General features: G+C 37.8%; 2 protein-coding genes and 1 long non-coding RNA gene across 11 annotated transcripts in view; 1 reads left to right on the top strand and 2 right to left on the bottom strand.

Annotated features, from left to right (window-relative positions):
* The window catches only part of LOC110365981 (uncharacterized), a 7089-nt gene extending 6941 nt beyond the window's left edge, over positions 1 to 148 (bottom strand). Inside the window, exon 1 of the long non-coding RNA XR_002425949.2 lies at positions 30 to 148. This is a non-coding gene — a long non-coding RNA (uncharacterized LOC110365981). The remainder of the gene's footprint in view (positions 1 to 29) is intronic.
* Positions 149 to 100774: 100626 nt separating this feature from the next.
* Positions 100775 to 223394, top strand: SEMA3C (semaphorin 3C). 2 transcript variants are annotated; one of them, XM_005512068.3, is made up of 18 exons: positions 100775 to 101170; positions 104245 to 104385; positions 169991 to 170151; positions 172652 to 172714; positions 176278 to 176397; positions 180184 to 180274; positions 184056 to 184175; positions 186166 to 186308; positions 188354 to 188468; positions 190494 to 190563; positions 193303 to 193447; positions 198254 to 198476; positions 208237 to 208325; positions 210471 to 210512; positions 211786 to 211943; positions 215545 to 215612; positions 218698 to 218828; positions 220694 to 223394. In XM_005512068.3, the coding sequence occupies exons 2-18, from the start codon at positions 104283 to 104285 to the stop codon at positions 221105 to 221107; spliced, it is 2256 nt and encodes a 751-aa protein (XP_005512125.1). In that variant the 5' UTR covers positions 100775 to 101170; positions 104245 to 104282; the 3' UTR covers positions 221108 to 223394. The 2 variants fall into 2 exon arrangements, with proteins under 2 accessions (XP_005512125.1, XP_005512126.1); XM_005512069.3 differs by lacking the exon at positions 100775 to 101170 and adding an exon at positions 101639 to 101747 and having other exon boundaries at positions 220694 to 222743.
* A 21815-nt stretch (positions 223395 to 245209) lies between these two features.
* CD36 (CD36 molecule (CD36 blood group)) lies at positions 245210 to 285685 on the bottom strand. Of its 8 annotated transcripts, none has more exons than XM_065054411.1 (14): positions 285527 to 285685; positions 271418 to 271649; positions 262262 to 262422; positions 260004 to 260148; positions 257072 to 257251; positions 256830 to 256921; positions 256353 to 256399; positions 253727 to 253796; positions 251896 to 252083; positions 250956 to 251074; positions 249568 to 249641; positions 248751 to 248805; positions 248389 to 248553; positions 245210 to 247676 (listed from the first exon to the last, which is right to left on the bottom strand). In XM_065054411.1, the coding sequence occupies exons 2-13, from the start codon at positions 271535 to 271537 to the stop codon at positions 248389 to 248391; spliced, it is 1416 nt and encodes a 471-aa protein (XP_064910483.1). In that variant the 5' UTR covers positions 271538 to 271649; positions 285527 to 285685; the 3' UTR covers positions 245210 to 247676.
* Positions 285686 to 288358: the final 2673 nt, after the last annotated feature.

Raw genomic sequence — 288358 nt, 5'->3', positions numbered from 1 at the left:
GTCTCAAGTGTACCCAAATGATCATTTACCAAGTCAGCAAGGTGTCTCAGTCCTCAAGGCATGGTCCTTAGGTAGTCAGCCTACGGAGTACAGTCTTCACCCGCAGGCCTGCTGCTCCAAAGAACAGCCCAGCAAGTCTTTCTGGCAGGCTCCATTTATACTCTAGTTGAATCTGAGGGGCGGTTATTTATGGTTGTTCTCCAGAAACTTCTCTCAACCAAGGCATCTCACTGGTCAAAGGCCCTGTCTGTCAACCAAGGGGCGTGTGCATGACCACAGTGGTCCATCAGCCTAGGAGTTTCTGTTCCTCTCAGGGTGGGAAGAGGGCAGGAGAGTGCATCTGCCACAAGTAGAGATTCCTGCTGTTCTGTCAAAGCAGCAGAGAAGAGTAAGGTCACTACAAAATCAAAGACTATGGCAATCATATTGTCTGTGACAAATACTGAATTTCCTGGTACTTGCTGTACACTTTAGTCTGTGGCACCAGGATAAAGGTTAGTTCTTAAGACATGCCACAGAACTATTATAATAGCCAGCTGTTCCTCCTCTTATCTTTTGTTGTGAGAGGTTCATATCTTGTTCAGAAAGTAATTCAAGACAAGGATACTGTAATTACTTTCCTCTCATAGTATCTCGATATCAATGCTGTATTCACTTTTGATCATCAGCACTTTATAAATGTTATTTTCCTGGTTTTGGCTAAAAGAGGACCAATTATCTTTTACTGAATTTTCCTTTCAGCTATGTTTCTTCTAAGAAACTGAGCTTTTCTGAAGTTGGCCACATGTTTTTCAGACAGTGTCTGCTTCCAGTACTGATAATTCATGATGTTCAGTTTTACTCAGCTAACGGTAGAAACAGAGCACAGATAAGCGTCCATATTTATACTTATTTCTATAGCAGCCAAGGTCATTCATAGATCCCTCATGTTCCACAAATAAGGGGTCATAAAGGGATCATACTTGCAAGCAGGGGCTGACAGAACAGATGACCCAAATTGACCAACGGGGTATTCCATGCCATACAGGTCATAATCAATATAAAGCTGAGGGATCATGAGGGTCTGGCTCTCTTATTTTGCAGCCAGCATCTGAATAGGTCCCTGCCTGTTGTTCTGCATACAATCCAATTTGCATATTCCTGAATCCAGTTCCCATCTACTGCTGAGTCCAGTTCAGGACTTTCTGGTCGCTGCCCTGAAGCTGCTGCCATGATGCCAGCCTGTGTGACATGCAATTCCCTGATCCACTGGGAGATTCAATATTGGTTTTTGTATATTTTGCATTATTTCTCTTATTATTAATATTGTTAATAAAGCTGTTTTAGTTTTCCAACTTCTCTCCCTCCTCCTCCTTTTCCCTTGATGGGGAGGGCAGGGGTTAATAGAGATCATCTGTCACACGTTATTATTGCTCCATCCTAAATGGTGACACTTAATTGTTGTGGTATTTTTTAGACTAGACTAGCTGGCTCACTTTTTTACAAAATCTGGATACAGTTCTCAATGCAGTTCAGCCTGAGGTCTTCTTCCAGTAGACTGCAACAGTTAATCCTATTCTCATGATATAAAAACATCATCTGGGAAGATGTAATATTATTTCTCATTATATGGTTTGAACTGAACAAGAAAAAAAAAAAAAAAACTAAATATACATAGAAAATAGTAATGTGTAGGATAAATGGAACAAACATGATTGCCACTGCCATTGTCTCTCTGGTACAACGCAAAACTGCTTGTTAGCAAATTCATCAAGAAATGAGTAAAAAAGTCTTGAGTTAAAGTCTCTGTATGAGTTATTGAAGGAACTGAAGAAGAAAAGTAATGCAAGATCCAATGGGCCAAGAAGACAAGATCAAAGAAGTAGTGCTTGTGTAGCCTACTTACAACAGGATGTTGTCACTAACATGGTGGGCCAAGTTCCATTACTGTTACTACAAATTGGTTATATGATAAAATCGGGTGGATAGTGGAAACTGCCCTGGCTTCACTGTGATGGAACTGTTCCCTGAATCATATCATTCATCTTCATGGTCATTATTGCCTAAACTATTCCATTCTGTCCCAGTTTCTGGAACTTGATTTTATTTCCATTCAAGGTAAAGTCTTAAAAGAAGGTAAAATAATGCCTGCAGCTGTGATCCAAGGAACAATGGCCACCATCTGAAAAAGATTTTTAGGCTCAATAAAAGAAAAAAAAAATGTTTACTTGAGTCTGAATATTTTGTTTAAAAAATAATCCTGGACCTGGAATTGGAAATAATTCTGACTAATAAACAAGTCTATCTCTAATTCAGGAATATATTCCTCACATTTACCCAACTCTTGAGTCCAGTTCATGTCAGTGATATAAAAAACCACTAACAAGTGGCATTTTATGCTTTCTGTGTGCCCCATTTTACTTTCATGGTGTCATACATCTTATACTTTAAAGCCAAAGCACATTCTTGTTACAGATGAAAATGAGGAAAGGAAAACCTGGACTGAATATCAAGAAGCATTTTAGCAGTTAGGAGATCATGCTCTTCCCTGCCATATGGTGTACTTTTTAACAGAGCAGGCCTAAAAAGAATCCAATATGTTAAGGCAAATAGAATATAAATCCCTGGAGATGTTTCTTGTGCTAGGGATATGTAAGTGGGCAGGTGCTGCCACTCAACAGACCATCACTTAGGGTCAAAAGACATCAAGCATTTGGATGAGTTTTGAAGAATATGCTCTCTATTCCCTGTTTCGTGTGCACAGCTCTGCTGCAGTGCCACACAGCAGATGGATGATACCACAACAGTGCTGGATGATACCAAGCTTGAAATGTAGACCATTCTCCATGGAAAGTTAAGTAAACTACATGTGTTAGGTGTTGCACTTGACAAAATAGTCCAGCACGTAGAAGTAACCAGTGCAATATCTAACTTCTAGGTCAGAGGTCTCAGTGAAGATGGTAAGAATTTAAAGGGGAAAACTAGGTGCCATAAAATGAGATCTGAAGTAGTTTTGTTTCTGAACTCAGAAAGCCCAAGGTCAGGGAGCTGAAAAATGCGCTTACTTGGAGCTTGAGATTCTTGATTAAATGCTTCAGGAAACTGTCCTTATCCATTTGGGATTATCATCTAGCAGTCCTTCCCAAATGAGGCAAGACTCTCCCTTTAAGAATATGGCTGATCAGAACTGAGCATTTTTCAAAATGTTATACACTACTTATGTCACTAACACTAACTAGAAATGGGAGACTAATACCATCCACAAGATAAAGGAGTTCAAACACAGAGCACTGATCCACCTTCAAATTAAACCACACTGAGGTGAGCACCTACCATTACCCTAGTTCCACAAACAGCAAAAAAGTGTTTTGAACGGCAAAAAAAAAAAAAAAACTATTATATAATTTTATGCTCTACTAGAGTCATCAATAGAGGATTTTTTCAGTGAAGAAAATGTAAAATGTATCAGAAGATCTGCATAGTGTCTGTGCATTATTTTTAAGGCTCTTTTTCAACCAGATCATGGGGAAAGAAAAGGAAAAGAAAAAGAAAAAAAAGAGATGCAGAGTCAGAGGTATGTTCCTATATAAGATCTTTACAGTATTTTTCTCTGAAGTTCGGATGTTTCTCCTTGTTAGGTCTCAAACTGCCAATAATGTATTGATTAATTCAAAATATATTTACTATCTATTTTGGCAAAACCTTGTGGATTGTTGTGGGATTTTTTTTAAAGCAATTTAATTATAATAGAAGTTCCCTGTTTGAGAATGGACCAGAACTTGTTTTGTCAGAGTATAATTATTTGCTTTTATTTTGGCAATCAGTGCATTTCAGAGTGTATCTCAACAGCCAAAAACCACAGCTGTGTACTTGTTAGAACAATTCCTTCTCATGCAAGAGGATTACAAGCCCATATGATATCAATCAAATTTCTCTTTCTTTCAAAGCCTAGATAAACAAATAAGCAAAGAGAACAGTCTTTGATTATTCACATCATTATAAAATAGTCTTTATGAGAATATTTAAAAATTATACAGGTTCAAAAATCAATGGCTTTAATGGTCTAATGATCAATCTAGATGTAAATAACGAATGACAGTATATAGCATATATAAGAAATGGACTGCAGTGGATAGACAATTCACTTCTGTACAAGAATACAGTTATTTGGAGAAACCCTTTTGTGGGACAATACTATTTGCTTGATCTACCAAGCCACAGGCAGTGATAAAAAAGAACAAGTATTGCGCATTATCAGTCACATTAGGAAACACTCTCCTGTTGAAAAATAAGTTTCTGTCCCTGCCTCCACATCACCAGAGCACATCAGCTAAGTAAGCTGTGTCCAATCATTTTGATACTACATCATCACATAACCATAAAATGCTCTAGCAACATCTAACTCCAGCACTCTGTTAACATTATTGTAGTGGCATGCCACTAAATTTGATTTACCAGTATAGCCTTGGAATAGATTGCAATGTTTAGAGAGTCTGACATATAACAAGAGAAAGTGAGAAAGAAATGGCATTTTGCCAAGGATGCCAAGAGAAGAAAGACAAATGTGAAACGACAGCAGAAAGAAAGGTACAAAGTTAAGTTTATAGTATGGCTGCCTGCCTACTGCATGCTGTTATTTTTATTCCTAAGTACTTTGCCAGTACATAAACATTTATATGTACTTTGACTTACTACAGCAGTGAAAACTGTGAACTAAACTGTAGCAACTGCAGGACTGGCACGGTGCTACCTACCACAACACTCAAAACTCTGCGGTGAAAGAATTTGTAAGGTCATTGAAACACCAGAAACAACCCTAAACCATGTAAAAGAGGAATCTCATGTTCTTGCACTTCTAATAACACGCAACATGTTTTGTTTCACATCCTTTTCTTACTTATATGGAAGACGTGATTTACCAGTGTAATAATTGATCCTTAAGAAGCTAAATGTCTGGCATAACTTTTCCATCTGGTATTGCTGTTTGGATATACTGACAAATGGTTAAATAATTGAGAGAAAATCAAGCAAAAATTCCTGCAAATTTACTCTTGGAACAAATGGAGATTCAAATGCAAATGATCCTGGCCACAGATAATTCTCATTTACCAGTGTAATCACAATTTTTCCCCCCCTATCCTAGAGATGGAAAGAGTTATTTCTTTCCAAGCGAGCTCAATGGAATTTTACCTTCAGGTCAGGAAATCAGCTGAAAGAATCATAAGGAAGTAGAGCTGACTGTCCCTACTTTTAAACATGCCTCTTATTTCTATGAAGTACAAAATGCATTGAAATGGTTTACTTGGTGGCCTATATATGACTTTTATATGTTTTTTCAAGGACTCCTCTATGTCACTGATTTTGTACACTGACCTATACTCTACTATGCCTTTACATAGGAGTCAAAAGGAGTAGAACAGAAACTTCTGGGAGTCAAGCAGGTGTCTCAAAAATGTTAATGTTGAAATGATGTCAAATTGGGCTGTTATTTTTCTTTTTCATAGATGTCAAAAAAAAAAAAAAGTAAGGTTTAGACTGTACATGTAAGGAATAAAAATAGACACAGTAGTTTATTTCAGTGGTAGGATGTGATTTTAGCTAGGATGGGTATCTTTCCAAATTTACATTTCTTTTGGGGTTAGTGCCTACTTTCTCCAACAATGGCTCTTCAACTGCCCCCTTTCCCACTGGTCTGTCCATAAAACAGTTTGTCCAATCAAGTTCCAATCCAAATACTCATTTTGATGATATTCTGGTAAAAAAATGGCTCTGGATTTTGTTTCTTAAAAAAATCTGTTTTTTGTTTTTTTTTTTCCTTAATTTTCCAGGAAGATTAGGCTAGAAAAGCACCCATTAAATTGGAGTGTATTTATATTCACCAAACTGGAAAGAATAAAGCTCAGATTTGTCCTGATAGCTATAATCAGAATGTAGTCCAAATTCCATTGCTATCTCTAGTATTTTTGGCAGACCCAAGACTGAATCAGAGACAAAAAACAGGATGTCATCAAACATATAAATGTTTTTCTTTTTCTGAATGTGTTCATTTAGCCACAGATACCTAATCAGCACAGCATAACTGGCTAAATGCAATGTTTACATAACAGAAATGACATAAGTCACATTTTTTGTAGTGCATTTGTGCAACAAAATGGATGCCCCTGTATGAGCAATTCCAAGATGCTGTTTCTGGATGTACCAATAATTGAGCACATTTTCTTTGGACAAAAACTACTTTTTTTTTTTTTTTTTCTTTTTCTGCCTACCCAGGCAGAATGTTACATAAAATTAGTTTGAATAAAAAATTCTAGAGGTTACAAATCTGTAGTTCTATATTGAGAGTTGAGATGGGTGTGTTAAAGTCTATCAGACCTGAACATTTGTTAAGGTACCTTAAGTAAATCAGGGAAATTTATAAATTATTTTGGATTTTAAGTGCTGTGCCAGGTGAATAAATGCTCTGTAAATCAATAACCAAGCAAGATCATTGGCAGCTGCATGACTTTCGAGCATAAATCAATAAATCTATTACTGGAAAGAACACCTGTCATTTTTCTGCACTTTGCTTTTTTCTGCACTAAATATTCTAAGTGCACCAGGTATTCTACACTTCCACACTCTTCTGCATAAATGTATTTGCTTTTAAGCATTGGTGAACAAAATGTAAAGCCAAGCTCAGGATTGACTCATTCCAGTAAAAACCTCATTAACATCGATGGCCAGTGAAATGACTATTTTAATTACATTTGCATATGGCTTTAGAAAAAATCTAAATATTTATTTGCAAACAATTCTTGTGAACAAGATACTTTTTAAACTATGCTCATCCTCTGAAACCTTAGTATGTGTAAAAATGCTCTACTAATCAGGTGCATCCTCAGCATGTAGAGGACTGAGGTAGAGTGCACGTACCTCCAGGAGCCAGCCTTTGCCTTCTTTTGAGAAGCATTTTCTTATCAGAGGGTAAATACTTATCATATTGCTTGTTTCTTCCAAACACAAATGAAAAAATCCAAAAACTAAACTCGAATTGTATTTCACTACCTTCAATAACTGCTCCCTCCTTGACCTTTCCAATGGCATAACCAGCCTTGGTGGCAATTGCTTGGATACTGATGGCAGCTTTGTAAAGTGTAAGGGAAAGTTGTGTGCTACAATGGGAACGGAAGCAGTCAACTGATTTCCAGTAAGTCTCCTAAACAGCCATTAGGGATTATTAACTTTTTGGTTGCTATTACTAACTTGGAACTGATTCAAACAAATAACCCATGCTCATTTAATAAACATCTGAAGCATACAGTCCTCAGACTCGGTAAGTTTTCCATGTATAATCTAAAATATTGAGAACATATTTATAATTTAACACAGTTATTGTGATTCTGTGCCAACTATTAGCTCATGCATACAACTTGAATGCAAGGCTATAGAATAATCAGTATCTACAGAAATGTAGATATTTTTTACCCACAAAATTTCTACAAATTACAACTTTGTGCCCTACTTTAAACAAATTAATTTCTCTTTTTACTCTTACCAGAAAATTAGTTATGTTAAAGCAGTACAAACTGCAAGAAATACTGCCATCATGTGAGTATACACATACAAAAAAATGTTTAGCATAGCATGGATCAATAAGCTTTTCCTTCCTGTAATGTTAAAAAAAAAAATAATCTGTAAAGTACCTAATGGAATGTATGCGTTAGTTTGATAAAATGCACAGTGCACTTTAATTTGTGGTAGTAATTAACAAAAATTAAAATGCTGAATCAAATATGGATCTTCATGTAAGAATGCATTTATTTTTTTTGCTCATAAGAGAAACCTGGACCTATTTCAGGGCAATGGTAATTTTCATTTTTACTTGACTTTACTGGGACCAAGATTTTATCCAGTAGCTTTAAAAAGAAACCAAAGAATGCGGCCTGGCTTTCAGCACGATGGATTGTCATACAAGGATTATGGCAGCAGCAATACCATTTTGTTGAGGACTTTTATAAAGAATCTCAGCAATCTAGACATGCACAAAATGTCACAGCTGTTGCATCTGTCTTTACCCAAATATTTTTTTCACAGCACAGAATACACATTGCATTGTGTAAATTGCCTTTAAATTAGCATGTTGGAAAAAGCACTGCAACTCATAACACATTTTTTTGCTAAGTATAGATCTCACTAACACTTATTTTAGTTTCCATATCAAAATAGTACTTGATCTAGCTTCAATAAAACTGCAGATTAGAAAGCTGGAGAAGGGAGCATTCAGTCACTGGAATGTTTTCTTTCTACTGTAAATGTAACAGAGATTCTAAAAACCAAAGAGATTTACTTCAGTGTCTAATGCATTTAATTATTTGAAACTTTTCTTTGTACTTGATTTTATTTCTAAATAAGGTCTTGCAATGCAGAAATTGGCAGCTTCTTTTAAAGTTAGAACAGAAGGGTCAAAAGTCATATTAATGTTTCAGAAGACAGTTTAACCTTGAATTGATGTTCTTTTCATGATAATACATCTAGTTCCTGCAATGCTGCTTTGTACTGACTATCATCATTCTTCATTTGCTAGATGGAAATCACTGTCATATTCCGTATAATTCTGTCATTGCTCCCAAATTTACAATTGTCCATGTTCTGCTTTTGAAAAGAAATTACTTTCTTTATTTGACTTTGAATAGAAGCATATTCAGCATATTCAGTTATGTAGAACATTAACTTTTCCTAAGTACAGAGCTTTTTCCTCAGTTTGTCTCTTAGAAAGTCATCATTAACAACATTTACAATTCAACACAGGAGATCATGTGGCCTGACTGAAAGAGTCTGCTACCACTGAATACTTGAAAAAGGATAATAAGCAGCACTATGGGAAATTTGAAGGGGTGATTTAATTTTCTCTTTTTTTTGTTGTTGTTGTTTAAGGATTATTGTCATGATAAACCTTCTGATTATTGTGTTTTCATATGAAAAATAGCTGACAGTAGGCCTCTCAAACCTTACTGTCATGGTTTGTGTTTGGAGATCCTGTTTCTATTTCTAAAGTACCCATTTGCCAAGGATAAGTTATCTCTCCCAGACCAAATCTGGAACAAGAGTTTTCTTTCTTCCTATATACAGTTGGTCTATAACACCTTATTTCTTATCTTTCAGTGCTGAGTTTGAAAAACACTATTTCATTATTTACTTTTTGGGAAAAACTTATACTGCTTCACATTAGGAGATCATGTGATTTAGAAAAATGAATTACTAGTTCAAACTCATACTGAAGGCTGAAATCAACGTAGCACTTTCTTTAAAGAAAATCGTTGAATTTCCAGTACAAAATTTCATTTCAAGTTCTCAGCATGTTCTGGAAGTGTGTCATCTCATTAAACTTTACAGATACTACCATTTCATGTAATTCTTTAGGACTGAAGTAGAAGAGATGAAGGACAATGGGTCTCTGGGTGCCTGTGATGTGGAGAAGCCTTGAAACACATCATTACTGTAGTGCAGACAGTCAATCCCCTGCACAAAGTGTACCACATCTGCAAAGAAAATGCTTTTGAAATTCATTTTAAAGGAGCTTGTTCAGGCTCTGATGCAAAACAGGGTGAGAGACTGGGTTTGGGTAATGAGCAAGTCTGCAGATTCTGCAAAGGGAAATGTGAAGAAATGGAGATTAAGAAGGGAACAGTGGGTCCACTTAGAAAAATATGTTGCTAAGAGGACAACAAAGAGATAGCACAACCTGCCATAGATTTGTTACAACACACAGCTTCTTCTAAACCTTTCTTAACTTCCAGACCTTTGAGGGTCAGGTCATTGCTCACACATAAGATCCTCTGTGGTATGTTGGTTGAGCTTCATCCACTGCTCCAAGAAGCCAGTTTTCCCACAGATGCATCACAGGGATGTCACAGGCTCACTACAACGTCTCAAACAGCAGGAGATATTCGGGTGCGTGCCTTTCAAAAATGTCTTCAAGGTCAGGTTCAGATCCAGATTCAGACACATGATCATCTATTTATTTACCTGTCAATTTGATGTTATATCTAAGTCTGCCCACCATGGAGGCTAGAGAACTACTTGCTTCACCCAGAAATAGTCCTGCACCTGACTAGTGGTAGGTTTCCAGACCTGACTGACTATATTGTCAAGGGGCTTTACTTGCTTTCCTGGATGCTGGCAGCCAGTGACATTTTGCTGCTCTCAACATGCAGTACAGCTGCACAGGAGGAGCACACAGGAGCCCTGCAGCAGTATTTGCCACTTTGGAGCAGTGGGAGGCCAGGCACAACACACCAGGGCTGGGGCATCTCTGCTGACAGTGGCCATCTTGTGCTGGCAAGTGAGTCATCCCTTTGGATACCCCCACTATCTGTATCAGGAGCTGACACATCTAATTTGCATGGGCATATCTATACATAGACATTTAAATTTAGGTATTTTTCTTTGCATGGTGAATCCTGCCTTTGATGTTTTCCCTTTATTATTTGCCTGCATTGCAATTAAAGCTATCAGGAAACCTACTGTTAGCCAGGGTTAGTGTAACCTCCTGCTGGGTTCCTTTTATTCTCCAAAGCTACTGTCTCCTGCTTGCACTGTGCTTTCATGGACCTGCAATAGCAGTGAGTGTCATTTCACATCCTCCTTAGAGGTAAACACAGATTTCTCTTCTTGCTGAAAACTATCTCTGAGCCTGTGCACAATTGTGCCTGTTAGATGTAGGAAGGACAATGCATCACAGCAGGGTACCGTGAATCAGAAAAAGTCCAGTGTTGTTTGTGTGTGGTTGTTCTGTTTCACTGAGTAAAGTGCTATGTTCCTTTAAAAGTAGTAAGTGCATTAATACGTGCTTTACCTTCAGTTTGGTTCATATTACTCTGAACTTCCATGTTAAGAGTTGGATATATAAGCTAAAAAATAGTCCTCAAAGCTAAAAAATAGTCTTCAAAAATCTTCAGATCTCGACAAGCTCAACACTGTCATTTCTGTTTATTCTTTTATATAATATTCATGAACATATTTCGCAAAGAGCTTTTTCTCTCTTTTGATATATGGAAAACCGGCTTGTTTTTATTATTACAGAATCATAATTCTTGTGGAGAGGTAAACTACTATGCATAACTAACAGCGATTATTTTTATTTTAATAGACCAGGTTAAAAGATTATAAAATGTTTCTGTTTCAGTGAAGGGAGAACTGAAGAGGTCACTGACATTTTTGACTTTTTTCTTTTTTTTTCCTTCTCCCAGCTATCTCTTCTATTCATTATTCTTTGTTCAGAAAAAAACTACCAAGGAGAATAAGCAATACCATGTGGCTTGCCTTGCCTTTGCTGATGGCAAGCCACATAACAAACTGTAACAGTTTGAATAGTTTGAAAACAATACATCAGCTCTGAAGTACAAAACTCCTTTGTATAACATTAATTATTTGAGGGTTGCTCTTACACTGATAAAGTAAGCAGGGCAGGACCTAAGGTTCAAACACTGGTACGTGGTACTGCATGCTGGTGAACATATTCTGTGGCGTGGTTTTGGCTTGTGTCAACTATTATCCTCCCAGATAACGCTGAAAATGGGGCTGCTCCCAACAGGTAGCATGGATAAGGGTGATCTGTCTAGTAGAGGAATAAAGTTTAGTGGTATGGGCATATATGATGGCCATTTGGTGCCCGAGGCCAAAGAATGAAACATGGACTTTTTTATTTTGAAATACAGATGGAGTTTAAAGGAATATCAAAGAGGCTAAGTCAGGCTGCAAGTAATAAAACTTTTACACATAAACCTTCACAGAAACAATGTTTGGGTCTTTGTGTCAACTGCAGGTTTAAAAGAATTGATTGAGGGATGACCAGAGTAAAAAAGCTGCATTTACCAGACAAATCTTTCTTGGTGGCAATTTAGTCAATTTTAAGTGTGGTCCTTGGCTTCATTGTTTATCTGAAGACAGAAAATTGTAGATGTTCCAAAGAATTTATTGACGGACAATTATACTGCAGAGATGTTAAACATTATACACTTCCATCATGATGACGAAGGAATGTTGTGTACAGCAGTAAGTATTACATTACAAAAGTGATTTTAGGGCTTAACATTTCTTTTTCCTATAAAGTTTAATACAAGTACGTAGCTCTTAATTAAAGCAATTTCTTGATAATTTGAGCATGATATATTGTGGTATCTTCAAATATGTTAAATGCCTCAAGGACTACAGAAAATGAAAATTGGAAATGTGTTTAAAAACCAAACCTCTTCAGTGTATTTAAAATATTCATGGGTGGCGGATGCACTTTGGGCTGTAAAAATCCTAGCAGCTGGTTATAACAGCTTCTTCCAAAACAGATAATTTTTTTACTCAGATAAGTTTGCTTTCTCTTTCAAATGAAGACAAAGTTCTTCCAGACTGTTGCCTAAACTTTAAGTAATAATTTTTTTTTTTTTAAAAAAAGGCATACATTTTATTCATCCTTGCTTGCAGCCTGTTTATCTTGATAACTGTGGTTAACCTTAATTCAAAGACAACAATTTTAGGCACGGAAATCAATGTTATGCATTTTTTTGAGTAACCACATATAGAACCAGAACAATTTATTCCCTTTTCCAGGAAACTTGACAGAAGGTGAGGGTTATAGTATCCTTTTAAAAGGTATTTTGACAAGATAAGTAAATAAATCAAGCAACTAATTACCTTGGGATACCGTGAAGCTCAAATATATAGCTAGGTTCCAAGAGGTATTAGGCAAATTCACAGAGAACCAAGTAATTTGGGGACAATCAAACATGGGGCAAATTTCATATGAGGAAGTGACAAAGCCAGCAGCTGTCAGAAGCTCCGTGACCAAGGGAAATGTCAGCCTATGCTTTCACTGTTCTTTTATTCTTTCCATGAACACTGATGGTGGCACTGTTAAACATAAGATAGTGGAATTGGTGGACCTTTCATTGAACAGAATAAAGTTGATTTATGCCAGCGAAGATGCTCATTATTAATTCTTTGTATGTCATCTGTTGTAGGTTAAAATGTGTGTATATATTCTTTTTGAGGGGTCAGAAAGCATATGCAAAACATGGTAGAGCACACTCATAAACCACTTCATATTCAATATATCTTTGAGTTTTGATATATAATACATTTATAAATTAAAATTTTAAAAGTCATCTGTCTTACATTAGAACAATGCTGAAATTTATATCTACCTGACTACAAAAGGAAGCACAATAAGACAGGGAGGGGGGGGAAGAAAGAAAAGAAGTTGAAGGAAAACTACAAAAAAATAGTTGAAAACAAATAATAAGCCCTTTTTTCAAATTCATCAAAATCAGGAAGCCATCAAGACAGTCTGTAGAGCCAGTGATGCTTAGGCAAAATCACATAAGAAAAGCAATTGGGGATCACTGTGGAAGGAGCGCATAAAAGCAGAGCCTTCCATTGTGAGAGATTACTCAGGGCACGTGCCTAAAATTTAACTGACCACAGAATGTGGAATATATAAACAAGATCAACAGGAAAATGCCAGAACCAGAGCCTGTAATCACCCAAGAATTCTATGGGGACTCTAAAGGATATCTGAAATGCTGAAAGTAATGTGTAACCTCTTGTAAAAATTAACATGATATACAATGACTGGAAAGTGGCAAAAACCTGTAAGAATGGCTCCAAGGCAGTTCTGAAGGATAAAGTCCTCCGAGTCTGATATTTGCTCTTACCAGATTACTAGCAACACTAATAAAGAGAAGAATCTGTGAATACCTTTATATATAGTCTGCTTAGGAAGCATCAACGTGGCTTTTACAAAAGGGTGTACTGCCTTTAAAACTTAATAGTACACGTTAAAAGATTCAACAAAAGCATAAGAACAAAGCTGTGCTGCCAATACAGTCCTGCTTGGATTTCCAAAGGCTTTTGACAAAGCATAAGAAGTGAAAGATAAGAAAGAACATCCCTGCACGGATAAATCATTTGCTAAAAAGACAGAAAACATAAGGCTGAAGTACGCAGCCAGCTCTGGCAAGAGAGGGACAACAGTGCAGTTCTGCAGGGAGCTGTACGGAGACCTGTGGTGTTTATCTTACAAACAACTGACCTAAAATAGGAGGTGATCAGAAAAGTAAGAAAGTTTGCAGACCTTCTTAAACTAGTCACATAGAGATGAACAATGACTATAAAGTCTTGCAAAAGGACTTCAGGAGACTGAGCTATAATGTAATGAAACAAAAGATTGAATTCAAAATTGATAAACATAAAATAATGCACACAAGGAAAAATAATTCCAGCATCACATATAACAGGATGAGCTCTGAGCTGATAATTGCAACAAAAGCTGTGAGAAGCTGCGATTATGATTGATAGAGTCATGAAAACTTCAGGTCAAAGCTCAGTAGAAGTGAAAAAAATCGGCAGTACTAGGAATTATTTGGAAGGGACTAGAGAACAAAACAAAAACCACTGTATACATTTACCTTGAAAACTGAACATTTAATCTCATATCTCCAAAATGGTATTAATACAACCGGAAAAGGTGCAGAGAAGAGCAACAAAGGTGTTTGGCAGTGTAGTTTCTGCAAGTATTCTAGGACCCTTTCCATCTGGCAAAGTGGTGACTTGGAAGGTACAGAAGTTATAGAAGAAATCTAGACAACCATGAATGCCAGGGAAAAGGAGGTTAGGAATAGACTGCTCACTGTCTTTCAAGATAAAAACAAAGTAGTACAGGTGAAGTCAGGAGAGAACAAGTGTAAAACAAACAACAAAAAAGAAGGTGATATTTCACGCAGTGGATAGCAGATGTGTAGAACTCCTCTCTGAAAGATGGTGTGCGTGATAAAAATTTATAGGACTGACTGGAAAAGTTCATAGAAAAAAAATCACTGAGGATAACTAAACTACACCTATCTTAGAAAATTAACTGAGCTGAAAACAGCTGCAAGCTGGAAGAGTATATGGAGAAGCTTTCATAGATGGTTGCCTTATTCTTACTCTTACCTCGGTTTCAGCTTAGGTCCATTGCTGGAGGCAGAATGCTGGGTTAGATGAATGGTTCTTCTATACCTGATACCATCATTCTTATGTTTCCTTGTTCACATCTGTTTGTAAAAGTGAAGAATATGGATGTCATTCACAAAGATGATGGATTACCCTCCATGAGAGGGTGATGGACAAAGATTCAGCCAAGCTATGAACAGCATTGATGAGTATTCATGTGACAACACTGAGAGTAGTTTTTTTATCATTGGAGCTCCAGCCCTTTATCTCCCCCTGAAAGGTCTGCAGCTGAATTAATGAAAATTTGGGACTTTCCTTCTGCAATTTTTTGACAGCTTTCTTTAAATCATGTGACTTCTTAGAATCAAATTCCTCAGCTGTCACTTGGTATCTGATTGTGACAAATTTCACATTAGATCAATTTGAAGTGTGTTTTGTATGCACAAATCAACGTAAAAACAATAGTTTACTGCCTGTATATTGAGTTACATGTGCTTGTTGGTTTAATTGTATTCTAATCTCATTAGCCAACATTACCATTTTGGGCCTCTGACAAATAAACAATTTGGTAGCAGAGAACATAAAAAGACAATTAATTGACTCAAACCTCATAAAGTTTTATGTCTTGGATGGTTTTCTTCATTTTCCTTTCCTGACAATCTGGACGGTCCAGCCACTTAAAATAAACTGCAGCAAACAATGTATCAGACACAAAAACTTGACTAGTGCTCCGATAAATTCAGAAAGGACAGACATATACTCAAATACTCTCCACCATTTTATAGCATAATTCAAACGTCTTTTGCTTTCATTGTTCTATTTTGAATTTCTTGTTATGCTTTGCTTGCATGGGCAGCTTTTGCTTTACTTATCAAACTGTCTATCTTAACCCATGAGTTTTCTCACTTTTACCCTTCCAATTCTCTCCCCATCCCTGGGGGGTGGTAGTGAGCGAGTGGCTGTGTGGTGCTTAGTTGTTGGCCAATGTTAAATCACAGCACCCACTTTCATATGTATGGTAAAAATAGCCACAGATCACATTCCTTTACATTTTAAACTCAGTGATATTTACGGGTCCCTTCCAACTTTAGATATTTTGTGATTTTATAACTTTCTTTATCATTTGATAAAATAATATGATACTGTGTAGTTTTCAGAAATAAATACTTTGTTTCAATAAAATACATATGAGTTTGATACAGGACTTGCAGGGAGTCTTCAGCCTGTGTCATGCAAGATATAAGATGGCAATGGTATGAAAGGTACAAACTGACCAGTCAAGTTCTCCTATCACTGCTGTGATCACCTTTAGGCTGTAATCTGCAGCTAAAAGGTTGTGGGAGTTGAAAACACGTCTTTTATGGTGACATCTGACTATCTAATTTATGCTATATCAAGTCCTCTCAGCCGGACTGACTTTAAAATAATTCAGAATTAAATGTAGCTACCTGCAAGGCAATCAAATGTGATAGTAATACATAAGCTTGTAAAAATCCACATGAATAAATTTGAGCTTTACTTTAAAGTGCCAAAGAATATCACTGAAGTTCAGTGTTTAAAAGTATCCTTTTTTTCAGAAGCCATTACTTACATAATGTCTGAGCAGTGTGGAAAGGGAAGGGAAACAAACTGTTTAATAATAGAAGACTTGTTATACTCTAAGTTATGTGTAGACCTCCTTGGATTAAATGTAGGCAGCTACTTGAACAGAGTTTGCAGCCATCAGCTCCTTCAGTCTCATCTGTTCTTCCGAGGTTATATAAAAGTCAGAAACATTTGACTGTCTCATTCTGTTTATCTTTCTTTCTTTTTTTATGATGAAAAATAATTAACTACAGTTTTGAAGATCAGTTGGGATCATAACTGTTGAGTTTGTGAATCTTTTAAAGGTCTATTTGCATCTTGCTGTTTCTTGTTTGTACTGATTCTTCCTCATTAGGACAGATTTTGAATTATTTGGTTGCACACACACAGGGTTTTAAGTTTTTCTGAATAACATATTACATATTTACTTTTCTTCCAAACACTATCTTAGAGGATTTTTTAGGATTTTAAAAATTTGTGTTTTGATTGATTTGTTGCAAATTTCATATATTACTTTAAGTTATAATGATTAAAAAAAAAAAAAAAAAAAAGGCAGGATACATAGGAAAACCCTTGTCTAAAAATAAATAAATAAATAAATAAAACTATTATTGTTAGGCTTAGAACTGAAACTCAATATCCACAAACTTTGACCTATTTATCAATACGAATGTATCAGGAATATATATGGGAGTCTCAAGACAGATCTCCCTCTTTTAAGTAGTCCTAAGTTTGAAAGAAAAGCTGTAATACCAGAGACCAAGGACTTCTGGGAAAAAAAAATAATAATATCTTTGGTTAAGTATGGACTTAGATGCTTGCATTATTTCAGAAAAAAAATGTGAATAAACATTTGGAACAGTGTGCAAAATACAAGTTCTACACATGATAATTTTTTCTACATGCTGTTAAACTATGTCCATGCTTATTTGAATGGAACAGTTTCAGGAAAATAGTTATTAAACTCTGTTATATATATGTGTCTAAAAGGTGTAGGGTATATTTGCTATCAGTTAGCTGGGCTTTTTTCTATAGTAAATGAGTAGAGTGAGCAATGCACTCCCGAAAGAAATTCACCCTCTGTCTAAAGTGAGGTGAATTGGTTATTTTACATAGTTGGGTTTTTTAGATTGTCTAAAGGAGGTATACTCTGAAAATACTAAAATGTTCTGCTATATTCTTTTTAAATGCCTCACTGTTACTTTTTCCTTATTTTAATGATCGTCCTGTACAGTAATTTCAGCCAATCGGTATAGATTAATATCTGCCTCTACTGTACTCACCATGAGTATTTTTTATCAGTTACTGTAATTATTGATTGGCATAGATCACCCTGAAAGACCTCACAAGCAGCTGAAATTAGAGTCTGTGGTTCCTTTCCTGATTTTCAATCCTTCTACTAAGCATAAAGTACGTGGCAATTTTGCCAACTTCTTTGCAGCTCTGTAAAACTCAAGTACACACCAGCAATTTTTTTGAAAATGTGCTCACTGTTAAACAGATTAGTCTAATTTAGCTAATGGAGCAATGTGAGTCTATAGCATAGCCTGTTTCTGAACCAAGTTATCTATGCCTCGTGACTTCTTGTGCTTGGAGCATACTTTTCACTCTTGCACAGCATGCTAGTTTTTCTCCTTCCTTCAGCTCCCCCTCCCTCAAGCAACTTCTTCCAATTCACCTTTTCAGCAGGGGCTCTTTTTCCTGGGCAGCCTGTCTTAATTCACTCTACATAATAAGAAATGCATGGAAAATTAATGTGTATTGTATGAAAACATGCATAAACTTTACAAAGTGCATCTTTCCTTCTTTTGTAGCATTTTTCTGTATATATCTTGAAACATCTGAATGATGTCATAAAGGCTTTTTGTGTGGAATGAGTATGCTTACTTTTTGTTTATACTTATATCAATATAGTATATATATATATATATACTTATATCAATATAGAACATTAAATAAAGGAATTTGGGATGTATGTAATACTTATTTGCATGCCCTCAGCTTTACTTCTTTTATTCTCCAGTACCTTTACCAATCCCAACATCATTTCATGTAGCCTTCCCTAGGTACCATAAAGAGAGTGGCTTTTTGGAGTTTGTTAGCTAAAACATATAAATCATACATATTTCTGAGACTTCCCTCCAGACATTCACACAAGGAGCATTCAGTTTTGCCTGGGGATGTAATTTTAAAGGATAGCTGAACAAGTCAAGTCGAGAGATCCTTTCCGAGTCTGTGATGACATCATATTAAATTAAGAGACCTAGGAGAGATCCTGGACTGAGTTTAAAGTCTGGGGGTCTTGTGAGGTTTTGGAGAAGAAGACAAGGATGAAGTCATCAGACAAGGTCTCATTTCAGACTTTTAGCTGTGGAAAATTGCTTTTAAGAATACAGCTTATTTCTCGAGGTCCAATCCTGCTGTGGATGATGTTACAGCCCTTGAAACACAACAGCAAAACCAAAATTCACTAGAGAAATTATTCAGCCTTCCTGGCATTGCAGGACATACCTAAAGTGTCAGCTTTGTGCAAATTAGGTAGTTGTCCAAGATTTCATGAAAAGAGCCATTCATATCCCCAGCCTCTCTCCTGACATCTTCTGCCTCCTGCCCCTTTCCCATCCCAAAGGAAGAGGAGAGATTTGCCTCTAACACTGAGTGACCCTGAAGACAATGAGGCAGTTCCGATCCAGCAACAGCACATTGATGTCCTGCAGCATCCTGACAGTGCAGACTGATACCAGCCTAGGGATAGGTGGGCAGTATAGCCGCACATTTAATTCCATATGCCTGCCAAGAGCATGATGCTTTATTTAATTCTTTTCTGAAATCATCTCACTTCACAAGCATTGAAATTAAATGCTAACATGTTTATAATTTTTAACTCTCCTCATTGTACTAGGCAATGTCTAGGAAACAAACAAACAAAAATCCCATGAACAAACAAAATCATATACACACACAAAACCAAAACAAAACCAAAAGCAAAGCAAAACAAACAAATAAACAAAACCCAAACCCAAAACACAACACAAAAAAAAACACCCTACAACCCAACCAAAACTCGCTCTTTTACACTGGCTAGTTTTGAAAGTTCAGCAATTGTTTTATCAAAAGTAGATGATCTTATAGTTTTTTTGTGGGTAGTATTATTAAGCTTCCACTAACCAATGGCAACTAAAGTTATGCTATTGTAGCTTCTAAAGCCATTAGTTTCTGAATCAATTTTAGCGATTATCATTCAGCAAGTTTAAAATTAGACACATAAATATAGTTGTTACAACTGCCATGTATTTAGAGCTATAGGAGTTAAAAAAGCAGGGCAGCTGAGTGAAGAAATACTATAGGATCACCTATATTGAGAAAGGGTGAAGAGATGTGATGATAAAAATGCATTTGAAATATAATATTATAGTGGAAATATATAGAGAGCACATATTACTAATGCACACATACCAGTGCTGGAAAAGCAAAACTTGAAATAAAAAGTAATGTCTGGTAAATAACTATTCTCTGTTGGTTTTAGGGCCGTGGGAAATTTGGGATTCAAAGATGATGTAAAGAAAGAAATCCAGTATATACTCAAAGCATATTGGCTCAGATGTTATTAATACTTAACTAGTGATGAGCCCACTGGAGAAAATCTCAATTTCCTGGTAGCCCAGGTTTTGACTTTTGATGCCTCTCTTTGAGAACAGGGCAAGTCTTTAACAGAACAAGAGTATTAGCCAAATAATTCACAATTGTTTTATTTGAGTGCTTTCCTTTGCAACAGCAATATTTGTATCCATGCTACAAAGGTATAATATCTCATGGATTCACACTAAAGCCCAGGTAATGTAACCATTGTTTTTCTTTTTTCTCTAAGCACCAAGCTTTTGAAAAGAGGCTGGGAGCTGGAATCAGTCTGGAGCTCCTTAGGGGCATCTGCTTTTCTGTTAGCACAGCTCAGAGGCTGCTTTAGCCCTGCCCAGCCCTGTTCTCAAAGGAATCGCGCGTCAGCTGTGAGATGACAAACACCCCATGTACTCTCTCGTCTATCCCAATACGAAGAAAGAGGAATTGGCTGGCTGCCTAGAATATCTTCACAAAGAAAAGAACATGGAGAATTTTTGCCTGTAGATCTGGCCATAGTAAGTAAATACTTTCTGAAAAAAGACAGGAGTAGAAGACAACATCATATGACACTGAGGTTTAGACAATACAGTCTGCACAATGTTAATTGGAATAGCATACGATAACCACAATTCTTTACTTTTAATAACATGGAATAATAAAGGACGAACAGCCTACACCTTACTCAATCAATACCACTGTCACTCTGCACTTGTTGATATTTGCAAAGATTTAGGATAAAACTGGAGATTTGTGAAAGCATCTTCAATTGTTTTTGAAAGAGCATTTGCCTCACATACCATTGAAAACTGGAAAGTTTTGTAGTGAACCAAAATCTTCTAGATCAGAGATGACATTAGTCTTCATTTTTTCTTCAAACTAAATATGATTGTGGACCATTTACTTATGTTTATTAATGTTTTTCCCCATAAATGGTCCCTTTGAGCAATTATATTTCTTCAGCCTTTCTGGAGCACAGTACTATACGTGGCCATGTATAATGCAGCACTGTTTGCCTAACCTCTCCCAGTCTGCTTCTGTTGCATTTTTATTGGAAAGCTTCCAAAAATCTTTGTTAAAAACTGTTCACAATGAGATCAACAGAACACTTGAGCTTTGTTGGAGTACTTGTTGGGAAGCATGCATGAATACTATTCCCTGAATAAAAACATGTTAAGTAGGAAACTCAATAAACAAAATTCATGCTTATAGAAGAACAAAGTCCCTCAGCTGAAATCTCAAAGGTTACAAAATCACACAAGCAGTGAAGCTGCCTGTGCCCCAAGTACCAAACAAACCACAACACGGTGTCAATGAGTAACTTTTTGGTCATGATTTTCCAAAGAACATTCAGATAACATCAAATTGTGTATGGACAAATATATTGAAGAAATACATGTAATAAGTCACTGTTATAGGAAAAACTGAAAACTGAAAATTGATTAACTAATATGTATGATATGGATTCTGACTGGTCATTCATTCAAATGCTAGAGAACAAGATATTGAAGCAAAGGTTGGACTAGAATTATTTAATCTTATAATAAATTGGGTCAACCTCAAACTGCAATTAACACTAACAGATGATGGCTTATTAATCCCTTAGTGACCTGTTCAGCTACTCTAAAAATATTTACTAATCCACAGACAGTCACCACATTTCTTAGACAACCGTCACAAATTAAAAGGTATCCAAAAGAAAAGGAAAGATAGTATTCCATAAGAGTGTTCTTCCAATTTCATTTAGTTATCTAAAAGTTAAGCATCTGATATAGTCTTATTTAGGTTCAGAGACTCCTCAGCACTCTAAAACGGGTGTATTAAGGCAGGCTTCTAAGACAATTCAGATAATTATCTGGAGATATGGATGGAGATTATAGGGTTAAATTGTATGGGACATCTATCTAACATCTAAACTAATGTTCAGAATAAAATAATAAATGAAACCCACCTGAATATTTGACATCTCAGTGTCTCTACTGAGTCACTGAATGCAGCGTGTTATCATCTTTCATTGGAGTGCAATAAATAGGATACTTCAGAGGCCACTGCTGTAAGTTTGCCATTATTTAAAGGGGACTCTATTGTAGATTAACCCACAGAATCAACTTCTGCTTTCTCATTTAATCACAATTTGAATAAAAATAAAGGATTGATTCCTCACCAGGGATATAGTTTTCTGACATTATGAGCCAAGAAAACAGACCCATCATCTTCTTGCGAGCTTAGAAAAGTAAGAAACAAACTACAGAGGTTTGTTCATTTCACTTTGAAAACAACAATGGAAAAAGCAGAAAATCTATCCAAAGACCAATATAGTAGTCTAGACAGGAAATATCTAGGGCATGAACCATTATTTTGGCCCTAGATAAAGTAAATGATCTGAATTGTTCCGATACTAAGCATATTTAATGTGAGTGAGCTGGCAATTATACCAGTAAGAGTAGCAACATTTATACTACTGTGAAATCACTGATTCTTAAAGATGAAACATGAATTAGGTGTGAAGAAATAAGTTTGAGAAACTCTCTTTGACATTGCTGGAGCCAGGATTTCCCCTGTGAGTGGAAGCCATACCACATTATAACAGAAGCATTATACATCTGCTTACACTCATTTTACGCAGGTGTGAACTGATTAGAGTTGGATGCATAATTTTTTCTAGGAAAAAATGTACACTCAGCATTACAGAATTGCTTTGAAAACACGTATTCGTCTTGTTAAGAAATAAATTGATGTTTTCATATTTTTAAAATGGTTCCATTTGAAATAGTTTTCTATCTGAGAATTTAATTTTCTTTTCTTAGAAGTTCAAAATGCTTTAAAAGCTGGAAATGGGGGGAAAAATGGTTTTCACAAAACAGAATATTTTAACACATTTAAAATGTATGTTTTACTCTTTTGCTTTGTTAGAAATCTTAAAAAAACACCTTTTTTCAAAAAAAAAACCAACACTACAACAAGTTGTAAACATTTGAAATTGACAACAAACTTCCCCAAACCTTTTTTTTTTCTGTTTGTTTTTTTTTTTTCCTTTCTTTTTATAACAGATATAAAGTATCAGAATAGTCTGGTTTATTATGGATATATAAACATTCATAAGTTTTTCCTTATTCTCCTTTTATGAACCAAATTAAGTCAAAGCTAGAAATACATAGGTGCTTTTTTGTATATGTGGAAGTGAAACAGGAGATACAGAAAATACCAAGAGAGAATATTTTAGCTTAAGACCATGAGCATCATTAGACACTATTTATTTAACATTTAATGAATCCTACTTACATAGAACCAAAATACATTTTCTGAGGAAAGGTCAAAATGAAAGCAGTTTCTAAATATAGATTTTGGAGGTAAAGATTGATTGGACATTGACCAGAACATTCTAAGAAAACACCGGTGTCCTCTGTGCATGTATATACATCTGTGCAAGTATCTTGTTTAACTGGAGGCCCAGAAAGCAGGTCTGCTTTTCATGGTAGCAGTTGTGTACCTGTGGCCACAGCTGAGCTGTCCCTTAGTTAAGCCCAGCCTAACACACTGTGACCCTTAGTGACTCTGCTCACCAGCAGCCCAACTGGGAACCCCAGTTATACCAGATAGCAGAGAAGGATTCAGCATCTCGAAGCATTAACCCAATACTTGGGACTGACTGTGGGATACTGCTTTTAAAACCATGGCAAATAATTAGTGGTTCCTTATTCATTGATACTTGATCTACACACTAAAAGCAAGAGCAATCTGATGTAGGTCTGGTGTGAGCGTGTGATCATGTTTCAGTTGTGGCATGCATGCTGTGCCAGAGCACACCAGATGGTGCTTGGGCTGCATTTGTGTAGCTGCAGGACAACAGATGATACTTGATCTGATCCTGAGTCTGCCAGGACAAAATTACCCTATCAAAATATTTTTGAACAAATTTGAAGCAGCGGTATGGACTCACACCAGTTCTGTACTAAGTGGTGTGTGGCTTCAGCTCTTTTGATCGATTAGTAGAAGTTTCAAAATTGAGAGGCTATTTAATTCTTTGGAAAAGCAGATTTTCTAACGCTGAGTTCCATACCAAAAAAAACCCAAACAAAACAGAACAATAAGACATTTTCACCGTTTAAGTGGGAAAGGAGAAAATACTTTTACTGGATCAGCTAAGCTACATTTTCATCCAAAGCAAAAATCAAATGTAGACTTCCAACTAGCTATATGTCTAAAATAAGAAATTTAGATTTGAAATCCAGACTGCATTTCTTAAATGTCAAGTCTTTCAGAACTTTTCAGAACTATACCCAGGTCTCCCAGAGATTAAAGCAAAATTTAGATTTTTACTTGGTTCTATCTTTTTCTTGCAGAGCTTTTAGAAACAAACAAACAAACAAAAAACAAACCACACCCCACCCCAAACAAAACCAAGACACAGATCAGCCTTTTCTTCTTTGTCTGCTGTTTTGTGTTGGGTTTTGTTTTGTGGGTTTTATTTGATTGGTTAGTTTGGTTTGTTTTTTTGTGTGTGCCCGTGTGTCTTTGCATTTCTGTCTCTTGGCTTCAGTAAGGACTGGAGAATGAGAACATGGAGGAGGCCTGGGATCAGACCTGCAGCCTATGGATGCAATCTCCTTCTCTGGGACCTCCAGATTAAAGATAAATTCTGACTTCTTTTAGCTGTGCCCTCAAACCCACTAAACTTTTTCTTCATTTCAAAACATTTCAATCAGTGTTCAAAGGAGAATGAGAAATCATGTTTTATTTCAACTCTTGCATTGCAGAAGAACTCAGGGACAGATCACACTCAGGTAGAACAGGAAATTAAAGTAGGTTAAATATCTACAGAATGTGTCTGTTTTAAACACAGGCCAAGTCATTAAAGATTTTTACTTTCTAAGCATACATAATAATTTCCTTCGCTCCACATTTTCTTCTGGTGTTTGACTGTTGTGTAGTAAAGCCCTTTTTAAGAGATGGAAATATCCATATAATCAGTTTCTGAAGTGAAGATAGCTGCCAAGCTCAGCTTCTGTTAGCTGCTGCTCATTTGTCTCCACTTTTTCCTTTCCTCTGTCTTGTTTGTTTAAGTCTTTTAATGAGCTTGATTTTAGGATCTACATATTGCCATGTGTGGCGGCAAGCTAGAATTACTTCTCAGGTCATGCACTAAAGAGTTTGGATCGCAGAGTATAGTGGTTAATGTCTCTGAAATCTAATCCACTTTTGTTCTGTCCGGTCTTGCATGGCTGACAGCAACTCAGCAGTAACGGAAGGTCAACTTGGAAGTCATAGACTTACAACCTCTAAGTCTCATTTGTCTGGAGACCACGGAAGTCTTATTTCTTTCCCAATATTTAAAAATGAGAAGGCCTATTCAACAAACCACCTGCTTTACAAAAGACCTATATTCATTTCCCTGTAAAAATACAGCTCTGCATTAAAATAGAAATAAATTAAATGGGCTCAAGAGATAAGTTAAAACTCACAGCCAGAACTTTTGCCACTGTGAGCAGACACGCTGTTTTCTAGGGTAACACTCAGTAGAGTTACGTCCATGCTCAATACCATCTCCGTGGTTTGAGGTAAAGTCCTTGATTGTGGGTAATGCACACATTGCACCACACTAACAGTGGATGATGTGCTTATTTTGCCTTAGAGAAATAAACTTGCTGTATCATTACTGCTCTGAACCACCTTAACAGGAAGTTACAGCACTCTTATTCATTGCCTTCATTTTGCTTGCAAGTGTCTTTTGAGATGGAGTTGAGACTCCTCTCGTTCTCCATCTTTTTTGCCTATTTGCTTGAAAACAGATTATAGAGTCAGAGAAACCCGTGAAAGAATAACCTGGGATAAGTATGTGGGAGAAACACATGTAAGAGACATTGTTTCACATTACACCCACATATATGAACATAATTCACCTCCTTATACATAATTTCCATAATTTCCATAATTTCCATAATTTCCATAATTTCCATAATTCCCTCCTTATATAGGGCTTTTCCAGGAGCAAACCTGAAACTAGATGATATATGATTCTAGTATTCAGGGTATTTTGTTACATTTTAGACTTTGTTCTTTAGTTGTGATGATTAATATATCTCTGTGTAGATCCAGTGAGATAAAAGAAGGGATGCACTTGTTCCATCTACTGATTACCCTGAAAACTGCATACATACCTGAGGACAGAAATTGCTCAGTGGTTGTTCCTGTAAGATTATTTTCTCCACAGTATATGGAAGTTGGTTTTAATTCCCAAGATTTATTACAAAAGGTTTTGTATTTGTACTCAGGGTTTTGGCAGAACAACATATTTCTAAACAGCTTGAAATAAACAAATAAATAAAATTAATGGCCTCACATTTTGCTGTTGCTTTTTTGCTTGCACAGAATACTCAGAGCAATATATCCTTTCCTATTTCTTTTCACTTCTCTTTCTTTCACACTATGTTTCAAACCATGAGGGAGGGAAAGAAGTTTGAAAATTGAAACAGCTGTACCAGAATCAGGATAATGCCATGGTTCATCTCAGTCTTTCAGAAAAAAAAAAAAAAAAAAATTAAATTTAAAAAATTAACACTCTTTCTGTCCTCTTATGGCTGTTTAATTTGGAAATTATTTATTTTAATTATTATAAATGATCCTGTCAAATAGAGAAAATCACCATGACCCAAACAAATCACGATGGTATTACCGCTTCTTAATTTGAACAAATCACTAGTCTCAAATAAAAATTAATGTCTGTATCAAGAATCAAACAAGATTTTATTCCTCACTCATCTTTACATTTGGGAACACATCTGGTCTGTTTTATAACCATTTTCAGTCATAGAAATGGTGGAACCTTGTTTCTAAGGTCTTTAAGTTCTCAGTCTGACAGTCTTTCCCTATGAGGCTCCAAGAGAAGTCATGATCCTATAAGGAACCAAGAGAAGCTGTGATCCTGTAAGGAACTTCATGGGAAAAGACTCCTTCAGAGGTGCCAGTAAAGGAATAGGCAAGGGGCAGATATTAACTTGGTTGGTGCAAGGATATGCCCAAAATAAGAACGTGCTGTGTCTGTTACTTTACTTTGCAAGGAGGAGACCCTGTAGATCTTGCTAGATTTGGCCTCTGGTTTGTGTGCTGGAAGACCAGTTTGGTTTCACTCAGTTCAGTGCAGAAGAGCCTTCTGGCTTGCCAGCAGTATACCTGAAGCAGATAGGATATCTTTTTGGCATAGGAATAGACTATAGAAGCAGACTATAAGGAAAATTAAAGCCTCAGAAAGACTCTTTTAACAGCTAAGAAATTTAATGTGGTGAGGAGATGCAACACAACAATATTAATAGGGATTTGAAGGCATCTGACAGATGTGGACAATTGAGTATTTTCTTGAAGAAGCAAGACTAAGCTGAAGTGAAGATAACATGTGAAAACAACCTGACATCCTGTGAAGTGAGATTTCTAAGGAGAATAGGACAATTACTCTATGAAAAAATATATTTATACCTTCTATAACTATAAAAGACTGTCAAAAACTAAGGTAATAGGGGCAGAGGGGTCCTGCCTGTGACTGAATAGCAACACACTGGGGTGGTACATACGCAGGAGAAAGGAAGAGTAGTAACAAGAAGAAGCCAAAGTCAAGTAGTGGAAGCTGACCAAACATAAAATTAAATTACTTTTTTGGATAGGAAACTATCTGATAAAAGGCTTAAAAGTATGGGAATAGACAGGCTTGAAAATATGAGGATAAAAACTCAGATACACAGGCTGACAGACAGGTAGGCAGATGGAATGCCTCTGTCCTTTTATTTTCAGTCCCTAGGAATACTGCTTCATGGAGGCACTTTTTTCATGGGAAACTATGCATGTAAAATGGAACAGAATAGTTTAGATAAAAAGAGAGACACTAATCCTTATTTAACTAAAATAGATGAAATGTGTCATTTCATTCCTTCTGCTAGTGTTGGAACATACACTTTCCTGAATAAAACTTCATAAAAACCTTCCCTTGGGGTTATTGGCACCAACTACAAGTCCTCATATAAATACACAAATGTTTACCACGAATCATTCCCTTCAAATATTTTAAACTAAATGGTTCTTCGAGTAAAAACACCAATTCACCCAGTCCTAGTTCGATCCCTAACTACAGTAGTGAAGACTTTATGGCTGAAAGCAAAGCTTGCTTACTTAAATAGGAAAGAGGCACTGTATCTGTATCATATTCTGAGTAACCAAAAAAAAATATTCTGTATAATGTAAACAACAGGCAAGAAATATGCAGGACCACACACATGAATAAAATGAACAGAATAAATCTTAATATTCTACATGGTATACCTCTGTTTTAGACCACACAGCTTGATAACTCATCTTTTTGTAGGTGGGCCTGATCATCCAGACTGATCAACCAACTACTTACAAGAGTTATTGCAACCAAAGAGGGAACATGGAAAGAAAGATATGTAAGGAAAGTTGGTCCTGAAATGTTACGTTACCTTTTCAGGGCTCGGCTGTACTCTTACAGCCAAACACAATTTGAGAGTCAAAGCTATATACTCCATCCAATTGAGGAGCATACTGGATTATGTCTTAGTTTTTCTTTACTTTTTAGCAGCAGGTGAAAATTGGGAAACTATCAGAAACTGAGGAAAAAAAAATATACAAATGCAAATTGAGAGTTTAAAATATTAAGGGGGGCTCTTACATTTTCCTGTATGTAAAACTCTTCTGGAAAAAGACTTTTTGAAACTGCACCTTAACTGGTAAAAGTGTTACATATCTATTGCATCTATAATTTTTGTGTTGATGGCTAAAGTTGGTCTTACCCTGAGTATAACAAGTTTTTTAGGAAGTTTTGAAAAGTGCAGGACATTCAGTGGACATGATCTGCCTTACGAAAGATTACACATACATTTATAGCTCTATTTACATTTCATTGCAGAGCTTTACTATGCCTATACATTCCAAAGGTTCAATGACGAGGCAGAAAACTATGTACTAATTTCTTTATACCAACAATTTCTATTAGTATGTTGTTGGTAACTGAGGACAATAAGTATCAGCTATGATGATAAAAAATGTTTTTTTCTCATTGGCTGACATATACTCGAGGTTATAATTTGATCGAGAATTAGAAAGCATCATCTCTGTTAAAAACTTTAATTCCTTCCTTATTGGAACACCTGGACCTTGTTTTAACTAGTTTTCTTTCTGATATATTCCAGCATAAAAAATAAATCTCTTTTTAAATTATAGACTCAGTTTCTACCATGAATAGGTCCATTTTCCTTAAATATTCTGTGGGTACATAGTTGAGGAAGGAACAAATCACTTTCTGTGCTTTGCTTCTCAACATGGAGGCTGAGAGGTCCATACTCTGACCTCCTACTAAACTCTTAATTAAGAAACGAATGAGCTGTTTTCCAGGGCTTTCAGGTCCATGGCTGTTCTAACATGAAAGGAAGCTGAGCAGGGATATTTGGACCACGTACTGTGTGTGGTTGAGCTCCCTCCATCTCCCAGACGTCAGGCTCTGGAAACCTTATGTAGCATCTGATCTTAATCTGAAACACTCATATTCAGTGGCATTATATGTGAATACGATCCAGGAGACACTTAGCCTTACATCTCACCTTTACAGCCACGGCACGCTAAAGCACAGAGATTACCCTGGCAAACATCTGCAAAAACAGCAGAAAATTGTGGGATAGGCACAACTGTGGGCAGAGCATTAGGCCCATTGAAAAAGTTAAGCCAGGCTGCACTGAATAAGGAGAGATGGTGGGAAAGTTCATGCACTGACCTTGATACTGCAGGAGTTTCTTTGCCCTTTGTCCACTCTCCATGCTATATTTTTTCCTGGTAAGTAATGATACCTGCTTTAATAAATGCCACAGTCAATTGCCAGAACATCAAGCAGATCAATAAGTATGTTGTAACATGCTGTACCTTCTACAGATGTGCTCAAAACCTTTTTACAATACATGGCTTCCATTATATCACAGATAATAATCAGTTGTTAACCCTTCGTAAACAACATGTGAAAATAATATAAAGCATGACGGATTTTTTAATAATAAATATAATCTAAAACAGAACAAGATCAGAATGCAACTGTGGAAATATGCAATTTATCCCATTCAGGGTAAGGATTCAGGGGTATCTCTGAAGCTTTCAGATAGTGAAGCACTCCAGAATTAACCACCAACAGAAGCAAACCAAGCATCACTGGTTTTGATGGTTGCTTTGATTCCATCAGTCTCTGTTATTTTACTGTCCTGAGATTATTCCTCATCTGGAGCTTCATTGGAAGTAATTGGTTGAGTTTTATTGGTTTCTTGATAGAAATGCTTTAATTTAGGCACCACAAATGAAAACATATCAATTGTAAAACCCACTTAGATAAAACTCCCATGTTGTACTAGACTGGGGGTTGAGACCTGGGTTTTCTTTGGCACGATACTTCAGAGTCAGCTTTGCCATTTATGTGGTGAGCCACAAAGCTGAGCTGTGTTACACTTGTCTTCTGTTCAATGTTTGATTACACAGTGCAGGACACGTTGTGGTAGGTCTATGTGAGGAAGACTGGCAATGCGGAAAGAATGAAAAAAATATCTTCACCCATGGCTCAGGCTGTGTTCAGAAAGCATTCCTGGGCATAACAGAGTGTAATCCAAAGTAATACAACCACTATCAAGGAAAAAGAGCATTTAAAAAGCAGTCAGAATCCTTAAATCCGGTGCATTTCAGTCCCTGGACCTCGGTCACATAGGTCAGTTTTGGCCTTATCCCAAGGGGTAGGCTACCAGAGTGGTGGTGGAGCACCCAGAGTCCCTGCTGCCATTGCAGGCCTAGAGCTCCAATACAACTGTAAGGGAGACTGTCAGGTCTCTTACAGCAACTCTTTAAGCCTTTCCTCACACTTCCTGGCAGCATGATAACTCATGGAACAGTTAATCACTTTTCTGTCATTCATGAACCCAATATGGTCTTGGTCTAACAATCCCCCAGTAATCCAAAGGAGATACGTGAAGTCATGAAGTAAAATGGTGATGTAGCTTCCTCCAGCAAAGGCTGTGCCCAAGTCCAGCTCCGTATTCAGTTCCTCTGCGTGTACCGCTCCCAGCTGCATCCATCAGAGTCAAGTCACAAGTGTTGCCCAATTTATGGCCTTTTTTCCTGGGAAAGACCCATGTTGCATCTGAGCTGGTCCCAAAAAGCAGAACTGCATTGGTGCTCTGGTGCCTACACAGCCAGCTGAACAGGGGGACACAGCTTCAGGAGTGATGCAAGCACGTCCCAAGGCCACACACTCCCAAGCATCATCTACAGCTTTGATGGGGGAAGCCATGCAGCAGCTCCACAGTGGCAGTTCCTGAAAGGATGCCCAGAGGCTGATGTCCTTTGGAAGCATAACTCCTGGCAAGTGAAAAACCCACAGGTTTGAGGCTGTAGTGTGGAGGGAAAACAGTTTCCTTCAAGCTAAATCTCTGGTTCTGGAAAGTGGTGAATTCTCTAGGGAAGTTACACTTTTAAGGTCTGTTTTGGGGGAACAGGCAGAAGAAAAAAAAAAAAAATGACACTGAGGATAAAAAATTAACTGGAGGCAGAAACGAACAGACAATCAGTAGTGAAGAAACTCTTATGAAAGGTCATTTATTAGAGAGAGAGGGAAGGGCTGAGATCAGAATCATGACCTTAACAAGATCCAGTCAAGGGTGGTATTTCTTAATGGAAAACTTCTGACAGATTGCAAGGGGAAACAGTTTGAAAACACTGCTTCCCAAAGGTCCTCATGTGATTTTGATTTGAAAGCAGTTCAGTGCTGAACGCAAATGGCAGGACATCTGCTGACTAAAGCCTAAGAGAGTACTTTCAATTTCCAGTCATTTCTCAGATGCAATGAATTTCTCCATAGTTTATAACATCTCTGTTAACTGCTTCTCCTCCATTCTTTAAATGTACGTGTTAATGTATGGTTCTAGGAAAAAAAGTTTTCTTTACTAAAGGTGTTTATTTTTTACTAGGTAATTGCCATTTTTGGATCATCTCATGTCCAAGTTAGCAGTGTTGTGAAGCAATGCCTAGGTCCTGTTACACACAAAACGCTTCACATGTCTGTGACAAAGTTTGATGTTTCCTTATATAACCTACAGCACAAAAATATCTGCTGACAGGTGACCAGGCTGCTAAATTTTATTCTGTAGTGTGGTTCCAGAAGTGATGAAATGAAGTAGGGTTTCACATTCGAGTATTTACCTTGTGCCTTAGCCCAGGCATATCTATCTGCATATGTTATATGCTGAGATTTTTATGCTGTAGATGACATATGCACATGCCAAAGTCTGTAACAGGATTGTGAAGTGTGCTGGTTATACGTACTAGCAACATCTATAAGTTACTAGATGCATCTATTATCAGCAACATGCTGATGCAATCAACAGTTTCCGTTTCATAGGGTGTTGGTAGCTGCGACTTAAAGAAACTCAGCATTAATCTTCACCTTTGCTATCTTCGGATAAATTTAAAACTAAGCAACCACAGCACTCCTGCTCACTGCAGACTTGAACAGATTGGAGACTTCTACCAACAGGTGGTTTTGTTCTGCAGAGACCTGGTACTTGTACAGATCCCCTCCTCTGTCCCTGCCCTATCTCTCCCTGCCGCTACACCCCCTGCTTTCATTACTTTGGGACCAGATGCCCACAGAAATGACAATTCACAAAGGTATCATTTAACAGGAGCAACAACCAGTGTGTGTCTGTGAAACCAACAGATGGATCTTATTTGCACTGGTGTAAATCAGTGATATGCCACTAGGAGAGCAGAAAAAGTGAGAAAAGAGGAAGCGACAGAAGAATGCAGCTCAGTGTATCCGTGGCTGTGTTTGCTTAAAAGCCAATGACTGGTGACAACCAGGCACTGTAAATTTTCCGAGACAATCTAATTAAGGCCAAGCCTGAATAAGGTCCATGAGAAAACAAATCAAACAACATCCCCCTGCTTCAAACGCCTCCTCTTCCCTCTCCCACCCCCCCAAATAACAAGGTGTGGGGAGGGAGAAAATGAATGAAAAAGAATAAGAATGGCTGCCCATCCATCTCTAGGGAAAGTCCAGACATGTACAGCTTCAACATCTTCCTGCAGCAGTTTGGTACATGAAGTTAAGCACCTTCTGAACTAAGTGTTGAAACTAATTTTGTGTGATAGGAGCCTACCCCATGTCTTTCCAGAAGGGCAAAACCACCTTTTTCCAGCAGACATTGTGATTTCCTTGCGAAAATTACAAAAGTGTATCTGTCTCATAGTCAGATACACATAGCACCTGATATGAAGGAGTGCACCCAAGACCTGCTTTGTGCTCCAGGGAATTACTGCAACATAAATCAAAAAGGGCTCTTTTCCCAGAGTTGCTACAAAGACCCACAAAAATTACTACAGTAGCAATGGTGGAATGGTGTAGCTCAGACCAATCTTTTGCACATTTTCAGTTCATGATTTTTATATGTTATCAACATATTTTTAAGCATAATACTATATTTTTGCTGCCTCAGAACTTCAAACTGGAAAATGAAGAAAATATATGGCAGTGTTCATCAGACTTCTTGTATCAACCACAACCAAACCATTTGGCCTATTTTTTTCTAAATCATCAACTTATAAGAAAGCATCTGTTTGCCAGCTGGCTCAGTAGCTGTCCAAATTAATCAGAATGACCTCAGCTGGAACAGGCTGACCTCCATCAGGTTGAAGAGTTGATTCCTCCTGTGCATGCAGATTTTGTGATGGTTTTGAACTATAGCTTAGAATCCCAGCTTCTGCCTCCCATACCATATTAGTTCCATACAATATTTAGGAATGGTGCTACTTTTCTTTCTTTTGAAACCTGCTTTTTTAGGTAAAATAAATTTGTCTTGTTTTCTTGTTGGCAAAGTCATGTTCCTATAACATGTTTCTCTGTGGAGAGGAAAAAATTAGCATCTAACCATATCCTTCACCTACTGTTGCCATGTTATACAGATCTTTTAATTATAGTAATAAACATGATACTAGTGGCAAGGGAGAGAGAAGCCTTCACAGCATCTGCCTTGGGATTTATAACAGTTGTGTTTTGTTCTGTTTTAACTGCTCTTTTTGTAGCAGGGGAGGTTTGCATTCCAGGTGCAGGTTATTTCCTCCTTGACAGAGAAATGAATGGAAATGAAAACAGGACAATGTCCACCTTTGTACTAATGTATAAATCCTTACATTCTTCTACAGCGATAATAAATGGGAAAGTAGTTACTGGTAAATTTAGAGTTTTAAGTATGTCAAAGACTCTAACTTCAGTTCCTATTCAGGCACCTTCTTCGTGGTGGCTGCTTCCAGAAACTAATCCAATTACTCACAGTTGTGAAAACTTTCGGTCTTAAAGACATATTAGCACAGGGCCCTTTATCCTGAAAATGCTGCCCAAATATTTTATTACATTCTGGGGGCTGATCCAGTTATGAGTAACCTCATAACTTCCTCTCTCTTCCCCTATTATACATGTGATTGGATGTTTTGCAATGGCAAATGACCTCAAAAGTCACAGAGTTACAATTTCCCCTCATACACTTGAAGCATACACCAAGGTAAAAATTTGCAGATTTGCCTACAACTTCCTTTAGACACTTGTCTCAGTGGAAAAAAAATTTGCAAAAGTGATTGCAAAAAAAAAAAAGCTGCAAATCAGAACTGCAGTATTTCCAACCCATTTTAAACAGGCAACTCTTATTATACAAGGTGCAAAAGAGAGAAGCAGCCCACAGTGTGCTCATTTCTGTGACCACCATGCTGTGGGAATTGCTGTAATATGTAAGGCTGTCATACACAGATCACTTTGGGTTGGTTCATGGTGGGTATCTTTTTACTTACTTTTATTTTGGGTTTTGTTGCTTTTGTTTTTTACATGGAAGAGTTTGAAGAAGGGAGGGGGAGAAGGAAGGCAGGGAAGCGAGAAAGGGAAGAAGAGAAGACAAGAAAGGAAGGGGGTAGGGGAAGAGAGAGGTGAGGAAGGAGAGGAGGAAAGGCACAGCAAAGCTGGTTTCAAGGAATATATCTCATTTCAAACTGCCTACTTTTATGAACTGGAAACACACTACAACAGTTGAAAGGATCCTGCAATAGGAGATTCAAATAAGATAACTTGAAATGCAGAAAATGAAAGCCAGAAGAAAGTTCAGCATTAAAATCTTTGTTGGCTTTAGCTGGACATGAAGTGATCTCTTACGTTTGTTCTTTCAGTTAATCCTGACTCCCCAAAGATTCAGTAGGCTTTGCTGAATAGAGCTTCAACCACTCAATGACTTAATACTGAATCCTGCAGAATGTTGTCATGGTTAGAAAATCTCCACTAGAGGAAAATGCTTCTAAACAAGGGCAACTCCTTTTTTATTTATTGTTTGAATCTAATCATATGGTTTCCTGCCTTGCACATCTGGTCTTAGATAGTCAGATCTGGAAACGATAGCTTTTTACATTGTTAACCCCACCCTGTAGTGTTAGTAAGGACTTGAGCCAGATCCCAGTCAGAGACTTTTCTACTGACTACAGTGGAACTAGATCAGGTCCCCACTGAATTGCTGTGTCCAGTGTATTGGAGATGAAGAAGAAAAGATGTGAGGAAAAAAGCTATGCTTTCTTGTGCTTGTAAGAAAGCAGACATTCTTTAATTGTAGCACTAGTACTACTTCTGTGTCACAGAAATCTTCATTTGGCCCTTGGTATTCATTAACCTATCTTGGTGTACTGAGTTTCTCAGTTGTTGTTAAAATATGATTAATTTAGGATATAAACAACAGATTTGATGCTTTTTTATGTGCCATTCCGTGTTTAACTTGTTTTCCTCATGCACAGATTCATCTTATCAATGTATACCCCTTTAGAAGACGCCCAAGTCTCATCATAGTTTAGTGCATTTCTTGAAGGGAAAAAAATAATAATCATGTTTCTTGATGCTAGCAGTTGTAGAACATGATGGTAATAATACATTATTAATTCAGGATACATTTAGATTGAAACCCTAAGTCAGTTATGTTCACTCAGAAGCACAGTGAGATCTGAAGAGAGTGTCACAGTTCGCATTTGTTCTTCTCTCATAACACCACTTTTTACAACTAACAAGTAGTATCTGCTTTTAGGAAGAAGATAAACAGTATGAGCAGTATCCCACTGTGGATAAGGACTCAGGTTTGATTGTCTTTCTGGGTAGTTTCTTTTCCTAGGACCAATATTCAGGCTTAAGGAAAAGAACAGGGAGAGAAAGCACTGCATCCCTCTGGAATTTTGCCCATGAAGAACAGATAGAGGCAATGCTCCTGAATGATTATAAGCATGGGGCATGAGACAGCAACATGAGATTAGCACTATCCCTGAGTCACCTCGTTAGAAGAAAAAGAAAAAGAAAAAAAAAAAAAGAAAGAAAGGAAAAAAAAAAAGTCCCATGATCTTGTGCAATAATTTGATCCTGTTTTAAAGTAAAATTCTATGTTACAGAGACCACATATGTCTCATTTGTAAACCATTCCACATGGCAATATCTGGCACATATAGAACAAAAATTATTTTCATGTTTACCTGGGCTATGGTTCAACAAGACACAAAACTTGGCTCGGGGGCTCTTCCTATCAGATCCAAAACTTTGTGGACACATGCCACAAAGCACTGATCCAGGATAAACCCATTCTGCTGGTTCAGATTTGTTCAAAAGTTTTTGAAGGATTAACCAGGGGCCTGTGTTCTGGACCAGGGAGCATCTGTGCTCACACAGCCAGTAAAAATCTGCCATAAAAGCACAAAATGCCAGCTAATGCAGTTCTAGCTAGTTTGGTTTGCACATGTTCTGGATTACATTTGTGTGCGGAGAGCACTATCATTGTCCCGCAGTGAAATCAGGGGTTGTGGCACTGTAATAGTGAGCAGGGTGCTCACTATAATGGCATGGTTATCTTTGAACAGCTTTGCTTCTGCACCTCCTCCACGAAGTCATATTCTTGATTCCTTTCCCAATAAACATCTCATGCAGACAAGGTATACCAGAAGTGGGACAGCCAGTCACAATGGCATTTGACCAAGACATCTCCAAAGAGATACAGTGAGACAAATGACAGCCCTAAGGCTTCTGAGATTTGTGACTTCATAAATCTATTTTCAATTTTAAGACTGTCCATCACTTGATCTTGATAACTGAACTGTAAATACTTAAAATAATTAATATACTTTTTTATCCCTGTCCATATTTAACAATTTAGTCACATAATTTACCACATATCCATCTTCCTGTTATCTCTGGATTGAATGAGGAGGCACAAATATCTTCTACATTAGAAATCAGAAATACGGGATACTTTCCAAAGCTCACTAAAATCATGGAACATCTTCTTACTGATGTCAATGAGCCTGTAGTCTTTGGCAGTTAGTGATCAGAATGGAGTACTCAATGCCTTCCACGTTCAGATCTCAGATCTCAAACTCGGCAAACATAACCTCAACCAAATGTGCCAGTGAGGGTGCAGCACAGGGAGAAATTAATTTATTTGTTTCATGGAACTTATTCTGCTTTTCTTTTCTTTTCTTTTCTTTTCTTTTCTTTTCTTTTCTTTTCTTTTCTTTTCTTTTCTTTTCTTTTCTTTTCTTTTCTTTTCTTTTCTTTTCTTTTCTTTTCTTTTCTTTTCTTTTCTTTTCTTTTCTTTCTTTTCTTTTCTTTTTTCTTTTCTTTTCTTCTCTTCTCTTCTCTTCTCTTCTCTTCTCTTCTCTTCTCTTCTCTTCTCTTCTCTTCTCTTCTCTTCTCTTCTCTTCTCTTCTCTTCTCTTTTCTTCTCTTTCCTTCTCTTCTCTTTTCTTCTCTTTCCTTCTCTTTTCTTTTCTTCTCTTTCCTTCTCTTTCCTTCCCTTCCCTTTTTCCTTTCCTTTCCTTTCCTTTCCTTTCCTTTCCTTTCCTTTCCTTTCCTTTCCTTTCCTTTCCTTTCCTTTCCTTTCCTTTCCTTTCCTTTCCTTTCCTTTCCTTTCCTTTCCTTTCCTTTCCTTTCCTTTCCTTTCCTTTCCTTTCCTTTCCTTTCCTTTCCTTTCCTTTCCTTTCCATGTTATTCAGCTAGAAACTCCTTTTTGGGAGCCCAGAAAGAACATTGAGCTGTTTTTGTAACAGTACTCAAGACTTCAGAGAAACTACTGACTCACATTTATACCAGTAAAATGTTTTAAAATATTTCACTAGGGGCTAAGCAGGAAAAATATGTTGTAGTCCTGGTGATTCAACCAAGGATTTCATAGCTACACATCATTAACACTATAAAATGATCTGTTTCATTTACTTTTTCATTTATATTTCTTTCACATCTCCTTTGTCAGTTCTCCAGAGGTTTTTCTTACTATTCCCTTGTATCCTTAGATCTGGAAAAAGATGATTCTGTAATTATTGCTTATTCACCTGAATGGAAGTTTTAGTACTCGGAAAGTAAAAAAGCTTAAGTGAGATTATTTGTCCTCATGCTTATCTCAGTCTATTCTCTTTCAATTTTTTCACAGTTACTTAAAAATAAAATAATAATTCCTGCACTGAAAAGAAGCTGACTGTTTTGATGGAAAAATGAGCAATTCTGAATCAACATAGTAACCTTTTAAATAACACTTAAAATAGGTTGAAAATTACCTGGACTTTTTAACATGCTGAAATTTTATTTTAGTACTCAGGTCTTGACATTCTACATTATTTCCTTTACTTTTACGATTCATATACATATTTACAAGATAAAGTGCTGTGTTACAGAGAAAGTAATCCAGAAAGCTCTCAAACAAGCAGTAATATACACATAACATTGTTTCTATGAAAAGAAGTGTCATAATTTATTAATTTTAGGAAGAGCATTGCTCTCAAGTGGTAGTACTATTTTGGAACAAAGCTGATACTGTTCTGGGATGCAGTGTGGTCTGTGCCTTCTACCCTACTGACTTGATTTGCTTGGGTGCCTCTGGAGCACACTACATGTATCCACAGCAGAAATTACAAGCTATATTAGTAGGTAAAGCAAGGTTCTTCAGCATGTTTTATCCAGGAGAAAAATACTTATGGTATGCATGATCCCCTGTGAACCATTGTTCTAGATTCTTATTGTCTTTCAGAAGAGTTTTCTACATAATTTTTCCTGTGTAGGTCACACAGGTCCCTATTTAGTCATCTGTTTTCATGCTCTCTTACAGGTTTCCCTTTCCATTTCTATTGCGTTCTTCTCAAAGAAAATTATTGGAAACTGAGTGTTTCCGAGAGATTCCTGTATGTTCACAGCTCTACTGATGATACAGAAGTCTGTACTTTGTTGAACATAAGAAGGGCAAAGAAGATCCATATAACACTACTGTCTTTGCAAAATAATTCTTTCTATCGTAATTGTTAGCTACTATTGTCTCCCCTCTGAATATTTGTCCACTTGACAGTTGATCTTAAGGTAACAAGCACCTCTCCATGTGGAGGCTGCACTATGTAAATAGGACCTGCAGGACAGTCCTGTAATGAAATCATCCAGTGTGGTCAAATCTTCTCAAGAGTAATTTCCAAAAAACCTGAACTATAACAGCTTTATAGTTTGGGAAACAGGCATTTTCTTTGGAACCTGTCTTACTCATTTTAGGTAAATAGAGATCCACTTAATAATCTCTGATTATTGTTTCATAATGGCTTTGAAGACAAAATCAATGTAAGACCCTTTCTTTCCACCTCCAGATGCTTGTTCCCATTTTCATATCACAATCTTCCCGTTGATCCAACTAATGCAACTGTTTGCATGGCTGTTCTGCAATTTGGGTTACTTAAATGATACAGATTAAAAATAACTTCAGCCTGAGTAAAGAGCTATTTTAAAATTGCTTTGCTGCTGATGCCAAACTATTATGAAAATACATCTTATGTCAGCAATAGCTTGACCTGTATGCTTTCCATAGAGGCCATGTGAAGTCCAGCATGTTTCCGAATGACTTTTTTTTTTTTTTCTGGTTAAAGATATTCATTAATAACTGACTTTTTCAAGACTCTGACTTTTAATTTCCTCAGAGTCTTGCAAAGAAAAACAACCTTGTAGGGAAATAATCTGGTTCACATTGATATCAGTGTAGACCACATCATAGTCAGAATCACGAAGAATAAGCATGTATCCATAGTCCACCTTTTTTGAAAGGGTTGCTCATTGTCTACAAGCCCTTCATAAATCACGATCAGAAAAAGATCCATTAGTGATTAGGTTGCAAAACAAATGTGTAGGGTAGGTTCTCTTCCAATATATGCCAGAATGAACAAACTCTGTGGGACAGGTAACGCTGAAGCTTCAGTTGCTGCATGTGGTACTGTGAGGCTGGTAACCGGCATCTTGGTTAGCATGACTGAGACTGCAGGGGCCAAGAAAGGAGACCACAGACCTGTTACCCAGCACCTAGGGCATTAGAAGAGTTAACAGGGATCATGTGCTCTTGCTCTGGCTTTTGAAAAATCAGTGCTAGAAATCTTTATGCACTTCTACACTTCCTGACAAATGGAGAGCAATGGGTCCTGATCACTGTGTTCCTCGAGTCTGCAATCTGCTGCTTGGTTTTGGCCATCTGACTGATTTTGTGCATGTTACACACAGCACCTGCTGCTCTGTGTTGTTATTTGGAGAAAGCCAGGCAAAGGGAACACACATTTTTTCCTTGTGACTTCATATTAACTAAAAGCCTGTGACACACAAAACTTCATGTTGCTACAAGTGCTGCTCTGACTAACGACCTCACCCTCCCTCAAGGGACGATAAAAGTTTGAGCTGGAAACCTGGACTCCAAATATCTTCTAATATGATTTTTTTTTTTTTTCACAGACTCATGCAGAAAATTATGTCTGTTTGCAATATATTGGAATTGTTATGTAATATATGGGGATTTTTTTCATATCAGCAACTGTATGTTGCTCAACATTTAGGGTGGGATCTAGAAATAATGGCTGGAAATACTCCTCATAACAGCAAACATTTTGACAATCCCCAAGTGTTTTGCAGATAATAATTATGCTTAATTTTTACTATGTTTATACTGACAAAAATTGATAATAAAGCAAAATAAATAAAGTAATAAATCATGTCTTTGTTATATAGACAAGAAGAAACATTACAGTTTTATTATCCGGACTTTCAAAGACAAGCCTAATACTGCTTGCAATCAGAAACATGTGTCTCATCACATCTTTGCAGTCAGATTAGAAAAGCTGTGATGCTCAAATTGTAAGGCCACAAATCAGCTGCATAAAAGTTCTAGTGCAAAAAGTCATTGCAGTAGTAAAGCTTAAGGAAAAATTATCCTCTTCAATTCTCAAAGCCTATGTGAACTTCTATTTTTCTTACTTTTTCTCATACATACATAAAAATTAGTTTTCATCAACAGAGCTTAAACAGATCATCAGAAGGCAAAGCTGCTACAGCCTTATGGATAAAAAGAAATAAGATTTTATTCTCCTTCTCTCCCTTGCTGTCCCAAGTGTATGGCTACTCTTGTTGAGGTTATGGAGTCTTTAAATGAGACTCAACACAGTGAACAACTTTCTAAAACAAACCCATATTGCCAAGAAAATAGGTTGGATAATTCAGTTAGCCTTTTATATAACCTTACGTGACTATGGAAGAGCAACTGTATAATATGGGGCAAAAGGTTCACCTAAGAAACAGTAGACACCTATAAAGGTATAAGAAAAGGGCATTCATGTAACAATGCTCTGATACATTGCCATAGACTGCATCTTTATTTTTAATAATAAAAATATCATCATATACTTAATCATTTTGAACTCATATGTAGTTTTGGGTTCCTCTACACCTTGTCTGCTAACATTAAATTATGTAGCTTCTGGAAAAGGAGCTCTTATGGATTGCACCTCCATTAGCTTTCATAAATTATGTCACTGATGCAGCTATGGGTTGAGTCCATTTCTCTCATGAGAAGTTTTGCTAAAATGCCTTCCCGTCAGTGAGGCCAGAGCACGGCTGGAGCAGGGGCACGATAAGACAGCAATAGTCCATCCCCTGTCCTCCACTGGGGAGAGGAGCCTGAGCTCTTCTGCTGCCCAAGTCCCAGGAAAGATGTATCTACCAGATATTTGCAAGTAGAACATTGAGTCTGTCCCAGGTAACTTGCACACAGCATCGTTGAAATGAGACAGTACCCCTTTGGCCTACATTAGTAACACTATTTTTTTTTCTTGCAGCAGAATTAGCAAGAAGTTTGAGTCTGGATTACCAGCATGGCACATCACATAAATCGCAATACTTGACTCCAAGAGATTACAATCAAATGCATAACAAAATGCAAAAAGAGAGTACAACAGATGTTCAGTCACCACTAAGTAGTTCCTCAGGGTAACAGATTTTGTGGCCAGAATGTCCCGCCTGACTGTTCAGCCTCTCCTCTTTCCTCTTAAATTCTGCACAGCATTTCTAATTCTATTCCACTACATCTCTGCGTGCACAACAATCACCAGTATAAAGTCAGCATTTCTAAGCAATGCTACCCAAGAGTATCTGGTATATCATCTTTCTGTCTCTGAGAAGGATGTAGTTGCTGAATCTCTACACTAAAGTTTTTTTATGGCACTCACTATAATTTGAGCTCTATCCTTGATGTGGTTTAAAAGGCTTAGTATAGACAGATATTTTACGTGTTTAATGTATCTTTTAATTTACCAAGTTACTATTAAATCTAAGTTATCAGAGATAAATGAACTATTGCATCCAAGAGATTAACAAAATTCCTTAATTTATTTTCTAAATGACAGTGTTTGTTCCAAAATACCCTTCAAAGGAAACAGATGACTCTAGATAAAAATCTGTTTCTGTGCATAAAGATACCCAGCACCTTCCTTTGCAGTGCTGCTCCACACTGAACTGGCCATAATGCACGTTCTCTGTCCCTTCCACAAAAATACTTGTCTCATAAAGGACTCACCACACAATTTTGTGTCTAGGCAGTTTCATGTTTGAAAAGACAGTTCCTCTAACACAGAAAGTTAATGTTTTGGAGTGAATCATCACATCCAAAACAACATTCAAAACTTATGTCTTGTGAAAGACTCTGTGAAAAGGTTGGAAATTAAGGTGCTACGTGCAAGCATGGTTTTCCAAAGTTTCTGACTCAGACTTCAAAATATTAAGGAAAGCAATGTCTGATTGGAAAATGTTGTCTTTCTACAGCCTTCTGTCCTCCTCAGGTTTTACAGTCCAAAAAACAAGAAAGCAACCTTTGAAAAAAAGTTTTTAATATGTAGGCCATAGTTTTAGCTTGTAAAAAGAAACAGCTTTAAAAATACAGAAGCTGAAACCTGCAAGACATCCTTTGTCCACCTCTGTGTAATAAGCAAGACTCAGGTCCTAATGTGGTGCCACCATCAGGAGAAGAAAAAAAAAAAAGTTATATTAAATAGTTGTATAGTTATATTAAATCTACTTAGAAAGCTCTACACTTGCATGAGAAGGCCTCACAAATTTATGCAGATGCCTCAAGATGAAATGATTAATTGTAGAATTACATGCAAAAATAGATTACAGACAAATATCCTGCTAGTTTACTCAAAAAGCCTGCTCCCCAGAGAAATAATTTTCCCTGTTTATTGTCACTTTATATTACCCATCCATCATTTGGTCACCAATTTCAGCTATTCAGCTGGTGCCAAGTCTATTTTCAAGTTTCCACATTCCTTTTGTGTCACTGCATCTTTGCTTTCTCCTGTAACGTGCTGGCTCTCAGTCTGCTGGCTCTCCCAGCTGCGTTGAATGTAAAGTGTCTTTGGGGTCCTGAAAGGGTGTTTTGGTTTATTTATTTTTTTTTAATCCATATTTTCCTGCCTTTTGTGCTTGCACAGCTGCTCCATTAGTTCACCCAAGAAAAGCTGCTGTTATTGAAGAGGGGTGTGGAGAAATATCTGTGCAGACCTTGGGTCCTTTGATGGTACTAACATTAACTTCTTGGGGTGCAAATTCATCCCTGTTTATTTCCTTACAGAATACAAGTGTTTGTTTGTTTTTCCATTAATGTGAAATATTCTCTGTCCTACAGTTTCTGAGAACCTCTGGCCAAAATTCTGTTCCAGCTTACAGTCAAATAAATCTGGAATTTTTCCACTGAGTTAAGGCAAAACGTAACTTTCTACTTTGCTCTCAGGAAGCTTGTTTTCAAAATCTTGTGCAATATTATTATGGTTGGGGCACTATTTTCTGGGTGAGTAATTTGTGTTGTGTTACCTGTATTAGAGGTACAACATAAAGTTACTTTTTAAAGTGCCAGGGCGTGCACCTAATTTTGCATTCTTACCCCAGCTGAGGCCACAGGACGTATCTTTATAGGTTCAGTCATCACTCTCAGTATTCATGGCTAACAAAAGGTGCATGGGTAAATAAAACATATATAAATAAGAAACGGGTGGAGGGGAGAAAATATTTATTTTAATTGGTTTTATTTGTTTGTTTGGTCTTTAGTAAATCCAGCTCCTTAGCCTTATTCAGTATGGTGAGTAATCTTTAAAAACATCATTATTCACCATTAACTAATGCTTCCTTTAAAGGAGCACTATCAAAAGGAACTGAAATACAGGGTATAGTGAGTTATTAAGACTAAGAAAACTGTGGTTATGCCAGAAAAACAACAGTTAGCAGTTAGAAAAAATAAAATATATTGGTGTTTTATCACTTTGATGCCCATAGCCAAGTCATTGTCAGCCACTAGAAAAAGCATCTTCTCTGCCTTGCTCATCTACATTCCCTATTCTGGTGATTCTCGTCACTAAACCAAATGAAAATAAAGAAGATTCTGACTTCATTTAGTAGCATTATTTTAGTATGAAAACACAAGTTTTGGAGATAAATTCATGCCAACGACCATGCCCAAAAGGCAGTTCAGATGAAGCCACTATGGCTTTGGTAATAAGAATTTAGCATATAAATGCAGTCTGTGTCATGACAATTGATCTCAGAGCAGGAACAGTCATTCACTCGCTTGATTTGCTAGCAGAGGAACTGCCAAAACCAAGTAGAACTCACCAGGAAGGGACCAAGACTGCTCCATTTCTTGCCAGAGAATTTGGATATTTTTTCTGCAGACTTTGATTACACAAAGAATGTACCGTATCTTAGGAAAAGTTGTCTCTCAGATTCTGTTGATGTCCTCCAAAAATTCTGAAAATAAATCCAAATTCAGAACTCTTTTAGATGTAGTCAGGAAGCAAACAGGGAATGGGCATCAGACATCGCTGGGAGGACAGTGGACCTTAGAGAAGCAAATTTGTCTGTGTGATGCATGTAGCACAGGTGCACAGTATGTGTGTATAGGCGGTTGGTGGCAGATGATCAAACTGTTTGATTTCTGCTTAAAAATAACAAGACATCACAGTCAGTATTATTTGCTGGCCTAGAAATATGCATCCTTTTCATTGATCATTGCTTTGCTAACTAATTTTTTTCTAATGTCTTATTATATATATATATATATTCATAATATACAGCGACTATTCAATAATAAGAGTTGAATGTTACTCTTCTAAAAATATTATTGATAGCTGCATTTTAGTAAAACAGACTTCTCTCAGTTCTTTTGTAGCCAGAAGGAAGAAATGTTTTTAGTTTTAGTTGGCTAATTAGAATTTTTACTGGCTTTGTTCCCTGTAATGCTCCTTATAAACTCTGCCTCCAGATATAAACTCTTATCTCCCTTCTTTCATCTGGAATGAAAAAATAAATCAGACATAACAAAGAACCCACAATAGAAACATAAAGTAGGATCTCACTGAATTGGAAACACTGGAAGGCTTGACTGCTTCCAGACAAAGACCAGTCATCTTCACTTCTTAAAACCTGGATAATTGTCTTCTGGAGGTGAAGTCAATAGAAGTGAAAACAAATGCCTCCATTTTCTAATTTCCATATACTTATATATAGCAAAAAGATCAGATAAATATATACTGAATAGATCTAAAGGTATCTGAAGTGAAATGCTGGTTCTTTATCCATTCAGGGGAAAAATTAATCCAGAACATTTTCTTATTTGCCAAGACAGATCTTGACAGACATATATTTCCTCTTTGCCACAAAAGTTGGGTGGAATTTTCTTTTCTTAATCACTTATCAATCTACTCCTGAGCCCACTTCCTGATAGCTTTTTAGATGTACATTTGGCCATTGTGTTGTGACATTTTGTTATTATTATCATTTGGAGAAAAACAAAACAAAACAAAATTCAAGTACTTCCCTCACTGAAACTTCAGCAATTATGATGTTTTCATTATTGTTTTCACTGACATCAGTAACATAAAATTTTAACTGTAAGATACAGTCCTGGCTCAGCATTCCTCAACAACATCAGTAAAAATGTGCTACTGTCCCATAGGATTTTGTTTTAATCCTTATGTCATTAACATTAAATTTTGTGGCTTGGCAAAACAGCCAAGAGAAGGTGTTGGCTGCAGTAACAAGCAGCTGAGATCGTGCTGCCCATGTGCCTGGATAAGTTCAGAACTTGCCTTTGCCTTTTCCCTTCTTGCCAGAGCTGAAAGGAAATGACCAAATCTGTTAAGATAACAACCATAGCTACACCAGCATAGCTCTACCTGCTGGAGAGTGTCCATATGAAGGTCATGAAGTTGGTGAAGGGTTTGGAGAGGAAGTTGTATGAGGAGTAGTTAAAGTCACTTGGTTTGTTCAGCCTGGAGGAGACTGAGGGGAGACCTCATCATGGTTACAACTTCCTCACATGGGGAGGTGGAGGCGCTGAACTCTTCTGTCTGTTGACCAATGACAGAACCCAAGGGAACGGCAGGAAGATGTGCCAGGGGAGGTTTAGGTTGGACATGAGGAAAAGATTCTTCACCCAGAGGGTGCTGGAGCACTGGAACAGGCTCCCCAGGGAGGTGTCACAGCCCCAAGCCTGACAGTGTTCAAGAAGAGACTGGACAACACCCTCAGACACATGGTGTGAACTGTGGGGTTGTCATATGCAGGGACAAGAGTTGGACTCGATGACCCTTGTGGGTCCCTTCCAACTCAGGATGTTCTATGATTCTGTGATTTTCTCTTTAACTGAAGTCTGCCCTGGAAAGATGTAAATATTGGAATATGGATCCATAAAAAGCTATAAACATAATAATTAGGGGGTTTATTATTTCCTTAAACTGAAGAAAAGTAGCATGGCTTCCTGTTAACTGTGCTGTTGTTTTTGTTTTTTTTTTTCCCTTGTGCCAATTATACTTCTATAAACAAGTTGCTTTAATTACCCTTTTACCAGCTTTCACACTTACCCTTTTGCTCTACAACTTAACTGGCTCTGCTGTCTGGGTTAAATTATAAATTAGCTGATTTTGGTAAAAAAAAATTATTCTGTTTTCAACAGTAAATAATCAGAAGCAACCAACTAACAAATCCTATTGCTTGGGCTCATTCTCTCAATTCCAGCCCTTGCTACGATCATCTGCTTCTTCCCTTCACTTGATCTGTGTCTTTCTCTATGGGTCACTAGTTTCGTGACTTTCTTTTTTGTCTTATTCACTCATCACCTTTTCCCTGATACCTGTTGCTACTTCTATGTTCAGAGCATTGCAACCATTTATTTCAATTACTAACCATAATAAAACCTGTCTATCCAAATTAATCTGGCTGCTTACAAACAACTGCGACACACAATGGCATACAACATTAATTAAGCCATTAAGATACCCTAGAAACTCACTACCCAAAGAAATTAAGCTGCTGTAAGCATTGACTTCCACCTCTCTAAATATCAGAGATACCTTTTTCTTCTTTCTTTTTTCTCTTTTCTGTTTTTCTTGTTTCTTTTCTATTTTTCTTTTTCCTTTCATTTTTGCTTTTTAATGAAGAGGATAATAAATACAAAATACTGATTTGTTTTTCATGCTCCACTTGAGCCATTCTACAAAGACACTTCAAGTGTTTGATATCTTCCATCCATCATTTGGACAGTGAGGAATAACCTCTCTACTCCTGAAGTGGTTGCTCCATGCAACTGAAATTCACAATGTAGGGAATGTTCGTTGCCTCAACTGGCCCTGATCTGGTTTATAATATGCCAGCACTTTCAACTGTATTGATCAAGTACATGCTAGAAGCAAAGGATGGTCAATAAAAGAGAAGAGGAATAGGCAAGGGTTTACAGCTGATTAATTAAATAATATGATCTGGGAAAAAAAAAAATAAAATATATATCAGTCCCAGCAGCTGAGTATTTCTTTGTTTTGTATATGAGCTGATTCAACTGTCACTGACATTAGAGAAGAAAACTGCTCTGTAGTCCCTTCTCCCTAATTGTGCTAAGTGCAACCATACTCCTCAACAGCACTAATTTAGGCAAATGTAAAGTTTAGAGTTTTAGTAATGCTCTTTTTTGTTTTGACAGCCAAGTTAAGAAAGGTCCAGTTTGAGCAGTGAATTTTCAAGGTCCATTCTTTCAAATGTCAAGAAACACAAACATCAGGATGGGCTGAATACTAATTTAAAATTTGTGGCCTATATACATTCAGAGCTGAGCTTACAGAACTTATTTTAATGTCCAAATACAAAGTCAGGTTCGGCAGGAAAAACGAAAAAAGACCACTAGGGTAAGCTTGACAGAAACAGAGGAGTTACCCAATGCTCATTTCAGACTTTATTTTCTATCTTTCATTTTTATCAGGTATTAGTTTTCTTTTAAAATTATTTGTGTGTAACTCCTGAATGCCTCTATTCTCCTCTCCTTCTCACCCCTACTGCACTAAGATTTTAAGATGAAGGAACCACATAAAGTGATTTAAATGTATCCTTTTCTTTACTTTTGCCATGCTGGTCTGGAACTCATGTTGCGACCCTGGGAATTTGTGTTGACATTTCACAATCACTCTTTATTCATTTTTTACAAAATGTCAGAACAATTTTCCCTCTGTATTGCTGGTATTAAAACTGAAAATTGTGTATGTAAATATGTTTTTACAAGACAATTTGCATTAGACCTATTTTTTGAGACATCCTGGAGGAAAATAATGGAGCAGAGGAGAGTATGGTTTTGAAACATAGACTGCCAAAACAGCACAGAGGAAGAAGAATGAGACAACAGTGAAAGCAGATAGCATGCAATACACTGGCCAAAATTGTGATTTGTTAACCGATAATTCAGGAAGAAGATGAAGAAAGGAACTAAATACTTAGTTTATGATGACTAGCAGTCTACCCAGGTCAGGAGGTAACTGAGTATGTGCTTATGCAATAAACACTGTATTTATCAATTCTGTGCAGGTATAAGACTATTTTCTCCTTTGTTTTTCCCATGCAGCAGGAAAATTGAATAATCACAAGCAGATCATTGCTAGTGAGTCTATTACCTCTTCCATATATTTATAAAGCTTCTATTCTTCACAGTCGTATTTATTGTTTAGTATAACATGATCCATACGCAGGGAAATATCACTTTCTCATATGTACATCACTGGCAAGCCTCATCCACATAAAGCTGTTTCCAATGTAAATAAGGAAAATATTATATTAGAGATGCATTTGTTTTTAGTTTCTTTCAAAAGTACCTGAAGATTAAATTTGAAATCACACTGTTTATTTTCTATTTGTTAGCTTACGACAAATGATATTTTCAAATACTTTTGCAATGAAAAAATCACCCTGGAGATAAGAGATTCTACATGCCACAGCAGATAGGATAATGAAATTAATTTTAACTGCAAGCTTAGGAGTGGAACATTAAAACACAACATTTTTTTGAAAAGTGGGTTAATATATCAAAATTTGATTTTAACGGCATACAAATGTATCATATGAATTAGTTCCACTACCTAGGAAAATGTCCAGAGGCTTATTATCAGGAAAGCAAATTCTTTACTGGACTAACCCACACCTCAGGGGAAATGTTACTCAAACAGAGATCATCTGCTGAAATACCATCTCTAGAATTCCTTGAATCCTCTCTGTAAAAAGGAAATTTTCTGTGACATTCATCCATCTCTGAAAAAACAATACTGCAAGCAGATCATCTACTAGCAAGAGTAAAAATAATGACCTTTACCTGCTTTCTGACTAAATCAGAGAAGTTCAGCCAGTAAAGGGGCAAGAATCAATAATCACCTTAACCACAGACCCCTCAAATCAGGCAACAGAAAATCACCAAAAAGAAGCTCCAGGAAAAGGAGCTTTCTATATGCAACAAGAATCATAGAATCATTTCACTTGGAAGAGGCCCTCAGGATCATCGAGTCCAACCATAACCCAACCTAATTTTAGCACTAAACCATGTTCCTGGGAACCTTGTCTAAATGCCTTTCAAACACCTTTAGGGATGGTAACTCCACCACTTCCCTGGGCAGCCTGTTCCAATGCCTGACAACCCTTTCTGTGAAGAATTTTTTCCTAATATCCAATCTAAACCTCCCCTGGCACAACTTGAGGCCTTTTCCTCTTATCCTATCACTTGCTACTTGGGAGAAGAAACCAAACCTATCTATGTTACAACCTTCTTTCAGGTAGTCGCAGACAGCGATAAGGTCTCCCCTCAGCCTCCTTTTCTCCAGGCTAAACAGCCCCAGTTCCCTCAGCCGCTCCTCATCAGACTTGTGCTCCAGACCCCTCACCAGCTTTGTCACCTTCTCTGCACTCTCTCTAGTATTTCAATGTCCTTCTTATAATGAGGGGCCCAAAACTGAACACAGAATTCAAGGTGGGGCCTCACCAGCGCCGAATACAGGGGCACAATCACTTCTCTGGTCTTGCTGGCCACACTATTCCTGATACAAGCCAGGATGCTGTTGACGTTCTTGGCTACCTGGGCACACTGGTGGCTCATTTTCAGTCGCTGTTGACCAACATCCCTAGATCCCTCTCTGTCAGGCAGCTATCCAGCCACTCTTCCCTGAGCCTGTAGCGCTGGCTGGGCTTGTATTGACCCAAGTGCAGGACCCGGCACTTGACCTTGTTGAACCTCATGCAACTGGCCTCAGCCCAAGAGTCCAGCCGGTCCAGATCCCTCTGTATGGCCTTCCTACCCTCCAGCAGATCAACACTCCCACCCAATTTGGTGTCATCTGCAAACTTACTAAGGGTACACTCGATCCCTTCATCCAGATCATTGATAAAGAGATTAAACAGAACTTGCCCCAATACTGAGCCGTGGGGAACACCACTTGTGACTCGTGATTGGTCACCAACTGGATTTGGCTCAATTCACCACAATTCTTTGGGCCTGACCATCCAGACAGTTCTTTATCCATTGCAGAGTAAACCCATCCAGGCCATGAGCTGCCAGTTTCTCCAGGAGAATGCTGTGGGATACAGTGTCAAAGGCTTTACTGAAGTCTAAGTATACAACATCCACAGCCTTTTCCTCATCTACTAGTTGAGTAACCTTGTCATAAAAGGAGATCAGGTTGGTCAACCAGGACCTGCCTTTCACAAACCCATGTTGACCATGGGTCTTTTGTGAGTGCCATGTGATGTTACTCAAGATCATCTGCTCCATGACCTTGCCCAGCACTGAGGTTAGACTGACAGGTCTGTAGCTCCCCAGCTTGTCCTTCCAGCCCTTCCTGTAGGTGGATGTCACATTAGCCAGCTTCCAGTCAACTGGGACCTCCCCAGTTAGCCAAGATTGCTGGTAGATAATGGAAAGTGTCTCAGCGATCACCTCCACCAGCTTCCTCAGCACCCCTGAGTGTATCCCATCTGGCCCCATAGACTTGTGGGTGTCCATGTGATGTAACAGGTCACTAACCATTTCCCCTTGGATTATTGGTGCTTCATATTGCTCCCCATCCCTGTCTTCTGGCTCAGTGGGCTGGGTACCTAGAGCACAACTGTTCTGACTATTAAAGACTGAGGTGAAGAAGGCATGTAGCATCTTAGCTTTTCCCTCATCCAGAGCAAACTGTCTTCAGTGAATGTTTTATTAGTTCACTGTGATTTTATCATGTTTCTTTTTGCCTCTAAAAAGAACATGCATTGGTGGGCCTAGAAGCATTACAGCAGAATCATTAAGGTTCCAGAGAAACAAAAATTTAAGTAATTCCAAAGACTCCCCCAACATTACCCCTAAATATCAGTGGATCCCTGCTCAAGAAGTCAGAGGCAGCCAGACATCGTGCTCTCTCCACCTCAAGAACAGGTGCACTGGTGGAGTTGTGCTTGAGGGGCTCCTTGGGCTTGGATCAGACCAAAGATCAGATTGGTACCATTGCATAGCTTTTTCACATCCTTCCATTTATGGAGCAAATTTACTCTGCTTATTCCAGGTCACAAGCAGGCAGAGACACTTCCTTTTGAAGACAGTGCTAACCTGTTGTAAAATCAGGGAACAGCATTTTTGACCCTAGTTCATACAGGTGACCCCTGCTGAACAGGGTCAGGCTGCACTCCCTGTCCAATGTTCATTTCAAGTACATATTTTGCTTACTACAGGGTGTATTACATTATAGCTGTTACAGCTGTTCAATGTTTTCCCACTGGTTATTATAATGGAAGAAAATATTTTCATTGAAAATATCTCTTTGCTTTTTACAAACATTTTAAACAAGGAAACTGTGGTGGTTTAAAGATAAAAAATGTTTTTCATTTCTAGTTTCATTTTCCTTCCTTCCTTCCTTCCATCCTTCCTTCCTTCCTTCCTTCCTTCCTCCCTTTCCTTCTATATTTTACTATGCATTTTTAAATTTTGATAAAAACTAATTATCACTATAGCCTCTGTAATTTTTCTTTTCCCTAATCAATTAACCTTGCAAGTCCCTGTGCAGAGACTGCTACAGGTCCTTTCTCTACTGAACTAACTACCTTACTTGCCCCTGCCTTCTGTGCACCTGTGATGCCATAAATTAGCCACAGATGTCCTGCTAAGATATAATCACTGTCATTTGTCATGAAGTTGATAGCTGTATCGTTTTCTCTTGCTCTGCAGAATCTACTTCTTGACAGGTCAAAATTTCTATCTTTATAAACTCTATTATGAAAAAAAAAAATAAAAATATTCAAAGGTCAAGCCCAGACAGGGCTCCAGCTCCCAGAAATGGAATAACAAACCTCATATTCGATGGCCAGTATCCATCTGTCCTAGGCGTAGAGACTCTGCTGCTGGACAGCAAGAGCAAAACAGTGAGCACCGTGAGATTTCCAACTTAACACTGTCTTGTAGTTAGCCAAAGCAAGGTAAAACACAGAAGGTGGAGGTGGATGAATATTTTTTAAATCCCAGAGCCACAGTGAGGTGTCTCTGTCCCTGCACTCTCCCTACTGGCAGGTTTCTCTCTCTCTTTTTTTTTTTTCTTAAATTTACCCTGAAGTACTGGCACAGGAACATGTCAAGAGAAAATAATTTCTTTGCCCTTGTAATAATCTATTGGTTATAACATTTGCCCAAGAAGTCAATAAGATAGGTGATGTGTTTTCTTTTTAATTTTACTAACATACAGGAATGTTTCTTAGCTTTTCCAGGAGGAATAACTTGCCAGGAGGGGGCCATGAGCAGTCACCCACCCTCCAAAGTGCTGGCAGCTGCTACTGTGTGGGAAACAGCTCAAGATGAAGAGGAGAAAAGGCAGCGTGGCTGTACAGCTGGAGATGGGGTTGCTGAGCTCAGGAGATCCAGCCCTCAGTACCATTTCCTTTCACTGGGATCACTCTGCCATTCAGATCAGACCACTGTGGAACAGGACAGGCAGGAACTGAAACCTGAGACTAGATCTTAAAAAGTGTTGGTGTGAAACAGGCTTCGTCTGTCTGTCCTGAGACGCTGTCAGACTTGTGCAGACTTTCAAACAGGTTTCCTGTGTACAGCAGTTCTTTATTCTGGGATCTTCTTGCAGGTGTTCCTGTTTCAGAGTAAACCTATGCTTTTACATTAGCCTAATTTTAATATCAATTTTAAAAGCAGATAAATTATTGAGTTTTGTGTTTCACATCTAGAGAAACTGCCATAGTAAAGTACATATTTTGCAAATAGAAATTCTTTAAGGGTTTACTGGCCACTTCAATAATTTACATTGAAGAAGTAGCAAACAAGCAGGTTTTTGAATTAAACTTTAACAGCAGTCAGATGAAGCATGGAACCAGAAACCAGGGATGGGTCTTTAGGGACTGTGACAGCTAGCTATGGCAGAAAGCAACAAATCTTCAAAATCTGAGCCTGAATGCCCTGGTTTTCAGCCTTCCACTGCCAGATCATGCTTGTGCTATTACTTTTGCTTCTCAATGCTGAATCTCAAATGCTTTAGAAAAGAGTTGTGAAAGATTAATTTATGAGTCCAGTCAAATGAGCTGCATCCAAATAAACAAGAACTTGACCTGAAACCAGTACAAAACTGACATAACAAGATTTTGAGACCTGATGATGTCACACTTTGTCTTTACAAAGTTCATCATTGATGCAAAAAGATCGTAGCTGGTGCTTATTTACAGGTCAGCCTGTTCTGTGGGTGATACTGTGCGTTACATAGCTGAATGGTCACTTCATGCTTCTCCTACAGCAACCTCTGATGAAACATTTTTGTTTGTTTTCAGGATAATTTTCATTGATTGAAAATGTTTTCTTTTACTTCAGTTATACTTTGTACAAACACAGCTATACTTTGTACAAAGAAATACATTTCCCTAAAGTAAAGGAAGCCAGATTCCTATGCACTGTGTCAATGTCCAAACCACCAAGTAACAAAATCATTATGTTACATATTTCTGTGTTCTACTAAGTATTTAAATACTTATTGCAAAAAAAAAAAAAAGAAAAAAAAAAAAGAAAAAGAAAAACTCTGTCAACTCCATTGCTCTATACACGTATACACTATAACATGGTGAATAGAGAACTTCCTGAGAAAAAAAGAAGCTACCTATCCATGGAAAAAAATTCAGACAAATTTAGGAATACTGTGATTATTTTGAAGTCTGACTTACAGAATAAAGGGGATTTTCTTCCTTTCATAGTCCTTTCCTTTCCCTTTTCTCCTTCTCTCCATCTTTTACTATAAAAAACTACTTGGAAATGTTATTCTGTGAATAAAGCTGATCTGTTTTGAATCATATTTTGCAGTAAATTACATTCAGGGTGACCAAATTCACACAACTCTTAACAATAACATTTTTGCATTTAAGTTTGTTGGTAGCGAAAGAAAATTCTGTCCCAGCACATGGACACAATATCAGCCCAGCACTGTACTTCTCTTAGATTCTACTTTGATTCTGCATGTAGAAATATTCTTGCTTATTATTTATATCTCATTGTACCTTTGTTTTCTTAGGAGTTTATTGGCGTGTTCCCAGAGCCAAGACTTCAAACAAAACAGTGATGATTCATTTTGGGTGAAGTTCCAAGTAGGTAAATTTAAATGTCATATTTTTGTTCAACATAAACTAATGTAGGACAGAGAGAAATCTGAATGTATTTAATCACTGAGCGCTGTTGTGCTGCTGAGGAAAGTCATAAATAGTCAATTCCAAGCTGGGAACACTGTGCCAAACATTTGTATCTGGGACAGGACTGTACGTTCCACCAGTGTGCTGCATCAGGGAGAGTATTAACACAGGGAGTCCAGTACAAGCAGAAAAACATTTCAAAACCGAAGGAGGTCAAGACAGCCAGTTGGAAAGTGCCCGGAGGGTGTTCTGCATCCAGAAAAGAAGAAAGGATTATGTCTCCTAATCTGAGACAACACTGAGTAAAATTATTTTCCTGCACAATCCATTCAGAAAAGAAGGAAGGCAAAGAATTCCCAAAGGACAATTTTTCTTCGATCATAGTCAAAATAAGTAGTTTTGAGTGACAGACAACTGAATTCACTACCATTAGCATACATCTTCCATACTGGCAACACGCTCAGACTGAGGACTGTATGAGCACTGTATGCCCTTCATGTTACTAAAAGTTTTGCTAAGCATAGGAAGGAAATTATACTGCTTTGATGTTGCATTTGGCTTTCAACACCAGGACTTGGAAGAAAAGGACTGTAAATAATATTTTAACCTGCTTATAAGGATTCAAACCCATATCTCTCAGCAGAGTGCCCCAATTACTCTGCGGTTCAGGGAAGGAAGCACACTCCACATGCCTACTGCTGAAATTGCTCCAGGATTCACTGGTGGAAGGAAAAAAGGTCGAAGAGACAGATGGGAAACAGATTGTATCCCCGTGGTAAGGCATTAACCTTGGAGAAACACAGTCCCTCTGCTAATGTTTGTGCTATCGCAGGGTGCGGGTGGAATGCATGTCTCCTTCCAGGCTGCAGTCCCAACATCTGGGATCGTAGCCTAGATCAGCTCAGTGCCATAACTATGAAAGTTTTGTTTTGAATTGAACTACCACATTCGCCACCTTAAACACTAAGGACAGAGTCACACTTTCTTGTAGGCTGTCTGGCTTTGACTACATTTTGATCTTTCACTTTCAGCAGGTAGGATGAAGTCTGTTCTAAACTTTTACCATATAAACTGTCAGAGGATTTGGGCCTCTGACAGGGGCAGATAGAGAAGCTGGATCTGGAGCTTCCAGAGATGAAGCAAGAGTGCAGATGCATCTCTGTGCTAAACACATTTCTGATAAAGTGTAAGCTTGGGTCAGCTTCCTGATATTTCTAATTCTCTCCATGCAGTGAGTTACATTCAGGATTTTGGCTCATTTGTTGTCCAGGCTGACACTCTTCAGGGTACCATGCTACCTTACTCATAGGTGCCTGCAACTGCACCATATGCTGTATACTTTAATTCAGCACAGCACTTTAATGTAATTCCTGATTAAATAGTTCCTGTGTTGTTAACTTTGTTTTTCTTAGATTGGAGGTCTTCATGGGTTCATTCGTACTGCTAAAGTTCATCTTATTTCTAGTTCTGCAACAGGGCTTTCACTCTCTTGAGCTGCTTCTGTTGCTATTCTGGTCTTTGGCCAACTTTTAGTCAAATATGCTCAAATTTATGCAGGTGGCTTAAAAATCTATTTAAATTAGTAAATGAATGAAAAGTAAAGCAAAATCAACAAACACTTCCCCTTAGCATACGGTATGTTTTCTGTTATCAGACTGTTTAAATTATAGAATGTCTGGTCTATGTCTTCTTCTGTTTCTTGAGCAGCACTTAGCTCAAGTAAACAGGGGCATTCAGCAAAAACTAATCTAAACAGACCACTCCTTGATTTACTCCAAAATTACAAATTAGAATAAAGATAAATCTATATTTTCTTAAATCTCTGTTTTGGCTAGTAAACAATGACTTTGTGGGCCAAATTCCCCTTCCTTCAATTAGAGCTGCACATTGGTTTTGTATTCAGATGACCACACACGAATTGCTCTGGTTTAGTGCCCAGATAGTACATGGATTTCTTATAATTTGTTTAAGACATTTGATTTCTGCATTTTCTGTCTTGCTTGTTATTTGAAAAATTAGCTATGCCTTTTTTTAATATGTAAACTGCATTTTTCTAAGGGGATATTCTTACTCCAAACTTCTATTTTTTTGCTTTTGTTTCCCTTAAGGGCTATTTAAAATAATCCTATCATTTCAATAGCTCAGCTCAAGGTTTCTGGTTGTTGGATTTTTTTTTCATAAAAACTCTGTCCTCTTATGAGACCAAACCTCTGGGTAACTGAAAAACCATCATTTATTAACATGAGCAGGAACAGGAAACCTAAAATTAATGTCAAATCAGGTATCTTTTGTGATCATTTCAAATTTGCCCAGTTAGAAAACTGCCTGCTAAATACCTGCTGGTACATTCAAAATTTCATTTATTTTAATTTCAGCCAATCTATTTCATTTTAATTAAAAAGTCTAATAGCTGTCCTTCAGAAAAACAGCACCACTTCAAAGGTAATGTATAGGTCAATGTACTGCAGTGTAAGACTTCGATTTCTTTGTATGTTAACACCTGTATATAGTCTAGTACACAAAACCATCAATCCTCAGCACTGGTTCTGTTGTGTCCCTGAGTATCTGCATGATGCTGACTTAGACACCCTGTGAGTTTTAGCCACATTTCTTTGTCTCTATTTCCTCCTTCTTTGCTTGGTTACTTGCTAGTTGGTTCAGCAGTTAGAATCTACATCTAGTTTAGTGCAAATGATAATGTAAATGGTAATTTATCCATCCTAATACACGAGAAGAAAAATCCTTACAACTCATAAGAACATGTTTATAATATATGTTTACATGTTGTCTTGCTATTGTTTCATTTTCATCCTGTTCATTCCGAGAAATCCTGTATCACTCACACATAACTGCAAATGGAGGCTGTTGTCTAGGATTTGCAGTGTAAACAATTCTTAATCTACACTGTTTTTCCCTGCTGTACACATCCTGTAAGTTAACTATATCCCAAACATGCTGCAGTCATTTAAAGAACATGTGTCTCGGCTTTCATTCAACAACTTTTTGGGCTTGAAAAGTATACATCTGTAAATCTGAGTTAGAATCACTTTTAACCTATTTTATTGAGACAACAGGGAAGACACCATAGTGACAATTATCTAATGTTACCCTTCCTGACCTCGGCAGAGTCAGTGGGAGTTTTCTCACTGACTTCATGGACTCAAAATTTTGACCTGGGTTGAATCCAACCTTTGAAGAGAACAGGGTGAGCAGCACCTGCAGTTTCTTTTACATGACTGGGTTTATTAGGATATGGGGAAAATAAATATTTTTTCCCAAAATAAAAGTTCATCTCTGACACTATTCTTTAGGTTCCCTTATGATGCAGCTAGAAAAAGATACCAGAATTAACGTCCATCCCATCACATCAGTCTGGTGTGGTTTACTTCATTTCACGTCACTCACAACTGAACCACAATGAGAAATGCCGCTCATCCTGTGTAATTATGAACTCCCAGAACAAAGTGAGGCAGAGCACCTTTTCTGCAAGATTTTTCTTTTTTCTTTCTTCCTAAAAGAAGTTACCATGATGTAGACAAAAAAAGATATGATTTTGCCAACAAAGCCCACTGAAATAAGTGGCTGTGATTTCAGCTCATTCCCACAGGGCGTAGCACACACTGCTAGGAATGGTGATTAATGACCAAGAGCAAATTTCAAAGGATTGAATGCAAAATAAAATCACATTGAATTTTTAAAACCACTTTCTGCTCCTTGGCCCTTTCTCCTCTCTCTTTTTGTATGACAAGACACGCCTAATGTCTTTATTATCTTTCCCTTCTGCTCCACAGGTACCAACTGCCTTCCTAGCCCATTGAATAAAATGATGAAATAAAGCTCAGAGCAACTGTTCTTAACCCCCCACACCCACTCTGCCAGTGATGAGACCATCTCTAGTGAAAAATTATCTCTGACCGCAAACTTTGTTCTGCTTAGTAGCATCTTTCTATGCATTCAAGGGCAACTCATTTCACACAAATATTAACATTTAAGTTTGTAAGTCAGGTAAGTGTTTAAAGATGTTGTAGGTGTTTACAGATACAAGTATTTCTCTCAGTTTCAGTGTTTTGTTACTGCTTGCTTTTCTGCTCTCCAAGAAAATCTGGCATAATAAAAAATATTTTACATCAATACTGTGTTACAGCTACTGTGAAAGCAATTATCTGAAAATCAGTAAAACATCAAGGTTGCTTTTGTAGTGTTTCACCCTTCTTGTCATACTTTAATGAGTATGTCGAAAGCAAATCTCCATATATTCTAACCGCTTGACTATATAACACCATGCTTATTTACATATGCTAATATAGAAGATTTATTGACTTATTTCATCAAACTTTTAATACGACTGAAAGCTACTAAAGTAGCCTGATTTTACTTGTAAGCAAAATAATTCATCACCAGATATAGAGTTAAATTCTATAGTTTATAGAGTTAAACTGTACTTAATGGCATAACCTGACAGTTTTGTAGGAAAGGACCTAAAACACCTAATTCAACATCTAAGACAGAGTTTAAGTGAAAGGTATGCTCAGTTACTTCACTCATAAAATCCATCCTCTACCTCTGCACTCTATGCTCATCAAATACCTTCCAATTCATCCTCCATTTCCTACCCACCCTTGCAAGAATGGAAGCATCTTGGACTATGAAACTCTTGCTAAAGTCCAACAGCAGTTCAAGGCAAAGAAATATTCAAATCTGCATGTCCATGAAGAAATACGGTTCATTATGAGTGACTCCAAATACAGGTTTCAGCGCTAACCATTACTTTATTTCACTGTTATAGTGACCTTACTTCCACTTTTTGCATAACAGCAATGTAGTAAATAAATTAATTTTAAAAAGTGAGAAATCTGAGTTCAATTCCCTCTCCGACCTGTGGGAATTCAAACCCATCCTGATATTTTTCAAAAAGTGTTCTAACAGACGAACCATTGAGAATCTTTGAGCTTTGGTGATAATAGAGGATGAAAGTATATGGAAATTTTGGGAAGAACCCATTTCTAATTTGTTGAAACTGGGCCACTGCACAACCAGGGATGCAAGATTTAGGGATCTGGAAGAGTGACACCTTCCTGGCAATTTCTTGCAGGAAAAGACATCTGTGGACCACTACCTGATCTCCAAACCATTTTTTTTTTTTAGTTCTATTTATTTATTTTTTTTAACCTATAGCTTTTTAAAGTGAATTAGTCTTCGCATGTAAGACGTAACCTGAATAAAGATGTCTAAGCTGAATGGGGAATGGGAAGTTCAGAATAATTTCTGCTAGTACACCACATTGGGTAGCTAAGAATGATGTCTTGCTCAGTAAGTAGCCTTCAGAGATGCCTTAGCATTAGCCATAATGGTTATTCTTAATTTCCTTGCTGGTTTACAACCTAGGTGCCTGGTTTCAAGAATTGTGGCTATTACTTGTGTTACTCAGGCAATTATTCTGGACCTTGACCTCAGAGGTTGCCACTGAAATTATTTAAAAAGTCTAGCTTTCAACATTCGGTGATATTTTATAGCTACAGCTCTAGTAAACAGTGATTTCTAATGCCTTGCATTCTTTTCAAAATAAAACAGCCTTTTCTTCTTGCAGCAGGATGAAGACAGATTGCCCTGTCTCTTGTTCTCTTAAGTGACACATATGCCTCATTTTAATAATTTGTTTATATCTCAGGGACTGGTAGTAAATGGTGGTATTGAAACCTTTGTGAACTGAGAGTTTTTCCCAGACAGAAAATAGACAATATTTGCTGTTTTGAAGCTTCCATATGTGGGACAGCCTCTAGATTTGTCAAGTTGCATGTATTTTTTTTAAAAAGCTACATGTACTAGTTAATATGATGTATGTCAGGAACCATAGTTATAAGCCATTATATCAGATATAAAGCCAGTAGTCAAACAGTAGAGCCTTGTTCAGAAATAAACTGAAGTTTTTGTCAAACTCTTTGGGAGGGAACACATTCCCTTAAGAAAACACTCATTAGATTTTACAATTACACCATAAGAAAATGAACAGTAAGAGAATGATGCCTGTGTAAACAGTTATGGTTCTTACACAAATTTCAGTTTAACTAGTAATTGATGTAAACAATGTACCACACACATTAATTAGTGATATAAAAAGGAACAAAATTTATCAGAAATCTATTTGTGCTTCAACACATTGCCACTGATAGGAAGGGATGTGATAGAACTGAATAAACACCAGGATCAAGCTTTGGCAGTAATTCTGTTTATTTGACAATACTTACAAATATTGTCCTGTTTAATTAAAGCAGAAATTATAATGTTAATAACAATAACAGTAGCAATAACAACAACAGTAATAACAAGAAAACTACTGCCTCAAACTCAGACAATAAACCTCAGCTGCCTAAAACGGGAATTTCATTTCCATAAAACTCTCTGACCTTTCATTGTTTCCACCTTTGGTCTGCATTCTCAAGTTCTGACACAGGAAGAGAACTGAAAGTTGTGAAATAATGAAAATGAAGCTATTTTTGAATAATTTCCAAACTGGATTGAGGAAGGGTCTTGGAAAGCTCAAAAAAGCCTGCTCTCTTAAGATTTGCAGTTCAGCTTTTAGATGAAAGTGATTCAAATAAACACGAACACAAGCCACCAAAACCTTTGGTATTTTGACTTTTCAGGTTGAGAATCAGAGCTAAGACATAAATGTACTGAACCCGGAAAGCTCATTATCAAATGCTTAATGGTGCTGAAGAAATAAAGCATTGGGGTTGGCTCAAATCAGTACAGTTATAATACCTGAACTAAAACAATGTCATTTTGCTGAAGCCAAAATATGAGGATAATAGCAATGTGATTTAGTTCTAATACATTCTGGAAAACTTTAACACATAAGAATTTAGCAACACCAGTTTAACACTGTCAAGTTCAAGCACCAAATATTTTGCTTCAGTGGGATATACTATCTATATGTATTTTCTGAGTCAATTACGCTGCTGAAATATGACCAGTTTTTAATAATGTGGAGGAATCTGGTTTAAAAATATGTGAAGCCACAAACATTGAACAATTTGTATCTTATTTCTTAGCTTATTTCAAAATGTCAGTTTGTTCTGATATATACAAGAACAAATCTGAAAAATATCTGCCACTAAAACAATCATTTACTGGATCCCATCTTGTTGATTAATCCTGATTATTTCATTCTAAATAGAATAATTGTTCGAAACAGCTGTTCTTGTCTTCTACCTCTGTCTGAAGGCAGAAGTTTAAGAAATCTCAACCAGTCCACCCTTTGTGAAGTTCTAAAAGTAAAGCTAGCTGAAAATGTTCAAGACTTGTGTCTCTTCAAGGATTACAACATAAGCAACAGTTACTGATAAACTTTGAGACACGGACCAAGGCCACAAAATTCTGTCTACTCTTGCCACTTGTGACCATATCCTTAGTAATTTTGACCAGAACCATCATAAACTCACTTATAAACCTAATTTTTCTATGTATGGGATGTTCCAAAATATCCTTGTGGATAGAAAACTTTTCCTTTCCAGGTTATTTGAATTCATTTGCAGTTTATAGCCATTCATTTTTGCATCAAAATTGTCTTTCTATTAGTATCACTTTTATTTACTTATAGTATTCCAGTTTGGTGGTAATGACATGTCCATTCATATCCATCTAATGCAACACAAAATAAGTTGCAATTGATTTTCTTCGGTTTCACTGGACCTTCAATGAGACCTTAGTGTCAATTCTTGTCACACATAAAGTCAGTGGCAACAGGGAATCAACAGAAACAGGATTGGATCTTCAAATAGATAGACAGATAAATAGGTAGGTAGGTAGGTAGGTAGGTAGGTAGATAGATAGATAGATAGATAGATAGATAGATAGAATGACCCTCATTAATTAGCTTAGTTTCAGCTAGCTGTTTTCTCCAAATATAGTAGCTTCACACACTTTGAAAGAGATTTCTCATTATGGAAATGCAGAATAGCAAAAAATAGTTCAAATGTGTGTGTATGTATGCATGTTTCCGTATATAAAAATATATTTGTATAATTTGTATATATGTGTGTGCATGCACATGCATATAGACACGCACAGAAAGATATATGTACACATTCATATTAATGTTAATGTTCATATTCATATTCATATTCATATATACGTGCACATATATATGTGTATATATACACATAAATATTTTTAAATATATATGCATGCACATGCAGAAAGGTGACACTACTGTTGTATAAAACCAACCGTAAGACATAAGTACTCTGTCATTCATCAGGAAAACATGTTTTCTGCAAAGAAGAAAAGAAAGGACTGGGCACATTACCTTTCTTCCATTAGCACATATTACATAGAAGTGAATCTGTTTACAAATTTGTGGCTTGAAATCAGAATGCCATTGAAAGTTTGACAAACTAGTCAAACCACAGGCTGGAGATGGAATATTATTTTCTAAGCACATTTCTACAAAACCAAGTAATTTCATTTTAAAATGTATTTAAATTTACCTTTGCAATGCTTAACAGTAAGACTTATCTGTACTCTAACTCTGTACTTTTTAGTTGTTCGGTGTGAATGAGACACAGAAGCTCCAGCAAGTCCCTTGAAATTTCATGTTCAAATTCCCCATGGTACAAAACCACTTCAAGAATATTTGCAACACTTTATTTCTTCTTTATGTTGTTAAAGACATAGTATGCATGTCCATTACCTAACATCATTAAGTGAAGTCTATAGACAACTTTGTCCATGTTTTAGCTGTGCAAACTAACCAACTTTCTACTCCTTGCACTTTTACAGCTCTACTATTGCAGAATGTCTTTCCCCTTCCTCTCTTCTCACAGTGAAGTTATTTTCACACTCTTCTACACAGGGAAAGCAAACAAAACAAAACAAAACAAAACATGAAATGTATCATTTGTATTGGTATCCCAGATTTCTCTAATGGACAATGCTCTCTTCACAAAAGGTGTCTGTATGGTTTACAATAATCCATTGTGTATGTGAATTACAATATTATGCCAGAAAGTATTCTTTCTGCAAAACTGCAGTGTCCATACATGGGAGGCTGGAAAGAGCTGCTGTTTCACTGTAATGTTCCATATAATCGTAAAAACATTGAACCCTTGAAATCTGTTCCAGTGATGAGGTATTCCAGCCTGAAGTCATGACTGAGCAGAGTTTCAAATAGGCTTTCCATATCATACTGGCATGGATGAAAACCTTTGTACTCATCTTGAGCTGTACCAAATATTTATTACTTCACATCCTGGCACTTAGTTATTTGAGGATTTTCTTTTTTTTTTTTTTTTTTTTTTTTTATGTCTCTATTGTTTCCTCTACTCTGACCATAACACACAACTTATATTGGTCTCCTCATTCACTGCCAAGTCTATAGGCAGCTTCTGCGGTACTGTATAGACAATTGAACCAAGAATGTGTAATGTAAAATGAACATTTTCTTCCTGTAACAACTGATTTTTTAACTCCTTTTCACCTTCTTAACTCTATCATCCCTTGGTGCACACATTTCAAGGGCTGGAAATCGCATATCTGTCTCAAACTCTAGCTGCTCAGACAGAATTTGGAGGATCTTTCAGCTGGCATTGAGCCTATAGGTTTTCCAACTGCTTTCATAGTCAGCTCAGCATGAATACTCTTCTCTTTAACATATTTTCATATGTCTTTCATTAATTTTATTGGAATACAAAAATCTAAGAATTTGGAATTGATATTTAGTTAAAAAATAGAGTTTGGGCTTGGTTTGGATTTATATCCAAAGTTCACATGGTTTTCTGATCTCCCAGTGTTTGAATTTAAATTGAGAATGACAATCATTTACCACAGCTTTTTGTTATAATAATAAAATCAGTGTATCGATTCAAATGATTTTGTATATTTGAGTGCAAAAAGGAAAAATAAGTTTTGTTTCTTGAACTCCTCGAGTAAAGTGGATGTTCTGTAATTATGCACAGACAAAAGAAGCTTAAAATCTGGAACTCACACTTCAAGGTTTTATTCTCTTTTCCACCCTTAAAACGTGTAGTCCAGGAGGTTGTGGAGACTTATGCCACAAACTGTATTCATAGAATCATAGAATGGTTTGGGTTGGAAAGGACCTTAAAGATCATCTAGTTCAAAACCCCTGCCATGGGTAGGGACATCTCCCACTAGATCAGGTTGCTCAAAGCACCATCCAGTCTGGCCTTGAACACTGCCAGGGAAGGGGCATCCACAGCTTCTCTGGGCAGCCTGTTCCAGTGCCTCACCATCCACATAGGGAACAATTTCTTCCTTATATCTAATCTAAATCTACCCTCTTTCAGTTTAAAGCCATCATCCCTGTCCTGTCACTACAGACCCTGGTAACAAGTCTCTCTCCAGCTTTCTTGTAGGCCTCCTTTAGGTACTAGTAGATTGCTATGAGGCCTCCCTGGAACCTTCTGCAGGCTGAACAACTCCAACTCTCTCAGCCTGTCTTCATAGGAGAGGTGTTCCAGCCATCTGATCATCTTTGTGGCCTTTGTCTGGACTTGCATGGACAGGTCCATGGCCTTCTTATGTTGGAGGCCTCAGATATGGACGCAGTACTGCAGGTGGGGTCTCACAAGAGCAGAGTAGAGGGGGAGAATCACCTCCCTCGACCTCCTGATCAATATTTTTTGATGCAGACCAGGATACAGCTGACTTTCTGGGCTGCAAGTGCATACTGCTGGGTCATCTTGAGCTTCTCATCAGCCAACATCCCCAACTGCTTCTCCTCAGGGCTGCTCTCAGTCTGTTCTCCACCCAGCTCATATTTGTGATTGGGAATGCCCTGACCCATGTGCAGGACCTTGCACTTGGCCTTGTTGAACTTCATGAGGTTTGCATGGGCCTACCTCTTAAGCCTGTCCAGGTCCCCCTGGATGGCATCCCTTCCCTTCAGCATGTTGACCACACCAGACACCTTGGTGTCACCGGCAAACTTGCTGAGCATGCACTCAGTCCCACTGTCCATGTTGCTGACAAAGGTGTTAAACAGTGCCAGTCCCAATACTGACCCCTGAGGAACACTATTCATCATTGTTTTCTACTTGGACAAGGAGCTGTTGGCCATCACTCTTTGAGTGTGACTATCCAGGCAGTTATTTATCTATCAAGTAGTCCACCTGTCAAATCCTTGCCTCTCCAATTTAGAGACAAGGATGTCATGCGGAACAGTGTCAAATGCTTTGCAGAAGTCCAGGTAGATGATATCAGTTGCTCTTTCCTTATCCACCAATGCTGTAGAAGGCCATCAAATTTGTCAGGCATGATTTGCTTGATTTCCTAATCTTCTAATTTACACTATTTCTTAATCTTTAACAGCTTCAGAGACTTAGGAAGCCCCAAGAGTAAAGTATTTTACATTAGACTTCTCAAGTTGAACTATGAGACACAACGTAGGTTGGATTTAGTATACCAAGTAGTTCTGGGACACTGGTTATCACATGTCAGGGTTTTCAGAAGACAACCTCACTGTTATATTCTCCATTTTTTGCACCAAGTAAATGAATTTCAGGCTCCTCTGATGCAGGCTTTCCTCAAGTCTGGATTGAAATTTGAATCTAAACATGAACTGGATGGAAACCATTGATGCAAGAGAGCTTAACTCTTATTACTTTTAAAATCCCAAATAAAATAAATACCTTCAAAGAAGTGGAAGTAAAAAATAGTAACCAGAAATCCATCAGCATAACAAAGAGAGTAATGGAAATTTAATAATATAAATTACATTTAGCTTATTACTTGGCTAATCTAAAACAAAACAAAATTTTGGGAAATTCTTTTTTTTTTTTTTTCATTGCTAGCCAGAAGTTGCAGTATAGTAATCATTGCTAAGTCTTGGAAACTACATGAAAGAGTCCTTTCTAAGAGGTTTCCGAAGATGCAAAAGGTCCACAGAGTTCTTAAACTGTTAAAACCCATCCTGACTTCATTATTTTTTTCCTGAAAAATTAAAATCTTAAAAGTTTTGTTTCTCATCAGTCATACTAGAAAGAAATGTACCAACTACAAGAAAACATTATTCATGTTATTTCTTTTAAAGAAGGAAGATGCAATCAGAAATTAAATCCTTTCCCTTTTGGTTTTGCCCTGACTTTTCTCTCAGTTTCCCATTTATTAAAATTAATGAAAGTTTGCAAACCTGTGATCCCTAATAACACTTACAGAGAGGTATGTCACTGTGCTGTCTGACACTCCTTTTCGGCCTTCCATTCAGAATGGTGAATCATTTGCAAAAACCAATTAATTATGGATCTGTTTACCAACCATCTTCTCTATTTCCAAACCAAACCTGTGAAACTTCATAAAACCTTGGAATGCCCTTAATTTATTTCAAAATAGATATATTTTTGCCTATTTCCACCTCTCAAAGATACAGAAGAAAACAACTGACAGAACAGCCTGAAGAAGACATACTCAAGATATTTTTTAGTCCAGCTGTAAGAAACAAAGATCTAAAAATCTCACAGATCCATGGGAGACAAAGACAAGGTCAAGGGCAGTGATATTATCCCAACATATCTTTGCAGGCATATATTAGTTTTCTACATCTGATCTAGTCACCCTTACTACACAATACATAGAAATAAAGAGGAAGGATACAAGTCATCTGACATTAGCTTTTTACTTTACAAGGAGACTAATTGTTCCTCAAGTTGTTTCTTTTTTCTTCAAAGATTACAAACAGACCTCAGTTAACTATCTCAGGTGTCAGGTAGGAAGGTGCAGCTGTTAAGATAAATCCCATTCAGACCATCTGCATTACTTGCTCAGACACCAACATATGTGTTGGCTTCTGTATTGCTGTAGCAAGCCTAAGCCTACTAAATGCTAGCTTTGATATTTCCACATTGCTTTGCAATGTATATTATGTATAAACAATTTCTAACCAAGCTGTATAGTTTAAATGAGCTTCAGTTTGAGTATTCTGTCTTTATTGGCTGAAACTTGATCCAAATCATATATTTTCACTGACCTTAGTCAAGTGAGGATGTCACCTACAGCTCTCCTGAGTGATTTTTTAGTATATTCCAATTGAACAATAACTTGCAAATGTCATTAAGAAAAAAAAAAATAAAAATAAATCAGTAAGTAGCAGACTGTGAGCAAGTATCAAAATCAATCATCTGAATTTTTAGGTGGGTTATGTTTATATTTCCTCTCTCTCTCAATAAGATCTTTCCCTTAAGGTGATTTGTGCCATTGTTTTTTTTTGTCAACTGACAAGCCAGTCTCTCCCTCCTTTAAAATGAAGTCTGTAACAGGATTACTTTTATTTGTTTAAAAGGGGAACAGGAGGGAAAGATTGGGATGAAGTAAATATTTCACTTGGATCTCAATTACATTTACGAGGGTGACTCGGACTACATTTTCCTTTAGAATACTGAGCTACGTTTCCTGCCTTTCAGAAAAGTGCCACAACTGCTAGATCACAGGGATTATATCATTCAGTGTTATAAATGTCATCTTCTGACGTGCTTTATCTTGTACAAATTATGAAAGTAGTAATGTTTAAGCCAACAAACAATTCTCCTTTGTTTTGCATTCTATTCAAAAGGAAACAGATGAAATGTGAGAGGCAAAAGAAGAGCAGCTCAAGAAAGTCAGCGGTACAAAGAATAAGGGATTTTTCCTGGAAGACTGAAAATCCCTGTTCAAGTTGCTCTAGGAGAATGGAAGTACCTGGGAGTGGTGGATAAACAGCTTGTCCAGACTATAAAAGAGAAGGCATTCAGTGCTCTGCCTCCATCACCCTGCTTCCAAATCTGGCCCTGACTTTTTCCAGAAGAAAACAGTTAGTAAACTAGAGTCTGAATAGCTTCAGGATTAATGGCATTACATTTTTCAAGGAATAAAGTATTTACAGATCCACAGATGTGTGTTCACACTTCTACATACTGTTTCCAGCTTTTGTTTGACATTTGGTTGCTGAAATGTGCTACTTCTTAGGCAGATGCTTGACATCCAAAGCTTCCCTTGAGACCCATATTTCATAGTACATCAGGTTTTGGCTGGGCCAAATTAGATTTCAGAGATTCAGTTCTTCTGAAGTTCAGAGTTGCCTTTCTAAATACAGGTAATCAGAATGGAGTAACTTGAATTAAAGGTGTTTTTTACAACCCCATCTTAAATATACTACTGCTGCACTTACTGTGCTAAATGCTTCTGCCAAGCAGCGGTCCCTGCTTCCTCAAGCCAAATGATGCACAGTGGCTTGTGAACATGCTGATACTTTCCTTAAAGCACAGCAGTGAAACCACACTACATAGCACTGGAGAGACACTCAGATCTCTGGCTCCATATGTTCCTTCTGTTCTTTCAATACGTAGTTACTATATGTGTGGGTTTTTTCAGTAAAGGGTGTGTGAAGTGACATTAGAGCTGTGTTGCTGGAACCATGTAGGGATAGAGGTTTGTTGCAGAAGTATGAAAAGGCTACACAGCATGGAGACAAATCTGGTGCAGTTTCATCTGTGTTGTTTATCAGAGCAGTCCTGGAGCATGTCCTCTTCAGCACAAAGGAGGAAAATTAAGGGACACATCTGTCTCAAATAATAATTTTGATTTTGCCTGGTACTGTGGATCAGGATAATTCATTCTTTTAACTTAACTTTATTTAGAAATATTTCTATTAGATGATGCACATTTTCACTGGGACTTTTTGTAACATAAAACAACAATATGACTTTATGAATCTTACACAAATACACATTCTTCCTCATATTACCCCACATATGTCTTTGAACAAGATGTCATCTGACTGTTATCTGGCACTCCTAGGTGCTACTGAAATAATTACAGTCTGATTAGTTCCCCTTTCTAACAGTATGCTTTTGTCTGACATCTATTCTTTACAGGTTTATTAATCTTAGAAGGACGGGGGCTTAATTACAGCATCAGATACCACAGTGTAGGCACTCACCTAAAGCATAGATGTTCACATCTGCACTAAATATCTAAACTACCATATATATCCATGAGACACAGCCTGAATATCTAAAGGAGCTTGATTAAATTTGTCTAAGTTGTTATCAGTTAAAGACAAAACCAATGTCAAAGGAAATCAAATACAGACAATTTTCCATTGATTAAATAAGCACAAATGGTCCTTAATTCCTCTTATAGCTATTTTAGAGCTAGCTTGACCCCCTACTTTTTGAAGATTAAATAGCAAGAGAATGAAAGTTTGCATAGGAGGCTTCACTTAATTTTCACTTTTTTTTTCTCCTTGCGCAACAGCAAGATAAAGATGTAGACACAGACTGGAAGTACATCCATACGCACTCTATGGAGATATTTATTTGGCCAGACCCAACTCCTGGCCAATCTCTTAAACTAAGAAGATGCATGAGTGTGTCATTGCACCCCAGTGATAACTGCAGAGTCTCAGCAGAGCTCAGCAGGTTCTGTACAGCGCTATGCTAACGTAGCCAGCTCACTGACAGATCAGAGCTGGCTCACATCCACCTACCCTGGAGTACAGACAAAACAAGTTCAAGTCTATCTGCACGTGTTCATAAAAGCAAATGCACAGCTGAACGGCCCAAAAGAGGAAGGGAGTGGCTCAGGCTAGAAGCTCACTCTGCTTCTTACACATTCACTGCCTAAAAAAGGAAAGGAAGCTGAATATTCTGGAGAAAAAAAAAAAAAAAAGACCCCTGGCTTGGCTTGTTTGATGACACAATACACAGACAGTTGTGCAAGAAGTTTGCCTTTTGGAGAGGTATAGAGCTGCACTTCCCTGTGCAGAAAGCCAGAGCTAAATGGCACAGCTAATCCTTCAGGGTACGATTCCTACAGCAGCCTTCGAGCCTTTATTAGGTCAGCCAGCTGTGCAAAGGAGAAAATGCTTGGCGAGAGGGGAAAGAAAAGCAAAGCAATGTGCATGTCTACTGGCTCCATATTTCTTCCACATGGACACTACAATTTTATTTCTTTCAGGTAGGAAGGAAAATCTACTAACAATTTCACTTTGTGTGTCTCAACTTTGTGATTTCATTTTCATTCCCTGCAATGGCAGAATTTATAATAAACAGATTTTATATATATTTTTACCAAATTCCAGGTCAACTTTTTGGTTTCATCTTTAATTTTTCCAGCCAATTTACACTATATTCACAGAAGAAAAAAAAAATGTTATCAATATTACCAAGACAAAGACAAACAAAATCATATATTTGGATGAAATACAAACTGATTTATTCTTGCTTGGCTCCTGTAAAAGCTGTGCTAGCTTTAGTAACTGTGAATTCATAGAAATTTTATTAATATCATCTTCTGAAGACAGAAAAAACTACAGTAGAGAGCCTCGTGACTAAAATCTAAAAGTTTGTCATGCATATTTGCAGTTAAAAAATAAGCACACAGGAAGACAGAACTATTAGACAGATGATATGGAGCAAATCTCTCTGTCTAATCTTCTTCTGATTTCATGGTCAGCATTTCTTACTTAATGTTCTCTCAACATTGATACACATGAACAGTAATCCCCCCCCCGAAACTTGCCTGAGCCAACTGCCAAACCCATGCTAGGAGCCACATGCTTTTGAAATGGTATAGTAACTCTCTTGAAGTCGACTGAGATATATGGTACACGTATTGGAGAACAGAAACAAGATGTATCTTCCTGGAAACATTAAAGCAAACTGTTTATCCTCTAGGCAAATGTATTAAAATGTACATGAGGTTATTAGTTGCCCCTTGCCTTCCTTATTGTGTTATTGTTACAACACTAAAATTATCATTTTGGACAACAAAAGTTGTACTTAGCAGAAGAACTATGGACTAATTTCTCTCCCATGCAAATTTGTATTTTTTTCAGTAATACAAATTAGATTTGCATTTGTCTGTTGGATTAAAGTTGGTTAAATTTTAAAAAATGGGAATTCCTTTTCCTCAGAGTTTTCTTTTAACATAAAATTGTGACCATAGTCAAACTCCTTTAGTCTGTTTTAGAGTAAAATACTTTACGGAAAAGAAAAAAAAGGAAAAAAGATACTGAATCTGATGTGTCGTTGTTTCACAAAGACTGAAAAAAAAAGCCAAGCCACCACCAAAAATTTCTGTAACTGAGAAAAGTTGCACAGTTGAGAACTACTGACCAGTCAGCCTTACCTCAGTGCCTGCTGAGATCATGGAGCAGATCCTCCTGGAAGCTACATTGAAGCATATGGAACACAGAGGGGTGATTAGAGGCAGCCAACATGGCTTCATAAAGGGCAAATAATGCCTGACTAATCTAGTGGCCTTCTACAATGGACTGACTGAATCACTGGACAAGGAAGAGCAACTAATGTCTACCTGGGTTTCTGTAAGGATTTTGATATGGTCTCCCACAACATTCTTACTACCAAATTGGAGAGATAGGTGTTTGATGAATGGACTGTTAGACGAATGAGGAATTGGCTGGATGGCCACATTCAAAGAGTTGCAGTCAATAGCTTTATGTCCAAATGGAAATCGCTAACGAGTGGTGTCCCTCAAGAGTCCATAATGGGACCAGCACTATTTAACATCTTCGTCAATGACATAGAGAGTAGGACCAAGCTCACCCTTGGCAAATTTGCAGATGATGCTGAGCTGAGTGATGCATTTAATATGCTTCAGGTAAGGCATGCCATCCAAAGGGACCTTGACAGGCTTGAGGAGTGGGCCCACGTGAACTTCACGAAATTCAACAAGGACAAATACAAGGCCCTGCACCAGGATTAGGGTAATCCCCAATATCAGTACAGAATGGGGAATGAAGGGATTGAGAATAGCCGTGCGGAGAAGGACTTGGGGATACTGGTGCATGAAAAAATGGACATGAGAAAGCCGTGTGCACCTGCAGCCTGGAAAACCAACTGTATCTCGGACTGCTTAAAAAAAGACCATGGCCAGCAGGTCCAGAGAAGTGTTTCTCCCCCTCTAGTCTGTTCTTGTGAGACCCCACCTGGAGTCCTGCAGGCAGCTCTGGGGTCCCCAGTGCAAGAAGGACATGGACCTGTTGGAGCAGGTCAGATGAGAGCTACAAAAATGATCAGAGGACTGGAACACCTGCCCTATGAAGAAAGGCTGAGAGAGTTGGGATTGTTCAGCCTCGAGAAGAGAAGGTTCTGGGTTGATGTTAATGCAGCCTTTTCATTTATAAAGTGGGCTTACAAGAGAGATGGAGACATACTTTTTACCAGGGCCTGTAGTGATAGGGCAAGGCACAATGGTTTTAAACTGAGAGTAGATTTAGACTGGACATAAGAAAGAATTTTTAACTCTGAGGGTGGTGAGGCACTGGAACAGGTTCCCAAGAGAAGCTGTTGATCTTCCATTCCTGGAAGTGTTTAAGGCCAGGTTGGATGGGGCTTTGAACAACTTGGTCTAGTGAAAGATGTCCGTGCCCGTGGCAGGCAGGTTAGACTAAATGATCTTTTTTGCCAAATAATAAGGATTCTATTTTCTGATCAAGTTGAAGGGCTTTGAAATTATAATGCCTTACTAATAACCTTTCAAAATTTTATAGAAATTCTATCAAAATGTATCACTAATAGTTGCAAGAAAAATTGACTTCCATCTACTGCTGGGCGTAATTTATTATCAATAGAGATATGCAAATATTGAGGAAAATCTTGAAAATAAAAAATGTACTTTTTAAACCTCCAAAATTGCCAAGGGTAGGGCAACCCAAAACCAACTGGTGGGATTTAAAATGTTTTAGCAAGATTCTTTACCCATACTTTCTTAAATTGTCCTCTATCACAGTGTCTGTGAAAATTTATTTTTAACGTTTTTTGTAAATAAACCTGAGATTTTGGGCCATATTTTATAAATGTATTGTCCTAGTTGTCTTGCCAGATTTGCAAGTACGCATCATTAGAACTATATATACCACATATTGTATAAAGAAACATTTATAAAAAAGTGGAATCTACACTATTTCTCTTTTGTCACTCCTGGAGGAAAAAGCTTAAATATCCATCAAAGGCACAGAGTATATCTGAAAGACTCCTTTGTCAGAACAGTGACTGTTTCTAAAAGCAATTTCTTAAAAAAAAAAAACAACTAGCAACTCACAACCTTGTGTGAAAGGGTAATGGTAAATCTAAAAAGTCATTTTCAAAGGCACCATTTACACAGAGAGTTGCCTTTTATTTCTTGCTATGTCTGTGATCATCAAGGCAGTTTTTGCTTCTTGTTTTTAGTTAAGATTTCAATCGGCTATTTTTTATTGTATATATCATACACACAATCATAATAAGCTCCAGGCCTCTGTCTTGGCAATGGTTTTCTAAACAACACAAATAAAAGACAACACCATTGCAAGACACTTAGTAAGTCTGGAATGATTTAGATCCAGCTACTCTACTGAAGTACTGTGAGTTGTCTTTATAATCTAGATGGAGAGTAACTGCTTTTCTTTTCTTTTCTTTTCTTTCTTTTCTTTTCTTTTCTTTTCTTTTCTTTTCTTTTCTTTTCTTTTCTTTTCTTTTCTTTTCTTTTCTTTTCTTTTCTTTTCTTTTCTTTTCTTTTCTTTTCTTTTCTTTTCTTTTCTTTTCTTTTCTTTTCTTTTCTTTTCTTTTCTTTGTTTATGAATTCTTCATAATTGGGAATCCTCGCTTGGACACTTCTTTATTTTTACACTAGCTATCCTCTGTTACAGATTCTAACAACAATTCTACATATTAATGTTCAGAGGCTTTGATTAGTACTCTTCTTGGAAATTAGGCCAACTTGCTCTTTGTCCTAAGGCTAAAGAAAACTAGCATATAATTGACAAATCACATCAGTAATGCTGAGGAGTATTTACACTGCTGATAAAAGGTAAGAATCAGTCAGGAATTAAATTAAGAAAAGAACTACCAGGTCAAAAGGAAATACTAGAACTTTTGTTTTTATTTTCAGTCATAAGGGTTTTTCATTTCTGCCAGTGTGCGTTAGAAATTGCATACATCTCAGTGTTATTTGTTTTTTCTTTTTGTAGCTTCCACTTGAATAATAATACACGAAGAAAGAAAGTTTGACTTATGGTTTAATCTTATGAGATACTGAGCTCACTACTGAAGATGTTGGGAAGCAGATGACTTTTCTAGTATTTATCAACAATGAACTCAGGGAGGACTTCAGATATTGAATGCCCATGAAAAAACAGGGTCCCGGGCGTGTCAGTAGATGAATGGAGAATCATCAGGATTTTGTCCCAAAGTTATATTTTGAAATTACCTCTTGTAACAAAATATTAATTGTAGATGAGATGTAGATGAGAGCTTTTTTTTTCTTTTCTACAGTACATTGGTGCCACTAAGTAGCTCAAAGCAGCCTAGCAACTGTTAGTACACATTGTATGTGTGACAGAAACACTGCATTCCAGTTCTTACGATTTCTGGGACATGGCCATGAGAAAGAAAATATGCCCAGATCACTGCTGAGTGAATCTGAACTGGCTGCTCACAGCTGGGTATTTCAGCCAGAAGAACCTTTGCTGTCTTGTCAGCTGCTTTACAATAAGAGAGAAAATTCCTCATCAGGACCCTTTCCTCACCCTTGATCACCCTACCATTATCTTCTATGAAGGAGGCAGCACAGTAATTCAAGCAAACTTTGTAGACTTTAGCATGCATTTGCATACGATGAATTAGAAATTGTGAAGATTATGGATTAGCTTTGATTGGAGCAACCAGGATGGCTTGCAGGAGCACAACTCCAAGGCCAAATAAATGAAAATTCCTCTACCACAAGAATGGTATTACACGTCTATGGTAGCACTTCCCCACTAAAGCTGCGGACACTGGGAAGCAGAGCATATCTCCATGGAAGAAGAAGCCCTTGGACAGGATTTTAGAGGTCAGAAGAATTCAAAGAGTTTCTGAGCACATCCCCGACTAGCAGAACTGTGGGAGGGGAGGAGGTAGAAGTCCACGCCTCTCTTTTAAAGAAGACTTTCTCTCTTGCATTCTGCTCAGAGGTGCATATACTAGTGTGAAGTAGGTGGAGGGGGTGTTTGAGGGGAGAGGGAGGAAGACCCCACCTTTGTCACCTACACAGTACATGATCAACAGATGTAGGTACAACTCCTCAAACGTCAGAGCATTTCTTTACTTGGTCCACCAAAAAATGTCCATGTGAGCTCTTCTGCCTACTCCTTGATGAGGTCAAGGTCACTTAACGTGTTAGCTTTTGGTCTTCCTCTGCTAGGAAGGGCCAGAGAGATCACTCTTATCACTCTCCTTTATCATTTATCTGGAAAAGGTAAGGCAAAAGGACAATTAGAGAGAGAAAAAAAGATACTTTTATGGGATTTGATCTAGACTTGTTAGCAGGCTGAGTAGTTACTAAAGACCCCGAAAAAAGCACATGGAGGAAAAATGCAGAAATATGAAGAATAAATTAAATAAAAGGTTCCCAAGAGAGAGATTTGTTCCAGACTCCATGTGCAACAGTGTATAAATATAATAAGATTAAATACTTATAGTAGTAAGGATCAAAGGCCAGGTTTATAACGCATTTTTGGCAGGGTTATGCAGAAACAAATCAATGTCTGGGGGCCAACAGAGGCCTAGTGGGATGGTCCTATCTCCCAGTGAAATCAGGCTAGGTCAGAAACTTCTGAAAATCCCATTAAGTGCCTTAGTGGTAGACCTGTGTGTCCACATACCTTTTGAAAAATCTAACTGTCAGCTAAATAATCAATACAAAAGTGGAAGGTAGCAATTGACAAAGCATTACAGTTCTCATCAGAGTTTCTGTTTCACACAGGAAAAAGCAGGAATGTGAAAAATAAAAATTACATTTTTAAGAGCTTGTAATAACACTAAGAACTTTACATCTGCATTTTGGATACAAATTGATGCACTATTTCCCAAAAAAAGCAGATAAAATCCAAAATGGGAATACCAAACCATCAAAGCACTTTCAATTTTTTACAAGTGTGATTAATATTCATTGAACCTAGCTGATATGACGAAATTCAACATAGTAACAGAAACTTACTGTGATTCTATATACTATTAAAAAAAGCAACACAAACTTTTTCCAGTTTGTATTATCAGTGGAAAGTTTCAGCACGGATGTCAGTGGTCTTTCCTATGTGTGTCATGGCCAGTATGCCCATGTGTTTACTGGATACGCAGTTTGATACTGTGCTTACTCATTTACCCTTCAATATTCCCAGCCCAAACAAAAAGTCATCCATTGCATCATAAGCTCAGTGACTCATACCATGAAATGAGGCTTCCTCTTTATTTGGGCCCTGAACAACTGTCTTGACCCAAGATGCAACAACGGTTTGCAGAGGAAAAAAAAGCAACAATTTCCCTTACACATAAGTAGAGCTGGTAATAATAGACATCAGCTCAAGCGGGTTAACAGGGTCACAGAACCATTTACATTTTGTCTGGCATGTGAGGTTTTGAAATTCTGTGTAGCTTTTAAACAAATGCATTTACTGTACTAGGAAAGGAGGGGAGACAACCCCAGCAACCTTTACACAATAATAGATCTGCTAGCTAAGTGAGTTCAGAAATTGTATGCCTTTATGTTGGAAACTGTGTTATTGACTACAAATAAATATGCTGTCAAAAGTACAGGGAGCAAACTATTTAGAACACACTGCAGACAATCAGTACTCTTTTCAACCTGGGCACATACTATGTTTCAGATATACAATTTGATTTTTAATTTTTATTTTTTTTTAAATAATTTTATTTCATTTTAAAATTTAATTTTATTTCAGCACTCTTGCCAAATCAAATTTCTCACCTATTTCTCACTCTTGACCCTAGACTCAGCTTATGCTGTGCATGATTAATCTGTTTTCTTTGTCAATTGTGCATTATTAATATTCATAAATATTCTCTCATAAATATTCCTCTATTACCCTTATATTTTTTGTTTGCTTACACCCATACAACTCCATTGCCTTCACTAGAAATCCTCAGGTGCACCTGTGCAACGTTACTGAGAATAATGCCTACATTATGCCAATTTATGTGTAGAAACCACTATTTTATTTATAAAAACTCAGAAATGTAAGTCACTTTGGCAATACTTAAATTACCATTTTGAAGACATAAGAACATAAAAACTTATGCAAACAAAAGAACATCAACTATTACATAGTTTATTCACATCAACCCAACACAATCAAACTATGCCTACAAACATAAAATGCTGCAGAAGCACAGTGTAAGAGATAACCTTTTGTTCTCTCTCAATCAGAGATAAACACAGGTTACCTAGGTGAGGTTTCACTAGAATTACTAATCGATTTCTGGAATAGAAGGGGATTCAGTGAGAATTAAATCCTTAGCAAAAATTAAACACCAAAACTATCAATAGTGTTTATGCTTCAAGATATTGTTGTGACTTGTCCAGTGAACCAAACACAACCACCAAGCAGAAACAGGGTTTAGGCAATATACAGCTTGCTGCCAAACATGTTGGAGGATTCACATGGTCAAGCACACAATTTATTTAAAAAAATACTGGGTTTTTTTTTGCCTCTCTGCCAGACAGGTGAGAATTTACTATGTAAAATTATTTCTCTTTATTTTTTACTCTTTTTTTTTTTTTTTTTTCCCCACCCTAAGAGCTGCCTGGTACGGAGAACTCTCTGTTAATAAAAACAACCCAAACTTGAAAGTTCAAATCTATATCAATACTTGCTGCCAACAGACAGAAGTGAGGAATGTAGGAGTTAGTCACAGCAGTGGAGTAAGGGAGGAATGTAAAACTGCTCCCTTTTGTTCCCCCCCAGCATTCCCTGCATTGGAGCCTAGACTGCCATGGAAACACGTGCTGAGTCAGACAGGGGAGAGCTGCTGGGCTGCCCTGCAGCCTGCATGGGCAACTCTTCTTTCCCTGCACCAGCAGAAATCCACATTCACCCCTCCATCTTCTATGTAATGATTAGGCACGTATCTGGGCTTGCTGAGAGATGTTGTCCTGAAAGATCTTAGAACGTATTTTGGTAGTCAAAAGATTCCAGATATGGCTTCTAAAAAGGCACATTTTTTTAATAACTGCATCCACCTTCTAATATTTTACTATATCACAGCAGTGTTTCATCCAGAAGAGCTTTTTAAGTTACCCAGATGCCATGTGAAATATATGTCTGTGTCAATTGTCCAGACAGATTACGAAGGCTCCAAAAATCATACCCAGCCTTCATCAGGAGTGAACTGACATCATCCTATTGAATTTGCTGACTGCAGTGTCTACAGTCAAGATGCTCAGAGCTGCCAAAACGGAAGATATATCACATCATCTGCAAATTTTATACATCCTTTTATAAGCTTATAGAAAATTCTGCCAGTACATAGGGAAAATAAAGTGATTTAATTATTTTTTCCCTTGAATTATAGGAAGGTTCAAGAAGTGGTCTTCATTATGCTGTGAGGATTCCTCCTCCTTTGTAAGCGCTCTTTGTTCTGACATTCCCTCACCAAAAAAAAATAAATCATGAAGTATTTTTTATGTGCTGTAAAATGTTCTTATTTTTCCATACTCAAAATACACAGTATCTGTTGTCACAGTCTGTGATTTTAAGCCATTCAGTGGAATCCGTTTATTTGTTTATATATTAGATATATGACAAAAATTTGCTTTGTGTTTGAATCCCTTATATAAAGCCAGTGCATTACACTTAATAGTAACATAGTAGAGCTCAGTTCTGTGGTATTTTATTCAATCATTCTCAGGATTTCTGTTTTATTGGAATACATCCACACAGGGTACAAAACATGAATCATTCTGACTTAGTCAGCACATTACTTTCCTGGGAGGAGGCTTGAAAAATGTTGTAGCCTTATAAAACCAGAGGGAAAATGTAGGCACCACTATAAATGGAACTTTCACTTAGTTGTAATTTGCCAGGGACCATAGGGCTAACATCTCAGTACTTGCTAATCATCAACTTGGATAAGTGCTAAGCCCTGCAATTTTGCAAGTCCTCAGATGTTACAGGAGTGTTTTAACTTCTCAAGATCTCAAATAAATTACGGGGTACGTAATAATGGCAAATGATCAGCTTTATGTCTCAACCAGCTTTAAGGATCATCATCGGACTATCAAAGGAGAGTAAGATCAATTTAATTACAAAGTTTGAAGAAGACTTACTTATTATTCCTCATTTGCAGAGCTCCTAAGTGTCTGTCTGTTGTATGAGTCAATATCCCCATGCATATTATGATAGACTTGGGCATTAAATCGGTCCTCCTAAGACAACAAAATGAAATGCAAGTAAAGTTATCCCCTTACAGATTTTCCATGTGGGAAACTTTCTGGTCACCCATGTTTAGTCACAAAATACTATCCCAGATTTGCACCTCCTCTTTTTCTCTAAATTTCAGACAACTGGGAAACTCACATTCTTTGATGGCAGCATCACTGCAGGTAAGTACTTCTAATATATTTGGTTTTGATAGTTTTCATCACATATACAACCAGTCACACTGCTTTGAGAGTCCATCTAGCCTAGTAATGTCTCCAGATGAGAGGATCAGAGAAAGTATGTATAATATTTCACTCATACTATTCTGTTTGCCTCTAGCTACTTTGAGATTTATTTTCTAAGTGCTTGTCCAATCTGTCTGTTAACCTGCATAGATGTTTTGCAAACAAAACATTTTTTGGCAAAGAACTCCACTGTCTTAAAACCTGTTGCATAAAGAATCACGTTTTTATGTTTGTTATGGAATTCTCTACTACTAGATGATAGTGGAGTTGGATTGTCTGATGGATCTTGTACTGGAAACCAAACCACACCAAAACAAAACAAAAAACCTAATAGATCCCTATCTACCCTCTCTATGGCACTCCTAATTTTGCAGATCTTTATCTTTAGCTTTAGCTTTCTCTTTCGTAGGTTGAAGAGGTCCAAACTACTCGGTTGTTGCTTGTATGAATGCTGTTCTCTATCTTCATTCAACCTTATTGCCCATGTTCCTTTCTTTTGAGATAGCAAAGAACACAGATTATGAAACAAGGAATCATACACTAGGTATTTTTGTTGTTGTTCTTACTCTTTCTATTCCTTTCCTAACAATTCCTTATATTTTGTTTGCTTTTTTTGACCACTGCAACACTCTGAGCTCATCTTTATGTAGAACTATTGTATTAGTAAGGTTAAAAGAATTATAGAACTAGTTCAGTGTATTTAAACCTGCGAGACTTAAAGTAGTGATGTGCTAAGTAGCTCTGATAATAACTCTATGACTATATAGTAGAGCTTTCATTGTTGAATTTGGCTGTCATGTTTCAGTGATGAGAGAGAGACATTCAGCTGACAAGTTACCATCTACAGCAGCTCTGATACTGCAGTAATGGTGCCTGGCTATATTCAAGTGTGGTATTATGAAGAGGATAAGGCAGCATTAGACTTCTCTATAAACAGTGGCTGGTAAATAGTAGGTTTCTGTGACACATTTGTACAGTTATGTGGCATCCACACTTCACAGTATCACAGTATCACAGTATGTTTGGGATTGGAAGGGACCTCAAAAGATCATCTAGTCCAATCCCCCTGCTGGAGCAGGAACACCTAAGTGAGGTCACACAGGAACATGTCCAGGCGGGTTTTGAATGTCTCCAGAGAAGGAGACTCCACAACCTCCCTGGGCAGCCTGTTCCAGTGCTTTGTCACCCTTACTGAGAAGAAGTTTTTTCTCAAATTTAAGCGGAACCTCTTGTGTTCCAGCTTGATCCCATTACCCCTTGTCCTATCATTGTTTGCCACCGAGAAGAGCCTAGCTCCATCCTCATGGCACTCACCCTTTATATATTTATAAACATTAATGAGGTCCCCCCTTAGTCTCCTCTTCTCCAAACTAAAGAGACCCAGCTCCCTCAGCCTTTCTTCATAAGGAAGGTGCTCCACTCCCTTAATCATCTTCATTGCCCTACGCTGGACCCTCTCCAGCAGTTCCCTGTCCTTCTTGAACTGAGGGGCCCAGAACTGGACACAATATTCCAGATGTGGTCTCACCAGGGCGGAGTAGAGGGGAAGGAGGACCTCTCTTGATCTACTAGCCACCCCCCTTCTAATACACCCCAGGATGCCATTGGCCTTCCTGGCCACAAGGGCACAGTGCTGGCTCATAGTCATCCTGTTGTCCACCAGGACCCCCAGGTCCCTTTCCTCTACACTGCTCTCTAATATGTAATTTCCCAACCTATACTGGAACCTGGGGTTGTTCCTGCCCAGATGCAGGACTCTACACTTTCCCTTGTTAAATTTCATTAGGTTATTCCCCGCCCAACTCTCCAGTCTGTCCAGGTCCCGCTGGATGGCAGCACAGCCTTCTGGTGTGTCAGCCACTCCTCCCAGCTTAGTGTCATCAGCAAACTTGCTGATAGTACACTCTATTCCCTCGTCTAAATCGTTAATGAATATATTGAATAATATTGGCCCCAGTACTGACCCCTGAGGCACTCCACTAGATACTGGCCTCCAACTAGACTCCGCACCATTGACTACCACTCTCTGGCTTCTCTCCTTAAGCCAGTTTGCAACCCACCTCACTAGTCTATTGTCTAGACCACACCTCCTCAACTTAGCTGTGAGGATGCTGTGGGAGACTGTGTCAAAGGCTTTACTGAAGTCAAGGTAAACCACATCCACCGCTCTGCCATCATCCTTCCACCTTGTTACATTCTCATAAAAGGCTATGAGGTTGGTCAAGCATGACTTACCCTTGGTAAAGCCATGCTGACTGCCCCTAATAACCCTCTTATCCTTGATATGCCTTGAGAGGGCACCAAGGATTAGCTGTTCCATTACTTTCCCAGGGACAGAGGTGAGGCTGACCGGTCTATAATTACCTGGGTCCTCCTTCTTGCCCTTTTTGAAGACTGGAGTGACATTTGCTTTCCTCCAATCCTCGGGCACCTCCCCCGTTTCCCAAGACTTGGCAAAGATGATGGAGAGCTGTCTAGCAATGACTTCAGCCAGCTCCCTCAGCACCCATGGATGCATCCCATCTGGACCCATGGATTTATGGATGTCCAGACTATTTAATTGCTCCCTAACCCAGTCCTCATCAACTAAAGCAAACTCCTCCATTGACCTGGCTTCATCCGGGGTCTCAGGGGTACAGGGCTCCCCAGGACAGCCTCCGGCAGAGTAGACAGAGACAAAGAAGGCATTCATAATTCTGCCTTCTTTGTATCTTCTGCCACCAGGGCACCCACCCCGTTCATCAGTGGGCCTACATTGCCTCTGGTATTAGTTTTATCTGCTATGTATTTGAAAAAGTTCTTTTTGCTGTCCTTGACCCCTCTCGCCAGCTGTAATTCTAAGGAGGCCTTGGCTATCCTAGCTGCCTTCCTACATCCTCTAACAGCAGCCTTATATTCTTCCCAAGTGGCCAGCCCCTGCTTCCATGACCTGTAAACTCTCCTCTTCTGCTTGAGCATACCCAACAGATCCCTATTCAACCACGCAGGCCTCCTGGCTCCCTTCCTTGACTTCCTTCGTGTGGGGATGCTCTGATCCTGAGCGTGGAAGAAGCAATCTCTGAATGCAATCCAGCTATCTTGGGCCCCTTTTCCTTCAAGCAGTCTTGCCCATGGGATTTCCCCCAGCAATTGCTTGAAAAGGCCAACAACTTACAACAGCAGTAGCTGTATTTTCTATAAAAAGACCCTAGAGCTAACTTCTATCCCTTTGTCTTGAGATATGTGAGGAAAACAACAACACTTTTGGAAATTCTTGTAGGTTCATCTGTTGAAACAAAAGCTCAGCCAAAAATTGTGAGAGAGGCTCAGGAATTCAACTAAAAAGTTTCAAGTGCCTGTTTTTGTGCTAAAAAAAAATCTCTGCAGTATAACAGCCACACTGCCATATTAACAAGGCACAAGATGTTTTGACGTGACTAATTTTCTGGGTCTTACAGAACCACTTTGGTAGTCACTGGCTTCCTATGTTCTAGAAATGTTCATTTTTTGTTAGTTAAAATATGTACTTATTCCAGAAACTTTCCAACCCAACACTGAAACACTGTACCTGAATTCAACACCACATTGCACTAAAAAATAGATGCAGTGCCAGTATCTCTCATTTTGTGCTCACTCTTTTTTTTTTTACATAATGGAGGCATAAGTTTATACTGCTCCCCAGAGATGTTGGTCTTCTTCTTTCTCCAATGTATTAGAATTGAGAAGAAAGGGTAAATGCTTGCTCTTGATGTAAGAGAGAATGGACATAAGATCTGCACTATCTGAATATTTCACTACCCCGCTTTTGGTTCCTTTTAGTTCCAAAGCGCCAACAAGAGCTTTTAGCAGGGATTTCTGTTCCCATGCGTAGTGTATGCAGTATTAGCACTCCTCATTAGGTCTTGCTAATTCACTTTGGTTTTGAAGGAACCCAGGATGGATAGCTGATTGCTTAAAGGGAAATCAGTGATATACTTTCTACTTTTACAGGTAAAAGTGTAACTTTTACAATACATAGTGTAAAGACTTTTTATTCATGGACAGAGAATATAGTCCTGAGAACATGAAACGTGAAGAGGCAAAACACAGATGAAGGAAGAAAAGGTTCAGAGAACTGTAAAAATAAAATAGCAGCAAAGAGCAATTGACATGTTCCTTGTTAAAGCCAGCACTTCAATTGAGGGTGACTGCTTTCAAAGAACTGTAAGAAAGAGCAAGGATGCCAGGTTGGATAACTAGCTTTAGATAGAAAGCCAGAAAAAGGTGTAGCTTGAGCAGAAGATCAAAGAGAAGGACTTATACCAATTGCATGTTCTGCTGGCTGCCAGCACAGGAAGCTACAGTCACAGCAACCAAGTCAAAGACACAGCACAATTATTAAAAAACACAAATGAATACCGCATGTCCCTGCTTGGCATTCATGTCTGTCTGTAACCCTGTAACTCAAGCTGGAAGTGAACTTGTATTAGCAGGAAAAGTAGAGAGGAAATATAAAATGCTTTGCAGATCTGGTTGTCTTTATCTTCATTAGTGAGTTTTGCCAACCTAGTGAATTTATTCCAGTGTATAAATGGTTGTGCAAACCTCACAGAAAATGGAGGAGAAAGTGGGAAAAGAAGCACATGATATTGGGGAAAAAAAGTCTATTGATGGCTTGACTGATTAAGAGACTTTATTTTTTCTCCAGCCATCTTAACATGTCAGTGGCAAGTTCTCTCGCATTGTGGAACAATTATTTTCTCCACAATAAACTTCTGATCAGTATGTTCAAGGAACAAAAGTCCCAGAGGATTCAACTTGCCAAGCTACTCTAACCTTGTGCAGGATACGGGCCTTAGGATTTTTCTAATCTGACTTTTATTTAATCACTGTATGCAGACTGACAAATCCAGGCTTACAATTTTAATCTCACAATATATTGGAACAAAACTGGATTTCAGTTCTTTATGAGCTTTATGATTGAGCTGATTGCATATACAGATATTCCTGATAAATACACATGAGAAACTGGAAACAAATAGCAGAGAATGAGTCATCCAGTCTTCAAACAATGATACTGTCCTCCTCAGCATATACGTGATAGTAAAGATAAAGGCTGTACCTTCACCTACTTTCTACTGAAATTACAATGAGCCTTGGGATCCTGATCCATCAGTCATTCAAGCTGGCACAAAATCAGACACACACTGTCTGCCTTTTATGCCAAGTATTCAACATTCCTTTGCATGGAAATAGGAAACCATTCATGGGTGCTACAGTATAGATGTAGCAACAGCAAATTTTGTACGTGTTACTTTGTACCAAAAGACATTTGCATGGTTAGATTATTGTCAGCTGTATCATTCATTTTTTGTTTATCCCAGAAGATTTGTTTGCAAACACTGCTGAAAAAGCCAGCCAAGTTTAGTAGAATGTATATTTTCCTAATGAAATAAAATACATCATCACAACAACTATTTCTCTTATGCCTAATGAGCATACCCTCATGGGCTTTAAAATCTTGACAGTGCTGTTCAAAATCTAAAAGTTTGGTCCTCACAATTCCTTCCTTGCTGCACAGCACTTAGATTATGTGAGCCCTCCCTTTGACTTCAGAGACATTGCTGGAGTCATTCGTCATGAATCAGGGTTTTATCATGAACAACTGTCATTAGATAGTGTCACTATCCTCAACAAGTCCAGTTTTTCTATGATGGGTATAAATACACTGAATACAAACTTGAAGAAAACTCAACTTTCTTTCAGTAAACTAGTGCATCCTTAAGATACCAGTGCTGTAGGCAGTGCAGTTACTTGTGTATTTTGGCAAAAGGCAGGTCTGCAGCATATAAGGTTTCAGGCACACATATTAAGCTGTCACATTTCACTGTTTCAGGTTCCATATATCTTCTTTTTCACTTCCTTGTTTTCTCTGCCTTGGAAAACTTCTTGTACAGTTAAGATATATGAACATTTGTTTTTTTCCAAAGGCTCAAAAATGCCACACTCACTTCCAAACCTATGTCTCTCCTCAGACAGCAGTGCAGCGCAATGTTGCCAAATCTAAAGTTGTGGGCTAGATGCCTTGTTTAACAAAAGTAACCTGAAACTCTGCAAGCTTTGTAGAATGCTAACATCTGCATTTATTCATCTGCAAATTATATGCACAAGGATAGCTCCTAGCTGGTGTAAACAAGGACAGCTTCTCTGAACTCACTGAGGATTGCTTCCACTTACACAATCTAAACATATGGTATATATTCATCAGTTCACTCCCCTTACACAAAGTTGGTCAGATTGCCAGTGAGGTATTCATTCATAGACTACTCATACATACTCTTCTGTTATAAATTACAGCCCTCAATTATAAACTCAAATATATATCATTGCTCAGATCAAGGATGTGCTGAGGCAGTTTCATCTGGTACAAACTGTTTCTGAAACCAACATTGATTCTTAAATTTTCCACTTAAAGATGAATCTCAGAAAGCTTAGCTCTCTGCTACAGCTGTCCTTTTGTGCATAGATTGGGCAACTGTGTTGGCTCTTTTTCTGCTGCTCCATGCCCGCCTAGTCATGGATACAGAAATCTTCTCTTTCTGTGTGCATATGGAAGAGAAAACCTTGTTTTCCTCCCACCCCACAGCCTGTCCTTAGCTTTACCTCATGGTCCATTCCCAGAATCAACTGAAGTTTGACTGGCTTGAGGCAAGGCAGAGCAAACAGAACTAGAAAATAGGACAAAGAGGAATCAAATAGCAGCCTTTACTATACAAAGGGAGTTGCAAAGACAGAGGCAGATTCTCCTAGCAGGAGTGAAAGGACAGGAGGTGTTGAAGGAAAGGGTGGGCCAAAAACAATCAGAGGAGACTCCACTTAGGCAAAAAAATTCTTTGCTATGAGTGTGGCTATACACAGGGGCACGCTACTCAGGGAGGTGGTAGAACATCAGTCCTTGGAGATTTTCAAGACCAATCAGGATAAGGAATAATGTGATCTCACATCAAAGTTGGATTTAACTCCAGAGTTAGTCCTCCTTTGAGAAGGGATTGAATGAAAATAAATCCCTGCAAACCTTTATCATGCAGTGATTCTGTGGTTTCATTCAATTCATTTTTCAGGTGACGGAAGTATCAACAAGAGAGTTCTGGTGACTGCAGGTGAGTAACACTGCGTTAACATTAATATAATTCACAATGAAACCCAGGCAATCCTTAATGACTGTGATTACATTATACATTGTATATTATACATTATAATGTAATACGATGATATAATATATAGTATAATTTTTTTTCATTTAAGTGCCCCCTGCCCAACAGATGATAGCCTAATTTTTCTGAGACGCTCTGATAAAATCTGCAATTTACACAGGCATGAAGAATGAGAAAACACTTTCAGCTATTTGCTATAGAATACAGGTTTCCTGACCTAGTGCATCAGCCTTGATAGATTGGAAGATTGTGTTTCATCCTCAGAGAGAAATTTCTGAAGAAAATCTAGACTTTAAAGAGCAGAGACATTAAACATTATTATAAGAATGGAATATTTTATTGTCTGGGTTTTTCTGTATGTGTTCAATACCAGAGGATTTCAATTTGTTTTGATACTAAAGATTGAAAAATAAAGGTTTTATTGGTCATTTTATCTTGATATGTTTTTAAATCTGCAAATGCCAGTAAGGCATACTTTACAACTAACTTCTCTAGAGCTTATGATGATAACTTGATGTTATGTTTCTGATTTTTTGCAGAAAGTGAAATTTTCACTCTGAACTCCCTTCAATGCTATTATTTGCCTTTTATTTTTACTAATAAAAGCTAAGATGCTCTAACCCCCAAATGGAATCTTAGTGATACAATAAAAATGATTTTTTGTTTGTTTCCCTCATATTAGTACATTCTATATAAAAATTACTTTTATTTAGATGGTGTGCAGTGGGGCATGTGCTCACTGAAAGCAGCTGATCTGTGCACAAATTCTGTTTTCCTGTGTCATAAGAAATTACTAATGCTATATATAGAAATCATGCTTTTTACTTGTTGCAATTGTGCAAAGGGAACATAAAAATAAAATTAAAATTAAATCATTCCCTTTTGATTGCAATTTACATCACCTCGCACCTGTGTAAACCACCAAACAAGGTGTGAAGTAGTCAGCAGCAAGGGCCAAAATACCTCTTCACTAACAAAGATGCTTTGAAAAGATTATTGTCAAAAATAAGTTTCTATGATAAGAAAAGAAAATTAGCATCTTTAAATATTTACAAAGGGAATGTGTATTATAAAATCAACTAGGAAATCATCATCCTCTCTAAGATGTAAATAGAGTCTCACAAACCGCTCAGAATGAAAGATGTATTCAATAACCTGAGCCCCATTTTCTTTTCATGATTTTTTTTGTGAATAGACTTGATTTTTTATAATGCTCTCATTATTCAGAATTTTTTTTAACCAGTCATTACCCAAGGATTAAGACAAGAAGTAGTGAGTCCTGAGGCTGTTTGAAGTAGCTCACAAATATTCATTTTCACTTTAGAAGATTTTTTTTTTTGCATATCAGAATAGTTCTTTGAGTGCTCACACACAGAGTTTTAAAGATGACAGAAAAATAATCTTGGTAAATGTTTTTTTCTGCAGTGACTCCTTTCAGATTTAGCAAAGTTCCTAACTTTACACTTCTTAATGATTTGAAAGGATCTTGTACAAATACAGCAAATGTGTGACATTTCTCAGACAAAATAGTTTTGTACAACATCAAGAAACATAGGTATGTTCTGGCATTACTTCTTACAAGCTCTTCAGTGTTTGCTTTGAGTCATAATGGATTAGTTTCAAGAATCTATTTAAAGGCAATACAGAATTAGGTGAAGAATGTGTTGAGAAACAGATCCTTTCTGAAAAGTTTCATATTCAAATAGAGAAGCTAGACAAAGAATGCGGCAAGGAAACCTTATTGGGGAGGTGAAATTAAGGCACATAGGAATGGGGTTGAAATCATGACACACAAGAATTAACCATGAAGATCACAAAGGAAACTTAAAGAACTGCACTTATTTCAGATTTTAGCTGGGGAAAACAATTTTTAAAAAGGTTGTTTGTTTGGTTGGTTGGTTGGTTGGTTTTAATCCAAAACCTACAGCAGTGAAGAGAAAATACTTCTTTATCATCTCATTTGGTTTTTGACCAGACCTACCAAACCAGGCAGAAATAGGATAATGTGACACCTGAGTACAAGTTTGAAGTGTGTAGAAGGTCATAGCTTTCCGTCAGAGTGATGCCACAAAACAGATAAAAGGAAAAGATATCTGCTCCCTATGGAAGCCAATGAATCTTGAAGTGATATCAGGTATTTTCTTCTAAGAGAGGAAAAGTAAGAGCTCTTTCATACCTGACTACCCTTCCTGTTTTCAAAACAGTTCGAATGTACATTTCATGAAGCAGCTATGTGTTTGCAGGTACGTGGAAAATACTGAAAAACCTTGAAACCTGTACCTAATGTGTGTTCCCAGGTTGCATAATGTTTGTGCTACAGAGAGAACTAAAACAAGACAGAAGGTACAGTCTTTTTATTGTGATTATCATTATTAAAAGATAACCTAAGCATGCTTGTAATACAAAGGAGAACACTGCCTGGCAGAAGCTCCTTGCTCCCAAATAGGTACAGACACTATTGCAGGACCATCTCCAGCTGGGTATGAAGGATATGTTGGATGCTCCAGACGGAAGCGCCTGCCTTTCCAGAAGCCATTAGACTCACTGCACCTAAAAGGCCTAATACTTACCAGTATAATTTCCTGTTAGTGACTACAATTTTCTGATTATTTACATGTAACTGCAAACTTCTGTTGCTTCAGATCTCCAGGTATCTAGGTAATAATTATAATCACAGCAATAACAACAAATGAAAACAAACAAACAACAGAAAAATGAGAAGAATTTTGGAGGACCAGTAGCGAGTATGTTTCACAAAAATGTATGACTTTTTTCGGTCATACACTTGAAACTATGAAGTGGTTCCACAATTGGAAGAAATGCAGCACTCCTGAAAGCTGCCCATCCTGGAACTATCTGATTTTAACCTGTTTCAAGTAAGTTTGCAAATTTGTATGCCAGAATTCAGGTGGGTTGTAGTCCTTCATTTCAAGTATTCGTTTCCTGATGAATTTAACAAAAATCCCGGCATTCTGCCTAAAGCAGAAAGAAGGTGGAAAAAATGGAGGTTGCAGATGCATAATTTTATTGATATGATTTCCATTTTTAATGACGGTGATTCCAGTACAGATACTGAGGTATCATTGCCTTGGGGAATTTATCTAATTCTTATAAAGATACACAGGTGTGAATGCAAATTATTTGTCAGTGGACTTACTGGCTTCACCAGAATAATATATATATTTCTTTGCCAAGTGCAGTATTGACCTTCCAACTCTTAATGTAACATCCATGCAACAATGAAGTGGGTTGAAATTCAAAGACGATAAATCTTTCCTCTGCAGAATTCATTTAATATTAATTACTAATTCTTCATAAAACTACACAGACAATGAAGTGACCAAATTCAGCTCTTCATTTCAACTACCAATCTCTGCAAATAACATTACTGCTGTGCTTTTCTGGTATATGCCAATGGAAAAAAAAAGATCTGACAAGCTGGAGAACATCCAAAGCATATCTGAAAGCAATTTATATTCTACTTGTCAAATTGTTTTTCCCTATAGTTGTTAGTGAAAGTGATTTAGAGGTAGACATCATGAGATAAATTATGTACTCCTGGGCAACAGGACAATGAAATACATCCTTGTTACTTGCTAAATAATATTGTCAGAAAATTATGTTCCAAGAGACTCAGAATTAAAATAATCAATTACTAGTAGTGGAGAAGTATGATACAACCAAATACTTCTCTAGAGTCATTCGCAATACCTGATAGAATATGCATACAGGGACAATCACTGCCCAAGACACCCAACACGTGTGGTCCTTAGTCTGTCTCTGTTCATGAAAAGCAGAGCTGCAGATTACATGGTAACAGTCTTTCAGGGCTCTGAAAATCCCACATAGCACATATTTTTTTGTTAACAACTTTTCTTGTTCCAGAATGAAGAATTTTCTGTCTTTCTGGGAAACAACCCAACATTCACCAACATTAGCAGACGTCATTACAGTATGTTTTGGGATCTAACTTCTACTCCAAAATTTTTTGTGGGGAGGGGAGAAGAGACAACTCTTTCCCATCCCAAAGATTTCTCAGGTCCATATTTTGACATGGCACATCTATGTATTCCTCTCATTATTAAAACTAACTCAAAAATGTTAGAAGCTGAGGTATAAGTTTTTTTTGTGTTTTTTTGATTCACAGCAGGAACTTAAGAATTCATGTCCTTTGTCTCATACATCCTCTAATTTTTCTTCAGTCCTTTCTTCATAATAAAATTTTAAGGGAGTCACCTTTGCTGTCTTGCTGCTTGTTTCAAGGGAAGCACTTTCATGTAACTTTAACTTCCATTTGCATGGAGAGGATAAACAAGTGCTTAACGTTAAGTCTGCCCAGGCATACTTTCTGAATTGCATCCATAGGTCAAACCACCAACTTCTGGCTTTGTCTTCTTCTGTGGTAATTTCTAAACTCCCAAAGTAGTACTTTGCCTCTTCTTTGGTCTTCCCTTATATTTTCAGACTACCCAGTTTAAAAAAAAAAAAACAAAAACAACAAAAAAAGATAGTGAACTATGCCTGTCCCAGTTACCCAATTAATGTGTTCCTAATTATGGAACTATTCATCTTTTTTACTCTTTTGGTGCATGAGTGTACAGAATTGCCATTTCTTAAAACATACGTGCTTATCTTAAGATGCATTTTCTATTCTCAATGCATGAATAATGCCCTCTTATGGCAAAATTTAGGGATTCCCCAAAATTAATCTGGTCTAATATAATTTACATTATGAATTTATGTTCAGAAAAACAAACAAACCCACACTTATCCTGGAAGGAAAAAATAAGGAAAAAGAAAAATAGGCTGTCCATGATATTATGGTCATAATGAGTTATACTAACTTTTTTTTTTTCTTTATACTTCCTCCACTTCTGGGATATTTGAGAGGACGATCCAGTCTTAGAAGTATTTTTTCAACAATTAGAATAAGAAACTCAGTTTTAGAACATTTTGATGAATGTTCTTTGCCAATTGTTAAATAAAATTAGTGTATATAAAGCAAAGACAAAGCATATATTATGTATACATATTTACTGATATTGACAAAAAAGGATTTAAGTGATTTCTGGAAGTGTTTGTAATATAAGTAAATTGTAAGAAATAAACAGACAAGATTGTGGTGAAATATTACGGAAAATGTTTATCTCAAATTTCACAATACTTTTGAAGTACATTGAGACAAGCTTGCATGAAGTAGTACAAATTAAGTGTTTTAAAAGTTAGCAATAACAAAATAATAAATAACAAAGTTCTCAAGAAACGTTTTGATTCTCTTCTGTGTTTATCTTTTGCCTTTTCTTCCTCTTAATTAACTTTGAATAATTGACAATTAATAAATTCATTTTAAGTTGTAAAGATGTAATTGTGGAGAAGATACCACATTGTGGCTGCCATCCAAATTATAGATTTTTTTTTTGCCTTCTTGTCTTATAACAAACTACTCTTAATAGTTTCAAATAAAGATTCAATTAACATGTTCTGGAAAGAGTAAGATTAAAATAAAAAGATAAATATTCAGTTGAATGTTTATGTTGTTTAAGAAAAAAGTAGAGGTGGACAGATTTTTAAATTGTGGCTCTTCCAATAAGAAACCTAGAATGAAGTTAAAGCAACAGAAACTTTTCAGTATGATGGAATATTCTGAGATTTAATTCACAATGTTAGATTATTTGGTGCTGTATTTTTCATGCATCAGGTGCTCCCATGGATGCTATGCTAACTTTGAGAGGGCAATTAAATAAATAAATTAAATAATAGGCACAAAGCATATTTTTAATAAATAACTAGGTCAGATTATATGAGTGCTTGTCAGTCCTTCTGTTTTAACTATTAGAATTCGATTTTAGGTTGATGACTTAATGTTATTTTAAATTAACACAGATCCTGATTGTCCTGAGGCCCCCCAAAAAAAAGTACAAAGTCAGCAGACTCTCTTAAACCTCACTGAACATACACTGACTTAATAGGCTTTCACTATGGAGGCCAAGAGTTTGCTCACGGTTTTTTACACAACACATTCTAATGAATACAATAGGGAAGCTTTCAAGAAGGGTTTGGATTATTACTGAAATATGATAACTTAATATACTGCAGAAAAGCATCTTGAAGAGCCTTTCAAAATGTCTGTTGCACTGATAGTGAAAAAAAGAAAGCCGAGCCTCTTGTCCCCCTCTTGTAGGACCTTAGAAGAATGCAGTAGTATCTATATAACACAGCATTAAAATTATCAGTATTGCAGCTATAACATCAGTACAACACCATCTGTATCATGCTGATTCCAGAGACAAGCTTTGGTTCATAGCAGACAACAAGACAGCCTCTTTAAGAAACGGAAAAGAACACTTTGCTGGACGCAAGATTGTCTTCCTTGATACTGAGATTATACTGTGTTGAAGAATTAGGACTTAAAGCTTATAACATCTTGATGTTTTCCACCTTGGGGAATTATAGGGTATTTTCGATTTATATTGAAATAACCACTGCTACTTCATTTTCCCAAAGAAAAGGTAAGAACGGTCATAATGGTTCACTTTAAACATCTAGTTTAAAATCCCAGTTCCTATGATAGCCACGACCAGTAGGAGAGGAGGCATCTCTGGGGCCTGTTCTATTCCCCAGTGTCCTCTGGTCCATAGGGACAGATCCTTGACACCTCCAGGGCAAAGTGGGCATTTTTCAGATTGCTTCAGTCAACACTCCTCTTGGCACACGTAGTTTACATTATTACCTTTTTCATTAGTTTTTTTTTTTCCTTCTTTCATCTGGAGACACAAGTTCTTTAACTGTTATTTCTTCTGCATAAGAACTTCCTTAGGGAAAGTAATAGGGGCAGTGGCCAACAGGACATGTTTAAGGAAGGACAAGGCATATGCAGAATGGCCCTTCTGCTCCCCTTCTAAAGTAACAGCTTGCAGCATGCAAACAAAATGCAGGGAGCAATTAGCTGACAAATACTGCCAGTGAAGCTTAGTCTGTATTTACAAAGAACAAAACAAATTGAAGACTGTGAGGTATGCAGCCATTACTCTTCATTTGAAGATGAAGGAGTGTGGGAAATAGGACTGTGCTGGTGTATTATCTGGGACCAGACTGGGGGTGGATACTATTTTTCAATCAGGCTTCTAGGAGCGTGTTTCAAACCCAAGATAAATGGGAAAAGTCATAAGCTGCCTTTTTTTTTTTTTTTTTCAAACCAATGATTCATATAATGTTCTGCAAACACTGAAGTAGCTGAATCATTGCAAGTTACCTTTCCAAAACATTCTTCCAACAGAGTGAGAGGACTTCCTTGAGTACTACGAGCCCTGTAGCATGTAGCAATAGATCAAGCCCCTGGCTGGAGAGTGACATGTCGTGCTGGAAACAGCCATGATGCCCAGGGTTATGTCACTGTCCCCCTCTGTTTTGCAGCAATATTCTCACCTCCCCACTGATGTCTGTTTGTATGTCTGGATAAAAAGCTCTGTAACTACTCCTGTTTTACTTCCCTGTGTGTTTGTAGAGTTCCTTACCCCATAGTACCTTCATTCCAAGTACTTCCAATACACAGATTACACATTTTTGCATACTCTATGCACTTGCGCTTTCTTGTATTTATAACTTGTTTGGACTGAAGCCATCTCTGGTGCGTCAATGACCCATCTCTTTTCATACAAGTCTTCCTAATACATATTCTTACTAATCAGCTTGCAAAATAATGATGACTTGTTTGATTTGTTAAAAACTCAAACCCAGCTTTGTGCAAGCACAGTGACTCTGGTTATATCACTGACCTCATTCAGTCATTGTGGCTAAAAGGTGGAAAATCTGACCAAAACACTGTGCTTCTTCTAGAAACAGAAATAGTGTAGTTGTCTCAGTGAAAATGGGAAGCATGAAGGCCTGGTAGCATACCAGGAACTGGCTTACATCCTTTGTACAGACACAGAAGTACTTATTTGATGATGACCTTACAGAAAGCACAGTCTGTTCAATGACATAGGTCACTATGAAGTGCTGGCTCACTGACTTTCAGGGAAACCATTCAGAGCTGTTTCTCTTTGACTGGAGACAACTGGAGTTTTATCAAACTAAGAGCATGTTTTCCTCTGTTCTCATACAGGTAATAATGCTTCATTAATGTGGTTACACTGATCCTGTTCCTAAGCATCAAATTTTTCCTAAGCTGTGGAAAGACAAATTGTCCCCTGCAAATGGACTTTCACAGAACGTTTAGTAAAAAGCAAACTGATGAATTCAGTTTGACAACACATTGTCAGTTACATAGTTACATGTCAGCAGTTTTATAAGGCTTTAACCTTGGTAAGGAAGCCTCACTCTTCATGAGAAGTCCTTATTTGACCCACCTGAGTAAGTCAAGGAGAAGTCACAGCACACTATGTCCAAGGACCTTAAGCCATCTGTGATCACACAGTGGTATCACCAGTAGCTTTACCTTTACTATCTGTTGAATCTTTGGATTATTTTTTGTGAAAAAAAAAAAGAATATAAACTGCTATTCATATTAGCAGACCTTTAAAACAAACACCTAAGAGCTTTCCCACAATAAATTGCTGATATATTTCACACTTTCCCCAGTTCTCCTAACTGTAAGAAAGAAAATAAACAACAGTGAAGTAATTGGATTACCTAATGACCTTGCACTTCTATAAAGTGATTTGGCATTCATAAATGAGGACAGAGGAAGTGGAAGTTAATAGCATTTTCTCTGACACTTGGAATCTGGACACTTACTGTACACACAATTCTATTGATTTTTAAGGAAGGAATGGATTATGTTTCATGGTCACTTTATCATGCCTTTACTACATTTTCCTTTATAATAGCTTGCATTTGATCTTGTCTGAATTGTAAGTCTGTGCTTGTGTTCAAAGCAGAAACTGATTACCGAGCCTGCTGATCTTCTTAACGACCAGTTGTTGTCAGTCCAGTGAAATTATTTTATTCTATTTCACTATGTTGTCTTTAACCATCCAGCTTTATCTCAGGAGGTTCTTGTCTTCCTTCTCTGCCATCTTCATCCATCTTAGTTTCTTTTTTTTCTGTCTTCCCTCTTTCAAACCTGTGTTCCTTCTGGCCTTATTGCCTCCTATTATCTCTTCACTTTTCAGGAGCTTAAAATCTAAGTGGGGAGAAACAAAACAAAACAAGAACAAAAAAGCCAAACCCCAAACCAAAATGTTAAGTAAACGCCCAAATCCACTCTTGTCTTTCTTGTTCCTGGCTTCACTTAGTGTTTAGGTCCAAAGCTAGGCCTGGGTCCATTAGGATGATTTGTTTGGGTAAGAAGCAAACACCATGCACAGATACAACAAAATCAGCGTCTGTTTGTTTTGGCCATGAGGGTTTTCCTGCTCAGATCACATTGCAAGAATCAGAACTGTTGCGACTCCGAAGCTGAGAGCCAGGGCCTGGCCCTCCTGACATGTGATGCAACCAGGAGTAACTGCACTTAGTTTTGAATCTCACATACACCAAGACAGAACTAGAAGCAAATTGTACAGTACCTTCTATGCTTTGTCTAATATAGGAGTGATGAAAAATCGGCAGCAGAGTCCAACTTATTTATCCTCATCCCTGTCTTAGCCTGTAAAATGCTCAGCCTGGAAAGCAAGTGTCTTGCATACTTTTCGTTTCACTCACATGGCTGATTCATGCCAGTAAATACTGAAACCCCACCTCATAGTTTGGAGAAGTAATTTCCATTCCATGAGTTTTGCTTGAAGCTAATATATGCTATTACAAAACATCTAAAGTAAAACTTTAACCATTTCACTCAGCCCAGCTGTGAAGTTCAAACTGCTTTTTAAAGTTAATTAGCATGCTCTGACCTGCACATATGCACATCTTAAATACAAATAAATCAATATGGCATGCTTATTCTTGTTTCAATTTGCTTTTTGTTTTTAAAATTAGCATACTCTTGCTTTGCCTAACAGATATATGAGTGTGATGGTATCTCACAGATTAAAGTTTTGCGTTTGTCTCTTTGTAGTTCATTTGCTATTTTATAAACCCAAAGTCCTTGAGGGAGTGTTGGAAAGCCCCATAATTTTCCTCAATGTTCCATTTTACCTTTTTATCTATGATATAGCAAGCACATGTGTAAAAGAAATGCAGATAGCCAGATGGCTCCCCCGTGTCCATACATACAGAAACACTGACAAACGCAAGTGACTTTTAGTAATGCTGAGGTTGATTCATGCTTAGGCACATTCTTTTTGTCCTTTTCTAATGCTATATTTATCAGGAGCATGGGTTTGTGATCTTACCTAGATGACTATTATTCTGAATTTTAAGAATAAAAAGTAGAATCATCATAGTTTTTTTGGTTTCATTTTTATTATGGAAAAAATATTAGGAGAGGACAGTTAGAATAATTATAATTTTTAGTATTAGTATCTCACAGTAACATTCTCCTGTTTCTTTGACTGGTACTGCCACCCATTACGCATCTCCCAATCATTTCCTAAAAGAGAGGTTATTTCGTATTTTCTTTGTGGTTTTCTGTGCACTCTCCTCTGAATCACCCTGCACAGACCACAGCAAGAAGGAGAATACTGAATTAGCTGATTCACTTCTGTTGCTTGGTGTGGTGATCTCTAATTGCACTTGGTTGTGGGGATTTTCCAAAGCAGGCAAGTGACTTCTCCTTTTGCCAGGTTGCTGCTGTCAGACTGAGGCATTTGAACATCACCACATTTCAAGGATGAGCAACATGTTCAAAGCAACACTACCTGCTCAGTGAGAACAAGCTCTTTGATGGCTCAATTTGACTGCTCTCTAGGACAGCAAATGTTCGCACATTTCTGCATAGTTTATTTGTGTGAAGGAGGAGAACTGAAAGAGCATCTATATTTTTAAGGACTCATGATATGGAGAGCTTAGTTCATCTGAAGGCATCAGCTAATTCATCCTCAAGGTGTGATCTGAAGTTGGTCAAGTTTTTCAGAATTCTGGACCAATTTCTTTTCTGGCATCTGTTGCAAATCTGATGTTTCATTTCACAGGATGGAGCATCCCATACTTTTATGTTCTCTGAGATCATAAGTGCCTTCTAATAGTGGAATTTCTTGTTGAAAAAAAAGCACTAACTTTGCTATGTTGGCACTGAAGCCTTCGAAATATGTGTGACCCTAACTCATGCAGATGACATTCAACACAGTAAAAGTAGCCTACAGACACAGGCCATAAGGACATCCACGTGTACAGACAAAATTTGTTTAGTAAGGGCACTGTATTCAGGCTACTCGCTGCTTTCTGGCTATAATACATTAGTATTATTTACTGCTTTGGTTAGTATGGCAAGAGTGTGTAATAGTTGGAAACAAAATTGTAACTTGAGTGTGTGCACTGATTCATTGTGGGTACTTGTTTACTTGTTAACATACTTCTGTCTGCAAGAATGTAATGAGATGTGCTCCTTTGAAGCATTGATGTGGTGGTATCCAGCCATAAAACCTGCACTGCCTCAGAGACCATCTCTCCCTGCAAAAGCAGAAATCTTAACTTAAAAGAAGTTTGCACCCAGCAGGCCAGAGTAGAACAGAATATGCTTGCAAGACAATTCACGAAAACCTAACTCAGAACCCAAACACTGTTGTGTGGAAAATTCTGGTGTCTTTAATGGAGCTATGCTGCAGTACACATCTTCAAGACACCTTGGGTAAAATTTTCAAAGCTATTTGACTGCCATGAGGGCACAAACCTCACCAAAACCAGAAAGTCTGCAACAACTAATAGCTCAGTATCTTGGGGAAAAAAAACGAGTTTGAGCAAATGCAGCCCCCAGTCTCCTAAACTGCAAAAGAGCTTCTGAAAGCCTGTTGTAAAACTCCTGAAGCAGTCAGGAGACTGAACAAGAGATCTAACTACTGCTCTAAAGCTTCTTTCTTACTCTTCTTCACTCATTTTCTTTTAAAGCTTCAAATCGAGAAAATTATTCAGAGGAGGGAAAAAAAAAAAAAAAGAAAAAAAAAAAGAAAAAAAAAATAGGAAAAAGAACCCACTCTGAGACCGGGGCTGGATGTGACCTGCTTTCCCCTCACCACAACCCTGCCTCTGTCCCTCTCTTCACAGTGACATCTACCGGCCTCCCCCGAAAGCTCCCCGCTGCCCCCGAACCCCTCCGCCTGCGCCCGCTCCACGGCGGCTCGCTTCTCTCCCGGGGCTGCTCCCCGGGGGCTCGGTTCTTCCCCGGCGGCTCGGCTCTCTCCGGGGACTCCGGTACCCGCTCGGCACCGCCGCCTCCCTCGGGCTTGGCCAGCAGCCTCGGCGCTGTCGTCGGGACGCGCTCGGAGCCCCGGGACAGCCCGCATGGTGGGGGGGGGGGAAAGAAACTTTCCCGGCGAGTTTCCCTCTCTCCTCCAACGAGCCCCGCGGGCACGCAAACTGCGCGGATGGGAGTCGGAGGATACCTGCCACGGAACCACTCTCAGGGGCAAGCCAGGGGGGGCTGTTCTCCTGAAAACCTTTGATTGTATCGTGCTCCCCTACCCCGCGCAACTAAGCGCCGCCCGGGCAGGCTGCGCCCTACGCGCCCGCAGGCGTTCCGCGCTGCCGAGCGGAGCCGGCGGCCCCGCGCTGCCTGGGGCGGGCCGGGCGGCCGCCGCGCCGGGCGGGGTGTGGCCTCGCCGTTATTTATGAGCTCCAGCCCCTATTTGCTCACTAATGATGCACCCGAGGCCTCGGTGCTTCGCTAACGCGGCGGCGGCGGTGAGGGCAGCGCCTGTAACTGGAAACCAAAACCTTCACCGTCTCCGCCCGGCCACTTTTCATTCACTCCTAGGTGCTTAATTGAGGGCTGGAGAGAAGCGCTCTGGGTGCGTTAGGAGTCCAGCTATACGGATTATTTTATAAAGGAGCCGGGAGTACCTTTGCAACCACCGGGAAGAGAGACTTTTCCTTTTTTTCTTTTTTTTACTTTCTTTTTTTTTTTTTTTTATTTCTACCCCCTACAATGAGCCAAGTTTGGAAATAAAATTATCTGGTGGCAGGAGTGGAGTCCATAAACTGACAGAAACCAGATCAAAATCCATATTACTGGTTCCTCCAATACCTGGGTAAGCATAACTAAAAGTTCTTTTTCTTTGCTGTAATAGATGTGAAATGTGTTTGATGGTTGAATTTTCCTACTGTTCACAGATAGTTAAAGCAATGTTTTCCAGATCAGTGTAGTCTGTTTGGCTTTTTTTTTTTTTTCTTTTCCCCCTTTCTTTCCTTTATTCTGCTGAATGATTTTCCTTACAGCATTTAAGGGCAGGACTCAGCCTTTAGCAGATGACACCTGCACAGCACTTCACAGCAAAGCTATATAATACTTTCCAAAAGCAATGCAGCATACTGAAAGCGACGTCCACGGCTGGAAAACTTCTCCTCTTTACTTGGTAGCAGTTTGCTGCTTTGTTTACAGTTGTAACATGTTATAAAAGCAGAAACGTAATTCAACATTGCTTTCTGTCTGTCCTAAAAGATTCTTTAGAAGTACTTGCAAGGCTTTAGGTCTGTGGGTTGTCAGCAGAGATCATGTGCACAGGACATGCTGAATATAGTATCATGACTTACTGAGATAAATTCTGAACTGGGATATAAGCCCAAACCGAGAATCAAACCTGCAATGAGTTTGTGTTCAGCAACCAGGTATGTAAATCTCTGAAATTAAACCTATTTCTATAGGTAACTCACATGTCAGACCCCCTGAGGTACCCTTTTGGCACTGTATGCATATATTCTTTATGTGTCTAACAGCTGGGTAGGAACCATGCAGCTCAGAATTTGAATCTTATAGTTACTTGTCACTTCTGTGTTAATAGTGAAGATCTGCAATTTGAGCAATGAAATGTAGCAATGTTTCACTCCTGTAACTGATTGCATTAGAATTGGCAGGAGGCATGAGAGTGGGAGGGAAGGAGTGCTGAAAGGTTTCTTATTATTTCCTACAGTATCGTTTAAGGGGAGAAAGCCACACACTTGTTCCTCTTTGACTTTTTATCTCTATAGCAAGGAAAGCATAGTGCTACTACTGTAAAATACTAATCCCATTGCATCTGTTAAATCACATGTTGAGTATGATTGGCTATTTCTTTTGGCTTGGCAAAGAAATTTTATCAGGATTTAATGGTATTTCTCTCTTAGAAGAGGGGTTAGTTAAAGGATATCCCATGGGCTAGTCACAAGGTTTTAACTTTAAAGCCCACAAAGCAGCATTAATACTAGAGTTCGTGCAGCCTGTTAAAAAATTGTTCTTGGCGAAATCCTTGCAACTATCATTTTATTAGTTAACAGACCCTTAGAGACAATTTGGAGCTGGGCCAGGATGGATATGTTTCTCCTGTAGACTAGATCTGTAGCTGGCACATTTCTGACACTGGTGCTTTTGTCAATTAGCAGAGTTGTAGCATTACTTGATCTTCCTGCATTTCTCAGTACTCCAGAGCAAATTGTGAAGGAGAGTTCAGAGTATGGCTACAGCTCTGTGCACTGGCTCGCACGCCCTCCATCCCACCCCCAACTCAGTATGAAGTTTTCGTGCCGAGAGAAGCCTTTCAAAACGATTTACAGTGAGTGGGTAGGAATGACAGAGGTAGTAACGAGATACGGGGCTTTTACTGTTAAGTCAGTGATGTGGATCCAGCCCAAATTGCTGTTGACCTAAAGTCATCCCTGCCTGACAGCTGGTTCCTGCCATGTTGTGGTGGTTACAGCCTGGTTCTTTTAGGACAGGTGTGAATCTCGGAGAGACTGAATGAACAAGCATGTAGAAATATTGACTTCCACTGGAGGGACTGTAGTGCTAGACCAGAGCTGAGGTAAAGAAGTATAAGATGATTGTGCAGGCAACAAAACTCTTCACGAAATAAAGGTATAGCCTTTCTTCTAGCTGTAGGGTTTGTATCCTTTGAAGTGCTTGCAGTTACCATAGAATCAAATATATCACCTGATTAACCAACAAGTGTCTAGTAGAAGGGCTATTGATGTCAAAAAGAAATATATATATATATATATATATATATATATATATCTGTAAGCAGGGTAAAAGAATGGGCCTAAAATGATGGTGTGTTTTATTCTCACTTTCATAGCTGAGCTGAAGAACAAAGTTCTTATCATAGGTGGATGAAATTTGGACTTCATAATTTTTGGAGAGATGCTGTTTAGGAGAATTATATCTATGCAATATTCAGCTTCTAATGTCTGTTGGGTTCTATGGGTCTGGTCCAAAGACCACTGGAATTGATAGAAAAGTTTCACTAACCTCCAGTGAGCTCAAGCCCTCCCTGAGCTAAGATGGGATTGTTTTGGGATGTTCTCTGAGGAGCTCAGTCTTCTTAGCAGCTAAACTCTGCAAAGTGAAAGTAGATTCAACAGATATGCAGAAGTAGCAGAAGTATCAAGTGTTATGCCCTGTCCAGTGCCAGGTATTGTTAGTGCTCTGTAGAAATCCATGAGGGGAAGAACAGCTATCCCAAAAATCAAATGTTGGCTAATAGTTTCAAGCACGTAGAAATACTTTTGGTGTCAATGGTTTTGAAATTAGTGACATGCAGACAGGTTTTCAACTTAAAAAAATAAGGATGTAGAGGGCTATTAGAGCACTCAGCTTACTAAAACTAAAAGCTCATTTCCAAGCACCTTTGACTTCAAATGTCTTAAAAGAAAACAAACAAACAAACAACACAACCCTCATCCCACCCCCACCAAAAAAAAAAAAGGTGCTCAAATATGATGTAAAGTAAGGAGAGACATCTAAAAATATCAGCCAGCTTTTTGTTTGTGAAACTCTATCTCCTGTCCTTGCTTTGCTCTGCCTTGACATTTACTATAATCATTTTTCCAGCAGGTGGAATTGTTCTTATTTAAATAAACTGAATCTCATGCTGTAGTCTGCCTTAACCAAAACTCAGGTTCTGTTGGTTCATACTAACAGGCAGAGAGCTCCTTTTGTGCCAGCACAGAAGACCACTGGATAAAACCATTTTCAGATGTACAAAGCAAAACCAGAAGTGCTGTACCTCCTTCATGTTATCATATATTATGGCTTCAGCTGGAAGAGCTTCCTAACACAGATCTTCCTGTAGTGTTGTTTTTGTTCCACAAAACTGTAAAACAACAGTAATGTGATATCTCTGTCTTTCAGGTTTTGTTTCTTGGATATTAAGTTGCAAATCTGAGAAGATGGCATTTCTTGCACTGCACATGTTGATTGGGATATTTATTTACTTTAGCGATGTAAAAGGATCTTCCCAGCCTCAAGCAAGGGTATTTCTAACATTCAATGGTAAGAAAGAAGATAAACATTCTTAAGCAAATGTTATGATTGAACATGTTCTTCTTCCCCTTAAATTCAGTAACTGAGTAGAAATTGGCTTTTTGATCTGCATCTACAATTATTATTTTTGGTTTGTGTTGCTAAGTACCCGTCAGCCTATATTAGATTTTTTTTTTTTTTACATTAAGTTCATTGCTACTGTAGCTATAGGTAAATAATTAATAATACCTTCTCTTTATTGTGAACGTTATTATGGCTTGCTAACAACTAAAGGGTGTATTATCCTTAATTTTGTTTGGAAAAGTTGATAGCACATGAAATGTAGTGAAAGTTTATTAGGGACTGGAGTTGTTTTCATTCAGTGCCCAACTGAAACACTTTATACTCAGAAAATCAGGCTGCCTAAAGGTTTACCAAGACAGCTGGTAAGGCAGAGTCCTTTGGCAAAATATCATTCCTTGAGCAATTTATACAGTATATCAGATGTTGCAATCACTGATGCCAGCATATGGTAAACAAACAATCATAATTATTATATTCAAAAGGAAGGTGCATTTACTTCTGAAGTGATGAGCAGTACCTCATTACTGCAATTACCTCAGTATTACTTTAATAGTATGGTAGTTTATTGTTCTGGTATTAATCCTTGATTAAATGCTGATTTTTAGCCACCACTTCAAACTATATGTTATTTGGTCTTATTGGTTCTGTTAAATTTGAGCAGAAATTCTCCATCTCTACATATAGGGGCTTCAGCATTCTTCAGCCCTCTGCCTTTTCTGTGATTGACTTTGAGGCACGAGGGCTTGCTACTCCCTGCACCAATAGTTTCTGGTTTAGGATGCTTTATGTGGTTCGCAAGTCCAGGGGTGCCCTGCAACTGTCATGTCCTGATATGGAAATAATTCTGTGTGCTATGAATAGTCTTTAAAAATCACTTTAAAGATAATCATAGCTAGTAGAGTATCTTAAACTGCTATTTGCTGCCATGATCATAACTGTGTACTCTTGAGCCTGAGAGACATCCAGAAGGAGACGTGCTAAGTTAGACCTACAAATATCAAACAGCAGACTGAACAGTTACAAGACATTGTATATTGTGGAGCATAGGACCCTAAACTTATGAACATGATACTTAATAGGTGTAAAGTGTCATGGTTCCAGTAAAAGCGATAGTAGAAATTACATTCCAGGAGGAACTGCCAAATTAAGAAGTAGGCAAGAATTTCTTGTCCTTCCTTAAGTAATGCTGACTTAATGTAGATGGTACTGATTCTACACAACTCAATGCACTAACAAGTTTGGCCATGGTTGTGTGTTACACCTGCACGTTTGTCACAGTTACACAAAACAGAATGATTCAGATTTCCACATTGTGTCCATGGTGGCCTGGAAAGCAATCTGGGCTTCCCCAGATCTCTGCTATGAGCATGAAGTGGGAAGTGACCTACTGAGGTTTTGTGGTATTTAGCTTTGTGAATGGGATAGAATCATCATGAGGGGCAAATGGTTTTAACTTGCACTCCAGAGATTTGTGTTTTGTTCCTTCATTATTCACAGGTATCATGCAAGTCTGAAACATAGAACATAGGGAAAAGGGGGAAAAAAACAAAACAACAACAAAAAAACCCCAAACAATCCTAGGAATTTAAGGGAAAAGAAGACAAAGTGAATGGAAGCCTTAGTTTCTCTATCCCTCTTTGAAAGGAGGTTGTCCCTTCTTCCTTTAAAAGAGGTTATGACAGCTTTCTGTCACAGCAACTCCTTTCTCTGGTGAGGTTCTTGGGCCCCAAGAGCTCTGGCACCCCAGGACAGCCCTGGGGTCAAAGCCTCAGCTCTCAGGTTCCTGACTATAACCTTGCTGGGCTACCTCAATTACAGTTCATTTCTGAACTATCATGGACAGTTGTTGCAAGTTTGGTGTCCTCTCCTTGATTTTTAAAGTGATGCTTCGAATGGGTAAAACTGAGAGTCTCTGGCTTCAGTGAAAGTCAGGGGAAAGAAAGTGCCACCAGAGCCTTGCTATACTATCTTGTTCTCTTAAAATGGACGTTTTACTTTCTCTAATTCTTATTTTAACTTTCAACCATCAAAAACTAAGGACTTTAAAATATTTTTTTTTAAAGGATCTTTCAAAGTCATCAAAATAAGAAAGTAATCGTGCGTTTTAAAATATGATGAATAATATCTGAAATAAAGGGCTGAGATTTTCATACAATATAAAACCGGTAAATTTATTTTTAAGCTTGATTTCCAGATGGTAAGAAAGAGCTTTCATTATGTGAAAAGACTTTGCAAGTTATGTGTAACAAGGTAATGGCCCCACCTGTAGTATGAATGTCTGTTCCATAAATCTTCATTTATTTACATGGGTACTGATATAAGAGAAAAAGGTGAAACTTCATATTGTTCTCTTGCCAAGTGTGATAATATTCTTTCTGCTTAAGTTCCTTCATAGCTTATTGTTTTTAAATCATGTAGAAATATCAAGTTATTGGCTGTCTCCATGCCGTGAAATGTTGTCAGTTTTTATGGAGAACTGTCACTCTCGTAAAGTGCATAATGTGAAAATAAAACTATAATTAGGACTCCTTATGTTTTAGAAGACATTAGACAATAAAGACAAGTCATTCAAGCTTAGGATACTTGCATGATATCTTTCAGGTTCTGAATTGGATTTGGCTTGGTGTCTATAATTACATTGCATAAGTTTTGAGGGTAGAATGTATACAGGAGGAGAAAATGAGTGACGCTTTTCAAAGTTAACCTGCTCCTTCAAGATCAAGTCAATTGAGCTTATTCACATTGCAGCATTTCTCATGGGAAAATCCAGCAAGTACCTTGACCTATTCTGTTGTTCATCAGGAAAGATAAAAATGCGAATCATTTGAATCATGGGCTGCTTTTCTTTCTGCCATCTACTTCATTAAGAATCAAATGTAATTAAAAAGTAAGCCTGGGTAATACCTCAAGAGCCTGATAATAGGGATTTTTGCAATTAACTTCAATAGATGAAGGACTGCAACCCTAATTTCTATTTTTGAAATCAAAAGCCTGGCCCCTTGTCTAATTAAAATGTAGCTCATGACTTAGCTGAGATTGTTAAATGTGTGTCTGACGTGAGTGTGGAACTTATTGCTGTCTGCACCCTGAGTGGCTTGAAAATTGCAGCGCCATACAGAGCCCCGAGGCCTGATTTCTATTGCTTTGCACCTGGTAGAGCCATTTACTAGGATGAAGGAAAGGGTCAGGCTGGAGCTGAACTGCATGCTTTGCACAGGTATATGGTCATATGTGGCACTAGGCTTATGGAGAATCAGGCAAAGGGGTTCTCAGTTTGCTTGGAATGATTTGTCATAATGATTCCATTGATGACAAATTAGATGGATGATTGATCATCCTGTTCAACTGTGATGCCTTGAACCATAAATATTTGTATATCTGCACTTGAAAAGCCCTTACAGTTGAAGAAAGAAAGGTGGATGCAGATTTTTCTGATTCTAAAATTGCAAAGATGTGAGTTTTGTTGTGCAGCAGATGCTGTAATGTTGGGGAATCATCTGTTGTGTTACCGTGGAGCATGAGAGAGAGAGGGAACCTGGGGTGGGAGAAGCCAAGGACTTGACACTCCCTGAGCTATAAGTGTACCGTCCCCCCTCCTCTTACCTCCTCAGGCTCCTTGGCTCTGGAATAGATCTTCCTTAATCTACTTAAATCACTCATCATAATTTAAAGCACCATAGTTTATTTTCTACCCATAGCAAAAGACTTACCTTATCTGTTTATGAACTATCAAGCATAGTGTCTGCTGTTTCTCAGGCTACATGCATTCCTCCTTGTTACTGCATGTTCCTGAGCAGATAATTGGGACCTGTATCCTTCAGTCTTTAGAAGGGCAAAACCTTTCTCAAATCAGTGGGAATATTATCAAAATAAGAAAGGAATCATTAGACTCCAGGAGAGTTTCAGACTTTCATTTCATTCCAGCTCACATTTACATTTTGGGTTTTGGTACAACCCTAAAATCTTGGGCCATACCATTTTAACATCAGATTCTGAATCAGTCAAAGCAGCTTCACTACTTATTTTGGAAAACCCACTCAAGCAAATCATCTTTAAGCTTTGAATTTGTATGGAGACACACAACCAAGTGATAATTTCTCAATTTAGTGGAAGCATTTCATGCATTCCTACCTAAAATGTCTGGTCAAGCAGATTTTTCCCATGCAGATTCTCCCATTGTCTCCAGTGAAAATTCCATACGAGAAGTGGATCAAGGCTAATTTGCAGACAGTTTTGTTCCTCTTTTTGTCATGAAATTACTAGAACACGTAAAGCGCTTTTAAGAAAGTATCAGTCAGCTTCATTAATGACAATTAAAAAGCATAAAATGTCACCAGAGCAACAGCAGCACTTATTTAACTGTCAACATATTTTAAAAGATTTAATGCAACCCCTGTGGTTACCCTCAAGGAAAAATAAAGGAACTGAGAACCATTTTCTTTGAGCTCTTGAGCAACAGCAGTACAACGTGTTTTTAAACAATCCCTCATTGTAATGCTAATGTTACCAGAGTTAATAAAAAGTTCATTTATTATTTGGGGGACGTTGTGCTGATGACAGTCTAGTAGGTAATGGTTTATGCTCAAACAGTTGATTGAATCTTTGGTGGTGTCCATGGAATGAAAGCAAAATGAAGTAGAGGTAAAGCATTTATTTATTAAAAAAAAAAAAAAAAAAGGGGGGGGGGGAGGGAAAAAAAAAAGATAAAAGAAAAAGAGAGAAAGGAGAACTGTGGTTTTATTTTTGTTTCTATGCAAGACTCATACAGAAATCTTTTAGGTATTTATAGTTGCATAATTTTCAGGAAATTGTGGCTCAGATTTTCTCAAAAGTAACTGATGTGTGGCTTTCACAGCTTTGTGAATCGTAAATAATACTAATTTGTAAAGCGTTGAGCACCAACCACATGAAAATCCTTCCCCTCCAATTGTCTCATGCTGGAGATCAAAAAACTTAGTTTTGAATAATGTCAACTAAAATTATTATTATTATTTTTTAATCTTTAGTAATGAAGTTAGTATTTTTACATATGGTTGAATTGACAACGAAGTCTTTGGTTGTTCTTAAAGACAAATACCTAATTTACAAATTGAAGTCTTCGGGGATCAAATGTAGGGGGTCATCTTCATTCTGTAAAATTCTCAGTATTCTTTCTCAAGCTCCATGGGTAGAGGTCCCACTTGACAAATGACATTGAATCTGCTTATTTTCTCACTAACTCTTGTTCAGTGGCAGCACCACTACCTTGGCTTCACAGTCATTATTGTTAACATGAGTGTACATGAGAGGAGAATTTAATACATCAGTTCTGCTTTTAAGGTTAGATTGCACGTGCCATGTGCTCTGACTTCAGTTATGGAAACTATCATGCAATAACACTTAAGTCACAGATGATGACTGGTCCAGTTCATTGTTTGTTCTCTGAAGTTGCTATAAGAGCCACCCTTGTCAGAAAGCACAAATAAGTACATTATCTTCAAGGTAGTTAAGGATCAGCCCCCGAATTTAGGGGAAAAGCTTATAAATTTAATCCTACTCTTGGATGAAGAAGTCGTTGAATTTTACGAAGTTTGAGAAGACTTCAGTGTTTCTTGCATACTAAAAAAAAGATGTGTTATCTAAGAGATGTCTTACTTCCTTTAATCTCTTCTGTTCCCCAACTCAGTCAATTTGACCTGTATCTGAACCACCTCTTTTTCTTATTATTATTTATTTTGGTATGGAAAAAGTCAAACTTTATCTTAGAACTTTTTGATGGATTCGACACATCCTTGCTCTCTCTACTTGTCATAGAGGAAAGCAGCTTATCTTGGCCAATTCCACTGCACTCTCATTACAATTCTCCCTTGTGTTGCCTGTCCAAGGCAAGTGCTGAAGTCCTTACTTAGGCAGTTATATTGGCATTATTGTGCAACACATCTTCTTTTATGTTTAAAAAAAATGCGATGAGAGAAAAATGATGTAGACATTTCTAATACCCCATCTTTTTCAGGACTGTTTGAGGACCAGTAACAAGAGCTCCTCTGTGAGCCATTTCCATATGGGATGAGTTCACAGTGCACTTTGATATATGGTACTGCACAAGCCTTTTTGTGTACCAAATGTAATTAGTGACGTGACTGACAATAATTACTCATTTTATTGAAGTGCGTTGACTGAGATCCTGCCATGAATAAATACATAGACCAAGACCTTATCCTGTCATTTGAACTGGCCATTTCCTCAACATGTGTATTTTGTTCTTCTTGGTGCTGACTTTTCAGTGTTCTCAATAACAGTCCTTCATAAAAAGACTTAGAACTCTTTCTCAGGGAAAGGCCTTTGTCATAGGGACACAGTTTGCTGATTCACAGCATGGCTTTGCATCTCATCTCATTTTACATCCAGATTGCCATGGCCACAGCAGACTCCAGGTTAAATGGGGGCTGTGTGTTCTCTCCTGTTCAACCGAATACAGACTTGGGGTCTCGGGGATGCAACTCAGGAGTGAAAAATACTCCATTACCTGAGTGAATTGGTGTGAAGTTGGGTCTTCTGTCGTACTGTGAAGTGTGTAAATTAAGACAAGTGTGTGTTTCCAGTAACTAAGTGAATGATGGTGATTAATGGGGGTTCTGTCCTTCCTCCCTTCCTTTCATACCTCCATTCTTATTCAATGGAAAGTTGGTACAATTGCATTTGCATCATTACTTCATCCACCACTGATACGGCTTCTTCCTGGAAGCAGAAATCCTGCTTACTGGAAGCTAAGACTCTGGTATCACAGCTGAAGGAAGATAAGGAGTGATAGCTTTGCCTCTCCCACGAAACTGCCCTCTCTCTGTAGCTGGGAACATTATGCCCTTTAGAGAATTTAGTTTTTCTTCTTATTGTTATGAACATAGGGCTATCTCTCTCTCCTTGAGGAAGAGTCTCTTGCTTCTTGTGTGAATAATGTTGATAGAGGTTATGTTTCCTGTCCCTCTGTACAGCAGCTAGTATTTGGGATACTCACAACTGCTACTCTCACCCAGCAAACCAGTATGCAAAAGTAGAGTGCTACAAAGGCTCCTTGATTACCACAATTAATAACCCAGATTATGATCAGATTATTTTCAGAAACACAGTATCAATATTTTTAAGTTATAAAAACAGGAGAAAACATTTTGAAGAAATGTAGTGGTACCATCTTACATCTTATATACAAGAAACAGTAGCCAATGGTATTTCACCATTATCTGAAAAACCCTATTTTTCTGGAACCCTCTATCAGACCATCTTGATAGAAAAATCTCTGGAACAGCGTTTCACCACTATATAGCCCCACTAAGTTCAATGCAGGCTCTATTAGATACTCTGTGTGTTAATCGGGAGAGAAGGTGAATTTCAGATCTGGGATGTGAATGCCCTCAAATCATTATGAGCTTAGAGTTTGGTCTATGAGCACCTTTCAGGGCTGAGTTCTTAATTGTTAATTTGGCCAGTTCTTAATTTCAACATCATCTCAGGAGTGTGATATGCCATTTTTAATGACAACCGTAATCCTGGGGAAGCAAGAATGATTTGGTTTGGGTTTTTTTTATGATTATTTTTGAAAGCTGTAAGTACATTATGTAGAAAACACCCTATTTTTATGAGAAGGTAATTCTTCAAGTACAAATTTCAAATGCAAATATGATTTTGTGAAATATAACATTTAGAAATAGTTTGGAATGAATACACAGACTTTTGAACTGTTCTGCTTAATATTAGTCACTGCTATGAGATAAATCATTGCCTTACTGAAATTATCTTCTAGAATGCGGATGAGGAGACATCACAATCACCCTGGACTGCCAAGTTGCTTAATGGAAAAAAATGTCTTGGTAGTTAATTTTAGAAAGAAAAAAAAAAAAAAAAGATAAAAAACAACCACCACATGACCCAAACCAGCCAATCAGAGAAAAAAACAGAAATAAACAACAGCAACAACAACCAAAAAAGCCAAACAACAACAAAAAAAGCCAAACAAAACAACAAAAAAAACCCAAACTGAAGCCAAATTCTTCAATTAAAGGCGTCACTTTCTGCCATTAAGAGGCTCAGACTGGCATTCTGAAATAAAGAAAAGGACTTTGGTTTAGAATTACACAGTAAATGTGTGACGTATTAAAACTCAGTTTCAACTATCTATTTTCTCCTTTTAGTATTTCCTTTGCAATTTCATAGCTACTGTATCACTTTGCAAATGCAACTAAAAAAAAAACTGAACCAAACAAGGTCTTGTAAATCCTTCCCTGAGAGTAATAGGCTTTCTCTGTCACCTGTTATTCTGGTCATTTGTTGTTGTTTCTGCTGCTTACTACCATTTCCTTTGTTATGCAGAATAAATCAATTTCTGTCAGCTCAGAATGAATTAAATTGGGAAAATATTTAGCTTCTTTTAACATCTATATAAATCAGGCTATATCCCTCAGTCTCCTGTCTTAAAGGAGCTGCAGAGGTAGATTTACAGGGATAAGGGAAATATGTGAGGTAAGTGTCTGATTGCTCATTCAGTTCAGTGGCTGGGATTGAAGAGGTTCCTTTTCTTCTCATGTAACAGGCCAAGAATGCAAAGTTTTGAACAGCAAAAGGGGAAGATAAGTATCGTGGTATATATGCACACGAAAATTAGTAGTGTAACAGGAAACAAAGAGGAAACAATAGAAGGATAGATGTGTTAATAATCCTACAGTAATTTGTTTTTAATGCAAGAAGGCATGTGCATTCAAAACACTGTTTCATACATACATCAATATATTCTCCTGCATTTTCTGCTTTTTGTTCTCAAATATTTTACTGGATGTGAACCTAAAAGTGATATAGAGTCTCCTTGAAAGCAATTACTGATCTTAGAAGACAATAAGAGTGGAGTTTCCTTATCCTTTACTGAGCCACAGCCAGACAAGGAATGAAACATGATGTTTTCCTTGTCACACACTTCTTTGGCCTTTCTGATGCATTTCCATGGTACAGGCGACATTTGTAGCACATTTAGTTTCTACGGTTCTTAGAAATTCCACCTTGTCTGAAATAACCATCCTGCATACCTGTCATTGCAGTTTTCCGAGACAGTCTCTGTGTTAGTATGTTGAGTGCTTTTACAAGGTACAATATCTAATAAGTATACAGAAAAGTGAGCACTTACATCTTCAGAATGGCACTTTGTTTTTTTAATATCAGCCAATTAAGATGTTATTTTCAAGGAGAGGCTTGGCATTTTCTCAAAAATTTACTTTTTGAGGCCTGAAAAGGATTTAGTTGGCGTGGAGAGCTGATCCTGGGCTTAGACTTTTCAATGGCTTCAACGTGAACACAGCTGGAATTTTTTAAGCTGATTCATCTAAAAACCCACTTCCTGCCACTGTTGAAAATAAAACACCATCTTTTTACTTTTTTTTTTTCTTGAAGCAGACAAACCTACAGCAAAGACAAAAGAGTTTAAAGCCCTCATGAGGTGTTTTATTGTGGTTTGCATTAAGGAAATAAAACTGCACACATGGCTATAAAATATGAAAATGAATATGCCTGCAAAGCCATTACCTGTGGTTTAATAACTTATCATCTTTATAGCTTTGATAAGTCCCTTTAAAATGAGAAGGGTGTCAGCCATTCATTTATCCAGGAGATATGGATGGTTGCAAATGTTAAGACTTTTTCAAACATACTTTTCAAAAGTAGAGTAGGAGAAGAATAAAATGTCAGTGATTTTTATTTCATTGGATGTTTCTTCAGACTTCCTCTCTACTATTTCCTGATCTCACATTAACATGTTCTTAAACTGACACAGGCAGCTGAAAAGGTCTATTCCTAAAGTGGCAAAACTGCATAAAACTGCAAAAATAACTTGAAAATTTCAAAAGTGCTCAGGTGTGCCACTGTCTGCACTAACAGTATTCTGAAAGTGAAGCAAGGAGAAGACTTACAAACTTGGTCAGCATGTTTTGACCCACCAACAAGGTCTGACAAACAACAGGCTTTTATCTGGTCCCATCTTTTCCTTTGAGATGCAGGAGAATCTTTACTTGCACGGTATGTGTTTCCTTGGTTGATGAATTCTCCCTCCTGGCCCACCACCCTGAAGATGATCAGTGAGTTCATGAAGCACTAGCATGGTGCTTATAGAACAGAAAGAGCCTTGCTGCATTTGTGTGTATATAGGTGGCTGGGCTAGTTAAAGCTGCTGCTGTGTCCACTTCAATAAAGGCAGGCGCTGGGGGACAGGGGCAAGCACAGGAATTCAGCATCTCCCTGGCAGCTGGGGAGAGCAGACCACCCTGATGCAAGAGCTCTGAAAAGAGTTTTATAAAGGAAGGTTGTGCCAGCTGAATCAATACTTAGGCAGGTTTCATACCTACTGTGGTAATTTACATAGATGTGTTAGGGGGGTGTGATCTAATAGAATTAAATATCTATTAAAAAAAAAAAAAAGGACAAAACAACAAAAACAAAAAAACAATCGTTCTTGAGGTGAATTTGTTTGCAGTACAGGAATCTGTCACAATTAATGACCTAATTTCTATTTGCTGTTTCGAAAAAAGATGCATTTCTTTCCAGATGCTCAGGGTCTCATTGCCAAAGAACTTTCCCTCTCAAGAGCACTCCAGATACATCCATAACTGCAGTATAGTGATGAGATCCCCCTCTATTATTATTGTTATTATTATTTTATATTTTCTTCTATTGAGCGTGTTTTTATTCATAGTGGTATTTTGGTACTGGTATTTATATTAGTATTGGTATTGGAGTCAGGCATTGAATGCTGGTTATGAGGCAGCCTGTCCTCTTTGTATAGCCAGTTTCTCTCTTATCTTGTCCTTAGAGAGGTGAAAGAAGTCTGCCTGGACTCGTCCAACAGGCCAGCAGCTGGGTTGTTTCTTTTCACTCTGTGTGGTGACTGCGAAGGACCTTTGCTTTAAGGTTATTCTCTTTCTACACATGAGGGGACAATGGCATTGGGAGAGGTTTATAGCTTGCTTCTGGCTGTTGAAAGCTTCCCTAGCCAGCTGGAGTAAAGTCCCTTTCAGATCAGGTTGGACATGAGAGAAAACATCTAAGATAGCTAAACCTGAGATTGTGTGTAACATCAATAAACCACAGGCACTCTGAATAAACAAGGTGGCCACTCACTGTTTACTGTTCCCTTTGCTTATTTTTCCTACTCTGTGTCTCTGATGGCCCCAAACTGTTTGCTGAGCAGCTGAAAATGAGTTTTGTTCCACGAGGCTCTAATTCTTGGCTGATAGCTGTGAGTTCTATGTGGAAATGAGTGAGAGAGAAATAGCAGATTGTGGGACATTTTTTCTCCAAAAGGCCCTTTCAAGAAAGCAACTATTTCTCTGTGGAGAGTGAGAGGATAATGTGGGAGTTACCAAGAGATGAAAGGGTCTTATGGAGATTATTCACAGGCAGAAGGAGTTGGGATGAAGGTACTCCACTCCATCTCATGTATGAGAACATTCAGCCATAACATCTGCTCTAATCTCCAGCTCCTTTGAAGCTGACTTCGGATCTGATATCGGATCTGCTCATGTTGAAGAAAGTACATACATGCATTCTCTTTAGGCTCAGTTAGGAGGCAAAATATTAATTTTCTACACAGGAACTGAGCACGATTCTGGCCTACAGTGTCTTTTATATGTTAAAGTTTTCTGCAGTCGTGTCCATTTATTTGTTTTGATTTCTGGAGAGGAGAAATCAGGGAGATTGCTGTGTTGTTTTGGGCCCTCACAGCATAAGAGGTGCTAGAGAAATAAAAGCAGCCAGTCAGGGACTGCTAAGCTGTTATGGGTGCTGGAGCACATGGTGTACAAGGAGATGCTGAGACATCTGACTTTCTTCAGCCTCAAGAAGGTTGAGGGGCATCTCATGGATATTTTCAACTGTCTGACAGGGAGACTAGAGAGAGGACAGAGCTGAACTCTTCTAATAAGTGCACTGTGACAGCACAAAAGGCAGAAGTCTAAAGTATTAGCAAAATAAATTCTGTTTAGATGGTAGGACATTTTTCCATTTTTTTTTTTTTTTTTTAGTTCTTCACCATAGGCATAGTGAGACACTGAAACAGGTTATACAGGGAGGCTGGACTCTCATCACTCCAGGTATTTGAAACTCAGCTAGATGCGGTTCTATGCAAACCTATCTCACTTCAGTAGCTAGTCCTGTTTTGAGCAGGAGTTTGGCTGACATAAGCTTCAGATATCCTTTCCAACCTGGCTGCTTTGTGGTTCTCTGAATTTATCAGCAATCGATAGGTGTGAGTATGAAGACGCTGGCATCTATTTTGGCAGTGTTTCCAGCACAGCTTATCTACTAGAGCAGTTCTGAAGAACAAAGTTAGCTTTTCTCAAAAAGGTCAGAAATCTGACCCAAATGACCTGGCAGCCTGTGTCCACAATGGAAGCTATAAACACTCAACATCAGGAATCTTTATTTAGATGCCTACTGCAAATTATTGTGCCTAAAGTGTGAGGTTGCAAGTCTGAAACATTGCATGTTGTGTAAATTGTTTACTTACAGATTAATACAATAAATTTTGCTGGTGTGGAAGGGAAAAACATGGATCTGTCTGTAGCTGCACAGTAAAATATAAAAATTCCTCTTCTAAGGAATGGCAGAAATTCTAGATATGCAACATTACAAGAAATGATATGAAAGGAATGTCATATGATTCTACCTGTATTTTCTGTACATAATTTCCTTTGTTCCCTTGTTTAAGAAAAACAGATTGACTTCCTGTTAAACTGAGCTCATTTGTAATATGATGAGTAAGTCAACACGTTATGGTGGACTGCGCAGAATGCAACTAAATTTACAGGTGTAGAATTTATTTATTCATTTTTAAAACTCAGTTGAACTCCTTTAATACCAATTTAAAGTTAAGGTTAAATGAAATAAGTGACATTTATAACCAAATTTCACAGTATACACTTGGTCTCACAATAGATATTAGATCTTTACTTACAGTAACATCTGTTTCAAGTTTACTTTCAAAGCTTGTACATGTGTATAATGTTACATTGAACAGATAAAGCAGACTTCTGCAGCACATACGATGTTTGTGGAGGTATACGAGTCTCCTTCTGGGCATGTTTTATGTTTTCTGATATATGGCAGATGTATAGCAAAAAAAAATTTGCAAAAATGATATTAAGATGGCAAAGTCCAGAGTAAAAAATTCTAAACTACCTGGCCACATCTTGTTCCATATGCATATCATCCTAAATTTGCCCAAGCTATGTGATTTTCTTTCTTTTCAGGGCCTGAGTTTGAAGCTGGAGCTCTGTTCTTTAATGTTAAACGCACACACATGCATGCATGCATACATACACTACCATCATTCAAAAAACTAGTAATATGGTATGTTCTTCTGAGGTTATTATTTTGGGTCCTGTGATTGATACTGTATTATTTTGAATATTTGAAAAAGTCATTAAAAGTTTATTGATTGTTAGGCTGTACAGACTTAGGGAAACTTTCTTTAACCTCTCTGAGAGGTTGTATAGTCTCTTACTGACATTATTTAACAAAACTACATTTTTCCTGTCTTCCACAGAACCACAGAATCATATGAGTTGGAAGGGAGCTCCAGCCAACATCCTGCTCAAAGCAGGTCTGATTAGATCAGGTTGCTCTGAGATGTGCCCAATTCAGTCATGAATAACTCCAAAGGTGGAAATCCCACCCTTTAATGTCAATGATTCAGTAGCTTCCAGTACACGGCAATAAGATTTCCCCTTTTCCTTGCTTCTTAAAACCAGACCAACCCAGTTCTCTCATCTCTCCATCTGTGCCATGCGCTCCAGAAACTTTATTTGTTCTTTGGCTTATTTTCAGTCTTAGATTCTTCCATTCTAATGGTGAGCTGCTCAGTTCAGTAACTGTTCACTGTCTCTTCATCTCTCTCCAGGCTCAACTCCTCATATAATATGAACAGTCTGATTCCATTCATATTACAGTAGTTCATCATTCAGCCACTTTAAAGATCTGAATCAGGACTATCTATCTGTCTGTGTATGTACGTAACGGCTATTAAGTTGTTCCACTGTCCAGCTGGGGCAGAAAAAAGAGGATTTTGTTGGCTCCAGTGGGGTTAGAGGCAACTGCTGAGTTTGTTTTCCAGAGGGTGTGAACAAATGTGAGTGTTGTGTCCCATGGCAGTTTTTGAGTGTTTCTTGATGATGGATGTCATGATATCATGAGGAACTCGTCTGCCAGCCATTTTTAGAGATGTTTCTCTATAACTTTCTGAGGATAACTTTTGATTCCTGCCCATAACTCAATTCATACAAGCTGTTTAAAAGCAAAAGCCTATATTCATTACTATATTAATGTACATTTTGGGAACTAATTCTTGTCACTGGGGAAGCCAAAACATTGTTTCATTTTGGTAATACCAAAATAGGAGCAAAATAGTTTGTATATGAATAATAATAATAATTAAAATACTCAATTCACTGCTCTAGACTCTGTGTAGACAAATTCATTCTCTGTGTGGTAAAGGATAGGTGGATTTTGTCTGTAAAGAGGTATTCATTTTCATTTGATCCACCTTAATCCTGAGGATATGGGTTCAGATCCCAGAGCCACTGAAAATATTAGCTTGATGCTTCCATCAGCCTTCAAAAGCTCTGTGATTGAAGGCTCTCAACAGCTGTTATCTACAACAATAAATGCCAATGATAAAAAAGACTAGACGAGATGAAGATATTTTTTGAAGAACAAATAAAACTATTTTCTTTCTAAATTAAGTTAGGAAAAAAAATCCTTTGATGATTTCTTTATTGATAGAAAATACCAACAAGATTGTTCTTGGATAAAGCAATTGTTCTTTTCCACAAACATTACTTAGGATTTGGGGGTCACAGTTCATAGCAAAATATGCCACCTCTGTTTGCCCAGCTGCCACACCTTCTCTGCCTTGTCTCCTCCTGCACATGAAAAAAGAGGCTGAAAGCAAGGTAAAGGGAATAACAGATTTAGTGCTGCTCAGCTTGTAGACCATAATTAATGTAAATGGTGTTACAGGATTAAGACTTCTTGCTTCCATGTACATGTCCCACTCAACAGGAATTCTACCCTGGTATTTAGCACAGGGAACAACATTACTCTCTTGATGTGTTTTTTGCGAGAAAGGCACATGCAGCAGTGATCCAGAAGGTAGAAATAAGTCTTGCAGATTTGTTTTTTTGGGGTTTTTTTAACTGTTAAGTTAGGCTTGCAACAACTGCAAACTGCTCCTCCAGCATAAACAGGGTATTCTAGACAGAATGCGCCCTCTGAAAGAAACAAGCCAAAATGTCAAAAGGAAAGGAAATTCTTAAGGAGAATAGGACACAGAAAGGCTATTTCTTCCAGCTTTTGCTCTGTGTTCAATTTTATGGATGTTACACACAAATTAAAGTAAGATTGTGTTACAGAACTTTGTGTTACAAAACCTCATGGTACAAAACTTTAAAAAAATATCTGTATTCATGTGTGTGTCTCCATACACTTTGAACAGATGCATTTTAATTTCAAAATGGTCTTCAGAAGTTTATCCACAGCATATAGCTTGCATTGCAGCAGTCTTTCTCTGCCTTGCATGTTTCCATTTGTTTTTGACAAAAGAAAAGGAAACAGCAACTAAAAAGAAATTTCATTTGGTGAATAATAAAAAAAAGAAAAAAAAGCATACGTCCTTCCGAAGTCCAATCATCTTACTGAACTTTGGGTCATATTTTTCAATGGGTTGAGTATTCCAATTAGAAATCTACAATTAATCACTCTCCACCCTAAAAGTTAGGTGTGCAGTTGTGAATGCAGTGATGCATGATAGTGTTCAATGTTTGTTGGTTTTTTTTCACTGTAAGACAGTAGTCAATTTTCTAATGAAAGTTAGAATGAAAACAACAACAAAAAAATATTAGAATCAGTTTCTATTTTTTACAATTTTTCCTTATGTCCCAACTTCAGCATGTAGTGTTTATCTAGCTCAGAGGTTTCAAAGCCCATGGAACTGGGACTTACACATTTCAGGGCCGGCCTGGCTGCTCCCTTGGCAATGACAGAAAGGGTTCACGTTTGCTGCCGTCCCTTCTTCAGTGCCCGTGCCAGTAATTGCCACTTTGTATTATTTATAGAGACAGGGTTGGTTTGCAGGTTTGTTTTTTCCTTCTTTTCTCTTCAGCCACTACCCCACACGACTGCACCCAGACTCTTTGTTGAGGTTTGTCTGGTGGAAGCAGAATGAAAGATTTCCATGTACTTTGCCATCCTATGACAACTGGTAGCAAGTGAAATGAGGCATGTCAAGCAACTACCACAAAAAGAAATCAGTAATTTACAAGTTCAGACAAAGGTTAGAGAAAAAGACCTTCTCTGTAATTGTGCTGTCTCATACAGTTAGTTAATATTTTTACATTTGAGAATATTTAATTTTCCTAATTGAGGGAACGTTACACTACAGTTCAGAAAAGAAGGTGAAATCAAAAGCAAAATGCTCTCTTTTCCACCACAGCAGTGCTAAAGCTTGTGTTAGCCGGTGGGAATAATATGGGGGTGGATGGGAAGCAATCATTCATTAATGTCTCTCCTGCAGTCAATTAAATATGTCTCATACCTAAGTGATTAAAGCTACCTTTTTTCAATTTTGATAATAATGATAATAGTAATAATAATATTCTTCTGAAACAAACTGAGAGTAGGACTATTTCTCCCAGCATCTCAAATATTCAGAGGCAGATAAAAGGTAAAACCCAAATACCAGCATTACAGCTTTGAGTTTTATTGTGCAGAGACAAAAATCAAATAAAGATTTTTCAAAATGAAAAGAACAACAAAACTCTCAGTTACAGAGTGTCTTTAATGAAAGCAATTTCAGTACTTCAAGGTTTCATAAGAAACATGAGATACCTTGAAGCGTTTATAAACCTTTTAAGACTGCTGTTACATACGTGGCCATTTGTGCTAGTGCTACCTCCTTATTCACAGGGGTGCTGGAAAAATAAAATTTATTAGTAAATCTGAGACTTGCAAATACTTGAGTTATGAGGACTGAGGGGGTAATTTTATCCTCTACAAATTCAAATTTGTATTTCTATAGCTGCAATTTTTTTCTTCTTATTCTGATATTTACTCCTGTTAAAAACTAGACCCACTGAATCCTAAACAGTACAACGCAGTTGTTAGTTATTTCTAAGCTCCTTAAGAGACTGTGTACTATTTTGCCAAGGCTAAATGTGCATTGCCCTGACAATTCTTCACGCTTACTGTCTCCCCCAATTCGATTCACATTTGCACCCTTCAGTATCTAGTCCCCTGTCCAAGTTAAAAAGTAAAATAAGGTAGGAGGAATGTTTGGGCCTCTGAACACATTGCTGAAAGATTCCTTTTTCTACACACACAAGTGTTCAGAGTATTTCTCACAGATGAATAGCATAAATTATGGAGATTGCGTTCACAGAACAGTGAATGGTATTGTCAGTTTGCTTAGGAAAAACTAATGAGGTTGTAAAGAAATACTATCTACTTTATTAGAGTAAAATTTGACAGCTGGAAAAACAAAGCCAATAGGCTGGCTTCCATTTTCCATTGATTTTTAGCCCCCAACATACAGAAGACTTCCTTTTCTGCAAAACCACATTCACCCTGCCCACACATGAACACACAATGCTCTTTTGCTTCAAGCCAAAGGCAGATTAAACTTCATTAGGAGGGTAAAGCTTAAGGAAAGTTCAAACTGTAACAGATAGTAATTTGACAAATAAAGAGTTAGGATTTGTTTTACTAAAGCCAAAAATAAAAGCGACAGCAAGGTTCCCATGGTTCTTTTGTGCATTTAACCACTGGGTAGGAATACAGTCACTTTTCACAGTCTGGTTTACGTATCATGTAAGCCTGGTAGCCACATACCATGGCTTTTTTAATGCACTTAAGCACCTAGTGGAAGCACACATATCTCTCATCAAACAAACAAAAATATGCCAATAAAGTATTTACCTTAAAGCAAGAAATAAGAATATATATTCAAAGTATTCTTAGGTAGATGCACTAGCTCAGCTTAAAAGCAACAAGAATGAATGCATTTTATGTCTGGATAAATTAGATTAACTTTCTGCCCCAACGTTAAATTGTCACCCAAGCATCCTCATAGTTTCACACTTTCCCAGGCCTTGCTAGCTCTAGAATAAAGGATGGATCATTGCAATTGAGTGACAGATACCTGAGGTAGCAGATGAGTTGTGATTTGAGAACTTAATTTGTTCTCTCTCCACTAGCAAACTGTATAATAAATAATGTGCAGTGTCACAATCACATACGAAGGTTTCTAACATTAATACCTGAAAACTTTTAATGAATATATATTGGATGAGCTTCAACAGACAATTTAGCAATGAATGATGCTACTTGTTATATTTTATATGCTGTAATGCACAACATGCTCTATAGTAATTGCATGTAAACAATATTACAAAGTGAGGGCTAATACAACAAAAGAATAATGTGCTGAAATGTCTGGCAAAAGTATTATGTGATGGATCCTAGAATGGAATTAAAAGGTGTCTGTGCTTGCTTTTGAGCCCATGGGGAGAGTTAGGCATCTTAGACTGGGAGCTGAAGCAACCCCATCAAATAAACAAATGCTGCCCAAAATCGTCATGTTTTCTTTAAACATTACCTGGAAGCAGATAGGGAAGAGTCTTCGAGGACAGGAATAGAACACAAATCTCGGTATTTAACTGTACTATTCAAGTCTGCAGGGAGGTTCCTCCATCAGCCTGGAATTCACAGGAAGGGTCATTGCCTGAAGAGAAATGTTTGCATACTTTACATTCAAAGAACCAAGCAGAGATTACTTTCTTTTCTGCGTTGTATATAATAGAGAAAAAAAGTGGTTTAGTTTCCATCTTAATCTGGAAGCAAAGACTTAGAAGTTCCAATTTCAACCAATGTTTCTTAAATAACTATTGTAAGCAGGAGACATAAGGTAAGGTAATCAAAGAAGTGTACTTTTTGCTCCATTCTTTAAGCTCTGCCACTATACACAAAAAGAAAAAAATAAAAAAGATGAATTAACTGAACTAGACTGAGAAGCATAATGGGCAGTAGATTAGATCTGAGTCCTAGCTGCAGTTTCTTGTTTTCATAATTGCAACTTTATTTTATAGTAGCTAGTAGCTCTGTAAAACAGAAACTGTCCATTAGGAGCAGCCTGTGGGACAGTGGAGAAGCAGAGCTGCAGCCAGCCCCTGTTCCATTCTTCACATCCACCAGATGATTCCTGTAGCCTACTGAAGGGGGACTTTCGCCACGTGGCTGCAAAATCTTCATTTTAACTGTCTTCTGCACAGATTAGGCCACATAGATTATCTGTTGTGTTTCATCTCCAAGGCTGGATGTTGGGAAACATCTAATTTTGGAAAGCTACTAACACTTTGGCCTGGCTTTAGGCTGGCTCACAGATGCCAAAAGTGATTTAAATTTGTGTATGTTGCCAGAGGACACTCCTGTGCTTGGAGGTTTTAAGTTCTTGCTATTATGAGTGAACAAATCTGTCATTTTTATATGCTAGTGATCCCCAGATGCTGCATACAGACATACAGAGATGTCTGTGTTCTGGAGTGGATTTAGGCCCTAGTGAATATCTCCTTTAAAACTTGATAAGGTTAATTAAATTGTTGTTTGGTGCTTTGTAAGAACAATTTGCTTTATGACTTGAAGGAAACTACTGCACTGAAAGCAGCTATAAAATGAATGAAGACTGTGAATTTTGTTTTATAAATTATTTTTATGGAAGTGAAGGAAAACAGAGATATAACAAGAGTCAGGGTGAAAATAGTACATTTATTTGAGGCATGGTTTGTAATTAATACTTGTATCAGAACAATCCTGAAGATACTCATTTAAAAACTGTGAAATGCAGGGCAATACATACTTATAAGCTAATTCTGAAGTGCATAATTAATAAAAATTGCCCTGTGTTGCAATTACAGTTTGTGCTGACAGTGAAAAACACAATTTGAAACCACACATTTAGACTGACTCCCTCTTCTCTCTTCGTCATTCAAGTAGCCTTCTCAGCTATGTATGTGGGGGCAGCTGCATTTACCTCTAATGAAATTATGCCAGCAGAGAATTTGGCTCAGTTTCATTAACTTTGCTTGTTTCTCGGAGCTTTTATGTCTCATTCCCTCAAGCAACAGGATAGGTATCTATTCAAGATACTTGTGAATTCAGAACACTTTATAATTTTTGCCTCAGGTAAGAAAGATATCTAAATATCTCTCTTTTCCTAATATGTACACACACTTCTCTATCCCTTTGTCTGTGTGTGCATTCATATACACACAGGCGCAGAATGTCACTGTGAGACCTCTGTCTTAAGAAATAGACTCAACCAATATTGAAATCCAGTATTAATGAAAAGACATGTCTTATAAATGAAGGAATTTTGAAAATCAGAAATATTAGAAATCTTTAACTCCTCTAATCCACCTCGTTTTAGTGAAAAAAGTGATTGCTCCAGCACATTTTTTAAGTTCTTTCTCTTGTTCAGTAATGAATGTTCTAATCACAGAAACTTTTTTCCTGAGCTGTAACTTCAGGAATAAGTGTTATTTTCTAACTATGAGCCTTTGTTTTCTGTTTGGTAACTCTTTGTAACAGTGAATTATACTTTTGTGCTCCATCCTAATCCTCTCCCATCTGACTACAGTACACTCACACAGAACTGTTGTTATGTTGCTTTACAATCACTTTTTGGCCTCGCTGGGCACGATTTGGTTTGTTTGTTCATGTTTCCTTGATCTTCCTTGATAATTCAATCTCTTCAGTTCCTTGAATACTTATAGCGTTCCAAGCTCGTGCCAGTTTTCCTTCACATTACTAATACTGAAGATCTTAGCAAGGGAGTTCATTATTCCATGGATAATCTTAGGGTGGTAAAGGGCTCTTCTATGATGGGAGTCCTCCAGGTAGACTTCAAAGTAATGCTAAATACAATTCAGCACATTTTTAATTTATTTCTTGCAGGTGCATACACTTCCATTGTTGCAATGGTAATTTGATGTGTGCAAATCCAGACTAACTCCCTTGAACTTAGTGAATATGTATTGTTTTTCTAATTGCTTATTAAGGTATTAGATTTGAAATAGTAAAAATTCAGTGAGCCAAGTCCGTAGGCACACTAACATGTCACCAATGACACAATACTAGTGAAGTAATAGAGCCAAAACTTTGGACAACTCTATTTACATGCTTATGTACACTCTGCTGAAGCTTGTCATTTTGCCATGGACTCACCAGCTGTACAAATGCGTAGGCCTGTACTCTCAGCTTTTTATTATAATATATTCAGGCACATGTCTATTCTTGCCCTCCGAAGACCACATATGCAGTAGGACAGATGTGTGAATTAAAGGGTATGTTGTTCCAGGAGTTTTCAGGCTAATTAATCCTACATTTTGCCATTCAGTTTGACTGGAGATGGAAACCTTGGGTTTTACCTACAAAAGGAAATGACACCTGAAGTCATGCATCTGAAGGTCGATCAAGCGATTTCCTTACTGATGCGTGAGACAAGATTACCTTGGCAGGTGTGATGGGGGAGACCTATACTAAGTTGGGTTGCTGGTAAGAGCAGGCATTAGGTGATGCAGCATTAGACTGCTTTCATCTCAGAGATTTGCCTCCTTGCATCTCCCCACAGTGCTTTGTGACTCCACTTTTCGGTGCCAAGGCAGTCTGCTGTGCTTGGTGTACGCAGACAAGAAGCAGAGAGGTCTAGATATGGTGCTGTAATACTGGAATAGAGGCCTCATGATCTAGGAACCAGTTATCTCTGTCTCACTCTGTGACTGATCTTGGCAGTATTGTTACTAGTGTTGGAATATTGCAGTGAAAGCAGATTTCATCAGATTTCTTCGTAACAGAGATTTGCTCCAAGCGCTTTTCTCTATATATTCCTTATGTGTATGGATAGGTCTGTTCTGCTGAGGGCTTCCTTCAAAAGCAGGGTTTTGACTTGGCACTACAGACTTTTGCTCTGAACAGCCTCATACTCAACCAACAAAGATATTCAGGCCTGAAGTTTGGTGTGAGCTTCAGGTTTGGTATAATATTGTTTACTCAGACAAATGTCACTGGTGCCAGCACTTTATTACACATAGGAATCTGCTGCCTCCTTGGTCCCTCTTGTGGCATCAAGGCATATTCTGCATAAAGTAGCCTCCACATGTACTTGTCTTCTCTGCATGCCATGAAAGAAGATAGTCATGGAAAGGAGATTAAAATGTAGTTCATCAGTGGAGTCATAGAATCATAGAATGATTTGGGATAGAAGGGACATTAAACTTCATCTACTTCCAACCTCCCGTCCATGGACAGGGACACCTTCCACTAGACCACGTTGCTCAAAGCCCATCCAACCTGACCTTGAACACTGCCAGGGACGGGCGATCCACAATTTCTCTGGGCAGCCTGTTCCAGTGCACCACCACCCTCAGGGTGAATAATTTCTTCCTTATATTTAGTCTAAATCTACCCTCTTTCAGTTTAAAGCCATTCCACATAGTCCTATCACTACATGCTCTTGTAAAAATTCGCTCTCCAGATTTCTTGTAGCTCCCCTTTAGGTACTGGAAGGTGTCACCAGACCTTTCTCTTCTCCAGGCTGAAAAACCCCAACTCTCTCAGCCTGTCCTCATAGGAGAGCTGTTCCATCCCTCTGATCATTTTTGTGGCCTCCTCTAGCCCTTCTCCAAGAGGTCCATGTCTGTCCTGTGCTGAGGACTCCAGAGCTGGATGCAGGACTGCAGGTGGGGTCTCATGAGAGCAGAGCAGAGGGGCATAATCACCTCACTCAACCTACTGGCCACACTTCTTGTGATGCAGCCTAGAATACAGTCGGCAAAGTCTCGGAGTCTTTACTGCTGTTGTGCAATGTGCATGTAAAATCATCTCTTTATGCTTTTTGTTTTCTATGTAACAAAAAAGAAGTTGCACTGCTGAAGAATTTGCAGTCTTAAGAGAAAAAGTTTAGCTGATCCATCAGTTCTTTGAGCTGGAGTTAAAAGGTGTAGAGAGAAACAAGGGCTTGGGGGCAGTGAATGGGCTTGTGTTAAAGAACCAAGAAAGACTCATCATGATGCTCAGGAAAATCTTCTATTTTCTCCAATGCTTAAGTTATTTTTTTTCTAGCTAATGTGGTTTTGCAAAATTGGACCCAAGTAAATAAAAATAACAAAATAAAGTAGACTTACTTTTTTTTTTTTTTTTTTAATTGTAGGTGCATAAGATGCCTGAAGGCAGTTTTAGCTTGTATAAGTTTCAAAGGATTATAAAATCAGTTATATGGTATATGCAAAATAAGAAGAATTTCTGGTTTGTTCGTTTGCTTTCTTTGTGGTTAAACTTCTGTGTGCCATGCAGCATGCAGTTTTAAAGTGCAGAAGTGTTTAGGTATGCAATAGGGAATGCTGTTTAATTTATGGTGTTTAATTAATTTGATGCTGCTGTTCTTTTAGTAGCGTAAATAAATGTAGGCTGTACCTTTTGAGCCCATTATCTTTATCACTTCCTTGAAGGCATGAAAAAGTGGAAGAAGCATTAGAACAAGTATTAAAATCCAAAATGCTTATATTTTCATTTCAGTCATTAGAATTTTTCCTTGGATTTTAAAGTAGTTTTTCATTACCCGTTGTGAAGAGTTTTTGCATAAAAGCTAGATATCCTGGAGGAGAACATTGTACATTTATTAAGCATATCAGAAAGCTCTACATGGTAGAGACACTGAGTAAGCTGCAAAAATGGCATAAAGATCTGTAACACTTGTAGGAAAACAAGACTCTACTATCACTTTGCAATGTTAATTAGACATCAGAACTGAAAATAAGACAGAAAAAATCAATCTTTCTAATCTTCAGTTGCATTTTATGTCATTTTCTAGCCTGTCTTTCTCCATTATTACTTTCCAAAATTAAATACAGAGTTTTGTGTGTAATAATGCTGCAGCAGCTGTAATGATCATTCTTCCCAAGGCTGGTTTGATCCTCTGCTTCTCAACACTTTACACATACCCATGTCTGAACAGGGAATTTGATTTTACTGGGGCAGCAAATGTGGGTAAACCTCAGCATCCTTGCCCACTCTCCATGGTTTCCCACTGGCATGGCGCTGGGACAGGACTCCTGGCACTGCTCTGCAGTGTCACTGTTGATGACAGACCTGAGCTCTCCTGACATTTTGCCCAGATGGCAGAGCTCCCTGTGAGCCTGTCCCAGGTCACAGCGGTCCCTCCATGCCCGTGGCGTGGTGCAGCCTGCTCGGCTGGAGATGCCACTGCCAGCAGGCAGCTGCGTCTCAACCAGTTTATTTTTGGAAGTCTCTGAACTTTACAGTTAAAGATATGCCAGAAGTAGTTAGGAAAAGTTCAGGAGAACTTGAGTGCTTGCTTTTTAACCCACTGGTCTGACAGTATTAGTGAAAACTAGTTTGACAGTTTTTTACTGAGTTTAAGTGGATCAAGCTTACAGCTTTAGGTTAGTTTGATTCAGTTGCCTCATGTCCTTGCCCAGAAATTACTTCTGCACATTAGAAGCTCTCATCATTTGTTAAAAGTGATTAAAATACATTTCCAAGTTTCTAATAAAAGAGAGCTTTTAAGAATATAATTTTTCCAGTGATCAGAGACCTGTGATAGGTCCTGGGATAATGTGGGCTGAGTGAGTATTTAGCAGCACCGGTGAGTGTGCAGGCTCTGCTTGGCAGTAGAGCAATGAGAGGGGGCTGGAGGGGAAGAGTGAGGAGTGGTGGCAGGAGGAAGGCAGAAGTGGGCTCAATTTCAGAATGAGAAGACCAGCCAGGAAAGTGCTGAGGTGAATTTAAACTTGGAAAAACTTTTTTTTTTTTTTTTTTTTTTTTTTTTTTTTCAGAAAAGGAGTAATGAAAAGCTTTGGCTAGTCTGTCATGGAGTCTAATTTAGTTAACCACAGTGGGCCACTTCTCGAGTTCAAGGAAGGAAGAACTGTGCGTCCGTTAAATCATGCTGAAATGAATAAAAATTTCCTGTAGCTTCAAGTGTTCCACCTTTTCTTTCTGTAATGCTCCGAAGTATTTCCCACGAGGGACTCATTTGCTTCTCAAGGGATTAGCATTCATATAACAGTCGAGAAATGTAATTGTCTTATGACTTGGTATTACAGAAGCATTTTGAAGAGATTTAGGGAGGGAGAGAGTTGTGAGGATTGACACAATGCCTGCTGCCTTCTCAGAACAGGTTTTTGCCTTTCCTCCCATGCACTTTGGCAACTGCAAATGGCTCAATGTGTGATGCTCTTCTACTGTACCCATAGCTGCTCTGCCTCCCACCCTTGTGCCAGCTCCCTAGGATAGCGTGCTGCTTTCACCGCCTTCACTTCTCTGTGCCCATGAAGAGGAAGCTCAGAAATCGTTAAATCACTAAAATCACCAAAACAGTGTAATGCAATGTGTTGCTTCTGCTACTGTTGAAGTCTTCTAATGAGCATATCCTGGAGCAGAACTTCTATAGCATCTTGGAGCAGTGATTCGTCATCTATATATGAACACATCCAAGATATGTGTTTTAATTATATAGCTAATATTTGCCTCTCTAAAATATAAATTACTACAGTTTTTATTTTGTTAATTTATTATGTTTTCCAATACAAGCAGGGCTTTGTCTAGACCAGACAAGTAAAACGATTTGAGGTAGTCTTTGGGTAAAAATTGTTTTCAGCCTAAATATTAAAAGTATTAGTGGAGCCAGATTGGATTGCAACTCAGCCAAGCTCCTACTAGGCTAATTCCTGAACAAAATTTGAGTATAGAAGCAAAGTAGTTTGCTGTGACAATCTCCCATGCTCCAAATCTAAATTGATGGATGGAAAAAACTTCCCTACAGTAGTCTCATACCAGCTGCTGTTCCTGTCAGTGGTAACTTTACCCATTCATCTGCCTTTAATCATCACTTAAATAGAATTACTTAATAAAATCTAAATGTTCTCCTGATCATGTGATCTTTTTAGCTGGGACACTACAGGCTACAGCCTAGACCATGGATTTGTACCATATAGGAAAAGGTTCTTCACATCTTCCGCCTAATAGTTGTCTTTTTGCTTTCTCAATTTGTACTTGGTTTCAAGTTGTCCAAACTACTTTGAACCCTGTAGTGAGCACTGTTTTCACTGCTTTCACTGTTTTCTAACTGTTTTCACTAGGTAGTAAAACTCCAATACACTCATATCTGAGAGAACTGGAGCTTGTCCATGGAGCCAATGCATGACTTGACAGCTTGAGTGATGAAAACTTTGCCTTTTGAATAGCTTTATAAATATAATTTCCTGAGCATCCACTTAATTATTTTTATTTTCTTCATATATTTTGAGTATCTGCCATGAACAGGTCACTACTTACTTTTCAGCATAGAGCAAAGTTTATGAGTGTATTCAGGGGCGGAGTTACGTCTCATTTAATAGCAAAATTAGGAGGTTAAAAGAGTTTGACACAGCTCTTCTGAGTGCCTCAGTTGAAATCACATTGAAGTGTTTAACTTTGCCATTCAATAGAATTCATTTTACATGTCCAGCCTAATAAGTTTCAATAAATCTGACTTGCTATACTGCTAGACATAGAAATTTAGATATACCAAATACTGATCTATACATACATGGAGGTGTTTTATGGGGAAAAGATGGAATGTCATTTGAAAATTGATTTCAATTATATTCCACCCCTATAGCTGTTTTGGGCTAGACACTGTGTAGACCTCAGTGTGAGCTAAACCAGTTTGCTTTATTTTCTAACATAAAGCCCATTAAGCATTTCACAGAAAGAATCCTACAGATTGCATGGCTGTCCGTCTGTCTGGCCAGGCTCTGTACAACAGGTGCTTAATTGTGATCTCTGTCACATATAAACCAATAGTTCCTGGTGCTGCCTTTCAATACTTTGTTTCAGTTCAAAATCTAATAGTTTCAACTTGATAACACTATTGATTGTAACTCCAGTGCTCATGAATTTCTGTCTGTGTAATAAACACAGCAGAAGACTCTGGCTGAAGTTCATTTGGTCTAAAAAAATGCAGTTACTAAGACAGAATGATTATTTTTAAAAATGTAATAATCTTTTAAAAATACAAAGACTCACACCTACTTCTTCTATCTTTTCCCTTTTAGCCATCAACATGTTTTACCCAGCAGGTCTAACAAACAGCCATATGCTATCTAGTCTCAAGGGAAGTAGTTCCAGCTTGAAAATCAATATGTCACTGCCAGGCTGTGGTAATGGATGCTTACAGCAGCAGGTTTCTGTAACCTAATGTTACACCATGCAACAGCAGCTCATCTAGATGAAAGAGTTGCCTAGTCTCATTCAAATGTTTTGGGGCAGCCAAAGATGAATGTTTGTAAAAGTTCATCAAAATGGTAATCAGTTCAGTGAAGAGCAGGTTGGCTATAGCAGCTACTTCCCTACCAAGGAATACATTCAGTACACTAGACTGAGCTTTATTTTCTCTGCAAGATGTTTTCATATTTGTGAAGTAGACTGGCACTACCCTATGAACTGACATAAACCAGCATAGTTTGAACTGGGGTGTTTTCTTGCACATGCATCAACCCCTCTGGACTTGTATAAGCTGGAAGAAATCTGCAGAAACACAAAGTTGTAAACATATGTGTGAAATTTGGATAGATTTTTACAAAAATGCCCACAAATCATCAAGACCTGGATTTCTGTATGCTTCGAAAAGAGAAGTCCTAAGTGAATGGCATAAAATAAAGGGGATTTTTAAAAGAATCCTACCTTGATATTTTTTATGACATATCATATGGATCAAAATCTGTTGAAACAAACTATTTTTTTATGCTGTGTGTCATTGGAAAAGCATTCACAGCACTGCTGGTGACATCCTGCTTACTCACAGTCTCATATCTTTCTGTTGCTTGGGACAACCATAATATATTTTTTGATCTAAAGTATGTGTTCTTGTTAGCAAGGACAAGAGCAGGGTTTTGGCTAGAAAATATACGTTCATCAAGTCAAGCAAAATTTCTGTCCTCTAATCACGACTGGTGACCAACAAGATATCCAGAGTTCCAGGTTAAGCTGGCGTCTGTGTAGATTCTCACTTAGCATGTAGTATATACCCCAGGTTACAGAACCTACTTCTCATTTCTGTCAATACCCTGTCAAAATAAGTTGTCTCTTTAGATTTGCTTCCATCTATGGTGACAAGAGGTCTCGAGACAGTCCTTTCCAGCCCTTTTCCATTATTTAGGACAAAATAATGCCTGAATATTTTAGATCCACAAATGAGTTTTTGTTTGAGTTCAGCTCTAGAAATGAGTGATATTGCATGCAGGAGAAAGAGCAGTCATTCCTCATTGTGTCTGTTTAATTCTTATGTGTAACGCTTGTGGGGGTTTGTTTAAAAAGTGCTGAAACACATAGCCAATGTATATCTTAATCTCCTGTTCAGACATGGTGTTCTTAGTTTAAATAACTAGTTAAAAAGAGCTATTTAAACAACCCTTTATAACTTGTAGGAGCCAAGGCTTGCCTTGTTGAGCTTTTAATATGTAACTAAGCCGTGTTTTGGTGATATATGTGTAACTCTTTCTGTTTGTTTATTTCAAACTCTTCCAGCAGCTTGTTTTACATATATTTATAACTGAAGTTTCATTGAAAGGACATGTGGCCTCTTGTTTGCAAATTTACAGGGAGCATCAAAGGACATTATAAATACACTGAAAATTTCCTCTAGCAAGAAACAAAACCACCAGGTTATTTGTGCACTACGTATGTTTATAGCCTACTTCAAAGGTTGTGGTTACCTTAGCTCTGAGCCATGGAATCTCTTGCAAGGTATGAGTAGGTCAGGAACTCCTACACACACACACACATCAACCTGGACAACTAAGCCCCATGTTGTCACAATTCAATGTACTAGCTTGTATGTTGTCTGTTGTCCTAACAGTGATCTGAAGCATTCATAACCCTGTGAAATGCAGAGAAACACCCGCTTTTGGCATCTTTTTAAAATCTGATCCACTGTCTGCTGAAGTCAGCTGAAAGATTCCCATGACCTAAATGTAACTGCGAAGGCTCTCGTCTCAGAGGGAGCCCATCAGCATTTTCTGATAGGTTTTCAGGTTGGATAAAAAGTGAAAAACTGACAAACTATATTATCGAAGATCAGAAAGCGTAAGAGCTTGTGAAATGTGAGGCCTTTTAGTATATTAGGTCAGCTATTCACAGAGCTCCCCCTTCACATCAGCCTGGAAATAGAACTGATGAGTGAGCACGGGTGAGAATTAAACTTGTTACAAAACTCTTCCAAAACCCAGCCATGTGAAGTGAGCAATACTGAAGGATCAGGTCAGTCACTAACAGGCTAGAAAATAGACAGCCTAAATTTAACTCAGCTGCTTTGTGATCATGTATTGTGAAATTATCATGCCAGTTTTTATAGGCTATCTCTATCTTTTGGATTAATCAGGACCTGAGATTTGATTCCCGTTTGTGGATCTCTACTGTCATTTCTTTGTAGCAGGTACAAAGTGGAAGAGAAAAATTTCGACTCAATGTTTCTGAGGGAATTTGATTGTCTTCTTGTCTGTTCTGCAGTTTTCATTGGCATTGCCAGACTAGTCCATTAAGTAGTGTTTTCAGCTAGTCACAAAGTGCTTTCAGCAGGGATGAAATTCCTGTTTGATTGTAGAAATGGCAAATATTTGAAGTTGTGGCTTGATAATAAGCAACATACAACTGGAAATACAGAGTGGTATGCAATATTAAAGTCTAAAAATAAATATATCTTGGTGTATTCAGTTGCATGCCCCAATTTTTCTTAAATTAAATTGTCCATCTATAAGTTAATAGACATGTTATAATAGTAATTTAGTTAACATTTCTAAAGGCACTCAGATACTACATAGAGTAGCCTTGAAGAACCCAGAGGAATTAAAAATATTGTCTTCAAAAGAGGCGGAATAGTTCCTATCACCAAGGACTGAAAATTAAAAAATATTTAATTACTTCAAGGTTATTCAATATTCCATGCACTGAATGAGTTAATTGGAGTGCCAAGAAAAAATGTGCTGATGTAATTAAGAAACGTGTTATAAATAATAATATAATCCACAATAACATAGAGGTCAAATCGTATTTTATTCAGGCAGTTTCCATCTTCTGAGTGCTTGAGTTTGCAGTGTTAGTTTTCTTTCAAAGTAAAGCCGAAAAAACACATTAAAACTTCACAACAGTGCTTTGTAAAGCAGAGTGCCTCTGCCCTCTTCTGCTGAAATTCTACAATCATCCTAATGCTCATAAAAATCATAAGCCAGATTTGATTTCTGAGGTCATTCAATCCTCTGTCGCTTAATTGGAAAAAGCAGTAGGATAACCCTTGTTGACCAAACCTAGAGAAGTCACTTGTGACCACAGGCCAGCCTCACTCCTGGTGTTACCCTTTGTATTTGTTTGAAGGGGTTACTTCCATTGCCTGCCTGACCTCCTGTTGGAAGGGCAGAAAGCGCATAAGACTGAGGTTGTGGAAGGGTTGATGTGAGCCAAGTTCCTTTCTTTTTGGTCTGACGTCTTGGCCTGACATGCAGCAGTAGGTTCAGGCTGGAATGTGTCCACTGTGTGTCTCTGCTTGGCACAGGCAAAGTGTCATTTCTCAAAGGTGCACATTTTGGGCACACATGAGTGCTTTTTTGACAAGAGAGAAGATAATACCTCCTTGTGAAATTTCAGAACAGTAATTGAAAGGATACTCAAACATTTTATATGTCAAGTTCTTGACATTAACGTCGTCAAGATGATATGTTATCCATAGCCTCCTTTTTTAGAAGAGCAGAAATGTGGAGCTGAAAATTTCCAGGGTTTCAGTGCAAGACAAACGGGCAAAATGGAAAAAATTAGCCCAAAGGATTTTAGTTAAGAAACTGAAAATGAAAGTGTTGAGAAACTTTTATAAATTCTACAGATCATGTAAGACTGACTGAACGTTAATTTTTGGCTACACAGCTAATTAACCATGTAATTTAGGAAAACCCTACAAATAAATTGACCAAGACTGAAAATAATTGCTAGTATCAGAGATCATTGCAGTCTTCTCGTGTTGCAGTGCTTTTAAACAAACTGAATTAGAAGTTTTGTAATGATACAGAACTATTTTGAATTGTGTTTTAACAGTAACTCCACTAAAACCTAACTCTCCACTAAAACTTTGGTTAAGAAACAGTTTGTTAATTGATGAGTCAGTGAAGAATGTTGGAACTGCTCTTGTTCAAAAGTATTACTTTAGAGCAGATTGACGATTTGCTTTAAGCCTGATTCTGAATTATGCAAGTACTGCAAAGATTTTTTACCCTGCAGGAGTTGATATGAGTAAGAAATACGAAAACAAAGTACAAATCTGTAGCTGACTGAAAAGTGAGCAAATAAACATATTGTATTTACAAGTTTAACAGTTTATTTCAGTGGGGAGACAGAGAAAAACACTGATCATAATACAAAACAAACAAACAAACAAGCAAAGTTAAAGGATATTTAGATATTTTCAAGTGTGAGAGACTAATTAAGTTTATCCTAGAAAAAGTTAAGGAAAGCATATGGAATCCTTCAATTCTAAGGCTATGCTTGTAATAGTAAATACGACTTTCTAGGAATTTTTCTGGGTACTGTAGTTCCAAGGCTATATTTGTAATGGTAAATGTGACTTTCTAGGAACTTTCCTGAGTACTGATGAGGTATGAAATAGCCTAGATAGCCAATAAAAATTACCTTTGCCTCCAAAACAGACCATCTGCATCCAAAGCATTTGCTGGGAATCATATGTGGCTATTTCTGTACTGTACCCAACCTCAATATTTGATTGCAAAAGTGCTACCTGGCACCAGCCCAAACAATGCCAGAATCCTATTATCACGTTTTAACACTGTAGACTTGGGTCTTCTTTTCTAATCACATAATAGGAGAATCTTTCTCACTTGCTAAGTGCAGCATTAGTGAGTCTTTTCAACAGTCCTTGGAGGATGGTAATGTCCAAGTGGATCAGAGCATGGTGCATCAGCAAAAATGGTGCTGCACTTTGCAAAGGCTCAAACAGAAGGTTTAAAAAGGTACAGACCTGTCAATAATAATGGAAACAAAAACCTCTAAAATTAACCAAAATGCTGTAACGTCAGTTTAAGTGCATTGGAAGGATAAGGAGGTGAATAGCACCAAACAAAGGAGATTTATAAGGACTAGAGTAGATTTTAGTCTGATCCAAATTCCTTCTTTGACAGAGTGTCTGCTTTTATGGGTGTGAGGAAGTTAATCTGTTACAGTTCGACTTAACATTGCCCCATTTAAAATTCATAAAAGCAAGCTACGGAATTAAGGTCTATATTAATTTAATATATGCTTAGTGGGTGGAAAATAATTTAAGAATACTGTTTTGCTGTCAAACTGGAAAGACTTCTCTAGAGTGACTGCAAAAGTATCTGTCTGGAATCTATTTCTATTACACATTTTCAGCAGCAACTTGGATGATGGAATAGGATTTCCACATTTGAACATGACACCAAGCTGAGAGGAGCTTCAAGATTTTTGGTGCATAAGGTCAGAGCTCGAAATAGTTTCACTGAATTGAAAAATGGCCTGAAATCAATAAATTGAAATTCAATAAGGAGAACTGCAAAGTCTGTGTGTGCAATTAGGGAGAAGAAATTAAATGGTCAAATGAAAAATGGAAGAAAATTAGGCAGCAACACCACATAACTGGAGTTAGGTTTACTACCTTGCAGACTAAGTAATAACATAATGTGTCAGATAAATTCATGGAAACGTCCATTTCAGGCACAGGGTGCAATTATTCGACTGCACAGTGATGAGTGCTCTTGTGGTCACCGCACTTAGCAAAAATGTAGGCCAAGCAAAGGGAGCCTGGAGGACAGCAACAGGACTGATAAGAGGTATAAACGATATGACCTGCAAGGAAAGCTTGAAATAACTGCGTTTGTTTAGTCTGGAAAGGAGAAGACTCTTAGTGTGGGAGAAGGGAACTTGATAAGAGTCTTCAGCACTGTTATAGCCATTGGGGTTATCAGTTGTTCCCCACATCCACGGGGGACAAGGCAGGGAGTCACTGACTCAATTTGTAGTAGGGATTCATAGGAGAAACTTCAACTGTGCAGACTGAAACAGGTCATGCTGGAAGAATAGAAGTGATGGTCCCCAGAGAATTACACATTTATCGGAAAAAAAATTGTAAGCCTATCTACATGTATTGATCCTTCTTCAATTTAGCAGGGTGGTATAACATTGTGATCCTTACAAACTCTGCTTCTCCATTTTGATTTGGTCCATTACATTAGCTTCTGTGTGAGTGGAATAATAAATAAAACATGCACTTCTTGCCTTTGCTGGTATATAAATTAGTCAAGTAATTGGCAGCAGTCCATAACATAATGAAAACTGTTATTTCTCCAGTAGTTTTGTAGGAGGACAGAATGTTGATATTTGATGCTGATCAATTATATATTCTTCATATATTGGAAATAATACAGATATATTCTATATATTTCTGTGTATTCCATATACTTCCATTATATATGGGTTATAAAAGTTATCTCATTTTCATGATCTCTCCATCACAGTATGGACCAGTTATTAAAAAGTGAAATGTCTAGAAGTGAGCATCTACATAAACCTACAAATTAAACCTTTCCTCAAAAAATGTACTAATGGTCATGATTTTTGGCTCAAATGTGGATCCCTTTCCACAGTGACAATGAGCAAATCTAAACCTGCTGCCTCAAATCCATAAAATCATGCAATGTTTTGCCACCAGCTCCAATGGAAATAAGACAGAGATTTTTAATGATCTAGCAATTGCTCCAAAATTCACTTTTCAGTTGCTTTTGCAAAACTGCTGATTTCCTTATATAGGTCTGGGATGACTGCCATCTATGAGTGATGCTGTGGTTTGTGCTTTTGTGCATAGTATTATAAGCCTGGCATTTCCCACATTTTTCATTCAGTTTTCATAATTTTTTCCCTTCTTTTCTTCCTTATCATACTGGGCTGAGTTGAGTTTCCTGTACTGAAGATGTCTATTAACATTTCTGGAATCACTCTAGAGATGTTCCATGTTCTTACCCTGACTTTAACTGAGGAGGAATTTAAACAGACCAGTACAATATGCCCAAAGAAAATAAAACTTGAGGTATTGGAATGAACCATATATAGCAGAAAGGAAAAATGTAATTTTTGTGGATGCCAGTAAGTTTTGCCATGGAGATTCTATTGGTTTCATGGTTTTGTAACTTGATTTTGTGCATTAGAGCACTATTGTGATGTCAAGTGTTTGCTCACCTTTAATTGCTGCTTCTTGAGTGGCTTTGGTCATCAATATTAAATGAACATGAATATTGAACTCCTGTACATGCATTTGTAAAAATGCACCAGTTCACCTTCAACATTAGAAGTGAGGCATAGTGTGGAGCAGAGTCCAGACTTGTGAGCTCTCTGTGCACGTTAGGCAAAGGCTTCGAGTGCGGGGCCAGCAGACACCAGCACCCCAAGGGAAAAGGAAGAACGCAGAGGCCACAGTGAGGATGCGGCAGCAGGGCGTTAAGAGTGAATAAAGATGCAGTGACACAGGGGAGGAGAGGAAAAGAGGGCAGCATATTTAAAGACCAGCTGCTAAAATGTTAAAAAGCAATGTACTAAGGAAGAAATAGAAATTTTGAGTCCTGGCTTAAGCTGAATTTCACGAAGTCCTATATATTCTACCATCCTTCCTAAACTGAGTAAGGTTGTCAGGTTTCAGATCCTACCCAGTGTACTTTCAGTATTTTGCAAATGAGAAACATGTAGCCTCACTTTGCTTCATAATGAAGTTCCTCTGCAAAGCGTACAATAAATGAAGTAGATTGAACACATTTTTTTTCTGGGAAGTGCAAACAGAAATAGCTTAATTTTGTGTTAGTTATCCCTTTCAACCTTAAAATTGGTTATTGCAATAGCTAGTTAGCTAGAACTACACCAGAACAGTCTTCTACTGCTGATATAGTTTTTACATGTGAAAGTAAGTTTTTGCTTCCTTGTACTAGGTCCTCAAACAGACAAAAAAGAAAACAAATTCTGAAAAACAAATTTGAGGAAAATAAGTCTTTTCTATTATAACAGCTGTAGTGACATTTTGGTAGTATCTCAAAGGGTTTAACCACTACAAAATGTCAGTAATAACTGTAAGCGATGTTACGATGCAACAATTTTCTGTAATAGGCTATATCTCTAATATTTACCATTTTGAAATCAAACTACACATTTACATCAAAGTTATGGACATAAAATATAAAAACTAGTTACTTGATTCAATGAATTTATCTTGAAAGGGCATATAAATTTGGCTGGTACTTACCAACTGCTGAATATGACTTTGTCATGTCTGCAAATAGTGTCTAAGTGACCTCTATGCCAAGAACCGAGCCAGCCTAGATATGCTTAAATTCAAAGGTAAATAGTAGAAAAGATGTTTATCCAATCTAACTCACATACACAAAAAATTTCTGTGAAAGAAATGTTACTGCACCTATACATGACTTTTTGGGTCAAGACTGATTTAATTAGTGATATCCCTGCAGAGATACAGAGGAGGGAATAAATAACTGATGATGTTGATTTTGAAAGAACAAGACATGTTGAGCACCCATCCCTCACTGTGCAGCAATAGTTCTTTTCAAGGAGAGACAGGAAGGATGTGAGAGCTTCTGGCTGAGATTAGGACTTGGTCTTTCGATGGTTTGTTGTTGGGTTTTATTTCTTATTTGAGGTTCAGCATGAATGTTTTACTTGGACTGACCCCTCTATGGTGCCACACCTGAGGTAAGCACAGCAGAACTGGAAGCTAGATGCATTTGTCAGGTTGGATTGATGTGATTCATTATGCTGATAAAGAATAATAAAGGCCACAGGGAACTAATAATAATAATAAGGTGGGTTTGGATAGTAGAAGTGTAAGGTAACTGCTGTGTCTGGTTAAAACATCAGTGAGTTAAAAACACTGCTGGATCTGCAGAAAGGGGAGGCATCCCCAATGTAAGCTCTATTATTTTTTCCATCAATCAAATCTTTGTGAAGGTCAGCCTTTCCCTCACACGTGTGCCAAATCCACTTGCCTGTTTGCATTTCTTATCAGCTACTCCCACAAGGAATGATGAACACTTAATGTGCTGAATGTATACAGTATCTACCTTCTGGTAGGATTCCAGCTGTAAAATCACTTAATATTTCCATGATTAAATATTAGGGACCTAGGGGGAATATATTTATATGCTATAGCTATTCTAAAAGCCTTAGTTCTAATAACATTATGAGTCTTACATACAGTTTGGTTGCAGGATGTGTCCCTGGAACTGAAAATTGACTGCACCTTTAAAAAGCACTGAAATACAGGGAAGCTCTGAACTAGGTTTGCGATTCTTAATGTAGGTGCTAGACTGAAATCATCCATATGGAGGAAAAGGGAGAGAGTATAATCCAGAGGCTTCTATGTTGAGAATGCTCAGCTATTCAAGCAGCATAATTTTTGATATCTCAGATATCTCCTGTGCTCCTGAAAAACACCAGGTTTTCCCATCAATAGTTAAATTATTGTTGCACCAGAAGTGCAAAAGGGTACTGCCTTGCACTTTCAGGTTGGTTAATGCTTTTACAAACAGCATAAGCATCAAAACATAATGACCTACCACACACTATATTCTTAGGAATAACCCAAGAGATATCTTCTATCTTGTTGAGTTTTAAGTGCAGAGATATGTGCAAAAAGTCTATCAACATATTATGTAAAATATCAACATAATATTTTGGAAGAGAAAATTACTTAGCAGTAATGCAGGATGTGGAAAGAGATGTTACAACGGGCATGTGCTGACACAGAGCTGATCTTCTGGTTGTGCAAATATTTGAAGTTGATTTAGTGGATGGCAGCAACGGCCTTAGGGTGTTTTAATTATAGTGGGTTTGAATCAAATATGTCTTCAACATTTGTGCATGTAACTGTTCTGTTCTATAGCTATAAGAGGAAATCTTCCTAAGATACAGTTGTGACTGCAGTTCCACTCCTGCCACATTGATCCCTCTGCTGTCTAAAAGACTTGATATAGGTCTGTAACCATACAGAATGCTTGCCATACCATTTAAGCAAAAAAATTGTCCCTTTAAAAGACAATGCATGGTGTTTGACTTGCAATTGAAAATGTTGGTATCTGTGAGGTACGTAACCCCCACCTGCTGAGACAATAAAATCTTTGATGACACAGTGTCTCAGTAGACTGGAGCGAGGGGAGAAGTGTTTGCTACACTTGAGAGACTATGGCTTTCTTCACAGCCTGCTGGTTTGGATTAGAATCAGAGATGAGTTTCCAAGTCAGCATGTACAGCACCCTGCCAGAGAGTTGTTCTTGGAGCTGCTGCTGCTTTGTAAAATGCGGAGAACAAAAAAAAAAAAAAAAGGAAAAGAAAAGGAATGGCTACTGGCAGCTTTTCACTCCTGCGTTTAGGATATTGTAGAGACAACAACCAATTCTGTCTGGACTTCGCTGCAGCAAATGCTGGGTGGGCAGTGTGGTTTCTCACTCTTGGTAGATTTTGTTGTTAGTGCAGCAGTGTTAGAAAAGTAAATGAGAGCTTTCACTGAGGCTAGCAGCACTAGCAGTACTAGCAGCATGCATTTAATATGTGAATGAAGCAATAGTTCTAGCTTTTATGAAAAACATAGTGGAAAGTTTATTATGTGTCTTATGATTTCATATTTACCCTCAAAAGGAAAACACTGTTTGGAAAATATAAAATGTATTTTCCCCCAAGTAAGTGAAAATTTCCAGTTTCTGTAGAGAAGGGTGAACAAAACGATTACATTTACAGAGATTTATCCTGCCTACACTACGAAAGTATCTGAAGAATTTCAACAGAGTGGTTGTTTGTGAGCAACTCAGACCTGTTCTGCTGACTCGAAAACTCGAATGGTAGCAACAATAACAATATTTGGCATTTTAATAATGTTTTTAGAGAAAGAAACATCGAACGCTTTGCAGGGGACATTATCCAGTAGGTAAACTGAAGCAAAAAGAAGACATCTCAACTGTCCAAATTCAAGAGAGCCTACATTACTCTAGACACAGGAACAAGCATGATATAGCATCCCCTCTGCTCCTCTGAATGTGTTACACACCCTTATCAAGGTTTCAATGTTTAAGGAAGGAAAATTACATTGCTGTGAGCTTTGCCAGTATATGTTTTGGCAGAAGGCTGACCAAGCAGCTGTGGTACCTCCTGGAGATGGAGGTTCACCTCCCTTCTGCTGACAGCTTTGCCATGGTGCTTTGAGCACATACCTTAGTCCTCTGTCTGTAATTTCCCATCAGTGGATTGGAATTGCAGTATGAGAATTAAGACACTTAAAAATTTGACAGGTATTATGGTAGCTATAAGCATGTAAAGAGAACAAGAGCAACATTTATTATTGTGTGTGCCTGGGACTCAGTCTGAGTCACCTCAACAGGGTAATGCAGTCTGGGTCAGTGCAGTCCACAGAGAGTTCATAATCAAGACTTAATTTCCATTATTTACTTTCATCTCAAGGTGTATCTGGTTCTGCTTTACATAAACATCTAAAGGGAATGCCACCTCCTAAACCTTCGGTTTGCTTATCACTAATCATGTGAGTTCTTGTATACTCATGCAGAAGTTGTTAAGAGCTGCACAGAGTGTATTGGAAAAGAGGGAAAATTTATAGTTTATTTAATTAGTATTTCATATAATCTTGCAAAAATAGCATGTGGAGAAAGCATTCTAAAAATTATGAATTGCCGAGCACTGTTTTGATACTGTGTCTGCATTTCTTGTTAACTAAAACCTCTCCCTTAATTAAAAGGAAGAGCATAAAAAGACATTACTCATCCAGCTTCTTTACTAGCTGCACTCTTTATGATTTCTGCTTCCTCAGTTTGTAACCTTAAATGGAATTACTGTGTTTGCTAATTGTAAACCAAGTATATGATAAAACAAAGTTCTTTTTCTGTATTTGGCCTTGCTTCCTATCTTATTTTATTAATTTTGGCAGAGACTAGAGGACCATACATATTTGCGAAATACAGTGTACTGTATGCCTGTGTTATGAAATGACATTATCTTTTTTACTGAAAGTATTAGAGGGTGGGGCTCTCAGAAGCAATTATGGCCTGACAGGACAAATATTACTGAAAGTGAGTTCTATTGCTAAACCTTTTAGATGGAAAATTCCTCTCATACTTTTCATGTTACAGAAATTAAATTTGTGTAATTTATTCCAATCAGCAGACATGCAGTATGAATCCCCAAGAAAACAAGATCATAGAAATGTAAAGCTATAAACATATTGAAAGGGGCACTTTAGCATCTTGTTGCTTATAGCAAACATTTTTTTCTTGCAAGCAGCAGAAGGAAAAACAGTGGCCTTGTTAATGTCAGCTAACAGTGCTCTTTGAAGTCCTTGGAGGTGCTACCAATTTATTTAATAGGCAAAGCGATAAACAAAATGAAATCCAATTCAAGAAGAAAGTTGATATTCCAGAAAAGAAAACCTTTTTCTTGCTCAGCTGTTGAGCTATGGGAATGTTCTCTCTTGGATTTTGAGTGAGATCTGTTTTCTCCCAGAATTAACTGTGCTCCATGGGTCAAAGCCAGAGGTGCCTGCTGGCAGCTAACTGGACAGAAGGACCCACTGGTTTCCTTGCTCAGAGGTCCATGATGCACCCTTGTGTCATGTGGGGGCCTTAAAGGAGGATATACTTAGAGAACAGATGTAATTTGTTTATAAGAACAAATTATCCTGGCAGAGAGTGTCAAAAGCCTTAGAGCGGAGGCTGCCAGATCTTTTAGTATCTTGTTAGCTTTCAACTCCTGTCTGGTGGGTTGGAGTGCCTTCCTCTGTGTTGTGCTGTGAACACCATTCTCTTCAGGCCTCATTGTTAAAGCTGTAGAAAGGCTTTTGCTATTGTAACACTGGATTTTTTTGACTTGGTTAACTAACCTGGTAATGAAGCTTTTCGTGCCATATGCATCATGTCAGCAAAGTAATCTTCAGATTAGACAGCAGCTGGGCATGGTTCTTCCTGACAGATGGTATCCTGTCATCTCTTTAGCAGCTGTTTGGACATGGCTGCATGTCAACGCCACCATGATATAATCATTGTAGTCCTGTGAAGCAAGCCCAGTGTGACCTGTAAGGCACTTGGCATCATGGTGTTGGTGGCATATTTTGCAAGAATATTTTGAAGAAAGGGTACGGAAACTAGAAATCTGAGCACGTGTCACATATGTCCTTCCTTTGCACGCTTTTATGGGGAGCAACAAATGTGTCCAAGAATTTTAACAGTAAGTCTTTTGCTGGTTGCAAACCTAAATTTTGGATTTAGAAAGCTACATAGAGTTACTATGAAACTGTGCCAGTTTTGCAGTAATGTTACATTGTTATGGATTCTTTCCACCAATGTCGAAGATATAGTCCTTTATATTTAGCGTTTAATTAAAACTCTAGGCCTTGTCAACTAGCAAATTTTAAAATCACTGAGAGAATATTAGTGTAAATGGTGGAAAAGTGCTTTGAGAACATACTTAAATCTTTTCTTTCACTTGATGTATGTGGTCCGGGGAATTCTGACTCAAGATGGGAATACAGGAGTTAACAAAAGTCAAAGCTCTGAAGAAAAGTAGCAACAGAATAAGTTTCCGTATTGGAATTTAAATGTTTAACCTGGCTGGTATATTGAGATTCTTTACATTTTTAGACTCTTGTATTGTAAATTACAAGCCTTAGCCATGTGTTTTACATCTGAAAGCTCAGTTCTCTTCACTGTTTAATGTGCCCTCAAAGATGTCCTTTTTTTTTTTTTTCCACGTATGCATTGTCCACTTAATCCCATTATGTGCTTTTTCTCTGCCAATGGTTGAAGTACTGAGTGTAACAACAGATGTGACACAGATTCTCATAGGTCTCAGTGACTGGCCTTATGGAAAACTTGGATGGGAGCCTTTTTGAGTCGTGTGCGTTTGTGTTTATATATACACACATACATGTATTTACATCCAAGCCACTTTAGCCACTAGCTCAGAGTTCAAAGAATCTGCAGTATGAGTGCTAATTTTGTCCAGATGTAAGTTGTTTTGGTCAAACCGAGTTGTACGTAGGACCTCACCACAGGAATCTCATTTCCGATGCCTCCTTCCTTGACCTTTTCTGTGTAGTTAATTAGCAAGTATTGTGACTATCAGTGAGGATTGGCAGGTGACGATTAGATTCTCTGTTTCTATGGGGCATATTATACTTGATTTTATCACCAGGCAATACAGCTTTGGACAGTTACATGCACATGACAGAAAAAACATGGCCATTAAATCTTTCAATGTTGCTCAGTGTTGATTAAGATTTAAATAAGCTCAACACAAAAACAGAGAACTTATTTGCAATGCAATACTACTATAGACTTCTTAGAATCTTTGGGAAGTTTTCTCTTTGTTTGTTTGCCTGTCTTTTTTTGCTGACACTGAGAAATAACAAAAATATTCCCAAGATTATTGTGGGTTCTCTGAGCTTAGTAGCTATGGAGGCTTAACATGCTATTTTGGGTTGAATTCTGCCTTACAAAGGAGCAGTGAATAATAACAAATATGCTACTTCTTTGTCATCATTGTTTCCAAGGGATGGTTTAAAAAGGTTTTCAAGGACATAACAGCTTTCAAGGGTGACGAGTGGGCTTTGTTTTATTGAATTACAAGATTAAAAGACAAGCAAAAACCTTTTCCAAATATCCAGACCTCTGACTTTCTGAGAGTTTGAGCATGAGAAGCAGCAGATACTTGTTAATGGTTAGAGATCATGCTGATGAAATAGAAATCTGTGTCCACATGCCCAGGTTACACCATTTAAAACTCTTCTGCTGAAAATTGTGCTTGTTGATAATCTGCTGTACTGTTCAGCATATAAATATACATTTTGGCCTGAATGCTATGCAGCTAATGAACCTCTTACAAATCCAACCAGTAAAAAAGAACAAGTGAGGAAAAGTATGAATGTCCAGAGCATTAGCATGTGTCGTGGCTTAACCCCACCTGGCAACGTAGCACCACACAGCCACTTGCTATGACTTGGAAAGACAAACTCCACAACTCTGGACATTCCCATATTCCTTCTTCTCATGGGTTTATATGCTGAGCATGACATCATAGGGATGGGACGTTGGTCCCTCTGGTCAGTTGGGGTCAGCTGTCCTGGCTGTGTCCCCTCCCAGCTTCTTGGGCACCCCCAGCCCACTCACTGGTGGGTGGTGTGAGGAGCAGAAAAAGCCTTGACCCTGTGTGAGCACTGCTCAGCCGTAACTAAAACATCCCTGTGTTATCAACATTATTTTCAGCACAAATCTGAAATATAACCTCATAGTAACCCCAGTTTTTCTACGAAGAAAATTCATTCTACTCCAGTCAAAACCAGCAGAGCGTATTAAAATTGATCCATTGACATGGAAAGCATTTTCCTTTTAGTTTTTTGGTTGTTTTTGGTTTGTTTTTTTTTTTTTTTGTTGTTGTTGTTTGTTTGTGTTGTTTTTTGTTTTTTTTTTTTTTTTTGCTGTGAAAAAATAAAAGCTCCTTTTGCTTATTTGTGGCATACATGTTTTCCTAAGTTTTTTGCCAGCTAATTAGTGTTCATCATGAAGATTGATCTCTGTAATGCTTGTTTTCAACTTTGGCAAGTACTGCTGAAAATATTAGCCAAGGTTTTCCAAATCTTTATATCTGGGTATTTTTATGTATCTAGATCTGGATAGGTAGAGGATGACATGAACTATAAACCAGTATTACTGACCAGTTTCCAAGTAGATGCTCAAAAGCCACAGAACTCTGTCTTCAATGTCAAAACATAGCTTTTTTAGATTTTTAACTATAAATATTGCACAGTATTTTTTTCCACACTTAGCAAATTAATGTGCATTACAGACAGCTTGAGACATCACTCCACCTAGGTTTTGCAGCTGCTCTGGTTCGCACGAGGATCCTGCCAGCTCTTGAGGCTCTGGAGTTAACTGGAGCTGGATCCACACCCAGGCACACCCAGCTGCTGCTGCTGCTGCTGCGGTTGGGTGGTGAACCAGGGGTGGACCATCTCCTAAATCAGTACAGCCAGAGTAAAGTTTGACGGCTTTGTGCTGTTGGGCGTGCTATCCTTTAACTGGAATGTTAAACAGAAGTCAGGTTACTGGAGTCTGAAGACTCAGATGTAGAGTGTGAGCCCGTATATAACACTGTAAAATCTAATCCTCTGGCTGTTGTGTTTGACCTACCATCTGCATCTTTGTTTGGCTTCAGTATTCACTGTAATTCTTATCCCCAAGCTTGAGTGTTGTTTGCTATGTGGTGTGAAACAGCTGTTCCCTTTAACATAGAGCTGGATGTTGAGAGATGTGTCCTCTATACTGTGTTCCCTTCTCCCAGGGCTCTGTTTTAAGACTTTATTAAAGTGGTTTGAGATCCTTGGGGCAGTGTTACTACATGTTATTTTTTTATTAGCTGCTGCAACATAAATGTTGGTTACTATTTTTCAAATTGCTTTGTATATATGACCTAAATTTGTATATCTAATGCTCAAAATGGCATATAAGAAGGTTGAGAGCACTAACTTACTCTTTGGAGGCACTGGTCAATTTTTTTGCCTTCTACAAGATTTCCTTATGGAACCTACTAAAAATAAATGAATGGTTTCCGTAAGAATAGTTCACATCCTACTCTCCTAATGAATTTCAGAAGAAAGCATATTAAGTTTCATGATGAAGCAGCTGATCTGGTCACAGAAAGGTACTCCAGTTTGGTCAAGTACGCCATTCCAGATGAAAATCTCCAAAAATGAAGCAAACTGATTCCATCCATTTTTCCCTGGATGTAGGTAGCAAGCAGGATTAGAACTCTTCCTGGACACTGTCTGTGAGATTGTGTGCTTCCCTGGAGGGAGAAGGAAAAAAGCTCGAGAGACAAAATGTTTATCAAGTGGAATAATACATGAATTTTATTATTTTTATATACTACTTTCTATCTTTTTTTTTTTTGCACTATGAACACTTGCTTTGTTAGTTTTACAATATTGACTAATTGCTACATGTAATTTCTGCTATTTGAATGCTTTCATTGTCTCATAGCTAGATTTGCTGTTAGGCAATTATTGGTGTTAAGTCAACCTGGATGAATAGTATTCTTGTGCTTAGAAAGCTGAATACTTTATAAGGCTTTAACAAATTAATTAAGCCTGCTATTATTTAGCCTGCAGGTCTAGCTGTATACGGCTTAATGCTAGTTGTAACAGATACAAACGTATTATGAGTCCATAAAGACCTATATATTTTTAGCTAGTATTTATAATTTCCCTATGCAGTGTTAGGCAACAAATGAAGCTTCTGTGAAACATTTGTGCTGGGAAACATTATCTAAAACCTCATTATTATGTGGCCTGTTTTTACAACTCAGTCAGTTACACCAATGGGGAAAGCCTCAATAAAGTCCAGATTTAGTTTGCTGGTGATAAACACAAGAAGTCTGAAGGCCAACTTTCATTCTGTCTGTGCTCAGTCCTTTCTCAGGCTTACTTCTTCTGCCTGGCTCTAGAGTCACCTTGTTTGACAAAGTGTGCATCAGTTCACTGTCTCCCTGACCTATTGAAAATTACATTTCTATTTTATCTATCAAGTTTGTCTGTTGCCACTAATACTAAACCTGACAAGTCATGCTTTATACAGAAGGTTCGCTCATGTGGTCATCCTCACATCAGTTCCTTCCATGTCTTGGCTTTTTTATGCCTTTGGAGTGATGTGTGTGTCAGGACCTGCTGACTGTCCTACTGCACCAGGAAAATGATCTTGCAGATCAGGGAGACCAAGGTATTGCAACCCCAGGAAGAGCTCAGGAACACTTTCTGAAAAACATGCTTCCTTACGAAAGTCCTTGGCTTCAGCCCCTGGCCAGAATGCCCTGTCCGCCCTCTGCAAGTGCCCCGACATGGGGGATGTAACCGTTCACACGACCCCGTGTGTGGAGCCTGGTATGTTCAGAAACAAAAACTTGGGAGGTCTCTAACGGGCTTGGACCAAGCCCTGTGTAAGACTGAGCATTGCTAATTGACTGTCTCTTTGTTTGAAATCATGCTTCAGTTCATGTCAGAGAAAAGACTAAAAAAGTAACTCTGATAATTACAGAACTCCAGGAAGTATCAAACCACTTCTGAAAAAACTGGAGGTGCTACCACATTCCTCATGGGAGTTCAGCTCTTCTAGCTGAACCATAGAAGAATAGTGGGAATCAACATTCACAATAGAATTTCAAGGAAGAAATTACTAAATTTCTTTGAATCTTAATAACTGACCTCATTACAGAAGAATAGAGAAAGTTTTATTGTTTTATTTCACAGAGACTGAGTCATCTCTTCTATTCTCACTGTAAAACAGAAATAATTTTCTTGTTTCCATGATTACTTTATGATCTTTGCAGTACTAGTAACTTTGTTTCTTAAATCTTCAACTCCTGATCTTCTTTAGCAGAAATGGTCTTGAATTAGATTTAGTCATGCCTCTGCTCATTCCTATCAGTGCAGGCCAATGTTTGGCAAACATGATTGTATCAGTCTCTTTATTCAGATTGCTCTGAACATGTGTCTTTCTCTGCCAAGTGTAAATATTTGTTTGTTTGTTAAAAAAAAAGATTCTCTGAACTTTTGACTTGTGTAATATTCCTCAAGGCAGTGATATTTATAAGAGCAATGAAAATTTGCACCTTTCTTTGATGACATGAAAGAGGATGGCAGGGTTAACTGAAGACCAGCGTATCCTGCTGCTTCCTTCTGAGCACACAGGGGCAAACATGCATTCTTCTTCACTCTCTGAATTTGCTTTGAAACACATCTCTGCTATTGGACAAGTCAGTGGCTGTTTCAAAAAATCTTCTACTTTTTGAGCCAAAGCCCTCACATTTTGCATTTGGGACACAGACTCGCCAAGATATACATACATGGTCAAAATAGATATTTTTTTAGGAAACTTTAGAACTTTTTTCTCTCCGGATGTGCATCTAGGTTTTCTTTTTCTTTTCTTCCTATTCTCCCTGTTGTTTTTGTTTTCAGGGTAGTGATGAGTTTATTCCTTGTAATAGCATTCTAATGCAGTGACGTAAATCCTCTGCTAATAGGAAACAGAAATAACAAATAGCTTTGTATACATCCAGTGCAAGCACATTAAGTATAACAAGAGTAACAAGTGTCTAATAAGACAAGTCAGAAGACCTAAGAGTTGTCAGCGGAATTCCATGTCAGCAACAAGCTTTTGCCATTTCAGAAGCGGTGCTTGGAGGCTATTGTGTGCTAAAAACTGGGTTGCTAGATTGCATGCTTATTTTTCTCTAGAGTGTCTATGTTTGGGCAGGTGTTTTTTCTTTAAGTTTACAAGAGAAAAGATAATTCTTTTTGCCCACATCAAACTTTCCCTTGTTCATCAAACATTATAGTTAACCAAGTGAAATATATACTGTTAGAACACAAGGGAAGCATGTTTAGGAGGTAGGAGACGCAGATGGGCTGAGTGATGTCTTAGCTCAATTTTCTGTAATGTGGGAGGCTGGGAGTGAAGTGTATTAGTGTGGGCTTTATAAAAACCACTTCCTTCTGACAGGTTTCCCAGGGATATACAAGCAACCCATCCTTCCAGGACAGTAACATTTGAACATCTTTGGACTGAATCTCATGAAATCTCTTGGTCACTGAACAGCACAATTTGAACCCATAATGAAAAAAACAAATTCAGATTTTGTTTCCAGCCATTGTTATTTTTAGTTAAGCCACAAACCATTAATGGCTCTTTAAAGTAGGGGGTTCTGCATTTTTCTCCTCAAGCATGTGCTGTTTATTTGTTACCCGTGCAAGTACACAGCCAGAGTACTTGGTCCCTCCAAGGACATTGGAAAGGCTTCAGAGGAGCCAGCTTGCACTGGGATCTGAGAAGTGATCCTGGCTTTGCTACATACACCATCCTTGGGATGACTGTTCCCAAATGGTTTCTCCCTTCACTTAAGGACAGGCTGAGATGCTACACTTGATCTTAAGGATCTTAAATTGGGCCTTGGCAGTAAGTACTTTTCCAAGCTGTGGTCTTGGATGACTTTTGGCAGGTCAGTTTCACTCTTCATGTTTCTGGTTTCTCTTCTTTGACTTGTTTAAAAAGGTACAACTGTTTCTGACAGAGATTGCCTTATTTTTGTGTTGCACAAAGAGTTGCAATTTAGCTTTGAAACTGAAGTAAATTAATACTATCTAGCAAATAAGTTATCAGATAGATATATTAGTGTCTTCGGTGTATGAGAAGTATCTTTCCACTATCCCTCTTTGTTCCTTTAACCTAGAAGGACTCTTCAAAATGGGTGTTCTGAAGCACATCCAAGCAAGATTACATTGAGGCAGCAGGAAGAAAACAGCATGCAAAACAATTTTCTGCTGTATTGGTGACCTTTTTTCTAGAATGGTATTTTCCTCTTTTTGCTCTCTATTTTCTTTTCTTTTCTTTTCTTTTATTTTTTTTTTCCCACCATAACCCTCCTATTTCTTGTTGATTATTTCCTCTGCTGGGACAGCAATACATAATTGTGGCAACCCAGTGTTTATTTACAACTTCCAGCTAAAATTTAGCTTCCTATCTTTCAGTAAGACACTGCTGTGTATTTTAAAACACTGACATCAGTATTCCTATTTGTAATAACTAACCCAATATTTTAATTTCTTTGCTTGTTTTCTTTCCTTTCCCTCATATGTAATTGTCTGTCTTTGCTTTCTTTTTTACCTGAAATTAAAAACTGGTCTAACAGAGCATTTAAAGATACTTAGTTTGCATTCCTGAGAAGTCCTAGTGGAACTTCTTGTATGTTTTCAGTTAAACTCCAAGTGCTTAATGTTTTACCAGAGTAGACTATATTACAGCTGTAGCAAATGAAAATCTACCCCTATTTTCTTCGTGTATCCTATCTGAATTCTTTAAAAGTTTCTGGTTTATTTCAACCTTTTAGTCTTGCCTTACTGAAAGTACAGCCACTGATCTTTCAGTGGAATCTGTGAATCCCATTAATTGTAAAAAGCATCAGTGCAAAGTTATAGATCTACAGAGGCTGGATCACCTCTGAAAATGTTCTATCTCTTTGGAAGAGTATAAAAGGAAGACAGAATTTAATTTCTCAATTAAAGTTCCGATTTGTTACTCTCACATTGCTATTCATTCCTGTAAAAGACATGCATGACATTGCAGCATTTTAAATCACTTGCAAGAAAAAAATATATAACCACTGACCTATGGGTCTGGTGTTTTGAAAAATGTCCATGTTCTTTTATTTGAGGAGGTATACTTTCCACCTGTTCTGAGATCTCATGGGGAACTGAGACCATTGGGTGTGCCCTTATGCAGGTCAAACAAACTGAGAATTATTTGTAGATTGGAGTCAGAGCTTCATCTCCTTAGGCCCTGTTTCAGCTCAATAAGTCAAGGCAGGTTCCTTCAGAGGGAGCTTCAGGGAATCTAAGCTACTCCCCTGCTCTGTTTGACCCTCTGATTTTTCTCTCAGTGGGAATATACGGAGCTTCTGTAAACGGAGCTCCTAAATTCAGTACTTCAGACTAGATGCCTGCAGCGAACTGTGTGACTTTCTACAGTCTGCATGATCAGTGTATGGACAAACTCACATCTTATTAAGGCTTGACTTGATTAGTGGAAAAGAAAGACTAGTGCAAGCCATGCCCCTACCCTTAGATAACCTGTACTTCTTAAAATGGACCTGCTGAGCACCCCCTTAATTGCTTATGTATTCAGTGAGTCAGAAATGGTGATAGAGTTATGGGGTTTTGGAAGAATGCCCTTGCTTTTCCTCCTCCTAAAATGTTTGTGGGTCTTTTGTAACTTAATGTCAATCCTGGCTTTGGGTCTGTGGTTTGTGCTGCCATACAAAATATTTTTGACCTTCAACTGACCCGCCTTGTTTAATATTTAAAGGCAATTGATAGATATCACTTTCCTGTGTGTTTCTTGCCTATTTATTTGCCCCAGAAGATGATGCTTATATTGTTTTGCAATCCTAATGGCCACAGAAGATTTGGCTTTGGTTTGAATCCTTAATGTGGTTGAGTGACTCAATAGCAATGATAATGTATTATACTAGATCTACCAACAGAGTGAAACAGACGAGGCAACCTGAAGGAAAGTTTCCAATAAGAATATTGCTCCAACACTGTTCAAAATACAAATAAGGAATTGTTTAAAAACTAATTAAAAAGTAACAGACATTTTTTATTAACCCAATTCCAAATTATTTAAGCCACTATATACCTTTTTTTTTTTTTGCATTGATATTGCAATAAACTGAAATCATGTAATATGCTGACCCAGCCCTTCTGCACAGAGGTTCGGAACTTGTGGCCCCATCTTGAGTTTATAATCTAAATAAAAAGGACAGACCAAAGTTAGAAGGAAAAGTGGACAAATGAAATTATGTACCCACAGTTGTGCAGCTGGCCAGTAACAGAGCTCAAGTTAATGTAAAAGGTCCTTGTCACCAGAAATACGTATTTTTTTTCTGTGAGAAAAGCCTGGGTAATGCCAGCTAAAAGCCAAGTCAATTGGCTTCCAGCAGCTACTCACTATAATAGGCAAAAATGTGTCAACTTAATGAATTCACAAAATGAGACAAAAGAGGTAAAAGATGTCTGCTTTGTCATGAAATGGAACCAGAAATAACACGTCCCTTATCACAGTATGGTATTCTGACAGACACACCCACAATAATTAACTGCTTTTTAACTTGACATATAGCAAAAGAGATGGGATTCTAGTAATATTTTAGTACTTTGTCTGTTCCAGAATGGTAATGCATATTTATATGTCCTCATATCTTAACTATGAGCAGTTATTTATTGCGTTTCCTATTTTTTTTTTTCAGTAAAGAGGCAAGCTTGTTTAAATACTTGCTTCTTTCTGATTAGATTGTTTTTCCCAAGACTATTGACATAGGTTTCTTTGTTCTGAGTAACAGTATTGTCACAGCAGAAAAAAAAAGTTCAAACAAATTGCACTCTATTTTCATGTGTTAGACACATATCCACACACTACCACTATTAATTAATATAATTGAAAGGTCTCATTCTAATTAATAAAATAGTTATCAATAACCTTATCAGATATTTAAAATATCATATTTGAACAACTGAATGGATTTTTGGTGTCAGCTACCTGAAGCAGAATATTTGCAGGATATTAATAAATTATGGGCCAAGGCACAGCACAAAATAGTCAAATTTTGCAACTGTATTTTACCATTTAAAAAAAGAAATGTTAATCAATGTTTGCAAGTGTACTATAGTTCACCCTTGGACATATACCATCTGTCATCTCAACCGATATGCACAAGCTCATACCAGCTAAAAGCACAGTCCTTTCTCTTATTAGAGAGCTGGAGAAAGGAAAACAGAACAGGAGAAAAATTGTATTAATTATGTGATCTGCAGAGTGTTCTTTATAGACAGCCTCTAAATATCAGTAACATGCAGCCTGACTGAACTTGCAAACATTTCTTCATGTGTTTAATTATTTTTGCATCCATTAAAAGTCACATTTTGATTGCTTCTATAAATAGTATTTTCAGGACCTTTCATTTGCATTGGCTTAGTGTGTGAGGGCAGTGGGTTATTACATGGCATTTAATGTTATCAGGAAATTAATGTAAATGTATTCAAATTGCAAATATTTTATTGTCTTCCTTTCCTTACTTTCCTCATATGTCACTTGCTTTCTAAGATTAAGAATTTAACAATTGAACTTCTCATGGCAATTACACTCCTGTTTTTGTGATTTTTGTCCTGCTCAGAGGTTTTAGATGCAATTACATTTGAGTTTGATATATTTGTAGAGAATTAGATCTTTTAAATTTCAGTGCCACAAGGTCAGATGTTGAAACAGACAAACAAAATCCTTAGTTAACTGTTTTCAGATTTTTTTTTTTTTTACTGTCACACTTGTCCCTAGAGGTACCAGGTAAGCCAAAGAAAGTTGTATTTTTATCATATTGATGAAATTCACCTACTTCTAGTGGTATCATGTAAATGTTCGATAAGTAGTCTGAGTTAATCATCCAGGCTTCTTTTCTAATCATTAGAGAAAAACAGAAAAAAAAGCAGTAACATGCAGAACAAGGTTGAAATCAATAACAAAAGAGAATATCATGTTGGTGTGGACAAGTTAGGTTCTTGTGTCACTGTCCATTTCAGAAAAGACCTGAAAACAATTGCTTTATTCCTCCCTCCTTCAGCAGAATGTTTCTTCTTAGGAGAGTCATTGAGTGTTAAGGCTTCCCCTTTTCTCATATCCAAGCCTAAAATATACTGCCCTCATTGTCTTATGTTTTAAGCCTGAGGAAGGTAATGGATATTCTGACAGTACAGGATTTGTGGCCATTTCATTCAGTATGAGGAACACTGATGGATTAATTTCTTTCTGTCTACTTTATCTTACAAGTTGTAAATCATTAATCGTTTGTTCTGCGTTGTTCTATTTCTAGACTACTGTGCATTGATTTGATGCAATAAAGGGACAGGTAGTGTGACAAGCAGTGACAAGTCTAGGGCAGCCCACTTCACCCTCTGGGGTTCAGCTCAGGAATTAGACTTTTGAGTGCAGCAATGCCATATCTGCACGATCATTTCAGTGTGGTGCATGTAAAACAGAATGAAGTGCAAAAGGAACATGAAATGCCACATTCCAGGAGGTTTTCTGTGTTATGAAATCAACAGGTATTGGTGAATTCTTGTTGTGGTCATGTTTTGGAATATAAAATGACATTGCTGTACTGAGTTTACCCACAGAAGAGACGACAGTATTTGTGGCATGCCCCAAGTTAGAGTAAGGGAAGTGCAGTACAGAGAGGAAGTATAATCAGGAACACGTTTGATACACCACTTATGCACCTCAGCTGGCATCTAGATGAGAATTAAGAGCCTGAATTCAGAATATTATTCAGTTATTCCAGCTGCACTCATAATCAGAAAATTTCATAGATGAAAGCTGTACTACTGGGCATGCCCAGCGCAGTGTTTCTCTTTGCATTGGGTTGGTAAGGTAGTTGGCTGCCTAAGGTTTATTGGCATGCAGAACAAAATCATTTCTCTACCTGCAGGTTTTACCAAACTGCACCAAATGGTCTGTGGCAGCCATAATAAAAAAAAATTAAAAAAAAAAAAAAAGGCAAAAGGCTAATCCCTGGAACATTCCTGCATTCCTGCAAGTAGCTGGATATTTGTCCTCTCCTCAGTTCTGCCTTAGAGTTGCTGTACCTGAAGGAGAGACTGACAAGTATTACAAAGCTGAGAATCACATTTCTAATAATTACTTTCTGCACTCTAGCTTCACATTAATACCAGCAATAGAGCCTAAGTGTCTGAATCTCTAGGTCATTTCTCACCCTGAACTCATATTGTAACAATTCTTGAATTTTTACTTGCAGCCAACTGGTAAGATTGATAAATTTGGAGACTTTATTTCTGACTGTTGGCTGGAGAGCTAAGAATTTATTCTTAATGCTTTAACCATATTTTATACCAGTGGTTCTCTGCTGATTTCATTGGTGTTGAGAGTATAACATTTGGAGCAATACAGTGAAACATCAGGTCAGCAGACTAGCGGTCAGTGATGACAAAACCCAGGTTGTGTAAAGTGTTGTGATTCTCAGGCTAATGATACTCCCATGGAAAGAGTAGATTGAATAACTTTCATAGCACAAATGAGAAAGATAGGTATCTCTAGATTTCGGTGGCTTCACTGGATAATAATTAGGCTTTACAATAGCTTGCCACCACAAATACATAAAAATAAGTTGAAATTACTTTTTATACACTCAATACATATCTGATGCAAGAGACCCCTGCTTCTAGAAACTTTCAGTGGCAGTAAACCACCCAATAACCCTGTATGGAATAGTAAACAGAGCCAAGGAAGAGGGGCAGCTGTAAGAGATCAGTTTAACAAAGTTTAAAGTTATTAGAGTTGATTTTAGTTTTTTGTAACTAATAAGCGTTTGAAGTATACTGTGAAATGCTATGAAGGTGAAGCTATTTAACAGAACTAGTCAAAGTATGTCGTATAATAGTGAAGGCTGTATTAAATAAACACCAGCTAAAACACTTAAACCTGTTGAAAATATCTTGCATTCAAGTTAAGAGTTCAAAAGGTCACTATTGGACATTCTTCTTCATGGGCAAATGTAGTAAAGTTAACATGCCTTTGGTAAACAAATTCTGCTTAAAACCTATTCAGAACTGTCTCTATTCACTCTGTCACAGTCACATGGTAGACGTTTCCTTTCTACTACAATAGAATTCGTGACATTATCTATTTAACAGAGCGGAAATTGGTTGTGCATTAAGTGGCATTACTTTATACGACACAGAAACACTAAAGCATCTGTACATGTAAAATGGAGTGATTTAAATGTATTATGCAATAAGCCTAAATGGTTAGCAGGAACATGAATAATACCTTGAACATAAAAATGCTTTTCTTTTTTTTTTTTTTTTTTTGGCAAACATACATTAGCTGAACTTAATAGTAATTCTGAAAGACAGGTAAGTGTTGTTATAAACACATAGCAGATGGTTAAGCTGACATAAATGGAGGGTGAGAGATTTGTTCAAGGTCAGAGAGCAAGTGCCCAGGAGTTTTGACTTAGGGTTCCCTGTTCTGATCATGAAACAAATCTCCTTTGTTCTAGATACGTGTTATGCTTTAAATGTATAGGCACATTATTTTGCTTATGCTTCCAAAATATGAGTAGAGGACACACAAAAAGGACACAATCTATGAATTTTGCCTTTAAAGTTAGTGTATTTTTAATTTTCTTTCAGGATTAGGGACACAGTGTCATATACTAAGGGCACTTTCATCATCCTCTGCTACAATTAATAGTTTGCTACAGAGATAAGAGGTTGACTGTGATTGACTTCTATCCCATACTGTCCACTACTATCCTATACCTGCAGTGTACCAATTTTAATCTGTCAGGAATATAAATACCCTTTAGTTTTGGATTGCTGTCTGAGTCCTTCCTTCCTTGAACCTTCTATTTCTATGCAGAACCTCTAAGAGGTCCATGTAGTATTTTAGCAAAGTACGTTTTTCTTCTTGTCTCTTCTTTTACCTGGAAGCAAAGATTTCTTTTTTCTCTTTATTGATATCCAGCACATTCAATCGAACTAATATCTCACTCCTGTTAGAGCCTGCCCTTATCTTAAAGTGGTGGTGCTGTAACCATGAGATACTTCCTAATTGGGAGTTGAATATAGACAAGTAGGTTTTATCTATTTTTTTTTTTATATCTATGACGTGCAAAAGAGAGAATTCTTATACTTTTTTTCCTTCTTTTGGCCAGATACTGGGTGGTCATCCTGCCGAATAAATACGGCAAGTCTAGTTTATACATGGAGTGAGTGACTGAAGAAGGTTTATTTATTTAAATGACTTCCCATTCAGATGAAATCTAAACAGAAAAGCATAAAATTTATCTCTTAAATCCAAACCAGAGTTTTGGCTGAGCTTATTAAGTCTGAAGAGTCTGGACTTAAAACAAACAAACAAACAAGTCTCTCTTTTTGCATATGAAACACACTTGAAATAACTTCCTCCAGCTATTTCATTTTAATTGCAAAGTCTTTATACTGTACATTACCAAGTGCAACCTAAAAACAACCCTGTCAAATAAATACCAAACTGTTACCTCCACTTTACATATGTAACTCAGAGAGTTTATTTGACATGTCTTAAGTCAAAAAGCAAAATACCAGCAGGACAGGATTTAGAGTTGAGTGGACTCTAATCCACCAGGCTGTGCTCAGCCCACTAAACACGACTTTTATTGTACACCCAAATACCAGCTGGTGATCACTTGAAGATTGATGGTAGCATGCAGCTCTGGAATGTGCTCCTAAATTCACTCTTTGTGTCAGTTTTCATGGTGCGAAAAAGAGTGAAATACGGTTACGTTCTGTGTGTTTAAACAGCAAGCACGCTACCCACTGAACACGTCTCCCCGCAGGGCTTGAGCTCAGCACTCCTACACCCACACAGCCACATCTCAAAAATGACACCAAACAGTGATGGACCCACTGCCAGCTTCTGAATCCACACAGAAATGAAGTAAGCTTAAATAAAACAATATTCAATGCACACATGCTTCTAAGTATTTTGGTTTTGAAATTGACATTAAAAAAACTGCTAGGTCTTTATTGAGTCAATATTGCCAGTACTCATAACAACCCTAGGTATTCAGCAACAGAAACAGTGAACATTGATGGTGAAATTAATAATTTCCAGTTGCATCCAACCTCTGAATTCTTCTGGGGTACATAGCCAAACACTGTGTCCAGTGAAGCATGTTGTGGCATTACAGTCATTTGGGGAAAAAAAATAATCTTAGTGTGCAATCTGATGAAAACACATGGCTTTTCCTCTGATGGGAGTGAATGCCTTTAATACACCAGTATAACGTATTTCAAGGGGGAGCAAAAAAAACCACAAAAACAAACAACAACAACAACAAAAACCCATCAAAACCAAAAACAACAACAAAAGAAACCCAGGAAAATATTTAAGGATAGGCTTGACCTTTGTTCTTCTAACAAACCAAACTTTTCTTGGCTTCAAGAGGCATCTCAAACACCCACGTCCTGAAAGCAGCTTGTTTCCTGTCAAAAGGCTGGGTGGCCGCTTGGATGCAAAATCAAATTTAATCAAAGAGCCCAAATTAGGCTACAAGGGATAATTTAACCATATAGAACAACAAAGAAATATAGAAAAACTAATTAAGAGTATTGTGGAGAACTATTCTGATATTCCTATTCTAGAAGTAGAAATACCAAGATACAATTGTGAAAGAACTGTGGAATTGAGTGTAGCTGTTGCTTTTAGCAAAGTTCATTATCTCCAATATAATGACCCTTCTGGCATCATGTTGGACTAGGGGTTCATTGAAGGTTCACTGAAGGGGCGATGCCATTTGTTGACCTCCAGCTGCTTTGTTTTCTCACGTAGTAGAGTGAGAATAAGTGTTTCTTTTATCCTTCCCAGATGTAAAGCAGAGCTTTCTAACTTTCTAGACTTCGTATAAAGAGATGTTTATCTGATATATAGACAAAAGTGATTAGATAGCAGGTATATGCATACCATTGACTGACAGGAAGCAAGAAAACACACTAAAAAAGGAAGCAGCACTTTACCTACTTGTATGTAATACCTACCGTCCCATATACCTGTTTCCTTATTTTTACTATAGATGACTTGTCTTCTTTTATGAAGATTCCTCTGTATTCAGAATTGTCTGTGTCTAAAACCTTTGAGTCACCGATCCATTGATATGAATTTATTAATGAAATTCCTTTGAATGTGAAATACTGCCCTCCAAGCCTCTTCAGCTCATGGCTGAGTAAATCTTATATTATTTTACTGAAAAATGAATAAAAGCTAAGCTCTTGGGATTTAGCTTGATCTCTTTATGCCTGATGTTTGCCTGATAGCTAATCCTAATTTGATTAAAATTATAATAATAATGAAACTGTAACCAAGCCTGTATATACTTACTTGCCCTTTTTTATACAGAGTAGGGTTGAAAAGTGACTCTTTGAAGGAGAGAAAGGAATATAATGAAAAGGGTTCCTCTCCCTTACCACAGTGAAATGGGTTCTTACTTTATTACAGAAACCATAATGAAATATTTCAGTGGTTGAGTTGTGTTTTCTCAATAAGTTTTTATTAGCTCTGGCAACAAACACAATTCTGCGGCTTAGCGACAATATACTCAGAGAGAAAAAGAAAGACTGTGCATGTGAGTTGATGTGAAGAGCTTTTTCACTCAGAAAAGCTAAGAGACTACTACCATACTTCCATTATTTAAGATGTTGATTATTTTGTAACATTTTATAGTTCCTCACTACCCTTCAGAGGCATGGTTATCTGTGCATCAATGTAAATGCCTTAACGCTCAAAACTGCACATTTGGGGAATAGCTGCCTCTGTCAGTTTTGTGAACGGCAAATTATGTCTTCGCTGTCTACACGCTACCTTAGTGGGCCTGCAAAACATACCCCTACATTGAAAGAAAAAGGCAAACTTGCAAAGAAAGACAATTCAAGAAGTAAAACAACCTACCTTTCACTCAACCTTACTTACTGTCCCCCTGTTGCTCTCTTTCCCTCCCCAGTATTCGGAAACATCCCAGGTCACATCATCTGCCACAACAATTCGTGAGGAGTAAATAGTCAGATACTCAAACCTAAGCCTTAAAAGGTTTGCTTTTATCACAAAAATAACAGCCTGAATGAGATGCATAACTAATAAGAAGTACACTCAGGCCTTGTTCTCCTCCAGGGGTCAACCCATGAGTGGCAAATGGGACGAAGAGACGAATTAGGAGAACAGCTCACAAGTCTCATGTTGTTGCCCAGTTTTGAGTTGGAGGATAGCGCTAGCTTCTATTTTAATTCATTTTTCAGATACACAATTACAATAATTCATTTTATTCAATTCCTCATGTCTGTCTTTAAGTTTGGATCAAAGAGTTTTGGTGTCTGCATACAGTCAGGACTTCAGATGGCCAGTCAGTCTGATAGCTACTTGGAACATTTCTCTGTCTGACTGAGATCACAGGAGGACGCACAGCCGTTCCTCCAATGATGTGATTGCCGGTCCACTAGAAAAAAAGAGCAAGAGAGAAAACACAAGAGATTGCAATGAAAACATACACTGCTCCCAGAAGAAGAAAAATAATGTGGAATTTGTCTGACTTCTCCATGGGTGTGGCTTTTTTTCTTGCTCCATCTCAAAAATAATGTCATACTTGGCAATCAAAAACTTCTCACTCCTGCGTCTGGAAAGCAAAAACATCTCAAGCACCATGGCAAAGCAACTGTGTGCACCCAAGCTAGTGGGTGAGATGGGCTGAGCTTGTGCAGCTGTAGGCAACGTGGCAAGGACCCTCTCCCTGTCTTTTGGAAACACATAAAAGAGTAAACTCACTACTGCTGTGCAGACTCTGCAGTATGCAGCTTACAGCTCTTGGAGTGCATTTTGCATGCTGCTGAGCTGTTATACACAATCTTGTTATACACAAGACGTGGAGAAGACTGGCTCCCACCTGATGTGCCTAACTCAACTGCAGTAATCTTAAACCCAGTTGGCCTGTCTTCGTGGCTCTCCCTGCTTGCCAAAGTTGTCTCTTTGCTTGTGGGACTAAAAATGGGAATAAAGCCTGGATATATTAATAATGGGCAGAAATGAGGAAGGTAATATTTAAATAATCTTCTTTTGGAAAGGTCTGTTGAGCAGCAGTATTTGTGACATCTTCTGAAATAAAACCCAGAAATTGCAATTATATAAAGGGATAATGTTGATGACTGATAAAATTATAAGGGCACACTACTTATTAAAAAATAAGAAGTCCACTCTTCAGTGTTTTTATTGAAATACCTATACAGACTTCAGAGGAGTTATTCCAGGCTTACAGTTAGGTAAGTGAAATAATCTGAAAATGATGCCAAGAAGTGTCTACAGCCTAGCGAGACTGGCTGGCTGGAGGGTGTGGGTGGTCTTGCCTGATTCTCAGTGGAGGAATCTCAATACTGGAATATTTGGCAAGACTTGGAATAGCTGTGCAACTGCAGTGTGGAAAAAAGTTGACATATTTTTCCTCTTTGTTTTGGAGTGGGCTTCTAATGTGGAATGTGGTGTGATTTCATCATGACAATATCTGTGTAAGTAAAAAAAAAATAATCAGTGTTTTAATAGTGTCTGTTCTTCATAATGTAAATCTTCAATTAAAATGCACTTACGGGGTACATTGGGTTGATGAATGTGCCACAGAGCCACGCTAGTACATTTTGCCACATACAAGTAAGTGACTTTCTCTTGTTGCGTGTTTGCCTTTGCTTAGAAAGCACATTCCTTCATCACAAAACTGGCAGCTGCCCACACCTCAGTGGATCTGCCCCTCCTTTGTTCTTCAAAGTAGCAAATCGAAGATGAAAAATTCTCTGTCAGTTTTTGATAGTTTCAACAGAACAGCATTCTCATGAGTGATTCCTCTTTCAGTACAACTTTTAAAAAGCCCCAAGATCTAAAGCCAGTTAATACTCTATTGTGATATTTTTGAAGACTACGTGTTATCAGGATCTTAGGACTTCTGTGTGTCTTCTTGTGAATTGTGAAAAAAGAACTCATCTACTGACACATGTGAATGCTCTGCTTAAGGTCAACTATTAACTGGTATGTCTTTTCCTATCAACACATGGTCCCCTTCACAAAGAGCTATTGAGTGTTTTACAGCTCCTAATGTGTATGTTGAGCTGCTCAAGGTGACAGATTGTACTTCAGACATGCTAGAGCTACCTCTGAGCCTGGTTCTCCAAAGACTTAACCTCAGTGCTATTATTTCTATTTATAAAAGACTGCAGTATCTCAATCCAGTAACGCTTAAATTCCATTTTCAACTCATTTAGCAAATATATTAATGAGTCTTCAAGGTGTATATTTATACCAGATCATATTTAGGCATCGTTGACATTTCTGTGTTATTTACTCTCATTCCAAATACACCAATTAAGTTTTCTTCTAGCAAATTACACATTTTACCTCTGGGCAAAGAGGGTTTCTGTTTCAGCCTGTACTGTCTGAACTCCCTTCCTCCCTATCCTCCAAGTGATCTTGTTAATTAGTTAGCGTGTGATTTTATGAGCACTTGTAAATCTATTTTCTCACCTCTCCCTCACTCTTTTTTTTTTTTAATAAAAATTTAATTAAAACCCTTTCAGATAGATTCAGAAGCTAGCAAGTGTGCACATCTGTGATTTCCATTCCTTATAAACCTATTACCTCCTTATACAAAAAGCCAAATTTCATTCTAACAGCATTAAAAAAAATTACAAAGACTTCTCATGCATGGAGAAGAGATAAAGAGAGAAAGAAAAGGTCAAAGGTCCACCTGGGCTTTTTGGGCCCCGTGTGGTTAAGGCACACAAGGGACTGACTAGTAGCACATCTGGCTGCTTGTGGCTCTTTGGCCAAATGACTGCGTTACCCATTTATAATCAGCTTCACTTGAGAGCTGGCTGAGGGTTGGGTTTTAGTTTGAACACTGCATGAGCTGTGGCAAAATGCTTCAGCAGCTCTCTTATCTCACCTCCCTTAAGTAGAAGGAATCAATACAGATTTCTTCAAAGAAAAGGAATATTGACAGTGCAAAGGTGACTCGTTCTGGAGTTTTGAAAGGAAATAGTCAGACTTACCTTTCTGTACATAAAATTCAAAAAAACATTCACATTGTATTCTCACACAGTTGAAAAACAATATTATAAATAGCAGACTTTTTCAGAGGTACAATGTAAACTATAAAAACAATACATTAATTTCTTCCACTTCTTTACACTAAAAAAATCAGAAATAAGGCTAAGAAAACAATAGTTAAATTATTAGATTCTGATGAACTACAATACCTTTTAACTAGGTCTTTTTGAGTCATTTCTATTAATAAGCTACAAAACAGAGAAGTTAATACAGAGTAGAAAAAAACAGAAGTTTTCTTCTGGCTGAAGCATTTTTTGAAATAATTTTTGTAACTTTGCAGATATGTCTGGCTTCACTCACATTTTTAAAGTATATAACCATTCCTTTCAATGTTAGCAACATCGTGTACAGTGTCTCTCTAAAGTTATATGTGCGAATTACTTTTTCGTCTGTTCAGAAGTGACCTGTGAGTAAAAGAGTGCCATTTCCATTTGATGTTATAAGCAAAAACATCATTCTACTTAAATATTTATTTATATGGAGGGGGAAAAAAAAAAAAAAAAGGTGGTTTCATTCCAGTTCCTAGAAGGTGAGATTTTACATTGCATTTCACATTTGACATGGGCTGGCATATTCGTTGGCACAGACTCAAGGCTTAATGAGGCTTAAGAGAGTCTTTCAGCCTCCTTAACTAGAAGCTCACATCAAACCTACTGCTGGATGTACACAAGGCCTGTCAGTTGTGCACCCCATGAGGGAATAAAATAAAACACCATTGTATTGCTGGCTTCCAAATCACTAAGGCTACCTAAAATCCATGCCAATTCAGGCAGCAGAGGTTCCCTGGGGAGATGTAGCTCATCTTTCTGGAAAGTTGTGTTTGTCCCCTTCCCTGTGGTGCTGTGTGTAAGCCTGGTTTGCTGTGCCTTACTCCCTGATTGTTTTGAGGCGCATACACCAAATCTCTGCCTCTGCTCTGAGCTTCCCCATAAACAGCCTTCTGAGATGGAATCCTTATGCCAGCAGGAAAGAAGAGGAAAAACATATTATTTCTTATACTTTACCACAGGGGATCCTAAATTAAAAGCTTGACAGAGCAGACTAGATCTGCTCAAAGAAGCCCTGCCAGGCTGGAAACCCTGGAGTGGTTTAGTGCAGAGAGAACCACGTGCGCTCTCTCATGTATCGTGGTTTATCCACAATTTATCAGTGGATAAACTCAGTGCTTTGAACTTAGGCTGGGGATGCTTCCATTCCATGGCTGCAGTTTTGCCAAATTCTGCAAGGTAAAGATATTTCTTGATTATACTGAACTTTTCAGTTACAAGTGTTTATGTGGATCTGCAAACAGGAAATAATAATATTTTGGGATGTTCATACTAAAAATTATATTAGTTTCAGTAACGTGTATAAAACATCCATATTAGGCTGTCTGTCAGGGAAGTTGCTGATATTGGTGACTTATTTTACATATTAGGGATTACCATATCCCTTATGTTAAGAAAGTCAGGTTGTGTTTGCAGAATTGTGACACCAGTGAATCCAAATTAAGGAGTGATGAAAGGTTCATGTTGAGTGAATAAATAAGGCATTTGGGGGACAACCTGATCAGCGGTTCTATACCCATGTTCAGGTTGGACAATTTGGGTATAACAGACTGTGTTTATCAGCAGGAGACATATCTCCACCTTCCTGGATTACTGGTATCTGATAGCTGTGATTTTTTGTTCTGGCCAACACAATGAATTTTGAGCATTACAAAGCCTTTTGTGATGTTAATAATAGATAGTACACAAACATTTTGTTATTTCTCCTGTGAGAACACGCCTTTTTAAAAAATAATAATTGCAATTTTTGTGGTGGATTAAAAGAATAATTAAAGAGTAGTTGTTAAACAGTCTAATTGTCAGTAAGCCGTACACTGTGTATGGAGAAATCTCCCAATCATTGGGATGTCTAAAATGTGCAGTTCAGTAATAATAATATTTCTCAGGAGAGAGCTCACTACAGCTTTTTTTTTCATTAGAAGGAACGAGAGCTACATAACCTGTCTCTTAAGATCAAATTTCTAACAGTAGGAATCAAGTTGGTATTGGCTTTATCATTGTGGAAAGACACAATTAAATTCACTGACTGTTAAAAAAAAGGATGAACAAAGGTTATTCTTGTATCATTAAGGATCACAGTTATTTGCATACGGAATATATTATTATTATTTTTTGAATTACCTAACAAAATTGTTAATATTCACAAAGAGCTGTCAACAACATCATTCTCCATACATGGTTTACTGCATTGAATGTTTGGTTAAATTCCCAAAGCATAGAATATAATTTGCTCTGAAAATCTGTAAATGTTTACATCATTATTTTACAAAAACTTTTCAACATGAAAAGGAATGTGGAAGACCTTACAGCATCCTTCTGGCCACCGCCCTTTCCAAGTAACAACACCCTGATAGTAAATATTTTAAAAAAATACATTTTCTGGGGTAATTCTGTGGTAAATTTTGTTAAAATAAAGTAAAATTTGAGGAATTATAAATTCCATCTCCACTTGCTTGAGTAGCCCTAAGAGGCAATAAACTGTAAGCTTCAGTACTGAAAGAAATAAAACTAATAAATCTGTATGAGAGTATTTGTTTCAGGGTTTTCCTTCCCTCCGATGAATGGCGTAGAGTTTCTGTAGTCTAGTGACATGTCACAAGGTATTCTCCTCAGCAGCAGTTTGGTGGAGACAGGTTACCCTTCAGGTGCTTTAGAAAGAATATCATTGCAAAGAGGTTGAAAATCCCAGAAAAGGATGGATTTTAATAGATGAAAATTGTGGAAATCAAATATCTGTTGCTGTTTTTGTCTCACTCTTAATCGTCATGATCTTGATCATATTTTATGTCAATCATGATTTATTCACTGTCAGTCATTGTCAGTCACCAGAGCAGTAAGGAGGGGCATTATGTTGTGTAGTCACTGTGCTCACATTACCCAGCGTTGCACGGGAAACTGCTGCCTCTCCCAGTTTATCTGTGCTTTCCTATGATATCAAATATACGTTATGAGAAGGTTAAGTTTCACCTTACAGCTGCCAAATATTACAGTAAAGTTAATAAGGCCACCAGGAAAAGAGATGAGTGCTGGGCTTGTTATGAAAGGTCAGCCTGAGAATTTCAGGGAGAGCAAAGGGATTGCATTCTAATGGCGGTATGCTGGTAAGTCTCCTTGGTGCCTTTGAAAATCCAAGATAAAAGCTTACAGGGAGGATTTTTTTTTATAATAAATAAAGTAAAAACATTGATTTTTCAAAGGTTGAAGAAAGCCTTCTCAAAATGTTATGGACAATTTTCATATATATTTCATGAGTACTGTTTCAGTTTAAGCTTTTAGGCCCAGACTGTAAATCTTGAGTGTATGTTTATCTTTTGTTGAGGGACACACGAAATAGAAATACTATTATTATTTTTTTTTAATATTACCATAAATAAATGCATGTAGACAGCCCTTATCTCCTGATAGCTGTCATGCATCTGAGTGAATCAAAACATCATAACTTTCAGTAACTGAGTATATTTTTCATCTTCCTATGAAACTATCTAACAATCATGATAAAAATTAGGTGGAGTTATATGTCATATTTATCAATGCACATCATATTCTGATAAGTGTTCTTTCAGTCATTAGATCTTTAGCAGACAGGTATAAGTCCCAAGATTTGGCTGTATATTGTCTACAGCTTGTCAAAATTGTTGTCCAAGTAATTTTCAAAGAAAATTTATGCTTCCCACTAAATATCTGTTTTACAGAAAGTACATAGTTTAGGCACATTTTTTTTTCTTATTTTATTTTTTTTTTTTTTTTATTTTAACAGAGCAAATATTCAAAATGGTTTTGTTTTGAGAGTTTTGTTCTCCAAAATGTCATTAGCCCATGTTAATCTAGTTATGTAAAAGGCAAAGATGATTAATTTTGGAAAATATAGCTACTGTTTTCTATAGGGAAATAATGAGCTTTAGCAACAGTGACAAGCCATATTTTTCCACATAAGCAGTTTGTGAAAGGGATGTGGACTCAGTTCTTAGATTTATGAATAAATATTATAGGGGGCTTCACTTTCATATACACTGTGTATTTGCCACCTTTTTAGAGTCACAGGGATCACAACTCAGTAATAATGCTCATGAGGTAAGAAAGCATAATTATATGTTAAATATTTTAATAAGGACATATAGATTATTAAAGTTTCTTGAGACATATCCCATCTGTTATTACTGAAAAGAAAAAATAATTTGAATGGAGGACAAAACATATTGGCCAAGCAAAGACAGAAATGCAGAACTTTCTCAAGGGCAACAAGTAATAATTATATTGCAGATCCTTGTGCTGTTCCTGTAACAGACCTGATCCTGCACTATGGAAATCAAAGGACGCTTTTCACATCACTTCACTTCACTTCACTTCACTTCACTTCACTTCACTTCACTTCACTTCACTTCACTTCACTTCACTTCACTGGAGGAAGTTTTATGTAGAAAAAAAATAACTAGTTTACAGTTCTGATAGTTTGGTCTGAATCCCATAAACAAACAACTGAATAAATGAGTACATTTAGGCTTGACTGAATACATATTGTTTTCTTTAAAATAAGCCATACACGGTGATGAAATTAAAAAAAAAAAAAAAAATACCTTGAAAAAGATAAAAACCTATTCTTAGTGAACCTCCCATTAGGAAAAGAAAGTAAACTGTTCTTATGTAGTTTTCATTGATCTTGTGGATTTTCTGCTGTCATAAACTTCAAAATGTATTGAACCCATTGATTAACTTAATATATGATCTTCTTTAAAAGCTAAAGCTGTAAATAATAATATCCATTACAATGAGAATTAATTAGATGAATGAATAACAGCAATGCCTGATTTTTATGAGGTATGTCTAGATACTTAAGGTATTAAAAAATTGCATTAAAGCTGGAAAAAAAATATTTTAACTTGAGCATTACATTATTACCAAGTGTCTGATGAAGGTATTTCACCTCTTATTGACTCCACTTGTGTATAAAGATTCCTTTATTTAGAAAGAAGTTCAGTTGTGCAGCAAGAACGCCAATTGAACCACTTTATTAACTTGTTGTCTTTACTGTTTCAGAGCTACAAGAAACTAAGACCTCCGAATATCACAGAATATCCCACAGTCCCCTGGATTACAGGATATTATTAATGGATGAAGATCAGGATCGAATCTACGTGGGCAGCAAAGATCATATTCTGTCTTTGAATATTAATAATATAAGCCAGGACCCTCTCAGTGTAAGTTCAAGACTTATTTTGAGAATCCCAGGTTGCCTTACTATATGCCTTTCTTTTTAAGACAAAAAAAAAGTGTGTTTCATTATTTTCAGCAGGCAGAAGCCCCGGCCTGCACTTTATTGAACTGTTAGTTCTTTTGTTATGTGTAGTGCAAGATGAACAAGCTATTAGCCTGACTGCTCCTCAAACACTGTTTAAAAATTGACCTGTTTACTCATTTTGAGGCCATATTCAGCATGTCTTGGCCCCACAAGAAAAATTTGTATGGGTTGATAGTTTCCAGTCCATTCCAAGATTTAAGATAATTCAGAGATACATTTTTAAAAGAAGCCTGTAAGGAAGAATAAGGTACATGCAATAATTTTGAGGCCACGAGATAAAAAACTACAGAGACAGAGTCGCCTTTAACCTTCAACTATATTTTTATTTTGTGCTCTGAACCCTAATTGCCAAACTCTTTTCCAGTCTTTGTTATGTCTGTTGTCAGCCCTTGCCCTTCACATGTGGGGCTGGAACAGCTCCTATTTGGGGTTTTTTGGACACTGTGACCTTTGCTGGAACATCTCCTGTTTGGGGCTTTCTGGACACTCTGACCTTCATCTCCTTCTTGGTGCCACCTATATTCCAGCTTCTCTCACTTATTGAGATGCCATTTTCTAAGGACCCTCTGTGTCCCACCTCCCCAAACTGTCGTAGGCAGCCTGTATCTAGAAAGAATCAAATTATCAAGTGTTTAAAACACTTTTGCAGATTCTTCTGTTTCAAGAGCCATTTCAAATCCAGCTTCTTTGCTTTTAGAATAGGTGGCCTGCTGAAGTACTTGCATGCCAAGAAGCCTGACTGTAAAGATATTACTTCTCTACAGACTTTGCCATGCCTACCTTTAGATTATCACAGCTACAACACTACCTTAAACTGTACTGTAAAGGCCTTGTTCTACCAAATGCATCCAATCCTTTAATCTACGGGTTTAATTACTGTACCTCAGGGGTATCAAGGGGCAGAGATATCCAGCTTGCAACAGAGAAGTTAAATGCTTTCCCTAAGAGGCAAGGCTTTTAACGTGTCAGGAGAGAGAAAGAGGCCCTGCTGGAGGGTGATTAAGAGCAGTTAAATTAGGCTTTGCTCTGAATCACCCTCTGGACATGCCTGTCTACCTGAATTGATTGTGTGGGGAGTGCAGGGAGGCTAACTGACTTACACATTTAAATTAAATGCCTCTGTGATGGCATGAACACACCCTTCCTCCTCCTGATGGTACAGAAATCCTCCTCTGAAATGGGGCCGCTTTCTCTGATTTGAAATAGCTTGTGTAACCTTTCCCCTCTCAACCAGTGACTGGGCTTCAACCTTCCCTCAGCAGGTCTCTTTTACTTCTGCATGGAGTTTGGTTAGATAGAAAGACTTCTGCTGGGTGAAGTATATTCTGCACTATAAAGCTGTGAGGCATTTCAGCAGACTATTTAGGTCTGCAAAAATAAGAATATAAAAAAAAAGTCAGCAGAAACGCCTGCAATTTACTAGCAGAGAATGGGTTCACCTGCTCTTAGGCTCAGAATTAATCTCTGCGACTCCACAGGTTCTTTAATTTGTTTATTTATTTTTATAACAGATTCACTTTGCTAATCTTATGCCATTATAGAAACCTTATATACATATGCATAGATATTTACAACTCTCTGCATATATATGTATGTATATATATATGTATATATATATATATATACACACATAGAGATCTTGTAATGTTATTCTTTATGTTATCTTGAGGCTAAATGTTATCAGACTCTGCCACCTACTAAGTTTCTAGGGAGAGATTTCTAATTGATGCCTTTCCTGTTTCAAAATCAAAATAAATAATGGAAGAAGCTCAATAACTTTAGAGTTTGAGTATAGATCAGATAAACATTCAGACACTGAGGTGTTTCTTGGAAAATCTGTAGTGCAAGATATTTTCTAAGTAGATAGATAGTAGATATCTTGGTAGTAGATCTGTAGTGAAAGGTATCTTGGAAAGAAATCACAAAATCAAGCTGAAAACTTAAGATTTTCAGCAGGCTTTCTAATGAGATAGTCCAAACCTTTACACTTAAACCCAAACATTTTACAAGCGCTCTTCTTTCAATATTTTAGTCTTCTGGTTTCTGGTGTGAACAATTTCAGAAATTCAGTAGAAGTAGAAAAGTAAAGGTGGACAGTAATTTGGGAAATGATGCTGAAAATATCTCTTATTTAAAAGAAGTTTAATTAAATCAACTTATCTTAAAAATGTTTAATAAAATTAAATTATATCAACCAAAGTCCTGGGCCTTTATTTTGTTTACTGTATACTAAGGCAGAAAGTTATTTTCATTTATCAGTGAAAATTCTTTTTTTTGCCATATAATCAAGGTGTAAAAGATACCCAAATATTTACTTATTAGTGTAAGTTAAAGAGTGAAATATTTCATTTAAATTATATAATACATGTGTTATTTAAAAGATATTTCTTTCCTTGCAGATTTTCTGGCCAGCGTCAGCAAACAAGGTTGAAGAGTGCAAAATGGCTGGCAAAGATCCTACAGTAAGTTATAATCCACATACACATACATACACAAATTACGTACTTGGCAATAAAGTAAGAGCACCTTGAGTGCAGCCAAAAACAAAATGAAGGAAGTGTTTGTTTTGTTTTTTAAATCCTCTGCAGGACAAGTGATAAAGTGAATTTATGAAAAAAACAAGCTATATATATAGAATGCACCTTCAGACTTTAACAGATGGAAGTATATATGCATTGTCCATTTCCTCAACTTTCTTTCTTTTTACTAGTCAAATTAGGTAATAGTACTTTCCAGATATGTCCTGGTGGTTATAGAATCATCGAATCATTGAATACCAGGCTAGAAGAGACAACAAGGATCATTTGGTCCAAACTTTCTTAACAAAATCACAGTCTAGACAATATGGCCCAACACCCTGTCCAGCTGAATCTTAGAAGTGTCCAATGCTGGGGAATCCACCACTTCCCACATCCCTGGAGGTGATGCTGAACAGCCTGCTGAGCTCTGGTTTGGTGTGGGGAAGTGCTCTGGCTGTCTGCTCACCCCAGGAACAGTCTCTATAGGCAGGTTACTTCCACAAGTCAATGCTTTTCTTTGAAATTCAAAAGTTTGTTAGTCACTCATGTTTTCATTCTAGGGCAAAAATAGGAAAAATGCAGATGATACTCTAAGCAGAAAACAGTATGCAAAGTATGTGATCCACAGGGAAGTAAATCTAAGAAACTACTACATACTGGACTCTCCAGAAAACTTTTGATGTTGGATATTTAGTGCTGAAACTTTCCTAGCTTTTAATCATATGGAAGTGCCCAAATGTTGCTGCATTAGTCGACAGATTTCTGGATAAAACCTCTGTTTTTACTGCAGTATAATTGTGGATACAGCTAATATCCTGCAATGTAGTCAATTAAGAGTGCCCATGTGCATCAACTTTAGCTGATTTTTTTAATTTCAGCTGTGCATTGCAGAAGAAAAATTAAGGTCCAAATATAGAAGTTTACATTAAGTTTCTTAGTATGTGTCCTCAATAGTCTAAAGGAGAAAAAAAAAAAAAAAAAGATACTGAGGAACAATTGCTGCTCACACTAAAATCAATGATGTGGCTTATTGAAAGCTCACTGAAATAATGAGAAAAAGAGAAACCAATGCTAAGTCGCTGTTTACAACTTGAAATTTAGAATTCAATTTAAATAGCATTCTTGTGAGTTTCATTCCTGGTAATAGTGTGAGAAGCAGAGAACGAATTCAGAAGAACTAAGAGTTCAAAATGAATTAACAAAAAAAAAAAGAAAAAAAAGGGGAGGGCATGAATTATGAATGCATGATAACGTTTGACCTATTGGAAAACAGTGATTATCACAAGGTAAAAGAGGAATAGCTTGTCTTGGGGCAGTCAGTAAAGGACTTTATATAATCAGTGAATTCTTTTTCAAGGAGATTTAAGGGGTTTCAGATCCCTCCCATTAAAAAACATTGGTGTCTGAATTTGCCATCTTTGGCTGCCTTTTTCATTACTAAATAGTACGTTCACCAGGCTAACTTGAATGCTCATATTAGCATGACATCTATTTCTCTACCTTGACTGTGGTGAGATCCTATGGCTCAGATGTCTGACTTTCAGATGTCTAGAGTGAGGCAGCTCCCCAGACATTGTTACTGAGTGTTGGTATCTGATCCAAGAGAAGTACCAGTAATATATGGGTGTCTAAAGCTTAGCCACTGCCTTTGACAAACATCCATCCTAATGACAGCTATTTAAAATTACCTCAGACTCAACTGATTTAAAAGCACAAAGTACTTTAATATCAAGAAATGTGAAATAAACTGAAGCATAGGTGCTTTTGCACAGCAGTCCTACAGAATATATTATGAAATGACAATTTTTTGCTTTGCTGGTTGTGGACTCACAGTGCAGTACCCAGATTAATCACACAGCAAATTGCAAATGGTGTTCAGCGGTTCAACACTAAAGAGACGGGCAAAGTCTCAGAGATCATAAAGTGAAGAGGCATGAAGACATAGTATGTGTCAGACAGTTACCCCAGCAAACTGTCCTCACAGAAGAGAGGAATTCATCTAACCATGCCTAAGTTCTTGTCATAGACACTTTGGACAGCACATGGCACGGTGCTGAAGCAGAGTAGTAAGTTCCAAGTACCAGTACTGTTCATGTAGACATTGTCTCCTAGTCCTGATCCCTGAATACTTTCATTCTGAGACTTCTCTGAATGTAATACTTTATCTGGGAGTATTCTAGAAAAGTTTTCTGCAAACATCAAGAAAATAAAGCATTAGTTTACTTTTTGGTGTATACTTTAATATAAGTTAGTGATATATCCTCACCTGTCCTCCTTCTTTTTCCATAGATGTAATGTGGATTGGTAATACTGCTGAGAAACACAAAATTTTGATATCAAGACATTACTAAAGCCATTTCTGAGCCAAACTAAGATAGCTGGATATGAGAAAATGGAAACATTTAGGAACAGCCCTCAGCTTTAGAGAAACAATATATTTTGACTGAGTTAAAGGATTTTTTTCATATAACTAGAGCTAACACTTCACTGAAGATATGCAGTGTTCCCTGTGGAGAAACTCTTTCCATGAACTCTGAAGCACCTACAGTTATGCACTAGTTTTCAGATGTTGTAGTGCAGTACCTGCTCCTGCTGAACCAAAAATATGAATGCCTTTAAATATAAATAAACTGTGCGGTATGCTGGACAAGAATTAACTCCACCGATTTTCACAAAGATGACTGATGGCACAGTTACCAATCCTGTGCTCCCAAAATATATACAGTTCTCACTGTTTTTTTGTGAAGGTTTGCATGATTGAATATGAAGGCTGTTCTGAGATCTCAGAAAGAAAAATATTCAGTAAGAAAAATATTTTCGACGTAAAGTACATTAAGAATTGATCATAGTCAAGAAAGGAAAAGGCAAGAGAAAAAAGGAGTATGCTGGAAGGAGAAAACTGTAAATTGGGTGGTGTGAAACTGTACAGCACTTAGCATTCTGGTTTAATTTTCATGCTGATTTGAAGGTGTTACAAATCCTCTTCAGTATGAAGTAACAATTCACTGAAAATTTGCTTTGTGTTGTTCAGAGTTTTAATTCTCTGAAAATAAGTTTTTCACAGAAATAATGGGATCTGAAATTTGAGCTTACTTTGTTTTTTTTTTTTATTATCCCCCAGCCATCATAAAAAAATTAGGAGAGGAAAAAAAAAAAAGGAAAAGACTGTTTTGTAGGTGTCCTTAAGGAAAATTTATAAAGTTACTTCCTACTTTATAAAGGTACTTCCTGCAGAGATTATGCTTCTTCCCATGCAAGGTACAGAGAAGTCTGTGGATGAAAATTGTATTTCTGTGTGGAGATGGGAAGTTACATGCATTCCTCTATAACTAGTGCTCTATCAATGCCCAGTTCCCAGAGCAGGCAAAATGGCATGAAAAGAAAATAGAAGTCTACAGTGGTTTTCATGATACTACTTAAATTATAAACTGTGTCTATTCCCTAAAGTTCATAACATTTAATAACATTTCCCAGTGTGAGATTATTTATTTCTGTACTCGCTGCAGCATGGCTGTGGAAATTTTGTGCGTGTGATACAGTCGTACAACCGCACACACCTGTATGTCTGTGGCAGCGGTGCCTTCAGCCCCGTGTGTGTTTATGTCAACAGAGGACGCAGGTCTGAGGTAAGTCTCTTTTCATTTTATCTGTTTACTTTGTGGTGGGCCTTGCTTATGTTATGCAAACCTCAAAATTTTGAAAATTCCAAAATTAATGATCCAAATAAATTCCTTCACTCATGTTAAATAGAAAAATAACAAAGATAGTTTACTGACCTGCTACCAGCAAGAAGCAAAGCCATGATCAAAAGCCATGCCTCAAATATGATGGCTGTCCACAATTTCACAGTCATACCATGTGCTAGGGTGCATTTGATACTACTTTTTATTTGAGGTTGTCTGGTGAATTCATTCCTACTGTTTGTTGGAAAAGTCGCCAAGAAATAGTTGAAAGGAAATAGCCAATTAGATAAAAAGTAAACTATGCAGTTCACTTTTTATAACATCCATGTGTTACTTATTATTGGGAGAAGCCCTTCAGTTGGCCAACTAGTCAGGGATGTGAAGGTTTGCTGCACTTCAACTTAATACCCAGTAGATGCAATCCCAGTTCAGGCAACTTTCATCTGCTGCACAGTTTTTGCTCCAGTATGTTCTGCTGTGATGAAGTCAATAAGTTTTCTCATCACTGTGAGATCTTCTAGGGTGTAAATCTCATTTTGTCTAGATAGATCTTAAGTTTTTTCTATATTCAGTTTCACTGTATATTTTCCATATACAAAGTACCAGATGTTTCATAAGGATATTGTCCAAGTTTCCTGATTTGAAAATGAAATGTTTGTTTATGTGCAAATGTAATAGGTAATAAATTAAGCAACCAGAAGGAGAAAGAAAACCACCTAACTGAGATCCAGCACCTCAGTAGCTTTTGGGTCAGATTCACGTCTGCAGGCCCAGGGTTGTGCAGTATATTTTCCTGTAGAATGTGGAAGCAGATGTGTTGGGAAGGAAGATCAAAGAGTGCTACCTGGAGCTTTGCCATGTGAGGGCAGCTTAAAAAGCTGGGCTGGCTTCTAGGGAAGACACTGGGAAATTCATCATTGATTTCACTGGGAATGGGATGGGAATTCTGGCCAGGACCCAAGACTACTGCAGAGGCTGCCAGAGAGGTGATAAATCATTGTTTCCCCAGGTAGGTTTGCATGGGATGATCTCAGTGACTTTTGGTAGTTCCCTACCTGGCTCCAGCCTCCTTGACATAGTATGTAGTCTGAATCACTGCAACTTCAGTCCTAATGAATGATCTAAAAGTAGAGGTTCATAGGCCTGGATTTAAAACACAGGCAAGCAGAACTGAACAAGTAAATCCATCCTTTTGGTTAATGGAGTCTGCATTAACTTATTTTTATGTGTTTTGAAACTGAGGTCAGCTTTCTTTAGCATTGTCCTATTTCTTGACAAATTATTTAAAACATGGAAAGCAATCTCATTTGTCTCTAATTAATGCAATATTCCTTTATTAGCTGAAGTACTAGTACTGTAGCCCAGACAACTTTGAATCTCATTATTTTAGGGTTTGTGTAAAAGAGAGTGGGAGGGAGGGGAAAGGTGGGAGATGACATCTCATGATGACGCAAGATATTCAATTTCTTAAGTTAAAAATAAAGGAACAAGTTTTGGAAGAGCAGAATTGGCTTCACTTAGCCTGTCTGTATAGCTACATGCCTATGATCAATTGATTAAATAAACTGCTGTTTCAGACGTCTGGAGTCTTTCAGACACTTGACTGTAGGCATTGCATGCTCAAAGCCATTACTGTACAGGCCAACAATAGCATAACAGTTTAAAACCAAGCATTTCCTTTTGAACTCCTTGCATATATCAGTTCACAACTAATTAATAGACCAGAATGAAGAACTATGTAGTGCTGATGGAACTACTGAGAACTCATTTTTTTTCTCTGCTTTTATCATTTCACCTTTAATTTTGCACAGTTTTCCATGCATATAAGGGTGTTTTTGCATATACAAAATGGATATTTTAGAAAGCACATCAGTTTTTCTCTGGAAGTTACAAAGCCTGACAGTAAGAATCGTATCCAACAATCATTAGAAAACTTGTTTTGCACTTTTGTCTCCATGATTCTACATAGTCTCAAAAAAAGGCAGCTTCCTTGATGAGGCAAAGTGTTGTTCTTTTCCTTGAAATAGAGTTTAAAAAAATAATTAATTTTCTTGCTTGGCACATTTGATGCTTTGGTCTTTAGTAATGACCCTCTTATTCACCCAAATATATACTAATGTCAAAATAAATATAAATAGAAGGAAACGTAATCACTATGTGAATTAATTATAGGCTAAAAAGTAGTTTAATATATATGAAAATTAAGTGTAATCCTGGAGTGAATTTAATCGTGCAGTTGTGGGCATTTTGAATTGGTAAGTAGTAGTATAATATAGTAAATATGGATTAACATCAAGCTGCATATTAATCTGTAAGTAAAACAACACCAAAAAACCCCAAGATCATATTAGAAACTTCATATTTATGTTTTAACATTGTTTAGCTTGCTTATTACTGAAGAAGTAGATAAGATCTCTGTGATTAAATTAGGCAAAACAGAAGAGGGGGAAAAGGGATTGGGCATAATAGGTATGAAAACTTCCTGCTGTAGGTGAGTGTTTCAGAGCGGTGGAGCCTCCAATTCCCTGTTGCCAAATGGCTGCTCAGTGATCTGTGTGGCAACCCCATTCCCCTGTGATTTACATTAGTTGTTATAGGGAATATAAGAGTTACTGCCCTTAGCTGAATAATTAATACATTGGCATCTACATCACAGAAGACTTTTTTTGGAGTTTTCATCAGCTACTTTTTTCTGTTGAAATGGGGATGTTTTAAGTTTGGGTGTTGTTGGATTTTGCTTTTGGTTTTGTTTTTCTCTGCAGTTGTGTCTTTTGGCCTTTCATTAAAGATTAGGAATTTTTTAGAGGAGGCTAGGAATAAGTTGTTTGTTTGGTATACAATGGTATGTGAGTAGATCTGACAAATCAATGTCTCTGCCCTTACTGGCTATAGTTTTAGGGAATGGACTTGAACCTGAGTCTCCTCCCGCTCAGCATATTGTGCTCTTCAGTATTGCTGGGAACCAAGAAGTGAAGAGGTGCTCCAAATTGGATGAATTTTCTAAAGATATTTAGACTACTTGCATTTCAAGATGTAATCCTGATTGCTTCTACTTTGCCAAATAGATTTCCTACTTATACACCACATAAAATATAAACAAAGCCTTATACCAAGATTCCTAAACAGCAAAATTTTCCAACAGATTCCAGGCTACAACAAGAGATATTGATAAATCACCTGTCACTACTGAAGTGGAGCTCTACACATAATCCAAGAGATGATATTGAAAAAAATAAGCATGATTTAGGGGATTTTTGGAGGTCTGGTAGCTCAGGAAAGAGCAAATGATCTATACTGTCACTAAATTATGGTTGTCATAAAAGGTTTTCTTTAGTACGTATTATTGTTCTAGCAGGTTTATTATAATATCCTAGACAGTATCACCATGTATTCAGCAAATGTTAAATAACTTCAAAAAAACAGAAGTAATCTCCACAGATGTTATTGCAGAGTTCAGTCAACCTCTCCGAAGCATAACGGCCTAGAGGGAAAAACTCTCTGTTTCAGCGTATTGAATTTATAACAAGAGTCATGAAAATAACTGGGTACCAATGAAAACATTGTCTAAAAAGATGATGAAATTCTGAATAGGAAAGCTAAACTGCTGACAGTACAGCAAAAGTGCCCAGTAGTGTTGAGAACTGTTGATACTAGAAAAACTGAGCATAAAAATCACTTTACATCTGATGGTTTCTTAAATGAGAAGTGACACACAAATCTACGTTGCAGGAACAAATCTTCAAGATCGACTCCAAGTGTGAATCAGGGAAGGGACGCTGTTCTTTCAACCCTAATGTGAACACGGTGTCTGTTATGATCAGTAAGTAAAGATACTCCAAGTTGCTGAGGTCTAAATGTGTGTGATCATGCATAGTGTGGATTGACTGGATGGCTGAAATGAGCTGGACACAGAATTTAGCCTCCAAGGAGCCTTTTGTCTGGCTGATGGGCAAAAGGGTAGAGTCCGTCCTTGTTTCAAGGTTCTCATGAAGCTAAAGGTGGGTGTACAAATGAGATGCAGAAATGAGCTGTTGAAGGGGAGAAACAGAAAACACAAGATTGTCCCTTTTCCAGCTTACACATTTTTTCCCAGGGTCAGTTTCAACTTTTCATTACCCTGTCTAGAATTTCATGTTTGAACAGTTTCTGACCTTGTTCATCCTGACAGCACTTGTGTCTCATTTAATTATTTGTAAAATCTCAGAGTAGCCAGGGAAAGAAAGCCTGAAGACCTTAGTTACTTTGAATTTCATTTTTGTTGTCATCTCTGCTGTAGAGCCCACCAGCTATTGCTAGGCTCTTCACTCTTCAGTTGGCTTTATACCCAACCAATTCTGCAATTTTCTTCCATTTGAAAGCCCAGAAAGTAGTACAACTGACACACCTCAAATATTCTTATGGATTGGTGATGATTGTATTCAGTGACTGTAAGATATATGCCATACAAAGAATAACTGCAGTGTCTACTGCACTCCTAACTGAAGACTCAAAGGGGACATACACTTTATGCAACCTAAGTCATTAGTAAAAGATTATTTTTTTTTCAACCAAGAGTTACCATGTTACATATATATAGTGTAACCCAACCTTTTATGTTTGCTGCATGCTCACAGACTTCTTGTACCAAAGGCTTGATTTTTCAACATGTGCCTACTCCTTGCTATATTTTTTGCTATGAAGGAAACAGCAGTTGCACAGATTTTTCAGGCTTTCTTAGCAAATAAAACTTAGTGCACACAAGTATTGCATATTTCATCCAAGGTCTACAAGGGCGCAGTGTGTGGTATTTCTGCCGTTCAGCTTCCATTGAAATAAATGGCAATTAGATATTGTGCCTTTAAAGTTGGAGTCTTGTGGAGCTTAAAAAAGTGTCATATAGTCTATGCTACATGGTCTGTTAAAATATAATTTAACTTTTTTTCTTTTTTTGTTTTTTATTTAATTCCCCATTGCAAATATGTTTACTACAAAGGACAAGTGATTTCATTCACAAATGTGTGAAATGAAGCACCTTTCGAAGACAGGCAAATTCTACCTAGACATTTCTCTGAACCTTAGCTTCACTTACATCTTTATCTTACCGTGATCTATGATCAATATTTATAGATACCCTCTGTGTAAAGAAAATGTTTGCTCAAAGTCAGTGCTGGATTAATCCACTGCTACTCATTGCTGTTCTGGTATTATTAAGTGAATCATCTGTCATTAAAAAGTAAGGTTTCTTATCCTTGTTTCTTCTGGATTCTATGAAACACCATTAAAGTACATTGTTTCTGAATAACTGTATATACAGTAAGCTATTTTTCAATATATCTGTGACAGCTTTGTTCTTCTTAGTAGACTTCACGTTAACTTCCTTGATGTCTCAGTTATGTGACTGAAGAGGCCATCCCTAGTGTTTTACTTATCTTTCATGACATAATTAATCTACAAAGTTTAAATTATTCTGCAAAGGTTGCATTCGTTTTCAAAAGAGTCCCATAGATTGAGTTTTGTACTTTCTCCCTGATACTACAAAGTCCAATCACTTCAAAAACATTAAATTTAACAGAATTTAGCCTCAATATACATGTCAGAAAAGGAAAGATTTTGTAAATCTCAGCTTGAGTCAAAATGCAAGGCCTGAACCGATGGACTCTCTTCTGAGCATTCTTCTGCAGGAGGAATTCCTTCTCCTCACTTCAGAAGATGGGAAATACTGCCAGACTGGGTAACTCTTCAACAACATAAGAACCATTTTTAGATATAACTGCAATTTCTTGACAATTTTGGGCATCACTAACCTAGAATACAGCAGGAAATCTGATTCATCCTTCAAGGGAAAGTGATGCTATAAAACCAAATTTGAACTTGGTACAATTTGCCTTTGTACAAAGATACTTTTGCATCAAAGCAATTAAAAATGTGCTTTGAAGAAGCTTGACATAACTAACATGCAGGATACATGTCTCTCTCCATACCAAGATTCTGAGATATTTATAAAAGCAGGCATACCTCATCAATTCAGTAATTCCCCCAATAACAAAGAGAAGTAATGTGAACTGGTTGTGCTGAGCAGACCAAGCGCTGTGTGGAATTTAAGAATTTAACCCAAAGGATGTGGAGTTGACAGATGTCATCTAATACATGATTAGCAAGTAGATGCTGGGAATGCTTAAGACATAACTAATAACATTGATATGTAATAGGATTAAAATTACATGGTGGAGTACTATTGTTAAAGTGTATGGGCATGTGTATATGCATGGAGCTGTACATAACTTTTAGGGTGAACCATAATCATGATATCTTTCAGCCAATTTATTTCGTAAGGATAAAGCTCTGATGAATTGAGACAACAAGACCAGTATACAAAATCAGTCATAAATCAGTATAGATCTAACATCGTTCTGTCAGTACATGCTCAGGACGTAGATGCTTCACAAACATGCAGCAAAAGCATTGTTCAAATCCCCTGTGTATGAATCTTGTCATCACTGGGAGAGATGAGAGCAGAAGAGTGGCTGCTGGCTGCTCTGCAGGGGTTCAGCTCAGGCTCTAGCCAGCAGTAAAAAATCAAAATCTCCAGAGTTTTAATCTTCTCATGAGCCAATAGTCTTCCATATTGATGCACACACACACACACACACACATAGAGCATAAAAATAGCCTCAAGCGCTTCTGAACCTGTGACTCTTGCCAGCTTGACCACACTCTATGGGTAGTCCAGGAATCCAGACAAAAACATCAATCAAAGGACTCAGCTGTACTGGAATGTATTCAGCCACCACTCCCACTCTGAGAGTTTATTTTAGCTACTGTTTTCTGCTCTGGGGTTTCATTGTCATTAGTCAGTGGAAATTGCTTGGTTATTCATGGAGTAGAAAATGATAGTTGTATATGTAATTAGAATTGTAATTATATATACGTGTATTTTTGCAAACACGCAGACTCGCACAAACACAGATATACATCCTGACTGCTGGCCTGAGTTTTCAGCCCTGCACAGGGAGCTAAAGTTCATAGTTCTGTTAATCTAAGAGTTGCGTGTCTGATTCTGTTCAAGCATAATGACCCTATACTTAGAATCAAGTACATAAAAGGGGATAATTGTTGCTCCTTATTTCTCTGTATAAAGTTCAATAATATGATTGTCTGGCCTCTGCAATAATGAAGTCACTTGAGGCTGCCTGAGGCAGCCTTGAAAATACTGTTGCTAAAAATTGGCACTGATCTGTTGACTGCAATAGATGTTGTGCCAGTTTACACCAGCAATAAATTCAGCCCAGTCATTTTGTCTAATCCCATATCAAAAGAAGCTTTTTGAAGTACTTATTTAAAAAATTGAATGTGATTCTTTTTGATAATACTAGTCTGATGTACAGTTCTGCTGTTGCTGTTAATTATGTAGTTTTAAGCAAAATCTGATTATTCTTGTGCATTCTATATTGTCTTTGTAAATCAGAGAAAATCCTCATTTCCATGACCCAATATTTATCTGTATAGACTCCTGTGTAAATAAAGAGCTATTGAGTTTAAAATAAAAATAGATAAGTGAATATGGATTTCCCAAAAGCCATAAGAATGCATTTGATTTTTCCCTTTCATTTCAATCTTTGCAGATGAAGAGCTTTTTTCAGGGATGTATATTGATTTCATGGGGACGGATGCAGCCATTTTTCGGAGTCTGACCAGGAGGAATGCAGTGCGAACCGACCAGCACAACTCCAAGTGGCTGAGTGGTGAGATGACTCTGTTTTACCCGAGCTCTTAATGGTTTTCACAGAGATTCTGTTTTCTTTTGTTTAAAATAAAGAGCTCCTCTTTCAAAGAGTTTTTCTCTGAATGTAATTTACGGAGTTGAACCATGAAGAAATGTGTGTAAATACATATTGTAGAAAATCCAGAAAGGATTCACTACATGAGCCAACCTCTTAGACTACCCCACCTGATGGCCTTTTTTGCATTAAGGCTGAACCAAGCTATTAAAAGAAAAGTATATAAAACTTTCCAAATGGCAAGTGGTCAGACAATCTGACTTCTGTGGAAGAGCCTTCTTCACCTCCAATGCATCAGACATTGCCTTAAATCAGACTGCTTGATTTTAAGTCTTTTTTTCTAATGAATTGCCAACTTCATTTAATTTAGGCTGGTCCAACTCTATACAGAAGACTCACCACCAGTTGCCTTCAAAATATGTGCAGAAGACAGCCCCATTATCAGAGAAGTCGGTGATAATTATTACCATTTATTTCAGTGATAAGAAATAAATTAGCAAAACACAGTAGGAAAACTAATTTCTCTTGGCTTCACTGAAATCAATGTGAAAATTCTCCCTGACTTTACTGGTAAGAAGACATCTTCCAAATAAATTATTTTGAATTAAAATGGTGTTCAGCCCTCTGAGCAGAGATAGATGTCAAAGGTTACAGAGCAACTAACATAGCAGTTCCAGTTTAAAAAAGCCTTCAGGTATAAAAGATATATTATTGTGGTTTTGTCTTGACTATTTTTAGGGTGACTCTTGTTATTCCTGCATGGTTGTGAATACAGGGAACTCACAGGATTGCAATCAGAATAAATACAGTTCACTATGAATGGGAAACTATGTCTGTTTTCTATTTTTTCTTCTGTTTGCTATATATTCTTACACTTATCTGCACACGCCAAAGTATGCACCCTAAACTGAGTTAGGAAAATAGAACCATTAAAAAGCTTAATTTCTGAAAAATCTGCCTGTTACATATACTCAGAACAGGTACTTGACAAGCACAATTTATTTCCATGTTCTTTTAGAGTCAGAGTCATGACACTTGTTATATTGAGAATGGGCTTACATGAATAGAAAAATGCTGCAGTCTAAAGTTGGAGATCTAACCTTTGTATCAGATTGTTTGAAGATTTGTACTGGATTTCAACTGATCAAGCAATCTTGTATGATCATTGAAAAGACACAGCCTTCATGCAGGAAACTTCTTCCTTCAGAGAAAGGAGAAGGTCCTCTGAGCACTCTCACTACTATCCATTTTATTTTAGCATAGGAAATTGCCAAAAACATACATCCTGCAGGTATTGACACCAAAAAGGTTGGCTGCCTAATAAGGGATGGCAAGAAACTAGTGCATAGTCAACTTCATGTCATAATGTACATTTTATTATAAATTACATTACATTTTATATTACACTAGTGTTTTTTTACAATATTTTGTTTATCAGCCTCTGATATTAACTCAAATGCTGTTCAAGCATTTGCATATTTTGCTTTTTTCAGTGTTCCAACAGCTATTGTCCTCTCATGCATTTTTAAAGGACCTTATTTATTATTTTCCTAAAGAGTCTTTCAGCACCTTACTTTCATATTTAGCCTCCATGAGACTTTCCTTAAGTGCCCCTGGTAACACAGTGGTTCTTCCTTCTTATTCCTCCAAATCTTTGAATCTCTGCAGTAATCTAGTACTATTGTTTCTGTACTTGAATTACTTTTCTGAAAATCTGCTGTGGGATAAAATATGACGATGCAGAAACTTAAGGCTGACATCAAGAAGACATTTACCTGGTGAAATCTGGTATATCCACACGCGAGGGTAGAGCATGTAGCCTAACCTGCCACAGCAGTACCCCTATATGCATTATGTAGCATTTCCTTGAAGCAGTCTGTAGCTGTCAAATAATTATTTGCTTATACTGATACATCTTTTGGTTTCATCTTTTTGGTATGCTGTTTCATTTCAGAGCCTATTTTTGTGGATGCTCATGTTATCCCAGATGGCACTGACCCCAACGATGCCAAAATCTACTTCTTCTTCAAAGAGAGACTCACAGACAACAGTGGCAGCACAAAGCAAATTCATTCAATGATTGCAAGAATATGCCCAGTAAGAACTATTATGTTTGCCAGGTTGTTGGGACAAGCTGCTAGTGTGATATGATAAGTTAAAAGATGAAATGACTGAAAAGCCTTTGATTTAAATTTGAAACAAATTTCCTGGTTTACCTTCCACATTCATAATTAAAAAGAGCTGTTACTGAATACACAGATAGGGTCTGGGTCTGAACATGATATGTACATCTGGCTATACCTATAATGACACAGAAATTAAGATATTTAGAAATTTGTTTATCTCTTTGACTGACTTGGAGGAGTTACTAGTGTTGAATTTCCAAAGTTGCCATCCTTGCATGAATGAAGTATATTCTTTGCTTAGAAAAAAGGACAGTGAAGTCTTTTGTGCACATGTACACATAAACACACAAACACTCAAAATCTTCGAAATGCATTGAAATATCAGAGCAAAGATTTTAAATCAGTTGATTTAACTTTCAAATATTGTTTTTCATTTTTACAATATCTGTCCTTTCTGAGTTCTTGCAATGATGTATGTGTGAGCCTAACTTAACAAATGTGCACAGGAAAATTAAATTCAAGAAATATGGCTACTCCTGTGCAGTATTTAATTTATTATCACAGTGCTCCTCATTGTCTCTATTTCCTTTTTCATATCAACATATCAACTGTAGCTGAAAAGTTACTGAAGAAGCTATTAATATTTCTGTTGAAATGGATTTTTTCTTTTGATCAGAGCAAAATTATAAGCGCATAATTACAGCTAGCCTTTTCATTCATTCTTTTTGAAAGGTTCAGGAAGGTAGTTGTGAGCGTTTGTGTATTCCTTGTCTTTAATCTGAGTCTTCTTTAGAATCTGATGCTTTGTGTTGTTGTGCATAGGTGTAAGGGCGTGTTTGGGATTGTGTTAAACTCCTTCCCTGGCAATGTGATGAGGCATGTGATCTCTTTTATAATTTCTGTTTTCTATATTTTTGTGAGGGTGTCCAAATGCCTTTTTGAGTATTTTGCAAGATGACATTTCACACAATTATAGCTCTGTTTGTTATTGTTGTTGTAATAATGAAGTCCAGATGATTTCTGAAAGGCCTCAGCCTGTTCAGGCTTACACTGAAGCCAGTAGCAGAATCCCAAAGCCAATGAAAAAAAAAATCTGAGCCAGCCATATTTGTAAACTTGTATTCAAATGTTCATATATCAACACCTTTGTGACTGGCCAAATATGTTTATGCAATGGTACCAAAAGAAACCCCCCTAAAAGACACCTTACGGGTCACCCAAAAAATCTGATTACCAGTTCCAGGAACACCAGTGAAGCATGCACAGCATTACATCAAAATCAGGTTTGCCTAGCTTCTACATTTCCTTTTTCCCTTTCCTTGGGTGATATTGTGCTATGCAGTTGGGAAGATACTGCACTTATCTAAGGTGTTCACCGGCAGAATGAGGCAGGAGCTGCACCATCTGGTTTAGCAGTTGCTGTTTCCACCTTGCACTGGAGAGAGATGGAGAGATCCTTGAGCGAGCTGTGGCCAGGCCAGCTCTGGACCAAGCTAGCAGGACCTGCAACAGTGTAAACCCAGCTTGACCTATGCTAGCCATCATTTCTGAATTTGGTTCAGAGCATCCAACTCATGGGCCCACATGGCTTACTAGGTCAGATGCAGCTATACTGCTGCTAGGATTAGACGATACATCCTCCCATAGGACTGTTAGACCTTTAAGAGGTATCACAGACTTCTTCATGCTAGATGTCATGAAACAATACAGGTCTCCACAGTCCTTCCCAGTCATACCTACACACAGTGCTGCTGCACAAAATCTACTGCCCAACCCTCCCAAGCCTGCTAGCCCAGCACAGAAAGTCTGCTCAGAAAACTAGTTCTCGTTTTTCCTTTTTCTGGAGTGTTTAGATTAGGGGATTTTGTTTAGGCATATCTGCTTTTTAATAACAAATAAGATAGCATAATTCTTGAGATGATGAGTCAAATTAACCTGAAGAAAATGTGGGAAAGCCCAGTAAAATGTTCACTGTGTTGTATTTTTTTTTTTTCTAAAAGTATTATTGCTTTTCAGAATGACACAGGCGGTCAGCGTAGCCTTGTGAACAAGTGGACAACATTCTTGAAAGCAAGACTTGTATGCTCAGTAATGGATGAAGATGGAACAGAAACATATTTTGATGAATTAGGTATGGCAAGAAAATCTCTTAAAAGTTCTATTTAAATCCTGCACCCTGTGAATAGTTAATTATTGATTTTCATGCAACTCTTTAGTCAAGTTGTCACAGTAAAATCTTGGCCTTGTAGAAATTCACAACAAAATTCCACTTGCAGTTTTATGACAGGAAATGAAAATATTATCCATAAATCTCTCTGGGTAATTAGCATTATCTTTGAAATAAAAGTAATCTTGACTATGTAAAGAAATCATACATGTAAAGAGGTAATACTTGGAAGAGAACATGGAAGTGAAGACTATTGTTATTTTGTTCCTAGTTAGGATTATGACAGAGGGTCTTTTAACATACATCCCTTTGAAAAATTTTCTTATACCACTGTGTAACATACAGCTTTTCTGCAATACAGTTTTTCTTTTTTTGATCGATGGGTAGAGGCCTCAATTTGATAGTTCAAGATAATAGTAATAAATCCTGTTACTGGCACTAGCAATAATACATTGAATAAATATTCTGTGAATATTCCATACAACAGTCACAAGCTGTATAAGGAATTAATAGATGCATATCTTGATACATAAGTGCCAGACAACATTATTAGAAAGTTTCAAATTCTATGTTGTCCACAGCTGTGACAAACAAAGTTATAGTTCTAAATTCAGGTATTGGAAGATCTGGGATGTGTGTAAATATAAATAATTTAAATAGCTATTGGGCCCCACACTGTGGCTGCATCTGATTCTGACTTTCACTCCATTGTAATCTCTCTCCTTTTTCTCTGTCATTGTTCCTGATTCTCATTGTAGCAAATGGGGTTTTGATTTTTTTTTTTTGCTTTATGTCTTTACATTTGGTGTTCTTGCTTTGATTCAAAGTTTTGATACAACATGATGGGCCCAGGAGCAGATCCTAACGGAGTAACTGTGTAAATATGCAAGGTGCTGGGAGGACTGAATTTCAGAAGTTCCTAGTGCCTTCTGGCACTGCTACAGCAACTGGTTCTTTCAGAGTTGTGATTTACCAGCCCACTCCTCTTCAACAGAACTGCAGGACAACTGCTTTTAGTTTTCTGTATGATAGAATGGAGGACCAGCCAGAATAGGAGACAATGTCCTCATGCTGGGCTCTCAGCACAATCCTGTAGCAAAGAGTAAGAATACAACTACAGGTAGAAATTAATGTATAATACAGAAGTATGTAGCACTGCCAGTCCTGCACGATGAAGTCTTTTACTTCTGATATATTTAACAGAAAGTTTAAAAATTTCAGAGAGTTAATGAAGGAGCCACATAAATTTATGGAAAGCTAAAGACCATATTTTATGACAAAAAGCTCAAACAGTTCAGTCTTCTTACGTGTTTTAAAATAAATTTAAGAGGTAGTTTGATTAGTGTTAGTAAAAACATTTGTAAGGAAAATCTGTCAGAAATTAAAGTCTTTTTCACTGAAGGGTAAAAAAGATGTAATGGTGTGCAAATTCAGTTCAGTGAGCAGGTACAGTTTTGCATTGTGCAGTCAATGAATCCCTACAGAACAGAAGCTGGGAGATTTACATCTCTCTGTGCCTTCACTGCAAAGCTGTGTCTCATTCATATTGTGTTGAAAATGAGCTAGTGATGGCATCTAGAGTGTGTACTAGATGATAAAACACCTAATTGTCCTGCTTTGGATTACATCTGTCTGTCGGAACTCTCTGACCTACTGCAACTTAGATGTTTGCCTACTGTTGAGCAACCTGCTGAAATGAGATCCAGCTGAGAGAAACGTGAGACGTGCATCCTGAACATGTTTGGAAATCTTTGCCTTTTGTCTTCATAAAACTAGATGGCGTGGAGTTCATTTACAAAACTGTTTCTTAATGTTCAAGTGCTAGATTTATGCATATGCTCCATTCATATGATAAGTCTGCTTTTTCGCATTCAAGTCTGAGATAAAACTACTGTTGGCTTCAGCAGGAACAAAATCGTACTTTAAACTGGGAAATAATGTTTTATTAACATTCAAAATGTTTTCTCTTTTTCCTTTTTTTTCTTACAGAGGATGTGTTTCTTTTAGAGACAGATAACCCCAGAACAACACTTGTGTATGGAATTTTTACAACATCAAGGTAAATGAGGAGATTTAAAAAAAAATTACCTTTCTGAACTGCGCAGTTTTCTACATGAAAACTGAAAGTGATGGTTTGTGGTAAAGGCTGTTCTGTGCAACTTTGTATGTCAGCGATGGCCATTTTTTGCGGGAGTAATCGTCTAAGCATCGTTACTGAGACATACCCATATTAGAGCTCTGCTGCTTGGAGCAAACTGCTCCCTGACACACTGTCAGCTGGCACTGGAAAAACGTTTCTGTGAAGGGCCACATGTTTCCGTCAGCAGCGGAAAGCTAAATGACTTCAGCACAGTGAACTCGTGGCATCTGAGAGCACTTAACACCTCCTGAAGGACATCCAGCACCCCAAAGGATCAAACCAGGAATTCTTACATGAATTCATACAAATCATTTCCAGTCTCTCAGCTGGCAGATGATCGCACAGATGGCAAATAACCCATGTCAACTTCAGTTGGCTACAAAAAGACAAGCTGATATGGCATTTGATCACCTCCTCGCAGGCTTAAGCTCCCCATTATCAGTCTGTAGTATTCACTTACTTTCCAGTTTAGAAAGCATTCAATGTGCTCCCAAGGGCAGTGGAAGTACCAGATATGGCTGACTATGCTGAAACTCTCCACAAAGATAAACCAACAGGTGGACCGACAGATTCTGCCAGCTTTACTTTTATTTATTTTACTTTTCTCTTCCCCTCACCACAGCAGAGCTACTGCTTAGTGATTTCTGATATGCTATCCTGTATTATTTAGCTGTTATTACTTACCTTCAAAGAGGTCTTTTTGCTTGTTTTAAAATTTAATTTCATTTATATGATCAAATTAGCAATTTATTTAACTTCTTACTAGTAATTTCTTTAAGGGAAATTTCCAGTAAAGGAATCCTTGCACAAAAAAATATTTTTTCCTGATAAAATTTTCTGTCTTCTTTCACGTGGATCCAAGGATCTGCTTTCTAAAATGTGTCAACCAGCCAGGAAAATATGATTTTATGATATTTAATTGGTGAAAAGAGAATCCCATAGCTAGTAAACATCTGGTGCTGTCTACATTTTATTATTCCTACTGCACAAAAAGAGAAAATGCTGAGGTTACGTTTAGCAGTAAAACCACACTTATGATTAGGTTGTGGATGCAACATGCCTGAGCTGGAAACACTTTTACCTAATTCTCCTGGTATTCCTGCAGTGGAAATGAGGTTTGAATCACAGAACCATATAAGGTGACAACAAAGAGAAAACTTCACATTTTCCTGGCTATCAAGCTGTTTTCTCTCTCTATTGGAGTTTTCACACTCATGCATTTCTGATATCATTAACCACATGGTCTATGCTTGCTTTCTCTTTGCTTGACTGTAGATTGTATGTGTTACCTAGTTACATACAGTGATCTTAATTATTTTTACTCCTTAGCAATTCATTTATATTCAGTTCTGTAGACCTCCAACTTATAACAGCAGCAAGAGAGAAATGTCCAAGCAAATAGTAACTATTAGTACTTTTATCTAAACCATACAGAAGGAAACCAAGTAATATTGAAGCAAATTGTTTTGGAAGCATAGTCTGCTGTAAATCTAGAATAAAACATCTGGAAAGATTAAATACATTTCTTAAAACCTATTAATACCTACTAAAATTTCCACTAAAATACCATAATCTATCTAAAAGGCTCCTTCTGCTAATCCATATATAGCCGAGGGCAATATGGATCACACTTTCCTTGTTTAGACACTATGTCTAATGTTTTCAGTTTGTTTCTGGAGTTGTTTTTTCTCTTTCAATTGAAAACAGAGGGTCACTTGGCTTATCTTCATCCTACAGTTAACATCAGACAGATTTCAGACTGTCCAGAATTTCCACTTTGTTAAGATAAATATCCCAAACTTCACGTGAAGTGAGAGAAAGAAAAAAAATAAAAGGAGTTAATTGACTTCAGTCAGCGTTAGCATCACTCCCAGTGCACTAATCATCATGAGGGGACGGAGGCCACTCAGGCTTGTGCTGGCTGAAGAGACATCTGAGACCACTGCTGAACCCAGAGTGGTGGAAAAATAGGCTCTTCTCATAGGTGACCCCCCAGGTTCTCTTCAGGAAGAATCAAACTTCAACCCACTTGAAAGGGTCTTTCTAAGATCAGTTTTGTGGGTGGATTTGAGGACTATATAGAAGTAATTCCTTTAAAGCCACAACCTGTCCTCATTTTGCTTAGAAAAGCTGCCAACGGATTATAATAATCTAGCTAATTGTAATTGTGCTGGACGTTTTGATTAATATTTTAGCCATGTATTTTAGGAGGCTCATGAAGGTCTTGTGGTTAATATACGGGTAGGGAGTTCTGGAAACCTGTGCTGAGCTTGGCAGTACAAAGTTTATAAAACTCTTGTCTCACTGAAGTCAGCAATATTTTTGCCATTGTTTTAACTGAGGCCAGATTATATTTCTTTTATATTTAACATTAGGAAATTTTCTTATTCTGCCTGTAGGGTGGTACCTTCCTCCCTCTTTTTTTTCAGTTCACTGTTCAAAAAGGTTCTAGGAGTCTTAAGGAGTAATAGTGTATGTTGGAAAGCTAGATTAGTTGATTCTAAATGTATTAAATCTAAATGTATTAATGCTACAGAAGCATTAAATTCTATTAAATATATTATTTCAGAGGTATCTTTCATCATTGGGCTGTGCAAAATGATGGAAAAGCTATACAAAAGTTGGTACATTGCAATACTTTTTCCTACTGTCTTACAGCTCCATATTTAAAGGCTCAGCTGTGTGTGTGTATCATCTATCAGACATCCAGACTGTGTTCAATGGGCCATTTGCACACAAGGAGGGCCCAAACCACCAGCTGATTCCATATCAGGGCAGAATTCCGTACCCACGACCTGGCACTGTAAGTACGAAGATGTTTATGCAGGCTTGCCAATTACTTGTCTTTGTTTAATACATAAATAAATATTATTTATCCTAGGAGAATGGACTATACGTGACTATGACGCTTAGTTACTGTTCAGAACAGTTTTATTTACTTCGCAGCTTGCCATACGAATCACGTAGTACCTGGAAATCTTCTAGAAAGAAACAAAATGTTAATCACTCTTGCTGTTTCTGCTGAAAAGGTTGCAAGAATTATTTCATTAGATGGCAGTCATATGTTTGCATGTGCATTTACATTTTGTGTGTATGTTTGAACGAAAGATAGTTAAATAAGTAAGCATACAAGGACACTGTTGTGTGTTCTGCAGTTTGGAACCAAACGTCTCTGTCTGTCTTCAGTCTGTAGTAATTTTCCATAGTTCTGTAAAGTTTTGCAGCTCTACTGGGTTACTTGGAAGATGCAGCAGGAGAAAAAGGCTTCTGGGACTTGCCATTTGACTAGGTGTAATACCCTGTGAGGCACTGAATCTTAGACGAGAGAGATTGAAATAGATCAGTTTTCATGCCCACCAGTTCATACAAATCCTCCTTGTTAAGAATGCCTTTTGCATGCCTTGAAAAGTTTTCAGGAATTTCTTTCACTTTATCATGGGTAGTAATAATCTTCCAATAAATTCGGTACACCTTTAGAGCTAGCTCAGTTTTCAGGTTTTACAAAAATGTCCCATGAAAGATTTTAAACAAAATTTTTAATCACCTTTATGGTGTATATAAATTGCTGTTGATGCACTTTTGTCTTTATTTATTTATTTACTTATTTCCACTATTCTTAATTTAGATATAGCACAAGTATGAAGTCTAATCTTTCTAGTTTTAATGAAGAATATATGAACTATCTCTAGAATCTTCTCTAAATCCATATTTGCTAAATGAAGCATGGTAGCATGGCATTTTATTGACTCCTATGAAGTCTTCTTACTATTTCTTAAGTATCAGAATTAAATAAGTATACACAGAATCATAGATCATCTCTTAACAATGTAGCTATGATTTATTTTTTAGATTAATACTTTGTTGCTTTTTCATTATCACAAGAAATTGAATTTTATTTTAATTTTGAAAGTCACTGCAAGAACCCTTAACCATGTTAATGTTTCAATCATATTCATCTTTGTGCTGTAGATCGTTCTCTGTCATATACTAATGCACAGATACATGGAATAGCTCTCCTTGTTCACAGAATTCTCCATGACATTTTAGTGCAGTTATTACTGACTAAAAGATTTAGGAGTTCATGTTCCCAGATCTCTAGAATTAGCTAATCAATACCTGATATTCCACTAAGGTTTAATGCTTTGCAATTAATTCATACAGCTCTAATCTCATGAATTCACTGAGGCTTTAAGCTTAAACTTTGCAAAAAAAAAAAAAAAAATAGAAAATAAATGGTCCATTTAAACAGGAAGTTTCAGGCTCTTGTGATTAGTCACATTTCACAGTTTCTTGCTGCTTTAGAATATTGTATTTGCATGTGTTTCCTCAACCACTGCCATGTTATTCTTGGTTCACCTCATGGAGCCTTATGAGGCATTCCAGATGGGCCTAAGGAACTTGGACAGCACAAGGAAAAGGGAAAAAGAAAACTGAGATTTGGATTTAACATGATGACAGAAATTATCTCGATTTTTCAGATATGCCATTGAGCTCTGAATTTGAAGATAAATTCTTAGATCGTACCTCACACAAAAAATAAAGCCAAAAGAGATTCTTTTAAGATGATCATTGCTGGTTTTCTGATCATTGGCTTTTCTGTGCTTCCTGACAATTCAGTCACAACACAATATCTTAAAGGTATATTTGCTTAGCTGGAACCTGTTTGGCTTTGCTTTTATTTCACTGCCAAAAAGTACCACCTTTAGATGCATGACACAAAATATTTTTCACTTGTGTCAAGGCATCTGTAAAAATCAGCACGTGGGGATTTTTTTGCTGCTCAAAATTTGTGTTCAGAGGTTGACTTTGAATAGCCATGCTTGCAGACTGTGGAACATGAGGCTCTTTCCCCTGGAATGCAGGTTTTTTGCAACTGCTGGGATGCTGGACTATACAGGGTTGCCTTTTTATATGACTTGGAAATTCCTATTTTACAGTTGCCTAAAGAGATATTCATACTAAACCTCTGGGCAGAAATGTTGGAGTGCATTGAATAAGCAGTGAAAAGGCTTAGATATAGTTTCAGTAGGATTAAATAAAGCAATATGTTCATTTGGCCATAATCAGCTCCACGGTGTTTGGCTGCCCTTTACTAAGTACCTTTTTTTATTATTATTTCTCCACAAGCAAAACTTACTTATGGAAAAAGAAAGGGGAAAAAATTACATAATTGGCATCTTGCTACTAAATTCAGTGATGTTTGAGGATAGTTTCCATTTTTCAGACTTTACAGAAATAGTTTTTGTAACTACGCATGTTGGAGAATATGCTGTAAATTAAAGAATTCATTTTCTCTCTGCAACCTAACTGTGTGGTGATCAACTGTGAACATAATCATGGTGTAGCCAAGCCCTTGAATGAGGTGTGAAGGATAAACATTCAACCCCTCCAGGAAAGGGTGAGCTTACGGGATTCTTCAGTAACATCTTTTGCTCATCGTTGGTTTACACAGGACATAGCAAAAGAATTAATTGATTAAAGATGTTTGTCAAGGCTTTGCTCATAACAACAATATAATGGAAGTTTCTAGGGTCATACTGGGGTGAGCCATAGCACAGACGTTTTTTCAGGAAGTCACAAGCGAAGGTCTTATGATCTCCAAGTCAAGAATGGAAGATATGGAAAGTATCAGAGAAAGTCTTTTCACTGAGATGGGCAGGAAAGGAAAGTGTAGTTTGAACTGCTCATGAAACAGAATCTCTCTGGAGAGGAACTGGGGTCTGACAGACCACTACCAAGTAGAATATTCTTGCCAATAACCTACAGATTTATGAAGACAGTTCTTTTATCAGAATTTGTCGCTAATCTTAGCAGATAGTTCCACACATTTCCTGGAAGACTGGATGGAAATGCCATATAGGGAAAGAGTAGAGCAAGCAAGATGGTCAGAATTCAATTTTGTTAGGACCTAGAGGTCTATCGTGTAGTGTCATTTCTTACAAGAATGAAAACAAAACCCTCAGGATAAATAAGAGTGCAGAAGAATTAATTGTCAAGGATGCCAGATGAAAAAAGAGACCTATACCTGAGCTGAGTTCTGGTTCTTCTTCCTGAAGGTAACTGTTCCAGAGCAGTTTCTTTTAAAGAATTCCTACCAGACCTGTTCTACTTTGTATAAATGATTAAATCTTAATTGAGGCAGAAGGAGATTCTAAAGCCTGGGATTAGGGTGCAGTCCCATCTCTACTTTGTTCCTGGTATTGCCCAGTGAATAGTTTTTTACGTGCAGAAGATGGAACAGTTTTTAGCATCGAGGGTAGAACGTGCATTCCTGCCTGGTGGTTAAAGGGATCCTCTGGGAGGTGAAGACCCAGATTCTAACATTTGCTCACATCAGGTAGCTGAACACATGACTCATATACCCACAGCGAGTTTCCTAGTCTCTCAGAGTGTGATTCATTTTATGTAATTTTAGCCATCTAAAAGCAGGGTATCCAGTCTGAATTACTGACTACAGGGGAAATCTATATGGCTAAGAATAAATGCCTGAGTTGGAGACAGTAGAAGTCAGGTGAGGTAAATCTCTCCCTAAGCTACTAAGCTATTTTTATGTCTGGTTTGACCAGAAATTCCATCCTAGATGTAAGAATGGTCCTCATCAAAATAAATAAGTTTCCATGAAATGCTTCATATTGAACAAATCAACATTTTCCAACTGGAAAAATATTGTGTTGAAATATTTCTGAATAGCTCCAATACTGCAAGTAGAGTTTCACAGCTCAGTAATCTGCTAAAGGGTAAAAAGAAAGTTCAGAAGCCACAATAAGAAGTGTAGTAACGATGGCTGAATAAAAAGTAATGTAAAGTAGCACAGGTACATCCAGAACATTGTACCAGTTACTGACATAGCTCCTGAATTTCTTCCCACAGTCTTCTTTTAGTTTCACTCTCAGTAAGCACTTGAGCATTCTAAGATTGCTTTTATTTCCTCATGAGATCCAGAATGCCTCAGAGCTGATTGTTTGGCTGGTTCTTCATTATGTTTAAGGAAGCATCCAGAGTATTGAGTAACCTCTGCAGAGAGTAAAGTGTGAACAAGATCCTGTGAATGGTCAGCCTTCTCAGACGTAAATGAGTTGTCATGAGACTCCCTCATAAACTCCCTATCATTGTTTTTTTCAAATGAAGATAAGCCACAGGCTCTTTTACAATTTCATAATCAACACAGTAACTAGAAGAATATTGAACATATTACAGTTAATATCAGATTTCATCTTTTGCCTTTGTACTAAATCTATAACTAATCATCTGCAAAAGTTTGGTAGCTTTCCATACCAATGATTTGAATTTTTTTTTTCAACAGGCAGTTGGGAACATAAAGAATGTGGAAATAGGTCCAGAAGTATGGATCTTTGCCATCAAGATGGGTTTTGAAAGTGCAAAAATATGTTTATGTTTGTTTTATCTGAACTGATGTGAGTTCAAAGCACAGCTATTCAAACACTTCATTCCCATTGCTGGAACATAATTACTTTCAGTCAGAATCTGAAGTGCTCTTTCGGGAACTTGCTTTGTCAACTATCTGTCAATATTTGTAAACGACTAGGAGATGAAAACTCTCTGAAGGATGGTCAGTATTGTTAAGCCTTGCTGTGCATGTTTTTAACAGTGTCCAGGAGGAGCTTTTACACCTAATATGCGGACAACCAAAGAGTTTCCAGACGATGTTGTGACCTTCATCAGGAATCACCCATTGATGTTTAATCCCATTTACCCAATACACAAGAGGCCATTAATCATCCGGATAGGAGCCGACTACAAGTATACAAAGATTGCTGTGGATCGAGTGAATGCTGCTGACGGAAGATACCACGTCTTATTTCTTGGAACAGGTAAGACAAACTTATCAATAGTCGTTTTCCTCCATCGCATTAAAATTTCCAATCAGCTCAGATCGGTCCATCTTACAGCTTTCAGAATTGTTTGATTAAACACATTTGCTGTCTAAAAAATGTCTATAGAAATTAAAAAATTATGTTCTTTTTATTTTCAGTGCATTTTTACGTTTCTTATAGACATCAATTATGTGCAAGAAATGCAATGTATTGATATGAATATTATTTGAGACAGAACTCAACACTAGTGTATATTGTGTTTGATCTAAATTATTTTTCTCTGGAATATGGTTTTTCTGCAACATGATTCCACATTAGAATTTGATGCTCCCTAACATTAGTAAAAATACCAAAACCTGGCTTTGTATTGCTTTGTATGCGGTCATCATCATTATTTAATATATGCTGTGTAAGCTACTTCTGAAGAAAAGTACAACCTGATCAGGATGTTACAAAGGCAGAAATAAGAATGCCACAACTCTACAAAAACAAAACAAAACAAAACAAAACAAACTTGGAGTCCCAGCAGTAGTGGACACAGAGAATCAGAGATTTTGATCCAAGTATTCTAAAATAATTTCTGTCTAATAAAACCTACATTTTGTTTCTACTTACATCAAATTTGAATCTGGTGTTATGCTGTCTTCAGGGAACAGGTCAAGTGATTCTCACACTGATCAGTTCTGATTTTTTTAAATATTCAGACATGAATCACACTCCTCTGATGGAAGCAGACGAGCAGAGTCATGCTCTGGCTAGACCCTAGAATGCATTCACATCTGAAACTCCCGCTGGGTTAACAGGGCATTATAGGTTGATTGGCACAAAGGCTAATCTTTTTTTACTGCAGATGGTTTCAAGTAGAACAAAGGAAAAGAACTCCAGGAGAACAAATATATCTCTGAACATCAGAAAATAATTATAGAAATGGCTTTCATTGCTTATATACTTCACGTATTATTGGGGTCCTGGTTGTTTTCTGCTTGTACGATAACTGTGTCTACCAGCGAACTCACATGGGGCTCGGAATAACCATTCTGTTATAATAGACTTAGGAAGCTGGTGCTGAAAATTCTCTCAAGAATCTCAGGCTTCTATAAGGGCAGGATTAAAAGGAACTATCTTCACTTATTTCAGAAAAACCTCCCCAGCTATCAAAATCAGCAGGGTGCCCTTGTGCCTAAGAAGACAAGCTGCATGCTGTGATGTCTTAGCAGAAGTATATCCAGCCAGCAGGCTGCTGGAGGGGATGCTTCCCCTGTATTAAGGTCCTGTCAGGAGTACCATGTCCACTTGTGGGCCCCCCAGTAAAACGAAAACGTTGACCTAATGGAACAAGATGAGCTGAGAGACTGTAGCGTGAGGTGTATGAGAAGAGGCCGGGAGAGTTGAGTTTATTCAGAGAAAGCTAAGTTTAGTGCCACTGACACCTATCTAATGGGACAGTACAACTCGCTAATGGAAATAAACAGATCTGGATTCTTCTCAAGGTGCTTGGTGTCAGGGTGAGAGGCAATGAACATGGGAAGTTGCAATGTAGGACATTGCAAGGGCCCAGAGAGGTTGTGAATTCTCCTTTACACAATCATAGAATAGTCTTCTTCCTCAGAGTCTCAAAGGATTAAAACACAGCCCGACACAGCCCCAGGCAACCTGCTTTGGTTGGACCTGCTTTGAGCGGGAGACTGGACCAGATCAGTTCTCAGACCACCTTCCAGCCTACAGGGTTTTGCAGTTCAATGAAAGGAAATGGGAAAAGATAAATGCTTTGTTCATATTCTTGTGTCAGTTACCAGGTCACCATCTACTGTACTGTGAATGCTTAGTGTACTGTGAGGCATAGTCAAGGTAGGAGAATCTCAGGCTAATGAATTACATTAGAAATTTCATCAATTTTTGATCTGTTTTTTCTTGGTTGGCAGTTGCTAAATGATTTTTAAGTTGTTCTTGACCATCTTTCTAATTCTATTTGCAGAGTCATTGGAAACTACCAAATAAAGTTAATTAGGATAGGCCTTTCTTCTTGAAGTGAGGGTTCTTTTTCCCCACTCTTTAACATGTAACCACATTTTCTTTTTACTTTGTTTAATGCAGCTACAGTTTTTGACTTTGGGACCCTTCAGGGTCATTTTCCTCCTTTCCTACAAAAGTGAAGAGTCTTTGTACACTATTGAAGAAATATAAGAAGTATTAATAGATATTGTCCCTACTACTGTTATACGACTCCACAAGAACTCCTAGTAAAAGAGAAGGTTTGCTTTTCTATTAGCTTTATTCCCCACCAAATCTCTGTGTTTAGCCAGAGTAATAGCTTGGTAGGCTAGTACAGATCTTTCAAATGAATGTTTTATAGAAGAGCCATTGTTTTAAAATGTTCTCTAAATATCTGATGTTAATTGGAGGAAAATTCTACTAAAGATTAGTGGAAAAGTTTCCAACCAATATAGGATTCTTAATGTAGCAGTGATAGTTAATACTGGAAATGTACTGAAAATTTGAAATGTGCGTGAAAATGCACAATACTGATATTTAGCATTTCCATAATTCTGCAAGAGATACAGTTCCTTTCATTTTATAATCTAATTAGCTCCCGGCTTTTTAGGTGATCAGTGTTGTCTCACTCATACACCTGTTACTAGTTAGAAACATTAACATACTTCAGCTTGTTCTTATGTTTTGTTAATCCTCTGCTGTGTATTAGCACAGGGTCCATTATGGTATAAATACGTAAACTGCAGCTCTTGATACTTTATATTCGTTGCTTTATCTTCTGTGTTACACTGGAGACAAGGATAATTGTCTGTCTGCTTTCTAGTTAGCTGGAGGGGAGGCATTGTTCTCCCTGAGAGGGGCACAGGACATTAATAGCTTCCAAGATCTTCCTCAGAAGAAACTGGTGCAATGTAAGTTACTGCATTTCTCAGCCCTTTTAAATAAAATTGATCAAGTTTCAGCCACTGAGAGGAGAAACTTGTTTTCTTTATTCTCTGCTTCTGTGAGACTCCAGAGGATTCGATAGAGATATTAACTGTCAAAAAGAATGTTGAGGAGATTTGCTTTGGTGTCAGTTCATCCCAGCAAATGCAAAAACCACATTGTATAGGAGAATTTCATGTGATAATTTCCTTGGGAGCCTGGAGCCCCACAGCCGGAGACAGTGGGACTTGACACCTGGTGACAATTACACTCAGCTTGGATGATGAGTTACTGCTGCTGAACTGAGATGTTGCCAGCCATGTCTGTCACTGTCAGTGACCTGTCTCGTGCTTGAAATTGGAGTGTTTTATGTCTTGCCAGATGCAGAACACAGAAAATGTTTAGCTTTGCCTCTCTTCCTCCTCTATAGCCTCAGTAATAAATCAGTTCCTGAATGCAAGTGAAGAATAACAGAAGTAGAAAGCTCCAAGAACCCCAGTGGTTTTCATCGTGTCACCATGGCATGGGAGGATGTAGGCAGCTGTGTAGTTTTTTCACATTAGTGTGAACTAAGTTTAGTGTTTCCTTCACACCCTGAAACAAAAGTGCTGAGCTGCTCACAGAGGCTGATCTATGTCCAGAGTTAATATGTTACTTTTCTTCCTTGCTTGCCTACATTGCTAACAAAGTAAGTTCCAGGGACAGACATTGTTCTTGCAGCATTTCACCCGCTTTTCAAATTATAACCATCTTCTATTTTCTCTATGCTTTTCAACCTGAATACTCCCAAAGCACTTAACAAAGCTTGCTGGTTTTGTTAAGTCCGCCCAAAGGGATCTCTTTGGCACACTCTGAAATGAGTTGATTTAGAGTAAGGAGCAAGTCTTTATTAATAAAGAGCAGTGCTACAAGAGAAGGGTGCTGTACACCTCATCTTCCCAAACAGAAACACAAGGGACAACTTACTTGCATATAATGTAATCACTCATCTGCATATTTGACAAGGGCGGTGCTGATAATACCTTTTCCCTGTGCAATGAGTAATAGCATAAGCAGTTAGGGAATTTGGGGTTAGAGTTCTGCTTCGCTTGTCCCATTTCTGTGGTAGGCTGGGACTCAGTCCTGAAGTTTTTGATTCACCCTGGAGTTTTACTGTAATTACTTTACTCATTTCAGCTATATCTAAAGAACCCAATCTTTCGACATTTTCCATTTATCCTTTGGTAGGTTGTTTTCCATCTGAGTTTTAAGAACAGCAGTAAAACAGCATGAGAACATTTTCCTGAGATTAATATTTATTTTTTAAGCATGCCACCTACTGCTTGCAGTACGAAAGCCTTTGGTCAAAGTACACGCAGATTGCACAACTGAAAGATTATGCATGGGATTTTTTATTGCTCTTGGTGTTATGAAAATATTTAAATGTCTGGGTCAAACTTGGGTACGTTAAACAGCCACAGGCACCAATAGGATTTTTTCAGCTCCTTGCTATCAAGATAGGATATATTTTTGTGTAAAGAGATCTAAGTTCCTGTCATGAAAAGACACTTCAGACTTCAGTGTTGCTTATTCAGATGATTAATGTGGGCCACATGCATCTGATGTGGCATGAGGTTCATCGATGTTTTTTATTTTCTGTTCTTCTCTGATGCAACGCTTGTTTTTGAAGTCTGGATGCAGTAAGTGCCTTCAGAGCTGAGGTTGTAATACTCATTTTCATGGTGTTGCATGATATCTGCCTTTTTGGAAAACTAAACCTTGCTGACAACAGTAGCCTCCAGTAACACGACAGCCGAAATCATGTAATGAGCTACAGATTCTAACGGAGAGAGATAATCTGGTCAGAAGAGCAAACTCGCCTCCCACAGACTCACTGGCTGCAACTTCGTGTCTGTGAGCTTGGGAAGATGATATTGCACAACAGTGGCACAACAGGCAACAGACAGAGTTTCCTTCTTCCTCTTGGTCACGCTGCCTGCGTCATTCAAAGCCTTTGTTGACCAACTCATCCAAAGCTTTTTCACAGCCTTTTAAGAAGATATGTAAGTTGAGAGGGTGTTCCTCCACCTGTTTCATTTTCCCTGTTCAGTTTTTGTTCAAATAAGATCACAGTGTGTCCCAGAAGACTGACTAAGCTGGGCCTATGTGAATGTTCTGCCCTCAAGCATGAGCTCATTAGACATTTGTATCCACCTTTCTGTTCTTTGTTGAAGCTTGAAATGACTTGACAATGTTTCACAGCAATTCTATGAGCTAGAAAATAGTTACACCCATTTGATAGATGAACTAAAGCACAGAGAGATTAGGTGGCTGTAGTAGAAGCCCTGACTTACAGCAGACACCTAAGGACATCAGAGAGTATGGGGACCTGGCTCTCAGCCTCAACTGCTAACCTGCCACCATCTCAGGTGTCCTGTTGAAACTTCACATTTTCTTGAACAGAGTTATTTTAAGCTTTGTTCAAACTCTTTGCTGTCTTTTTTTCATCATAATGTTATTTGTTTGCATCAGATTCAACTCAGATTAGAGACTAAAAAATAATTAAACTACCATTAGGCTGACAGGTACAACATGGATAAAAGTCTCGGAGGGTTTCCAGCAATGCGTGACATATCAGGGATGGGGGATTACTGCAGGAGTCTTCTATGTGAAGCTCCTGCCAGGGTACCAGTTAGTCTCCATTGCAGTCATTTTTTAATGATGTGGAAACTCAGGTTTTTTATTTGTTGTTCAGATTGTGTGTGTGATGTGGCTCAGGGGTGGATGGGCCCTGACTCTCTCTGAGGCTCACAATGCCAATCACCGGAGTGTTCACTTAAGGCTGGGGAAAGAAAGTATAGTCAAAATTCAGAGAACAAGATTTAAACACAGACCTGCAGATTCAGCTTCTGGAATATAGATTCCAGCCAAACACCTGTATATTTTTCATTGCTGTTCATTAAGATTTGCCTTTTCCATTGCCCATGGTCAGTAAGACCTGAAATTAGCATAATCAGGCATAATCCAACTGGTATCCGTGAAGCTTAGTTGATTAATATAGGCCCAGAATCATGCCATGCATTCCAAGAAAACTTTTTGTTTCTTTGTTTGTTTACTTTTTATTATTATTAGCAGTTATTCATCTCTCCTTCCTTCCTTGGACCATTTATTGGATTTCCGTCTTCTCTATTTGTTTCTCACTCTCCGGACTCTACACCATGTTTTAGCCAGCAGGAGGTTATCATTTTCCTCCCTTGCTGTTCCCTCTTTCTCCATCCTCTCAGAGGGAACGTGATGTCAGTAACATTGTCTTCCATGTCAAGCTGGGAGACCTAGAGTTGCCCAAGCAGGTTTGAAACAGAAAAAGCAGTCACTATGAGACGCACTTGTCCTGTTGCAGTCAGCTGGAGGGAGATTCCTTCTCCTTTGTCCATCTGCCCTTGACTCGCAGGCTGCTGGGCTGATGCGAAGCTGCAAACAGCTCCCGGTGAAAAGTCAGGGAAGTGGTAAGCATAGATCTGCTTCTTCACTTCATATATTCTAAAGATAGTTTGATATTTTGGAGGCAATAGCTTTTTTCATGACTGTGATATCACAATGATGTAGAACTGTTTTCAAGTGTATTTCTGGAATTAACAAGAAAACAGAGAAGGAAACCATCGTGTTCACTTCTATGGTTTTTACAGAATTAGCTTATAAATTCATACGTTGACCTAAATGTGGAAAACAAAAAAACAAAAAAAACAAAACAAAACAAACAAACAAACAAACAAACAAAACAAAACAAAACAAAACAAACAAACAAACAAAAACAAACAAACAACAACACCAACAAAAAAAAAACCACTTAGACTTGATTGGTGATCTTTTATGCCTGGCTCACAACACAAAAAATTATTGTGAAATACACTGGGAAACAGCTCAGGCACTACTACTTTGGAAATATCTCCTGCAGTGCACAGTGCTGCATCCTTTCCAACCTTCCTTCTGACCCAGGGAATTTAGTTTGCTGCTTTGCCATTAAAGGAAATAAGCAAAACTGAGACGTAGCATAAGCTTTTTGACAGAACACATATAGGTGAGTTGATTTGTCAGCGACTGTGCTTATAGTGGAGACCTCAGTAATACTGAGAAAGGAATAAGAAGTGTTCTCTGGGCACAAATATTTGCTTTTCATTTAAGAGACAGGCTGAGAAAGAGCAGAAAAACTATAGAAGGGGTGGAGGGCTACAGCCTACAAGCCATGTATTGTTGGAAGTATGTATATATATGCATATATATATGTACACACAGACTATTGGAATTCCTTGCTCTAAGTGATTTTGTTTAATGAATAGCTTTTTATTGCCTACTTTTCTTAATATGAATATCTGTTTTAAATGTTGTATCAAGTTTACTAATTCCTGTAAAACAATGGAACATTCCTTTCTGCAATGATCTGTCCCTCATGGTACTATACTGAATCAAAGTGAATGGTAAAATATTGAGTCAAAGGGAATTAATACAAGGTAAACAGTCCTTAACTCTGTGTATTTTGCTGGGGTGTGACAAAAAGGTAGATAGGTACCTAGTTTTCAAATAAGAAAGGTTATTAGGACACAAGGACTTGGCGTCAGGAATTATCAGTATTTTCTGTGCTAATGCCCAGGATAAAATTTCCCCTCAGGTTCTGATTTCAGTTTGGGGCAATGTTTGAAGACTAAAGACTATTTAGGAATTTTAAATGTGGGGCATGTGCTAATGGATCATTGAAATAAACCGGTTCTTCAGAGGCTCAGCAAGCTCACATTCCTTTGCAGGTAAGGTCACTGTCAACATGCTTAGTGCCCTGTATGTCAGAGTTACAGGTAGTTGACATTTTGCAGACAGTTGAGAAACAAAAACAAAGCCCACAAAAGGCTGCAACTCCTTCCTGCACTCCTGATGCAGTATTTTATATGGTGTAGTTTAACGTTAGAGAGAGGACATTGATAAAAGGATGCAAGGAGGCAGTTAGACTGGGCTTAAGCTGTGTACATTTGTGCATGGGTTATTCACTTTAGCAGGAGCAGTAATACACACACACACATGCTTCTCCTTAGCTCCACCGAGGGATGCATCTGCAGCAGTTTAAAGCTTCAGTGGGTCCTGGCAGTTAGTAAATCTCTCTCGGTTCTCATAGCTTTGCTAATACTGGCACCCAGTCTAGACCACAGCTGTGCTATCACAAGATTTAGTTTCAGTAAAGTTTCTTCGGAAGGAACTGGTTTATCATGCCATTGTATAATGAGAATGAATGTTCTCCATAGGAAATTCTCATGTAAAATTCATGCCTAATATGCCCTGAGCAAGTACAATTGATAGCTACACATTTTTGAGTCTTGTCAGCTTTCAGTTTCTCTTTTCCTTTTTTCTTGTTTTTAATGATAAAATAATACAATGTGCTCTCTGTGTGTGGTCAGGTCATTACATATCAATATTCTGGCTCTAAACCTGTTAAGTAAAATATATTGTTATTTGCTGGCTTTCTGTAGGGAAATAAGAAGATGTAAATTATTTACTGTAACCAACTTGCCCTGCAGTTCCAGCTATGGTATTTAGTCACTGACCTTAAAAGCAAAATTGCCTGTTTTCAGTTTACATTGTCTACATCATGAATTGCCAAACAGGAAGCTGAGATTTCCTTTCTTTGGTCACAAATTCCTAAAAATACATGAAATACTTACCTATATTATACTGTACTAATGTTTTACTATCTGCACAAGTCTGTATTGCTCATAAAACTTTTGAAGGCCAAACAGAATCTATACCATGTGGTGTCATTCCTCAGAATCAATACTGAGCAAATAAAGTCATTCTACTCAGACTAATTTCCAGACCTTTCAGGCAAGAAGAACTTTATGTGCTGTGCTTTTTCCAAGTAAAAATACTCCGTGTTATTCTTGTGATTCTCCCATATTTTGCATTTTCTGCCACATCAGAGGTACTTCAGTGGCTGTCTCAGCCTTTAAGAGCTTTCATAGACAGGTCCCTTCTGGACAGATATTCTTTCTGCATAACACATTTGGTAAACTGATCACAAATATCTCTTTAGTCTCCCTTATCACATCTACCCCACAAAAACACTGCCATTGTCCCTTTCTTCTTACTTCTTATTCCTTTGACCTGCATGGATTTGGGAGGGTTGGAACTGCATTTTGAGAGGGCAGCCATGATAAAGTAGCTACAGTATCTTCGCCTTGCTTTTCCTTTTTTCCTTATGAACCAAATATAACAGACTTGATTATTGACTCTCCTGAAAAACAAACAAACAAACAACACCCCAACTTTCATTTTACTTCATTTTGCTTTTGTTCAGGTGCAGACGGAGTTATTCTTTGGAAGATCTACCTTTTCATGTCATCAGTTATTGTTATGTTTTATTGATCAATATCAACATATATTAAATTCTGCAGTAGCTATGTTTCATCTGTTGATATAGCTGTGTTTTTACTTTGAGATCATTGGGACAGATACTGCCTCTGTCTGTGTACCTGTGCAGCAACTAGTACAGAAGATACTGATTTCGATTGATCTTTTTGGGTAGAATGGTACACAGTAATGGTATTAACTCCAATCTTACCATGACTTCTTCATATTCATACATAAGAATAATACTATATACAGTCGCATGCAAGTTATCAACAGTCTGTGACTTGGGAAGGAATCATCTCATGGTTCTTTCTTACCACACACCTTAAAAATTACTGAACATCTTTGAATATATTTCTCTATGTCACAGAGCTTGCTTTGAATGGTTTCTTTTCATAATTGCTAATGGTGCATCTGTTTTTTTCTTTCTTTCTCTCTGCCACATGGTCTCACTTTTTCTCATCTTTTCCAGATCAAGGAACCGTACAAAAAGTTGTTGTTCTACCCACCAACTTCTCTGCAAGCGGAGAACTCATTTTAGAAGAGCTGGAGGTTTTTCAGGTTTGGCTTGCTCCTTCTTTTCCAATGTGTGTGTTCACACAAACACTTTGTTCTAAGAGACTTTGGCAAGGGCAACTGTGACTTGATAAAAGATCAAGTAAATGTGCATACTGTCAGCTTGATACCTACCCAAAGAGGAAGATAAATGTCACTCTTATGAAGGCTGTAGTTAGCTTAAGGTTTTTTTTTTCTCCTATATTTAAGTTGCTTATTTTTTATATTGTTATACTGACTAGAAGGATTTGGATTTTTACAAGGTCACGTTACAGTGGCTGCCAGAAGGCAACTTTTATCATTGACATCACGTATTGAGACTGTCGCTATTTACAGATGGAATCTAAGATTTTTGTATTACTTTGCTTATCTGATAATCTTCCTGATTCCGAGCTGCACAGTGGAAGCAAACTGGTGCTTTCACTTAACTCCAGTTCTTCAAAGCCACATGCCTCTGGAGTCAAGAAAGCTACAGGCTTAACACAACATAAGCTGAAAAGAAATGCAAACAACTACAGGCAGAAATAAGGGAATAACCTCTGTCAATCACTCTGGCATGTAGCAGCTTCTAACAACCTAAAGAAAATGTTTGCCCTCATGCTGAAAATCCCTTTCAAATTTTTGAATGGGCTATTCTTTAAAGCAGGTAGTCTTAGGGCAAATGGTAGTATGCATCTATAAACTTAGTGAAGCATTTTGTTATGGGTTTTTCTGTTTCATTAAGAGGATACAAAAATGACATTTTAAAGTTTTTTTTATCCAGACAGACAGCTTTAAAAATTTCTTTAAGAAAAAGAATTTACTCTGTGTTAAACCTCATAAAGGCATAATTAGTCTTTCTGCACCTTTGTTGAAGACCTCCCTTTAAAAAAGATATATGTGAGTTATATTACCTAAAGACTAGCCTTCATCTAACTGTTACTAATTCCATCTACTGAAAGGTAAATTAAAAGAGCAAGCAGATAGGTGGGCTGAGAGCGATCCTGACCCTAAACTTTGTCTTTTGACCTCTGCACAGACGTTTTGTCCTGTATCCTAAAAATCACAATACAGTAACCTCTGCCATTGCAATCTGTGTGGGCAGCACAGCAGTATTTCACGAGTCTCTCCAAGAGAGGGGGATGAGATCACTGGCTGTGTGCAAGTAAATATCAAGAGTAAGCAAAGCACTGATTCCTTTCCAGAGTACAAGCAAGGAAAGGAGAATGTGGCATCAGATCCAATGTTGCATTTGACCTTGAGTCTCCAGACAGCTCATTAGATACTACAGCAGCTCTAAACTCCTTCAAACTTTTGCCAGTTCACATAGTTCGCAGCCAGATTTTCTAGTCCTGGCCTCCCTACTCTGCTTGTAGTCCACTGCAGTTAATCCTGGCCCAGCGTTATGGCTTTCCTTTGTGATTGAGCAAATACTAAATCTTAAAGAAGTGCTGAACATTTTTATTACCATCAATTTTATCATTTGTTTGGTTGAGAATAATGAATTGCTTCATTTTCTTAAGGCAATGAATGTGATAATTCCTTTTCCAGCTCTTTAACATTTGGTTTGGACACAGGCAATGATAGACTACAGTGATGACACACAGTAGTATACGGTCTCTGGGAATGTAATGTTCAATAACGCACATGCCATGTTTAATATTCTAGACATTGATAATCTGGAAGTATATGTTGGATGGTAACCAAACTGTATGCACTGTAGATAATGTGTAAGGGAAATATGACATTTTTATCTGGATCATTTGGTAAATATGCATGAGCTGTTGTGTGGTTTTTCTTTGTCATCATCATCATCTTTAAGGATCATTGGTTTTTATTACAAAGTGACAGTAATGGTTTCAAAACATGCTGCTCCTGTATTGCTGAGGTAACACAGATGCAGGTTAGTTAGAAATGTAAAAGAACTTGTTGACACACATGAGCAATAATGATGCGGTTGTGTTTAGCCAATATGTTTATTGAGACATACCTTGGTTTGTTTAGTTCTGAAAATAACAAAAAACTAGTAGGAGTGAGTGACGCCTTTCCAAGATATGAAAAGCTATAGTGTTCTTAGACATGACTTAGATTTAATTTTATTTTTATTTTTAATATTAGAACAGTATTAACAAGAGAGGCCTTGTAAATGTGGTTTGGAATTTTGTCTTTCAGAGTAACTCTCCTATAACAACAATGAAGATTTCATCTAAAAAGGTAAAGAAAATTGGAGTGCTTACTTAGCTCTTATTAACTGCTATATAAATTGACTTAAAAATGTTAGAATACATTTTTTTGTGCAGCATACTAAATATAGACAGGAGGTTTTCCATAATGAATATGGAGAAACTTGGCTGAAGTTTCCCTTAGCTGTTTAATATGTCCCAGAGCCACTAAGATAAAACAATTTATATTCATTATGTATCATGTCTAATTCACCAACAGTGTCATCTTTTTTGCTGTTTTGTTTGACAATTAAGGAAAATAAAAGGTACTAAAAGAGGAAATTTGCTCTTCTTTTCTTCCTATAAGTTCTAAAATGAAATTTTCCCTTGGAAGTCTGGTCAATGCAAAAAGGCAGTCTTGGGGCTGTCGGGTTCATGGTGCAATTGTACATGTTTGTTTATTAGTAATAAACAATGGCAATAAGAATGATGAAAACTGCTGAGAGGGTTTTTGCTGAAATTTTAAACACCCAAATGAAAAATATGTATTCCATGATTTTGCAAGCAACAAGTTGCTCAATATTTTTCATAACTACTAACAAGTAAATATTATTCACTTAATTGAATTCAGTGTAATTTTTTAGTTTTATGACTAAAAGACAGGGAGAGCTTCAGGGGTTTTGTTCAATATTAATTTATACTTTTAAAAAAATGGATTAATTGTTTCTGAGTAGAACAATCATTTTGACCTAGATTTTGGTGATGACCCTGTCACTTTGAACTTCTTTGGCAAAAGCTTTCCTTTCTTATAAAAAGTTCTTTTAGCTTATTTTTCCAGGTATATAAGGCTATCGGAATCTGGCCCTAAGCCTCAGCGTGATCTCTAGGTTTTATGTCTTTGAAATCTGTGCACTAGAAAATCCAACTAGGAACTCTGCATAATATTTATTAAAGTGACTATATGCAGAGAAAATACTTAGTTCAAAGGCTTGAGCCAATAATCCTCACTGAATAAGAACCGAGTTCTCCAATCTGAGCAATATTAACTCAGCCTGTCTGCCCCAGAACAGAACAATGACACTCAATGTCCAAAAAACATTAACATTTCCCCAGTGTTTCTAAGTGTTTTCTAACAGGAAGGAGGAAATATTATAGGCCTGTTCACATGGGAGATTTCTGTTTATCTTGGATTTATATATATTAGTGGCTCCCCTCTTGGTTTTGAGCTAATTCCAAAATTAATTGAAAGGTTTTTAGGTGCGTTAACCAAGTCTCGGGTGAAGCTCCTCCACATCTGACACAAATCTTTCCATTCCCTTTTGCAGCAACAGTTGTATGTGAGCTCGGACGAAGGGGTCACCCAGGTGTCCCTGCATCGCTGCCACATCTATGGGAGCGCCTGCGCCGACTGCTGCCTGGCCCGTGATCCCTACTGCGCCTGGGACGGCAACTCCTGCTCCAGGTTCTACCCCACAGGGAAGAGGTGAGCAGTGTTCAGCAGCCAAGTCTGCAAGGAAAGGAGGCTTTTGTTCTGCTCCGTAGCCTCGGGTGTTGTAAGGTGGTGGAAAAGTGGGATGTTATTCCTTTCAGGAGCATGTACAGACAATAACCTCTGTAGCTATTGTGCTTGGAATCATTCACCACCTAGGAGTATGTCCTGCAAGAATCACAGAATCACAGAATGTTAGGATTGGAAGGGACCTTGAAAGATCATCTAGTCCAGTCCCCGCACTGGAGCAGAAACAATTAGATGAGGCTATACAGGGATGTAGGCGGATCCAGGCGGATTTTGAATGTCTCCAGAGAAGGAGACTCCACAACCTCCCTGGGCAGCCTGTTCCAGTGTCTGTCACCCTCACTGTGAAGAAGTTTCTTCTCATATATAAGTGGAACCTCCTGTATTCCAGTTTGTACCCACTGCCCCTTGTTTTATCTTTGTTTGTCACCGAGAAAAGCCTGGCAAACATATTATAAAGAACTTACCTTTTCATATTTAATGTAATGGACTGAAAAAAACAAAACAGAAAACACGTTCTTCCATCTCAGGCACACAAAATCCATGAAACATTTGTTCCCTTTGTTTGAATTCAGTTGCTTACTCTGGATGTAATTTTGATAACCCTGAATGCAGCAAAATATCTCTCAGACTATTTGAGGAATAAAGTCATTTGTTCTTTTTGTTCCTCATTTTCTCCTAAGTGGGAAGAATTATTTCCAGGGAAATTTTAGGTAAATGTGATTTCCATGTAATGCCTGCAGATTTGGAGTTTTTGACATGAGATTTATTAAAGCAGACAGGGAAAGCAATTTCTGTTTAATTTACAATGGAGCTAATAGTCCATCTCATAATTCTTATGCAAAACAGGAGCCTCTTTCCTCATCCCAAGGGAAATATTTAATAGCAGGAGGCTGTAGTGAGCTCTTGTATTACTAAGATTTCACTTGATATACAAACAGAGCTACAGAATACACAATGAGGTATCACTGCAGAGGAAACAAACCTTTCAAACGGGTGACAGAGCTTTACCCACTGTGCACCACTCTACCCACTGCCTGCACCTGAGCTGCAGATACAGAAGACCAGATATAGTAAATGGGCTTCACTCCTTTACCTGTGCAGAGGGAGGTCACAGACAGAAACAGGCAAAGCTTGGCTCTGCTCCAGTGCCCCAGCCAGCTGATGGCAATGTCATCCACTGGGATGAATCATAGAACCATAAAATGTCCTGAGTTGGAGGGAACCCACAAGGATCATTGCATCCAACTCCTATCCCTGCATATGACAACCCCACAGTTCACACCATGTGTCTGAGGGTGTTGTCCAGTCTCTTCTTGAACACTGTCAGGCTTGGGGCCGTGATACCTCCCTAGGGAGCCTGTTCCAGTTCTCCAGCATCCTCTGGGGGAAGAACCTTTTCCTAATGTCCAACCTAAACCTCTCCTGGCATATCTTCCTGTCATTCCCTCAGATTCTGTCTTTGGTCACTAAAGAGAAGAGTTCAGCGCCTGCTCTTTCTCTTCCTCTTGTGAGGAAGCTGTAACCACAATGAGGTCTCCTCTTAGTCTCCTCCAAGCTGAAAAAGACAATTACTTATGTTATTGCAAACTTTTCTCAATTGATTCCTTATTTCAGATGAAAAGGTGAAGCCCAGCCTGGCAATGTAGCCGTTGGTAAAGTACCTGGGGTTTTTACTGCTTTCACTCAGTATGTTCAGCCTCCAGTCTGCAAAATTATTGTTTTCTACTATGGAATAAAGGTCAGAAGATGGGGGAGGAAAGAAAAGAAAAATCCCCGAGTCTCAGGCCGCCTAACTCCTACACCAACATAGTAGCGGAAAGATATAATGAGCAGTCAGGTACACCTAGTCTGTGCAGTTTCCAGTGGATTCCTTGCCATCTCTATACACCCAGGGTTATTTCCACTGGGGCTTGCTTTCATGCTGACATTTTGTTTGCAATTTGCTTTTTATATCAAACAAGAATAAACACCTAATACTGTATGGAAAACAAATCTGTTTTTCATACGTGAAGGAAATGAGTTGTCCCTTTATCTAACGAGAGATTAAGAAGGAGAAAACATTGGTAACTGGAGCCAAATCCTATAGTCTAGACAGTAGTATCTGCTGGACACATTCACTTATTTGCTTCTTTTGACACTTCTTTCTCCCATGGATTATTGCAGTTCCTCATCCAACATTGATTTCCCTCAAAACACCTGACAGTATTATCTTTATTTTCTAAACACTAGCTTTTCAACCTTTTTTTTTTTAATAAATATCAAACTGTAAGTTTATGTTCTCAGAACTGCCTAATGCAAGCAGTGTGCCATTTGTGACAGTATGGAACAGCACGTGGTAGCAGAGGAATCCTGAAATTCACTAAAATTCTTCGTTTCCTTTGACTCATACAAATAGTTCACAAAGGTTAAGATCCCAAGCCATTAGATGAAACATCTTTGATTATAAACTTCAAAAATATACTTGGAATGTCAGAAATTAGTCCATTGAAACATACCTCTCAAAAGTTTCCTTTTCAAACAATGCAGTGAAGGATCAGGTGACACAGGATTACAAGCACTATCTCTGAGTGGTTGTGCAGTACCTGGTATAATGTGACCACAGAGGCATCCCCCTTCATTCAGCAGTACTGGAGCTCCAGGGGCTTTTTATGGTTTCTGATCTCACAGGTCAATAGTCCATAGTTCAGAATACATATAGCAGGAGCATCTGTTTGCAACAGCCTATCACCAATATATTTTCTTTTTGTTCTACTTGATAAATATTGAATTAACTTGCAGAATATTCAGTAAACAAAACAATATATCATAAGAATTAAAAATTTCAGGTGCCAGATTTACATGCACTGAATTCTGTGAGCTATGTTCTTCTAGCTGAGGAGGACTGAAATGCCAGCATTCCCAATTCCAGTAACCTCTCTAGCTAGTTTGCTACAGAATTGTGATTTTTCATCTGTCATCCAAATAATATAACAGTCTCATGTAGAAGTATTGTGAGATTTGGTGAGTTAGAGTATCTTTTGGAAATAGTCACACACAAGTAGAAGACAGAACAGAACCTTAGTTCTCCGCCATTCTGGATGAATACTTCAGTCACTCTGCTACCCAGGTGGCTACAGGCACCAAAAATAGGGTGCCTGCCAAAATCAAGGAGAGGACATGCCCTATGTTATAATTTTCTGTTAGTGCATTAAATGTGAGCACTGTGACCCTTCCGCATCTCATTCTTAGGTGCTTGCATTTCTGGAGAGTTCCAGCTGGGGGTTCTGGCTTTGAATGTTAGGTCTTGCAACAGTCAACATATATCTATTTTATGCATCACCTCTAGCTCTTCCATCTCCACTGCAAAACTACTTTACCTACGAAAAGTACAACCATTTTATAAACTTCAACAAACAGATTATTCACTTGAACAGTATCTTCACTCGAGGTAGCCTGCCAATAGTAAAGCACACTAACAGTAGGTCATGAACCGTCCCTAACAGTTGATCTAGTGAAAGAAAGAAAAAGTGTTTATTTGCAGTGTAGCTATCTTGGAATAACATTTTTTTTTTACAAAATATTTCAGGAGGAGTCGTAGGCAAGACGTGAGACATGGAAACCCTCTGACTCAGTGCCGAGGTTTCAACCTGAAAGGTACTATAATTTAGAGATCCTCATGCTATATAAAAAAATGCATGACTTTCCTTTTTGTGACTCATCATAACTCACATTATCTGTGTGGTTTACTGGTAAAGCATAATGGTTTTCCAAGTCTGTGTTTTGGTTTGGTTTCATTTTAGCATATTTCCTTGCAATTACATGAAACTTGCATATATGGGATAAAATGATAAACCGTGAAATACATAGATCAGCACACATTAAATGAGAAGCTGACAGTGTTGACTAGAAACAGGTACAGTTATTTTGATGACTTCTCTACTTCTAAATCTCTTCAGTCTTTATTAATGCCTCTTCGTGCATTTAAGTCTTGGACCTCAGAATTATTCTAATTCATTCTAAATATTCTAATTCTAGTTATTGTAAATATTTGATGAGTTTTGGATCACATCTTTCAGCAAACAGCAGGTTCTAGGCCTGTCTTTTCAGTTAAAATTATTCCTTTCTCCTTTTACATGGGAAAATAAACCATTCCAAATCTCTTTATGAAGTTTCTTATTTCCAACTGTGCAGCTCTTTAGTCCGCTTGGCATGGAGTGAGTCAACAGAGGAGCCAGTGCTGTCCTCCCAGCTACTACTTTCCCAAAATTGATGAACACCAGTCAAATATGGCCCAAGTCATAATAAGAGTAGACTCGTACATAAAGGCAGCTTAATCCTCTTCAACTGCATGCATGTCTGAGCTAGGCCATCACAAAGTGTACCATCAAAACAAGGGCACATGTTAGAGAATTATGCTCCTGTCACCTCTGCTTCTGAAGTGCATTTTCATCTGGAAACCAAATAATAGACCTGACTGTAAACTTTCAATTCGATCTTTTGAATAAAAGAGCAATACTTTGTTACATGTGAAAGGTTCAGTTAATAATAATTCTGCTGAAATGGTCTCTACTGGGTCTCAGAAGAATCTCCTGGATCAAAACAGACCACAACAGTCAGCTGGGTGTAGATCCCTCAACCCAAATCTGGCTAATCCTGCTCTAGCTGCCAATCTAGAGTGCCAGCAGGTCATTCCCCATGACACAGTATTAGGCCATTTATATGAAGCTGAGTAGCTTGAACCAACAATTACAAAAGGTTACTCCACCATTAGAGTATCATGAAGTAACTTGAGCTGCGTGTCCTACCTTGCAGTCATGTGCTGTGACTACTGACCCATTGTCTGTCCCCAAGGGTGGGCGTCTCTTCTTTCAATGTGGAAAATGTGACAATGTCAAGTGTCTGCTTTCTGGGCTGAGGGGAAAAAATGTTTAAACCTTGACAGTCTTGTGAAACAGGTTTCTTGTTTTCCAAACATTTTTTTCTTAATGTGGATGTATTTATAGGTTTATGTGTTTTAGGAAATTTATATGGAAGTTTTGCTGACAGCAGTGGGATATAGCATAGGTAGATGGAAGTTGTTTTCCCAGTGGAAAAAAGATAAAAAGAAACAGCAACTTAGACTCTTTCAAAATATATTTAAAGCCATTTATAGCAAAACTGCTATGTTTGGGCAAAAAAATGAAATCAAACTAAAGGACAAAACAGCAGAGAGTCAGACAATTGCAAGAAATCTTCCAGGTTCATAGGTAACCATAATTTTGGAATGAAGTCTTTAAACATGATAGGTTGCATGTATAAACTCAATATTTTTGGCATATTGCAATTTTTAAATAGATATTCAAGAACTAAGGGGCTTGTATGATTGCTTTTCAAACGTTCTGTTTAATATTGTTATGCTTCTGTTCGTCCTTATGGCCATTTGAGAAATGCATTTGTATTCTATCAATCTTTTACTTAGATTGTATAAGTACTAGTAGCATGGAGTATTTAAGAAGTCAGATATATACTGATCAATGAAACAGACAAAAATGCCTTTTTGTGGTACACTTAGTTCCAGTGTACATAAGAATAATAATGTGTAACAGCTCTGATTCTCACTGTACCACAGCTACAGATTAGTCAGGCCACAGATAAACTCTTTGCTAGCTAATGGTCTATGAACGCAAAATATTTCCACATTATTCTCCTAAAAGTTACAATTGATTTTGGTACAACCTCATAAATGTACTGCAAACTCTGAAGGACCAGAACCAAGTAAAGTTTCCTTCCTGTAGTAGGATAGATTCCAATTTCACATATTAGTTGATGAAAGAAGCTGAAAAGAATAGGAGATAAACTAGAGTCTGAGGAAAAACAGTCTTAGGACTGTGCAAGAACAGAGTCAGATTTTAGACATACAGTCCTCTAGGTATTTGCATTGTTCCTTTGTCAAAAAAAGCAAAAACAAAACAAACAAAAAAAACTATGATGTAAGCTTTTAAATCTGGAAGTATATTGTTTTCAGGACAAATATTATGATTTGGGCCAAGCAATGAGCATCTAAAAGTTCCTACCAGTAACTGCCAATTGCTCTTCTGTCAAGACTATAAAGGGGCACAACAAGTCTAAGCGATGACATATGCTCAGCGCTTGCCCAGGTGTTGCTGGAGTGCTATAAATCTGTCCTGTTCTCTGTTGCTGGCCTGTCTACGTATTCACTGCATTTCAGATTCAGAGCCAAGTCCTTTTCTTGCCGTGCAAGACAAGCAGGGGCCCTGTCTGCCCTCTCTCGCCTCCCTTTGCTACTGCACACAGCTGGAATGGAGAGAACCTTCTTCAGGGCTCGCGGCTGTGGTGGAGTCATACAACCACGTTCCCCCAGCCCGTAAACTGTGAAGTGTGAAGAAATGTATTAAATGCTTCATTTTCTGGATAGTTCTAGACAGGCATTCTTGTACTAGTAGGGAAGGAGATCATTTCAGGGAACAGGGAACAGTATCCCAGAGTTTAATTATCCCGCTTACTTAGAGCAGACCATATCAGATTGGAAACATTGGTGTTTGTAACTGGATGTACTTCTTCACATTTCATTTCGTTTATCTGATTTTTTTTCCCTAAATGACTTATTATTGGCCAGTATCGGGATCAGATATACTTCATTTTACCTTTATTACAAATGTTTTTTCTGTATTACATTTACTTGCTTTCTGTATCAAATCGCCATTCACAGTAGCCTGACCTGTTTTATTTTTCTTTCTAGCATACAGAAATGCAGCAGAAATAGTTCAGTATGGAGTCAAAAACAACACCACATTTCTCGAATGCACACCCAAATCTCCTCAGGCTTCTATTAAGTGGCTGCTACAGAAAGACAATGACAGAAGGAAAGAGGTGAGTGATGTGAGCAGTGGCTCTGGAAGAGACCTCAGTCAGCACCTCATCCACTGCCTGGACTAAGGCAAAGGAGTGTTTGTGTTTTCATCCGACAGTCGTGTTACAGTGAAGCTGGAGAATTTGTGTGGATGCAGCACAGTGACCGTTGCTTTATTCATATAAATAAGGGCAGACATTTCAGTATAGCTGGGACTTGACTTCTCAGCCCCAGTGATTTCTATCAGAGCAGAACAGCTATCAGAAAATTCTGTCAGCCCATAACATCAGGGAACTAGTTAATGAATTTTTCCTGCACACATTACTAATTGCAAACTGAAGGTTTGCAGCACTGAGGACTTTCTATTGATCCAGGAAAATAGTCATAAAAGCAATAACCTGTGTAAGGTTCAGGAAGAAGTCAGTAGACAGTAGCCCTTCTGTGCTATTGAAGACATAAAAGGCAAAAGTGGGAGAAATGTGAAAGGTTTCTTTAGCAAGAAACTAGTCCAGGCTAAGAACACGTATTGACAAAAGCATTTCCCCACCATGGTGCAATCACATTTTCCATTACTGCACTCTCCAAGGCTCTCAAGTTTCAGCACTGTAATATACAGTATGATTGTTTATGGGGAATGTGCCTTCCTTAAGTAATATAAAAGAGGAAAAAATCCATTTCAAATCCAAGGCAGTTACTCTATAAATAATAAAAAAACATCTTTTGAAATGAAACATTAAGTAATATGGTGTCTATTGATAGATTATAAATACTGAAAAACATTATTCTCATATCAGGCTATTTTCCAAAATCAGAGAAGACTTACAAGCTTTACACTGAGTCTTTCATGCTGGTTTTCTCATGTCATGTTCTGGCAATCTAGGTGTCATTCTTTAACCCTTTGCTTCAGCAGAACATCTCCCTTTTTTGCTCCTATGTTCAATGCAGTTTTAAATAACAACAGACAAACTGAAACAATCAAGGGGTCAATTTCATTTCAAGCTCTCAGATTTCTGAATGTCCACAAAAGTTTACAGTAACAGAATAGCATAATAAATTAATTAATTCCCCAGAGGATCAGGTCTAATGCAAAGTGCAGTGGCAAAATAGAAAAATCATTCATAAAAATGCCAGTACTGGTATTCTTCCATAATGGGTTAAATTAGCAACTTTTACACTTCACAGATGATATGCAAAGTGACATCTGCACCGTCATTTATAATCAGATGATAACTCAACAAGCTGTGGTAACTTGTTTCCTTTGAATGATGTGACCATCTCCAGGGACTGTCCAGGGTCTGAAGCCAGAAAGGAAACAGGAGATGAAAAAATTGGTTTCCAATGAGCCAAGTCCCAGCCAAGGCCACTGCAATGAAAATTTTTATACCAGGCTATAGACTCTGCAGTGCAAATCTCCTCAAAGTCAAAATATTCAGCCAGAAGCCACTTTGTGCTCAATAACAGATCAAACCCCAACTCTGCATCTTTCTTCCATCAAGTCTCAGCAGCAATCACTGATGCTGGAAGAGACATTCTCAGGGTTGTAAGCCTGAAATGGAAGTTCATTTCCTCAGCTCTGCTGTTTGAACATTATGAAAACTCTTCTGTCATTTAGTCTCCAGATTTGCATTTTTGTCTTCATCCTGATCAAATCTATTATAACATAATAAAAATATTGAAGTCATTTTCTTTAGCAACACTTACCTACCTTGAAGTAAGTTCTCTCCTAACAGTAAAAATAACAATGGTCTCTGGGAGATGTGAAGAAGTAAAATATGGTACCTTTAAGAAAGAAGGAGGTGTTTGTAGCGAGACTTACCAAGAGGTCAAATACTGTGTTGTTCCATAACATTCACTAAGAAGTTTCTTCTGCCTTTTTGCCCTCTAGGTCAAGCTGAATGAGAGGATCATAGCCACTGAGCAAGGACTCCTCATTCGTTCTGTCCAAGACAGTGACCGGGGGCTTTACCATTGCATCGCAACGGAGAACAGCTTCAAGCAGACCTTAGCAAAGATCAATTTCAAAGTCTTGGATCCAGAGATGGTGGCCTACATGACTGACAAGTGGTCCCCTTGGACCTGGGCCAGCTCGGTGCGGGCACTGCAGTTCCACCCAAAGGACTTTGTGGGAGCTTTCAGCCACTCAGAGATGCAGATGATCAACCAGTATTGCAAAGACAGTAGACAGCATGGCCAGCAGAGGGAAGAATCTCAGAAGATGAGAGGGGACTACAGCAAACTAAAGGCCCTTATCAATAGCAGGAAAAGTAGAAATAGAAGGAATCAATTACCTGGATCTTAATGTTATTTTGTAGTAATAGATTTATTTGTCCTTACTGTAGGGGGCTTCTATTTGTATGTTGAGAACAAATTTGAGCAAATCTGATGAAAATTTAGTTGAAAATCCAACAACCCTCAGGAAAGATCCTGTTCCTAATAAAATGCAGTATAACTTAAGAAAATAATGCAGAGCATTTTCTTTCCTAGATACTTACGGACATTAGGTTGTGCTCTGTCCTAGAAGCAGAACTGAGTATTCGTCTTAAGCCAGATTCACATTTAACATCTCAGTATTTAATTACTGTTGATTAGAAATTTTTACAAAATCAAGGCATTGTCTTGCAACTCTGGAACTGTACCTAACAGACTGGTGGTGAAAGAATCTGGGTTAAGATGCATACTCAAAGTAGGATGGTACTAAGATTTCCTTGCACTGCATTTAAGAACATGAGTTTCTTCTTGTTTACTTTTCAATATTGGGTTTACAGCTTTCACTCATAGTTTAAATTATGTGAATGCATTCTGACAGGAAGCAAGTAAAGTATAATAGAAGTGTTTCATTCATTCAGAGATCACATGAAGGAACTAGAAGAAGAAAAAGAAAAAAATATTGCTTGTCAGAGGAAACACTGATTATTGTGCATAGTATGAGTTGTAATAAATTCATGAGTTCTGGAATGTAACTTAAAATATCTCTGCTCATATTGATTTTTATTAAAATAGGGTGCCCTGTAACACTACATAGCTTTATAAGTGGCACAAAGCTAAGATGAGAATGTTCATTATACATACAGTTTGAAAAACACCTGTGACTTAGGTATTTTAGCTATTTTCAAATAATTCCACTCCAATTTTTTTTTATATAGGAGAGAATGTGGGTATACTGTATAGCGTTTACGCAGAAATAAAAAACATAGATAATCTTTAATCTGTTCCATGGCTGAATTGGAGATGGTCTGCAATGTGGAAACAAGTGTGTCTTTGAAAATTCTAAAGCACTATTTTTTCAGCTGTTTTCTCAAAGTTGCAAATATTTTAACTAGAATGTTTAAATTAAACCATTTCCATTTTCCAGTCTTTGTACCCTTTTTCTTTTCAGTTTTATTTTCACGATTGCCTCTTATTTTCAGTCTTCTGATGAAAAGAGGATCAGGAAAATAAAAGAAAAAAAAAAAAAGAATGAGGGAAAAATAAAACTGAAAAATGGATTTGGGTCAAAACCCAAAAAGTTTAACAGATTGAGAGGCATGTTTAAATGGAAATATTTTTGTTTAAGAAGTAGCTGTCGTGTCTAGTGAAGTATGTTTAGTTGAAAATTGGGTAAATGTGCATCAAGCCATCCTAGGAAAACCTATGAGGTTGCTAAAAAGCAACACTAATGCCAAAAAATAGGGGCAAATCTTCCTCATTTTACTATGTAAGCGTTTCAAAAGCCACTGACTCCATTCAAAGGAGACAGATAATAGAGATTAAAAATGTGTGAATACCTTAGAAAAATTGTGGTTTATTCCATGATATTTTATGATAGAATTAAAAAACAGAAACTAATGTTCAGCTCAAAACTAAGCTATGTTCAACTAAAAAAAAAAAAAAAAAGATAAAAAAAGAGTCAAATAAAGAAAGTGAGTTTGTGGGAAAAAATGGAATGGAAATTATTTCAGATACCAGAGAAGATAAAAAAAAATATTTTTTAAAAGCTGTTACTTCCAGGCAGTAACAGATGGATATTGTATTTGAAATATAGTTTTAAACAACTTGATGGGTCTCTGTTGAAACTCTTTGGGCATTATTTTGATTCTGTTTCTATTAGAATTCTCTGTGAGTAACTCTATAGGGTGTAGGAGAACACCTCTGGGTTTGTGCCAGTGTGAATTAAGATCTAGTGCAATGGAGGTAACTCTGGTATTTTCCTGATATCAGTCAGATGTGTCACTTTGTCACCACCTGATGCAGAATAGCCAGGAAATGGGCCCTAATTGATCAAACCACTTGCACTGTCTCTAAGTGTCTTTGACACTGGTGGGATCAATTTGAATTTAATTTGTGTGCTTACTGTTTGCTTTCATGGGATGGTAGTGCCAGCCTGCTCATGTATTGCCATCTAGTTAAGTGCTTTCCTTAATCAAGGCCTAAATGCCTATTTCTGCAGTAGGTAGCCACTGGTATCTAAGGTCTTTCTTGTGGAAACCATCAGGAAACTTTCTCATTGACTTCAGTGAGCTTGGATCTGGCCCCAAAAGCTGGCAAAGGCACACTCTGGAGTTAAAAAAACCCAACCAACCAACCAACCAACCAACCAACCAACCAACCAAGGAAAATGAGATGGATAAGAGAAAATAAGTGTTTTTACCCCCCAGTTGACTTTCAGTGCAGCAAACTACCTTTTTTTTTTATTATTTTATTTTTTAATATTTTTTTCCTGAGGATGATTGACTTCTGAAGTGTGTAAATGACAAACCAAAAATCGAGTGCCACAAAATCGAACTACCTCCTGGAATGACGTTAGTGCATATACTCTGTATGCTGCCACACTCTTCCTATTTCCCCAGAAGATCCACTGCAGAGTTAGTGTGATATTAATGTCTATTGTGAGGATCGTAATTGCTTCCAGATGGAATACAGTGATTAATAGGTATATAAGGGTACAATTTACCCTTTAAGTGGTTAGGTACAGTGATATTTTAATAGGCCCCCATTAGACCTCAGAAATTACAGTTACACTGTTTTCTAATAGAATATTGGCAATAAGGGATGCCGTTAAAACAGTCAGCATAGCTCAGAGTTTCATATGATTATAAAATAATATTTTTAAAGCTGCTTCATATACCATTATTATGGTATGACTGTTTAAGGGATTATACTTAAACTAACATTTTCCCTACTGCATGAAAACTTCGGCATATATATAATAAGCTTCTGTCAGTGCATAACTGGTCCGAGCCTTCCCCATGTGTAGAGTAATCAGGAGCCATATGCTCTGCTGGAATAAACTAACGTAACTTGCTAGCTGTGCATTTAGCTACTGTGGTTTATACCAGCGGAGGGTTTGGCCCTGAATGTACAGAATGGACAAACTGCAATTTTTATTTGTTTAAAGTAGCCCCTCTACTGTAGGTAACACCAAAACGTAAGACTGTAATATTGTTTGTGCTATTTAATACCTCCTATTTTAAGGATTACTAAATAATGTATATAATTTTATTCCTTAAAAAACACAAAAGCAAAATGACTTCTAGGCATAACTTCACCAAATGTAAAGATATGTTCTCTGCTAAGAACTTCACTGTGTATGGATTTTTTGGGGCTATTTTTATTTTGTGTAGTTTGTAAAGTTTGCTGAAATCTTGACCTAACAATGTGTTCTTTGCAATTGTTGTTACTGTAGATATGCGTGTTTTATTAAGAAAATCTTGTTTTTAAAAGTGTAGGTATGTGTATAAGTTCCTAGCATGATGAAACTGTCATTACAGTGAATATGCATTATATAGTGTGTAAGAAAGAACAAAATGTAGTTTAACATAGTGCTATTTAATTGAATATCTGAAATGCTATTTGCCTGACAAAATAAAGTGTGTTGCAACAACTTAAAAATGTTTTGCTCTCCCCCTTACAGATGTGTGCTAAAAATAAGGAGCTTAAATTTTTTATCTGAAAAAGTTCCCACAGACTTTCTTAAACCAGTCCTAGAAAGTGGTGTTGGGTATTGCAGCGGGTCAGTTCTGAGCCCTGCTCTGCACCGAACACTCAGTCGCGGGGATTTCCAGGAGTATGTGAAGAGTCAGAGGTGAATTCTTTCAGAAATTATCCCATATGAAGACCTTGTATAAAAGCAGGTTAGCATTTATTCATAATTTACTTCCCACTAGAAGTTCAAAGTCAACCAGAAATGTCTGACTAAAATAGAAGAGTGAAGTATAAATGCTTTCTGCTTTTATTTCAGTAGGGAGAAAACACAAAAACCTCCGAACAAACAAAAAACCAATTTAATTCTGTGAAATCCTGCTCATGACCCAAGTTGTGATGTTCAGATTATTCTTTCAGCTGGGACTCCGCATTCTTCAGGCTGGCGAGGCTGCATCCTGGCGAGCCACAGCTCTCTCCCAGTTCCTGGCTTGTCCTTGGAATGAAGAAATGTGGCTGACACCTACAGTAGGCTCCTTTTTCCTGCATCTGTCATCCAAGAAGTGTTATTATTGCTCTTGTTATCATCTGTTTTTCCAGATGGGTTTTAACAAGAAAACATAGGCCATTCTCAGTTCTTTGGGATAATAATTAAAATACTGACCTTCACCACAAGGTTCTTGGTCGTTAAACCTGAATTTTGATTTCCCAGATAGATAGGTTGAAGACTTTATGAGGTGTGAGTGGGTAGGATTACTTCACTCCAGGGTTTCTGCTCTGGCTGGTTCCTAGATGTGCTGACACTGGGTAGTTACCTGCTCAACACTCAGATCGGTTTGGAAGCTGAGGTTTCGAGCACTCCCACATGCTGTAGGGAATGTTTGGATTAGGCTCTGGAAAAAATGGACCGAGTTTTACACTCTGAGTAACCTTTCCCAGATCTAATCCTCTGTCTTTACATCCTGCTCAGTTGTTTTTTGCTGATCTTCTCTGCCTTCTCTTTTTCCCCACTTCCTCAGTGTTGCAGCATGGTACAACACTTACTGCTTTGATCCCTTAGCTCCAAGCAGTGGCAAAACAAGACACTGGACTTCTTCAGACACCAGATATGAATTCTTCAAAGATCTGAGCTTTCTCTTTTGTCTGTTGGATTTTTTTTTTTTTTTTTTTCCATTTGGGAGCTACTGTATTTTCTGAGGTCTCTCTTCTGGTGGCAAGACCTTCCAAGATCTCCTTTCAAGTTCAAGCAGGATGTAAAACCACACACACTTAAGTCTTTTGTGATGCATGTGCCCATGCAGGATCCCTGCAGGACAGAGCAGTGTCAAGTGCAGCCTCCTCTATGCAGCCACAGAAGCCTAGAGGGGACCAGTGAAAAATGATGCCTGCACTGAAGGTACCACAGACAATGCTATAGGGTAATTGTTGCCTCTGGAATTAATTATGGCCTCCAGAATTAAGTCAGCAGCTGTAATTCTGTGGGGCAGGCCATAAAAGCAGGTTGAGGCATTGTGGCTTTTGCCTAAAGCAATGGACTAGGTCTCAGGAAATCAATATTTCTTTATCCTTCGCACTGCAGCTGGCTTGCTAAGCCCTCCTCATGGTCTGCAAGGTGATCTGGGGAGAAGTGACTTCATGTAACACCAGCTGAAGTGAAACTACACACTAATGCTCACCAGCAGGTTCCAGGTAGATACATGCATACATACAACTACATGCATACAGAAAAGCTTTTCTTTCCATACAGTATTTGCTGATACATTTAGCTTCCTTTAACATTAATCTATGTCCCTTTTCTGTTTTAACATGGGCACAATCAGACCTCTGCGTCTCAACACATCAGTATCCTGTGGGAAGAGCAATTACCGTCTCTGAGAGCATTTTAAAGACAAGTAATTTGTCCACAAAAGCCCTTTATTCTAATCACTCCCATTTCTAACTTACTCATTCTGCACGATCTCAACAATAATTTCTTTTTAGCATCAAGAGACTAGCACAGTGTCAGAAATAAAAAATGTACCATCATTTAACATGTCTACAGACTGAGATTTAAAGATGCTTGGGCATTCTGAACACTCCAAAATATAAATTCAACACAGCTGGCTCAGCAGTCAACAAATAATTACTTTACAGTGATAGACTGCCCTGTATCCCAGGACTCATTATTGGATTCTATATACAGCTTCACAGAGCAAACAGCATTCCCATATTCTTAGCACTGTATCAGCTTCATTACTTCTGTTTTGAATGCCAGCCTTATAAATGAACCCAAATGTTTGCTGAGCTTCACATTCAAGACAGTCTAGGCCAAGGGATTTCAAAATATCCAACATTTTTAAAAGCCCTAAAAATTTTTGAAGAATTTTAGAAAAATGAAACAAAATAAAAAGGCCAGTACTGTTTTCTGTGGGAAATGAGTCAATAAGAAAGATTGTTTTCTAGTCGATCAACTTGTACAGCAACATGTAGCATCAGGAAAGAGTAAGCAAAAATACATTTACTTAACCTAGGGTTCACAACTCCTTTGGATATCTGTTGTTCCTTGGCTCTTTGCAGTGGTTCTGTTTCCAATATCTGCTCTCTTTGTCTCCATTTCAAAGGTCCCTGAGAGACACAGGGTTTATACTGTTGACATCTTATGACATTATGTCCACGGCATCCTTTCAGGCCTTTCGCCTAATAAGATCTCAGTAAAAATAATATTATATGTAGTATTATCCATGATATCCACATAAGTCGTTTCAGCAAAGGTTACAATATTTGGAAAAAAAACTTATGACATTTGTAAGACTGCTCAAAAAGACAAACAAAGAGGAACAGGACCCCAGAAAAAAACAAACAAACAAAAATAAAAAATGTACAACATTCCATGGTCCTCACATGAACACTGCAAACATTGACTTCCTACTGCGTGTTTTCATATAGTGAAAAATATGATTCTTTCAGCCTTAAAGGTCTAATTCTTCAACAAGTCAAAGCTCACCAAGATTTATGTCCTTCTGCTGCTTGTAACGAGGATTTGGTGGGGTCCTTTCAAGAGTCTGTATGCTCACCTTATTTTGTGTTGAAAATTAAAACATTTCCTCTTTCAAAGGCACTTATTCCTTTAGGGTTCTGCTCCTCATTTTCTGCATGGACTCTTCTTTATTCCCTTCCCTTTCCTTTCCCCATCTGAACTCAGGCTAGTAGTCCCAGAGGGTCTACTTTAATCCAGCTGTTTTAATTGCAAACCCAATTCACTCCAATATTCTGAAATATATTACCTATTATAATCTGCAAAAAATGCTACACATTATTGACTTCATCGAGCTTGTCTGCTTCATGGTGTCAGTTAACAAACAAAATATAAAGAAGTACTTCCAAGATGTTTGCAGCCTTTTGAACTGAAGAACAAACAGCAGAACCAGACTACTTAGCTGAATGTATAGGTTCACACTCAAAAGATGTTTGGGTAACATTGTATTCTGTTTTTTTTCAGCACTATGTTCATACTATTCTTTATTTCATGCCTGAATATATATATACTATATACATATAATATAATACACTACCAATATAATACACTAGCTCAAGGATTTTGCTTTAAGGAACTTGAGATAAAGCAAAGAACAGAGAGAAAAACACCAGTAGATTATGTCATACAGATCTATTTGACAGATTGCCAGTCACAGATTACCTGTAGTATAAATTATTTATTATATTATATACATTTAACTCAAAAAGGCCAATAATCAAAATAATTCCTCCAAGCCTTCCAAAACAGTGAGCACAAAAGTTGTTCCAAAGGCTGTTTTCTTCAGGGAGAAAAATCAAATGCCTTTGCCATTAAAAGAAAGATCATTTCTTTTATCCCAGCCATGAATCCAGATACCTCCTTCAGATATATGGGACAAAACAAGCTCACAAGTTTTCTTTTCCTTCAAATATTTCTAAGGATTAGAAATATTTAGGATATTTACTTATACATGGATTTATCCTACATGTGGATCTGTCCTGTGCTGTGTCCTCCACTGAGAGATGTCTGGAGCTATCAGGAAAGAGTTAAAACAGCGAATAACATGCCTGTTGGATTATCCAGGGCTCCAGAAGCAGGGAATAGTATTTGCTACCATTTGTTAACCACCTGGCCCTCTGGAGCATGCTGGTTGTCTCCCAGCATGGGGCCTGTTGCAGTGCGATACACACTGGCCAAGAAGCCCTAAATGAAGTTTGAGACGGTGCATTTTCTGGTGTTGTTGAAGACCAGTTAGAGATTAACAAAGAAAGAATTGCCTTGCCAGATTATTCGTTCCTGTCAAGAAGGCAAGCTGTTATTTTGAAAGGAGCTAACGACACGATGGCGAAAACCATATAAGCTGAACAGAAACTTCCCCTGCATCCTCCAGCCAACTGTAAAGTCAGCCAGCAGAAATCTTGGAAATGGTACAAATCTTCCTGCATTGAGAGCACTCAGGTTTGGATGCCAAGAATAAATCTCACTCTGAGGGAAACCTCTGAAGTAACTGCTGTTGACTGAGCTGTTACTGGCTGTGAAGGCAGAGCTGAGTGTGGCAGACAGTGTCATGCCATGCCAGATGCTGCATCCTCCTGGGCCCCATTTACACCAGATTTTGCCTGACTTGTCAGTGTGGGAAGAAAAGGAGGTGGTTCAGTTCCCGGGCCCTTGCCTCAGACTGGCAACTCTGGGCTTCTCCTTTGGTTCACTCCAGCTACTCTGTGCTGTCCCAGAAAACTGAAACAGTCATAAACACCATTTAACTGGTTGATCAAGTCAGTTCACAGCTGCTTTTCATCATTGGAATTTTGCAAAGCAACCTTTAGGTCTGGGCAACTGTTTTAAGTCCCTTTACTAGGACAAAGCACTAAGTTGCACAAAGACATCTTTGGGACTTATCGGCATCCTAAAGAAGAGCACAGCACTGGGAAGGTTAGTGCAATAACCAGGAAAGCTGTGATTTGCAGATAATCCTTGGTAGTGACCTCTTTCAGCTGTAAGATGGAAAAACAGTTTCTGTAATGCTTTCTGCATGCTGCACACCTGTATTTCACTAAAGAAGACAGTCTATGAGATACATCATACCTTGAACTTGAAATTTAGATACTAGAAAAGAGCAGGAAATACAGAATTCACAAAAGAGGCAGAACCCAAGTCAAGACAGTTCATGCTAAAATACCCCGAGTCTTGTGCAATGTCATAAGCTTCTTGGCTAATGCACGTATCATCTAGCAATTCCCATCCTCAGACGCTAGGAAAGATCCAGCAAGTATTTCCTTGAAGACATATTAAATTGAAGCTCAGTCCAATGTACTCTCTTTCTCAGTTCCTTAAGCCAGGTTCCTAGTGAACTTCTACTGATGTTAGCTACTCAGCTTGGAGGACTGAGGGCTAAATAAGGCCTGTGGGATCTGGCTTTCTGAGAATCATGCTCAGCCTCTTTTTTCCTGTGTCTGGGGTCTTCTGCATTTGAAATCTTTCTCACCACCTGACCGTGGGTGCTCTGAATCCTTTCTTCATAAATTCATTCCAAGTCACTGAGTAGAATGCTTATTTTCTGTTTTATTTATTTTAGGTTACTATGGCCATGGTAACCATATACAAAGTCAGGGTATTGCAAACACATACTAATGAGAAATTATTCAGAAGGTATATTAAGAAAAAATAAATAACCAGAGAAAAATTGACTCAGTAATATTAAGAAAAAATAAAAACAAACATCAGAATTAAATTATCACCAACAGATTCTGTCATTATGCAATAAAAGAGAAATTAAAATGCATCCCGCTGTTGACTTTATTTGACAAATCTCAGTCATAACTGTGACAATTTTATTCTTCTCCATCATCTGCATACCCCAAACCACTCAGACCTCCAAAAAACTGAGTTATTTCCTCCACACTGAATGATAAGTAAGATAGCTAAACAGTTTCTTCATCAGAGGTTCTCTCTTCTAGGAAGAACCACAGTTTTTCAGAAGCGGATGCAGCCTTGAAACAAACTAGGAAATGTGCATGACTTTGCAACCCTGGCTGTCCTGTACTTGTGCTGTTTAGCCCACCAACTATATCAACATCGCTAATTACCGGTCTGATGATACATGACAGGTGGGGCCTGTTTGCTTATTTGAAGTTGCTTTTGAAGTTGGCTAGATGGTGCTAAAATGCGCTTCTGCTTTACATTAATGAGCGTATGGCTCATATTCTCCTTACTGTTGATCAGAAAGTACTTAAAACTCAGTTTTACAGTGTGCCTCCACACTTAAAAATTCTAAAATAAGGCAGTTCTACAGTCCAGCCCTGAACCAGAAACTATTCACAGTGCCTCATTAACTTAATGTTGAGTTGATTTTAGTGGTAAATTTTTTAAAAACATAAATTTTAAAAATCTTTTCCATTACCACAGGGTACAGCTGCTTGGAAATACACTGGTGCTTTGTGTCTCTGAAGGTTGTTTTGTCTTCCTTAACATAGGAATTTGTAGCAGTTTTGCAGTTTAATTTTCCTTGCTGCCACAAATCTTGATCCTTAGTGTCCCTAGTTGTCTTTGCAGGGTGGTTCTGTGTTTTCATTTGTTTGTTTGTTTGTAATTCACTCGGGTGCACCGACTCAAAGAAATATGTGATGTAATTAGTATGGGAGCACTGCACAGGCTGAATTTATATTTTTATTTGGCTGGTCATATAATTGGTTGTAATTCAATATGAATGTGTCATCCCAGATCTCACACTCTGTTTTGTGGACAGCTACACACGCACAGCAACAGCTGAAATGAAAATATAAGTCTCACAGGATATTTAACCTCCAATATTTTCAGCTTGTCTTATCACCACTGACCCCAAATTGCATACTGGCCTTTTCACAAAGATAAAGGATTTAAACTGCTGAAAATGAGTTACAGCATATAAAAGCAATATGTACCAATACGGTCCTCATATTATTCTTGTAAGCAAACGGTGTTTTTTTATAACTAGACGTAGGGAGATGAGTTGAACCTTTGCTGAAATGTACTAGCTGACTGCTGTAAAGCCTGCAGGAGCAGCTCACATGCCGCTGCAGAGTGACTTCCAGCAAAACAAGAAAGCTGATCACAGCTCAACCATCACCATGGATCTGGTTGCATGTTTGCAAAATAGCAGGAAGGTCCCTTTTCCCTCAAATTTGAAAACTGAAGAAACAAATAAACTTTTTTTTTCTTTTTTCTTTTTTTTTTGCAGCCCATGTGATGGAGAAAACACCCCCCCACACACACACACTCTTTTCTGTTAAGGTAAATATTGATGCAGCTGTTTATTGCCCTGTCTACTGAGAAAAACAATACATCTATAAACTCCAAAGGCTTTCAAATAAACATTAAGACACTTTCTGGAAGAGTAAGTTTCAAACTATGCAGAAGGACCTGTTAAGTAAATGCAGAATTCATTGATTTATTAATATAGAATTTGCTCCTCTCTGTCCTCCCTCTTGAGCAAGAGAGATGGCGAGCAATTATCAGGCCACAACGTTGGGCTTCTTTGTGTAATAGTAACTAGATGAAGGCTCTGGTCTGGATTTTCAGTGCAATCTGTACAAAACGAAGGTTTCAGTGCTCAAACAGGGCAGAGTGCTGGTTTCTCTGCCAGGTAACAGTTCTGGCCACACTATTGTTAAGGCTTCTGAGATTTCTTTTTTCCTTTTTTTCTATGCAAAGCCAAGCAACCTCAGCAAAAGAGACTTAGATAACCCTGCCCAAGATGCAACAAGACATCTAACCTCAAGTTAGTTGAGAGAAGCAGATTAAAATCCCTTCTGTTTGGGGAGAGATTGGCATTCGAGTCAGCCTGATGACCTGTGACTGAAAAGGGAGGAAGGGAGGAATCTTTCTCTGGATGTATTTAGCTGTGGTTGCACATAATCTGAGAACTACATGCTTATCCTTTGTGATCAGGATAGTATCTGCTGTGGAAATCCTCAAAACTCCCAAGAGCTTAGGTAACTGGTGTACTCACATGTGAGCAAATGAAATTTAGCTGATTGTGGCTAGGAAGTGTCACTTAAGTCAAGTGGGAATTTTGATTTAGGCATCTAGATTTAGATAAAACATATCGAAGAGAAAGTCCTCCTGAAGCGAGATCCCATGGCACACAAAGAAACTTGAAAGATTAATTCTGAAATGAAACCCAAAGGCTTCTTTCTAGTGCTAGGCAGCCTTAAACAAACCAAATATCATGAGAGGAGGTATTCATATGGGGTACTTCTTTCAATTCCTTGGTCAAAGGGATAGAATAAGACTTTGCCATTTGTGGTACAGTTCAGCATAAGCCTTCAGCTTAAAGGAATCATGACTCAGAAGTGCCTCTTCTGGTCCATTAACTAGAAGGAGGGTGCCACATGCTAGTATAACACCCATGGTAAGGACACATAACAGCAGGTGAGATAAGCCCCAGCACGGCTGCCTCCTGGGATAACTGAAGAGGCAGGTGCTAGAAGGAGGGAAGAACAGTGACACCAATACCATGGATCAGCTGGAAATTTTCATACATACCAGCTCACCCAGGGGCATGCACTGGGATGTGCACAGCAAGCAGTCTGGGTTCATTCCTCTCTTCACCGGGCTTTCCTTGAAAGGAAATGTACTCTAACCAAAGAGTATCAACCTCCTCCATATTGCACTGTAACAGTGCTTAGAGGCCCCAGGCCAGAGCAGATGCCCTTTGCTCTTGGCCTTCTTCAAATACAGAAGTGACAGCCTCCCTCTGGGTCAGCAAGGCAGATAAGAGGCAGAAGGAGTCACAGGGTAGGATCATTGAAAGGACAGAGTTGCTTGACTCTGGTGGATATACCTGGATGAGCATCAGCCTCTCTATGCTGCTGGAGAGATGCTCCCAGGAACTGTCTCCTCCACCCTTTTCAGCTTCCAGACCACTACAAGCACAAGAGAGATACAACTTTCATGTTCTTTCCAACAGAGTAACGTAGACTGCCCAGCACACGCCTATGACCACAGCAACCCACCTGATCTAACTTGATTTAAAATCATCTAATTTAATTCCAGGAAACAGTCTTCGGCCTTATGCCTCTGCTTTTAAAAGGATTGCTTCAGCTCCACTCATTATATTTATGCATGAACCACCCACTTTGATATGGAAATTGTTGCAGCCCAAGGGGATTTAATTAAGTAATTAGGGAGGAGGGCATATAATGTGATTTGCTGTAACAGGGTCTACAGAGCCAATCAATAAGTGACCATATGTGCTTGAGCCAGGAGCATTTCGATACTCTTACCATCCCTGTGAAAAAAATAATGTAAACGGCAACTCCTTCTTGTTGTCTCAGGCATATTTTCATTGCTTAAAAGAATTGCACAAGCCATGCTATCATATCAAACTGCACAAAGCAGGCAGATTTATTGTTTGCCTGGAAAAGTACAACAACCAAAGAGCTTTGTGGTTCCAAGCCAAGGGCTTGACAAGCACTGTAAGAATAAAACCTGTTCTATATCAGCATTTTCACAATCAGGCCATGTTGCGCATTTATATTCCAAGTTTGCTACTCTTAAAGGTCAGTTTTGTTCTGAAATAAAATCATGGTACTAAGTGCTAATGCAGCTGTAAATACAGCTTTCTACCTTTTTTTTTATTATTATTATTTTTTCCTCTTTTGTGTTGGCTAAAACCCTAAACAGCTGCTGTTTGCTAGATTGCATTCTTATAGTGAAGAGTTTGTCCTACACACACAGAATGTGTTCATTTCTCAGGAATCAAGTGACCACACCAGAGCTAAACACTACATAAAACATATGATTTATTTTGGACTATGATTTCTCCAGATGCTGAAAGCTGGTACATTTGTTAACTTTTGACTACAAACCACTGATTTTCAATAGAAAAATGTATACAAGAAAGAGCAAAAACTTTTACTGGGAGGCATTATTTGAAACTTCACTACATGCTTGTTGCTTTCATACATTCTGGCTTGCAAAACTTAATCTCTGAACACAGAAATGAGACAAAGTGAGTTTTTATTTGTAAGAAATCTTTAATTAAGGCAAAATGTCTCAAACTGACCCTGACTGCACTAATGGAAATATTTTAATTGAATTTGTGAGAGCTGGGATAGGCCACCTATTTGAAGGCAGCCTGGATCATCGATTGCTGTAGCTCAAACTTGGTTTGCAATCTAAACCTGTACTATTTAAATGGTACCCATTAGAGTCTGGTTTGGGGTTACATTTATCACTTGCTCTTTTTGGTTAGGTGGGTATCTGTAGGCCTCATGATCGATCTGGGGTCACATTTTCAGGGTTCTTTACAACGAGAGCAACCTGAGCCTTGGGCCCAAGATCCTGGGCTAGCTGACAAATTGTTATTTAAGACCCACTGAAATTAATAAGAGCCAGAGGTGTAAGCAGTACTTCAGTGATCAGATCTCTTTGAGTGTTTGAGTTTTAAATGCCCTGCATGTGACAGTTTAAGCTCTGGCAGGACTGTTGCCTGAAGCAACTGCAGGTCTGAGATACTCCTATGACCACCAAGAGCTGGGATCATGGTCTGGAAAATGAGTAAAAGGTTTTTATCCTGTGATATTACAGTTATTAACATGCCTCAATCCTTCCAAGAAATCCGTGATTCTTTACAAATTCTTTCCTAATCCCATAAAGCTGAGAAATTGCTGGCACCTGAAAATGTCTGTGCCCTTCCCCAGCAGAGAGCTGGACCCTGTCAGGCTGACAGTGCACAGAGGCCACCCAGCCTTGGGCTTTGCAGTTCTCTGCACCAAAATGTTGCTCCAGGCTTTGAGCAAACCATTGGCACACACAGAGTAAATCACTAATACCCCATGGAAAAGCCCTGGACACGCATTTTTTGCACCGAAGCATGGAGTTCTTCAAGCAAAGGGGCTGGTGGGTACTTCCAGACATTATCAGTCTCATATACAGGGCTGAGTTACACAGAAAAAAAAGAACATGTCCAACACATGGTTGCATGTCTTTTCCCAACTTGTGCTCACTTTCACTTTGTTATGGTGGGAAAGTTAGTCAAGAGTGTGGGGCCGCACCCATCCGAAAGGCCATGGTACATGTTATCTTCTCAAATGTTGCCTCACTGCCAGTTATCAGACTGGTGGTTTCAGGTACAGTTGTGCACAGAGTTGAAAGCAGTCATTATCAAAGCAATGGGTGGTTATCAAGGCAGAAGAAATAGGTGAGGAGGGTGTAATGCAGTACACATTATAATGGGTGTGTTTGCAGATGATGCAATGGAAGTTCCAGCCTTATCAGGCAGTGAAATTCTATTTTTGTTCTTATTTATGTGGGTATGCAGTAACAATGTCATGTGTGCAGCAACTGTCTGCTTCACAATACATTTTTTTCATGTTTGCTAGTTGACATAGCCTGTCGGGAGGAACCAGCAGCAGCCACTGCCGAGGGCTGGAGAAAGCAGATCAACAGGGACAGAAGTAGCAAAAGGCGGTATTTTATATATCAGCAGCTGTGTGTGCTCCCTGGTGAGTCAGCAGCTGGAGATGAATTTATGTGATGGCAGCTGCCTATGAAGTCTTCTTTGGCAAAGCCAGTAATGGAGAAAGTTTATACAAGTTGCATATCTGTCATTTAAACACGCCTCCACCACCTCCTCAGTTCCGGAAACATTCTCCCTGCCCTTCAGGCACTCAGCATGAAGGCTTAGTCTTCAGCAGGGATGCCAAGCTACCATGCACCGAGCTTCAATCAGGCAAGACTTGTTGCAAAGCTCATTTACAGAGCTAATTTGAATAATAGATACGGGTTTCTAAATCAACATCTAAAATGCAACAACACAAAAGCCTTCACTATGGGATCGGTTCCCTGCAGGATCATCTCTATGGCATGTTCAGTTTGTATATATATAGCTATTCAAAAATCATTTTTCTTCAGTGGAAGACAGGTGTACCAAAAAGTAATTGCAGTGGGTAGTCAAAGGTAGAGATTTCTTATGTAAAATACATGAAAAGACAAATTACATAATTATATATGAGAAAAGTCCATAAGAGAACTTTTATACCAAATGACTGTAAAATTGAGAATGAAATCCTTTTCCTAAAATTGTTACCAGAAACTTCCATAACATATGTTGATGACTGGACACACATCTAATATCCTTCTCATACCAGATGTAGGCCAGTCAACAGAAACTGTATCTTCAGGACACCCACACATGCATGTTACAAACAGAAACAGAGAGGAAAACTCGAACAAGCCCAGAATTTGGCACCTTGTTTTTTAGCAATACAGATAACTTCTGATGTAACATCTTGGTCCTTATTTCTCTGAGGAATAACTTATAGTCTAGTTCTGACTCTGTCCATATAATTCAGGCAGTTTGATTTTGAAAAAAGAAACTGATCATCCATCATTGTAAAGGGTCTCCTGAGTGTTATAAGTGCTTTCACCTAGGTATTAGGATGTCATCTCACTGGGATGAGAGATCATAGCCCACGACTTGGCAGGCACAGACTCCAACGTTTCTCTTTTGGTCAGTAATTACATATAAAAAGGTACTTGTATACATACATATAAACTCTGCCATACATCCACAAATAATCAGTCCTGGAATTCAGAGTGATCAAACCCAACAAAACCTTATTTTTTCTTCTTAGATGTCTTCAGTTTTAATGTGATTAAATTTCTGGGGGGACTCGATTTTTGAGAAATCATTTCAACACTCTTCTCAACAACCTTTTATATTTTTAATATTTTTAGCTTTAAAAACATGACCATGTTAGGAAAAACATATCATTTTTTAATAAGTTTTATTTTCTAAATAAAAGAGACTGCTATCCAATCTTCATAGCTCCAGGAAGTACAGATATATATATAATTGACACAGTTGAATAGTGGCTTCACAATCATTTCAGCTAAACCTGATCAGCTTGCTGAGGTGCTGGCTCTCAGCAGGGCTTGTACTCACAGCTTGACAATGGGGATCAGAAATGTCTCATATCCTGCCCACTTGGAAAACCTTACAGAACACTCTGTAGACACATTTTTGAAGACAGGCTAAAAAGTTAAGTTTACAGCTTTCATGATTTTTTTAGTTTGTGTCATTTAGGGTTGCCATCATGGGCACCCTTTTATTTGCATATTGTTATTATTGGTGCAAATACGTTATCTCAACATTTAACTCTCTATCTAGCCACTTTCATTGTAACGTGTGTGTTCTTCCCAAATACAAAAAAATAGAAACATAACCTGCTTTCTCTGCAACCAAAACATGTCCTGCAATAAAGACCATATATCAGCTAATGGTTAGAGCTTTACAACAGAAAATCTGGGAAGGATGCTGTAACCATATCTAAGCAAATATTTAAAATACAAAATTACACCAATACATAGAGCGCCATTTCTAGATGTCAGCATTGTGAGTAAAATTGAACTCACTTCCTCAAGCATGTCATGGTCAGGTGCATTTATAACCACAGAAAGCAAAGAGAATCAGAGAAGGTGAGATTTCTGGATGGAGAATGGGGATATTAAAAAGGAAGAGTCTTGGAAAGTGAGAGTTGTTTTCTAGTGGTATGGTAAGGGTCAGCAGCTGGGTCTGCTGAGCGTGAAGGTCTTGGGTACTTTCTCATGTCCTTCATCAGAGGTGGCCAGCCTGGACCTCCAAGCAGTCATCAAGCAGTAGTTGACGAGCAGCAAGTGGAGCATCTTTACGTTGTTCAGAGGCCTGAGAGCATGTGATGTCTCAGAGTTCAACTATTTCACCATTTCTTCACAACCTGAAATGCAGTCTTAAAAAAAAAAAAAAAAAAAGGCAAAAAAGCAATAAACACTGAAAACACAAAACAAAATCAAACCACCACCACCAACAACAAACAACAAACAAAAACCAACCAAGCAACCAGCCAAAACAGAAAAAAAAAAAAAAACGAAACTTTCCTTATAATACCTCTTCCTTCTTAAAGCCATACACTAACATATATGAACAAATTAGGTAACTGTTGCAACACTACCAAACTGTGTGAGGCAGTGATGCAATGCTTATTTTATGTTCTGGATTATTGCAAAAAAGGGGCCTCAGCTGGAGTCTCATCGCATCCAAGTGTATCCACCCAAACCCCGGCACAGGGTGATCCAGTCTGGGCAGGAGATCTGGAGAACTTGGACATTCAGCTTAGATATTGCATTGCCATCTAGTGCACATCGCAGGCACTGCATGGAGAGGCCTGGAAGTTAAGATGCACAGCACCAAACGTGTATAAAAATAAGGAGGGTTTTCAGAAATGTTCAACTGGAGGGTTATTATGTAAAGGCACTGGGAAATTCTTGATAGAAATCTCCAGTCTTATCCCTTCTTTTCTAAAGAAGCAAGAATCAATGATGTGAGGGAACAGCAAGAGAAGTAAGAAACTCTCAGCACTTCCATTTTCCTTTCCCATGTATAAGATCCTTGTGTGCCCGCAATAAATGCAGAAAGGAGAAGCTGCAGGTGAGCCTTGCACAGTGTTTCCTCTTTCAGTTCAGTATTTGCTTGCAAATAGAATGCAAATACATAACTCTCATTTCTCATTCAAAATTATTCACTGTTTGCCTTTAGGATTGCCCCATGGTTTACACATTACTCCTACACTGCAAACAGTGACTGAATGAGTCGGAAAGCATCAATCTCTGCCACTTCTGGCAGGTGCATTACATTCCCAAGTTTTGTGGCATGGATGCATGTGAACCAAAAAATTCAGTGTTGTCAAAACTGTAAAATATGTCGTTTTATATCTAAATATGCCATTCAGTATTTCAGACTGCAAGAGACCATTTCTGCCCAAACATAGTTTTGGAACATCCAAGCAGTGTCTTTAAAAAAACCTCGGAAGAGATTAGCAAGCGGAGGTAATAAATCTGCTCCTGAACCATTCAGATGGGTAATCTTTTAATTAATTTCTCTCTTCTGCCTATAAAGAGCTTTAGGAATGTTCCATAAGAGGGCTCAAGTGTGAAGCATGAACAACAAAGGATTTAAGATTAAGTACCTTGTCCAATATCTATGAATAGGGTAACTTGGCTGCCCAGCAAGGGAAGATTGAGTACCTGAGATGGGGATATGTGAAGACCAGCTGTCTCAGAGGGAGTCACAGAATCCCAGAATGTCATGGATTGGAAGGGACCTTGAAAGATCATCCAGTCCAATCCCCCTGCTGGAGCAGGAACACCCAGATGAGGTTACACAGGAACGTGTCCAGGTGGGTTTTGAATATCTCCAGAGAAGGAGACTCCACAACCTCCCTGGGCAGCCTGTTCCAGTGTTCTGTCACCCTCACCGTGAAGAAGTTTATTCTCATATTTAAGTGGAAATTCCTATGTTCCAGTTTGCACCCCTTGTCCTATCATTGGCTCTCACTGAGAAGAGCCTGGCTCCATCCCCCTGACACTCACCCTTTATGTATTTATAAACATTAATGAGGTCACCCTCAGTCTCCTCCAAACTAAAGAGCCCCAGCTCCCACAGCCTTTCCTCATACAAGAGATGCTCACTCCATTCATCATCTTTGTTGCCCTACTCTGGAGTCTCTCCAGCAGTTCCCTGTTCTTCTTGAACTGAGGGGCCCAGAACTGGATACAATATTCCAGATGCAGTCTCACCAGGGCAGAGTAGAGGAGAAGGAGAACCTCTCTCAACCTACTAATCACACCCCTTCTACACCCCAGGTTTCCATTGGCTTTCTTGGCCACAGGAGCACAGTGCTGGTTCATGGTCATCCTGCTGACCCCAGGACCCCCAGGTCCCTTTTCCCTACACTGCTCTCCAACAGGTCATTCCCCAACTGATACTGGTACCTGGGGTTGTTCTTGCCCGGATGCAATACTCTATACTTTCCCCTGTTATATTTAGTTAATTTTTTCCCTGCCCAACTCTCCAGCCTGTCCAGGTCTCACTAGATGGCAGCACAGCCTTCTGGTGTGTCAGCCACTCCTCCCAGTTTGGTGTCATCAGGAAACTTGCTGACAGTGTACTCTATTCCCTCATCCAAGTTGTTGATGAATATATTGAATAGTACTGGTCCCAGTATTGACCCCTGAGGCACTCCCGTAGAAACAGGCCTCCAACTGGACTCTATCCCATTGACCACAACTCTCTGGCTTCCTTCCTTCAGCCAGTTCACAGTCCACCTCACTACCCAACTGTCCAGACCACACTTCCTCAGTTTAGCTGCCAAAAGCTGCCAAAGCTAGCCAAAAAGCGTTGGTGACTAGCCTTCTACATGACTTTTGTGGCTTCCTGTAGTTATGACCTGTTTTTCTACCTTGTTTTCAGCCCAGCAACTCTGTTTAAGAGACCAGACTTGAAAAATGTAACTATGGAGATTATAGAGTGATCTAACAAGACTTCTCACATGAGATGCTCTGGGATATTTGAGACATCCATGAGGGATGAGTAATATGATAGGGACTCTATGGAAGACCCAGGCCTTCCTAAACTAGCTGTTAATAAAAAGAATTAGGTGTTCTGGGGTATATTGCATTTATACATTTAGGCAACTGAGACTGTTAACAGCATTCCTGCTTTTCCTGTTTTGCTTGCATGTGTGTATGGCACACATCCACACGTGGTAGGGCATCAGGGTTGAACAGTTTGGGGGCTGGTGGGCAAGAAACTCACTAGTGATACGATGTTCCTGGTGCCCCAACCTCTGCAATGCCCAGGGCCTGCTGTGTTCAGCCCTATAATCCTTTTTGTGGAGCACTGCAGCCTGATGTTTATTTTATAGCTGTACACTTGCACACCCCTACCTGTCTCTGCAGCTGTTCTCCCTGCTCTGGCCTTCTAGAGTGCTCTTGTCCTCGTTGCCTTTCATTGGAGGACTCAAAAATTACTGCTTCAGCTGTTCAGTTGGGTTTTATCAAAAGCCATTGCCATAGCCATGCGAGTTGCCCTTCCTTCCTCCTTCTGCATTTCTACATTTCTACATTTAGTTGAGAGTACACTCCCTTTTTCTTTTCCCTCCCACTTTTCTCCTTCCTTCCTTTGTATATTTGTTTGGTTTTTGTTTTGCCTAAATGGAAGAGGAACTGTTACAGCTGCTGTATACTGTGAGTTATGGATGCCACAAATCAATATATTTGCCTGTAAATCAATTTCATCATCATTTGTGCAATAGTGAGAGCTTCTGATATCTTTCAAGTGAAGATCAAATACATGAATTTAGCCACTTGTCAAAGATTTAAACATTCATAAAACCATTTAATAGGTCTCGGCTCAGATCTGATTGATCAGAGGTAGTTGCTTAAAGTGTCTCTGGTGTGTGTCTCGGAGAAATTGAAATGCAAAGTCAAATGTATCAGTGTAAGATAGTACCACCATGATCAGTTTAAACTCATTGGTTTGACCTGTTCTCAGTCAAACATGAGAATTTTAATAAGATTCAATTTCCAGCTGGTAGTAAATAAACAGATATTAGATATTACTGAATAACAACTATTACCCATGATCTGGGAGGTTTTGACGTGGTGTGATCTGCCCTCCACCACCACAGCCAGGGCCACTGACCACTCTCATGTTTGTGAACCCATGTAGCACAGATTGAAGGACTGGCACTATTAGCAGGTGGCTTTGAGCTAAACACTCTCTAGTTTCTAGAGGGGTAAGGGACATTGCCATGCTATACTATCTCTGCAGACTTGCCTTTCCTTATCTTTGTGTAAAGCAACATTAAACAAAAGTACTTAAATGTTATGATAGTGCTGCAACACCTAAAATGTACTTGGCCTCAGGAAGGAATTCAGGTGAAACATTGGGTAAAATACGGGGTCTTCAGCTGATTTCATAAAAGCTGTTGTGTTAAGAAATAGACCATCTAAACTTTAAAAAGTGATACATCTAACTCTTTCCTCAAGGAGAAGATGCATTTAGCACTTGTGTTACAGTTCCTGTGTGTGGCTAGAAAGATCAAGGGTTTCTGCTCCTTGATTTTTTTTTATTACTTCTGGTTTTAACCCAATAAGAATTAAAACTAGCATAAAACACATCCTCTACCTCTCAACCAGCATCCAAAATAAAGCCAAGATCCCCTTCATCTTTGTGGATTAGCAATTATCTCCCTTTATAACTTCATTTGAAGGAATAACCCAAATCATAGCATACTCTCTTCGTCTGAATTGATGTAATCTGTGTGGATTCATATAACAATAGGAGCTTTTGGAATCTACATGTTCCACATTCTGACTGATACCTCTAATTACTAAATTATTTTTGCTTCTAGAAACATCACATGTATCTATCAGATATGGCTCCTTCAGAATTGTACTAAGTGCCAAATGATCTTATGCAGGAGACACATCCGTACATCCATTCAGAAAAGTGGGTGATGCTCCTGGGTGCTCAGGGAAGTTTCTGCTGCCTGGAGGATTAGATGGTGACTGGAGCAGATTTCGTGAATTAACCTCTTAACTGTGCTGACTTGTCTTTGAATTAAAGTATATGCTTTGCCAAAAGTATTTTTTAGTGCTTTTTCCCATTGCTCATAGGAAAAATAGAAATAATTGGAGGGCCCTGGTTCCCCTTTGGTCCTTGTTTTCTGTCAGCATGAGCCCATGAATGTCAACAATGTTCTTCAACTTATCCTGATGAAGGCAACCAGACTGAGGTTGTCGAGAGCACAGAATAAAATGCAGCTGCTGCCACATCACAGACAGTGTGTGTGTGCGTGCGTTAGTTGTAGCAATAACTTATGACTTCACAAAGTAGATCCATTGTTTCACCGGTGCAAACATAAACAGTTACACCTGTAGAGTGAATGCACAGATAATATATGCTTCCACATTTGTGGCAAAAACACAGGAAATGTCTGAATTTATGCTAGTACCTAAAAGCACCTACACCTCCAGCAGGCTTTTACCTCCCACTGCTGGTTTGAAGGGCCAGTCATGTTTTAGATCCTATCATGAAAGGAAGTGTCAGTGGAGACATTTATCTTTAGAAGCATTCACATACAAGGAAAAAGTAGGGGGAAAAAATGCCCTTTATACTTCCCCAGTACTACATGCAAATATACTCATGCAGCTGAATTTGCAAGTGTGGGGGCTTTTTCATCTAAAACCCGAGTCACATAGAAGAGCACATACATGACTATTTGTAAGTCCTGGTTTGTCCACAAATCCTTGGTGTTACAGAAGTGATGCTTGGCTTGAAATAGAGTCCTGAACAATATGGTTGCCCCTGGTTAAATCAAGTGTGTATGTTGTAAAACACCCGTTCACAGAACCCAAGGGAAACCCTGGCCTTAGCAAAATATTCCAGGATATTAATGAGCATCAAAATTTCTGTCTTAGTGCTGCATCTGACAATCCGCTGTTCACCTGACACTTAGGATGTGTTTTTCTCGCATTGCTTTTGAAGTGGTGCAGCTATTCCTGGTGATGTCAACTCAGGAGGAAGAAACAATGAATTTCAGCCAGTGTTACTTTTTATGACCCATGCTGAAATGAAGCAGAAGAACTTGTGAAAAACGGTATGCCCTTTGGGTGGCGCCTACTGCAAAGCATTTGGTTTCTTTTCTTACATAATATTGCCGAGAAAGGTCCCAGTCTGGCCCTGACTGTGTGGGCTTTAAGCCCCTGGCTCCTTTGGATAGTGCTGGGAGAGGGTGCGACCACAGAGACATCTGGTATGCAAAGAGGGGACAGAGAACAGAAAATGAATAGCATCTATTTGTAAAGGCAGTTTGCATTTGGTGTCAGTCATTTGCCTCTTTGTTTTCTGGTTTTATATGGCTACTGAAAACAACAAAAAGCTGTAAACATATTTTATTAATTAACAAATTTATTATATTTTTAAATACCATTGGAGTCTGTACACCCATTAATAAGATGTGTGTTTGCCTACTCTCACAGCTAAAGAACAGAGAAAACATCAACTTTCTTTTTCAGGGGGTAGTTGCATGTTTATATTACCTTAACAGACACAGGTAGGCTAGGTGGGAAGAACAGGTTTTAAGAAAGGCTTTGAAAGTGTAATTACAGTTAGAGATCAAGAGCTGGCACACCTGCTCTGGGGTGTATGTACGTGGGCTGGTAGATCTTGGGTCAGATCTGATTTTCACGAGTGATTTTCACCCATAAGGACATGGGGTGGGTGGGGAACGTGAGGTGTGAGTGTAGCCGGGCTCCTCTCTCATCAGACCTGCTGGACCAGCAGAACCAGCAAAGGAAACATATTGCTGGCTGTGTAACGCTGTGTTGCCAGCACCTCCAGCGCAAGGGAGCTGAAAGCAAGTGTCTCTCTCTGAGCTAGTTTTCCTGGAATTGTGCTGAGCTCTGCCCACAAAGTCTCCTCGTATTTGCAATCTGGAGCAAAATTCTGCGTGTCACTGGTATTTATATCATAACATGTGGCAACATGAAAGGTGATATGCACTTCTAAGCAGTTGTGATGTGCCACAGAACAATGACATAACAAGGTTAACCTCAAGCTCGCTTATTCATCAGTTTATAAAATCCATCTCTAGGAAAAGAAAACACAGCCAAAATACCAAGAAAAGAAAGACAAAGGCTTCATTATTTGACACGGAAGACTTTATTTACAATTAGACATCAGGTTCTCAGAAAGAAGAGTTTGAGCTTTATTTTCCTTTTACTGAGTTCATTAACATTTCTAAGAAATGTTTATCCTGCATTATTTTAACAAATGTAAATATTTAACACTAGCCTTAATAACATGAATTAACAATAACTGCAACTGATGCTTTGGATAAAATAACTATAATTCAAGTGCAATATAGGTGCTGAACATTGTTTAAAAGTCCAAACCTACATTGAGATCAATGAGATTATACATATGAACAAATGTATTTTTGTGCATGCAAAATTGGGCCCTGAGACATTTAAAATCATGGCCTGGTTTGCTGGATCACTGCTGCTGGAGCATGACATGGCACTAAACAGCACTAGTAGAGCAAACACAAACTTGCTGACAATGGACTTGAAGCCAAAGAAAATGAAGCTGAAATGTTATTGTATCAAAAATGACAGAGGCATTACTGATTGTTTGCTTGTTTGTTTTTGTGAAAAGGTGTCGCTGTTAGATTCTGGCACAAAAGACTAATTTTATAATAAGAACCTGGTGTCAGACCTTGAACCATAGCAGAGTTATACTTGTTTCAGTGAAGGTGACTTAATGACTTTAGATGTCCTCATACCTTTTGACTAGTCCATAGGACTCTAAGGATGTCTTAAGTTGTGTCAAACTATCCCCAGACTGATATATGGGAACAGACAATGACATATGACACCATCCACAATGTAAAGATGAGAGAAAGGTCTGATTTTTCTTTGACTAACAAGCACCATGAACAACCAAATGCATGGGGTGTCTGAGAGCAGAACTTCCCTTGAGTGTCATGCCTCCACATATCCTGCCATTATTTTGAACGTACCCAATAGACTTTGCCTTCAAAAATAATCTCTTTGGACTTCCGTGATTTTTCAGCTTTATTGATAGCTGCGTAACTTTGTCCACAAGGAACATAGGATTAAAACAACAGCACTTTAGTCTGTTGGTTTTTTTCCCTTTATTTCTGAAGGATAAAAGCACCTTACTAAAGATACCCCGCCAAAGATATTGTCCTTTACCAGCAAGACAAACCTTTCTGGTTTAAAGTCCGTTGTAACATTATTTCCAAACACCAGGCTATGAGAGGCTGGACATGTTTGATTTTTCTTTTTCTTTGCAGCTCTTATTCAAGGATACAAAAGATCCAAGAAGAAATCATAGAAAGTGCTGAACTTAGGATCCCATTCTGAATTCAGAGAATCCACAGGAAAAGGAGAGACCCCACAACACTGAATAGCTGCCCCAGTAACTCTCATTTCTAAGATATGGCATTCAGATTAAATGAAAAAGTAAAGCATTTATGCAGATGGCAGTGTTTGCTACCTGTCTACAGGCTGATGCACCTCATTAAACAAATGCTTGCACAAATTTCCTTGTGGCAGATGGTTTATCATTAAAGAATTGGGACTACCTGTTTTCATTTAAGTTCTTCTATAGTAAGGAAGTTGAACCCTCTGATGTTTGATCCAAGTAATTATCTCAGTCTTTCCTGTGTCTGGAACATTCTGAAATATTTTCTTTTGACCTTAAAGGTGATGTATCCGTATCAGATCATTCTCTAGGGGAGGCCTTGGGCTAAGGGGGGTTAGGGCAGAGCAGAAGCTGGTGTTCAAGCAAGAGCCAGAAAGAAAAGCACATGGGAGGCAACAAAATTAGCAGCTGAGCAGGTTGGGTGTTAGGGAGTGGTTCAGATGACTAAACAGCTGTGGAGCCAAGTGTTGATGAGCTCCATCAACATATGAATGACTATGGCGTTTGTCTGAGCCACCTCCATATAAAATGTATAAACCACATATTTTAGTAAGTCTTTTATTAACTTCACGTATTACAGTTAGTAACTTTACATAATAAACTTCACATTCAACGCAATTCACATCCCTGAATAGAGGACAGAGAGCAGTTCTATTGCAGCAGCTTCCATACCTTGAAGGAACAGAAAGAAATATTGCAATGAGAGCATCTAGAGCACAGAATGAGCTCAAAGGTGCTGTCATTCCCAATCTGTGCTCACAGACAGAACGTCAGCAAATGGCTTCCATTTGTCTTGCAAGTCTCAGTAGAAAAAAAGTAGCAAGTTGCATAAATGGCGGAAGGTTGACTAAAATCCAACTGCACCTCAACTTCAGTCTGCTTGAATGTCATTTAAAATTTGTAACAAAGTTCAAATAATCAAAGTTATTTGAAAGCTTATTTTCCATGGTGGCCTCTTTAGTGACATCACAAGTATGGGCCTTCGGAAACATCAGCTTATTTGGGTTAGTGAGTTGGTCTTCTCAAAATGGAAAAGCATGTTGAATTCCATAGCATGTGGACCGACTGTGCCTTGAATCATACCTTTTGTCTCTGAATTTTAACATACTGCTCGGCTGAAAGTTCTATTAAACACTGACTACCTCTGAAGTCTTTTGTTGCCTGTAGTGAAATAAAATCAGAATTCAGCATGTGATGAGGTAAGTCTTCGTCTTATAAATGTCTTTTTACTACAACATATTTTTCACCAAAACATTCATGTCTCTGCACTTCTTCTAAATCACTCAGAAAATGTGCTTGTTTTCCTAGATGTCAGTGCGTTAATCCACCACTTAGTTATTCTACCCATGATAGGAGTATATTTAGTCTTAGTGGGCTCGTACAGCATGACAATGGTGCATGCCTGAGAGAAGTGAGAAACCCTAACCAACACTCAATAAAAAATGACATTTACAGTGGGTTCTCTGAACCCTAAACATGGGTATGTCCTGGAAGAGCAGAGGAATCTGCAGCTGTGTGGCCTCTGTCGCAGAGAAGTACTAGAAGGCACTTCTGAGCAGTTTAGCAGTCTTGGATAAAATGTCTATTGTCATGAACTCACAACAATAATGCTGTGTTTTGGAAAAAAAATGTTGGTCTTCTGATATAGTTCCCAATGCCCTCTCCTGAGTGTGTTACTAGCATCCTGGAAGATTGAGGCTGGGAAGAGAATTTGAAAACATTAGCTAAATTATCTGGATGATTTCGCAGAGAAAAACTGCTGAACTTACTAGCACTTAAAAAATAAGAACAGCTAAACAGGTAGTGATTCTGAACTTCTTGAAACCCTGAGGGAAAGTTACCACCAAGGGTTGAGCCATTTGTGTTTACTTACTTATTTTAATTTCTTTGATCTGCATATGAAATAGGAACCCAAGAAGGCGACGAACAGCACAGAACCTGCGATCATTAATGCCATCTGCAGCACACTCAGCATCTGGACCCGACCAGTGACTTTATTTCTGAACATTTCTGCTTTCTCATCTCCAATAACAGCAGACTGAAACAGTGCAAGAAAAATGTCAGTGAAAGGTAACCATGCAAGCCCTTACTGGCTGAAGATATTCTTGTTGTGTGCAAATCACAGCATTAGTTTCAATTGCCCAATTTCAGGGCATCCAGACTTATAAAAAACTAGGTTGTTTTTTTTTTTCTTTTTTTTTTAAAACAGTAAAGATTAATAGAAAATATACTAACCTCATTTAGCCAAAGAAGAGGAAAAATATAAGGTTTTTGAACTTTTGATAAAGCTCTGAAATGAGAAAATAATTACAGCATGTTACCTTTGGTTTGGTGCATAAGCCCATTCTCTATTTAAAAATTTTCTTCTCCAATAACTATATTTCTACCTTCCAGATGTACTTTTTTAGTATAGTTTTAGCCTGAAAAAAAGTAAGCCTACAAGTAATAGCAGCCATTTTATGTATCAGGCAACCAGTTCTTTCTGTCTAGCCTTGTGGGCAATCAGAAAGAAGAAAGGTTGAGCGCAATGAGGTGTTGGTGTGAGGGTCTGAAGATCTGTGTGGTGTCCACCTGCCAGATGTACAGGATCCCCAAATGCACATCTCTACATGTACATTTGGCGTAATGAAGAAACAGCTAGACACCCACCAGCCCTAGTGATAAAATCCATCTAGTGACAGAGCATACACAAATTCTCTCTCATTGGATTTGTTACAAAAAACAGTATTTGCCTTCAAGTTCATCCTCATAGCCCCCATTTGGGTTTTGTAAGAATGTTATTTTTAAGAACATATTGCCTTACTAGCTTCTGTGGAGGAAACAAATGTGTATTAAAATACTTGGACAGTGCCTTGCTTCAGAAGGGTTGCTCTTCTGCTGAAATTAATGTGCTCTGAAAAGTCATGATGGAAATTTTTTCAAAAAATATAAATGGGCTTTGGGAAAATCTTTTAATTCCTTCTTTTCCCAGCCATTCCTGCTGACAGTCTCATAGACCAATCAGCCCTCTTGAAAAAAGACTTTAGAAACAAAATAATGAAGTAATACTTACTCAATTTTTGGTGCGGGCTTCACAAGGAGGTTTACTTGCAGCCTTTTTGCAAATCGTAATGTAAAGCCAGTGATCTAAAATCAGAAAAAAAAACACAACAACTCACATTATTTTAAACTTTTGGATGCCCAAGCCTAGAACACAGAGTGTGTAAAAAAGCACTTTGGTATTATTTGTTATGTTTTGAAGGATTCCATTTTATGAAATTTGAATGTTTCTAAGGGTCTCTCATTTCTCATACAAGTTCTGATTTTGGGGCTTCACTACAGTAACTTTTATAATTTGCAATTAAAACCGAAAGTTAAAAAAAAAAGGTTAAAAGTACTAAATCCCTTACAAACTGTTTCATATAAATACATGATTCAGGGTTTTTTTCCCACCAGAAATTAGCTATATTTTCTTCTTTAGTAAGAAGGATGTTTAACTTTCAAATGGCTGAAACAAACATTTCATATCTGAATAAACATATCAAAACAAAGGTCAGATCTTTTCTTCATCTCCTTTTCCCCTTTGTCCTCCACAAAACCAAGACATTGTTTCTTGAAAATTTCATATCAGTTTTAGGAAATTCTGATTTATGTCTCTATTCCAAATAAGGTGAAACAAAGATTTAACTTTAGATCTCACCATTGAATTTACATAGCTTAACTGTCAAATTATATGACTAAAATATTTTAGTGAGAAATGCTGAATTTTATTTTTTCATCTAAATGCAGAGTGAATTAAAATTTTGGAACCTTAGAATTCATCACACAATTCAGAACACTTTGGTAAATACTCTTAAAATTAAGAATATGAATCACTGGAACAGAAGTAGAGGTAAAATCAGAGATAATCAAGATCAGGGCTGTGATGAGGTCATTCAGTTCATGAGGTCTGTTGTACAAACTGAGTCACAAAGACTATTTTAGGCCTGGTCTAGGTAATCTGTTCAGAAATCTAGCAATTTTATTGAAAATAAACTCATCTATATTTATTTAATTTCAATTTAGATAGCAATTAAAAAAATGGCTAGTTACAGAAACTGAAAAAAAAAAAGGTGTAGAGGGCACAGAAGATCTTCCATAGAAAATAATTTTTTCAAAGTACTTGAATGTTGTAGAAAAGCTATTGCGGACTTCAGAGTTTACAGAATCTATTTAATTCCACATTCCAAATAAGGAAAAATCAAAACTTATTTTCCCAGCTTTGAAGGTCAGAAGGAGACAAAGTTCTGCTCTAAATTTCCCCTGATAAAACTGTAACACTTTTGTGAGGAGATCTTGCCAAAGCAAGCGTGGAAATACTGTATCTTCTGGTTATCCCTGTGGTAAAAGGCCTGCTCTACTACAATTAAATTAAAATATTGCAAGTTTACTGAGTTATAATTATTAAATATTTGGACTTACAGGCTCTACATCTAGAAATGTCTCATGTTCCTCTTCATTTGGGCTCAGGCCTTCGACATCATTCAATATAGATTCACTTGCATGAAGAAAATGTGGAAGAGAGATAAACACTGGTCTTCCTATTTGAAAACAAAGAAACTCATTCAAATCATTAAGTCTTATTTCAGTGTTCATCTTTTGAGGCCATTTTCTATGCAAACATAGGTTTTTATATAGACACACAATCCTGATAAAAATGTTTGTAGTCCCACCTTCCCGCCACCCCCCCCCCAAAAAAAAAAAAAAGGGCATTTCTGTGATTCTTCTGTCATGAAGAAAATTTTTATGGTGAAATAAATTATAGTTACAAATCCTGCTTGTCTGTATTTATACTGTGGAGCTGGCAGTGGAGGGGAGGACCTGACTGTCTCAGTTTCCCCTCACCTTCATGATCCTCTTTTAGTAGAAATGAAGCCTGAAGGGAATCCATGCTGTCCACTCTGCACCAAATGCAGACTCTGTACAAACTTATTTTATTATACTCATGTTAAACTAAGCCAGTAGTGTCTCTGCATCTCTGCATGTGTATATAGTTGTGTACACACACACACAGACAGTGTGTGTGAATTAACACAAATACAAAGGACTGTGATTATATCTGGCTTTTATACACAGTGCCCCCTCCTTTCCTTTCCATACATTCATTCCCGCAGTGTCAGTATTCAATCTGTAGTATCACAATTTTGCATAGCACTATTTTGCACGGCACAGAAGTATGATAATATAGTCCTCATTTTGGGAAAGGAGGCTGCAGAAATGTAAAAGGTCTCACAGGCGAACTGTGGAAGAACTCACAGACAAACATTAACATCCTGGATCTTAAAGTAAAACCTCAGCTACAGGACAGGTGCTTTTTCCCCAGTTAAATGGCCTGTTTGGCAGCACCATGTTACTGCTATACCTGCTTTGCAGGCACTGATGTCTAGGACTCCAGCTAATGTGCAGTTCTGTGAAATGACTTGATCTGTACAGAAGCAATAATTATCTCCGACTTCAGCAGGCGATGCAAAAGCTTCACGAGGAACTGCGAAACGATAGAGTGAGATTCCCTTCACCTCGTGCTTGCCCTGGTAAACTCCATAGATTGATCTGAAGATGGAAGAAGATAAACATGTTTCAGTCATTTGTATTAAAAATCTGAATTCATGGCAACACTCCTTAAGGATTCCCCAACATTTTCTGTCTTTAAAGAAACCAGTACTCCAGGGACCCAACATCCAGGCTCCTTGTTCCTCTGCAGTGGAGAATATTCCACACTTCCACAAAAGGATGTACAAATCCAAGGTGACCATGAAAACAGACAAAAAGACAAAAATACTAATACTAAATGACACACACAAAGCTAACAAATTAATTAAGAGATCTTTTACCTACAAACTTCTACACTCACTGTTATTATGAAATTTTTGGATTACAGTAGAGATACTTATCAATATAAAACAGTTTTTCTATAAGTTTTTGCTAACTTGATAATACTGATATAAACTTTACAATGCAGGCAATATTCTGCATATAATCTTATTCCGTTGCATATGAATCACAATATCACTTAAGCTTCTTCTTGCTCATACATTATCAGCTGATACAGAGAGACGGTTGTTACACAGTAATGTAACCAGGGCAGCAATGCTTTGTATTGCAGCCAAACAAAAGAAGGGTTCTGGGTTTTGTAACATAAACAGAACCATTTTCCATGCCCTGTTTCAGCACAACCTTTGGGCAATTGTTACTGTCCTTCTTCATTGTTCATTAATTATGAGAATTAAATGGCCAGAGGGATCTCTCAAACTGTGTGCAATCAATCCAAATTATTTTGTCATTTTTCCTCTGCATAGAGTTCCCTTTACCATGACTTGTGAAATGTTTTCCAAAATGCTTTTTACCAAAAAAATAAAAAAAGAAAAGAAAAAGAGAGAAGAATTTTAACTTCATGTAAAAACACTGATCATTGAAAACAAACAGCCTGCAAAGCAAATGGCTCACTTTAAACCTAGTATAAAAGGAAGCAGCTGTTTCCAGGCAGCAAAATAAATAAAGGGGTCAAACATCTCAAAGTAAATACAGTATGATGCCCTTTAAATCTTTTAACATGGCTTCCAGTGATCCCACTGGAGAACTCGGGAACACTGCATAGCCACGGCAGAAGAAGCAGGCTGAAAAGCCATCAGTATGGGATGCATTCAGCAGCTTTATTTGTAAATACATAAAAATAAAATATGTAAAAATATCCTGTGAGAATACAATTTTAAGTATCTAGTGGGTGACAGTAAATCCTGTTCTGCACAGAGAATCTTCTGCAGAAATGCCGAAGATGGATCTAACTGACCCTTGCTGTACCTATTGCCTTCTCAGACCAAATATGGCAGGTTATAGGCTGGGTCCTGATCTTAGAAGAAGACTTTCAAGACTTTCAACCCTGTGACCCTCTGTGTCTTTCACAGATCTCTAACAGCTCACAACATTGTTGAATATTCCCAAATGATACATCTGTAACTGACTGAAATAATATACACCGTAACTAGCTTACTATTGGACGTGAATGAAAGTGGTAGAATCGGGTTCTGAATCATGAGCACAGCCCATGAATTTACTTGTGTTTAGGGGAAACATTTATTTTAAATTGCCTCAGTGACCTGTACCCAAGCAGAGACACAGCAGATGCTCTTTGAAATAACAGAGCATTCGAGTGACACATGCAGACGTATCTGCACACCAGGAAAATACCAGCGCACCTGCAAATATCGGAGGAGAAAAAGCGCAGAGTCTGATCCTTCTTAACAAATGGTGGGAATGATGCTCCATCTGTGAATAAAATAAAATAAAATAAAACAAAATAAAATAAAACAAAACAAAACAAAACAAAACAAAACAAAACAAAACAAAATAAAATAAAATAAAATAAAATAAAATAAAATAGTTTGAAAACAATTCCTCTCAGAAGATGTGATTTAATTTCTAGCTCAATTCTCAGCTGTTACTCTCCTATAAAACTGTGAAAAAGGTAAACAAAATAAACCATTTATAGGGAAAATATTTATCTAAATTATTGCACAGTGACAGGCAGTCTACAGAAAGATAAGATTAAGATAAGATAAGATAAGATAAGATAAGATAAGATAAGATAAGATAAGATGAGATAAGATAAGATAAGATAAGATAGCAAGCCAAATTATGGCAGCTTGTGTGTGTGAGTGTTTTGTGTTGTATTTTGTTTTGTTTTGTTTTCCCCACAGATATGAATATATATGATCAAGCCCATTAAAAACAGAGGATACAAAAAACAATCCTGCATAGTACGAATCCCAATACCTGTTGCCATTGCTTCAAAGTTTATGCAGTCTAATGACCTACACCTTCCTAGAGATGCTTGGTTCACCTGCAGTTATGGCACTCAGAGCTTACAAGAAACACAGCCGTAGACTTCAAAACTGGCTATTTAATAGTGCTAGACCTTTTTTCAGCAAAGATTGCTCAAGCAGACCCCTTCTTTGCAAGCTGAGATCTTCTCTATGGCAAGAAGGAAACAAGTCTAGGGCACAAGCCATCTCACTTCATGGCAGACATGCAAAATAGGTCACAGGAACAGCACTGTGTGATGCCTTTTCCTCTACTTGTTATAATAAGAACACAGATAGCTCAGATGCACATTTCTGTGTTGCCAGAATCCAGAGTTGAGCAAGAGGACTGTCATTTTTCCAAGCAAGGTGTTGTAACAAACTTTTAACCAGTACATTTGTTACTTCTTGCTATAATTTATGTTTAGTTTCTTACTCAGCAGCATAACCAAGGGATTGAGAACATCTGCGATATCTTTCAATCTAGCTGGCAAGAGCGAGAAAGCTAAATTATGTATTGCCACTTGCTCACTGCTGACAGCAGCACTTTTTCTTAAGTAACATCCAAGATCATCCTAGACACACTATTTCTAAATCTTGGCAGTCTTGGAGAGTTTGTAAACATGGACTCTTTTCAAGCCCTGTAGTATAATAATAGCCAATATTTTTATCTAGATATTTATTTATACTATACATGCTGCACTTTGGTGTGAAAGCTTACAAGATAAGAAGGAATTCTCACAAGACTTTTTAAACCTGCTGCTTCTTTAAACACATGGTCTCCCCTGAGCAATCACACTGAATGCTCTTGTAAACTGCACGATAACCTTTGCTAACAAGGTAAAGCTCCACGTTTTCACTGTACTGGAGCACTTAGTCTAGTTAGCTGCTTATGCTTATTCCATCAGCTGTGGAAGAAGAAAAAACACAATGCAGACCCTGGGAAGAAAGGGTTCAGACTCCATAAGAAAGAGGGAAAATCCCAGAACCTAAAATAATACTACCTCTCATATAATCGATTATTTTTAAAAGGAACTAATCCATCCTGATTCACAGACTTTTATATAGTCAGGTTCTTGTGATGTACTTGAAATACTTTAAAATAACTTGACACGTGCTCTAGGTTATAAGGAAAATTATCTGTGCCAGGGAAAGCAGCAAATAAAAGGAAAACAAACAAGCAAACACCACGTAAACCACCACCACAACAACAAAAACCTCAACAACAACAACCACACACCAAAAAAACCTATTTGTTTGGATACTTGTTCACTGAAAGCCTACAGCTCTCTGCAAAAGCATCCACCATGATATCTGCCAGCCTCAGCTCAACAGATTCTGGAGTCCTCACAGCCATGCTTTCACTCATCAAGAAGAAAAATGTCATCTTGAACAAATGTGTCTTAAACAACACAACTGTTTCCATATGCATTCCAAAAGCAAATTCAAAAATATTCTTCTCTAGTCTATTAATCCTGAACTAAACTACTTTTCCATCCCTTTTCACTTGTTGGTGACCTGAAAGTCACCAGTCTGACAGCCTTCTCCCTTGTCACCTTGTTTTCTTTTTGTAGCTCAGTAAAAATATTTTCTGTCCATTCTGGTGCATTTAATTTTGGTTTTCAATAGTGTAAATTAATGTACAGTATTAGACTGAAAAGCTAAGTTTCAACTACTATAGCAAAGAAAATATATCTTAGTTATATAATAGCATAAAGATAATTAGTAGAAACAGAGAGCTGGATTCTTTTCTTGTATTTCTTCCACATGTACTCTAGCTGAAGAGGGTGTGTGTAGCACAAATATAAAACAATGTACAATAATGTACAACATATATATTTAATAATAGATACACAAATATACATGTATAATAGCAGTATATCCACATTCATATTTATATAAACATTTAATATACAGAATATAGAACTGTTAAAGTGCAGGGGAATTAACTTAAAAATGTATCTCATTATTCCCTTCCTGTATCAAGAAACACTGAAGTTTAAAAAAGATCTAATAGGCTCACCTGTGCCATTAACTAAATCGCAGTGACCTTCCCAGTATGAAAGATTCCTTTAAGAAAAAAAAGAGTAATTCTGCATTTATTATATTATACCAGATCATCTATTTCATTACCTTTATTACTAAATATAACTGCTCCTATATAAGCCTGAGCCATTAGCAAAGTTAGAGAACAGAGATGTTGATTCATTTATTCAGATACACTATATGATGCATCAGAATGAGATGAAAAGGATACAGCTACTTAAGGATGCAAAACAGAAATAAATACTTGTATCAAAGAATCAATAACTGCCTTAAATCCAAGCTCCTAAAAGAATAATTAACAACAGAGAGGTGGTTTTGCTAAGCCCAGAGCTTGATCCAACTTCTTTTGATTTGTTGAAGATTTTCCATTTATCTATAGCTCTTAGTGAATCAAACCTCAAAAGCCATACCTTGAAAATATGTCTGATTTTTAATTTTACAAATGCTATGATACCTTTTGTTTTTATAACTTTCAATTATTGCTGTTTTTCTAATATCTTCTTTCCCGGTATAGACTCTGTAAAGTCCATCAAATGTCCCATTGTACTGTAACAGACACAAGAAGAAGGAAAAAACAGTTAGAAGTACTGAACTAGATTGTAGCATTGTCAGATTTTTCTTCCTCACAGCAGCTGCCTTAATTTTTATTCACAGAATGACAATTGAAGGCTTTGCCTCCTCATTGGTTTCACTTACCGGGTAGAAGACTCCCAGAACTGGGTCCAAGGGAAAGGGGACCTTGTTTAAGAAGGGATCTTTGTATCCCCACAGTAATTCTTTCACTGTTCTGTTCTGCAGCATTTGTGACTTAGAAGACTTAATCCAAGTGTTCAGTAGCAGTTGTATAAAAGTGTTTGTATACACAGCAGGAGCAGCCTACAACAGCAATAAAATTAATGTTTAGCATAGAATTCTGCATGCACTTTAGATCAAAACCACAGAGGATGACTCCAAGAAACCTCTAGCAAAGCTGGTTTCCAGAGTTGCAGCTCACTGTAAACTAATTTTCTACTTAAAATTGACAATCCTTACTACAATTACTGTGTGTAACTTACACAAAGGCAGACAATTTGTCTTTACTGCTTACATGAGTTCACTAGAACATACTAATCACAGAATCACAGAACAGTTGAGGTTGGGAGGGACCTGTGGAGGTCATCTGGTCCAACCTTTCTGCTCAAGCAGGGACACTGAGAGCAACTTACCCAGATCTGTGGCCAGATGGCTTGTTTAATATCTCCAAGTAATAATCTCAAATCCCTATCTGTATAACAAAGGTTGTACCGCTTCCAGTTTTCTACCTCTTTTCTGTCATCTCCAGATGTCACACACTTCAGACTCACTCACACTATAAACAGGTCAGTAAAAATATATGAGCCTTGTTACTTATTGATTTAGATAAGTCGTTTAGATTTGCTGTTACGCTAGCAGGAATACAACTGTATCTTGCATAAAGCTGACCAAGTGCTCAGTCTTCATTAATTCTTTATTTAGAAAGAATACACATTTGCAACAAACAATTTCTTTCTGAAAAGCTTTAATTCTAAATAATGGATATCTTCTCCTAATTCAATGAAGAATAATGAAGATTTCCTGGCAGCAATTGTAATGAAGGTTCCCAGAGGCATAAACACAAAGTCAAGTCCCTAAAGGCACTGAATAGCTTGTGGAAAGCAAACAGAAACAATCTGTGTTAGCCTGTCTAGTAAAGCAGGAAATTGTAAAAATTCTGGCAAGTGAACCTGTGTAAAAATAAGTCTTTCTCTTAGAGCAAGTCCTCAGCCCTTTAGTAGACCACTGCTTTGTACTTAGTGCTATGAGGATGGCAATGGAAGAGTCCCTTTTGCTCTCAACTCCTGCCCTCCTCAACCTCAGGAATCTCTCCCTCTTGTCTGAACTTGAACACAAAGTAAACAGAAAGTATGGATATTACAAGATTATGAGACAGAAGAGATGTGGGTTCAATCCCCCCAGGGTTAATAAAGTGTGAAAAAATCTCTCCAAATTCTCCTGTGACTATTTTGATGACAAGTTTATACTATAAAAGGAGGGCTCAACTGGACTGAAGTCAGTGCTGTCAAACGAGATCAGTGGAGCCTCTCTGAGAATTTGGTCTTACACCAGTTTGTTTCTGAACATCAAAAAGGAGCTTGGTTCCTCTGTTCACACCCCCTCTGACATGGCTGATCCCAGGCATGAGCCTGTGCTACGTGATCCAAAGTGTGGGAGCTGAGCAGTGTTAGTTAATACTGTGACATGTAGAACTCTGAGTAAGAGGAAACAAGAACAGCTTTCCAAAAGAGAGATGCTGGCCTAAATAAGGACACAGACAGAATATATCTGGTAATAAACTTATAAGGTATAAGTTATAAGGTATAACTTATAAAGTATAAGGAATAAGGTAATTTGTCTTTATTTATTAGGTCTTTGCTCTCTAGAGGAATGAAGGCTCATGCAGCCTTCATCACAGTATTTCAGTACTTAAAGGATGGCCAGAAAGAGGATGGAGGCTCTTTCTTCACAATGAGTGATATGGAGAAGACAAGAGGCAATGGGTACAAGTTGCACTGGAAAAGGTTTCTTCCTGATAGAAGAAAGGAATTATTTTTTTTACAGTGGGAACAGTCAATCACTGGAATGCTGTAAAGTCCCCATCACTGATGATTTTCAAGTTGTAATTGGATAAGGTTCCAGAAAATCTCATCTAAACTCAAGTTCTCAGAAAATATTGGATCAGACGATGTTTTGACGTCCTTCCAACACAGGCTCTTCTATGATTCTGTGATTGACTCTATGATTCTATACTGTGTTAACAGCAAACATCTCTTCACTCTGCCCCTAGCACACACTCTCTCACAGAGATCCTGAACATGCAGACACCACAGATCTAGTGCAACACAACCAGGCAACACAACCAGGACTGAATACAAATCCGTAAAATGTAAACATCAATTAAGGGCAAACATTCTCAGCCCGTAACAACACAAAAATGTCTGGACTAGGGTCTAGCACTACTCTGGGTTGGGACCCCGTTACTTTTCTCTTAAGTACTAAGGTCTCAGCAGGAGACGAGAGCTCAGGGGATGTCACTGCAGTTGTGCTGAGATTTTACCACGGGGAGCAGGCATCTGGGATAGTGAGGCCATGCATCTACTGAGCATGGGACTTAACACAGCCCCCCTGCCTAAATAGGACAGAAGATATTATGGAAAGATGATGTAAAATCTGCCTTTTACTGTCCATGCTGTACCTCACACAGAAAGGGAATCCACCCACAAAATCTTAATTCATTCTCACATTAAAACTGACTAGGAGGATGCTTTTTGATACATCCTAGCCAAACTCATGACTTTGTTTCCACTGACAGGAACAAATCAATTTTCATTCACCATTAAAATTAGCTCAGGAATACAAGGAAACCTTACTATATATGCAACATGTCCTCAAAATATTTTTTAAGACAGTAATACAGCTATCCTCAGTGTAGCTGACACTCATGTCATCTGAGTTCATAGAGAAGAAACATATCCTGTGGCAGTTTCAGTATTACTAATAGTAACTTCTCCTCTATTTCCTCCAGTATCTCAGCATTTGAACATGGACATTATGGTTTTATTTCTTTACTTACAACAACAGCAAGGTTGAGGCACGTGATGGTATCATTTTCTGTCCCAACAGACATATCAGGTTCAAAACGAGCAACGTTAGGCAACATGTAGGATATTGTGCCGTCAGAGTTTTCCGTGATATTTTCTTTGGGTAAATATCGCACCCTTGAAACAGGAAATAAAAACACAGAATTTTTTTTAACATTTCATTTTTGAGACAACACATAACCATGTCTTACTGAAGTTTTTTTAAAAGTTGATGAATGTTTTTGAAGATGAATGTTTAACTTTTTATAACCCCTTCTTATGTGAATTTTTGTAATAAATATGTAAAAAAAAAATTTCTGTAAAATATTTGTCTTCTGGAAATATTTCCTTAGTACCTGAGGGAATATTTTTTTTTCTTCATACTAAAATGAAAGCAAGTATTTTTAAAAAATTTTAATAATGGACCTTGTATCTTCTTATATTTGTTTTAAATTGACTGTTTTGTCACATTTTTCTAAACTTTCTCATGGTTGCATGTAATTAGAGGGGGATGACTCAGAATGGTTAATAAACACTCTTTATTTGACAGGACAAGGGGTAATGGGTACAAACTGGAACACAAAAGGTTCCACTTAAATTTGAGAAGAAACTTCTTCTCAGTGAGGGTGACAGACACTGGAACAGGCTGCCCAGGGAGGTTGTGGAGTCTCCTACTCTGGAGGCGTTCAAGACCTGCCTGGACACCTTCCTGTGTAACCTCATCTGGATGTTCCTGCTCCAGCAGGGGGATTGGACTGGATGAGCTTTCAAGGTCCCTTCCAATCCCTGACATTGTGGAATTCTGTGATTCTGTGATAGGTCTGTGTTGCAACAAAAGAGATTACAGGTTAAATCCATAATGAGAGTCACTTCGATAGCATTTCCTATGCATGTGGAAGTTTATAAGCAGTCTTTCAGCTCTCCTGAGATTCTCATAAGCCTCTCAAGCATACCCTGTCACCAGATCACTAAGGTACATATTATTTTCATTAATAATGTAATGTGTAGAACAACTACCTGAAAGTTGGGAGATTTTTTTTTTTCTTTTTTCTCATTAATGTTACTTCTAACTGGAAACGAAAACCTAAAACAAGGTTTCCAACAGAATCATAGGGACAGTTGCATATTCAAGGCGAGTTGTTCTACTTTATAATAAATAAGAAAATATTTAAGGGGCAATTGAAAGTCACATTGACTCAGGTAGACCTCTTATCCCAGGTGAGCATGACCACAGCAGTGAGACGAGTTATATCCATCATTTCTTATATGGTCTCATCCAGGCTTCTGGAAGAGACTTGTGCTTGAGAAAATAGGCACCATCACCACCACCAGAATAAAACATTTCTGTCTGGCAGGAATTCACCTTCTGCAGTATTTGTTAGCTGGTTAGTTTACTGAGTCCTGTGTAGCCATTTTCTGTGTACTCTATTTCCAGGTACACTATGAACCGAGAGTTCTCTATTTCTAATGAGAAATAAATAATCTTTTAGGCATCAGAGCACCTCAGCCATAGATGCTGTAATACAAAGCCATCTTGCAAAGATAATATGCATCCCCAAATATCTCAAGAAAGAAATATCCTATCATATTAGGAAATAAATTTCATAACAAGGGTGCTAGTGATAGCTGGATATTTGGCCTAATGACTCCAGAAGAATCACAAGTTCTATGTCAACATCACAATTAAAATTAAGGAAATGATTAAAAGCTTCCTTGAATGATGACGGACTGCTGCAACTAGGCCCTAGTTAGTACATTTAGAAAAATGAATGCTTTTCAGAGGAAAAATTGAAAAAGGAAAAGCTATAGGCTTAAAAATAAGTCATAAAGGACCAAAGAAACAATACACATCATTAAAATAAATGAGAGATACATGGGTGATAAGATAATCTCTTGAGTTTAGGGAATCTGTCATATTTTCTTCTATCTAAAAATTTGGCAAAAAATTGAACAGCAAGAAGTGCAATGTGCTTCTGTGTTGTTGTGGCAAACACCTTGCTAATGAAAAATTGTTTTTCACAAGAGCAAACAGCTTCACACCCAGTTACTTATTTCTAGATGGCTTTTCCCAATGTGAGACCCAATACAGAAAGTGTTTGTGATTGCTCTGTGTAGCTGCAGTTCAGGCATTTTTGTCAAGTCTGGCTAAAATATAATGCTGGATCTTCAAAAATAACTTTTAACTCAGTAGAACTTTCTCTGAATTTAACAAAACTGATATGACAGCACATACTCAGGGGTCTTTGCTTACCTGTATGTGTAAGGTCCTCTTTGTTCAAGTTTTGGACGTGCTCCTTGCTCTAATACCTCTGAAGGATTTTCCACATTGAAAATCCAAAATTGCCTGTAAACTGAACTTCCTGGCACAAGCCAATTTTGAAAAGCAATGGTACCATTTGCAATGACAGCTTCCTAAAAGAACAAAAATTAAAGTTAAAATTGACCTCAAAAAATGAGTGACAAGCTGCATTTGCTTTCCAGGTGACTATAGAAGATTCCTAAACAAACAGAACAAAAAGAAAAAGGCTAATTTATCATAAATATGAGACATACAGCACACATTTATGGCCAACATTTGAAGGCAGCCTGACATTCTTGCTTAGTGAGAGCAAAATTGAGTCTCTGTAAAATAAGTGATCACAAGGCTGATATAATTGTTACTGTAGCCAATAGCAAAACTTTCTTACTGCTGTGGTAGATCATTTACTTAGTTCCCAAATACTTTCCAACTTCTCTGAGCATTTGTAAAAAAAAATATCTTTGAACAACTGAACAATACCCAGCAGTTTTCAGAATCCATAAACTGCTTTTAATACATTTTTAAGTAGCCCAGGGGAAGAAACAAGAGTTATCTCTGAGCATTACTCAGACACTATGTAATTTTTCACCTAAGGAAAGCAAACAGTGTTCTTGCAGGACTGTTTTTTGTCAGAAAACTCTTGTCACTAAAACTGAGACTTTCTAAGAAATCTCTCTAGTTTTGATAATATTTTGTTAGGAAAGTTTCCCAGGTCCAGGCAATGAGGGCAAAATATGCCTATAAGGACAATGCAGGACCATGGCACTCCACTATAACATCGTAAATGTCTATTCATTCCTTGGGACTGTGCAGGGATGAAGAGAATTTAAAAGTATGTTTTCTATATTGTCAGGGAAATGCCTGTTTTGCCTGGTCTACATCAGGCCTCTTTCTATATGATTTTCCCAAAGCCCTGCTATAATGTATTGTTTCCCCTCCATGGTAAAAATTCAGAAGAGTTTTTACAATAAGAACAAAAATCTAAGCTGCTTTGCTCCAACATAAGAAATTCTTTTTTATTAGAGTGGTGCAATATTAATTAGGCAATTTGCACATGGCTCATAGAGCCCCAGGAATTAAAAAGCTAGAATCCCTCCAGATAGCAAGATAAGACATTTTAAATGACAAGTTTCTAGATTTTCTTTCTAGCTTAAGTTTCTGTCTCTAGAGATTGTTTAGCACCATCAAAAAAGAAAACAAAACAAAACAAAACTGTATACGCTACCAATTAATAACCACTGCAGTTAGAAATGAGCACCGCGTCTTGGAGAACTCGTAACACAGGCAGAGCTTTGTTTGTAGAAAGCCTGTTTGCCTGTTTTATGGTGGAGTTGCAAAAGTCTTGCTGGTGGCGTAAAGCACTGGGCTTACTGTTTGAGTATCTGCTATAATTTATGTGCATTTGTGTGAGAGGGAAAGGAAACCTTGCCACAGCAAATGTGTCATCAGCTTAAGGTCTTGCACTCACTTGATGGCTAAAATTCTCTTCACCCTTGTTTTGTAAACCTCAGGAGGCCCAAGACTGTCAAAGCTGTGATCCAGTGTGGGGCAGACTACCTCCTTGGTGCAGAGGGAAATGCTCACATGATTTGAAAATCACCTTTTCACTTTCCACAGGGAATTGCTAAAGGGAGCTGTGAGATGCGGTCTGATACAAATATATGTAAAACTCAGTCTGCTCAGTCTGGGTGTGATCTATACTCAGCAGGGTCCTGGGATGGAGGTAGATGCCACATTTGACCTCCTGCCTCTGTGTAAATGGGATTGGGAAATGGTTGAGTATTCGTGGCAGCAAACTAATCTCTCTGGAAGTCAACAACACACAGACACAGACATTAATAGAAAAGTTTCAACCTTGTGATGATAGATTTTAAAGAAGTGTTAATCACTTCTTTAAAGATTTAAGTTTTCTCCTTCATCCATTTCTACATCCCCTTACAGCCCTTTGTTAGGGTTATAATAACACAGAATGATGTGGGAACTTCCCTGCTGCTTCAGAGTTTGATCTGGGTGGCCAAGCCATAGCACTTCTCCTCCTCTCCTGTGAAGCACAGAAATAGTCTCCAACCTGCCTTCAACTTCAGACATTTTGAAACATGTTTATTCTGCAATGTTCACATTTCATGACTTTGTGTTGACTTGGAAGAATATAAGGAACATAACTCCTCATAGCTTTCTCCATATCAATGATCTTATTTTTTCCCAAGGGTGGATCTTTGTGTTTCATTCACTCTCTGCTATTGCAGGGAAAGCTAAGAGTGTGCAGGACTTTATAATGGCTTTTTAGTACAGCCAGGATGACTTTCCTTGTAAACTGAGACTGTAAGCTATGTGATAATCCTTTGCACGTACTTTCTGTACTGCCTTTTACTATATATCACTGTATTATGTACTTTTTTATCAATCTAGAATGAGTTTGCTGTCCACCTAAAGAAATAGGTTGGTTCTCATTTATTTTTCATGCAAGAGTAACTAATATGTCCATACTATAACCTTAGGAATGCCAATGGAGAAAAAATACTTTGACGTGGTATTAAGAGGTCCCTGGAACCTGAGTACATGGGACAGCCAGGTTGCAACAAGTTACTGTGTGAATTTGTAGCCCATCATTCACTCTGTGCTAGTGCCACCGTGAATGCTCTTGAGGGATGATTCGAGGCAACAGGTGATCCAACCTGACAGCGCTGGAGACAAAGGGAAAAGCTCCTGCAGCCCCCGGTACCTGATCCCCATGCCTCTCATCTTCCTTTGTGCCAGCTCTCAGTCCTCAGGGAGTGGTTTCTGCTTGCCAGACTGGAGGAAGACTACTCCCTTTTTTTTTCTTTTTGAAGCTAGGTTACCTTTCTACCAGTGATCCACTTGGCTCAGGGCTGTGGGTAGGGGGAAGGATCAGATGACAACCAGAATTAAAACAAGGGAAATAGCAGGACAAAAGAGGGAAGGGGAGGAAGGGAGCAAGACCATTATTTTCAGTGGCATTCAGCCATTATTGTTACTAACATTTCTCCCACAAAGGTGGTGTGTATGATTCACTGTCACATACTTCAAGAGTGCAAATGGTGGGTTAAAGCTCTGTCTTTATTCATGTCTTCATTTAATAAAACTAATATCCTCATACCAGCAAGCCATTGAGTTCTGGCTACCTGATCACTGGTGATGCCAGCCCTAAATACTACCCCTCTCTCAAGAAGCTTGAGAAGTGGGCCCATGCGAACCTCATGAGGTTAAAGAAGGTCAAGTCCAAGACCCTGCACTTTGGTTAGGGCCACCACCAGTAGCAGTACAGGCTGGGGAATGAAGGGATTAAGAGCAGCCCTGATGAGGAGGACTTGGGGGTGCTGGCAGATGAATGATTGGACATGGGCCAGCAATGTGGGCTTGCAGCCCAGAAGGCCAGTCCTATCTTGGGTTGCATCACAAGGAGCATGGCCAGCAGGCTGAGTGAGATGATTCTGTCCCTCTGCTCTGGTGAGACCCCACCTGCAGTGCTGCATCCAGCTCTGGAGCCCTCAGCACAGGAAAGACAGGGACCTGTTGGAGACAGTCCAGAGGAGGGACACAAAAATGATCGGAGGGCTGGAACAGCTCTCCTATAAGGACAGACTGAGAGAGTTGGGGTTGTTCAGCCTGTAGGAGGCTCCAGGTAGACCTTACTGCTGCCTTTCAGTACTTAAAAGGAGCCTATAAGAAAGACCGGGACAGATATTTTAGCAGGGCCTGTTGCAATAGGACACGTGATAATGGTTTTAAACCAAAGGAGGGGAGACTCCGGCTAGACATGAGGAAGAAATTTTTCACAATGAGGGTGATGAAACACTGGCCCAGGTTGCCCAGAGAGGTGGTGGATGCCCCATTCCCTGAAGACACCGAAGGTCAGGTTGGACAGGGTTCTGAGTGACCTGATCTAGTGGAAGATATCCCTGTTCATTGTGGAAGGGTTGAACTAGATGACCTCTGAAGTTCCCTTCCAACCCAAAATATTCTATGATTCTATGGCTAGTCACTTGTATGTTCCCCTAGTAACACTGACATGCTTTGTGATACTATGAAAGATAAGGTAATCTGGGAAAGTACTAAACTGGAATTGATAGTATGAAACACTTCTCAGCTGCCTAGTCAACCTGCTTCAGCCCTAATATCTTATGCAGTAGTTAACTACTGTTAGTAAAAGTAGATGTGAAATATACAATTGCAACACAGCCAAGTTCATCTCACAACCTAACTGTGCAAGACTGAGTGAAATCAGGGGGAATTTTAACTCTTTTTATTTTCATCACAATTTTTCCCCCTCTTGTGGCGGGTAAACTGTCAACACATAAATTCAAGAAATGCTGAGCAGTCAGCAGTACAAGCTTGCTGTAGTTTGTTGCTTTATGCTAAAGTCAGTCATCTTGATTTCTGACAAAGAAATACAAAATGTAAGACAAAGTTGCTGTTTTGACAAAGAATCTGGCCAAATGGGCAAAATATGCCATTTTGTGGGAACTGAGAGATTCCACAAATGCTTTAGGCTGTAACAAAATTGTAACTAGTTTGTCTCTATGTGTTGTACGTGTTGGGCTGCATGCGTAAGTTGGAGGAAACAAGCAATACAGTTCCATAAAAGTGTAGAAGTTAAGCTCCAGAAAAGCCATTTATTATTTATTATTTCTATTACTTTTAAAGTTATTATTATTAGCTTATTACTAGCCTTTCTATTCAGGCTTTGTTGGATCAAAACTTTTAGTCCTTTTTTAGTCCTTGATCATAAAATATTATGAAAGTAAATAAAGTTTATAATTGAAAATGCTGGAATACGTGTGATTAAATCACTTATGTTCTGCTGAGAGACATCATTTGTTTTAGCTTCATTAGTTTAGATAAAGAAGTACCACATGAGTGTCACAAGCACAACTTAAATTAGGAGGATCTCCTGTGCCTCCAGTAGCTGAGGAGATACAATCTGGCCAATCACACGTAGCAGATATGTAGAGAGACAGATGGCTAAACATAATAATAGCTAAAAATGATAGCTTTATTTCTAAAAATAGCAGAGACTAACCCTGAGGGCTCTACAGAAAGAGCAGAGCACTGAGGTATTTTGGCAAAGCATACACCATTCTGTATTATCAATTCATTAGGAATTAATATATTAAATAACATTACGTGGCTTCCGTTAACCTCCTGAGCTCATGCACTCAGGTAGAAAGCAATAGCTCGTAGAGGAGTGGCGATAAAGATTTTTCTGGCAAAAAGCTACCAATGAGTTTGAGTGGTTAGACCTAGCTGGAAAAAAAATCTGATCAACTGAAAAAGAATAAAAATTCTTATTATAACTGAAATTATGGGAATTTTGCCTAAATAAATTATACAGTTTTAAGGGAGGACAAGGCAAAAAATAGTAATCACGCTATGTCAAAATATCTCCTTTCAACAATATAATTTGCAAGGTTTCTGCTTTGTTATTTTGAATTTACCTTTCCTTTTGATTTTTTTTTAATGTTAGACATTATAATGTCTACTAATATGAAAATGGACATGATAATGTGCAACAAAAATGTGTGGAGTAATTTTAAAACATATATTTTGATAGCCTCAAACAAAATATTTTTTGTAAAGAACTCCAAAACCTTTCTGTTTCACTCCTAACTTACCAAGGGCAGTTTTCTAAACCCCTAAACCTTTCATGGAAAAGCATCTCTCCTGTCTCAGTAGATTCAGTGATTGCAGAAACTAAGATTTTTTTCCTTTGGTACTGAAATCAAGAGCAACTTTTAAGGGGTAAGTCTCCTTTCCTTGAATAGTATCAGAGCTGAAATAGCTTAGTACTAATCTTGGTCAGTGGATCCCTGACAAGATGCTACTGGTGGTGTCATTTTGAGTGTGCTCTTCAAGTGACAGTTTCTTAAAAGAGCTTCTAAAAAGATTCAGAAAATGTATGTAATGTTGAAATTCTTCAAACGTGCTGCAGGCAGGAGTAGAAACAGCTTATCCCCAAAAATCTGAGACACAGGTAGAGCAGTCTAGGTTTAGAGAAGATAGCAAAGTGCTTTGTGTTGAATCACAGATGTATTTTAGCAAGCTGGACCACATGAAGAGGTGACATCTTGGTGTTACTTGCTCATAGAATCATAGAATAGTTTGGGTTGGAAGGAACCTGCAAAGCTCATCTAGTCCAATCCACTGCAATGAACTGGGACATCTTCAACTAGATCAGGTTACTCAGAGCCCTGGCCAGCCTGGCCTTGACAGTCCATGTTACATGGACTTTGTTTGGAGTGTTCATGGGTGGAGGACAGCAGCTGCCTACTAGAAGATTACAGCCTATACCATGGGAGTCTCTGCCAAATTTCTAAGGGCATCTGATATTGTCCATACACTTGCGTTCTCTTCTCTGCACCAACAATATTCAGCCTTCCAGGAAAACATGTCCCACGGTGTTTATTCAGGCTAATCTCTCAGTTACTACAATAAAGAAGAAGTGAGGCTGGGAGGGTCTGATAAGCTGCAGAGGTGTGTGCTTGAGAGAAGCATGCCCAGGCTTTTGCTGTTAGCAAAACAAGAATGGTCAGAACTATTGATTGTTTTTTGTTTTGTTTTGTTTTTTTTTTTTTAAGAAATTTGTCCCAGTTTATTGGGAGATGCTAAGAAGCTCAACTGGACTTGCTTGAGAGTAAATTGATGATAACGTGATTTGACTAAATCTTGACAATAAATTCATTTATGACAATTTGGCTTGGTGTAGTATGAAGTGTCCTAAAACTATTCATTCAGGCGAAAAAAGTTTACTCAACATTTGTTTCTCTTATTGAGCAATAACATTCTATAGCAAAATTAATTTCCCCTAGAAACATAGTTTTGTTGTTAACTGTGCTGTCAACTTGTGCTAAGAACTGAGATTTACTCTGAGATAGGATAGGCAGAGGGACAACTTTGGGTCTTTTTTCAAGCTTTGGACTATGAAGAATTTCAGGCATGATTTTGCTTCTAATGGTGATATCTGAAACAGTTTTTCTCTTTTATTAAAAGTATGTCATTTTGACATTCTTTTTAATCCAAGTGGTGAGGACCTAAGTTTAGGCTTTGCCTAATACAAGTCCAAATACATATATAAATGCTTACAAGCCACATCTGGGAGAATATCTTGCTCATTAGTTTTTTACCTTTCTAGAGCCTCTGTTCTTGAGAAATTCTACATAAAATTGTCATTGAAACTGACCTTTTTCTACCAAACATTTCCTTTAAAAAATGACATTTCCAAAAGTGAGATTTCAGAAAAAACAGTGAATGTTCAGTATGTTCTACTTAGCAGACTTGTTTCCTTTGAAGTCAGCTCTGTGTTTATCTTAAATATAACTGTAGCAAATAATAAATATCTGCTTTTCTTACTAGTCCTTTCATTCACACAGGTAAATGAGAAAGGAAAAAGAAAAATATAATCTAGTATGATTTGTGGTTTGGAAAAAAAAATATATCCATTTACTTAAAAAAATGAAGCCTCTACAAATTTACTCTTTTATGTTTTATATGAATACTGGTACAAATTTTCCTTTACATATATGTGTGTGTATGTATATATCAAACAAGCTGCCTTGAAATAGGTACAAGCATCTGAAACATGATCACAATGCAGAAAATCATAAAGAGGTTGAGGAAAAAATTACCCTGTCAAGCACTTTACCACTAAGAACTCATGCAGGTATAATTTCATATGTAGACATTTGCAAACCATGCTGTATAACTGGTTCATTATTATATGTAAACAGATGAACACATAACATTGCTAATATGTGTAATTTGCTTCAAAAATACTTAATGGCATAAGACAGCAATCTGAATTATCTCAAAGTAAATATTTAAAGTAAGGAGCTACACGTTTTTAAAGCGTGCTTTCTAAAAAACCTGCCATCCCCTCAATACGTCAATCAATTAAAAGTATTTGCAAATATAGAAAGTAAGACTTCTTTGTAAAATGTTGCAAGGTGGGTGAGACATTATGTAGTGAGAATTATTTTTTTTATTCTCTATACATTTGAAAATTTATGAAAAATACAGTAAGAATTAGAAAATTCCTCTACAGTTAGGTTTTCACTAATTTTTTAGACAAAATTAAAATGTTGTGTAGAGGCCATTTGTTTTCCATTAAAAAAAAAAGAAAAATATGACAGAATCTAGGCAGGGCCCCAACAGACAGTTCAACATTTCCTGACAGTTCATATATCCATATAGCTGTAAAGACAGTCTTCCAGAAGGGCCTTTGAACAAGTATGTCCAAGATCACCACACTCTTCAACAGGAGGATTAACATCAGCCAAAGACCTTCAGGTTTCTAATATTTTAACTGTAAGAGAGCCCACCTTGGCTGCAGTGACCCCAAGGAGACTCTATATGTCTCTGTGGTGGACACCCCATGTCTAACTTAACCCTAACTCCATGATTTAGACCCTTAGTTACACATCCTTTTCACCAAAGGTTAAACAAATTGACTTTTCATTTTTCTTTAAAGATAGCACTAAATTTTAAATAAATAAAATAATAAAAAGCCAAACCAAACCGAAACAAAAAGAAAATATGTCTGTCAGGTCTGCAATGCTCTACTTCAACTACTCATCACACTCCTTGAGCCAAGGAGATGTATATGATCAGATCCCGTAGCCTTGTGGAGCACATTGGCTTGGATCATACAGTTACAGAATGTGTGTTGAATGCATGCAAATATAGGATTAGATTCTGCACCAAAAGTTTGTGTAGATTATTTGCAGTACATAAATATAAGTCCATGGAGTGAGTATCAAAATAAGAAAAAAATGCAGAAAAATAAGTGGATCATCATGGGTAAAAACAAAAGAAACTACAAAGAAACATAATTAAAATAAAAAATGCTTACTTCTAAATTACATTACTGAAAACACTTATTGAAAGCGATATTTTGTTTTCTCATGTGAAGCACTAAAGACAGCAAGAAAGTGAACATGGCGATATAATTAATGTATTAAAAATCTTTTGCTGCGTTATCTATTCCCAGGGAAGTTTGTATTGTATATATTACGAAAACTAAGTTTAATAAAGAAAAAAAAAAAAAAAAAAGGAAAAGGGCAGAAACAGAACAGAGGTTTAGAAATCATGTACCTTTTTTATTGCTTTGCCTATTAGGTGATCTCCAACTGGAATCAGAACCCCTCCAAAGATAGCCAGCACAGCACCGATGATGGCCCCAGTGAGGAGCCCACAGTTCCTGTTACAGGCCATTCCTCTCCTTTGTCAGGGTGCAGACAGACAACGTGAAAATATCCTCCCTGCAAGGCTTGATGTTTTTTATACTTCTTGCTCCCAATAGGCTCACTGATCTTCCTGAAAGTAGCTGTTAATATAAGGAGAGAGTGAACAAAAGTCACATTCCAAAGCTCAAAGTACAAAGTGCATGGGGTGAAGCAGGTAGGGAGATAACATGTTAAAACCAGCCGGACAGTGGCAGCCAGTGTATTAGGGAGTGGCTTAAAGATAAAGGACATGAATCCATGGAGCAGTTGCACTATCAGAGTTTGTTCTAAGAAGAGTTTGTTCTAAGAGTTGTGTTCTGATAAATTAATGGTTTGACATGTTTTAGGAGCTTAGCATAACTAGGCCTCAATGCCTCAATTGGCCTCAGCAGAGACTGCTGATCATGAGGACACAGCAAGGACACTGTGACCTTGACAAGTCTTGTAAACGACTTCAGGGAGGGGGGAGTTGAAAAGGCACGAAACTCGAGCTGCCAGCTAGCCGCAGGTAGGACAGTCAAGGCAAATGTCATCTTTGGATCTAAGCCAATCAGCAGGTGACAAGCATGCATAATTATTGTAACCTGTATAAATATGTGTCGTTAACGGTAATAAAGTTGAACAATGCGTTATCACAAACATTGAGTTGGCCTAGCTTGTTCCTCTGCTGCTCGCACCAGTGCCAAAAAAAAAAAAAGTTGCGTATACTTCTGGCAAGCTAGTCCTTTTTTTTTCTCTGCTCTGGTTCATTAGGGTAAACTGATATAACTATTATGCAACTAACACTCCTCCTGAGACAAGCACCTTCTCTAAAATTTCTGTGTGCCAAAGGAGGAGGCTATGGCCCTCTGCTTTTATCACAGCCTACGATGCCAGTGACTCCCACTTCTGGGAAAATCAGGAGTTTGCACAGCTGCAGTGAGCTACCCACGCTGCTTCTGCATTGTGCCAGTAAGGAAGCCCTAAAGGTCCACCAGCACCTTGGTGGGAATGGCGGCCTCTAATGGGAGGCACCTACGAGGAGCCTGTCTTCCCGATCCCTCTCAATCCACAATCTGCTACTGACGGGATAAAACTTTGGTTTAGCAACTTAAGCATGACTGGATTTTCCACTCTTACCATCACCAAGGTTCTTACAGAGAGGCGGAATTCTTAAAGCAAGTCTAGATTTCTATCTTTGAAAGACGTAACACCTTATGTTTCAAGACCATTCTGTCTCAGAAATAAAAAAAAATCTGCAATTACTAATTGGAAATCAACTATTACTGGTAATATGTGTTAACATATCTTAAGATCTGGCCCTTAGTGAAAGGTGTTGTAAAGAAAATCAGAATTATACCAGTAGTGAGTAGTGGTAAAACATAAGCTCATGGTGATTTTTTCCCATTTGTTACTTTTTATGAATAACTAAGATAAAGAATTGCCTAATTTTTAATTTATTCTTGCTCAGGAATTAGCCACATCTCCAGAATCTGTAAGTTTGTTATTTTTTTTATGCTTCCAGGTAACAGAAAATCCACTGTTTTCTGTTTTAGATTACGCTGCCCATAGCCTTTTTATTCTTAACAATTTCTTCTTGTTAACATGTTGTGTTCATCTCTAAATCAATTTTAAAACTGGTATTAGTTGCAGAGTTAATTGCGCATTCAAGGCCAAACACAAAGAGCAAAGGAAAAAAGGAATATGGAGTGGAAGAAGAACTCAATCTGAATTCTCAAGGATTAAAGGGGTAAAACATATTCACGTATTTCCACATAGTAAAGCAGGCATAGGAATAGAATGTATTTTATTTTTCTAAATGCAGTTATGATGTCCTTTTATTAAAAACAAAAACAGACACATACAGTATGCAGCACTGACATAAGATACCACGGTCAGCAGGCTGATGATGTGTGCTACTAAACTCACAAATATATATATATAATGTCCATACATGAGCCCAGACCGCTCCTTTTATCTGCATTGCACACCCACCTTTTGCCCGCTTTTGCACTAGCAGCAGCTTATGGCTCTTTTGCCATTAACAATCACTATTTCTGTACATGTGAGCTCGTTTGGTATTTTAATCATTTCTCCTTTGATACTTGCAAGCAGAATGACCAAATCTTGCAATCTCAGAAAAATGTCCTTCCTATTAAAGTCAGACAGTCCATCCATCTGCCACCAGGTCATTCCTCATGGTTCCCACATCAAACTTTACGTTTTGCTTGCTTTACCTGCCCATAAAAAGAATCAACTAAAAAAAAACAGATTTTGCTCATGTTTTTAACTCTGGCTAGGGACAGAGAAGAGTCTCTTTTACATCTGTAAACCTGGCTTTTCTCCTGGGGAGGTACACCCCATTTGAACCCCAGGTTTACTTAGTTGCTTTCCTCTCTGCCAGCTCTGTTAGTCTGTGCCTTTGCTCAAAACAGCAAGAAAAACTCATAAAAGGGGTAACATTAAGAAAAAAATCCATTTTCCTAAACTTTTGCAATTTTCACAAGGATAACTGATAGACAACTTGTCTGAATTATAAAAACACCAAGTTATTAAGGGTTCTTTGATACAGTGGATAAATACATAATGTGGATAACAGCAAACTTTGAAGCAAACTCAAGTTAGAAACTTGTTAGACCTGAAGAACTTCTAAGTGAAAGTCAGTAGGACCAACTGTCATATTATCTTTGTAGGTATGTTCAGACCAGGATCTAATGGACTAAATAGTCTGGTAAAAGCAGAACTGTAATACAGCTGTGCAACTCATAATTGATAAGTGATAAGTGATGTGGGGATTTAAAAATCTGACTGCTGTCACACATGGTAGCAAATCTAGGGAGAAACAGAAATTCGCAATGAAATCATATTCTGAAAAATAATATTTTAGGTTGATTTTTTCCTCAATGCTATCTATTCTAGCAGATTTATTTTTTATGAGTGGAAACACATATTTTTGAAATTAAAAAATGAAATTATCTCTTCCGTAAGTGTTTAAAGAAGGCTCTTGGACATTGTCAGGCTTTTTTTCTTGGCTTACATACTGAAGCTTTTCAAATTCAGCAGAAATACATCTTCTACCAAAATACATTTCCATCTAAGTTTCTACATGCTGTTGCAATAGATTTTCTTTTTTTTCATGTTAGGCAGACTAGGTATCTCTCATGAGTACTAGCAATAAATGGCTAGAAAGCAGCTGGTTGCTAGTAAGTTGAGTTTATTCCAAGATTTTAAAAGCTGAAGAATATTCACCCTTCTCCCACGAAGCACAATGCAATAGCAGTCTAGACATATCTCAGTTTATGCAATTCAAATTATCCATTACACAACTGCAATGAAGAGCCCTCACAACATAACATTCAATTTCACATAGAAAACAACAAGCTATTATAATCACAACTGAACATTAAATATGAACATTTAAGTAGAAATTTCCAATAAGAATGCAGTTGTGTCAAGCAAAATAAAAAAAAAAAAAACAAAAAAAACAGCTGTTCAAGAAAAAATAGTTTACCTTAAGCAGAACAAAAAGTACCATAACAAAATTAGATGTTGCCTATGAGATTATAGCATCATTTAAACTTAGATTGGACTACAGGATAAATGAGAATATTCACCCCATTCTAGAGTTCTGGGCATGTACTTTTTAATATTGTTTGAATAGTATTTAATAGAATACTGGCAATGGAAACAGTCCATTCAAATATCTGAAAATACAATTTATAAGCAACTGAATAAGAAGAAAGATGCAAAATGTTATTAAACTTTTTCTTCCCTACTTAACTTATACTTCTGTACATGCCAGTTTAAAGCAATAAACACCTGTTAGATGTGTTTCCTTAAATGATTTATCCAGCTATAATAGCAATTTTTAACCATTGTTTGACATGGCATTACTTCAACTCTGACAGAGAATGAGATTTATTGCCTCAAACGAGAGCAACTACATGGAGAAGAAGCAGTTTATATAGTGAAAATTTAAATGGGTTTTTAAAATTCCTATTAAGAGTTTCAATCACAATACATAGTGTTTCTTTAAATATAATTCCATTTTCTCCAAGGTCAGATGGTGGGATTAAAAACCCTTAGGTTTTTAAGAGATACATTTTCAGGGAACAGGTTATTCTTGTGGGTTTTCTTTTTTAAATCTTTGAAAAAAATCTAAATTATATGTTTGAGCTTTTTCTCTGCAATAGTAAATGCCACAAATATCACTTTAAAAAGTATGTATTTCTGATAAATTCACATGACCCCAGAACTGCAGTTTGAAGAATATTAACTATTAAGACAGAATGCAACTGGGAATATCAGCAACACTGAACATAAAACACCATTGCTAAAAGAATAACAAGGCATTTCACTAACACATGTAAAATTTCACTTTCTCTTGCAATAGCTTTGCAAAATCCTGTCATTTTATTTTATATTACAAATAAATATTTTCAAGAGCTTTCCACCAACTGGTTTTAAAAGTATTTCTGAGAAAAACTCTCTGATTTTAAGCATTCTATCGTATGACTCACCTTGAGTAAGGGCAACTGACTTTTCAGCTGAACATACAAGAGCTTAGCACATGACTTGCATCAGGTTACCAGAAGACAAGCAGCTAAATCTCCCCACCAAGTACACAGCCTCTAAACTCCGAGGGAGTGTTTATATATTGCAAGAGACGTCAGTTCCCTGTTTATCATTTTGCCAGAATAAAAAGTTAGGTTGTATTGGAGCTTGTGTGCTGGGGTTATTTTTACAGTCTGACTAAAAGCCACTACCAACGTCTCGTGGTAATACACTTAGCAGTTGCAATCTTTGTCAAATTTTGATCCAAGTGAGCCAAAGGTCAAGGAGACAAAAGGCTAACTTACTTACTTGGTTCCTGGTCACTTCTCTAATATCCATTTGTTTTAAAACTGCTTCTGTTGGCAAGTTATGACTAACCAGTTCCTGACAGCTTCTTTAAGAAGCTTTAATATTTTCAAATTTTCTTTGCTTTATAGAATGCTCTGCTGTATAAGTAAAGCGTTACTAGTCCAGTATTTCTCTGCCAAAATACAGGCTAAACACCTTTACAATTTAATCCTTGTGATAATATATTTTCAAGTAATAAAAATCAGGAAATGTCAGAATATCTTTTAAAGGGATTTTTTTCCACAGGTTGGATTACAACGTTTCCTCATAAAGTGCCCATGCTCTTCCTCTTTTACTGCAAGTTCAATGAACTCCATCCCAGAAGTTTCTTTTTCTTGATGTATCTGAAAATCAGTTATTTTTACACTGACATCTGTGTAGACCAAAGAGTCAACCCAGCACAGTGTCTACAAAAAATTAACAATAATAAATTTGGCAAGATTTTGCACAAATATTTTAAATTCCTCCTCATCCCAGGTGAATTAAATGAATGGATTGATTTAAAATACTGTTCTGGCAACAGCGAGAGGAAGTGATTTATATTTGGCTTATTTTATTATAAGAGATAAGATATTCCTAAAAATAGCTTCTTAGGTCCAGACTTTCAAGGTTTAACACTGAATAGTTTATGTTTAAAATTTGTGGTGTGTTTTGACTGATTGTTTCCTATTCTGTTTCTGATATCACCCTATTTGAAAGTTAAGCTTTTGTGGAAGAAGCTCCTTTCCTCTAATCTATTTCTGCTAACTGAATCTAACGTGGATTAAGACTGATGAATCTAAGGTTTTATCTCCTAGTAGTAAAAGCAAGAGTGAAAGCAGACCTGGTCCTTTGAAAGCAACCTGTAAGACAGTCTTCATACGAGGCATGCTGTCAGGGAAAGCTAGTGACCCTGACTAACTCCATTTCCACACCCTTGAAAAGTGCAGTAAATTTGCTTTCTTCTATTCTCTAATTAAAGAACAGAGCTTAACTGCTGAAAGAAGTAGTCCTCTACACTATGGTTTCCATGCACTATTTTTATAATTATCGTTAATTATTTCTATCTCTTTGTATGATCATAGAATCATAGAATAGTTTAGGTTGGAAGGGACATTCAAAGGTTACATAGTCCAACCACCCTCTAATGAGCAGGAACATCTTCAACCAGATCAGGTTGCTCAGAGCCCTGTCCAGCCTGACCTTGGATGTCTCCAGGTATGGGACATCTACCACCTCTCTGGGCAATTGTGCCAGCTTTGCCCCCACTGAGGATGCTCTTGTTTGGGACTCCCCAGTTTTTCCCCCAGGCTACACTGCCTTCTTCATTGTAGATTTGTCTCTTCTAAGAGGAAGCAATTCCAGCTACTCACACCTGCCCATGGAGATGTTCCCTAGCGTGCTCATTTTCTTCATTTGCATAATATGGGATTTAATGTCCATCATTTAGAAGGGAGGGAAATATCTACTGCTGTGATTTTCTTGGAATCCTAGCGGCACTAAAGCAGATAAAATGAAACTCAGTTTTCAACAGATAAATGCTGAGTTGTGTTTGCTAATTTTTTTACTTATGATATCCTGTTATTGTCCTATATAAGCAAAATATCTTCTAGCAGGCAGTGCTTGACTGTGAAATCACGACTGTCAAGTTTGACCACAGAAAACAGCTAAAATGTTTTGGAGATAAGAGAGAAGTTGTATTCTTTTGGCTATCAGTCATTTCTGTTTCTTAAAACCAAGCGTAAGTGTTTAATGGTTCTTCTATGTTCTCTGGCTTCATATCACAGTTCAGACTTTATAGAGGAGAAAATACAGAGCGATGACAGAAAAAGAAGAAAATTATGTATTCCATCAGAGTCCCCAGAGGTGAGACAACAGACAAACTACCCCACAAGGAGAAACTGTTGAGAAAGAGAAATGGTGGAAATGACACTCACATGCTTGATGAAGACACAGAAAACTGCAGGAAGCAGAACAACACAGTTTTAAACTCTAAATAAAGTCCACCCACATTTCCTGGAATAAATATGCTACTGACAATAAAATGTTAAAGATGAGTGTGATTCCTGGCTTTTCTAGACATCTCATAGTGGGGCCTTTTGGAAATCACATTCTTTGGGGTGTTTTCCAAACACAGAGAGAACGAATGTGAAGATTTAATATTCCATAAGCCCTGAGATTACTAAACACTCAGTGTTTTCCTCCCTCCTTGCTTTTTTTTTGTTTTTCACATTAAGATCCCTTCCATCAGGGAATGACATTCCTTTATGGTACACAAAACTTCAATTTTGAGGATGCCAACATAAATGTTTCCACATTCCTATGGGCATTCTCTGATGTGCTGTACTGCACAGCATGATTTTATGTTCCTGTTTTTCCACAGTTATGTCAGTATCAGGGTTTTTTTTCACCTTCCTATAAAGAGACTTGCAGAAACTAATCTTGACATTAATTCCTTGTCAGATGTGGAGATGTGGCTGAGGTTACCAAGTACATTAGAAAACTCCAGGAAACTCCTTTCTGTATTTTTGCACCCTCTGATTTTTTTTCAGAGCACCCAAACCTTTAAAACAAAACAAACACAAAACTCAGAACAAAAACAAGCAAACAAGAAACCTTTCAGTTGTTTGGCAGATTCCAAGACCTGGGGCAGAATATGAAGTTAATGTCCTCACCATTCAAAACCTGATTTCTATTTTTTTTGAGCACTCTTCCTATTTTGAAATAAAGCTGTGAGGAATTATGTTTACCTGCTTTCCATAGCAAGTAAAATCACAGATTCATTGTTTGTCCAGCTCATTCTGTCAACATCATCTTATGTACTTCTACACTCCCTACCCAAAATCCTACTGTCACAGTCATGTTCACTCATGTGCACTTAGTTCTACTGAGGAAGAGAATGAGGAATATGAATCGAATATGAATCAACTACAAAAGAAAACATGCAATATGTTGCCAGTTGGGTGAGGCTTCTGTCCCTCTGCATGTGTTGGAGATACTAGGAGGTGTTCCTTCATAGGCAGTGCAATTTTGTATTAATGAAAGGCAGTTTGATTTCCTATGGATATGAAAAACCTTCTGCTTATCACCTCATCATATAATACATAAGAATACATAAGAAGTACATGAGCTATCCATCCAGATCAGCCTCAAAATTTTTTCACTTCTATTGCACATGAGGCTCCCCTAGAATGAACATGGCCTGTCTTCAAGTACTGCCTATAGAGAACTTTAATATGTAACATCCAAATTATAAAACAAGAATCTAAAATTAATTTATTTTTTTTTCCTAAATAGTATGTTCACTGTCTTTGTTTCGGGTACTGTCACTGTGACTGCTATTTTCTACCACCTAATCTTCCAAAAGCCATGGGAGAGAACAGTGTTATATGGCAGGAGTAGTCACCTCACTTTAAAAGAAGGAGATATCAAGTTATTGCAGTTTTTTTCAGTTTCATTTTTAATACCTTATCTCTAAGGACCTGGAAGAAAAGAAATAGATAGTTTCATAGCAATAATTGACTTCTTGTTTAAAATTAGCTGCAAATATTTGGTACAAATAATTTTATCCAGGTGAAAAGTAGGCATTTGGCCTAAGAAAAGTAAATTGGCTTACTCTCAGTAGAGAGGTATGAGCACTTCCCCGGATTCATCCTACGTACCTTAAATGCTTTTCGTAATCAACAATGTATAAAATCCTTCCAAGGTACTGATGTATCTCCTTTAACTCTAAAGCATCTAAGGACTCATTTAAGTTAGACATATAACTTTTAGGAGGTTAATGTTAGAACAATCCTACTCAAACTCCCCAGAAACTCTTTCAGCTCCTCCCTTCATCAGTGCACCATACTGACAATATCAGGACAGCTGCACAAGGCTCTGCTAAGTGCAAATAAGTTGCGAAGCAAGAAGAAAATGCAATGAGAAAACTTCAAAATATTTCACACCTGACATTAATGGAAAGTTTGGCCAAAGATTGCAGAGGTGTTGTAGAATTTTTTGCCCACCTTGCACCACAGACTTTTCCTGTAGATGTGTTGGCCTTCAGGGCTTTCCAGTGTGCTCTCTGAGGCATCCTCCAACCACCCATACAAAGCAGTCTTCAGCCCCCTGAAAAAAGTTACTCCCAAACATGCATCAATACCTGGTTGCCCACCAGAAGAACATGGAGGACTCATTCCAAACTGCTGTGTAACTCCTTCATAACATACTAACAACTCTCAACCGTAGTTTCCCCAGCTCTGTGAAGTGTCAGGACCTAGGGTGATGTCTCTTGTGATTCTCAATGTGTTCTGTCTATATGGAAAACATCCTAACAGACTGTTGGCTCAAGCCAACTTGGCAGCAGTAGAGTGGAAACAGTGTGTTATATTTGGCTCCTGTCAGCGATAAGTTTCTCTGTCATATTGTAACTAGGTTCTATAAAGGAAAAATGTATAAAGGAAGATCCAGCAGCTGGTTCAGTTCATTTTTTTCCCCAGAAATATTGTTTCTGAGCTCTTCTTCACTGACTATGGCATGCATAAACTGCCACATTTCTCAGTTCTCAAAATCCCTTTAAAAATTATTTTCAAGTTATTTTAGCAGTGGAATGAGGTGAAGAAAGCACAAGAGAGTTAGGGATAGAGAGGAGTTTGGTTCTTCCAGTCCTGTGGGTTCATGTGAGAGCCACTGAGGATGTAGATAGAAACTTCATAGAATTGAACCCAATACCGAAACTCTAACATAATAACTGAGGCTTCTGGCCAAGTCTGAAGCAACAAAGAGATATAAAAATTTGTTACCAAAAGGGCTGAGTAAGACTATTAACGCTAGAGACGTTTCTCACGGAAACCTAAGGAGGGCATAGAGAGGAGTCTTCAATGGTAGAGGAGGGAAATTTTGAAAGCATGTTTTGAAAGTCAAGAGAAATTTAATAAAACTTGTCCCTACTTGGATATATTACGTTTCTTGCAAAACTCTTCTCCCTGGCTCAGAAATCACAGAAAATGGAGTAATTCAAAACTCTTTCACTGGTGCAATACCTGGTTGAGAAATAGTCACCATAGTGAGTCATCCCAAACAGACAATGGCAGTGGCTTTGATGAATGACTGGGCAGCCCTTATGCCAGCTTTTACCTACCAGCCACACCATAATTTTTTCTGTGTAGTAATTAAGAGCAACATAGGTACAGGGGACTTTTCCAATTAATGAAGAGGTAAATAGAGGTCAAACTTTTGGTGACTTCTCAAGAGCTGGTGACCTGTCAAATAATTGACACCATTTTTTCTTTCAGTTCATGTATTCCAGACCTGGAGACATGTCCTTGGTCCGAGCAACATGTAAAAGACCTTCACCAGGACTTCAATTCAGCCTCCAACACAAGAAGGAGCCAAACAAGAAGAAAGCTTTACTTAACCAACTCCATATCCTGGGATGGTTCCCCAGCCCCACTTTGAGAATCAGAATTGGTGATTGAGAGAGTACCAGGAGATTAGGTCTCTGCCAGTGAGATGCATGTTTTCTAACTAAATAAAGGATGATATAGAAAATAATTTTGAGAATTATACAGGCCAAAGCCCCTCCTGATTAAGCTTTCTCAGGGGAAATCTCAGAGACTGCAGCAGCGGCAACACTCTCAGAAATGGAAATGCTCTCAGAGAAGCAGATTTTCCCCTCCAGCTGACAGTGGAGGTGCAGACTGTATAGGTCTTGCCAACCAGTCTGGGTGAGAATGCAATACTCAGACAGTTTCAATAAAATGTGTACCAACTGCCATGGAGTTTTTCACCTGTTACAGCCTTACCCTATGGATGTAGTGAGCTAGGCTTCATCTAAACTACTTCATTGTACATACACTTTATTATTCAAATTTTCTTATACCATAGCATGCTTTATTCTAAGTGCTAATGCTCTACCCTTGTGTGTGTGACAAAGAAAATAAATTTTCCTTTTCTCATATTTTTGTGAAGATATTCAATTATTACATTGAAAGTACAAAACATAGATCTCGCACTCAAAAAAAAAAAAAAAAAACAAAACTGAAAAATAAAATTAACCTGGACACAAGAGATACATTGACAGTAGCTGAAAGTCTTGAGAGATGAGGAGTATTTGTGAAGTATTCTTGTGTATTAAGAAACATTAACAACTATACAGAAAAGAGCAGTAGAAAAAAAGTACTAGTGGTGATTTCTGTGCACTAGAAGTGAATGAAACAGGAAACTAATAGATACCCTGAACTCAGATTATGTCATTTTCTGATACTAAGGTATGGTATTGTTCTTTCAAATGAAGCCATGTTACAGAAATATGCATATAACTATCAGTTACAAAAAGAGTATTTCCAAAATACAATCATTTAACTGAAAAAAAAAATCTACATTTCTGGTCATTTTCGTGATTGCGCCAATTATATAAATGCTTCTGAACTATCACTTAAGGACAGAAAAACTTCCCCCAAATTAGACAACTGCAGAAAAAACATCACTGAGTTAGTATCATATTTACTGTATCAGTTGTTAAAGAGAATCAGATCACTGAAATAGCACAAGTTATTAGTATTTACATTATAATGTTATATTTATTGAGTCTATTTCAGGAATTACATATCAGAATTAATTTAATATATGTTACATCAGCATCTTCAGTGGACATGAATTATAATTTTAAATCGACAGAGAAATGTACATATATGCCTTTTCCTGTAATTAACAACAGTATTTTCAGATGTTCATTTATAGCACACATATAAAACACGCATTTTATTATCATACATACACTTGGTAATTCTCTTTGTTCATATTTTTTATAATACATATATATAATCCTTTATATTATACACTTTTATATATATGTAAATAGTGATTCACAGTTTATACTTATGTTACAGTTTAAAAAGTGAACACATTAATTTGTAATTGAATGTACAGTGAAATATTAACAATATATTAAATATCATCTGGATATTAATATACAAATAAAATCAATTCATTATCAATATATTTAGACTTTCAAAATTTTAGTAAATATGTTCTTAGATTTATAAACAGACTAGAAAAATAGAGGCTGGATGATATCTACCTTTGCTTCTAGTAATTCTAGCATGTCAGATCATTTTGCTAGCAATAGCATGCAACAGCAGGCTCACAAAACAAACACAATGTCCAGCTGCGTGCTGAGAAACTGTGTTTAGTCCAAGAGCAGGATCACGTACCTGTGTGGGGGAAGAGCTGCTCTCACTGCTCTGGCCGCCAGGAACTGGAGAGCTGCAGAAGAGCCTGCTAACTTAGCTCCTTCCTCACAGAAAAATCAAGTTGCTGTAGCAACCCTAGAGCAACCCTGCCTGTCCAGCGCCCTACGAGCCAGTCAATCTTTCATCAGCCACAAAGACAAATAGAAAGTTGCAGAGACCTTTTAAACTCCTTGGTAGCTAAACTGTCTCAAGTGATAAGGAATTATAAACAGAGATAATACCCTTTCACGCTTTCGCTTTGCAAGAAAGACTAGTTCTGAGAAGTCCTTTCAACACCAACCCCTGCCTCTGAGCTTCTTACCCTCTGCAATAGCCCCAGCTTTTAGTGTCAGGTCCCTGCTGTCAGTCCAGAACAAGCTTAATTGACTTTGCTCTTTGCAATAACTCTTTGCAAACATCATCTAATCCTAGTTAATCCTCGCAACACACTGGAAGCCAGGTAAGGAGTTTTATGCTAGAGATAGCTCTTCAGATCTGGGCTTGTTATACATATTTACAGAAAGCACAGAGACAGGTCAGAATGAGGGGTCACAGCTGTGAATACAACTGTTTGAATTCATGGAAATCTTTCTAATGATTTCAACAGGCTTTAGTTCAGAATTTTGTTGTCTAAATGAACATCTGAGTCAAGTGACAGTGTTATGACTCGCTCTACATGTTCTTTTGGATCCTTTTTAGATCCCTTTATCATAGCAGCTATGAACTGTTTAAAGTACTTTTTAAAAACTCTTAAAGTATTAAAGTTTTAAGCACTGTATTATTTTTTTTTCTAATTTCAACTGCAGATTGTGGCACCTCCTTCCAGACAGTTATAGCAAATAGCAGCAGTGAGCAGCCTGTCTGCCAAGGCCTATCATAATGAAGATAAAAGCTGTCTCAGAGAGTTAACAGAAGCCTGACGAGAGTCAGTATGACAGGAGCTATAAGGTTACATCCCACAGGTACTAACTCAAGACGCATCCCATGCTATAAGTCTCTTTGCCTGGCTTTCTATGAAGTTTCTTCTTCTCTAAAGTTAGTCAGAAAATGAAGTGACAAGGGAAAGGAGGGAAATAAAAATATTCCTGAAATTTCCATTAATCTGGGTATTTTCTGACGTATCCTCTTATGTAAATACTGTTGTTCTACCTTTGGTCTTCTTGGAGTCCTGTTGATTGCTTCCTGTATGGCTTTCACAGCTGCAGTCTCCAGCTTGTCTCCGGACTTCCCCTCTGCTTTCCTTTCTACATGTGCTTCCTTTTTCTCCTGCTTCCTTCCCCAAGAACCTCCTCCCTCCTCCAGCTCTCTGTATATCTCTCTCACCTTCCACCCTATCATTTCGGCTGTCACTCCAATACCAAGCATCTCCTCTGCTCTGTCTCCTCCCGCAATGGATTATTCTCTAGGTTTTTTTTTGTCCCCAGTTCCAGAATTTACAGCTTTACATCAATTCTGTCCTTTTCCCCTGACATTAACTTTTATGTACACCCAAATCCCCTATGATACTATTTCATTCTTCTCCTACTTCCCTTCTCTCTCTACCGGAAGGCCCAGTATATAACCTCACACTATTGGTTCATCAAAAACTGGTTGCAACTGAAAGCCAGATTTAACAGTGTTCTTTGGTACACAGATGAATCTTACCCGAAAAGGTTAATTATAAATAACAATTTACGTTTGGTAACTTAGTCCTGTAATGTGTTCTTGTTTGTGTTCCTTCCTAAAGCCTCTGAACAGTAAAGCCCATGGTACTCCTATCCATTATCTTTTCCCTCCCCAGCTGTCATTCAGAACTCTTTTTGAAGTCCTTCCACTCCTACAAAAATGAATATTTAACAGCTTCACCCATACACAAAGAAGCAGATGTGCCAGGTAAGGAAAAGTAAACCTCATCCTTATCTTACCTGCACCGGAACTGAGAGAGGATCCGAGATGAAACTAGGAAGAAGTCAAACTTTGAATGCAGAGGCAGACAGGCTCACTGGCGGATCAGGCATATTGGACTGTCAAAACCACTGCTGCGCCCTTCCTTCCATCCCACAACAGCTAGAAAGGATATAGGGTGTATCCTCCACTTCTTTCTTATGCTTTGAGAAGTCAGAGCACTCATCGGTGTTTAGCATTTAAAAACAATCCTTAAAATTACATAGCATGAAGATTACAGAATTGTAAACATGTCATCACAACATGAAACACCCCAGGCATGTTTGTGGCGGAGTGCACACCCTCCATCTAATTATACTCAGGCTTCTCTGTTTTAGTCAAAAAGTAACAATAGTCACTTATCAGATTCCCAAAATGGTGTTGGAGAAGATTCAGCAGGACACTCCCAAGACTTTCTTGGTAATAACAGCCACAGGATTACAGACATAAAAATAATCAGTCCCTCCAGCTTTTGGCAACCATTTCTTCCATGCTGCACTCTGCTCTGTTAGTGGTTTTCTAGTTAGCTTTTCGCCAGTCTTTCTTTCACGATTCCTTTTCTCAGCTGTCAGACTCTAACACGGACTTTTTCCCCTTTTCCTAAGCCTTGCTACACATCCTCTCAGAGGATAAATCTTGACTGTTCTCAGAACAGTGTTTTAAAAGTCTTGGTTGTGCAGACTGAAATGCTCATCTCCACATTGCACTTTCATGCAAGAGGGAAGATTATTTCCAGTGCACTTCTGTGTGTGAGAACTGTTTTAACAATAATTACACATTTTAGGGATTACTGAACATTGTATTTTCCAAAGTCCATGTACTCAAAGGAGCATGCCAGTATCTTGATCAAACACCATGGGCATCTGTTAGGTTATATCTATCAGTGTGCCTACCATGCCTCTGTCTATAGTTTTACGGTGTCTGTGATTCTAATGTACAAATACCTAAATAGTGTCTCTATGCACATTCAAATAATGTGTATGAATCTCCTCAAGAAAAACAGAAACAACTCTAGTGGAAATGATTTTTTATCACCTCCCAACAGCTTTCCTGGCAGAAAACTCTCATCCATCAGGATTATTAAAAAAAATAGTAAAAGACAACTTATTTGCCATTTGGAGACAGCAGATCCCAGTATTTTGATTCTTCATCTGCATGTAATAAGAGGAATCTTCATCTTGGTATGACAGGCATATGTTGCCTCATGAACTGGTGAGGCTTGTGAGAGGGTCTTTTCTTTCATAGCAAACATGAAAACATATTTACCTGTGGATGGTTCTTTTTCCTATGCCCAAGTAAAATGCAAAGGCCCTCTTTTAAGGGCAATAATATTCCATTTTTTACCCAACAAATATTTAAGCAATTATACATGCTTGTATGTATACATGAACATACATGAGTCTTGTTGTAAATTCCAAGAATGTCTCCTGAGACTTAGCTTAGAGTAGAGCTCTTTTGTCTCTTGCAACCTTGCCTATTTCCATTTTCCATCATGCAAACACCCTGAAAAGTACCACCTTCTTCTTGGAAACTTCCACGTGTGTCTCACTTAAATGTATGTGACTAGGAGGATTTGTGCCTACACAGACCTTGGAGACTGTGTTATGATTCCCCACACAGCCTTAACCCAGCCATACTTTTCATACCATTCAGGTTCTTCACCTGAAGAATGGGGCAATAACATAGACCTATTTCATTGGCATGTTGCCACACTTAGTGCATTGCTCAAACTGAGATGTTGCCTGAGGTGCTAGAGCCCTCTTTAATGTGGCTACTGTATTTCTATGTAGCCTTCCTTTTCTTATGAAGAAATTAATCCATGACAGGTTCCCAGTTTTAGAACTATGCCTCATGGAAATACCATTTTGATATTTCATCTTTAATTCGTATTATGCACTGGACATGCACCCAGTACACATTCTATGGATGGGACAAGAACAACTTTCAAATTATAGAACAAATGCAAATGTGCCGAGTCGACACATCTCCTGCTTTCACTTCCAGATCTTTCTGGATCACCTGAAAACATATCTTGTTTGGATCTTACAACCTAAGGATCAAAATCCATTATAAACCTATCATTAACTATATATGTGACATCCTTACTGCATGAAAACTTTGTGTGGTTGTTGTTCACTGTTGTGAATGTGATGTCCAGCCCTCCAGCATCATGGAAGAACTGAGCTAGTGTGATGTTTCTTGTGTGTGAACTTCAGCAATTTTTTTCAGGATTAAAAATTAACAGGAAAAAAATATACAAACCAATAAAAATCATGCAGTAGACTGTAGCTTTTTTTTTTTTTTTTCTGAAAAATCTTTAATGTTTTCTGAATCAATATGCATCTTGTGTAATGAAAGAAACGAACAGCCATTCTGGGTAGGATTCATCCTTCCACATTTTGTTCCCTACATTGTAGACATCTGAATGTTTACCCAAAACCCTTCATTTTCTACAGAGAAAAATATGCCTTTCTATGACTTTAGTCCTCTCATCCTTACTCTATGACAAATTAAAAATAGTTCTCATGAACTAACTGGCACGAGTGTCTATTTCTCTGCAAAAATTTAGCTCAGAGTATTTCCCAGCATGAGACAAAGTTTCTCCTTTCTTCCTAAGCAAAAAAAGGAGTGTTATTCTACATAATATTCCCCCAAAGGCATGCCAATATGCACTTCAAAGATCTTGAGGGATTTTCAGAATTTCAAAAATAAAGTGTATTCAATTTCATGAGGCATTAGAAGGGAGCAGAAACAAATAAAATTATAATATAATCTTTATCTGCCCTGGTCTCATCCCTGTTTTGTAATTGAGA

Source organism: Columba livia, chromosome 1, assembly GCF_036013475.1.
Source record: "Columba livia isolate bColLiv1 breed racing homer chromosome 1, bColLiv1.pat.W.v2, whole genome shotgun sequence".
NCBI lineage: Eukaryota > Metazoa > Chordata > Aves > Columbiformes > Columbidae > Columba > Columba livia.
The sequence above is the reverse complement of the archived record's forward strand: the minus strand, read 5'-3'. Positions and strand labels throughout refer to the sequence as shown.

Bases quoted from the DNA above. Each gene is read 5' to 3' on its own strand.
- SEMA3C (XM_005512068.3), top strand. From the start codon at position 104,283: ATGGCATTTCTTGCACTGCACATGTTGATTGGGATATTTATTTACTTT. The intron at 190,564-193,302 runs GTAAATGAGGAG...ACTGTCTTACAG, and splicing joins GGAATTTTTACAACATCAAG to CTCCATATTTAAAGGCTCAG. The intron at 211,944-215,544 runs GTGAGCAGTGTT...AAAATATTTCAG, and splicing joins TTCTACCCCACAGGGAAGAG to GAGGAGTCGTAGGCAAGACG.
- CD36 (XM_065054411.1), bottom strand. From the start codon at position 271,537: ATGGCCTGTAACAGGAACTGTGGGCTCCTCACTGGGGCCATCATCGGT. The intron at 260,149-262,261 runs GTAAGCAAAGAC...TCCTGTTTCAAG, and splicing joins AGAGGACCTTACACATACAG to GGTGCGATATTTACCCAAAG. The intron at 256,400-256,829 runs GTATCATAGCAT...TTTTTCTTAAAG, and splicing joins GAAAGTTATAAAAACAAAAG to GAATCTTTCATACTGGGAAG.